Consider the following 244,004-nt stretch of genomic DNA (forward strand, 5'->3'; position numbering starts at 1 on the left):
CTTGCTGTGAATAGTAATTATTCAAAATGGAGCTTGTTTGCTCGACATATATTTAAGGTTTCCATCAACACCTTTCATAACTGTATTGTGTATAGAGATAAAATTAACCCATAATGTTTTATCTCTGTTTGCTAATGTTAGATAAATATCAACCCAATGGTTCACTACCTGCATAACGCTTGAATGAATGTGACTAATCAAGTCTGACGTCTTCAGTGAATTTGGAAGAAGGATTAGAGTGGAGTCGAGGAGAAATTTTTTCAACCAGAGGGTGGTGGGGCACTGGAACTCACTGAAAGGGTTGCAGAGGCACTCATCACATTTTAAAAAGTACTTGGATGTGCACTTGAAGTGCCGTAACCTACAGGACTACGGACCAAGAACTGGGAAGTGGGATTAGGCTGGATAACTTTTTGACCAGCGCAGACTCGATGAGCCCAATGGCCTCCTTCCGTCCTGTAAATGTCTGTGATTCTATGATTGTACTCTGTCCCTTTTTTTCTGGGACCTTGGTTAAAATCCTGCCTTATGTTATGAGTAATTTATGCTGTCAACTTAAGTGATGTTGCTTCTGTGAATTTTTTTTGTATGTAACCCAAGTGACAATTGACAGTCATTTCTGGAATTATTTGTTTTCATGGAAATTCATTCACAGCAAATGTTGAAACCCTAAACTGGCTCAATCCACATCAAGCAGCAATGGTTTAATCAGTATTTGCAATGATACCAACTGAAACAAAAGCACAATGCTTTACTGTGCCCATTTAACCTATATATTTTTTTCTATTTGCTTGCCTAATTAATATCTCATTGATTTGAAGTTATGGAACAGATCAACCCACAAAGCCCGAACAGGTGGTTTATACCACCTTTGTGGTGCTGGGAATAACTCGATTATGATTTTGTCATTCATAATCTTGCAAGCTAGCCACACGTGGGATATAAATTATAGCCCAGAATTCTTCATAACATGCCATTTTTTCTTTCTGATGTCTGGCTGTAAAGGTCCAAGGTGAAAGGTCAGTCAACCGAATTGTCCAGTGGGTTTGTGTCCACCACACAACAGTTCATTACTCAACACACTTCTCTTCTGTTTCTCAGTCGTGATGCCTCTGGTTGATATCCCATTAACTCCAAGTTGATCTTCTGCATACATCAGCTGCAATATTTATAATGTTTCTACTGTGATTTATTTCAACATAAGCAAAAGAGGACTAGCTGTCAGAGCTGGTCACCTATCCATATGGAAAATGTTTCCCTAACATTACTCCACGTCTTACATGTACCTCATAAGCAAAGTCATGGTGAGTATGCGTCCCTACATTGTGTCAGCCGTAGCTCAGTGCGTAGCACACTCACCTGAGTCAGAGGTTGTGGGTTTAAGTCCCACTCCAGAGATTCGAGCACACAAAGCTAGGCTGCCACTCCAGTGCAGTGCTGAGGGAGTGCTGCACTGTCGGAGGTACTGTCTTTCGGATGAGACATTAAACCAAGGCCCCGCCTGTTCTCTCGGGTGGACGTAAAAGATCCCATGGCACTATTTCAAAGAAGAGCAGGGGTTATCCCCAATGTTCTCGACAATATTTATCTCTCAATCAACAGAAGAACAGATTATCTGGTCATTATCACATTGCTGTTTGTGGGAGCTTGCTTGTGTGCAAATTGGCTGCCACGTTTCCTACATTACAACAGTGACTACACTTCAAAAGTACTGCATTGGCTGTAAAGCACTTGAGATGTCCAGTGGTCGTGAAAGCAGCTATATAAATCCAGTCTTTCTTCTATGATTAATGTAAACATGGATGCATTTCTAGCTATTAAATGCATTATTTTTATCTTGCATTTTCCTTCAGTATCCAATTATTAAAATGTAGCACTAACAAAACATAGGTATCATACAGTTGGACCTTATTCTTGCTGATAATGTTGCTTGCCTGTAATTTGTACAGTTTAGCAAAGGTGGTTAGTACAAGCCCAATATGATACTTTGTCAGGTAAGTAATGAAATTGGCAGTCATGTGACTTCAATGACGACTCACATAACTAATGGAAATGGCACACTGGTGAGTGTGGATTGTTCTGAGGTCTCATTGTTGGGGTTGTGTTAAATGAGCTTACCTCTGCAATAACTACTATTCCTAGCTAGGAGCGTTGATGCTACAACTTCATAGTTCCATTTTGAATTGACCCAATTTGACTAAAATTCACCAAAATATTAAAGTTTTTGTTACGTTTAGAATAACTCCACAAGAGACTATATCTTAAGCTCAAATTGTTGTAACTTTGGTCTCTATTGTAACTCCAGAGTGAGGAAGCAGCATGGTCGACTGCCTTTTATACCTGCTTGCCCAAGGTGTGCAGGTGACCCTTGGGTCTCCTACAGGTGCGCCCCCTGGTGGCAAGTCTTACACATTAATAATGTTTACATACATAACAGTTCTCTTAGTTTAAGGTAATCTGCATTAAATTGTGAGTTGGAAAGGGAACGCTATATTTTTTACAAGGACTTCAGTTTAAATGAATCTTTTCCCCATTATAATATAATCTAGATGTACCACCATCTATAAGGCACAAGTCCAGAGTGTAATGGAATACTGTCCACTTGCCTGCATGAGTGCAGCCCGACACCATCCAGAACTGCGCAGTCTATTTCATTGGCATTCCATCCACTACCTTAAACATTCGCTCCCTCCTCCACCATGGCTGCAGTGTATACCATCTACAAGATGCACTGCAGTAACTTCCTTGGCAGCACCTCCAAAACTCGCGACTTCTACCACCTAGAAGGACAAGGGCAGCAGGCGCATGGGAACACCATCACCTGCAAGTTACACCTCATCCTGTCTTGGAAGTATATCGCCATTCCTTCAAGGTCGCTGGGTCAAAATCGGGAACTCCCTAACAGCACTGTGGGAGTATCTTCACCCCACATTCTGCAGTGGTTCAAGAAGGCAGCTCACCACCACATTCTCGAGCAATTAGGGATGGGTAATAAATATTGGCTTAGCCAGCGATGCCCACATCCCATGAATGAATTGAATAAATAATACTTGCATTTATATAGCACATTTTCAGGTTAAAACATCTTTAAGTGCAGTGCCTCTAATTAAGTTCTGACAGAGGACATGCATTAGTTAATGGCAGGTAATGGAAAGTAAACATTTTAGTGGTTATGTTGCTGTTTATTCAGCCACATCAACTATATAGGTACAGAGTGCCAGTTTCAGACTGAATAAATGGGAGTATATCAACGTTCTTAAATTAATATTCCTAAATAAGAGAAGCGGGTGACAGAAATGATTAATGTTTAAAATGCTTGGCAGCGTGACCAACTTGTGCTAATCACTTCGACTAATTAACCAATAACCAGAATTTGAACCTTATTTTTGCATGATTACTGCAAGTATATTCTGATGTATCCTGCATCTCGATGCCTTTCATTTAAGGACTGTGCTCTGGTCTGTCTTGCTCCTGTTACTAGGATAAAGCTCCTAAGTATAAATAGGTCACTTATTAATTGGAGGGTGCGAGTCCAGGTGGGGTAGAGGAACAAAGGGATCTGAGTACAAATACTTAAATCACTAAAAGTTGCGACACAGGTTAGCAAGGCTGTAAAAAAAAAAAAGCAAACCAAGCATTATGGTTTATTTCTAGAGGCATAGAATTGAAAAGTAGGGAAGTTATGCTAAACTTGTATCGAATCTTGGTTAGACCACATTTAGAGTCCTGCATACAGTTCTGGTCACCGTATTATAAAAAGGATATAGAGGCACTGGAGAGGGCGCAGAGAAGATTTACAAGAAATGCAAGGGTTTACATATCAGGAAGGATGAACAGGCTGGGTCTCTTTTCTCTTGAAAAAAGAAGGCTGAGGGGTAACCTAATACAGGTCTTTATCAAAACCTTTCACAATTGTAAGAGTGGATGGAGAGAGAATGTTTCCACTGGTGTGGAAGAGCATAACTAGAAGCCATCAATATAAGATAGTCACTAAGAAATCCAATAGGGAATTCAGAAGAAAATTCTTTACCCAGAGAGTGGTGAGAATATGGAACTTGCTACCACAGGGAGTGGTTGAAGCGAATAGTATAGATGCATTTAAGGGGAGGCTAGACAAGCATATGAGGGAGAAAGGAATAGAGGGTTATGCTGATAGATTTAGATGGGGAAAGACAGGAGGAGGCTCGAGTGGAACATGAATGCCGGCATGGACTGGTTGGGCAGAATGGCCTGTTTCTGTGCCGTATATTCTATGTAATCCTATGTATTAGGCAGATCTGTAGGGAAACAATGATATTGTAGATAGACACATACGTAGGTCTATAAATTTTCCAGCATACTTAACATGGAGAGACAGTTCTGGACCTTTGCACTCGATCTACAATCGGATCCCTGTATCTCGCAGCACTTTCCAGCCGATATACAGACAGAAATATTAAATGGAGATGGAGCATGAAGGTTACACGTTCCTGAACCAGAAACAATTTTTTAAAGTAAATTAACTATGCCTGCATATATAGTAAACTGAGAACAAGTTACAGGGGAGCTTGAGCATAGAAACTTGCAGATACCAAATGTATTAAAGAATCTTTCAGAACCATTATGATATTTAATCTAGCTCCATGTTCAGCCAGTGATGGAGAAAACATTAATTCCCTTAAAGGCTTAGTCTGATAGCTGACGAGACAGTGGTGAAAATATAACTGACAATTTAGTGATGAAATTGCATCATTTCACATTGTACTTCCCTGACAGATGATAATGAAATACAAGGGTAATAGATAAAGAAGCAGACCATTTGTTGCAGTAAAACTGAGAACACTACAGGCCTAAAACAGTCCTGCAGTGAGCTATGTTTCAAATATGTCCCTTCTTTCATCCCTCCTCTCCACTGGGATATGATTGCATATGCTGCATCAAGGTTGTCATTCTGCCTGTGTGAGCCTACATCATCATCATCATCATCATAGGCAGTCTCTCGGAATCGAGGAAGACTTGCTTCCACTCCTGAAGTGAGTTCTTTGGTGGCTGAACAGTCCAATACGAGAGCCACAGACTCTGTCACAGGTGGGACAGATAGTCGTTGAGAGAAGGGGTGGGTGGAACTGGTTTGCCACACGCTCGTTCCACTGTCTGTGCTTGATTTCTGCATGCTTTCGGCGTTGAGACTCGAGGTGCTCAGCGCCTTCTCGGATGCACTTCCTCCACTTAGGGTGGTCTTGGGCCAGGGACTCCCAGGTGTCAGTGGGGATGTTGCACTTTATACATCTTGTGAGTGTTAGCAGCCTATTCATCTATGAGGCTATCACCTCCAGTCTCAATGATTCCAATACTCTCCTATCCGGCCTCCCATTCTCCCACCTCTAAACTTTAGCTCCTCCAAAACACTGCTGCCCGTATCCTATCCTGCATTAAATCCCATTCACCCACCATCCCTGTCCTTGGTTACCTTCATTGACTCCCAGTAACCCAACCCCTCCAATCTAAAATTCCCTCAGTGTTTAAATCCTTTCATTGCACAGCGTCTTATGGGAGGGTGTTCTAGATTTCCACTACCCTTTATGTTAACAGCTTTGTGATTTCACTCCTGAATGGCCTATTTCTAACTTTAAGATCGATCAGACCAGAGAAACTAATTTCTCTGTACTTGCCCTATCAAATTCCTTTATCATTTCAAACACCCTGATTAGATCACCCAACAGCCTTCTAAACTCAAGTGAAATAAACACAAGAGGTTATTACACAAAATTAGGACTCATGGGATTGGGGGTAATATATTAGCATGGATTGAGGATGGTTAATGGACTGAAAACAGAGAGTAGGAATAAACCGGACTTTTTCAGGTTGGCAGGTTGTAACTCGTGGAGTGCCGCAAGGATCAGTGCTTGGGTCTCAGCTATTCACAATCTATATCAATGACTTCGCTGAAGGGACTGAGTGTAAAGTATCCAAGTTTGCCGATGATACAAAGTTAGGTAGGCAAGTAAGCTGTGAGGAGGACGAAAGAGGCTGCAGAGAGATATAGACAGGTTGACTGAGTGGGGAAGAATTTGGCAGCTAGAGTACAATATGGGAAAGTGTGAAGTTATCCACATTGACAGGAAAAACCAAAAAGCTGAATATTTTTTTGAACGGTGAGAGACTGGGAAATGTTTGCATTCAGAGGGACCTGGGTGTCCATGTACATGATTCACAAAGTTAACGTGCAAGTACAGCAAGCAATTAGGAAAGCAAATGGTATGTTAGCTTTTGTTACAAAGGGATTAGAGTATGAGTAAATAAGTCTTACTACAATTATACAGAGCATTGGTGAGGCCACACCTGGAGTACTGTGTACAGTTTTGGTCTCTTTACCTAAGGAAAGTCATACTTGCCTTAGCGGGAGTGCAACAAAGGTTCACTAGACTGGTTCCTGGGATGAAGTGATTGGCCTATGAGGAGAGATTGAGTAGACTAGGCCTATATTCCCTAGAGTAAAAAAAAATGAGAGGTGATCTAATTTAAATATATCAAATTCTTAAGGGGCTTGACAGGGTTAATGGTGAGAAAATGTTTCCCCTAGAATATGGGGTCACAGTTTTAGAATAAGGGTTCGGCCATTTAAGACTGAGGTGAGAAGAAATGTCTTCACTCAAACGGTTGTGAATCTTTGGAATTCTCTACCCCAGAGAGCTGTTGATGCTCAGTATACTCAAGAGTATATCCAAGACCGAGGTCAATAATTTATTGGGAATTAAGGGATGTGGGGATAGTGCGAGAAATGGAGTTGAGGTAGATGATCAACCATGATCTTGTTGAATGGTGGAGCAGGCTCGAAGGGCCAAATGGGCTCCTCCAGCTCATATTTCTTATGTTTTTAATACAAACTGAGATATGCAACCTGGCATCATAATTTAACCTGTTAAGCCCCAGTATCATTCTACTGAATTTGCGCAGTGCCCCCTTCAAGGCCAATGTATCCTTCCTGAAGTGCAGTACTCCAGTTGGGGTCTGACCAAGGCTCTGTACAACTGAAGCAGCACTTCTTCACTTTTGCATTCCAAGTCCTTTGACATAAAGACCAACGTTCCATTTGTTCTTTTAGTTTACATTTTTTTTTAACCTTTGTACTAACTTTTAGCGATTTGGGTACCTGGACACTCAAACCATTTTGCTCTTCCATAGTTCCTAGTCTACTCTCATTAAGAAAATATTCCAATTAGTCTTTCTTGGATACAAAATGGATGACCTCACACTTGCTATATCAGATCAGGACCTAACACTTTGTGCATTGATAAATATTAGTTTGGCTCAGCTGATTGCACACTCTGCTCTAAATCAGAAGTTTTTGGGACCAGGGCCAATTCCAGGACTTTAGCATATAATCTAGGCTGGCACAACTAAAATATTATCAGAAACATAAAATGGCTGCGACCATTTGGATGTATCGGCGTGGTGCCAAGAATTTGTTTATATTGGGCCTGTGAACTATATGGATTTGACTGTCCATGTGGAAGAAGTTAGCTTAGCTTTAGCTATTATTTCTTTTCTTTATATATTCTTCTCCCTTCTGCATTTCAGGTCACTGACTCAAGTTGAATTATTGTTCTACTTTGATATTTTACCCAAGTGGCCAATCTTGATATGCGAGCCTAGCCAGTGTGTATCAGGAGGCCATTTAACTAAACAGATGAGGTCACACTGCTCAAGCCAGATTCTGTTTTCACCCAATGTTCACACATTTACACATTCCAGCAGAGGGGACACTTTATAGCAGCCAAGATTAGAAAGTCTGGCTGATTATTGTTATCCTAGCAGAGTGCACTGGGCCAGTTCTAGCCTGCTGACCAACGTTCTAATGTATTGCAGATGGGCAACTAAACCTGGGACCTTCCTCATTTGTGTGGCTCAGTTCAACACTAGGCAGTGAAATTATCAACAGAACAAACATAGGGATTGCTTTAACCTGCTTTTACTATAATCGATGATATACCCCTGTACAATCCAGAAATAAGCTAAAATATTTCCAGAACAAAATAAATATTCAAAGTCTATGGAGAAATAGTAAAATCATTTGGTAAATGTAATCTTTCATCTCATCTGTCAGTCCCAATGCGCAGTAAAATCAAATAAAACAGAGTGTCAACAATCTCATTTCCAAGTTAATCTTGAGAACATGCAAGTTTAACGGCACTTTCAAATGGCTTTTTCTCCCTCTATCCACTTTCGATTTTCGAGTCTGGTTATTTGCACCTTGTGGGTGACAATGATAGGTGGACATTAGTTATAGATCTGTTGTCTGCACTGGGGTGACAGCAGGAGGAGGCTTCAAATCAGGAGGAGGCTTCAAATCAGCAAAGGTGCTTCAGGACAGATTAGTGTTGTCAGGTGCTTGGCATGAAGTTGCAGTTTGACAGATGGAAGGCAGATTTAGAAGGCTGAGTGATGAAGGGAAATGTTTTGCAAAGTGCCCTTTTGTTGAATTTCAAATAAAAAAAGGTGCCTCCAGTATTGTTACTTATTCCATTTTACAGCAGAGGAGCCCCTGGTCAGCTGGTGACTGCTTGTTTGGAATGCAAAGTCCACGATTTTCCAGTCTGCCACGCTTTTTCTCCCCTGTAATCGAAAGTCATTAAATGCCATTTTATTAAATGTCATAGGAAACATTTGACACTTCTAACATACAGGTGCTCCTTTGTTCAGAAATAAATGTGCTCAGGTACAAGGTGTCCAGGAGATTTGATGAAAGGTGACAGTTGGAAAAATTGTGTTTGAAAGGGAAGACTGGCGGAACTGGATCTGCTGTACGCAGGAAAATATTAGGTGATCCATTGTTGTATCAATTAGTTACCACAAACTGGATGTCTCAACAATGTGGACACGACATCATCAATATATCATAACATGCACATGTCATTTATGCCTAAAAAAGGGACTTATTAATTACAAATCTTTTTATTTTTAAAAAGATTGACTTAATATCAGAAGTTTAGTGTTGGTGAAAAGCTATTTCAGCTTTGTGCCAATGCTAAGCTGGCAGTGTAAACCACAGAGACGGAAGTCTCTCATCATTTTGATACAACACCACGTGCGGTTACATTTTACCTTCACGGTTTGGGACGTAAATTAGGGGAGCGAATCGCCTGTCAGTTATAGAATGTGCCTGATTTTCATTTCTACAATGGAAACAGGGGTTCTATAATGCGTGGGCGATCAGCTCCACCAGTTTACCCCCCCACCTCAGTAATTAAGGTGAAAATGACCCCCTCGCAGTTTAAATCCAATGCACTGTCAAACCTGATGGCAACATACTCAAAGGAGTCCATTGAACCCCCGGACAATGTGTAAGATTCTGAGGGGGCTCGACAAGGTAGATGCAGAGAGGATGTTTCTGCTCAAGGGGGAATCTAGAACTAGAGAGCATAGTTTCAGAATAAGGGGTCGCCCATTTAGAACTGGGATGAGGAAGAATTTCTTCTCTGCCGATCGTAAATCTGTGGAATTCTCTGCCCCAGCGAGCTGTGGAGGCTAGGTCATTGAATATATTTAAGGTGGAAATAGACAGATTTTTGAACGATAAGGGAGTGAAGGGTTATGGGGAGCGGGCAGGGAAGTGGAGCTGAGCCCAAGATCAGATCAGCCATGATATTAAATGGCGGAGCCGGCTCGAGGGGCCAATTGGTCTACTCCTGCTTTTATTTCTTATGTTCTTATGTAAACCTACCTGACCCTAACTTAAATAGTTAGAGCAGAGATTCTAACCGTTTAACTTTCTAACAGTTTGACGAGAGCCCTATGCACCCGTGTACGCAGGCATGAACAGAGCTCTCTCGTGAACAGGATAGATAAAGATCCAGTGAGTCAGGAGCCAAGCAATGGGTGCAATGATCTGCCTGGCTAAAACCCAAACATCTTTTGGTTTATACATTGCAATCACTCTGCTCCCTTTCTTCTGGATTTGAAGATTATTTTTTTAATTAAGTAAATTTATATATTTAAAACGGTTTTAAAATAATAACCAGTACTGCATCAGCCTATAGAACAATCCCAGTAGTCTCTGAAGTTCAGGCTTTGCATATCCTAAAACATGGGGTTTTCTATTTTACTAAATGTGACAAATTAAAATAAATATTTAAAGAGTGAATCAACTTGGAAATTGAAATTGATATTCAAGATGGAGGAGGCCTGGTGCTTATTAATATTCCAAATCATAGAATCACATATATTGAAACTGTTTTTGGAAAAATTCAAGGCAGATTTTATGATTGTCATAATGTCAAGTATTTTTTAGATTGGTTCAGTGGGCATTCTGTTTTGCAAGCTATTTATTTTAAGATAATCCAGTTTTTAAAAAAATGGTCTTTAGCTGTGGATTGACGAGAAGGTAAAGGAGATTGAATTTGAAGTTTGCATCATAATACCGACTCCAGTTATCTCTCCAGCTGCCACATCAAATTAAGCCGCGAGATGTCGATGTGCGTGCACTATTTAAGCTTGAGTTCAGTTTCCCCCCACCATTCTGATCCAGCACTAAAACTGTTTTTGTTCAGTTCTGTAACACTGCCCACCTCTCCCCTCCGCTATTGAACCGTAGTCCCTGCTTATAACGCCTCGTGGATAGATTTTGCAAAAGCTCTGCCGGCTGGCCTTCCTGCTTCCATCATCCATCAACTAGAAGACCTCTAGAATGCTGCTGTCTTTGTTCTCACCCACATACCCTTCACTGTTGTTTTCACCAAGCCTTCCTCCTTTGAGACCACCACAAATCCTTTAAACTCCACAGCCATAAAAAAGAAATGCATACACTGCATCTGGTGAATGGTCTGTTACAATACAGGAAGCTGGCAGCATATCAGAATGATGTCAAGAAGACTGCCAAGGATATGATCATTCAATCACTCTGCTTTCAAAGCTGCATTAGAACATCGTGATTCAGAATTCCATTCTTTAAATCTATACACGTAGTTTAGTTGTATTCCAAACAATGGATGAATCCTTGAATGAAAAAAGCAAGACTTGCATTTATATAGTGCTTTTCACGATCAGCGGAAAGTCTCAAAGCGCTTTACAACAAGTTTTTTTTTAATTTTTTAAAAAATTTTTTCGTAGCCAATCTTTCCAATTGTTTGTCAGATCACAAACACCAGAGGTCATCTTGCACACATCAAGGATCACTCTGCGCCAATGCTCTTAGCCAAAAAGCCTAGAGCCACTGCACCGTTCCTGGAAGTACTGCAATACCAGGTTCGTGCCATGGAGGTGGATTGGGTCAGCACCCCCACACACCTCTGTGGAGGTGGATGGGTCAAACCACCCCACCCACCTCCTATTTCCAAAGAGCATAGGAGAACCACCTTCCTGATCCAGGGAGAACCACTTTGGGGTCATGGTTACTCCCCTGTCAGGTCAGTTACGCATGATCTTAGCCAAAAGGCCGAGAAGCGAATGAAGTACTTTTGCAATGTTGTCACTGTTGTAATATGAGAAACAGGGCAGCCAATTTGCCCTCAGCAAGCTCCCTCCAATAAACAGCAATGTGATAATGACCAGATAATCTCTCTTTATTATGTTGATTGAGGGATAAATATTGGTTAGGAATCATAAGTTTTTGAAAAAGAGATGGTAATGAAATTTGACAGCTTTGCAGATTCAACGTCTGAGCAAGTATGTTGAGCATTTCACCTCCATCCCTTGGTTTTCCACAGAGATACCTCAAAGGATGTTATCTAAAGAGTCACCCAAAACACATGAAGTAGCAAATAGCTACACAAGTCAGGAGTTCCCGTAACTACTTGTACCTTGAGTCGCTAAGAAATAAGAAGTGCCTAATATAAATGTAGGTTCTTTGTTTGAAGACCCAGGGCACTGGAAATGTTAGTTATTGTGTAATCTGCCTGACAACAGCTGTACGATGACATTACAGTATGCAAATATTTGGGCACACTTATATGAGCAGACCAGCACCAGCAGCAAATTTGTCAGCTGCATTGTTACAAGGCTCCAGAAGTTATCACTCTGGCCGCTTTGCAGTCCCTTGACAACCAGCATGACAGGATTGGGGAGACAGCCTCCTGTGCCATTGTGACTGAGATCACTTCACTTTGAGGCTGGTTCTGTGATAGTTCCTGATGTAGTCGAAGTCTTGCAGCCTTCCTGCTTGGCCGGCTGTTCGCTGTCATGTTGAGCCGGAGAGCTGCATGCAGACGGGGAAAGCAAAAGCAGTTTATTGAGACAATCAGTTCAGATAGGCCGCATGAAATACTGGGAGCATTCTTGACGAGGCGGGTAATTAGTCCTGTTTCAGCAGGACGCAAAATGCATCCAGTAAACACTGCTGCTTCATGAACTGTAACATGTGATAGAAATTATACATTAACCACAACATTGAAGAAGCTTCTCTGAAAGAGAAATGGCGATGGACTGACAGTTTTCTGTGGGGGAAAAAAACTTTTCAAAACCCACATGCGATCAATACAGGAATTATAATAACAGTTCAATGAGGCTTCAATAATATTCTAAACAGTGAGAGCAAAGCCCAACTGGATTAAATTTAAGGCATAACTCGTGTGTGCTATTCATCAGCTGAACACAATATGGGGTAGTTGGATTACTGCTTCCAATCCTTTCTCATATAAGCAATTCATTCTTTTTTAAATGGTGGATGTTTTCTCCTTTTGCAGATTAGTGTCAAGTAAGGCAAGATATCACAGGACATTGTGCAATGACGCAAGATATTGCGCTATATCAGGTTATCTTAGATATTGAGTCACGCAAAAATTCATTATCCTACTTATTTATGCAACACCCCAAATAACAACAATTTATATGGCGCCTTTAACGTAGTGAAACGTCCCAAGGTGCTTCACAGGAGTATTAGGCGATAAAAATTTGACACTGAGCCACATAAGTAGAAATGAGTGCAGGTGATTGGTTAAAGAGGTAGGTTTTAAGGAGCGTCTTGAAGGAGGAAAGAGAGGCGGAGAGGTTTAGGCAGGGAGTTCCAGAGCTTGGGGCCTCGGCAACAGAAGGCATGGCCACCAATGGTTGAGCGATTATAATCAGGGATGCTCAAGAGGGCAGAATTAGAGGAGCGCAGACATCTCTGGGCGGGGGTACTGGAGGCGATTACAGAGATAGGGAGGGGCGAGACCATGGAGGGATTTGTAAACAAGGAGAAGAATATTGAAATTGAGGCGTTGCTTAACCAGGAGCCAATGTAGATCAGCAAGCACAGGGGTAATGGATGAACGGGACTTGGTGCGAGTTACGACACGGGCTGCCGAGATTTGGATGACCTCAAGTTTATGTAGGGTAGAATGTGGGAGACCAGACAGGAATGTGTTGGAATAGTCAAGTCTAGAGGTAACAAAGGCACGGAAGAGGGTTTCAGCAGCAGATGAGCTGAGGCAAGGGCAGAGATGTTTATAACACGTTTATAAAGCACTCAAACTACACACATGTGGCTGTTTGATCACGGTCTATGGTGTCTTCTGTATCCAAAGATTGTTGCTCAATTGCAACAGGTTCCTGTGCCTGTATTGTTCTGCATTTAAAGAGGAATCATCACCTTCCATAGTTGGGAATCCTGATATAATATGATTAGCATGGCTGAAGCATTGTGATTTATAAAGGAATGCTGCATAAGACTTTGCTGCTCGTACCAAATTTATGGAAAGGAACAATCTGATTTTACTGCAAATATACTGCTGGCACTTTCAGCACTTACCATCAGTTTGACCAATGGAGAATAGGATGCAGGTATTTATGGATAACAATCCATAACTTTTCTGTGCGATTGTACGTGTGCCAGTGAGGCCAATAAATTGCCTACATTTTGATAAGTACATTTGTTACTGTTCTCTTAGGAATCCCACTATTCATCGTACAATACACGCCAGCTGTTCTGAATAGTAATTGCACAGTGAATATTAATGCTGTCTATGTCTTGCAGACTGTGCTTTAATGCCTGGTGTTCAATTGCTGAATGAAAGGTAAAGGGATTGAAGAGCTAATACTGCTGCTTGTGAAATAAATGGCTGAGGAAGGGAATGATATTCCAAATCTAATGATTGCAAATGGTGCACAGTCAGTGATGAAGTTCATGAAGTTTTATAATCGTGCAACTATTTTTGTTTTAAGATTTATTAAAGTATTTAACAAAACTTTGATTTGTCAGATACTGTTTAAAATGAGAGTTACCCCTTTAAATTATGGGACTGAGTCATTCAACATGATCCCCAGTTCCTTCCCTTCATATTATTTTCCCCCCTTCTATATTATTTGGCAGTTTTCTCCCCTCCCCCCTCTCCTGGAGGTGTTTAGACCCCAGTATAGACACTGGTACCTTGATTCTCTGCTGACCCGAAGGCTGTAAAGATAGTTCGCCACTTTCAATGCGAAGTAGGTGTCACCTTGGCGGGTGTGGCTAGTCACGCTGTGCGGTTGTTGGTCACTGTGATTGGGAGGCTTCTGAAGAACCATCTAGCATTATGTTTAGTTAGGCATTCACACATTGTATTCACACCATCACTGGCTGTTTTGAGAATCGGAGCCTCTATGTGCACTAATCATCTGACAAAATGAGGTGCGTGTACCTCTGAAGATGCGTCTAGGAAGGTTCTGCCAGCAGTGAAGGTCAGAACATTCCGATCTGCTGGACATCCCTCTGTTGGTCTTTCTCTTCCTCCTGCAAAAATCTCCAGATATAAGAGAAATCCCTTTGGGAAATTCAGTGGTGGCACTAATGTAACTTTAGAAACGAAAGAACAATTTTTTTTATTTGTTCCTGGGATGTTGGCATCGCTGGCAAGGCCAGTATTTATTGCCCATCCCCAATTGCCCTTGACAAATGCAGGGAACAGCACCAACCCTTGTGCATGGCCTTCTTTGACCTTACAAAGGCCTTTAATACTGTTACCCGCGAGGGTCTATGCAGCATCCTCCTCCGTTTTGGCTGCCCTCAAAAGTTAGTCACCATCCTCCGCCTGCTCCACGACGACATGCAGGTCGTGATCCTTACCAACGGATCCATTACACGTCCGGACCGGGGTCAAGCAGGGCTGCGTCATTGCGCCAACCCGCCTCAATCTTCCTCGCTGCAATGCTCCACCTCACACTCAACAACCTCCCCGCTGGAATGGAACTAAACTACAGAACCAGTGGGAACCTGTTCAACCTTCGTCGTCTCCAGGCCAGATCCAAGAGGAGCTACAGTACGCGGACGACGTCTGTGTCTGCGCACATACAGATGCTGAACTCCAGGACATAGTCGACGTATTTACTGAGGCGTACGAAAGCATGGGCCTTACACTAAACACCCGTAAGACAAAGGTCCTCCACCAGCCTGCCCCCACCGCACAGCATTGCCCCCCAGTCATCAAGATCCATGGCGTGGCACTGGACAATGTGGGTCAGTTTCCATACCTCTGGAGCCTGAGGAAAAGAGTGTTCAAAGAACAGGCCCTCAAATCTGGCACCAAGCTCGTGGTCTATAGGGCTGTAGTAATACCCGCCCTCCTATATGGCTCAGAGACATGGACCATGTACAGCAGACACCTCAAGTCACTGGAGAAATACCATCAACAATGTCTCCGCAAGATCCTGCATATTCCCTGGGAGGACAGATGCACCAACATTAGCGTCCTCAACCAGGCCAACATTCCCAGCATTGAAGCACTGACCACACTCGATCAGCTCCACTGGGCAGGCCACATTGTTCGCATGCCTGATACAAGACTCCCAAAGCAAGCGCTCTACTCGGAACTCCTTCACGCAAATGAGCCAAAGGTGGACACTCTCAAAGCCTCCCTGATAAAGTGCAACATCCCCACCAACACCTGGGAGTCCCTGGCCAAAGACCACCCTAAGTGGAGTAAGTGCATCTAGGAGGGCGCTGAGCACCTCGAGTTTCATCGCCGAGAGCATGCAGAAATCAAGCGCAGGCAGCGGAAAGATCGTGCGGCAAACCAATCCCATCCACCCTTTCCCTCAATGACTATCTGTCCCACCTGTGACAGGGACTGTGGTTCTCGTATTGGACTGTTCAGTCACCTGAGGATTCATTTTTAGAGTGGAAGGAAGTCTTCCTCGATTCCGAGGGACTGCCTATGATGTTGGGTGAGCTGCCTTCTTGAACCACTGCAGTCCGTGTGGCGAAGGTACTCCCTTAGTGCTGTTCAGGAGGGAATCTCAGGATTTTGACCCAGTGACGATGAAGGAAATATATCGCCATTCCAAGACTTGGAAGGGAACTTGCAGGTGATGGTGTTCCCATGCGCTGCTACCTTATCCTTCTCAGTGGTAGAGGTCGCAGATTTGGGAGGTGCTGCCGAAGAACAATTACCACAAAGACTCATGAAAACCTAAATGGTAGAAGAAAGAAAAATGAGACAGAAATGGCTTTTAAATACATTTGTGGAATATGCTGTTTAAATGAACCTCTGTATGCAGCTAGAAGCCCTGGTTGCCCATTGTACAAAGGCATGAGTCGCACTGAGCATCCTGCATGCACAAGCATCGGAAAACAGCACGCAGGATCTAATGACGTCACCTCTCCCACTATTTTTAATATTATGAAGCAGGTGGAAGCTTCTTGCATATGATGCACACATTAGGAGATTTGGTACTATGAATCCCTGTAGTGTTGATTGTCACTGTACCTTTGCTTGAATTTTTTTTAAATGATTAAATCTGACTGAACTTACAAGTCTTGAATGGGGAGTGACCTGAGATGTAGACAGGTGTTCTTCATGGGCCCCATCTGTTGCCAGAGTTCGGGTTAATATGAATAGTGGAGGTGGAAGGGTGGGCTGTGCTGGTGATGTGGAGCCAGAGGGAGGGAGGGCTGTACATATTGTGCAACTGCCTGATGTGGTTCAGTTGCAGAGAAAGCACAGAACAGGAACCTCCATAAATTGGGCGATTGTTCCACTTGACAGAGAGCCAGAAGCATTGACAAGTAAATAGATATAAAGATAGCAGAACCTAGTGGGAAGGGATAAGATGAAGGACAAGTGTACCAGCGGGCTACAGGTTGACCTTATGCCTGTAATAAAGCTACAATTTAGATACTGTGTGATTTGCAAAACCCCGAATATAATTTTTATATTATTTAAGTGTGTGTTCCAAGTGAAAGTACATGTTGTATCGAATGTCCATCTGCCCTGTGTATTTGTACAATATGTGAGTATTAAATAAAGCTTAGTAAGATGCAAATTCAGCACCGATTGCTTTTGTGAAGGCAGTTTCTCTCTGTTGAGAGCCCTTGTGTTAATACTGATTTAACGCAGGAGAGGGGGCTAGAATACACAATGTGGCCCATTTAGCTGCATCAGTGCCAAATATTTCTCCTTGGAAATTAGCTAGTTCATATTGAATTATCTGAACTCAGTACCATTGCCTCTGCTGTAGTAAAACTGTCAAGAATTATGAACATCAAATGTCATACATAAATCAATTTGCGCAAGTACAGTATTCCCTTGTAGCTTCATTTTTGAAAATGAACTCCAGTCATATCACTTCTCTTCATCCAAATTTAACACAATCAGATACAAATCAGCAATAAGGAATGCCCCGAATTCAAAGGAATTGAATAGAGGATTTAGACAGAAGGGTAAAATCATCTGATCAAACCTGTTATCTCCATTCATTCATCTAATGTATGGCACCTGTACTGGAAATCGGCGTGGAAATCGGCCTGCAAGACCATCAGCAGGCCGGGGCCATTAGAAAGAGCAGCGTGCGGCGGCATGCCACTGCAGGGAGCAGGACGTGCTGCTGCAGGAGGGCGACGGCAGACTGCAGCACGGGCAGGTACAGCAGGAGCGGCGAGGTCGGGGCGAAGGAGCGGCAGGAGTTCGTAGAGGGATGTGATCGGGGCCCAGGAGAGGGGAGGGCCCAGGGCCAGCACGGCCCAACCTACACCGCGATATGTGCGCGCACTCAGATCCGTGCAGCAGAGCTTGGTCTCCAGTCGTCTTGGTTAATCCTTGCCGCTGGACCAAGACCGAGCTCTGTCAAGCCCGTGTGGTGGCTGGGTGGGCAACGGCCACCCCACGTTAAAAAAAATCCACGCACAGGCATCTTCCACCCTTCAAGATGTAGTTCGGGATCCGGAATATTAGGCCCTTCATTGAAACACCTGTGAACTCAATCTTTTTGGCGTGGAAGCAAGTCATCCTCGATACCAGGGACTGCCTATGATGATGGTATTGGGAAGTTCTATTGGCCAAAAATTCGGTAACAGCTGAGCAGTGGGAGTTCCTGCACCAGGCGCAGAAATCCCGCCCCCAAGAGGAAGTGGAGCGCAAAATCTCGCGCTCTTGCGGGGGGGGGGTGGGGGGGGGGGTGGTGGTAGTGGTGAAGGGCAGGACCGGGGCATAAACAGACGAGAATTTTCCAGCGCCAGGCCGAGGGAAGCGTAGCGCTGACGGGAAGACGAGGCCCCTCCCCTTCTACCCATTGCTGGCCCAGCAGGGAGCGGGTTGCCATGGCAGCAGCCTGGCACACGAGCGGAGCTCCGGGACTGCAAGATTGCGCCACGGACCCTGCCATCTGCAGTGAAGAAGGCCTCGTGAGTCGGCCATTTTAAAATTTTCCGCTATCGCAACTGCCCTTTTCATTTCTGCCCCGTGGCACTACCTAATGTTTGCTCCGGGGTGAAAACAGGTCGCTGAGCACGGTGATGACGTTGTAGCTACCAGTAAGAGCGGGGCGCTACCGGTTAGCGCTGTCGCTAAACTTCCGCGGAATGTCACGGGAGTCGCCACGCCCAGGCAAAAAGGCGTTTGCAGCCGCAAATGACCCGAATTTTTCACCCTTTATTTTTCTACTGCCATAATTTAAGCCAGAATACTCGGAAAATGAACAGCTTAGATCAAAGGCAAAATACTGCGCAGGCTGGGAATCTGAAACATAGACAGAAAATGCTGGAAACGCTCAGCAGGTCAGGAGAGTGGAGAGAGAAACCGAGTTAGCGTTTCAGGGCTGTGGCCTTTCATCAGAACGGTCAGTGACCTGAAAGGCTAAGCTGGTTCCCTCTCCTGACCGGCTGAGTATTGCCAGCATGTTCTGTTTCTATTTTAGCTTGCACCTTATGCTGAGCATGAACAATTACAAAATAAAAATGATTGCCACGCTAAACATCATCTCCAAATTCACCCAAGTCTTCTAATCGACTTTCTGTATTCTAGCTGCACTAAAAGCACATACACGGGGCAATTTCCCAAGACTGTGACACTGAGAAACTATCTGAGGAATAGTGTTCTGCCCTATTAGCGTCTCCACACTTTAACACACTCGCATGAAATTACTTTTCTGCTATTTTAGAAGAGGCAATAGATGGAACAAGTGCTCTTTCTGGCATTAGAAACTTAAAGGCACTTCAGTAGGCCATCTGGGCTTCTAAAAATATTTTAACGTTGGTTTCATAGAAACATAGAAAATAGGTGCAGGAGCAGGCCATTCGGCCCTTCGAGCCTGCACCACCATTCAATAAGATCATGGCTGATCATGACACTCATTGATTCACAATGCTCATAGTTGTATTACGGTGAGTGTAAAGCTGAAACTACTTTGTCTGCTATTTTAATGTGTTAACCTCTCTGTTAAGATCTAAGAGTCAAGCACACATACAGAGAACACTGTTTTTCTCTGACCAGAGGACAGTGCAACCGGCGCAGTATAACTCCGTGCAGTTGGTTTGCACTGCTCTGAAAACAGATATTGATGGCCAAATGCTACCTGCAATATATTAAAGCCAAATACTGTGGATACTGGAAATCAGAAATAAAATGCTGGAAATACGCAGCAGGCCAGGCAGCACCTGTGGAGAGAGAAACTTTGCTCCTCTCCATAGATGTGGCCTGACCATTTTCTGTTTCTATAGCCACGATATATTGCAGCATTAATTAGCTATCGATTCTGTTGAACCTCTAACTGAGGTGAGCTGTTTAAAATCATGTCATATTTACTTCCTCCTTCAGAAGTAACTTAAGGAGCAGCTGCTCATAGTCCTACTCAACCATGGCATGTTCCTTCACAGCCTTTCATTATCTCATTGACCGCATGTTATTTGCCTCTTCCATTCCACATCCCACTGACTGTCAACATTCCCGAAGCATTATGTACTCTTGCTAACTGAATGCTACCTTTTCTCACGTAAGTTAAAACGAGTCCTCTGTTTTCGATGATATTCGCTTTTTGGTTCACACACAGAGAAATAATAAAACTTCGTATCTTTGTACATCTCCTTTAATGATTTACTACCAAGTCCTGGCCATGACATTTAACTTCTCAGGAACTATGTTCCATCTATGTTAATATTAAACCAAATAAATGCCAATAGAATATTGGCATCAATTCTATGTATGGGGATGTGGTCCGTTTATTTAATAGTTCCCACTCCAGGATTGATCATATACCCAATATGACACTTCAGTGCAGTACCGAGGGAACACTGCATATCAGACGTGCTTTTGAATGAGATGACAAACTGAGGCCCTGTTGGCCTGTTCCTGTGGACATTAAAAATCCCATGACACTATTCCAAGAGAGCAGGGAGTTCTCCCGCTATCCTAGATAACAATCCTCCCTCAACCAACCCTACCAAAAGTACATTCATTGATCATTCATCTCAGTACTGTTCATGGGATCTTGCTGTACACAATTTGGCTGTCACATTTGCCTTCTATAACAAAAGTGACTGCACTTTAAATGTAATTCAACGAAGCTCTTTGGGATGTTTAGATGTGATAAGGTCCCATAAATAGTCAACTTCCTCTTTCTGAACTTTTTGAACTGGCTACCACAGGGAGTAGTTGAGGTGAATAGTATAGTTGCATTTAAGGGAAAGCAAGCTAAGCATAGGATGGAGAAGGGAATAGAGGGTTATGCTGATAGTTAGATGAGGAAGGATGGGAAGAGGCTCGAGTGGGGCATAAACGCCGGCATGGACTGGTTGGGCCGAATGGCCTGTTTCTGTGCCGTATATTCTGTGTAATTCTATGTAAGTTCTACTGTAGTATTGACATCCCACACCGCAGTCCTCAGGCTCTATAGAAGTGTTTATCATGTTAAGTCTCAGTTGGCCAAATGCAGAATATTTTTGGGCTAGAACCCCCACTTTTGTGGTTATCGCCCAAAAATGGGTGTTATTTCCGGTGTGGGCAGTAAAAAAGGGTTTTCAGATCGCCGGCTTCTCACCCATTCTCAAAACAACTAGTTTACATTTTTGAAAATGGGTGTTACCGCGAGCGATATCAAATGGGCGGTAGCGTTAAATCTTTCTGACCTTCTGCCGTAAAGTGTGGCCATCCTTAGCAACGGCATGGCAATTCTCGATTCCGCAGGTCAAGGGTCACCCTGACATGCCCAGAAGAGGAGACTGAGAGGGAGCTCAGAGGGACTGAAGGCGTGTCTGGGTGGGGTGTGGCTGCTTTGGGAGGAAGGAGGGAGACTTTAGAGCTTCACAGCAAGTAGGCAAACAAAAATTAGCTGTTACCAGCCACATATTTGACCAAATTTGCCCTATAATGGAGGGAGAGGAGGAGGCATCACAGCACGCTGTGGAGACTGACGCTGGAGAGAGCAGTGAGGTGGGAGAGGAGCACATTGGAGGCCGCAAAAGAGCCAGGAGGTTCTCGGACAAGGCAAATGCCTCCCTCCTGCAGGAGGTCGAGTTACGCTGGGGTGATTTGGCACAGGGAGGGTGTGGGAAGCCCATCCCAAAGGCCTACCAAAGGATCTGGACCGAGATAGCAGAGGTGGTCTCGTCGGTGACCAACGAAGTGCGTGAGGGCAACCAATGCCACAAATGCTGGAACGACCTTGTGGGATCCGCAAGAGTAAGTATTACATTAATTTACAAGTACTTATGTATTTATATAATTTGATTTATAACAGTCATGAGTGACTATCAGCAGATGTGAGGTCTTGCACTTTTACCAGGAATGTTTTACTCCAAGCCTGCGGTCACGGTGTACGTCTTTAGATAAAGAATGATAATAATCATGATTACATCCGTCGGTTATGTGTTGTATCAGTGTCTGTGATAGTACCTAGCAATGATATCACGCAATGATCTCATGCCATGTCGTCCTGGTACCTTTTACAGAAGAAGCTATCGACGATGAGGTCCATGCAGAGACGAACGGGTGGGGGGCCACCAGTCCCCAGCGACATCACTGACATGGAGGGACGAGTGATAGCACTCGTGGGGAAGCACCCCCGGGACAGCCACAGACACATCTGCAGACCCTGAAGTGCTGCCACGTGAGTAAAGCTTACACCATTGCGTGATCTAAAATCAATAGATGCCACACCAACTCTCATCCGATTAATCATATATGATCGATGATTTCTAAAAGTCTCATAGAAATAATGCTAGCCTAATGAAAATCACTGCAATGCACAATGTGCTGATGGTCATGAAATGTGATGTCTGCGATGATTTTGAGAGTGGCGCTGCGTTTGCCGTGCATATGCTGTGTGTAGCGCTGGACTCACCTTGTCACCCTAGCACCCCCTTCTCCTCTAATAACCTCATTTGTGTCTTGCAGCTCAGCCAGCGGCAAGGCCACAGAGGCCAGAAGGTGGGGGCGCAGGGCGCGGGTCGGCGGACGATCTTACTACATCTGGTGTTGAGGGGCTCCGGTTGTCGCCCGTCAATCCGCTGGGTCTGTTCTCGACGGATGAGAGCGCGGACTTCGAAGAACCTGCATTGCCACGCTCCAGAAGTCATTCTACCCCAAGGCCATCTAGTGGTCCTCCGGTCATTCCTGCCTCCACTCTGGAGGTACCGGCCCCAAGCACCTCCCCACAGGGCACCCCATTTGTCCCCAGGCCAGCGCCGACCCCACGGAGGCCTCGTGGATGCGGCAGGTCCATTCCACGAGCGCAACATGACAGCGGAGAGTTGGTGCAGTCGTCCAGGAGGACTGTAGACATTGGTGACCAGCTCATCGAAGCATTGGGGGGGGGGGGGGCATATCCTGACAGCTGGCCCCATGACCGAGTACATTCCGCACATGGCAGAGTCCCTGGATGCGATAGCCAGGAACACTGCTGCCACAGGCCTCCCAGTGGTCCCCGAGCGCGGCATTCCACCCCTAGGTTCCGCCCCACCACTGCGAACGACAGATGAGAGAAAGACCAAGATCCTGCTTCTGCATCAGAGAATGTGGCCCCCTCGGCACCCCCCCCGCTCCTGTACCTGTGCAACCACCACCTCTGCCTTCATCCCCCCCAATGAGGTGCCGCCCGAGGAGCTCCTCGGCCAGGCGTCGTGGAGCAAGGAGGGGAAGGGGTAGAGGTGGGGAGAAGAAGGAGAGGAGGGAAGGAAAGTGAGGTGCATGTGCACAGGTGATGGCTGTGTTATATCTCCATCTGGGTGCATGCAATTTGTTGCAATGTATGGAGGCTGGGGACCACACTCCTGCTTTGCCTTTGTATTCTGTGTTGCTGGACATGTTGAACATGTGATTTATGTCAATGGTGGAAAAAGTTGGGTGTGGGTGGGGGTTGGGTGTTATTGGCTGTGATACTTATGATTTCAGACCAATGTTGCTATTAAACTTTTGTTATTGAACATAACCTTGTTGCGCATTGTCTCAGATAGCTGGACCGTTATACACTGGTGATTCCTTACCATGAAATGGTTAAATACAACTTAACCTCAATCAACACAAACTTTACCTGGCACCAAGATGATGGGGATCATTGCTGTCTGAGCTGCACACACACAGCAGTGTGTCAGCATTGTCAACTCACATCAGCGCTCTTTCAGGCAAATCTTTCCGATATGAGCTCCTCACGTAAGAGTGGGATTTAACAAATGCCAGTCACACCCGCTGGCATTCGTCCCGGTTAGTTCCACTTTTTGTGGGCATTTTTTTCAGCGAGCGATATTGTGGGCGATATGTGTGAGAGGTGGTGAAATTGAGGGTGTGGGGCGATCTCCATGGCCGCTAGTTTGGGTAAATATGCTCTTTACGACAAAAAACAGTCACCACGGGTTAATATTGAATCTCGGCGTTATTTCCTCACGGAATTAACGCTGGGTGATATTATGGGCGTTCAATTCGCCCATTCTGCTGATTTCACCCCAAAAAGTGACGGGCAGTAATATTTTTTCTCGGCGATAAATCCATTGGGAATATAACGCTCGCCGATAAGTCTCCTAAAAAAAAGCTCGGCAGTTTCCATTTTGTGCCAAAATGGACGATATATGGGCGTTATACGTCATTTCAACGGTAAAATGGGCGTTAAGTGGGTATTGAGCAGGCAAAAAAAGTGGAGGTTTTAGCCCATAGTGACATGTAGACGTAATGCAGAAAATAACTTTGTGTAACAGTGCGAAGATGAAATGGAGATTTGCTTAATCCTGGAAGGATTTTGTTTGAACTCAGTAAACAGATTAAATGTTTTCTTAGTCGGTTTTTACACTTGCCATAATCAAACTATCTAATTCGCTTCCTTCCTATCTAAACAATGGCTATTCGGAAGCTTTCAACCTTTTGGAGTAATTCAATTTTGCTTTGTAAAGGTCAACATGTTGTGCTTTTATTAGATCAGCCTTCAAATTAAATTCACCTTTCCAGTGATCACAGGAACTCATCTGTTGGTCTTTCTGCGCTGGTGGCAAAAATGGAAAATATTACGCATTATGGTTTACAATAAGATAAACTACAATATTATAAAATATCAAATGGCAGTCAGGCTTTCTTTGTCAAGGGAACATAAAAGACTACCTGTCATCCACATTGTCCGTGCTGAATGTCAACTGACAGATATGCACTTTACTACTGCAGGTAGCTGGGTGTCATCTTTGTATTATTATTCACTCTTCAGGTGGCATGTTATTGTATTTTTAAAAGTTTCCTATCCTGCTAAGATTTACTGGGGCTGAAATTCACCGTCTCCGAAGGGATAGCTATCGCGGGGTTTGGGCGACCGATTGAAAAAAAATCAATCGGCCGCCGCGGTGGGGTGACTTTCCCTCGCCGAGCCATATTCAGCTCGGGGCGGGGTTTGAGCGGCGCTCACATCTGCCGGAAATGGCGGGGTGAAGCCGAAGTAAAGGAAGGTTTCGAGCGGTAAGGTGAGCGACGGGCGGGCCGCTGGAAAACGGGCCCCCACAGGGATTTTCAGTTGCGAAAAGGTAAGACTTCTTCAGGCAGTGACCCCCCGCGAGGTCCTCGAGTCGCTGCTCAAACGCAACACCACTGGAGTGTTGCTGCAACTGGGGCCCTTTTCATAGGGAAATAGTTTTATTAATTATTAGTGTTTTATGTCAGATTCTATCATCCGCAGTATTTAGCTTTTCATATAGTTTTATTAATTGGTTTGGCTCTATTAAACCTGCTGAGTACTGCTTAGAGGTTTGCACATACTTTTGTACAACTTTCAGGTCTGAGTCTTTAGTGGAGGCCTGTGGTCTGCAGAGACCGGCTTGGCAGGGTTCACCCGGAGGATGGGAGGAGTGTTGGGAGGGCGACGCCTGGTACACCTGGTCAGAAGCAGGGCGGCACGCAGGAGAAGGCGTCGCCATCAGCACTGTGCAGAGAGGCAACGGGCAAGGGAGGCAGCAGCCATGATTCGTTCATTCTGCGCCAGACCAGTGTGTCCGCCGTCTTCACCGGCCCGAATCAGGATTGCGGTTGGCTGCTTGGGGACAAGGGATATCCCCTCCACTTGCCTGCTCACTCGTCTGCGGAACCCCAGGACAGTGTCAGAGCATGCATACAATGATGCTCATTGTGCCACCAGGTGCATCATCGAGCAGTGCATAGGCATCCTTAAGCAGAGGTTCTGGTGCCTGGACCGCTCTGGTGGCACCTTGCAGTACTTTCCTCAATGGGTCGCCATAATCGTCGTGGTCTGCTGCATGCTGCACAACCTGGCCATCATGAGAGGACAGCTGCTGGAGGACAAGCCAGCAGTACCACCTGAGGAGGAGGAGACGGATCCCTGTCGCCCCAGAGCTGGGAGGCGTCAATCCATTGCCGCCCTGGAAAGGCTGGGTGCAGACTGGCCAACACCTTCCTGGGAGGGTGCGTCCTCACACATATGGAGGTGCCTGACACCTCCCCTGCAATCTCCCTCCATGCATTACGTACTGGTGGTCTGCCAGATCTCCGCACGTCAGGCAACAGTATTCTTCTTCTGTCCTCCACACCGTCCATCAGTGTCTCCAGCTCCATATCAGTGAATCTGTTGGCTCGCGTTAATATTGTAAACAGTTGTGGTCCCAGCACCGATCCCTATGGCACACCATTAACCACCGATTTCCAACCCGAAAAGAACCCATTTATCCCGACTCTCTGCTTTCTGTTAGCCAGCCAATTCTCTATCCATGCTAATACATTTCCTCTGACTCCTCGTACCTTTATCTTCTGCAGTAACCTTTTGTGTGGCACCTTATCGAATGCCTTTTGGAAATCTAAATACACCACATCCATCGGTACACCTCTATCCACCATGCTCGTTATATCCTCAAAGAATTTCAATAAATTAGTTACACATGATTTCCCCTTCATGAATCCATGCTGTGTCTGCTTGATTACACTATTCCTATCTAGATGTCCCGCTATTTCTTCCTTAATGATAGCTTCAAGCATTTTCCCCACTACAGATGTTAAACTAACCGGCCTATAGTTACCTGCCTTTTGTCTGCCCCCTTTTTTAAACAGAGCGTTACATTAGCTGCTTTCCTATCCGATGGCAACTTCCACAGAGTCCACAGAATTTTGGTAGATTATAACGAATGCATCTGCTATAACTTCCGCCATCTCTTTTAATACCCTGGGATGCATTTCATCAGGACCAGTGGACTTGTCTACCTTGAGTCCCATTAGCCTGTCCAGCACTACCCCCCTAGTGATAGTGATTGTCTCAAGATCCTCCCTTCCCACATTCCCGTGACCAGCAATTTTTGGCATGGTTTTTGTGTCTTCCACTGTGAAAACCGAAGCAAAATAATTGTTTAAGATCTCAGCTATTTCCACATTTCCCATTATTAAATCCCCTTTCTCATCTTCTAAGGGACCAACATTTACTTTAGTCACTCTTTTCCGTTTTATACATCGGTAAAAGCTTTTACTATCTGTTTTTATGTTTTGCACAAGTTTACAGTCGTAATCTATCTTCCCCTTCTTTATTGCTTTCTTAGTCATTCTTTGCTGTCATTTAAAATTTTCCCAATCTTCTAGTTTCCCACTAACCTTGGCCACCTTATACGCATTGGTTTTTAATTTGATACTCTCCTTTATTTCCTTGGTTATCCACGGCTGGTTATCCCTTCTCTTACCACTCTTCTTTTTCACTGGAATATATTTTTGTTGAGCACTATGAAAGAGCTCCTTAAAAGTCCTCCACTGTTCCTCAATTGTGCCACCGTTTAGTCTGTGTTCCCAGTCTACTTTAGCCAACTCTGTAGTCCCCTTTGTTTAAGCATAGTATGCTCGTTTGAGACACTACTTCCTCACCCTCAATCTGTATTACAAATTCAACCATACTGTGATCACTCATTCCGAGAGGATCTTTTACTTGGAGATCGTTTATTATTCCTGTCTCATTACACAGGACCAGATCTAAGATAGCTTGCTCCCTTGTAGGTTCTGTAACATACTGTTCTAAGAAACAATCCCGTATGCATTCTATAAATTCCTCCTCAAGGCTACCCTATGCGATTTGATTTGACCAATCGATATGTAGGTTAAAATCCCCCATGATTACTGCCGTTCCTTTTTCACATGCCTCCATTATTCCCTTGATTATTGTCCGCCCCACCGTGAAGTTATTATTTGGGGGCCTATAAACTATGCCCACCAGTGACTTTTTCCCCTTACTATCTCTAATCTCCACCCACAATGATTCAACATTTTGATCATTAGAGCCAATATCGTCTCTCACAACTGCCCTGATATCATCCTTTATTAACAGAGCTACCCCATCTCCTTTCCCTTCTTGTCTATCTTTCCGAATTATCAGATATCCCTGTATGTTTAATTCCCAGTCTTGGCCACCCTGCAACCACGTTTCTGTAATGGCCACCAAATCATACCCATTTGTGCCGTCAACTCATTTACTTTATTTCAAATGCTGCGTGCGTTTAGGTAGAGTGTTTTAATACTAGTTTTTAAACCATGATTTTTAGTTTTGACCCCTCCTGCAGTCCCTTTATATTCATACATATTGTCCCTTCCTATCACCTTGTGGTTTACACTTACTCCAGTGCTACTCTGCTCTGTTGTCTCCTGCCTTTTGCATTCTTTCTTGGGGTTCTGTTCATCTGAGCTCTCACCCACTCTAACCCTCTCCTGGGTTCCCATACCCTGCCAAGCTAGTTTAAAGCCCTCCCAACCGTACTATCAAAACCACCCGCGAGAACATTGGTCCCGACTCTGTTGAGGTGTAACCTGTCCGACTTGTACAGGTCCCACCTTCCCTAGAAGAGGTCCCAATTGTTCAGGAAACTAAAGCCCTCCCTCCTACACCAACGGGAGATGGAGAGCACCAGCTCCAACTGTCGCAGGAGAGAGAGTGGAGAGCACCAGCTCCAACTGTCGCAGGACGGGAGATGGAGAGCACCAGCTCCTACTGTCACAGGAGAGAGTGTGGAGAGCACCAGTTCCAACTGTCGCAGGACAGAGAGTGGAAAGCACCAGTTCCAACTATCGCAGGACGAGAGAGTGGAGAGCACCAGCTCCAACTGTCGCAGGACGAGAGAGTGGAGAGCACCAGCTCCAACTGTCGCAGGACGAGAGAGTGGAGAGCACCAGCTCCAACTGTCACAGGACGAGAGAGTGGAGAGCACCAGCTCCAACTGTCACAGGAGAGAGAGATTTTTGATTTTGATCAATCGTCTGTCACAATTCCTCATTAGCATTTTATTGTGTTTTCTTAGGAATATAGGAACAGGAGTAAGCCATTCAGCCCCTCGAGTCTGTTCCGCCATTCAATGAGATCATGGTTGATCTGTGACCTAACTCCATATACCTGCCTTTGGTCCAGATTCTTTAATAAATTTGGTTATTTGTAAACTTGTATGTTATACTGTAAATCTTTGCCAATTGTGTCCCGGAATTAACATTGACACATTTTGTCTGTTCACTCCATCTTGTTATTGAGTGTATGAATGTTGCTGTAGTCACTGCTTATCTGGAAGTTCATCTTCAAAAGAAGAGATGTGTGGTGTGTAAGATGGAAGATTTTACTGCTGGAAAGGGGTCAGCCGAAAACATCACTTCAGAGGAAATGCTAAGCAGTTCATTGGACTAGTTATAATTAAAACGGACAAGAAGTCCGTTCTCCAAGTTTGGCAGACACACCTGTGGTGTGGATACAGTAATCCCTGTGGCCTCCATAAACAACAGTTATGAATCACACTTTGAAGTATTTGCCTCATTCTGATCCTTATTTGGTTTGAATTTTAAATAAACACTAATTGGTTTTCAGCCCCTTGGTGTTGAGTTTTATAGCAGCCTCCATTATAATTAAGAATCGAACGTCAAGCTGTTTGAGTTATTAGAAATCCAGGTATCAAAATCTCCTGTCCTGCGATCCACCATCGGAAGTGTGATGGGATGAAACCTCCGCTTGTTTTATGGCCCCAGTGCCTGAATCTGGGGGTCAACTCAGTTCAATATTGCTGGCCAGGGCAAATATGACAGTCCTGTCAGCAATTGATTAATTACGTCTAGGACGCCTGTAGAATTTAGCGGGAAGTGAGGCGGCAGCCGACTTTGCTAAGGCCCAGCATTTAAAGTTTCATACTAACCAAAGGTATTAGGGGATATGGGGCAAAGACGAGTATATGGAGTTGGGTCGCACACCAGCCACTGAATGGTGGATCAGGCTCGAGGGGCTAAATGACCTTCTCCTGTTCCTATGTTCCTTTTATCCATCGTGATTCTGGTCCCAGGAGCAGTCATAATTAAACGATGTGGGAGGGATCCGTCACGTTGTTACGCTTTTGAGGGGTGAGTTTTGGCGAGGAATTGTCCAGTGTGCAGGTCAGTAAATTGTTGGGAAATGGCGAGTGTTGGCATTCTGGGAATCTCATGGATCCCCCAGAAAGATCCCAACAGCATCCGTGAATTGAGATGGCTGAGTTAAGATTGCAGTTTTGCAGCATAAACCAGATATTAGACATTCTAACAAAACTACGCTGACAGTGCAAAACCCATTCAGCCTGGTTCTTAGATTGCAGCATTGCAAAAATCACTCTTATTTTTAGGTTTGCCAATTAGGTAAGAACCTAGAAATTACACCAGCGTAATGTCACTTCCCTTTATCTGACCATCTGCCATTGTAGTTTAATAGGTTTTGATGTCTAATCTTGTCTTTGTTTTTCATGTAACTACAGTAACATTCACACCTGGCTGCATCGCGTGTCATTTTTCTGCAGAGGCGCTTGCATTTTTTTGATAGTGAATTTGATCTCTTTAAAACCTGGCATTTTACAATATGACTATAGCAAAGTGATGATTGCATTGCACATTTTGAATGATATTTTCATTTACCTGCAGTCACTAGTGCCCTAGTACAGATCAGCTGTCAGCGTTGATACATTACCATCCCCACTCCTGATCGACCAACTGAAATCATATTCAGGATTTTGAAACGGGTTCAAGCTGCCTCCTCTTCTTCTGATAAGTTTGCCCCAGAGCATTAGTTGCCATGGAAACCTAATTATGCTATTAAGTCTGAGACAGGAAGGTTCTTTCTGTTCTACTTTGCAGACTACACATAGAAGGCTGATGATTAGTGTCAAAAAGGTTCTTCATTCATCAAACAAAACAAAAGGCATTTAAAGGCCCAAGGCAGTAGCTGCCATTTTAACCCTGCCCACCCAATTGAAATGGGCCAGGCGTCTGGTTAAAATAGCGGTAGAGTACATACCATTACGTTCCCGACACATTCCTGCCCGGCACCATTTTAGGTGCCCAATATGGTGCCGGGCAGGAGTGCGTCAAGAACGTGGCGGTATGTACTCTACTGCTATTTTAACCAGACGCCTGGCCCATTTCAATTGGGTGGGCAGGGTTAAAATGGCAGCTACTGCCAGTCGCCTGCCACATTCTTATCATGCAATTGAGACTCTGGCAGCATTTTTACTGAGATTCACAGCAAATCCCGCCTTAAACCTGTACAATAACATTTATTTTTAGCCCCTTTTAAAATATGTAAATTTATTTTTCAAAAATTACATTTTAGTTTTAAATATTTAATTACATACCTTTTTAATTCATTTTAAATGTGTCATTTTTTTAAATTAATTTGAAGTGTTGTGATATTTTTGGGGGTATTCCCATTTATACTATGGAGGTTCCATATATACGTAATCCCCATAAACATAATTGGAGATCCCCTTCTTTCATTTGTTGAGCTGGCCCACGTGATCTCAGGGTCGCTTGTGAACCGCGTACGCCCCTGAGATACGCGGGCTTCTTCTCACAGGTACCCGCAGAGGCCCAGGACCGCAAACCTCTGTACCTCCTCGGACCACCAGGTATGCGGGCATTTTATTTGCGAATTGGAGGCATTTCCTTGCGGGAAGCCTCCGACCGCAAATTCAGGGCCATTGAAGCTGCAGACTGCATTCTTGTCCCCTGGAGAGTCAATTAAATCCATCAATACCACTATCCCATTTCCTGAGCCATCAGGATAACTATGGTTTGCACCTCTGTCCAATAGATAATGGCCAACAGATAATGGCCATTCGATTGCTCAACTTAAACTGTAATTTTGTGCCTGGCACTTCAAAGGAACATGAGATCACATTGAAATCTCTCAGATGGTTAATGTAATTTTGCAACAAGTCTACATGTTGGTTTTAGTGTCTCCATTATCTTGCAGTTGACAAGCTCCCTGCTGGAGTGGAACTAAACTACAGAACCAGTGGGAAGCTGTTCAACCTTTGCCGTCGGAACTCGTCCGCAGCAAACGGGCCAAAGGTGGGCAAAGGAAACACACAAGGACACCCTCAAAGCCTCCCGGATAAAGTGCGATGTCCCCACTGACACCTAGGAGTCCCTGGCCAAAGACCGCCTGAAGTGGAGGAAGTGCATCCGGGAGGGCTCTGAGCTCCCCGAGTATCGTCGCCGAGAACATGCAGCAATCAAGCGTGCGGCAAACCAGGCTCCCTGCCCACCCTTTCCTTCAACCACTGTCTGTCCAACCTGTGACAGAGACTGTGGTTCTCGTATTGGACTGTACAGCCACCTCAGAACTCATGCTAAGAGTGGAAGCAAGTCTTCCTCGATTCCGAGGGACTGCCTATGATGATGATGATATTCTGGTCAATATAATATTAACACCTCACATGGGATGTGCGTTCCCCCCCCCCCCCCCCACTGTCTGCTTCCCCATTGTCCCTACTAATCTCCAATATTAGCATATCTTAATCGGCACAATGACCCCATGATGGGACCAGCTTCTGACCTGCGTAAGCAGTCTGTGGTTTTAAACAATATCACTTTAGATGATTTGTAATGCAGGAAGGAGAATTATTGCCAAGAAAATGATGTTCATTTTGCTTCTATGTCCAATATTCTTAAACTTGCACTGGGCTCCCCCACACCACACCCTCTGCTCATGTCCAGAGCCCCTCACTGCTTACCTGTGCCCCTGGCCGTGACCTCCCGCTCCTGCCCGCTGGTCAGGTAGTGGATCCGGGCGTGTTCGGGCAGGTCAGCGAGTATATTAATGGTAATAGAAACATAGAAAATAGGTGCAGGAGTAGGCCATTCGGCCCTTCGAGCCTGCACCGCCATTCAATGAGTTCATGGCTGAACATGCAACTTCAGTACCCCATTCCTGCTCTCTCGCCATACCCCTTGATCCCCCTAGTAATAAGGACTACATCTAACTGTTTTTTGAATATATTTAGTGAATTGGCCTCAACAACTTTCTGTGGTAGAGAATTCCACAGGTTCACCACTCTCTGGGTGAAGAAGTTTCTCCTCATCTCGGTCCTAAATGGCTTACCCCTTATCCTTAGACTGTGACCCCTGGTTCTGGACTTCCCCAACATTGGGAACATTCTTCCTGCATCTAACCTGTCTAAACCCGTCAGAATTTTAAACGTTTCTATGAGGTCCCCTCTCATTCTTCTGAACTCCAGTGAATACAAGCCCAGTTGATCCAGTCTTTCTTGATAGGTCAGTCCCGCCATCCCGGGAATCAGTCTGGTGAACCTTCGCTGCACTCCCTCAATAGCAAGAATGTCCTTCCTCAGATTAGGAGACCAAAATTGTACACACTATTCAAGGTGTGGCCTCACCAAGGCCCTGTACAACTGTAGCAACACCTCCCTGCCCCTGTACTCAAATCCCCTCGCTATGACATTTGCTTTCTTAACCTGCATGCCAACCTTCAATGACTGATGTACCATGACACCCAGGTCTCGTTGCACTTCCCCTTTTCCTAATCTGTCACCATTCAGATAATAGTCTGTCTCTCTGTTTTTACCACCAAAGTGGATAACCTCACATTTATCCACATTATACTTCATCTGCCATGCATTTGCCCACTCACCTAACCTATCCAAGTCACTCTGCAGCCTCATAGCATCCTCCTCACAGCTCACACTGCCACCCAACTTAGTGTCATCTGCAAATTTGGAGATACTACATGTAATCCCCTCGTCTAAATCATTAATGTACAATGTAAACAGCTGGGGCCCCAGCACAGAACCTTGCGGTACCCCACTAGTCATCGCCTGCCATTCTGAAAAGTACCCATTTACTCCTACTCTTTGCTTCCTGTCTGACAATCAGTTCTCAATCCACGTCAGCACACTACCCCCAATCCAATGTGCTTTAACTTTGCACATTAATCTCTTGTGTGGGACCTTGTCGAAAGCCTTCTGAAAGTCCAAATACACCACATCAACTGGTTCTCTCTTGTCCACTCTACTGGAAACACCCTCAAAAAATTCCAGAAGATTTGTCAAGCATGATTTCCCTTTCATAAATCCATGCTGACTTGGACCTATCATGTCACCTCTTTCCAAATGCGCTGCTATGACATCCTTAATAATTGATTTCATCATTTTACCCACTACTGAGGTCAGGCTGACCGGTCTATAATTCCCTGTTTTCTCTCTCCCTCCTTTTTTAAGATTGTCCAAGCCTGCACATCCCCGCCCCCCCCCCCCCCCCCCCTCCACAAGCTTCAGGGTTCGCTCGCACCGTACTCACTCACCACATTAAAATCATGGCCAGTGAGTTTATACAGTGAATAATAAATAAAAACAGAAAATGCTGGAAATACTCAGGTATGGCAGCATCTGTGGAGATGCACACTGGAGGCGGTGTTGGACCTCGTCATCGATGTCTGCCCTTGCCGATAGTAGGCTCCCGAGGTATGGAAAATGGTCCACGTTGTCCAAGGCCGCGCCGTGGATTTTGATGACCGGGGTGGGGAGGGCATTGGCCACGAAACCATACTTCGCAAACTTTTGACTGTAGAGACCCCAACCTTGAGTAAGGCCATAGCGATAGCCCAGGCGTTCATTGCCACCAGTGAAAATACGAAGCAAATCTCTCAGCACACAAGTGCTGCTACAAGTACCGTGAACAAAGTGGTGATATTTTCGAATCGTAACGTACAGGGCAAGTCACACATACCTGCAGCTACACATCCGCAGATGTCTGAGTCCACCATCAAGGGTGATGAATGCAAGGCCATTAACACCTTGTTGGCGCTGCGGGGGTGATCATCGTTTCCATTCAAAGGATACGTTTGCCGATTCAAAGGATACGTTTGCAAGGGCTGTGGAACAATGGGACACCTCCAACGAGTGTGCAGGCGAGCTGCAAAGCCTGTTAAACCTGCAAACCACCATGTTGCAGAGAAGGACAGATCCACAGAGGACCATGACTAGCCAGAGCCTTCTCGAGGAAGCAGAGATACATGGGGTGCACACATTCACCACGAATTGTCCCCTGATAATGCTGAATGTTGAACTAAATGGACGTCCAGTGTCAATGGAGCTGGACACAGGCGCGAGCCAGTCCGTCATGGGCAAAAAGACTTTTGAAAGGTTGTGGTGCAACAAGGCATCAAGGCCAGTCTTATCTCCAGTTCGCATGAAACTAAGAACTTACACGAAAGAACTGATTCCTGTAATTGGCAGTACTACTGTAAAGGAGTCCTACGATGGAGTGGTGCACAAGCTACCACACTGGGCGATGGTCCCATGCTGCTCGGTAGAAGCTGGCTGGGAAAGATACATTGGAACTGGGACGACGTCCGAACGCTATCGCCCGCTGACGACACTTCGTGTGCCCAAGTCTTAAACAAATTTCCTTCACTGTTCGAACCAGGCATCGGGAAATTCCAAGGAGCAAAAGTGCAGATCCACCTAATTCCGGGGGCGCGGCCCATCGATCACAAGGCGAGAGCAGTATCGTACCTGATGGGAGAAAGGATAGAGATCAAGCTCGACCAGCTGCAAAGAGAGGGCATCATTTCCCCGATCGAGTTCAACAAGTGGGCCAGTCCTATCATCCCAGTCCTCAAGGGAAATGATAGCATCAGAATCTGTGGCAATTACAAAGTAACTATCAATCGTTTCTCCTTGCAGGACCAATAACCACTACAAAAGGCCGACGACCTCTTTGCAACGCTGGTGGGAAGAAAGACATTCACGATGCTGGATCAAGACTTCAGCCTACATGACGCAGAAACTGGAGGAATCATCGAAGGCCCATACCTACATCAACACGCACAAAGGTCTTTTTGATAATAACAGATGCCCGTTTGGAATCCGATCGGCGGTGGCGATATTCCAGAGAAATATGGAAAGCTTATTGGTTGGTCCCGCACACCGTGGTCTTCCAGGATGATATCTTGGTCGCAGGTCGGAACACAGTTGAGCATCTGCAGAAACTGGACGAGGTTCTTAGTCGATTCAACCGCGTGGGGCACAGGTTAAAACTCTCGAAGTGCATTTTCCTGGCACCTGAAGTGGAGTTCCTGGGAAGGAGGATTGTGGCGGATGGCATCAGGTCCACCAACGCGAAGACGGAGGCAATCGAGAACGCACCGAGACCGCAGAACGTGACAGAGCTGCGGTCGTTTCTGGGACTCATGAACTACTTTGGTAACTTCTTACCGGGTCTCAGCACACTGTTCGAACCACTGCATGTCTTACTATGAAAAGGGGATGAATAGGTTTGGGGCAAAAGCCAAGAAAATGCCTTCGTAAAAGCAAGAAAATTGTTACGCTCAAACAAATTGCTTGTGTTGTATGATCCATGTAAGCATTTGATACTAGCATGTGTTGCATCGTCATATGGCATCGGGTGTGTATTGCAACAAGCTAATGATTTTGGGAAACTGCAGCCAGTTGCTTATGCATCCAGGAGTCTCTCTAAGGCTGAGAGAGTCCACAGCATGATTGAGAAAGAAGCGTTAGCGTGTGTCTATGGAGTAAAGAAAATGCATCAATACCTGTTTGGGCTAAAATTCGAATTGGAAACTGACTATAAGCCTGACTATATATCCCTGTTCTCCGAGAGTAAAGGGATAAATACCAACGCATCAGCCCGTATCCAGAGATGGGCGCTCACGTTGTCTGCATATAACTACGCCATCTGCCACAGGCCAGGCATAGAAAACTGTGCCAATGCTCTCAGGAGGCTGCCATTGCCCACCACGGGGGTGGAAGTGGCGTAGCCCGCAGATCTAGCCAGGGTTATGGAAGCATTTGAGAGTGAGCAATCACCTGTCACTGCCCGGCAGATCAAAACCTGGACAAGCCAGGACCCCTTATTATCTCTAGTCAAAAGCTGTTTGCTTCACGAGAGCTGGTCCAGTGTCCCAGTGGAAATGCAGGAAGAGATAAAGCTGTTCCAGCGGCGCAAAGGTGAAATGTCTATACAGGCAGACTGCCTTCTGTAGGGCAATCGAATAGTGGTCCCCAAGAAGGGCAGAGACACCTTCATCAATGACCTCCACAGTACCCACCCAGGCATCGTAATGATGAAAGCGATAGCCAGATCCCCACGTGTGGTGGCCCGGTATCGATGCGGACTTAGTCCTGCGTTCACAGATGTAATACATGCTCGCAGTTAAGCAATGCACCCAGGGAGGCGCCGCTAAGTTTATGGTCTTGGCCCTCCAAACCATGGTCTTGGGTAAACGGCGACTATGCAGGCCCATTCTTGGGTAAAATGTTCCTTGTGGTTGTAGACGCGTAATCCAAGTGGATTGAATGTGAGATAATGTCGGGCTAGCACGTCCGCTGCCACTACTGAAAGCCTGCGGGCCATGTTTGCCACACACGGCCTAGCTGATGTCCTGGTGAGCGACAACGGGCCATGTTTTACCAGTGCTGAGTTCAAATAATTCATGACCCATAACGGGATCAAACATGTCACATCTGCCCTATTTAAACCAGCGTCAAATGGTCAGGCAGAGAGAGCAGCGCAAACCATCAAGCAAGGCTTAGAGGGTAACTGAAGGTTCACTGCAGATTCGCCTATCCCGAGTCCTGCTTAGCTGCTGCACGAGATCCCACTCACTCACTGGGATCTCACCTGCTGAACTGCTCATGAAAAGAACACTTAAGACAAGGCTCTCGTTAATTCACCCTGATCTGCATGAACAGGTAGAGAGCAGGCGGCTTCAACAAAGTACATACCATGATAGCGCAAATGTGTCACGCGAGATTGAAATCAATGATCCTGTATTTGTATTAAATTATGGACAAGGTTCCAAGTGGCTTCCCGGCACTGTCATGGCCAAAGAGGGGAGCAGGGTGTTTTGGGTCAAACTTTCAAATGGATGTTCACCGGAAACACTTGGACCAAGTTAAACTCAGATTCACGGACTATCTTGAGCAATCCACCTTAGACCCTAACTTTTTTGATCCCCCAACATACACACCAGTGGCAACCAGCACCACGGTTGACCATGAAGCAGAACCCATCATCCACAGCAACCCAGCAGGCCCCAACACACCAGGCAGTTTTGCAAGGCCAGCTGCACAGCAGCCCAGCGATGGCCCAACAAATGATTCAACAACACCAGCTTTCACACCGAGATGATCAACCAGGACAAGAAGGGCCTCAGATCGACTCACATTGTAAATAGTTACACTATTGACTTTGGAGGGGAGTGTTGTTATATATGTAAACTTGTATTTACTCTGTACAGCCACCAGAGGGCTCATCCCCTGGAGTCCCAAGGGATCCCATAACCCTTTGGGAGCACAGGTATTTAAGGAGGCTTCACAGGTTGGAGAGGCACTCTGGAGACCTGTAATAAAAGACTACGGTCACACTTTACTTTGAGCTCACAGTGTTCAGTCTGACTCTATCTCCATACACAACACATTGTGTGCTTTGAACAATTGTGAATAGGAGTAATGATTTACACTGGAACCCCCTCCCCACCCTCCAAATTATGCAATTTATTTTTTTAAAGCTTTCACTCCTCAGCCTGCTTCTTGGTGATGTCACTGAAACTCTGGTCTCAAGACTGCCGTTTGAGCGTGAATCAGATCAAACATTTAAGATGGAGGGGACTAAGGAAGAGTGTCTCTCCCCTCCCCCCTGCCAAGCCTTTTGTCATGTATGTACATTCTGTTTGTACCCACCAGATGGCGTCATTGTTGGAGGCCACTGAGCAGCATGCACATGGTGCTGCTCTGGTATAAAAGGCCAGCCCTTTTGAGAGTCAGGCACTTTGGGCCATAATAAAGCAGAGCCAAGGTCGTATCTTGTTCAGTTAAACAGTACTCAGTTTGTACCTTTATTGCATACATAACATTTGGCGACGAGAATACGAGCCTTTGTTTTCAAAATGAGCACGATTGGATTTTTAGAGCGATTCGTGGAGGGAGAAGATTGGGCAGACTTTGTGAGCCGTTTGAACCAGTACTTCGTGGCCAACAAAATGAAGGGGGTCGACGATGCAGATCAGCACCGGGCCGTGTTCCTCACTGTGTGCGGTTCAAAGATCTATGGTCCGATAAAGAATCTACTCCTGCCTAGTGATCCAAGAGAAAACGTACGAGGAGTTGTGTACATTGGTACGGGAGCACCACAAGCCAGATGACGGCATCATCATCTCGAGATACAGGTTTTATACACACGTTCGATCAGAGGGCCAGACCGCGGCGGAATTCGTTGCCGACCTGAGTCGTCCAGCGAGACCGTGCAAGTTCGGGACAGTGTTGGCAGACATGCTGCGGGACTTCTTTGTTATCGGTATCAACCACGAGGTGATCCTGTGCAAACTTCTGGTGGTGGAGGAGTTGGATTTAAAAAGCGCCATCCAGATCGCTCAATCATGTTTGACGACGGACAGGAGTCTAAAGCAAATAGCGGTGAAGAACCGAACCTCGGCAAGTACTGTAAATGCGATTGATTCGGCGTTCGGCAGAGCAGCACATGGCAGCACCTATCCGGCTGCGTTCGCGAAACCTGTGGCTGCCCAAAGTCCACCAGCAGGAATGTATCCGACTTCTCCGTGTTGGCGTTGTGGAGGAAATCATCGGCACCAGCAGTGCCGATTTAAGCAATACAGTTGCAAAGGCTGTCTGAGAGTGGGGCATCTCCAGTGCAAGTGTCCGCAGATGAGCAAGCGAGCTGCAACACACCACACGGAGGATGAGAGTCAGACTAGTACGGATCCGGATATGCAATCCGAGATGTCAGAGGAGGAAGTGTATGGACTGTATTCTTTCATAACCAAAAGTAAACCAATTTTGATTAATATGAAGTTTAACGGGATACCGGTATCGATGGAACTGGACACAGGGGCGAGTCAATCGATCATGAACGAGAGGGCATTTAATAAGCTGTGGTATACTAAGACTGTGAGGCCCAGGCTGAGCCCTGTTAACGCCAAGCTGCGCACGTACACCAAAGAACTGATAAAGGTGATTGGCAGGGCACAAATGAATGTGTCATATAACGGTGCGGTTCACGAGTTACCGCTGTGGATTGTTCCAGGCAATGGCCCAACGCTGCTCGGCAGGAGCTGGTTGGAGAAAATCAGATGCGACTGGAACGACATAAAGGCGTTGTCATCGTCGGAAGATACATCTGCCCAAGTATTGAGCAAGTTCCCCTCGTTGTTCGAACCGGCTATCGGCAACTTCACGGGAGCCAAGGTGCAGATCCACATGGACTCAGATGCAAGACCCGTCCATCATAAAGCTCGGGCAGTGTATGATGAGGGAGAAGGTCGAAATTGAACTGGACAGACTCCAGCGTGAAAGGATCATCTCACTGGTCAAATTTAATGAATGGGCCAGCCCCATTGTTCCTGTGTTGAAAAGTGATGGCAGTCAGAATCTGTGGAGACTACAAGGCTACGATCAACAGCGTTTCAAAACAAGATCAGTACCCATTACCAAAGGTTGATGATTTGTTTGCGACACTAGCTGGAGGGAAGTCGTTCACAAAATTGGACTTGACGTCGGCCTATATGACGCAGGAGTTGGTCGAGACATCGAAGAGACTTGCGTGCATTAACACGCACAAATGACTGTTTATTTACCACAGCTGCCTGTTTGGAATTCGCTCGGCTGCAGCAATATTCCAGAGGAATATGGAAAGTTTACTGAAGTCCATTCCCAGAACCGTCGTGTTCCAAGATGACATCCTGATCCCCGGTCGTGACTCCAAGAAACATCTGAACAACCTGGAAGAGGTTCTACTGCGTTTGGACAGAGTGGGACTCAGACTTAAACGCTCGAAGTGCGTTTTCATGGCACCGGAGGTCGAATTCCTCAGGAGGAAATTCGCCGCTGATGGCATCAGACCTACTGACGTGAAAACCAAGGCCATCAAGAATGCACCCAAGCCGCAGAATGTAACGGGGCTGCATTCATTCCTGAGTCTACTCAACTACTTTGGTAACTTTCTACCTAAATTGAGCACCTTACTTGAACCACTGCACATGCTATTGAGAAAAGGCAACAACTGGGTGTGGGGCGCCTTGCAAGACAGAGCTTTCGAGAAAGCCACCAATCTGCTTTGCTCGAACAAGCTGCAGGTATATTATAACCCATGTAAACATTTAGTTTTGGCCTGTGACGCATTGTCATATGGAATTGGCTGCATGTTACAACAAGCCAATGAGTTGGGGAAACTTCAACCTGTTGCGTATGCGTCCAAAAGTTTGTCTAAAGCAGAGTCTACAGTATGGTAGAAAAATAAGGTTTAGCGTGTGTGTACGGTGTTAAAAAGATGCTTCAATACCTGTTCGATCTGAGGTTTGAATTAGAGACCGATCACAAGCCGCTCATTTCATTGTTTTCCAAGAGCAAAGGTATCAATACCAACGCTTCATCCCGCATCCAAAGGTGGGCGCTGACATTATCCGCTTATAATTATGTCATTCGCCACAGACCTGGCACAGAGAATTGTGCCGATGCTTTAAGCCGGTTGCCGTTGTCCACACCGGAGGTGGAAATGCCACATTTAATGTTAATCATGGATGCTTTTAAGAGTGAAGGTACCCCTGTCACGGCTCAACAAGTTAAGATCCGGACCAGCCAGGACCTGATATTATCGGTGGTAAAGAGTTGCATCCTCAAAGGGGATTGGTCTGCCATACCTAAGCAAATGTGCGAGGAGGCCAAACCGTACATTCGTCTCAAGGACAAACTGTCTATTCAAGCAGGTTGCATATTGTGGGGCAATCATGTTGCAATGCCTAAAAAAGGGAGAGAGAAGTTTGTGCGTGAGTTACACAGTGCACATCCTGGTATAGTGATGATGAAGGCCATCGCCAGGTCCCACGTATGGTGGCCAGGAATTGATTATGAGCTGGAAGCATGCGTGCATCAGTGCAACACCTGCATGCAGCTCAGCAAAGCTCCAGCGGAATTGCTGCTGAGTCTGTGGTCATGGCCATCCAAACCTTGGTCCAGGATCCATGTAGATTTTGCAGGTCCCTTCCTTGGCAAGATGTTTTTAGTGGTGGTGGATGCTTATTCGAAGTGGATAGAATGCATAATCATGTCATCCAGTATGTCCACGGCAACCATAGAGAATCTCAATGTCATGTTCGCGACACATGGTCTGCCTAACATAGTGGTGAGCAACAATGGGTCGTGCTTCACCAGTCAGGAGTCTCAGGAGTTTGTAAAGCTTAATGGCATAAAACAGGTAAGGTCAGCACCATTCAAGCCTGCATCCAATGGGCAAGCAGAACATGCAGTACAAATTATCAAGCAAAGCATGAGGAGAGTAACCCAAGGGTCACTGCAGACCCGCTTGTCTTGCATACTGCTGAGTTACAGGACAAGACCCCACACACTCACAGGGGTCTCGCCTGCTGAACTCATGATGAAAAGAGGTCTTGAGACCAAGTTATCTCTTGTACACCCGGATTTAAGTAGTCATGTTGAATACAGAAGACCGAGTCAACAAGGTTACCACGATCGCGCAACTGTATCATGCGAGATTTCTGTTAATGATCCTGTATATGTGTTGAATTATGGTCAGGGTCCCAAATGGGTCGCTGGTACAGTCACGGAGGGCAACAGAGTATTTGTTATTAAGCTCAAGAATGGGCAAACTTGCAGGAAACGCATGGATCAAACAAAGCTGAGGCACAAAGACGACCCAGAGCAGTCGGACAAAGAAACCGTCGATTACCAGCAGCCTTCAGTGGACTTAAGGGTCATCAGTGAACCCGGAATTTCCATCATGGACTTGTTCAATAAAAACGGACTTGCAATTCCTGACATGGCCACTGCCACTCCCAACAAGTCAGCCATCCAGCCACCAGCCACAATAGACTCCGCACATTCACCCAAGGCTGGAATCGAACTAAGACGATCAACCCGGGAGCGTAAAGCACCGGACCGTCTCAGCCTGTGAAAGACATTGATAAGATCTCAGAGGAGGGTATTGTCATGTATGTACATTCTGTTTGTAGCCACCAGATGGTGTAGTTGTTGGAGGCCACTGAACAGCACGCACATGGTGCTGCTCTGGGTATAAAAGGCCAGCCATTTTGAGAGTCAGGCACTTTGGGTCTATATAAAGCAGAGCCAAGGTCATACCTTGTTCAGTTAAACAGTACTCAGTTTGTACCTTTATTGCATACATAACATGAGATATTACTCTTTGGTGTGTTTGTGCTCTGCAAGGTCTCTGATCACAAAGTAGAGCAGGAAAAAAAGTACTCCATCTCTTGGAACAATTCTGGCAGATTAAAAATTGATTTACCAAGATAAATTAAACATTTCATTAAGGGGGTGAGTATTACCTTAACTCTTGTGTTTTGCCTTTTACTGATGAGAAGAATTCATTAGCATGTAGAAAACAGAGGCAAAGAACAGTTAAATGAAAGTACTAATGAAATGTTAGGCAACGATTTATAATCCATTTAATTTAGATGTTGTCTGACAATTTCAGGCCTGGTAATAGAACAACACAATTGCTTTGAGATGACTTCAAACACTCTGTGCAATTTAACTGCTGGATGTATTGGGCCTGTCACATACTGTAGTTTCTGTGAAAATCATTCAATTGACTTAATATTTGTCTTTAACATTCAAGAATACATCTAGCTTTGCATACATTTAAGGGGAAGCTAGATAAACACATGAGGGAGAAAAGAATAGAGGGTTATGCTGTTAGAGTTAGATGAAAAAAGAAAGACTTGCATTTGTATAGCGCCTTTCATGACCATCCGACGTCTCAAACGCTTTACAGCCAATTAAGTACTTTTGAAGTGTAGCCACTGTTGTAATGTGGGAAACACAGAAGCCAACTTGCGCACAGCAAGCTCCCACAAACAGCAATGTGATAATGATCAGATAATCTGTTTTTGTTATATTGATCAGGACACCAGGGATAACTCCCCTGCTCCTCTTCGAAATAGTGCCATGCGATCTTTTACATCCACCTGAGAGGTTTTACCGTCTCATCTGAAAAACAGCACCGCACTCCCTCAGCACTGCACTGGGACTGAGCCATAATTTTTGAGCTCATGTTTCTGGAGTGGGCATTGAACACACAACCTTCTGACTCAGAGGCGAGTGTGCTACCCACTGAGCCACTAAGTATGGGAGGAGGCTCAAGTGGAGCATAACACCGGCATGGACTGGTTGGGCCGAATGGTCTGTTTCTGTGCTGTATATTCCATGTAATTCTATGCAGCCTCCCCACTGTGCATACCAGATGCTGCCACATTAGAAACGTATATACCCTGTCCTGTTGTGTACATATATTTGTATACAGGGCTCCCAATAAAAAGGAAAAAATTGAGTTCAACTCTGGGGCTGAAACAAGTGGAATATCTCAATTGCGTTCTCTCCTGCTAAAAGAGAATTGAGCACATACAAAATGTCCTTTCCATTGAGCCTTCACCTGAAAGAAAAAAGGGGGAAAATTGTAAGGGAAAAAAGGGAATGTGGAGTCAAGGTTGTACCAAGTTATGAAAACCAGGGTGAAAAAAGATCATCTGGTCTATCCCATCCAGACATGGGACAATCGCAAATATTATAGACCCACCCCATAACCATCTGATCTCCTGGGAGAGGCAAAAAAAAACAGAGAAAAGAAAACAAAAGCAAAACACTGTGGATGCTGGAAATCTGAAATAAAAACAGAAAATGCTGGAAATACTCAGCAGGTCAGGCAGCATCTGTGGAGAGAGAAACAGAGTTAATGTTTCAGGTCGATGAGTCTTCGTCAGAGAAAAGAAAAACCGGAAGCCAACTCAGGGAAGGCTTTGGGAATATGCTTTCTGACTTCCAAGGTTCCGGGAGGTACTGGAGCCAAAGTTCTAGCTGGCCATCTCTTCACTGGCATTTTCACACTGCAAAAGTGAGATGTTTCTGTTATTCCAGCTAAGGGTCTTCCCCAGTGTCTCAGTGCCACCAGTGTTCACACTGACTAGATCATTGGCCTTCCTTTTGGTATCAGCAGCGAATGACATTAACATTACCATTCAGAGACAGATCCAAGCCTCAATATTTAATGTCACATTAATCATGCATAGCAAATAATAATACCTGTGGTTGCATTTCTGTCGCATCTTACCATAGTCGCACAATGAATGACTTTTGAAATGCCGCGACTGTTAGGTTGGTAACACATTTCTTACCGTTTTCAGACTGCGATGAAGGAAACGTGTATCTGTGCTTATGGCAGTCCAACATCTCCATTCATATCAATATTTTAGATTATTTGACAAACAATATTAACTGACAATGAAAAGACAATGGTCAACGTTCAACAGCTGCATTGACATGTTTGCTAATGTCGGTTGTCTCAATAATGAGATTCAGTATTTGAGGATTTTCAATAGTTTTTCTCTCATCATTTTATGTCAAAGCACTGCTTTTGCAAAATAATTTGAAATCATCAGATTCCCTGCAAATAATGCGAGATGATGGATGGCAAACATGTCAATTAGCTAGAAATATTTATTTTTTAAATGATTTCCTCCATGGATTATTGTGAAATTACAGCATGTCAAGTCAATACTTTTGCAGATTCTAAAATATTGTATTGCAGTGTTAAAAATGTATCAACACCTTTTTCATCAAATGCTTTATTAATCAAAAGTGGAATGTAATTTATTTTCAACCTGCTCAAATAATTTCACATTAAGCCAAGAACTTAGCAGACAAATGTCCTCTGTCTTCGAGGCAGCAATGGTACATGAGCAGCAGCAAATCTTCTGTAAGTTGACACTTGTTCTTTATGGAGTGCTGACAATACACAGACCTTAATGAAATCAAGTATTCCCCAACTGTTCAAGGGTGAAAACTGAATGCAAGGTTGGCATTTTGGAGAATGGGTGACCCACTCCAAAGGGGGTCATTTTAATTTTGGGCGACCGTGTAAAAATGAGCGATATCGAATTAGCCGCACGTTATACCCCATGACCAAATTTCCTTTGCATTCAAGTCAATGGAAATTTACATTACTGTCAAAAGTTCAAATTAGCCCTCAAGTGCCACCTGCGAAGAAGGCCTATACTTCTTGAGTAAAGACTACAATGATACACATCAGTAAGGCAAAAATGTTGGCCCTAAATTTGCGGTCGGTATGACGGTGTTCCCTTAGAGTACACCATCAGACTGCCTTTGAAATTTGAAGATTTCAGCATGCGCTAAACTCGAATTTGCGATCTGTCAAGTTCCAACTCTGCATCGGCCTCACTGCACGTTTTACCCTATCCATTGAAGTCAATGTGCTGGTGAAATGTTGGCCTAATTGCCCACCGACTGAGCATTAATTACGCTGAAAATGTTTATGGCTGGTGCAAACAGGCGCAGGAGTCTGTCTGCACAGCGTAAGAGGAGGGGGGATGAGAAAATTGTATAGGTATTAATTATATTGAAATTAAATTAACAATGCTTTCTCACTTTACCTTGCCTCTTTTGTCAAAACCTATTAGAATAAGTATGAAGACGCAATGCTGACTCTTACCCATGGCAAGCTCGCTCATCGTTCCTTTCATCGATTTTTTAAAAACAGTTGTGTTTTCCATTATACTTACAATGTACATTATTTGAAATATTCATCACGATATAAAGGTATGAATCCAACATGGTATAAATCTGTCGCTATTCACAGAGCTTTATTTTAACAATCCTTTCATGGTTTCCAGCTTTGTTTTGCTTTTTTTGTGTGCAAGTTAAATATGTAAATACCAGTAAATATGTAATACCAGTTAAATATGTAAAACTGCGAGCATCCACAACCACAAACAATAGCAATCCCCTCTGTTTTCTGATTGACTAAGAGTCAGGAAGTGTAAAGCCCCACGTGATCCCAGGAATGCTTGCGTGCAACGATGCAACCCTGGGATCTGTGGGCCCTTGCGCTGCGCTCAACTCCGCAGTGAAACAATACAAAGAAAGACAGACTTGCATTTAAATAGCACCTTTCGTGACCACCGAACGTCTCAAAGCTCTTTACAACCAATCAAGTACTTTTGGAGTGTAGTCACTGTTGTAACACCTTCACGGCAAACGAGCTCAAGGTGGGCAGAGGAAACGTTTCAAGGACACCCTCAATGCCTCCTTGATAAAATGCAACATCCCCACCTACACCTGGAAGTCCCTGGCCAAAGACCACCCTAAGTGGAGGAAGTGCATTCGGGAGGGTGCTGAGCACGGGTCTCATCACCGAGAGCATGCAGAAAACAAGCGCAGGCAGCGGAAGGAGCGTGCGACAAACCAATCCCACCCACCCTTTCCTTCAATGACTGTCTGTCCACCTGTGACATTGACTGTGGCTCTCGTATTGGACTGTCACCTAAAGACTCATTTTTAGAGTGGAAGCAAGTCTTCCTCGATTCCGAGGGACTGCCTATGATGATGATGATGATGATGATGAATGTGGGAAATGTGGCAGCCAATTTGCACACAAGCAATCTCACACAAACAACAATGTGATAATGACCAGATAATCTATTTTAAGTTCTCGAAGAGGGCTTTGCAGCAGGTAAATTTGGATTTCCTACTTAGCTATGCCACCGACCGCAGATCCAGGGCCAACAGAGCTGATCATCTGAGCTCTTAAAGCAATGATTCCAATGTTTGAACTGCACCGAGTCAACACAATAGTTGTAGTATGTTACATGCTGCACAGTATTGCAATTAGTAGAGGCATATGGATACTTGTAAAAAAAAAGGAGCAGCAAAAGGCAGCTCCCAGGTTTCAAGTCTTTAAATTGAATTGACTGAAAATATCTCAATATGAAATAATCATCATAGGCAGTCCCTCGAAGCGAGGATGACTTGCTTCCACGCCAAAAAAGGAGAAGTTCACAGGTGTTCCAATGAAGGACCTAATATTCCAGATCCTGAACTGCATCCTGAAGGGTGGAAGATGCCTGTGCGTGGATTTTTTTAACGTGGGGTGGCCGTTGCACACCAGCCACCACACGGGGCTTGACAGGGCTCGGTCTTGGTCCAATGGCAAGGGTTAACCAAGACGACTGGAGACTAGCTCTGCTGCACGGACCTAGTGCGCACACATATCGCAGTGTGGGTTGCCCCTGGGTCCCTGGGCCCGAACTCACGCCTCCCCTGGAGTAGTATGCCCTCACACTGCTCCCAGTCCGCTGCTCGCCACTCCTTTTATGGCCCCGACCTGCCGCTGGTGTTCTCACACAGGTTGCGGCCTCCACGATGCTCCCAGGCCGCTACATGTCACTAATGTGCCTAATTTTCAAATCTCGAGCATTCTGTACTTTCCTCAGAATGTTAGGGTATCTCACAGAAGTTGATGTAATCTGAAAATGTAGATATTCTATTTACATACTCTCACCAAGGTCAAAGAAATATTATAAGCAACAGAGATCTAGGATGCATGAAGTATTTCAATTGTCATAATTGAGTTACTATCAGTTTAATATCTACTTTGTTATAACCTAATAATTTAAATATATTGCTTATATCTTTTATCTCATGTTTTTTTACTTTAGCCATGAGCCTATTTCAGAAATTTAAGCTGCATATTATCAATCAGACTATCATCAGTCAGCACTTCTAGCGTGTGCTTAAGGAATTCTAATACGTTTGTTCGTTGCGTTTTGTCATTTATAAATCCATGCAACCCCACATGAAAGGCTGGAAAGTAAAATGCTGTTCTGGAAATGCACGAGATTAGCTCGGGGCCAATTTGATTTTTCAGTCATTTTGAACAGAGAAGCCTGTGACTGTTGTACCGCACTTCTCTTTGATGTAGTGACGTCTGTCCTCCCCCTTCCCTCACTGAAAGTCTGTCATGTGGAGGATCGCGGTCACAACGCATATCCTACGATGGCATGGCTCAGCAGACTGGAGCACCGAATCAACTGTCTCAGCGTGATAACATTCTCGACTACAGTTTCATGCAGACTTCCTGTGCCACCACCATAGCCATTAGAAACATTAGAAAACATGAACCTTTCCAGGAAGATATAATCCTCCATGTGTCAAAAACAGAGTACACCCTGACCGGGACTCTGTACAGTGTGTCGCCCTGTTTGTGGCGGAGGAGCGGCAAATGGGGGTACGGGGCTTTGTTTTTGACACATGGAGGATTATATTTTCCTGGAAAGGCACATGTTTTCAAATGTTTCTAATGGCTATGTTGGTGGCACAGGAAATCTGCATTAAACTGTTGTAGAGAATTTTATCACACTGCGATAGGTGTTCGCACTAGATCTGTGCAGCAGAGCAGGTCTCCAGTTGTCCTGGCTTACCCTTGCCACTGGATAAAGGCCTAGCTCTGTCAAGCCCGTGCGGTGGCTGATGTGCAACAGTCATCCCACGTTTAAAAAAAAATCCACGCACAGACGTCTTCCACCCCTGGAGTTCGGGACTGGAATATCGGGTCCTTCATTGAAACATCTGCAAACTCATCCCTTTTGGTGTGGAAGCAAGTCATCCTCGTTCGAGGGACCGCCTATGATGATGACACCCTGACCGAAAGCCTGTTGGATAAATGAAATCAGTGAATAATTCACAAGGTTCCTTCAGGATTGCTTCCTGCTGCTGCATTACTGGATTAGGTTTCTAAAATTACCAAAATCATACTATTTGTTAGAGGGGCATTTTTATCTTCATATTATCATAGGCGGTCTCTTGTATCGAGGATGACTTGCAGAGTTCACGTGTTTCAATGAAGAACCTAACATTTTCATATGGTGAAGTCTGCTGCATCAAATTGTCAAAGCAACTTGAAAAGATTGATACATCATACAACACCTCTACTGGAAATGTCAGCATCCAGGGCAGATTATAAGTTCTGTCATGGAGTAAACCAGTCCATGGATGGGACAGTGGCATTGAATGGAATTTTCAGAGCAGGCTGTTCCTGGAACTAAGCTGGCCAGGAAACCTTAAAGTCAGCCAACAACACTTCAACACATGCTTAATAGAATAAAGCAACAGAGATAAACAATGGCATTAGGTTGGCCTCTACCAGTTTCTGTTTAAAGCCATAGAATTAGTTCAAATGATCTGCCATTTTGTGTTTAAATCTTTGTCCCTTGTAACAGGAAAGCTCCATATCATACTAAAAAACTTTGAATTACACTCAGCAGTTACGTTTACCGCAGAATGTAAGCTATTTTTGCCCCATACGATATAACTTGACCTGTATCTGTAAACCACTGTGTCAGTCAGTGGGTAGTACACTCGCCTCTGAGCCAGAAGGTTGTGGGTTCAAGTCCCACTCCAGAGACTTGAGGACATAAATCTAGGCTGACACTCCCAGTGCAGTGCTGAGGAAGTGCTGCACTGTTGGAGGTGCCGTCTTTTGGATGAGACGTCAAACTGAGGCCCCGTCTGCCCTCTCAGGTGGACGTAAAAGATTCCATGGCACTATTTTGAAGACGAGCAGGGGAGTTATCCCTGGTGTCCTGGCCAATATTTATCCCTCAATCAACATAACAAAAACAGATGATCTGCTCATTATCACATTGCTGTTTGTGGGAGCTTGCTGTGCACAAATTGGCTGCCACATTACAACAGCGAATACACTCCAAAAGTACTTTATTGGCTGTAAAGTGCTTTGAGATGTCGTGAAAGGTGCTATATAAATGCAAGTCTATGGGCCCAATTTTCCCCAAAGCTTTTTTTTGGCGTAGTTGAAGAATTACGCCCGTTTTTTGGGGGCCCAAGTCTGCCAAAAATAAACGTCCTAAGTTTCATCGTTGGATTTCTTCATTTTGGCCTGGCTTAAATTGTCCTTTAGTTTTGGGGGTGGAGCCTTGATCTGCGCCAAAAAGATCGTGCTGCCATGGTAACCAGGGACACAATGTGAGCTGAGGCTGCAAAGTGAAGCATACAGCCAGCTCCCAACACATTAAAACACATTGCATCAATTTAAAAACACATCAAAATATATTGCCGCAACTTACCTCCAACTATTAAAGCTGGTCCCGCTCCCCGCCCCGAGCCCTGGCTGAGTGATCTCACGGACTACTCCCCCGCCCCTATCCCAGGCCGAATGGCCTCCTCCCTCCCGATCCCCGCACCTAACTACACCCGAAAGGCTTGCCCCCACCCCCTCTCCCTTGCCCCCACTTCCTCTCCCTGTCCCCACCTCTCTCTCCCCCTCTCTTACCTTTACTGCTGCTGCTGTCCGGGCATCTGCTGCACTTACCTGCGCCAATTTCCTTACCTGCGCCGATTTCTTTAACTCTCCGAAAGGTTTTTCTGGAGAGGCCACATACGCTGGCCTAAGCAGAACTGGAGTAACTCTCAGCTGGCCAAACTTCCCTAAATGGGCAGAATTGGCGTAGGTGGCGGGTTACGCCCCCTTTGGCTGAAAATAAAACTGACCTAAAAAAATCGTAACTAACTGAGTTATGCTGGTGCAAATTGTTTGGGCAAAACTGTTTTTTCAACTTGGGCCAAAAAAAGCAGCCTGCTCAAAAAAAACGGCGCAAATCACTGGGGAAAATTGAGCCCTTTATTTCTTCCTTTCTTTATAGTAAGCCTTAATTTGATATTGTTGGTAATTACATTTTTAATATTGTAATTATTGTTAGCCTGGCAATTGGAAGTAAAGTTGTAATTGAATACAGGATAAGGACTAAATGAAATGTAGCTGAGATCCTGCTTAACTGCAGTCTAACCTCTTCCCCCAGGCAGCATGCTGTACAAGGCAGGTATGACAGGCTCATTATTGCTGTATCATCATATGAGATCCAGAGACACGATCGGGGAGGCAAGATGGACTGGGTTGAGATTGCAGCCAGTGAAGCAATTTACAAAAACTGTTTTTTAAAATACTCTCAGGAAGGATGGAAGAACATACTCTTTTTTAACAGAACATAAAAATTTCCAGGAACAGGAAAAAACCATTTGCGTCAACAGCCCTATTGGTGTTTTGTAGATTAATTTCACCTATGTACTTCCTCACATATCCCTTCATTCTCTAGAAATGCATGTCTCTAGAATACTGTCTGCTTGAATGGCCTTAAATTGGTCATTTATTCTACATGTCTCTTACCTTTAGGCATAAAATGCCACTTGACTCCCCTCCTTACTCATAATTTATTGGTCCCGATTTTAACTCCCACTGCTACCCCTACCCCAGCTGACGGAAAGCGTGTTGGAGGACAATTAAAGTAAGGGTAGTGACTTACCCGCTGTGATCCTGCTGCCTTTGCGTCGGGTCACGATAATAACTTGATCCTTTGAGCAGGCGACCAGGACACCTACAGGAAGGCAGTGGGGTCCTGATGTCACCAGGACCTGACGGTAATTTTAGTCCAAGGCCTGAGCAATGATGGTTTCCAAAACTGGACGAGGTGCATCGTCGGCCAGAAGAGGCCAAACAAGGTAAGTTAAAACATGTTAGGTTAAGTGTCAGCCGTGGCTCAGTGGGTAGCATATTTGCCTCTGAGTTAGAAGGTTGTGAGTTCAATTCTCACCCCAGGGTCTTGAGCACAAAAATCTAGACTGACACTTCAGTGCAGTGCTGAGGGAGTGCTGCACTGTCGGAGGTGCTATCTTTTGGATGAGATGTTAAACTGAGGCCCCGTCTGCTCTCTCGGGTGGATGTAAAAGGTCCCATGACACTTTTTCGAAGAAATGCAGGGGAGTTATCCCCGGTGCCCTGGCCAATATTTATCCCTCAATCAACATAACAAAAACAGATTTATCTGGTCGTTATCACATTGGTGTTTGTGGGAGCTTGCTGTGCGCAAATTGGCTGCCACGTTTCCCACGTTACAACAGTGACTACACTCCAAAAGTACTTCATAGGCTGTAAAGCGCTTTGAGACCTCCGGTGGTCGTGAAAGGCGCTATATAAATGCCAGTCTTTCTTTCCTTTCGAGGGCCAGGAGGAGCAGAAGAGTTGCTGCATTCCCACAAGGATATCTAGGAACTCCCCTTGACCCGGGCTGCCCCCTCCCTCTCCCAAATTAACTGTCCCCTGTGCCCTCTCCGACCACTTACATGACTGCTGGGGGCCATTGCTGGGGGTCCTCAGCGATGGCCTCTTGCCGCCTGAATTCCCGCTCCTGCCCACCCAGGTAGTGGATCTGACAGGGTTCAGGGGGAAGTCTGCCGAAATTTATGGAAATGAGGCCCGGCCGATAAAATCGACAGTGCAGCACTCCCTCAGTACTGCACTGGAGTGTTTGACTAGATTTTTGGCTGAAGTCCCTGGAGTGAGACTTTAATCTACAACAATCAGACTCAGAGGTGAGCGAGGATGCTTCCAACTGAGCCACAACTGAAGTATTGAAGGCATTGGGCTGGAAAGTCACTGTGATACCATCCCTCGCGAGGGGCGGAACAGGGGCGGTAAAGGGTTGGGAGCCGCAAGTGCCGGCATTCGCGCCGCTCGGCAATTTCAGTGTGCCGGTATCGGTGGTGCAGAGGAGTACCGCCCGAGAGTGCAGTTCCGGTGTACAACGCCCACTATATCGACCCGTTCTCAAAATGTGTTTTGCGCTGATCCCGTAGCGCCCCGTACAACCCCCCGAGAAAGCTAGAAAGCTGGAGGTCAGGGCTGTACTGGCGGTGAGAAGAGGAATGATTGCATGAGGTAAGTGTGACTGTTTTTTATTCTTTTTACAATTTATCTTTATTTGAGGTGAATAATATATTGCGAATGTATTTTGTGGCGATTTTTTTTTTTCCAGGGAGGCTTCTCTAGGGCGCTACGAATCCGCCTCTTTAGCAATGGTATGGGTTACCTCGGGAACCTCTTACCAACAAAGGCAGACATTGACGATGAGATTCATCACCGCCTCCAGTGCGCCAGCGCAGCCGTCAGCCGCTTGAGGAAAAGAGTGTTCGAAGACCAGGCGTTCAAATCCACCACCAAGCTCATGGTCTACAGGGCTGCAGTGATACCCGCCCTCCTGTATGGCTCAGAGACAGGGACCATGTACAGTAGACACCTCAAGTCGCTGGAGAAATACCACCAACGATGTCTCCACAAGATCCGACAAATCCCCTGGGAGGACAGATGCACCAACGTTCGCGTCCCCGACCAGGCCAACATCCCCAGCATTGAATTACTGACCACACTTGATCAGCTCCGCTGGGCAGGCCACATCGTTCGCATGCCAGACACAAGGCTCCCAAAGCAAGCGTTCTACTCTGAACTCCTTCACAGCCAGGAGCCAAAGGTGGGCAGAGGAATCGTTACAAGGACACCCTCAAAGCCTCCCTGATAAAGTGCAACATCCCCACCGACACCTGGGAGTCCCTGGCCAAAGACCGCCCTAAGTGGAGGAAGTGCATCCGGGAGGGCGCTGAGCACCTCGAGTCTCATCGCCGAGAGCATGCAGAAATCAAGCGCAGGCAGCGGAAAGAGCGCGCGGCAAACCCGTCCCACCCACCCCTTCCCTCAACGACTATTTGTTCCACCTGTGACAGGGACTGTGGTTCTCGTATTGGACTGTTCAGCCACCGAAGGACTTATTTTTAGAGTGGAAGCAAGTCTTCCTCGATTCCGAGGGACTGCCTATGATGATGATGATTAGCAATGGATTTTCAGTTGCTCACCTGGCCTAGTGCCCTAAGATAAGTGTGGTGCACTTCCCTTCGTGCTTCAGTCCACTCTCAGGGCGCAGCTGCTGAATTTTTTTGGCTACCGACGCAAGCCCTTTCCCGGTGCTAAATTTATCCACCGCCCAACATTACCGCCTCTTAAAAACCCCCAACCTCATTTTGGCTCCTGCCACAAACCGTTTCCACAAACACAAACCACAGTCCCTTGTCAATGACTCCAACTCGTCGCCAGCCATTATCTTAGGCTGAACTAGACTGCATCAAAGTGGTCCAAAGCAACCAATATCATCAAGCCATGTGCATGCAAACATGTGAGAAAATATCAAACATTTCCTGCAAGGACAGAGCCCCTTTAAGTGATATGTTCAAAATGAACATTAATGCCTTTGGAATAAAAATAAAATTATGCAAAGAACTTATGATTGTATTCATTCATGCATGATGTGATAGTTTCACAAGGAGTCTGTAATCATATATATGTGGCTCCTTAAAAATTGTCCAATTAGCATTTCAATTACAAAACAATTTGAATTAAGATTTGAATGTCTTTTTGAGGTGGAGAGGAATAGAAGACCCAGCAAAACATTATTAGTTTAAATTCAGTTCTTAAATAATAATGTGTTTGGATGCGATATAACAGAGGTGACTTTGCAATATTAATTGGATGGCAACACAGGAGTAATTTGTTTCCATTGTGAAAAATTTACCTTTTTGGCTAAAATAGTTTTAAAGGGAAAGTTAATTTCTCTCTGACATATCTGGTGGCAGAAAGGGACAGGCCAGCTAAGTAGCTGAATATTAAAAGCATTTTCCAGATCTTTGACGACCTCAGTAAAAGTGGAGCGGCCCTGCTTGCATTTGTAAAATTCATGCATGACGTGAGTAACAGAAGTGGGCGACTACCGTGCATTAAACAGGAATATGTCTGCAGCTTTTCCGTAAATACTAAAGACATTTACTGTATCCGTCACTTCCTACAGCATACAGTTACTGTATAATCCACCTCCTACAGGGATACCGAGGCAGTCAGGGCCCACTGGAAGGAGCACTTCGAAGATCTCCTCAACCAAGACTCTGCCTTTGACTCGAGTGTTCTCGACTCCATCCCGCAACATGCTACCCACCACTAAAACCACAACACTGCACGAGGTAGAAAAAGCCATAAGACAGCTTAAGAACAACAAGGCTTTGGGAGCAGATGGAAACACTCCTGAGGCACTGAAGTATGGTGGAAAGGCCCTACTGGCGCAAATACATGACCTCATCTCTCTCATCTGGAGGGAGGAGAGCATGCCGGGAGATCTCAGAGAGGCAGTGATCATGACCATCTTTAAAAAAGGGGACAAGTCCGACTGCAGCAACTACAGAGGCATCTCCCTATTATCAGCCACTGGGAAAGTCGTCACTAGAGTCCTCCTCAACCGTCTTCTCCCCGTGGCCGAGGAGCTCCTCCCGGAGTCACAGGGCGGATTTCATCCTCTACGAGGCACAACGGACATGGTTTTTGCAGCGCGACAGCTGCAGGGAAAATGCAGAGAACAGCACCAGCCCTTATACATGGTCTTCTTCGACCTTACAAAGGCCTTTGACACTGTCAACCGCAAGAGTCTATGGAACGCCCTCCTCCATTTCGGATGCCCCCAAAAGTTCATCACCATCCTCCGCCTGCTCCACGACGACATGCAGGCCGTGATCCTTACCAACAGATCCATTACAGACCCAATCCACTTCCGGACTGGGGTCAAACAGGGCTGCGTCATTGCCCCAACCCTCTTCTCAAGTTTCCTCGCTGACATGCTCCACCTCACAGTCGACGAGCTCCCCGCTGGAGTGGAACTAAACCACAGAACCAGTTGGAACCTGTTCAACCTTCGCCGTCTTCGGGCCAGGTCCAAGACCACCCCAACCTCTGTCGTCGAGCTACAGTACACGGATGACGCCTGCGTCTGCGCACATACAGAGGCTGAACTGCAGGACATAGTCGACGTATTTACTGAGGCGTACAAAAGCATGGGCCTTACGGTAAACATCAGCAAAACAAAGGTCCTCCACCAGCCTGGCCTCACCGCATAGCACTGTCCCCCAGTCATCAAGATCCCTGACATATGAAGAAAGACTGGATCGACTAGGCTTATATTCAATGGAATTTAGAAGAATGAGAGGGGATCTCATAGAAGCATATAAAATTCTGACGGGATTGGACAGGTTAGATGCAGGAAGAATGTTCCCAATGTTGGGGAAGTCTAGAACCAGGGGTCACAGTCTAAAGATAAGGGGTAAGCCATATAGGACCGAGATGAGGAGAAACTTTTTCACTCAGAGTTGTGAGCATGTGGAATTCTCTACCACAGAAAGTTGTTGAGTTCAATTCATTGGATATATTCAAAAGGGAGTTGGATGTGGCCCTTACGGTTAAAGAGATCAGGGGATATGGAGAGAAGGCAGGAGTGGGGTACTGAAGTTGCATGATCAGCCTTGATCATATTGAATGGCGGTGCAGGCTCGAAGGGCAGAATGGCCTGCTCCTGCACCTATTTTCTATTTCTATGTTTCTATCCACTGCACGGCCCTGGACAATGTGGACTACTTCCAATATCTCGGGAGCCTCCTATCAACAAGAGCAGGCATTGACGATGAGATTCAACACCGCCTCCAGTGCTGCTTGAGGAAAAGAGTGTTTGAAGACTAGGCCCTCAAAACTGCCACTAAGCTCATGGTCTACAGGGATGTAATGATACTCGCCCTCCTATATGGCTCAGAAACATGGACCATGTACAGTAGACACTTCAAGTCACTGGAGAATTACCACCAAGGATGTCTCTGCAGATCCTACAAATCCCCTGGGAGGACAGACTCACCAACATTAGCATCCTCGACCAGGCCAACATCCCCAGCATCGAAGCACTGACCACACTTGATCAGCTCCGCTGGGCAGGCCACATAGTTCGCATGCCAGACACGAGACTCCCAAAGCAAGCACTCTACTCGGAACTTCTTCACGGCAAACGAGCCAAAGGTGGGCAGCGGAAACGTTACAAGGACACCCTCAAAGCCTCCCTGATAAAGTGCAACATCCCCACTGACACCTGAGACCTGGGAGTCCCTGGCCAAAGACCGCCTTAAGTGGGGGAAGTGCATCCGGGAGGGTGCTGAGCACCTCAAGTCTCATCGGCGAGAGCATGCAGAAATCAAGCGCAGGCAGCGGAAAGAGCGTGCGGCAAACCAGTCCCACCCACCCTCTCCCTCAACGACTATCTGTGACAGAGACTGTGGTTCTCGTATTGGACTGTACAGCCACCAAAGAACTCATGATAAGAGTGGAATCAAGTTTTCCTCGATTCCGAGGGATTGCCTATGATAATGATGACAGTTACGGTATAATCCACCTCCTACAGTATACATTTATTGTATAATCCTCCCACATATTTATTCATTTACTGTATAATCCTCCTCCTATAGCATACAGTTATGTATCAGCCACCTCCTACCAAGCAGCGTGCACATTTCTTACAGAAGAGGGCACCCTAGGAGGCAAAAGAAGGCAAACTGTTGCTCAATTTCCTCCAAAAGAACCTGCAAATTTCCATCAGTTGACGGAGCTGACTTGCTCCTTTCTGCAACCATCTCTTTGCTGTGGCTAGCAAAAGTTAACCTCTCCTTTTAAAAAGCAGCTGCAGCCTTGAAGAGCTGTGTCTGCGTGCCATTTCCCAGCAAGCTCTCAGCACCAGGCCCAATTCAGGCCAGCAGCTGGCCTGGGCCAGATGTTGGGAAATACTTTCCATTGTTACAATCCTTCTTCTTTTCTGCCCCAAAGTACTTTAAATTCATTTCTTCTTCCATAATAGGTTTCCTCATTAAACATAGATACTTCCCCCATTCATCAATATTAATAAAACAAATTGCCGTGAGTATAAAGCAGTCTTAGAATGACTTTGTTTTGCTGAAATAGTAAATGGAGGAAAATATATTTCAATATTCCTTGGCCTGTTCCTAATCTTCTGCCAAAGCTGCTATTTTTGAATTTGTAGCTAGGAGATTCAGAAGTATAGTATTGATTGGCCCGAGTTGATTTTTTTCACCTTTCTCCCCAGCGGGAAAGTTATTACCACCACTCAGCAAATCTGATAAATCACACGAAAGGCCCATGCCCCATCACACCACAGGCAAGTGCATTAGTGCTTCGATGCATGATGTCACCCGTCCACCTACAAGTTACCATTCTTTGTCAACTTCACTATCATTTGCATGTTCAAGGTCTTTTTCACTTCATTATTTTCCTTCGTCTTTGAAGTGGTGCCCTCTTTTTGTCATGATTCAGATAGATTTGCATTGATTGTTGCTGCAATAAAGTTCAAGAAATGACACTTGTTCAGTTTGGGCTTTTTACCAACTCCCATTTTTTCAGTCATATGGAAAAACCGGAAGCCCAGTTTCCAAATCAAACTGCTGACAAATCTACACCCGCCTGTAAGGTTTTTGTTTGCCTGATGTGGAGCGCACACTCTCAGTAGGGATACATCTCACTTATCCAAATTCAGAAAGCTAAGGCAAAGGTGGCAGAGCCAAGGCTTTGGTCCATCCCCGCCCCCGCCCCCTTACTGTGTCCAGGGATACCACTGGTGTTTAACTAACAGAAACCATGGGGCTTATCAGAGCAACAACCCGCTGCTTGTTCAGCTAGAACCACCACCCTGCTTGTTAGGGCCTTGGCTTGCGGGGTCGCTTTGAGTCAGGAAGAATGAATCCCAGCCTGCACTGACAGATCTAACCCTCCAGGTTCCTGATGGCTGGTCAGTGATTAACAATGAAGTACTGTGGACTAGCTTGGTTCAGGTATCAGATTACAGAGTCTGCCACGGAGGGTGGACTTGGCTGCAAATTTCCATCACCAGATGTCATCATCATAGGCCGTCCCTCGGAATCGAGGAAAACTTGCTTCCAGTCTTAAAATGAGTCCTTGGGTGGCTGAACAGCCCAATACGAGAACCACTGTCCCTATCACAGGTGGGGCAGATAGTCGTTGAGGGAAGGGGTGGGTGGGACAGGTTAGCCACATGCTCTTTCCGCTGTCTGCACTTGATTTCTGCATGCTCTCGGCAATGAGATTCGAGATGCTCAGCACCCTCCCGGATGCACTTCCTCCACTTAGGGTGGTCTTTGGCCAGGGACTCCCAGGTGTCAGTGGGGATGTTGCACTTTATCAGGGTGGCTTTGAGGGTATCCTTGAAACGTTTCCTCTGTCCACCTTTGGCTCGTTTGCCGTGAAGGAGTTCTGAGTAGAGCGCTTGCTTTGGGAGCCTTGTGTCTGGCATGCGAACGATGTGGTCTGCCCAGTGGAGCTGATCAAGTGTGGTCAGTGCTTCAATGCTGGGGATGTTGACCTGGTCGAGGACGCTAATGTTGGTACATCTGTCCTCCGATAAGCCACCTCTAACCCAGAGATCCTGCTTCCCTCCCCTTAAAAAGGAAGGTCACTTGGTAGTCATCAGACAACTGGCAAGAATTACTTTGAGTCCTTGCTAAATTGGGGCTACATACTTTTATATATACAAGCCCAACAAGATAAACATTCTATTTCAGTCACAACATCTGTTACAACTTCCTCTTGTTAGATCTCATTGATGTTCAGCAGATTAACACATAATTCAGTCTAGAGCTGCTCTATAGGTATGCTGTTAAAATGCGTGACCTATGCTCTGTTCCTGTATTCCTCCATCACCAGTAGGTTTAATAAATCCAGTTTTTCTGTTTCCTGTTCCTCTTACAAGCCGTACTCTTTTCACATGCACTGCAGCAACTCGCCAAGGCTTTGACAGCACCACCCAAACCTGCGATCTCTACCACCTAGAGGGACAAGGGCAGCAGGCACATGGGAACACCATCACTTGCAAGTTCCCCTCCAAGTTACACACCAGCCTGACTTGGAAATATTGTGCCTTTCCTTTATCGTCGCCGGGTCAAAATCCTGGAACTCCCTCCCTAACAGCACTGTGGGACTACCTTCACCATATGGACTGCAGCAGTTCAAGAAGGAGGCTTACCAACAACTTCTCAAGGGTAATTAGGGATGGGCAATAAATGTTGGCCTTGCCAGCGATGCCCACATCCCAGAAACAAATATTAAAAATCACCATTCCTTACTGCTTGGCCCATACGGTTAACTTTTCAATCCATTTTTGTTGCCTGCTGTTTCTCACCCTTCTTCAAGTTATTTTCTTTTTCTTATTCATCCATGAATCTTACCAACTGTTGCTTCAATTGACTTTTGTCTTTATTTCTACAGCACTCTTTACTTATGTAGCGTATATGTTTGTATTTGTTTTGGCATGACCAACTTTCTCCATGGAATAGGAACACTAAACAAGGGTAACCTTATCATTGATGACCTGTCATTGCTTTGGCAAGTTCCTGCTATACACATGCACCAATGCACCAGTGTCAGTGTCCTCAACCAGGCCAGCATTGAAGCACTGACCACACTCGACCAGCTTCGCTGGGCGGGCCACATTGTCTGCATGCCAGACACGAGACTCCCAAAGCAAGCGCTCTACTTGGAACTCCTTCACGGCAAACGAGCCCAAGGTGGGCAGAGGAAACGTTACAAGGACACCCTCAAAGCCTCTTTGATAAAATGCAGCATCCCCACTGACACCTGGGAGTCCCTGGCCAAAGACCGCCCTAAGTGGAGGAAGTGCATCCGGGAGGGTGCTGAGCACCTCGAGTCTCGTCGCCGAGAGCATGCAAAGACCAAGCGCGGGCAGCAGAAGGAGCGAGCGGCAAACCAGTCCCACCCACCCTTTCCTTCAATGGCTGTCTGTCCCACCTATGACAGAGACTGTGGCTCTCGTATTGGACTGTTCAGTCACCTAAGAACTCATTTTTAGAGTGGAAGCAAGTCTTCCTCGATTCCGAGGGACCGCCTATGATGATGATTTATCTTAGTACTGAATAATAAATATCCTTTTTCTCATTTCGTCTAATATCCTTGTTAAACTGTGACCTTAAATTTGTACCTAAGATCTGAGCAATATATTCAGTTGGAGTTATAACTAAGATCACATAGAGTTGGTATGCGAGAAACACTAAGAGAACAATTGTTGAATATTTGTCAGCATGCCAATGACTTTGTTACTTGTGCTCTTCCTGTGTATCTTTGACCAAGAAGGAAATTCCTCATGGAGTAGAAAAATGTTTACTTTGTCCAAATTGTATATTCTAACAGCAGCGGAAGGGTGTTAACCAATAGCATTGGATTGTCCTAACTTATCATGAAAGCACTAAATAAAGATGGGCTTCTCATTGTTACTGTTTTCTGTGGCAACCAAATCAGTGGCAGCTTTCAGTAATGTATTTTTAATAATGTAATTTGATGTACAAACCTGAGCTGTATCCAGAGTGAGACATGCTGATGGATCGGAAACATCTGACTTTCGAAAGATCAAAGCAGTAATTGTACCAATACCTATTTACCTGGAATTTCAAACTGCTGCATAGAACATATTTGTGGGTGGTGGGGATTTCAAACTCTCCATTTCTCTATATAAATATGATGCCATGTTCTATCTTCTTTATTCATAATACTTGTAGCAGGTAACACAGCCAAATGTACAAATATATACCAAGAAACAAGACGATTCTGTAACCCCTCCCACCCCCAATCGCCTTCCCCCCATTTTAACTCCTCACTAAGGAATCGTCTGCAGTTCTCTGAACTGAGCAGGTGTGGTGTAGAAGTGAATGATGTCAAAGTCGGCTTGCCGAACTGCCTTATGTCGCCCAGTTTGGATTAATTTTGAGTTACTACCCTGCATTAGCTACTGAGTGAATAACTTATTTGAATAACACGTAGTTAATAGACTGAATTATTTAACAAGATAAATAACAAATTGTAAAGGCAGCTCAGTGTATCATTCTACTTCAACATTTCCGAATCACTGACTATTTAATTACAGTTGAGATCAGTGCTTGAGACTTCTGCAAATGGGTGAGATTTCTTTAGGAGTAAACTCCTTAAATAGTTGACAAGTTAACATCAATGTCTAGCCAGTCTATTGAATAGAATAGAGTCGATGGGCTCAATTTTCCGCACAGCATTCTTTTTGGCGTACTTGAAGAGTTACGCCCAATTTTTTGTGGCCTAAGTACGGCAAAAAAAAAGTGTTGTAAGTTTCCCCTTAGGGTCTCTTCATTTTGCCGTGGCCTAACCCGAGGAGGGTGGAGCCTTGATCTGCGCCATAAAGATCGGGCTGCCATGGTAACCTGTAAGTTCTCCTGCCTCTGCCGGTGCGATCTCGGAGTTCTCCTGCCTGCCGATGAGTTCTCCCGCCCCTATCCCAGGCCGAGTGGCCTCCTGCCCCGGCCCGCTGGTTTCCTGGGCCGAGTGCAAAAAGGTGAATTGCAGTTTGATGCTGAAGGTAGGACGTTAATTTTTTATTTCTTATTATTTTAATTGTGCGAAGGAAGGATAGTTTTGCAAGTCTGTTCCCTAAGACTTGGTTGGTTCAGGTCCAGGTGCTCACCGCTTCCCGCCCCTATCCCAGGCCGAATGGCCTCCGGTGTACCTACCTGCTCTGATTTCTTTAACTCTCTGCAAGGGTTTTCTCAAGTGGCCACATAGACTGGCCTAAGTAGAAATGGAGTAACAATTAGCTGTCCAAAGTTGCCTAAATGGCCAGAACGGGTGGAGGTAGCTGGTAACACCTCCTTCTGAGAAAAAAAAAAACTAACCTGAAAAAAACATAACTAAGTGAATTACGCTGGTGCAAACTGATTGGGGATACTGGGGATTTTTAAGTTAGGCCAGAAAAAGCAGCCTACTCCAAAAAAAAAGCGGAGCAACTCCCGGGGAAAATTGAGTATGTGCTTGTTGTTAGCAATGTTTACAGAGCCTCTACAATCTTGCCCTCATGAGCAGCATAGTCAAGTTAATCTTCTTCTTTCCCTGGGACAGCGGCATTAGCTTCTGGAACATCGAGTTGATGAGCTCCTTTGGTAGCGGGGTTATCTGTTCCACTTGGATCTTTTTTCTGGTTGAATCCACCTTACACACGAGTGAGGGAATCTGCCAACTGGCCAAACTCTCATATTCCTTCATTTCAGCCAACTTGTAGGAACATAGGAACAGGAATAGGCCGTTTAGCCCCTCGAGACTGTTCCGTATTTAATGAGATCATGGCTCACTTATGCCTTCTGCCTGTATGCTAGTGTAACCGTACAATTTGACTTGATGCATTCTTACTCTCTGTCCTGAATAGACGATGTACTTGTAAAGTTACTCCTCTGCCTCTGCGAGGTAAAGATTACTACTACAGAAGAAGAGAAGACAAAGAGAATATTCTTTAATAACGAAGAGATACTACATCTAATCAAGAGCAGGAGAATTTAAGATAATCTAACAACGAGAATCTGACAAGAGGTGTGCCAAGCACCCCTGGATATATTATAAGTTCAAAGAAAATCCCCTTTCCATACAATTGATCAATTTGAGTGACACATGTACCTGAAGGGTTCACCTCTTTTGGTGTCAATCACTTCTAACAGTTATGTATAAGTTCTGGAAAATGTCAAAATTAATGAGGCACGGATAGTTAGGCATGCCAAGTTCTACTTGATACTCCCCAATATTTCTTTAGCATCGAGTTCTATACAGGATCAGATAGGGCTTGACATGTTTATGCCCCACGAACGGGCTATTCGTGAGCTCAGTCCTCCGCGTGAGTTAATTTATTGCCGGTGTGGAATGCCCCATTTAAATAAACATTCTCAGGGTTTTAATTAGTTTCGATTTCCCAGCTATTTCCCAGCATTCAGTTTAATTAGTGCCTTCATATTGTGTGGTGAGTTTGAACGAAACTCCATTTTGAGAACACAATTCAAACAATTTACAGGGTATTTTTCTACAACCACACACCTACATATGCTGTTGTTATTCTGTGTATTCACATCTATGTATTTTTAAACAAAGAAAAAAAATAAACATGATATATTAAAGGCAATGTTACAAGTACAAATATCATCTCCTATATTAAATGTATATACTTTCTAAAATCTTGATTGGGTAAAGACTTCTCCACAAACCTTACTTTTTTTGTCAACATATATCATTGTACATGACTATTTACAACTTTTCCCAATCATTCTTGCTAGGTCAAACTGAGGTCGATAAATTTTTGGGCACAAAAGGAATCAAGAGAAATGGGGATCGGGCGGGAAAGTGGAGTTGAGGTAAAAGTTCAGCCATGATCTTACTGAATGGGGCCGAATGGCCTACTCCTGCTCCTATTTCTTATGTTATGTTTTATTTTCTAACTGTCACTAGGTAGGCTCTGGTCACTAGGTGGTTTTGAGGGCAAGTTTCTGAAGTCTCTCAACTCCATCTTGTACATTAAATAAAACCCTTATCTTTAACAGACTCTGGGCAATGCCTGGGGCAGTTTACTCGTATATGATTTTTCTTTTTTACGACCCACTCCTTATTAATCAGACACAAGAGCTGAGGTTTTCTACTTCTGCACTTGTCAGCCCTTTGATTTTCCACATGTTGGAGTGAATGGACAAGAAAATTGGGGGTCTGTGGAACGCAGAAGAAGCAAACCTTGGCCCAAATTTCTTAAAGACATAGATAGGGGTAATTGTAACCTAACCAGCCCAGCAGGAAATGGGTGGGTTCGGGCAGGGCACCATTTTCACAGGTCGCCCTATTTTACTCTCCATTGACTTCTATGGTGGGTAAAGTTGGGCGAGGGTGTAAAGTGGGTGACTGACCCGTACCCGCCTTTTCCCCACTGGTCAGGTTAGGTTAAAATCGCTCTTAAAACGTTTTAACGCACACCCTGCTCTCCTGCTCTCCTGTGATGCCCTTGCCTGATTTTAACTCCAGGTGGATTCCCTGCTCAGGCCTGAGTTAAAATTACAGGTCGGGTCTCAACAATGTTATTGGGCCACAGCGTGCATTTGTAAAGAAGGGCCCCGTTGGCTCCAGGAGCGTGTGGTCTTGCCGCCTACTCAGGTGAGCAGGTTAAAATTGTAGATCATGGCAGCTTTCGGACAGGTTAAGAGCCAGGACGATTTTAGCAGCAGCAGCAACAACAACAACTTGTATTTATATAGCGCCTTTAATGTAGTAAAATGTCCCAAGGCGTTTCACAGGAGTGTTATGACAAAAATGAATTGACACTGAGCCACATAAGGAGAAATTAGGGCAGATGACCAAAGGTTTTAAAAGAAAAACTTGCATTTATATAGCGCCTTTCACAACCACCGGATGCCTCAAAGCACTTTACAGCCAATGAAGTACTTTTGGAGTGTAGTCACTGTTGTAATGTAGGAAACGCGGCAGTCAATTTGTGCACAGCAAGCTCCCACAAACCGCAATGTGATAATGACCAGATAATCTGTTTTTGTTATGTTGATTGAGGGATAAATATTGGCCCAGACACAGGGGATAACTCCCCTGCTCTTCTTTGAAAGAGTGCCATGGGATCGTTTACGTCCACTTGAGAGGTTTAACGTCTCATCCGAAAGGCAGCGCCCCCGACAGTGCAGTCGCTCAGTACTTCACTGGAATATCCGCCTCGATTTTTGTGCTCAAGTTCCTGGAGTGGCACCTGAACCCACAACCTTCTGACTTCGAGGCGAGAGTGCTGCCCACTGAGCTGACACCACGGAGCATCTTAATGAAGGAAAGAAAGGTAGAGCGGCGGGGAGGTGTAGGGAGGGAATTCCAGAGCTTCGGGCTTCAGCAGCTGAAGGCACGGCCGTCAATGGTGGAGCGATTAAAATCGGAGATGCTCAAAAGGGCAGAAGTAGAGGGGCGCAGAGATCTCGGTGAGGGGGGGGGGGTGGGGTGGGTTGTGGGGCTGGAGGAGGCTACAGAGATAGGGAAGGATGTGAAAACAAGGATGAGAACTAAAAAAAAAATCGAGGCGATACTCGACCGGGAGCGTAGGTCAGCGAGCACGGGGCAGGGGGGTGATTAACTGCCCACCGCCAGGTTTTCGCGGCGGCCCCGTGGACGTAAAAGATCCCACGGCACTATTTCGAAGAAGAGCAGGTGGGGGGGGGGGGGGGAGTTATCCCCAGTGTCCTGGGGCCAATATTTATCGCTCAATCAACATCATTAAAAACAGTTTATCTGGGTCATTGTCACATTGCTGTTTGTGGGATCTTGCTGTGCACATTTTGGCTGCTGTGTTGACCACATTACAACAGTGACCACACTCCAAAAGTAACTTCACTGGCCGCAAAGCGCTTTGGGACGTCCGGTGGTGGTGGTGAAGGGCGCTACAGAAATGCAAGTCTTGCTGTGTTTGCGAGGGGGTGGATTGGCTGCAGCCGCCGGGAGGCTCCTCCTGTCATTGGGCGGCTGGTGCTGAGGGAGCCGCAGCCCCGCTCCCGCTCCTGCTCCCCGGCCTGGGCCCCGGCCTCTCTCACCCCCGCCCCCCGCGGGACCATGGCCGAGCCGCTGCCGGCCGCCGCGGCCGGGGACGAGTCCGAGTCGGAGGCCGAGCTGTCGCAGAGCCTGGCCCGCACCAAGACCCGCTCGTACGGCAGCACCGCCAGCGTGTCGGCCCCGCTGGCCGAGAAGTACATCCAGCACCGGGTCAGCGCCAGCGACAGCCTGCGGGGCCTCGCCCTGCGCTACGGAGTATCGGTAAGTGCGGCGGGCCGGCCGGCGGGCAGCGTGTGGGAGGTGGCGGGGGGCATCGCCCTGACCCCGGGGCTTCACCCTCCCCCTGGGGCATCGCCCTCCCCCTGGGGCTTTACCCCCGGGGCTTCACCCTCCCCCTGGGGCATCGCCCTCCCCCTGGGGCATCGCCCTCCCCCTGGGGCTTTACCCCTGGGGCTTCACCCTCCCCCTGGGGCTTTACCCCTGGGGCATCGCCCTGACCCCGGGGCTTCACCCTCCCCCTGGGGCTTTACCCTCCCCCTGGGGCATCGCCCTGATCCTGGGGCTTTACCCCTGGGGCATCACCCTCCCCCTGGGGCTTTACCCCCGAGGCTTCACCCTCCCCCTGGGGCATCGCCCTGACCCTGGGGCATCACCCTCCCCCTGGGGCTTTACCCCTGGGGCATCGCCCTGACCCTGGGGCTTTACCCCTGGGGCATCGCCCTGACCCCGGGGCTTCACCCTCCCCCTGGGGCTTTACCCCCGGGGCTTCACCCTCCCCCTGGGGCATCGCCCTGACCCTGGGGCATCACCCTCCCCCTGGGGCTTTACCCCTGGGGCTTCACCCTCCCCCTGGGGCTTTACCCCCGGGGCTTCACTGACCATCCTCACCCTGACCCCGGGGCATCACCCTCCCTCTGGGACTTTACCCCTGGGGCATCGCCCTGACCCTGGGGCATCGCCCTCCCCTTGGGGCTTTACCCCTGGGGCTTCACCATCCCCCTGGGGCTTTACCCCCGGGGCTTCACTGACCATCCCCACCCTGACCCCGGGGCATCACCCTCCCTCTGGGACTTTACCCCCGGGGTATCGCCCTGACCCCGGGGCATCACCCTCCCCCTGGGACTTTACCCCCGGGGCATCGCCCTGACCCCGGGCCATCACCCTCCCCCTGGGGCATCGCCCTGACCCCGGGGCATCACCCTCCCCCTGGGGCTTTACCCCTGGGACATCACCCTTATCCCGAGGCTTCACCCTCCCCCTGGGGCTTTACCCCTGGGGCATCGCCCTGACCCTGGGGCTTTATCCTCCCCCTGGGGCACCCCCTACCCCCTACCCCCTGGGGCTTCACCCCTGGGGCATCACCCACCCCCACCCTGACCCTGGGGCTTCACCCTCCCCTTGGGGCTTCACTGACCGTCCCCACCCTGACGCCGGGGCATCGCCAGCGTCCTGACCCTGACCAAACACACCCTGACCCCTGGGGCATCACTCAACCATGAACCCTGGGTATCACTCAACCTGACCCCTGGGACATTGCCATCGCCCTGACCCCGGGGCATCACCCTGACCCCGGGGCTTCACCCTCCCCCTGGGGCTTCACTGACCATCCTCACCCTGACCCCGGGGCATCGCCAGCGCCCTGACCAAACTCACCCTGACCCCCTAGGCATCACCCTGACCCCGGGGTATCACCCTGACCCTGGGGCTTTACCCTCCCCCTGGGGCTTCACTGACCATCCCCACCCTGACCCCGGGGCATCGCCAGCGCCCTGACCAAACCCACCCTGACCCCTGGGGCATCACCCAACCATGAACCCTGGGTATCACTCACCCTGACCCCTGGGACATCACCCAACCATGTACCCTGGGTATCACTCACCCTGACCCCTGGGACATTGCCATCGCCCTGACCCCCGGGGCTTCACCCTGACCAAACCCATCCTCTCCCCCCGGGGCTTCTCTGACCACCCCCACCCTGACCCCTGGGCATCGCCATCACCCTTCTCCCTCTCCACCTCCCCGGGACATCACCCTGACCTAACCCACCCTCCCCCCTGGGCATCCCCTCCCCCTGAGGCTTCACCGCTGAGGCATCAGCCACCCTCACCCTGACCCCTGGGGCATTGCCATCGCCCTGACCCCTGGGTATCACCCACCCTGACCCTGAGCAAACCCACCCTGACCTCTGGGCATCACTCAACCATGACCATGACCCCTGGGTATCACTCACCCTGACCATCCCCACCCGGATCCAGGGGCAACCCCATCTCACGCTGACTCCCCGGGGGCACCCTCCCACCCCCCCCCCCACCCAGTACATCCCCTGGAGGCCTTCCACCCCGACACTGACCGCTGAACATCCTCATCCTGACCCCTAGGGCATCACCCACCCTGACCCTGCCCCCACCCCCTGGGGCATCCCACCCTGACCCTGCCCGGGACATCCCCGGCCTAACCTCCCCCCAGGTCACCACCCACCCTGCCCATCCCTACCTGGACCTCTGGGCATCACGCAACCCTGACCCTGGCCCGAGACATCCCCAGCCCCCCGCCCAATACATGCCGTGCAGCTTCTGACTGCTCCTTGTTAATGCTGTTCCACCAGTGCACTATTGGAGGAGTTAATGAGTAAGGCATGATGGGATAACCTTCTCAATCATGTTTTCAAATGTGTTGGGGAATCAAACTTGTGTCTTGCTATTGGTTTTGGTTCCATTGAAGTATTTTTTTCTTTCATGCCCCGTTTCTGAAGATGTTGTTGATGGTGCATGACCTAACATTGGCTTCCGGTTAAGCAACACCTCGATTTCAAAATTCTCATTCTTCTTTTCAAATCCCTCCATGGCCTCACCCCTCCCTATCTCTGTAATCTCCTCCAGAGCATCCCTGATTATAATCACTCAACCATCGGTGGCCGTGCCTTCTGTTGCCTGGGCCCTAAGCTCTGGAAACTCCCTCCCTAAACCTCTCCGCCTCTCTACCTTTCTTTCCTCCTTCAAGATGTTCCTTAAAACCTACCTCTTTCACCAAACTATTGGTCACCTGCGCTAATTTCTACTTATGCGGCTCGGTGTCAAATTTTTAAATCTCATAATACTCCTGTGAAGCACCTAGGGACATTTCACTGCGTTAAAGGTGTTATATAAATGTAAGTTGTTGTTGCTGGCGGGCTGTTCTAAAGCCACTGATAGCCTCACCAAGGTACTATATTAACTCGATCATGGCTATTGGCAGGCCATTTGATATTTGAGATGAGGGGGATGGCATCGCAGTTGAGACTAGCCTTGTTCTCACTGGACGTCCACATATGCACACTTTCTGGCTGAGATGACTGATTCGCAGGGAGGTCCTGACTAACTTCTCATCTTCCTATATATTAAATCCAAGTCTTTCTTTCCTCCCCTCACCCGAGCAAAAGTTTACTGAGGTCCGTTGTAGCACCCGTATCTGCACCCCAACCCGAGATAAACTAACACAGGATAGATTAGAAATTGGACCTGAACCAGGGAACAGTGACCTGTAGTACATTTGAATTATCATCATAGCAGTCCCTCGGAATCGAGGAAGACTTACTTCCACTTTTAACATGAGTTCTTTGGTGGCTGTACAGTCCAATATGAGAACCACAGTCTCTGTCACAGGTAGGACAGATAGCCGTTGAGGGAAGGGGTGGGTGGGACTGGTTTGCCGCACGCTCTTTCCGCTGCCCGCGCTTGATTTCTGCATGCTCTCGGCGTTGAGACTCGAGGTGCTCAGCGCCCTCCCGGATGCACTTCCTCCACTTGGGGTGGTCTTTGGCTCCCAGATGTCAGTGGGGATGTTGCACTTTATCAGGGAGGCTTTGAGGGTGTCCTTGTAACGTTTCCTCTGCCCACCTTTGGCCACATTTGTCGTGAAGGAGTTCTGAGTAGAGCGCTTGTTTTGGGAGTCTCGTGACTGGCATGCGAACTATGCTGGGGATGTTGGCCTGGACGAGGACGCTGATGTTGGCATGACTGTCCTCCCAGGGGATTTGTGGGATCTTGTGGAGACATCGTTGGTGGTATTTCTACTGTACATGGCCCACGTTTCTGAGCCATACAGGAGGGCGGGTATTACTACAGCCCTGTAGACCATGAGCTTGGTGGCAGTTTTGAGGGCCTGGTCTTCAAACACACTTTTCCTCAGGCGGTGGAAAGCTGCACTGGCGCACTGGAGGCGGTGTTGGATCTCGTCGTTGATGCCTGCTCTTGTTGATAGGAGACTCCCGAGATATGGGAAGTTGTCCCACGTTGTCCAGGGCCGCGCCGTGGATCTTGATGACTGGGGGGGGCAGTGCTGTGCGGTGAGGACAGGCTGGTGGAGGACCTTTGTCTTGCTGATGTTTAGCGTAAGGCCCATGCTTTCGTACGCCTTAGTAAATACGTCGACTATGTCCTGGAGTTCAGTCTCTGTATGTGCGCAGGCGCAGACATCAACCTCTTGAATTATTATATGGTTACAGTGAATCCAGGCCAAGATTACATCCATGGGCCAGTCGCATTAAGGATCAGAATGTTTTTCTGGTCTTCACTGATCAGTACTGTCGCTTTCTGAATATGAGCGCCAATGGGACCTAAAACAAACAAAAATGGTATCACAATTAATTACTGCTGCTGTTTCTCCTGACAAGTTGGTCTTTATTGCCCCTTGGGTTCAAGGTTAATTGTTGAACTTTGGAGCCCAGTCTATTAGCTGAAACAAAATGGTTTCTTCACAGGAAGAACTATAAATTGTTGAGGCAATCAAGTTAACTTTTGCTTTCATGGAATGAAACTGTTTGTTCTGCGTTGCCCATTCCAGAGTGTGTGTTGTTTTGAGGGGCGGGTGGAGGGGGAATGGGATACAAAAAGTCAAATTGCTTTCACCGATTAATAATGCACTCGAGTGAATTCTGGTTCAATGGTTGCCCAGCAGAGTTGATTTAAACTCCCAAGTTAGAATTTGGTCTTGGTGCTACTGCTGTTCAAAACCATATCCGAAACATTATCTGTCACTGGCTAACGGAAGTTCTGAGTGGTCAAAGAACAACTTGTACACATTGTTCATTATTGTGAGACTCGAGATTCGAAACATTAACAGCAGTGTTTGGTAAACTGCTTGTATTGTTCAATTCCTATCGCCTAAGTAAACACATAGTAAGGCACAGCAGAAGTCTGCCCTCCGAGAATTGGCTCACTTGCCACAGATTGATTAATAATCAATGTATTCTTCATGCATGCATTTATGACTTTGTGACCAGAAGAAACTGAGGAAATCCTCTTCCAACATGTTAAAACCTTCGATAGGACACATTAAAATGCACCCACCATTGCCCTGCCCAGCCCACTCCAGGGACTTGAGCACAAAAATCTAGACTGAGGGAGTGCTGCACTGTCGGAGGTGCCGTCTTTCGGATAAGATGTTCAACTGAGGCGTCTCAGATGGATGTAAAAGATCCCACGGCACTATTTCGAAGAAGAGCAGGGGAGTTAGCCCCGGTGTCCTGGGGCCAATATTTATCCCTCAATCAACATTACTAAAACAGATTATCTGGCCATTATCACATTGGTGTTTGTGGGAGCTTGCTGTGCGCAAGTCGGCTGCCGTGTTTCCTACATTACAACAGTGACTACGCTCCAAGACGTATTTCATTGGCTCTAAAGCGCACTGAGGCGCCCTGAGGTAGTGAAAGGCTCTATATAAATGCAAGTCTTTCTTTTCTTGACAGCATTGGCTAAGGTGGGAGCACAGTTGCATGGGCCTCTAGTACCCTGTGCAAGTAACATGTCTTCTTAGGCGGTCCCTTGTATCGAGGATGACTTGCTTCCACGCCGAAAAGGGATGAGTTCACAGGTGATTCACTGAAGGACCTAAATATTCCAGATCCCGAACTACATGTTGAAGGGTGGAAGATGCCTGTGTGTGGATTTTTTTAACGTGGGGTGGCCGTTGCACACCAGCCACCATACGGGCTTGACAGAGCTCGGTCTTGGTCCAGTGGCAAGGATTGACCAAGACGACCGGAGACCAGCTCTGCTGCACGGAGCTAGTGCGCACAAATATCGCACAGTGTGGGCTGGGCCCGTGCTGCCCCTGGGCCCTCGCCTCTTCTGGAGCCCCTAACTCACGCCTCTCCTGGGCCCTGATCACATCGCTCTGCAATCTCTCGCTGCTCCTGCTGTACCTGCCCATGCACCAATCACCGACCTGGATTATGGTGACGTCCAAACCAGTTGCCCTCTTCACTGCCCTCGCCCTCCTGCACCAGCTTGCACTGCTCCCTGGAGTGGTATGCTCCGGTTAAGGCGCCGACCTGCCGCTGATGTTCCCCCGCAGGTCGGGGCTGTGCTGGATGTATGAGCCTAGGCAGTGAGTGTCACTCAGTTTTTCATCTGTGGTAGTCTGTCCAGTTGGGCCTAATCCAGTTCTTGCCTGAGGTCCACAAATGTGATGGCATTTATGCTCCACACTAGCAAATGTCCATGGCTGCATTCAGTAACTTAACATGGATCATGTTAGTACCTATTTTATGTTGCTAATGATTAACTCTGTGCCCATAAACCCTGATTTAAGAGTTCAAGTGGTTTATAACCACCATCATTGACTAAATGACTACCCTAAATCAACCCTTGTCATAAATAATTTGAAAGGATTAAACTTTAAGCGGAGTTTTATTTTATGTTTGAACTTTTATTTGTGCTAGCTTTTGTGTGTGGGTTCCCTGCACTTGATTCATGATAGCATTTCATACAAGAGGATAAACAACTAGTGCTGGTTGCTGCAGGTCTATTTAGAGATAGTCGACAACGGATTATCAGGGGCCAGAATGTATGATGGGTAATGAACAACTGATCTCTGGGTTCGGGTAACTATTATAACTGTCACCTGGACCTGGAGCTGTAATTACTGTTGAGTGTAAATATTTATATATAAAATGGTCTAGTTTGAGCGAATGGGGTTTGTTAATGTTTGGCATTTTGCCTTTTCATGGCTAACATTGACCAATGAGCTTTGTGCATTTGCTGCATGACGACATGAGGTAATGTAATTGCAGCAAATTTAAATGATAATACATGGATTACCTGAAAGCAACTTAGTCCATATAATCATTAAGTAACTACAGTCTACTCTTAATTCAAAGTCGCTAAGCACTAAATTCCTTCTTTTCAATTTTACTGGATAATTCTATATTTTTTAGCACAAGAAATGACTGAATTATCAGGAGCGGACTGTATAACAATAATACCATTGGCAGGACAGGCAGCATCGGGGGAGAGAGATTAAATTAGCAAACGTGTTTCTCTCTCTACAGATGCTCCACAGATGCTGCCTGACCTGCTGAGTATTTCCAGCATTTTCTGTTTTTATTTCGGATTTCCAGCATCTGCAGTGTTTTGCTTTTGTAATAATCGGATGAGACGTTAAACCGAGGCCACGTCTGCCCTCTCGGGTGGACGTAAAAGGTCCCAAGGCACTATTTCAAATAGCAGGGTTATTATCCCTGGTGTCCTGGCCAATATTTATTCCTCAATCAACATCACTAAAACAGATTCTCTGGTCATTATCACGTTGCTGTTTGTGGGAGCTTGCTGTGTGCAAATTGCCTGCCGCGTTTCCCACATTACAACAGTGACTACACTCCAAAAAGTACTTCATTGGCTGTAAAGTGCTTTGGGATGTCAGGTGGTCGTGAAAGGCTCTATATAAATGCAAATATTTTAATACCATTGGGACCTGTTAGTAAGCCAACTTGTCGTGGGCATATTACAAAAAGGATGATGTTGTTTTAAATGCGTTCCGAATTTTTTTAAAAAGCCCAATTAATAATATAGTAAGGAATGCTCATGTTGGGGTTTATAATTACGCACTGTGCGGATGAAAACATTGCTAACTTGCAATGCTGGCTCAATTAAATGTGTCGTTTAAATCATATTTTGGTAGGCATGCTACCCTTCCTGCGATTCCTTGCTTCTCGATAACATTAAAAAATGTTTTACCCAATAAACGCCACTCTGCGACTGGTGTGATACTAGGACTCGCACGTCCCCAGCAATGTGCTAAAGTATTGCAGCGCAACAGGCCCATCATTACTAGCGTGATGGTGGCTGTTTCATACTTACAGAAGGTCCGGTCAGTAAGATGTAGATTTTCTAAGGAATGAGGTTGCTGATCTTAATCCTCGTGTTCTGTAACATTAACTTGACTCCAGTCTGCGTCCGATACCAAATGGGGCTGACGAGCGAAATCAGTAAATTAATTGATTAGCCAATAAAAGCTGAGTCTTTGAGTTAATAGCTACACGTGTTCACATGTCTGGCCTGTGTGAAAAGACCAGTGTGTGGTCTGCTGGTGAAGGCTGAGCCAACCATCCCGATCTTATTGAATGGCAGAGCAGGCTCGAGGGGCCAAATGGCCTACTCCTGCTCCTATTTCTTATGTCCTTATGCGTGTTATAGCCACTGTAATTTTGCAGTTGAAGCAACTTAATCAGGAGTTTGTCACTCCTGTAATAAAAACAGAGAAAATGCTGCAAACATTCAGCAGGTCAGGCAGCATCTATGGAGAGGGAAACCAAATTCTTCAGCACTTTGTCACTCGTGTGTTATGCTGTTCGGTTTGCGTGTTATATAAAATTCTCGTTCCTCCAAATAATTGGGAATAGCTGCATTTGTTGTTTTTACATAACTTTATTGTGGCACGGGAGCCATAAATATAAGATTGTTACTTATAAATCCAATAGGGAACATAGGGGCAACTTCTTTACTCGGTGAGTGGTTAGAATGTGGAACTCGCTACTGCAAGGTGTAGTTGAGGCAACTCACATAGATGCATTTAAGGGGAAGCGAGATAAATACATGAAGGAGAAAGGATTAGAAGGTTATGTTGAGGGGGTTCGATGAAGAAGTGTGGGAGGAGGCTCGTGTGGAGCATAAACCTGTTGGGCTGAATGGCCTGTTTCTGTGCTGTAAATATTATGTAATATAATAGAAATAACTATATTTGAAGCTTTATATGAACATGAAAAACCAGCGGGTCCATTGTGCCCGTCGTATACTGTCTAAATGTAACTTCTGCAAACCATTCATCTTTCCTCTACCCACCAACCACACAATCTCCTGGGCGAGGTAGGGAAAAAAATCCTTGACCAAGTGAGAAATTCCTCTCCGACCCCTGAAGGGAATCAATCAAAAGAATCGGAGGGGCGAGGAGGAGAAATGTTTTGACCGCAGTGAGTTGTGATCTGGAATGCGCTGCACGAAAGGGCGGAGGAAGCAGATTCAGTAATAACTTTCAAAGCAGAATTGGAGATGTACTTGGAAAAGGAAACATTTGCAGGGCCATGGGGAAGAGCGGGAGAATGGGACTAATTGGGTAGGTCCATCAAAGAGCCGACACGGGGCAGAATGGGCTGATGATTGTTTGATCTACTTCCAGAAGAGTGCAATGGCTGAGTGACTCAGTCCACAGTCACCCAGCGATATTCTATATCCGGTTATGTTGGCCAATCTCAGGAACTCGTCCAGCTCCCATTTGAATGCTCCGATTATGAGAACACTGAGCTGACATTTTTGATTTGGGTGAATAAAATATCTTGCTTCATTATCAAATACTTCAGCATCATCGTGCAGTAAACTGCAGTTATAATTGACCAATCTTACAAACCTTACAAATCATCAGCCCATCCTGCCCATGTTGGCTCTTTGATAGACCTACCCAATTAGTCCCATAATTACTTTACTCTTCTATCTTGCAGTGTTGCTGCCATTCCTCTCCTCGCTAATCCGTCCCTCTATAGTTATTTAAAATGGTGCTCTTATTCTGCAGCTTGGTACCAGTTTCGGGTGATTTTGAGTTGGCAGTGTTGAGTTATACTGCTGGTTGCGCTGTAAAATGATTTTTACAGCGCGATAGCTGCAGGAAAAATGCAGGGAACAGCACCAGCCCTTACACCTGGTCTTTTTCGATCTTACAAAGGCTTTTGACACTGTCAACCGCGAGGGTCGATGGAGCGTCCTCCTCCGTTTCGGATGCCCCCAAAAGTTCGTCACCATCCTCTGCCTGCTCCACGACGACATGCAGGCCGTGATCCTTACCAACGGATCCATTACAGACTCAATCCACGTCCGGACCGGGGTCAGACAGGGCTGCGACATCGCCCCAACCCTCTTCTCAATCTTCCTCGTTGCCACGCTCCAACTCACAGTCAACAAGCTCCCCGCATTATCTAAAATGCCTGCCATCCACAGTGAAGCCTGCTGCATATTCTCTTGCAGCAGAGCGATAGAATCTAGCTGTGCAAAGGAACAGGACAGATGGCAGTGCAATGACATCATGGCATCTTGTTTTACTTGGAAACGTGTATCTCCAGTCCGGTGGTTTTCACTGCTGTGGTGCTGAAATTGTATCGATAGACTGCCAGTGATGCATAGCCATGTATGATTTGCATGGTAAATGTTCTGATTAATTTCCAAATGGAGATGTAATCTTACCAACAACTGCAAAGTAGTTAAGGATTTTATAAACTGACGTATTAAGTTATGCTTTTTTTGCAGTTGGAATATATTGACGCTTTTTCTTTAATCATTGGGTATTCATACTTTGATTTTCCTTTTAACTTGCAAAGATTTTTTGACTTAAAATAAATGATATAGTAAATTGGGAACGTAAAATGAAATATTTAATACTCATTTTAATTGGAATCTCTTTTTAGCAATGAGGAAGAGTATTGTTTTTGAAACTGACTTGACACATTATTTGAAAGTTATTTCAAAACTGTTGATTTTATAAACTTTGGAAACTAATTGGAAAAAAATTCTCAAATTTATCGATGTAGTCGCTCATCTCCCTCACATTGGGGCCACATCACTGATCTCTGCGTGCAGTTTTGGTTTCCATATTTACGAAAGGATATACTTGCTTTGTAGACAGTTCAGAGAAGGTTCACTCGTTTGATTCCAGAGATGAGGGGTTTGACTGATGAGGAAAGGTTGAGGAGGTTGGGTCTCTACTCATTGAAATTCAGAAGAATGAGAGGTGATCTGATTGAAACGTATAAGATTATGAGGGGGCTTGACAAGGTGGATGCTGAGAGGATGTTTCCACCGATGGGGGAGACTAGAACTAGGGGGCATAATCTTAGAATAAGGGGCCGCCATTTAAAACAGAGATGAGGAGAAATTTCTTCTCTCCGAACGTTGTAAATCTGTGGAATTCGCTGCATCAGAGAGCTGTGGAAGCCAGGTCATTGAATAAATTTAAGACAGAAATAGACAGTTTCTTAACCGATAAGGGATTATGGGGAGTGGGCAAGGAAGTGGACCTGAGTCCATGATCGGATTAGCCATGATCGTATTACATGGCGGAGCAGGTTCGAGGGGCCATATGGCCTACTCCTGCTCCTATTTCTTCTTATATTCTTAGAGTTCTTGGGAATGAGGCAATCCAGAGACTTTGTTTTCCGATTGATGCAGTCTGACTGCTGTAGAGAATGCTGACACCATTATCTTTTCTATGGAGCTTCTCCTCATCAATGAAGGCTAACTGTAGTACAGTGGTGCACTTTGAAACAAAATGAAGTTCCCCTGTAGCCCATTGAGAATAATCGACAAATAGCTAACTTCTAAAAGTGAGTCGGGGGAACTCTGTTCTTCATCAGTGCTGTCATTTGTACTTGTGCATCATTGCCGAGGTATTACCATCTTTCTTTGATGCCACGGGTGAAGCTGCCATTAATCATGGTTGTAGCATTCGGTTTTCTTTCTATTTCACAAGTGGATGTGCCCTGGCGTTGTTGATATAATGAACTCATGGTGGTGATTCAAAGTTTACACAAAAGGTAATCAGACATAGCAGGAGCTATCGGGATGGGCGAACAAAGGCTTGGTCAAAGAGATGGGTCTTAAAGGAGGAGAGGGGAACCGATTTAGAAAGAGAATTCCAGAGCGTAGAACCCAAGATGGCTTCGGGCACAAACCACCAGTGGTGGAATGAGAGGGGCGGGGGGTTGCACCAAAGTTCTGTGGGGGTGGCTGTAGGGCCGATGAAGGTTACAGTGATGGGAAGGGTGAGGCCATGAAGAGCTTTAACGTGTGGATGAGAATTTTTAATTTGACCTGTTGAGTACTGGGAATATCATTCTCGACATCTTAGAATCAAAGCTCATTGAACTCACTCCACTCCAACTCTTCTCACTCCAACACTCCAGACCCTGTACCTCAAAACTGGAACCCCTTACCTCTCTGTCTACCACCTATAATCTATAAGCTTTAAAAAAGCAAACTTGCCAATATCATGGGAACCATCATTTGCAGGGAACATTAAGACGGACTGCAAAAGTTTCTATAGATATGTAAAGAGAAAAAGGTTAGTAAAGACAAACGTAGGTCCCCTGCAGTCAGAATCAGGGGAAGTCATAATGGGGAACAAAGAAATGGCGGACCAATTGAACAAGTACTTTGGTTCGGTATTCACGAAGGAGGACACAAACAATCTTCCGGATATAAAAGGGGTCAGAGGGTCTAGTAAGAGGAGGAACTGAGGGAAATCCTTATTAGTCGTGAAATTGTGTTGGGGAAATTGATGGGATTGAAGGCCGATAAATCCCCAGGGCCTGATGGACTGCATCCCAGAGTACTTAAGGAGGTGGCCTTGGAAATAGCGGATGCATTGACAGTCATTTTCCAACATTCCATAGACTCTGGATCAGTTCCAATGGAGTGGAAGGTAGCCAATGTAACCCCACTTTTTAAAAAAGGAGGGAGAGAGAAAACAGGGAATTATAGACCGGTCAGCCTGACATCAGTAGTGGGTAAAATGATGGAATCAATTATTAAGGATGTCATAGCAGCACATTTGGAAAGAGGTGACATGATAGGTCCAAGTCAGCATGGATTTGTGAAAGGGAAATCATGCTTGACAAATCTTCTGGAATTTTTTGAGGATGTTTCCAGTAGAGTGGACAAGGGAGAACCAGTTGATGTTGTATATTTGGACTTTCAGAAGGCTTTCGACAAGGTCCCACACAAGAGATTAATGTGCAAAGTTAAAGCACATGGGATTGGGGGTAGTGTGCTGACATGGATTGAGAACTGGTTGTCAGACAGGAAGCAAAGAGTAGGAGTAAATGGGTACTTTTCAGAATGGCAGGCGATGACTAGTGGGGTACCGCAAGATTCTGTGCTGGGGCCCCAGCTGTTTACACTGTACATTAATGATTTAGACGAGGGGATTAAATGTAGTATCTCCAAATTTGCGGATGACATTAAGTTGGGTGGCAGTGTGAGCTGCGAGGAGGATGCTCTGAGGCTGCAGAGTGACTTGGATAGGTTAGGTGAATGGGCAAATGCATGGCAGATGAAGTATAATGTTTTTACCACTTTGGTGGTAAAAACAGAGAGACAGACTATTATCTGAATGGTGACAGATTAGGAAAAGGGGAGGTGCAACGAGACCTGGGTGTCATGGTACATCAGTCATTGAAGGTTGGCATGCAGGTACAGCAGGCGGTTAAGAAAGCAAATGGCATGTTGGCCTTCATAGCGAGGGGATTTGAGTACAGGGGCAGGGAAGTGTTGCTACAGTTGTACAGGGCCTTGGTGAGGCCACACCTGGAGTATTGTGTACAGTTTTGGTCTCCGAACTTGAGGAAGGACATTCTTGCTATTGAGGGAGTGCAGCGAAGGTTCACCAGACTGATTCCCGGGATGGCGGGACTGACATATGAAGAAAGACTGGATCAACTGGGCTTGTATTCACTGGAGTTCAGAAGAATGAGAGGTGATCTCATAGAAACGTTTAAAATTCTGACGGGTTTAGACAGGTTAGATGCAGGAAGAATGTTCCCAATGTTGGGGAAGTCCAGAACCCCAGGGGTCACAGTCTAAGGATAAGGGGTAAGCCATTTAGGACTGAGATGAGGAGAAACTTCTTCACCCAGAGAGTGGTGAACCTGTGGAATTCTCTACCACAGAAAGTTGTTGAGGCCAATTCACTAAATATATTCAAAAAGGAGTTAGATATAGTCCTTACTACTAGGGGGATCAAGGGGTATGGCGAGAAAGCAGGAATGGGGTACTGAGGTTCCATGTTCAGCCATGAACTCATTGAATGGCGGTGCAGGCTCAAAGGGCTGAATGGCCTACTCCTGCACCTATTTTCTATGTTTCTAAGTTCCCCTCCAAGTCACACATCATCCTGATTTGGGCATGTATTGCCGTTCATCCGTTGTTGCTATCCTAGAATTCTCTACATAACCTCATTGTGGGAGCACCATCACCACAGGGACTGCAGCAATACAAAGAGTAGCCCACCAAACTTTCCCTGGGCAGCTAGGGATGGCCAATAAGTGCCTTGCCAGTGTGTCGACATTTTGAAAATAAATGTAAAAAAAACCCCTAAATGCTATTTCTTGATTTCGTGATTGACTTTGTCTTTTATTTGACTGTCTAGCCTTTGTAATTATCATCATGAGTTAACTTCACCTAGATTTCTTAATTTGGAAAAGAAATAAAGGCTAGTTATTCAGACCTCTGGTCTGGAATAAGAAGAGACCACCATTTCGCCTTCACTTGAACCTTTTACAATGCTTGAGATCTCAACTGGGCCCTGGCTCCTGAAACACAGATTTTTCCTGGCTGACTACCAGCCGAATGTAACATTTCTGGGACTCGTTCAAAACCGGTTCCCAGGAAGACCCATATGTAGTGTACAACTGAGTACGTGACTGACCTGCCCAGGAAATGCAAGACCTGGTAGCTTGTTGTATTGCACAGCCTATTGTGTGCTCAAAGGTCATACAGTTGAAGCAATTGTGAAAATCGAACATTCCAGCATTTGCTTGGACATGTTGAATGGCATTAGACCAACTGTTCTATAGGATTTCAAATGTGATTTCAGCAAAAGAAATATCTAAGATCTCATTACTGATCCTGTTACAGAAATAGTTATTTCAGTATCCCTTAAAGAATCCAGAAATATAAAATTTCTGAACTAGAAGTTATGAGTTAGACATCTGCTTTACTGGCTTGGCCCTTTTCCTTACTGGTTCAATGGGTCGATGTATTAAGTGATGAAGCACTGAGCCATATAGACTAGGAAGAACTCCAGCTTTAATCCCTACTTGTGCACTGATTTGGGCAATCTCAGGCTGGACAGCTTTGGGAGGTCTTCAGTTGGGTTCGGGAGTTGCAGGGAAAAGAATCAAGTGTCGCATGTTCATATTCCTGGTCATTTGTCCAGGTATCCCTTGCTAGCAAAACCTGCGTGTGTCAAATAGAGAGAGGGCTCAATTTAGCCTGGTGGTCTTCCACGATTGAATAGGTTGATCACGTTCTTGCATAAATAATGACCGTAGTTTGTAGCTGTGGTAACTGGTTACAATTAAACCTAATTTCACTCCTCTCTATCTCTGTAATCGCCTCCAAAACCCCCCCCCCCCCACCCTGAGATGTCTGCGCTCCTCTAATTCTGCCCTCTTAAGCATCCCTGATTATAATCGCTCAACCATTGGTGGCCGTGCCTTCTGTTGCCTAGTCCCCAAGCTCTGGAACTCCCTGCCTAAACCTCTCTCTACCCCCCCCACCTCTCTTTCCCCCTTCAAGACGCTCCTTAAAACCTACCTCTTTGACCAAGGTTTTGGCCACCTGCCCTAATTTCCACACGCCGCTCGGTGTCGAATTGTTTTATCTCGTAATACTCCTGTGAAGCACCTTGGGACATTTCACTATTAAAGGTGCTATATGAATACAAGTTGTTGTTGTTGTTTCATAAGAACCTTTAGGAACTAAGGCCAAGAAGCCTTCCCTTTTTGATTGATTTCAACCCCACTTACACCCTCTCTGCAGGAAGGTATCCAGTTGCCTCTTGAGCCTATTTATACTCTTCAATGGCCTTTCTTGGTAATTTATTCAAGTCCATTATCCTGTTTTTTTTGTAAAGCTCTGCTTGATTTCCCTTTTTAGTTGTAATGTCCTTGGTATTGAGCAATTCGTCTGGATCATCTTTGCGAATTCTCTTCATAATCTTGAAAACCTCAGTTGAGTCACCCTGAAGTCTCTCATTTTCCAAACTGAGGACAAGGTTGTCTTGTGTGACCTTACCTCCTCTGACCCTGAGAGTTGCAAGCGTTTTTGTGGCGTGCCTCTGTGCCATCTCCAGGGCAATAATGTCTCCTCGGTTGTCTAGCTCAGTGAGAGTCCTAGCCAGAGCACTTCCAGCAATGGCTTCTCCCTGCCTGATCTGCCTATATATTTTCTGCACCCAGGCAATCCAACAGCCCCACGCCCAGGAACAGGAAAATCTGCCCCATTGTCTTTTTCGTTTAGTTTTTGTTGGTGATTATTGTGGAAGTTGGCTTTGTGTAAAAATAGACCCAAGCTATAATTTAGTTTTGCATCACTTGTGTGTTTGTTGAGCTTGTAGCAGTTGAGTGCTATGCTCTAAACATTGAGCTCTGTCATGTAGTTAAGATATAGACCATGAATGGTGATCTAATTTCTTGTTCAAATCTCTTGCAAATATTATAGCATTACTGTCACATCATTTATTAGATTATGATTCTGGTTGAATGCATACAACTGATATGTTCTGTTGTTTGACTGTCATTCCAAATTCACAGGGTTATTTTTGCTAGCAGTGCATTGCTTTCTTACTAATAGGATGTAAAAGAGCTCCTAGTGTGCGATAATTGTCACTACTTCTTGATGTATTGTGGCTTTTCTTCTACTCTGCCCTATCTATCCTGCCCCTTTCCAAGTCCCGCTCACCCATCACTCCATTGCATGTTGACCCGCTTTGGCTCCCGATCCCGCAATGCCTCCGATTTAAAATTCTCATCCTCGTATTTAAATCCATTCACGGCCTCGTCTGTCCCTATCTTTAACCTTTGACAGCCCTACAACCCTCTGAAATCTCTGCTTCCTCCAACTCTGGGCTGTTGTGCACCTCACTCCCTTTGCTCCACCACTGGTGACTGTGCCTACAGCCATCTCGGCCCCACACTCTGGAATTCCCTCCCTAAACCTCCATTGCCTCGCCACCTCTCCTCCTTTTAACGTCCTATTTACAACCCTCCTTCTTTGGCTTGGCATCCATTTTTCTCTGATTACACCTCTGTAAAACGTTTTATGCATTCAAGTTGCTATATAAATGCCAGTTGTTTTTCTGAACTGTACCTGGTGTGAATCAGTGTCTTTAGAAAAATAGGGTAACAAGGAATGGGGGAAGGAAGAAAAATAAATGTGAGGGGAGAGGATAGTTTAGTGTTAATTTATAATTGGGAGTATGTTGTTCAATCTGCTGACTTCTAAATGGCTAAATTTGGAACAGGCCAGTAATTTCACGGCCTCCCTACCCTCGTGGTTGCCCCTACCCCCGCCACCACTGCCATTCTCTAGCCTAAAGCTTCTTTGCTTTAACAAAATGTATCATTAACTTAATTGCAGTGGCTCAGAGTTTGTTCGAGACAGGAGAAAAACTGAGCTGGAAGTTTACTCATGGCGTATTTTTGTCATTGATTGTCCTTTGTGAACACACAATGCTAGGATTTTTGTTAACCATACATTAACTGCAAAGGGAGGTCCTGCTGCAACTGTACAGGGTATTGGTGAGGCCGCACCTGGAGTACCGCGTGCGGTTTTGGTCACCTTACTTAAGGAAGGATATACTAGCTTTGGAGGGGGTACAGAGACAATTCACTAGGCTGATTCCGGAGATGAGGGGGTTACCTTATGATGATAGATTGAGTAGACTGGGTCTTTACTCATTGGAGTTCAGAAGGATTAGGGGTGATCTTATAGAAACATTTAAAATAATGAAAGGGATAGACAAGATAGAGGCGGAGAGGTTGTTTCCACTGGTCGGGGAGACTAGAACTAGGGGGCACAGCCTCAAAATACGGGGGAGCCAATTTAAAACCGAGTTGAGAAGGAATTTCTTCTCCCAGAAGGTTGTGAATCTGTGGAATTCTCTGCCCAAGGAAGCAGTTGAGGCTAGCTCATTGAATGTATTCAAATCACAGATAGATAGATTTTTAACCAATAAGGGAATTAAGGGTTACGGGGAGCGGGCGGGTAAGTGGAGCTGAGTCCATGGCCAGATCAGCCATGATCTTGTTGAATGGCGGAGCAGGCTCGAGGGGCTAGATGGCCTACTCCTGTTCCTAATTCTTATGTTCTTATGTTCTCATAAATGTAACGTCCCTATTTAAAAAAGGAGGCAGACAAAAAGCAGGAAACTATAGACCAGTTAGCCTAACATCTGTGGTTAGGGAAAATGTTGGAGTCCATTATTAAAGAAGCAGTAGCAGGACATTTGGAAAAGCAAAATTTAGTCAAGCAGAGTCAGGATTTATGAAAGGGAAGTCGTGTTTGACAAATTTGCTGGAGTTCTTCGAGGACGTAACGAACAGGGTGGATAAAGGGGAACCAGTGGATGTGGTGTATTTGGACTTCCAGAAAGCATTTGACAAGGTGCCACATAAAAGGTTACTGCACAAGATAAAAGCTCACGGGGTTCGGGGTAATAATATATATTAGCATGGATAGAGGATTGGTTAACTAACAGAGAGTCGAGATAAATGGTTCATTCTCTGGTTGGCAACCGGTAACTAGTGGGGTGTCACAGGGATCAGTGCTGGGACCACAACTATTTACAATCTATATTAACGACTTGGAAGAAGGGACTGAGTGTAACGTAGCCAAGTTTGCTGACGATACAAAGATGGGAGGAAAAGCAATGTGTGAGGAGGACATGCAAAATCTGCAAAAGGACATAGACAGGCTAAGTGAGTGGGCAAAAATTTGGCAGATGGAGTATAATGTTGGAAAGTGTGAGGTCATGCACTTTGGCAGAAAAAAATCAAGGAGCAAGTTATTATTTAAATGGAGAAAGATTGCAAAGTGCCACAGTACAGCGGGACCTGGGGGTACTTGTGCATGAAACACAAAAGCATAGTATGCAGGTACAGCAAGTGATCAGCAAGGCCAGTGGTATCTTGGCCTTTATTGCAAAGAGGATGGAGTATAAAAGCAGGGAAGTCTTGCTACAGCTTTATAAGGAATTGGTGAGGCCACACCTGGAATACTGCGTGCAGTTTTGGTTTCCATATTTACGAAAGGATATAATTGCTTTGGAGGCAGTTCAGAGAAGGTCCACTAGGTTGATTCTGGGAATGAGGGGGTTGACTTATCAGGAAAGGTTGAGTAGGTTGGGCCTCTATTCATTGAAATTCAGACGAATGAGAGGTGATCTTATCGAAACGTATAAGATTATGAGGAGGCTTGACAAGGTGGATGCAGAGAGGATGTTTCCACTGATGGGGGAGACTAGAACTAGAGGGCATGATCTTCGAGTAAGGGGCCGCCCATTTGAAACTGAGATGAGGAGAAATTTCTTCTGAGGGTTGTAAATCTGTGGAATTTGCTGCCTCAGAGAGCTGTGGAAGTTGGGACATTGTCTATTTCTGTCTTAAATTTATTCAGTTTCTTAAACGATAAGGGGCTATGGAGAACGGGTGGGGAAGTGGAGCCGAGTCCACGATCAGATCAGCCATGATCTTATTGAATGGCGAAGCAGGCTCGAGGGTCCGTATGGCCTACTCCTGTTCCTATTTCTTATGTTCTTATTATTAATGACTTTTTTTTTCCTCAGGCATTTCCTCTCTCCCATTCCAAACCATTGCTCTCACTTCTTTCCAAACACAGCGCTGACTCGTAAGTCCTTTCCAATTACCATCTCCTCTCTGTCTCTCCCACATCTAACCAATCACTTGCCTCCCTTTCCTCGCCGGGTATCTTGAACATGTTGCGGTGCCTCAGCTTCAAGCCTCTCGCTCCCAGCACTGTCTGTTTGAATCCCCTTTGAGCAAGCTTCCATCCTGCGGCACGTTATCTCTTGTTCGCCTAAACTCCTGTGCCATCCAAGTGCATATAGGAGATGATAAATGCAACGAATCAAATTTTGCTACGACAATATGATTGGCACTAAGGGCCCAGAGTCATCAGTAAAAGAGGGATAGGGTTGGATAATTAGTGGAGGAGTTCGTTAATGTGGGAGGGAGGACCAAACACAAGCGCAGTTGGGAGATAAAAAATCTGAACACGCACCATCAACATTGAGAAAATCGCAGAGGGAAGTGGAATGCTATGGTGGGAGTCCGTATGACAGCACAGTGTTTAGATGTGCAAAGTGCCAGCTACTTGGCTACTTGCACTAAAATATCCAAAGCCGCTTCACATAGGATCGAGTGGCCACTGAGGAGGTGTAGAAGTGTTGGGAGAGCTGACGGAACACCCGGTTGCGCAGGAGTCTTTTGAACATGGGAAGAGAGGGAGCTATGCAGTTGGATTTAGGCGGGCAATCAGTCGCGAAGGACTGAGACTGCTGAAGGCTCTGCTGGGGTTGTGGATGCACAGCAGGCTAGTCAGAACATCCGAGGCCAGGGGCTAGGATGTAGGTCAGGATGAGGTTGCAGAAATAGGGACTAGGAGGAATTTATAAATGAGAACAAGGGTCAGATCAGGAATGGGTGGCAGGACTTGGTGCGGGACAAGTTAATGGGCTAAGGGGTGTGTAGGGTACGTTGGAGTTTGTGTTGGGTAGAGGCCAGCATTGAAGCAGTCAAGTTTTGAGGTAACAAAAGCATGGCTAATCGTCCTGTGGTGAGGATGACGTAAGGGAGATTGTGGTCTTATGGAAGTTAAATCTGGTGGCATGAGGCTAGTATGGAATGTGAGACCTGGGACCCAATTGCTGGCTAAGAAAAGTGTTGCAGTGTAAGGTGTGATTGGAGGTGAGAAGGTGGTCTAGGAGACTAGCTGAATGATCAAGCTGATCATGGAAATGGATAGGATGATTGAGTTCACTCGGGACAGCAAAGGAATTGGCATGGGTACAGACCTGGGGGCCGAAATTCAGGGTTCGAATAAGGCCCATTGCTGCCGTGTTGCGGCGGAATCGAGTGGCTGCCGTGTTGCAGTCGATGGGCTGCCCCGTCCCAAATTCAGCTCGGGGATTTTTTTCGGCCTATCCCCACTTTCACCCCCGCTGCTGCCAACTGCCACAACTGAGTCATCAGAGCGTGCACTGCCGATCTCCCGCACCTCCAGAAGATTCCGACCCAAATTCAGTTTGAAACATCGCCGATCCGCCGTGCGGTGCCCCCATGACAGCTTTTTCTGTCGGTGCACCTTATCCTGCGGTGTGTGCGGCCCAGCAGCGCGGCAGCCCTTCAAGGGGAGGGCGCACTGCCGCTGCTGCCATGTTTTTATTTTTGCCGGCCGACTTCCTGATCGGCTGGACAATTATTGCCCCCGGGGTTCGGCCGGGCCGCCAAAGGCAGCCTGACGTCCCCCTCTTGGGTGGCAGGCCTTTGGCCCGGCCGAAACCCTCCCAGGTGGCCCGGTGGCCGAAACTAAAAAAAAATGCCGGATTCTCTCCCCTTTAACGGAGGGGAGAGAGCGTGGTGATGCACACGCGCAGTGACATCACCAGCGGCGGAGACTCGGTTTCGCCACACTTCCGCCCCCATTGTGACCGACTTCTGGTCCGACGTTAAAAAAAAAAATGTCAAAATCCAGAAAATCGATCGGGAGGCCACCTCATCACTCCCAGCGGTAAAACCAGGCAATAAATCATTGGTACACCAGCTTTCTGGCGTGCCTGAATTTCGGCCCCCTGATCTGTAGAAGCGGAAAGCAGAACCATTGCTGATTGGTGAATTATTAATTCCTCAAGAATGGTGATTCCACCACAAGGGAAGTTAGTCAATCCATTTGATTTTGCGTGGAGAACCGTTGCGACTATTTAAGGTTACAGTGATGAATTTAACGAGGTGAAAGGAGAGCTGGTTTAGTCCCAGAAGATGTGGGTTTGAGCAATCGGAGGTATTCATTTCTGTGGGCAAAATTGTTCCATTTATAATGGACTGTACTTCCAAAAACTGGAAGAGTAAAATGGCAGCTACCAGCCGCCTGCCTAATACTTAGAATGACTTTCTTGCCTGGATCAACCTCATTTGCACACTGGCATTTGATGCCAGAATAATCTTGATTTAGGCATGACACATCTCATGGGAGCATTGCTATTGACTGCTCCCACTCGAGGTGCTATTGGTGCAGTGGTCCTCGGCACAGCTCACAGCTTTGGATGATGCAGCCTCCAGCGTGCAGTCTGCTGTACTATAGGCCTTCCAGCAATTTAAATTGATTCCTCCCAAATTCTGAATCGGACTCTGTCCTAGAAATGCCCACCACACGATCGATTACGGTACCGATTAAGATTTTAAAGCCTTCCACAATTGTGACTGTCCAGTTCAGGTCGGCAGTTTTAAATTTTCAATTCTGCGAAACACAAAATGAATGACCCAAACTGTCACACACAAGTGATTTGGCGATGTTCCATTTTGATTCTTGCACCTTTTGCTGAATACTGCAAATCAATATAATTATGCCTGGAAATTGTTTCTGAATTTAGCATTTTAATAGTATAACCCGTTTTCGATTTCAATGTGATGATTTTGAAAGCTCTTGTACAATGCTTCTGAAAATGATTGCACTCTGAACAGTTCTTTCATTTTATATCATTGTAATGTGGTGAATATGAAAATGATTGAGTCCTGCCCCTATCCTGTCATTTACAATACCTGAAGTCATTCCACCACTATTTCTATAAGCAGTTAGTTGTCAGTTTTATTAACTTTCCATTTTTTTGCCCAGTTTTATGGTTTTCTGCCAAACTAATGAAAACAGCTAGAGGTGATTGCCTTATTGAATACAGTTTCTCTTTAAGTAGAGAGGATGGTGCAAATTAAATGACAGAACTAATACTCCAGAGCCAAGACCACTTTATCAGAACACCCTGATGGCAAGTACAATATTAATATTATCTTCTGCAGCTGAATATAATTGGTGTGATGAAAAATTAATCAACTATAGTTCCAAAAGGTTATGGACCTTCCTTAATTATTTTAAAGAGGCGCTCTGTGCCTGGGATGTGGGAGAAGAGATGAGCGGTGTGTGTCATTTTTGGCATGATATCCCGACACATCAGTGTGCATTTTGTCAGTTTTATTAACTTTCCAATTTTTTGGGATGATTCAAAAAACATTAAAATTGAATTGTTGCATCAAAGTATTTGCAAACTATTTAGTAAAACAGTGCCCCTTGCAAAAGAGTTCAGCTTAAATTTACATATGCTAATCCTAAGTGGAGGAAGTGCATCCGGGAGGGCGCTGAGCACCTCGAGTCTCATCGTCGAGAGCATGCAGAAATCAAGCGCAGGCAGCAGAAAGAGCGTGCGGCAAACCAGTCCCACCCACCCCTTCCCTCAGCGATTATCTGTCCCACCTGTGACAGGGACTGTGGTTCTCGTATTGGACTGTTCAGCCACCTAAGGACTCATATTTTTAGAGTGGAAGCAAGTCTCTCTTGATTCCGTGGGACCGCCGATGATGCTGATGAATAAATCACTGCAGGGCATGTAAAGGAATCCCAATGTCCTCTGTTTTGTGGGCTGTAAGTTATATTTGTTTAACCTCAGTTCTAAGTACTATATGCTTCCTCAACTATTGTACACTCATGAAAGTGTCTGTGTCTGTTTATAATAGTTTTGTGACATTAAATAGCACTTGAGATTGATGCTATATCAGCAGAAAACCATACAAGGCACGTGAAGAAAATCTGCCTTTGTAAATCGATGTGGCTGCGGCCAGGGAGATTGCACTCCTACTGGCTCGATCAAATCTCACTTTGAATGCTCAAGAAGCCACTTTATATCCTTTTTAAAATCCGGGTTACAGTCTCGCCAGAATTGGCAGCCCTTCCAGTCGCTGTCATTCTACATGAGAGGGTCTGGGCAGTGAGATCTAGATTTTCTGATTGTTACGTCGTCAGTAACCCATTTAATTTCATTGGGTTACTGTTCTAATGAGAAAATCTAGACCCGAATGTCTGTCGGATGTTCAACTGGGGTGGGAGAGCTGAGGGGGTGACCTGAGAGAGGTCTTTAAGATTATGAAAGGGTTTTGATAGCGTAGATATAGAGAAAATGTTGTCACTTGTGGAGGAGTCTAAAACTAGAGGTCATAAATCTAAGATAGTCACTGATAAATCCAATAGGGAATTCAGGAGAAACTTCTTCACCCAGAGAGTGACTAGAATGTGGACGTGCTAATACGCTGAGTGTTTGAGGCGAATAACAGAGAAATATTTAAGGGGAAGCTAGATAAGCACATGAGGGAGAAAGGAATAGAAGGATATACTGATACGGTTAGATGAATAGGAGTGGAAGGAGGCACATGTGGAACATAAATGGCAGCGTAGATCAGTTGAGCTGTCAGACCAGTTTCTGTGTTGTAGACTCTCTGTAACAAAGCAATCAGGAACAGAATTGCTGATTAATTTTTTTTAATACCCCTTCTCTTTCCCTGTGCAGCCTGTGGACATGAACCAGTTGCATTTATGCTCCACCTCTGGTTTGGCAAGAAGAACTGAAACTGGGACCTTCCTACTCTGTGATTTAGTAATGATCTAACCATTGAGCCACTGGTGAAATAAACTGTCAGTACATTAACTCTTCATTCACTTGTTCCTACAACTGTTGCATTTCTAATGCGTCGTCAGTTTTTCCCCATTCCAAAAAAGTAATTAACTGCCTGACTTTTCCCCACATGAATTTCTTCTCCAGTTGTGAACACACTGACTCATGCTTGGGGCATGGTGCCCCCAGACACAGTCACCATCGGGTAGCTTGTCCAAGTTACCATGACCATCATGTATGAGCCTAGAAAGTGAATGGTCAGCAGATTGCTCAATCTTGGGAGCATTGTAGCTGAGCCGGACCCTGCGCTTGCATGCAGATTTTCCAGCAGGAGGCGCTGGATAGCTATCGCAGAGAGGGGGGATCTAGACCGCTGTGTGACACTGCAGCTAGGATCAGCACACTAAGCAGAGACGGGGGAATTGAACCTGTACCAGTAGATCTAGATGGATTCTTGTCAACTGTGCCATTGTTTTAGTTTGTTTTTTTAAAAATTCATGCACGGGATGTAGGCGTCTCTGGCAAAACTGGCATTTATTGCCCATCCCTCATTGCCCCTTGAGAAGGTGGTGGGTAAGCCTTTCAGATCTACTGGGTCCAGGTTCAATTCCCCCGTCTCTGCTTAGTGCGCCGATCCTAACTGCCGCACAACCGTCTAGATGCCCCCTCTCTGCGACAGCTATCCAGCGCCTCCTGCTGGAAAATCTGCATGCAAGCGCAGGGTCCAGCTCGGCGACAGTGCTCCCACGATTGAGCAATCTGCTGGCATTCACTTTCTCGGCTCACGCATGGTCATGGTAACTTGGACAAGCGACTGGATGGTGGCTTCTGCCTGGGGCACAATCCCACAAGCATGAGTCAGTGACTGGAGAAGAAATTCACGTGGGGAAAAGGGAGACAGTTAATGACTTTTTTGGAATGGGGAAAAACTGACGACGCATTAGAAATGCAACATTGTAGGAACATTTGAATATACTGACAGACTAGAATGACTCTTGCTCCTCAGAAACCGAATATTTCCTTGCACTGTGTCATTAAAAACCCATCTGATTCACCAGTAACCTTTTTAGGGAAGTAAATCAGCTGTCCTTACCAGTCTGGCCTATATGTGACTCCAGACCCACAGCTAGGTGGTTGACTCTTAACTCTCCTTTGAAATGGCCGAGCAAGAAAGTTGTCGAAAAGGTGGTGGTGAGCCACATATAGGCCAGACTGGGTAAGGACGGCAGATTTCCTTCCCTAAAGGTTATTTGTGAACCAGATGGGTTTTTAATGACAATTCAGCAGTTTCATGCTTACCCTATCTTTTAATTCCAGATTTATTTAATGAATTGAATTTAAATTTCCCAGCTGCCATGGTGGGAGTTGAACTTGCGTCTCTTGATCATTAGTCCAGGTCACTGGATTACAAATCCAGTAACCTAACCACTGTGCTACTGTTTGTCTTGAAGGAAACTAAATGTTAAAAATGTGTGAACTGTGATACAAAGTAAAATATCTTGGATATAAAGCTTGGAGAAGCTCAAGCTCTATTAAAGAAAATAACTTGCATTTATATAGCGCCTTTTATGACCTCAGGACGTCCCAAAGTGTTTTACAGCCAATAAAGTACAATTTTGGCGTGGAGTCAGTGTTGTAATGTGGGAAACACGGCAGCCAATTTGTGCACAGCAAGCTCCCACAATCAGCAATATGATAATGACCAGATAATCTGTCTGGAACACAGTCTATAAAGAAGGTGGTTAAGGGTGAACCTCATTTTAAGTTGCATAAATTATTACATTTTATATAGGTACGGTTAATTCAAAATATGTAAAGTAGATGTTGAGCAGAACTTCTTCACTCAGTGATAAATAACTTATTAGGTAGGGCAGTGGAGGTAAAAAAACATTAATGTTGTTTAAAATGCACTTGAATGTTTGGGCGAGAGTGTTAGGGATGAGTTTTAATGGACTGAGTGGCTTTTTCATGTCCAGGACTTTTCTTGCTTTCTAATGAATGGTTAATTTATGAGGAGATGAGGAGAAACTTCTTCACCCAGAGAGTGGTGAACCTGTGGAATTCTCTACCACAGAAAGTTGTTGAGGCCAATTCACTAAATATATTCAAAAAGGAGTTAGATGAAGTCCTTACGACTAGCGGGATCAAGGGGTATGGCGAGAAAGCAGGAATGGGGTACTGAAGTTGCATGTTCAGCCATGAACTCATTGAATGGCGGTGCAGGCTCGAAGGGCCAAATGGCCTACTCCACCTATTTTCTATGTTTCTATGTTAATCTGCTTTGATGCCTTTTTAAAAATAGCTGCTGTAAAGGTTGGCAGGTTCCTCATCGCATCTGTGAATGAGGACAGTCATCTCAGTCAGAATTCTGTGCCTGGACATTCCCACAATCCATGCACATTCGCTGAATATCCACTTCAGATTTCTGTCTCAGTTTGAGGATTGCATATGCGTTCATTCTTGTGCCATTCCAAAGATATATAATCGTGTGTGAGACTAACTTGGCACTACAGAATACATGTAACATTGTAATGTATCATGTCCATTGATTACTCCATATATCTTCACTGCAGTGAAATGATGTCTTTTTAAGTGCTGTGATACCGATGAAGGCTTTACATTCTGAAGGCTTTTTTGAAGTAGGTTCTCTTTCGGAAAGGAGGAAAGCAGCTGGGAATCAAAATTGAAATCTGAAGTGGATATTCAGCGAATGTGCATGGATTGTGAGAATGTCCAGGCACAGAGTTCTGACTGAGATGACTGTCCTCATTCACAGATGCGATGAGGAACCTGCCAACCTTTACAGCAGCTATTTTTAAAAAGGCATCAAAGCAGATTAACATAGAAACATAGAACATCGGTGCAGAAGTAGGCCATTCGGCCCTTCGAGCCTGCATCGCCATTCAATGAGTTCATGGCTGAACATGCAACTTCAGTACCCCATTCCTGCTTTCTCGCCATACCCCTTGATCCCCCTAGTAGTAAGGACTACATCTAACTGATTTTTGAATATATTTAGTGAATTGGCCTCAACAACTTTCTGTGGTAGAGAATTCCACATGTTCACCACTCTCTGGGTGAAGAAGTTTCTCCTCATCTCGGTCCTAAATGGCTTACCCCTTATCCTTAGACTGTGTCCCCTGGTTCTGGACTTCCCCAACATTGGGAACATTCTTCCTGCATCTAACCTGTCTAAACCCGTCAGAATTTTAAACGTTTCTATGAGATCCCCTCTCATTCTTCTGAACTCCAGTGAATACAAGCCCAGTTGATCCAGTCTTTCTTGATAGGTCAGTGTCGCCATCCCGGGAATCAGTCTGGTGAATCTTCGCTGCACTCCTTCAATAGCAAGAATGTCCTTCCTCAGGTTAGGAGACCAAAACTGTACACAATACTCCAGGTGTGGCCTCACCAAGGCCCTGTCTAACTGTAGCAACACCTCCCTGCCCCTGTACTCAAATCCCCTCGCTATGAAGGCCAACATGCCATTTGCTTTCTTAACCGCCTGCTGTACCTGCATGCCAACCTTCAATGACTGATGTACCATGACACCCAGGTCTTGTTGCACCTCCCCTTTTCCTAATCTGTCACCATTCAGATAATAGTCTGTCTCTCTGTTTTTACCACCAAAGTGGATAACCTCACATTTATCCACATTATACTTCATCTGCCATGCATTTGCCCACTCACCTAACCTATCCAAGTCACTCTGCAGCCTCATAGCATCCTCCTCGCAGCTCACACTGCCACCCAAATAAGTGTCATCCGCGAATTTGGAGATACTACATTTAATCCCCTCGTCTAAATCATTAATGTACAATGTAAACAGCTGGGGCCCCAGCACAGAACCTTGCGGTACCCCACTAGTCACTGCCTGCCATTCTGAAAAGTACCCATTTACTCCTACTCTTTGCTTCCTGTCTGCCAACCAGTTCTCAATCCACGTCAGCACACTACCCCCAATCCCATGTGCTTTAACTTTGCACATTAATCTCTTGTGTGGGACCTTGTCGAAAGCCTTCTGAAAGTCCAAATATACCACATCAACTGGTCCTCCCTTGTCCTACTCCACTGGAAACATCCTCAAAAAATTCCAGAAGATTTGTCAAGCATGATTTCCCTTTCACAAATCCATGCTGACTTGGACCTATCATGTCACCTCTTTCCAAATGCGCTGCTATGACATCCTTAATAATTGATTCCGTCATTTTACCCACTACCGATGTCAGGCTGACCGGTCTATAATTCCCTGTTTTCTCTCTCCCTCCTTTTTTAAAAAGTGGGGTTACATTGGCTACCCTCCACTCGATAGGAACTGATCCAGAGTCTATGGAATGTTGGAAAATGACTGTCAATGCATCCGCTATTTCCAAGGCCACCTCCTTAAGTACTCTGGGATGCAGTCCATCAGGCCCTGGGGATTTATCGGCCTTCAATCCCATCAATTTCCCCAACACAATTTCCCGACTAATAAGGATTTCCCTCAGTTCCTCCTTACTAGACCCTCTGATCCCTTTTATATCCTGAAGGTTGTTTGTGTCCTCCTTAGTGAATACCGAACCAAAGTACTTGTTCAATTGGTCTGCCATTTCTTTGTTCCCCGTTATGACTTCCCCTGATTCTGACTGCAGAGGACTTACATTTGTCTTCACTAACCTTTTTCTCTTTACATATCTATAGAAACTTTTGCAGTCCATCTCAATGTTCCCTGCAAGCTTCCTCTCGTACTCTATTTTCCCTGCCCTAATTAAACGCTTTGTCCTCCTCTGCTGAGTTCTAAATTTCTCCCAGTCCCCAGGTTCACTACTATTTCTGGCCAATTTGTATGCCACTTCCTTGGCTTTAATACTATCCCTGATTTCCCTTGATAGCCACGGTTGAGCCACCTTCCCTTTTTTATTTTTACGCCAGACAGGAATGTACAATTGTTGTATTTCATCCATGCGGTCTCTAAATGTCTGCCATTGCCCATCCACAGTCAACCCCTTAAGTATCATTCGCCAATCTATCCTAGCCAATTCACGCCTCATACCTTCAAAGTTACCCTTCTTTAAGTTCTGGACCATGGTCTCTGAATTAACTGTTTCATTCTCCATCCTAATGTAGAATTCCACCATATTATGGTCACTCTTCCCCAAGGGGCCTCGCACAACGAGATTGCTAATTAATCCTCTCTCATTACACAACACCCAGTCTAAGATGGCCTCCCCCCTAGTTGGTTCCTCGACATATTGGTCTAGAAAACCATCCCTTATGCACTCCAGGAAATCCTCCTCCACCATTTGCTTCCAGTTTGGTTAGCCCAATCTATATGCATATTAAAATCACCTATGATAACTGCTGCACCTTTATTGCATGCACCTCTAATTTTCTGTTTGATGCCATCCCCAACATCACTACTACTGTTTGGAGATCTGTACACAACTTCCACTAACGTTTTTTGCCCTTTGGTGTTCTGCAGCTCTACCCATATAGATTCCACATCATCCAAGCTAATGTCTTTCCTAACTATTGCATTAATCTCCTCTTTAACTAACAATGCTACACCACCTCCTTTTCCTTTTATTCAATCCTTCCTGAATGTTGAATACCCATGGATGTTGAGTTCCCAGCCCTGATCATTCTGGAGCCACGTCTCTGTAATCCCAATCACATCATATCTGTTAACATCTTTTTGCACAGTTAATTCATCCACCTTATTACGGATACTCCTTGCATTAAGACACAAAGCCTTCAGGCTTGTTTTTTTTTAACACCCTTTGTCCTTTTAGAATTATGATGTAGTGTGGCCCTTTTTGTTTCTTGCTTTTGTTTACTCGGCCTTCCACTCTTGCTTTTTACCTTTCTACCATCTGTTTCTGACTCCATATTACTGCGCCCTATCTCACTGCATAGGTTCCCATCCCCCTGCCATATTAGTTTAAACACTCCCGAACTGCATTCGCAAATGTTGCCCAAGTGCAGACCGTCCCTTTTGTACAGGTCCCACTACCCCCAGAACTGGTTTCAATGTCCCAGCAATTTGAATCCCTCCCTCTTGCACCACTGCTCAAGCCACATATTTATTCTAACTATCCTGCTCCCTCTACTCTGATTAGCACGTGGCACTGGTAGCAATCCAGAGATTACTACCTTTGAGATCCTACTTTTTAATTTAACTTCTAGCTCCCTAAATTCAGCTTGAAGGACCTCTTCCTGCTTCTTACCTATATCATTGGTACCTATATGTACCACGACAACTGGCTGTTCATCCTCCCTCTCCAGAATGCTCTGCAACCGTTTCGAGATATCCTTGACCCTTGCATCAGGGAGGCAACATACCATCCTGGAGTCTCGGTTACGGCCGCAGAAACTCCTATCTATTCCCCTTACAATAGAGTCCCCTATCACTATCGCTCTCCCACTCTTTTTCCCGCCCTTCTGTGCAGCAGAGCCACCCACGGTGCCATGAACCTGGCTGCTGGTGCCTTCCCCTGGTAAGTCATCTCCCCCAACAGTGTCCAAAACGGTATATCTGTTTTGGAGGGAGATGACCGCATGGGACTCCTGCACTACCTTCCTGCACTTGCCTTGTCTCTTGGTCACCCATTCACTATCTGTCCTAACCCTTACCTGCGGTGTGACCAACTCACTAAATGTGCTATCCACAACATTCTCAGCATCGTGCATGCTCCAGACTGAGTCCATCCGCAGCTCCAGTGCCGTCATGCGGTCTGTCAGGAGCTGCAGCTGGACACACTTCCCGCACACATAGCAGTCAGGGACACTGGAAGCGTCCCTGACTTCCCACATAGCACAGGAGGAGCATGACATGGGTCCGAGCTCTCCTGCCATGACTTAACCCTTAAATTAATTTACTTACTAAAATTTACTTAAACACCAAACAGCTACTTAGTAGTTCGCTGCCAATTAAACCAATCTAAAAGTCAGTCTAAAAGAGAGTTATACTTACCAGTCGAACAGCCCATTACATAGAATTACTTCGGAATAGAAGAGGCTGAAGGAAGATCTAATTGAGGTGTATAAAATTCTGAGATGCCTGGATAGAGTGGATAAGAAGCACTATTTCGCTTGGCAAGGTCGATAACCAGAGGGCATAGAGTTAAAGTAACTGGTAGAAGGGTTAGTGGGGAGTTGAGAGTTTTTTTCACACACAGGGCATTGGGGGCCTGGAACTCACTGCCTGACAGGGTGGTGGAGGCAGAAACGTTCATCGCATTTAAAAAGTACTTGGATATGCACTTGAAGTGGCGTAACCTGCAAGGCTATGGAAAGTGGGATTGGTGTGGATGGCTCTTTTTTGGCTGGCACAGACACGATGGGCCGAATGGTCACCTGTGCTGTAAGTTTCTATGATTCTATGAATGATGTCGAATTTACAGCATTCATGTTCCACACTAGCCTCCTCCCACTATACTTACTTCATCTGACCCTAATAACCTATCCTTTTATTCCTTACTCACTCGTCTACTTATCGAGCTTCCCCTTAAATCCATGCATGCTATTTCCCTCAACTATTCCCTGAAAACAAGATCAAACTCTTGCTTTTCTCCTCTCTCCTGAATTGTCTCAACAGAAACACACGATATGTTTTCAACAGTTTTAGAGACTTGTGTTTACTTTCATTGTTGTCATACAGGACATCCAATTCAATAGAAGCTACAGGTTGTGATTAATGAACATAATTGCAAATAACGGATGCCCTGGAGTGACTACATTGAGGATATTGCATGTGTGAGGATGAATTGCCAGGCAACAGTTTTGTTAAATGTTTAATTGTTAGACTGCTGCTGTCTTATTTGATATCCCTCATCTATTTAAAAAAACAAATGTGTTCTTCTCTCGGTTCGCACATATCAGCAGGATTTCGTTGTTGGGTAGATCATGGATTTTTGAGGAAAAAAAACACAATTTTGAGGAAATTAGATTAGTCCTGAGTGACTTGGGGCTTTTCAGAATATCAGTGAGACAGGCCGACACAGCATACAGAGATGGTTCGAAAGGTGAATTACTAAAGATAAAAAGAAAGAGCCGCATTATAGCGCTTTTCACGACCACCGGATGTCCCAAAGCGCTTCACAGCCAAAGCAGTACTTTTTGAAGTGTAGTCACTTTTGTAATGCAAGAGCAAGGGCAAAAACTCTTAAGGGCCTATCAAGCCAGCTCCTTCAAGAGCCTGTGTGTGATTGTCCTATCATGGACTTGTTCCTCTTCCCTCTCATCTACCATCTGTTGATCCCCTAATAAAGCGACTCCCCACGGGAAATTTAAAAAATCAAGCAGTGCTCGATAATCCTCAATCCCTTTCTCAACAGTCGATCCGGTTCCTTTTGGAGTGGAAAGTGGAGTTGAGGTAGAAGATCAGTCATGATCTTATTGAATGGCGGAGCAGGTTGGAGGGGCTGAATGGCCTAATCCTGCTCTTTCTTAGGTTCTTTGTGTTCTTTTAATGCTATCATCTGACCTCAGATTGACAACCTTCTCTTGGAATACCATCCGCAGAAGAATATAAGGCAGTAATCTCATTGTGGGGTTTGGATGATCTCGTCCCTGAGAGTAACAATTGAGTACAGTATTTCAAAACGATCTCCTGCACGCAGAGATGCAATTGCAAACCAATTGTTCTCTCATTAGCGACTTTTTTAAAACAACATCAGAACAAGAGTAGGCCATTCAGTTAGATCAAGGCTGATCTGTACCTCAACTCTACAGATTTGTGACTTGCCTAGTCATTGGTCATTTTTTTAATTGCTCTTGCTGTAGGATCATGATGAACACCAACCAGTGTACTTGGTGTCGCTGATGTGTAATGACCCTCGTATCCAAGAATTAACAATTGCTAATTTGCTGAAGCTAAATTGGAAAAAAAAAAGCAATGCACTTATTCAGCACCTTTCACAACCACCTGATGTCCCAAAGCACTTCACAGCCAATTAAATACTTTTGGAGTGTAGTCACTGTTGTAATGTGGGAAACGCGGCAGCCAATTTGCGCACAGCAAGCTCCCACAGCAGTAATGTGATAATGAGCAGATAATCTGTTTCAGTGATGTTGACTGAGGGATAAATATTGGCCAGAACATCCGGGATATCTCTTCTGCTCTTCTTCAAAATAGTGCCATGGGATCTTTTACATCCACCTGAGAGAGCAGATCGGGCCTCGGTTTAATGCCTCATCCAAAAGACGACACCTCTGACAGTGCAGAACTCCCTTAGCACTGCACTAGAGTGTCAGCTGAGATTTTTGTGCTCAGGTGGAGTGGGATTTGAACCCACAACCTTCTGACTCAGACGCGGGTGTTACCAACTGAGCCACGGCTGACACACACAATCTGCATTTGAAATGATAGCAAAGGCTTCTTCTCGCTTCTTCTGTTCTTACTGTTATTTTCATAGCAGTTTTTGCTTTAATAATTAAAATTTTAAAAACTATCTGGGTATCGATGTGGGCTATGGAGGCATGCAGGAGAATTGGTTATTAAATTTGCCACTGTTTGCTGCTGCTGAGGGAGAGCAAGTGCTCTAGCTGGCAAGCAGTCAGAATCCATTTACCTTACTGCAATATCTTCAGCACACTGATGTGAATGCTGCAACAGTTTATCGGCAGCATATTCATAGTACCAAATTCATTTTAGAGTGCCTGTGACATGGAATTGACTCTGGAGCAAACCGAGTGATGTCGAACCCTTCCCCCGCCCATCCTCTCCACTCGTGTACTCGAAACCGCATCCTCTATGAGCAGTCACTCCACTGACTGTGAGTGAATGCATGAGGTCCTGTTGGAAGGAGATTTGGTGGAGTTTGCATTTGATGCTGCAAAGGGATTGCCATTGCAGCAATAAACATCTCTGGACGAATGAGGTATCCGGAACTCTCAAATGGCTGCAGTTCTGAAATGCCTGTGAATATCTCTGTAAAGTAGCATGCTATTTAAGTGCAGGACTGTCTGAACTTAATGGAAAAAATAGGCTTCCACCCACGTTCACAACTGGTGCAGAGCTGCAGGTTACTATACATTACGGCAGAGATAATGAGCTGAAAAACATGGTTGTGGTGACACATTATAGTACACACAGTTGCAGACCTTCAAAATTATGGGCCAGCATCATTCTAAAGGGCTGTAACTGTGAGGATGTACTATCACGTCCACACTTCCTGTCTGTGTTTAGAAAGTCTGAGATCTGTGGCACCACAAACATGTAGCCTGTTTCACCGAGTGATTCAACTGCACTCCCTCTATGTACCAGTGTAAACGTGGAGCGAGGGCTTCTTTTTTTTTGTTTGGTCAGCAAGGTAAAAGATGATGTTGCTGGAGGATTGAAGACTTTGCATTTTCGGTGTGCAGTATTCCTGGGAAGGCAGTTATAGCCCAGCCAGACACTCAGCCCAGTTCCCTCCACTCTGCTCCAACAATATGCCTCAGCCCCAGCGATGTGACCCAAGATCACCCTCACAAAGAGCACCCTCTACTCAGCAAGCAGTGCGGCATTTTTCCCATTTCCCACACCCACGATCCTTGGGATTGCAGGCCATTCCCGGCTAGAAACTGAATTGGCATTCCTCAAAACTCAACTCCCCAAGAAATATAGCCAAATGACCAAGGAGGTTGCATCTAGGACCCAGAGATGAAAAGCCAGTGTCTTAACACACTGCATAGAAAATAGGAGCAGTAGTAGGCCATTCGGCCCTTCGAGACTACACCGCCATTCAGTATGATCATGGCTGATCCTTTATCTCAACACCATATTCCCACTTTTTTCCCATACCCCTTGATGTCTTTTGTTTCTAGAAATCTATCGATCTCCCTCTTAAATATATTCAATGACCTAGTTTCCCTTGGAGGGCTGGTGTTTGCACCAATTCAATGCACATGGAATACCTGCTACATTCACTCCAGTATATAATTTAGGCCAAAATTTACACTCTCCACTCCGCAGGACAATACTGTAAACCATATCTGTTGATAAGATGTTAACTTTTGTCATGATTCTATTCTAGATGGAGCAAATAAAAAGGACAAATAAACTCTTCACAAGTGATTGCATATTCCTGAGGAAAACCCTTATTATTCCAGTCATATCTGAGAAAGGGTTACTGTTTAATGGACTCAACGCATTGGACTCGCCTGAGAATGAATCCAGGGAGGCATACACGCTCAGTGTTGAAAGGCCGCTGAATATCGAAGAAGAAAGTTCTTCATCATCTTCGAGTCCCGAAGACCCTGACAACAGGCCCGCTCAGCCTGAGGAACTGTCCGCCAAAGACTTCTTACAGAGACTGGACTTGCAGATTAAATTGTCAACACAAGCAGCTGCTAAGACCATACAGGAGGACGATAAGGGGTAATTATATTCTAAATAACCACACCGTGTATGTGTGTAACTACACCTGCAGATGATATATTTAGTGTTGTTCTAAAGAAATAAGCAGCAAAATATTTGGCAAATGCAAATTTTGTAGGTTCTGAAAGAGGGAAAATTCTTCAAACTCTTTGGCGGGTGTGTATTGTGCTACCAGTATAATCCTGTGACTGGTTGTTGTAGGTAATGGGTTTAGTACTGGACCAAGATTTTATAGAGTGGTCGTTGCTGAAATTAGTATTTTTTTTTAGTTTCTTTTAAACATTTTAAAAAAAATCTAGCAAAGCCTTTTAATGCTGCGTTGCAAATTAACCTGTCATAGATCATCAATATAAGGAAAGTTTGGCACTTTCAAATCTTTGATTAAATCAGGCGCCTGCTTAGATTGCTGTCCAGTACAAAATAAGTCAATAGTTGACAATTTGAAGATACAATGAGCTTTTCACCTGTCGGGTACACCAGAGTTAATGAAGCAATTTAATCTGCCCTCACTATGCGGGAGAGTTTTCTACACCTTCGATCTGATCCGCCAACAATCGCACTTGCACGCTTACAGTTTATTGGTGATAAAAGCTGACTTCCCTAATATCTATTGTTGTGCAGCTTATGTACGACTCATGCGTTGGTTATACAGCTCTTGTTATTCCTTTATTACTCATTATTGAATTATTAGCAGCCCAGCACAGTGTTTAATTTGTTATATGGCACTAACTTTCTCATGAAAAGATGCAGTTTAATAGACCTCATGTGAACTCTGATTATTTTTTTTAAGCTTTTTATTTGTAATTCTGTCTCACTTGCCCTTCATGTTGGGATGTTAATATTTCAATAATAACCTATTGCATACCTGTATAATAATTGCATTGAAGTAACTTGTTTAGAAGTGTAATTAATCTTTGGCGAGATTTTATGTTGTTGTGGAGGTGAGGATATTGGTGATGGGGAAGTGAGTATTTTGGACTCGCGTCAGCTACAGATGGATAGTAAAGCTCCTTTTGCTGTGCCCCTACAATGTGATCCACCTTTATCTCCGAGGTGTAATTGCCCACCACAGCATTGTGCGTTTTTCCATCTCTCACGTCAACCATCCATGTGGCCTGAGTGAGAATTCCAATGCATTAAATTATAGTTAATTTTGTAGGGCAATGCACTCAAAGAATTGGGGTGACTGTAGATTTGTATATATGGATCAACTAAAACAGGCTGAATGGCCCTCCCCATCTGTATTTAGCTCTTGACCTGGGTTTAAACGAGTTAATTGTAAGTAAGACTCTTGTAGCTAACAGCATGAAGAGACTTTGATCCATCAGTCTAACAGCTCCCTGAGTTGAAAGGGCAGTGCATTAACTTGATGTACCAGCCAGATCTGGAACAGCAATTCACATTTATACCTTTTCCCCATTTTGCACATATTGTACTCAGAATTGACAAAAACCAAAAGTGCCAAGGGCTCCCTTTGATTGCATGTTAATTCTGCATCACCTCCCATTTCTTCACCTTTCTGTAGGCAACACTACTTTGTAGGTTTTGCACAATTCTAATTTTTCCTGGTACAGAAAGTACTTGCGGAAGGTAATCATTCAAGCTGAAGGTACGACTTCCCATTGCCTGGGAGGAGCTGTTCCTCGCTTCAGTTTTCTTTGTGCCGTGGAGGGTTGAGGCCATCACTATTCTATTTGAGAGAAGATTATGAGCATGCATGTGTGATAGGTGGCGGATTGGGGCCTGAGCTTCTCAAAACCCTCTCCAAGTAAGCTCGTTAACCCTTGAGCCCACATAACAAGTGCAAATAAAATGTTATGCTTGGTGTTCCAGTTTAAAACAAGCCTTGAAATTACCGGTGCCTAACGTTGACTCGATACGATGTCCGCTGTGGCTCAGCGGGTAGCAGCATCGCCTCCGAGTCAGCGGGTTGTGGGTTCAAGTCCCACTCCAGAGACTTGAGCACAAAAATCCATTGAGGGAGTGCTGCACTGTTGGGAGGTGCCGTCTTTCGGATGAGACGTTAACCCGAGACCCCTCTCGGGTGGACGTAAAAGATCCCATGGTACTAGTTCGAAGACGAGCAGGGGAGTTATCCCCAGTATCCGGGCCAATATTTATCCCTCAATCAATATCACAAAAAAAACAGAGTATCTAGTCATTATCACATTGCTATTTGTGGGAGCTTGCTGTGAGCAAATTGTCTGCTGCATTACCTACATTACAACAGTGACTGCACTTGGAAAAAGTACTTCATTGGCTGTAAAGCAGTTTGGGACATCCAGTGGTCGTGCAAGGTGCTATATACTAGTCTTTTTTTTGAAAGCCCTTTTGGTGAAGTCCATGTGGATGAAATTCTTCTCCTAATAAATTTTGCAATGTTTGCAAATAATAAACAAATCAAATCACATGCAAAATGCAAATGCGCACGGTCCCACTATTTAATTTGGTCATTAATTACAGAGGCGATGGGCATTCTCTTTTTTTCCATTTAATGGAGGCGTTTCAGGCCTCGAGTTCCTAGTATCTGGGCGAAATGTATATTATACCTTCATGATAAAAATACAATGATTGCTCTGAATTCATTTTAGTTATGGCATGTCTCTCCCGGTGGGTGAAGACAGCATGGACCAGAGGGTTCAGTGACAGCCAGCCATAGCTTTCCGCTGCGTGATTCGCCTACATTTTCAGTGTCAGCACTCAGTTCTTTGTAGATTCAGCTTGACCAACCCACTAGCTGTAATCAAAGAGTGTTGTGCTTGAAAGCAAGGGATCTGGTTCTGAATTTCAGCCTCGACTCTATTTGAAATTGGCTGCTCCCAATAATTCCTGAGCGGAATGAACAATCGGAACTGTCCTGGCCTTTGGCACCTACTTAAGAACATAAGAAATAGGAGCAGGAGTAGGCCATTTGGCCCTCTCGAGCCTGCTCTGCCATTGAAAAAGATCATGGCTGATCTGATCATAGACAGCTCCATTTCTCTGCCCGCTCCCCATAATCCTTTATTCCCTTTATCGCTCAAAAATCTGTATCTCTGCCTTAAATATATTCAATGACCCAGCCTCCACAGCTCTCTGGGGCATAGCCCTAGATCTGATGGCTTGCATCCTAGCATCTTGAGAGAAGTAGCGACAGGGGGATAGTGGTTGCATTGGTTGTAATTTACCCAAATTCCCTGGATTCTGGGGAGGTCCCAGCAGATTGAAAAACTGCAAATGTAACGCCCCCATTTAAAAAAAAAAAAGGAGGCAGACAAAAAGCAGGAAACTATAGACCAGTTAGCCTAACATCTGTGGTTGGGAAAATGTTGGAGTCCACTACTGAAGCAGTAGCAGAACATTTGGATAAACAAAATTCGGTCAGGCAGAGTCACCATGGATTTATGAAGGGGAAGTCATGTTTGACAAATTTGCTGGAATTCTTTGAAGATGTAACAAACAGGGTGGATAAAGGGGAAACAGTGGATGTGGTGTATTTGGACTTCCAGAAGGCATTTGACAAGGTGCCAGATAAAAGGTTACTGCACAAGATAAAAAGTTCACGGGGTTGGGGGTAATATATTAGCATGGATAGAAGATTGGCTAACTAACAGAAAACAGTGAGTCGGGATAAATGGTTCATTCTCTGGTTGGCAACCAGTAACTAGTGGGGTGCTGCAGGGATCGGTGCTGGGACACCAACTATTTACAATCTATATTATTGACTTGAAAGAAGGGCCTGAGTGTAACGAAGCCAAGTTTGCTGACAATACAAAGATGGGAGGAAAAGCAATGTGTGAGGAGGACACAAAAAATCTGCAAAAGGACAGACATGGTAAGTGAGTGGGCAAAAGTTTGGCAGATAGAGTATAATGTTGGAAAGTGTGAGGTCATGCACTTTGGCAGAAAAAATTAAAGAGCAAGTTATTATTTAAATGGAAAAAGATTGCAAAGTGCCGCAGTACAGCGGGACCTGGGGGTACTTGTGCATGAAACACAAAAGGATAGTATGCAGGTACAGCAAGTGATCAGGAAGGCCAATGGAATCTTGGCCTTTATTGCAAAGGGGATGGAGTATAAAAGCAGGGAAGTCTTACTACAGCTATATAAGGTATTGGTGAGGCCACACCTGGAATACTGCAATTTTGGTTTCCATATTTACGAAAGGATATACTTGCTTTGGAGACAGTTCAGAGAAGGTTCACTAGGTTGATTCCGGGGATGAGGGGGTTGACTAATGAGGAAAGGTTGAGTAGGTTGGGCCTCTACTCATAGGAATTCAGAAGAATGAGAGGTGATCTTATCGAAACATATAAGATTATAGGGGGCTTGACAAGGTGGATGCAGAGAGGATGTTTCCACTGATGGGGAAGACTAGAACGAGAGGGCACCATCTTAGAATAAGGGGCCACCCATTTAAAACAGAGATGAGGAAAAATTTCTTCTCTCAAAGGGTTGTAAATCTGTGTGCAATTCACTGCCTCAGAGAGCTGTGGAAACATAGAAACATAGAAAATAGATGCAGGCTTAGGCCATTCGGCACTTCCAGCCTGCACCGCCATTCAATATGATCATGGCTGATCATGCAACTTCAGTACCCCATTCCTACTTTCTCTCTTTAGCCGTAAGGGCCACATCTAACTCCCTTTTGAATATAGCGAACGAACTGGCCTCAACAACTTTCTGTGGTAGAAAATTCCACAGGTTCACAATTCTCTGAGTGAAGAAGTTTCTCTTCATCTCGGTCCTAAATGGCTTACTCCTTATCCTTAGACTGTGACCCCTGGTTCTGGACTTCCCCAACATTGGGAACATTCTTCCTGCATCTAACCTGTTCAATCTCGTCAGAATTTTATGTTTCGATGAGATCCCCTCTCATTCTTCTAAATTGCAGTGAATATAAGCCTAGTCGATCCAGTCTTTCTTCATATGTCAGTCCTGCCATCCTGGGAATCAGTCTGGTGAACCTTTGCTGTACTCCCTCTAGCAAGAATGTCCTTTCTCAGATTAGGTGACCAAAACTGAACACAATACTCAAGGTGTGGCCTCACTAAGGCCCTGTACAACTGCAGTAAGACCTCCCTGCTCCTATACTCACATCCTCTTGCTATGAAGGACAACATACCATTTGCCTTCTTCACTGCCTGCTGTATCTGCATACCAACTTTCAATGACTGATGAACCATGACACCCAGGTCTCGTTGCACCTCCCCTTTTCCTAATCTGTCACCATTCAGATAATATTCTGCCTTCCTGTTTTTGCCACCAAAGTGGATAACCTCACATTTATCTACATTATACTGCATCTGCCATGCATTTGCCCACTCACCTAACCTGTCCAAGTCACCCTGTACCTTCTTAGTATCATCCTCACAGCTCACACTGCCACCCAGCTTAGTGTCTTCTCAAACTTGGAAATATTACATTCAATTCCTTCGTCTAAATCATTAATGTATATTGTAAATAGCTGGGGTCCCAGCACTGAACCTTGCGGTACCCCTCTAGTCACTGCCTGCCATTCTGAAAAGGACCCGTTTATTCCTACTCTTTGCTTCCTATCTGCCAACCAGTTCTCTATCCACGTCAATACATTACCCCCAATACCATGTGCTTTAATTTTTCACATTAATTTCGTGTGTGGGAAGCTGGGACATTGAATAAATTTAAGACAGAAATAGACAGTTTCTTAAACAATAAGGGGCTATGGGGAGCGGGCGAGGAAGTGGAGCTGAGTCCATGATCAGATCAGCCATGATCATATTGAATGGCGGAGCAGGCTCGAGGGGCCAAATGGCCGACTCCTGTTCCTATTTCATATGTTCTTATGTAGAATTCCATAGATTTACAACCCTCTGAGAGAAGAAATTCCTCCTCATCTCCATTTTAAATGGGCGGTCATTATTCTGAGACTATGTCCCCTAGTTTTAATTTCCCCTATGTGTGGAAATATCCTCTCTGCATCCACCTTGTCGAGCCCCCTCATTATCTTATATGTTTCAATAAGATCACCTGAACTCCACCGTTTATAGGCTCAACCTATCTTCATAAGTCATCCCCCTCATCACTTGCCTTGTGCTTGCTGTTATGAAGTGGAATCAATAGCATATGGCAATAGAGAAGTGGCACTGTGCTGTGGTTCACACCGGCTGTTGACTATAGAGATAGGAAAGCAACAAAAATAGAAACATTGAGGGGAGCATTATTAAAGGCGCTGGAGACAAACTTTTTTTTTATTACATGCTCGATATTGCATCACAATAATATAACTAGTGAGTGTTTTGTTTCAGGGCTCCCTTATTTCCTTTGTACTGCTTGGTTCATTTGATATTCTCTTGTCTTGGCATATATTCATTTCATGGCCTACCTTGTTTTCTAGCTTTCATCAATTCTCACCTTGCATATTACATACTGGGCTTCATTACCACTTCTCTCATCCTTGCTGTGCAATGCGCTTGGTATTGACTTTGAAGTCCTACTTATTTGCAAAATAATGCTGTTGTATCATTAATGTCTGTGTGCGGCATCTGTAAGGAGAGCATGTGTTGCTTTGAAATGGAGCCAATAAACCGATGCGCTTTTCATTAGTTTCAAACCCCGTGGAGCTGAAATGTTGAACTTGCCACCCAATGAGTCGTGCTTTATTTTTCCTGAATTATCTGCAGCTTTGGTTACATGAGGCTATGCAGCACTCCCTTTTTTAGATCCCTGTCTAAATAAAGCGCAGATTTTAACCTCGAGTATTTTACCTTTATGGCATATTTAGTTTGTGAAACCCCAATTGGGCTTGTTGATGGACCCATCTGGTATTGCGAGCCAGCAAAGTGATGTTGTGTTCTGTTGCTGGGATTGTAAATTTTGCGGCAAGAATTCCTCTTGCTGCTGTCTTGGTTGTGAATGTGAGAATTGCCAACGTCGAGAGGAGCTTTGATTTTTGAGTCAGCGCAAATGCATTTTGGTAACATGTACATAAAGGGGGAAAGCGAGACACGAGAGGCGGGCCCTTGGGGGCGGTACCCAATTTTTGCGCCAGGCGCAGAAGTCTTGCCTCGCGCAAAAAAATTGGGGTTACCGCCCCCAAAAGGAAGAGGAGCACAAAATAAAGCGCTCCACTTCCTTTCTGGGGCGCTCGCTACGCAGCGGGTCGTGTAGGAAGGGCCCCAGCTGCATGCTCTGCAGCAACAAAAGGGTCCTGCCTGGACCACTGGGGAGCCGGGGTGCCGTGCCAACAGCCCGGCACGCAAACAAAGTGCCGGGCTGACTGATCGCGCCACGGATCCCGCGTTCAAAACACCAATGGGGCGCACGGCAAAATCGTAGGCATTTTTTTTTGTAAAAAGCACCACACCTACCCTTTATCTTATGCCCCGTGTGTGGCTAGCTGCCCCGGTACAAGTCCCCTGAAGCTGTCGCTGTCCTCACCCGCGCAGCCTCAGGGGTCGATACCCAGTTTAGGGTCCGGTTTGCTAATGGGACTCTGCACGTTTTCTAGGCCAAAGCATTAAATATCCTGTTGCTCCATCACTTGCTGCAGTTCTGTTGCAAGGAAAGGGAGCAGAAACATTATTAATGAGGGTTGTAGTGCCAGCATTGGCCTTTTGATGAGCTATATACTCTCATTTACTTTACCACTTCGCTGTAAATGGCACTCCCATGGTAATACCAAGTCTCCACTTTCTACAGCACTGTGAGCTGAATCAGACATTCCAGAATTGCTTCCTTCAGCAATATAAATGCAGTGTTGGATGGTACAGCGGCGTTAGTCATTGCAACACTCAGTTCTCTGCCTCCCAGTGGAGTACAAATGGCACAAACCAATCAGACTTTACAAAGAAAAACTTATTGATGCTTGACTCCAGTGGATTGGGTGTTCCCAATAGTTGCAATACCTTTTTTTTTGTTTAAAAACGACTTGCAATTTATATAGCGCCTTTAGTGTAGAATAACATCCAAAAGCACTTGAGGCTTAATCAAGAAAAAGGATGCCAACCCAAAGAAGGAAATATTTGGAGGGGTGACTAAAGAGGTGGGTTTTAAGGAGGGTCTTAAATGAGGAAGGCCGGTGGAGTGGTTTGTGGAGGGAATTCCAGGGGATGGAGTTTAGATGACTGATGGCATGGCTGCCAGTTTCAGGGCGAAGGGAGAGGGTGACGCACCAAAGGCCGGAATCACTGGAGCAGATCATTTTTTTTTAGGCGTGGGATAGGGCTGGAGGAGATTCGAGCTATGCAGGTGTGAGGCCGTGAAGGGGTTCTAAGCACAAGAATGAGAATTTTTAATTTGATGTGTTGGTAGACCAAGAGTCAATGTCGGTCAGTGAGAACAGGGTGAACCAAAGTGGGTGGGAGACCTGGGATGGGATACTGGTGAAGAGGTGAAGTTTGCAGATGGAGGCCAGCCAGTAGAGCATTGGAATCGTCCAGTCTGGAAATGACTGGCATGGATGAGGGTTTCAGCAGCGAATGGGGTGAGGTAGTGTCGGAGGCGGGAGGTTGAAGCAGGTGGTCTATGGATGGAAAGGATATGGGATCAGAGGCTCTGCCTGGGGTCATCTAGGGGTTTGGAAGAGTTTGTTCCGAACTGTGACAGTGACCAGGGAGGGATATGGAATCTATAGCAAGGGTACAGTGTATTTTGGGTGGGGGAAAGCTGAACCCGATTGTTTTGGCCTTCCCGTTGTTTAACTGGAAGAAACTGTGGCTCACCCATGACCGGATATCAGGCAATTACAGGCCCATGGGTAAAGAGCAGGGGAGTGGGACGAAATGGATCGCTCTTTCAAAGAGTCGGCGCTGACAGGATGGGCCGAACGGCCTCCTTTTGTTCTTCAATGAATACAGAGGCAGTGGAAGATTTGAGGGAGCTGGTAGAGAAGTCGAGCTGGGTAGCGTCCGCGTACACGTAGAAGCTGACCCCATGCCTACAGGCGATGCTACCTCGGGTCAGCACTTTGCTGGGATGGGGATCGGTAGGAGACAACTTTAGGTCCTTGAGAAACTCCTTGAGAGGAACAAGTGGGAAGAGAAGCCATTGCTGGAAAAGTCTGGCTACAGTCGGGTCGGCAAGTGTGAGGGCAGTCTCGCTCTGCTAGCCAACCGGAGAAGATTCTTTTGGTCATTGGTGTCAAAGGCTGTCGAGAGATTGAGGAGATCATGGCCACAGTCACCAAGTACGTCATTTGTAATTTTGGTTGCTGAGCCGGGGGGGAAAGCTGATTGGAGGGATTCGAACATGAAGATGCAGAAAAGATGGGAGTATTTTCAAGCTCTGGCCAGATGGATAGCAGTGGCCTTCTCCATTCCTTTACATTCCTAATGTGGTCTGGTCAGTGACATGTTTTAAAAAAAAAAAAATCTGAATTGTGTGATTACAGTAAAAAAGGACATTTTTGGTTTTCTTTTAAACGGGTATTGGACTCTGAAATGTTTGGTTTTGTCTAAGGGTTTCAGTTTTTTAAAAATAAATTACCGAACCGATTTTCTTCTGACAAACCAGACAGATGGTTTGAGTTCTTCCCGCTGCACTCATCAGTCAGCCAGCCAACTGAAACCGTACTGGACACTTGTTTAGATTAGTTTTCTCCATTTTTGGTCACATTGAATTTTTTTTTAAATGCCCGAAACATGGAAGAAATTTGTTTTCAGAAACGTGCCCGTTCTCCAAATACAAAGACTTCATTTGGACTTTAATCAAATCAGTTCAATGTCGTTTAATGGCTACAGAGATTGTGGATATTTGCTTTTGTAAGCACACAAAGGTAAATTTTACATGGCACTGTTCTCACGGAGGTCAGTAAACCTAATTAATTTAATAATGGGCCAGTTGGGAGTCTCTCAAATCTGGCAAGCTGATTATCTGATCTGTTCGCTTTGAGTGAGACCCTCTACTGGGAGGAGAGTCTGTCAAAATTTACTTTGCGGTCTCTGGAACATGAGAATTACTTGACAAAAAAAGATCTCGGTCCATCTAGTTCACCTTCGATCACCCAGGTAGTTGCATGGACTGCTTGGGCTGGGTGCTGTCCTATCTTTCTGCCATTGTTCATTGTTCATAAGTTTATATGTAACCTTCAGGGCTGCTGACTGAGGACCGTGCGGCTCTTTGTCGTCCGGCACGGACACGATGGGCCGAAATGGCGGCCTCCGCCGCTGTAAATTTCTATTATTCTATAAGCTCCTTTGTCACACCCTCAAAAGAAAACCAGTAAAATAAATTGGCGAGATTCCCCCTTCGAGAACCCAGATTAGTTATCCTTTACAATTTTATTTCTGTTCAGATGCTCCATGATTTTGTTTTTAATAACTTTACCCACGATGAACGGTCTCTGATCTGTAGTTTCCTGGGTCGCTCATGCTCCCTTTTTTTTTAAATAAGAGGAGAAATGTCTGCCTTTCTCCAGTGCCCAGTATTCGGTGATTTCCGGAAGATTTGTGCCAGAGTTTTTACAATTTCGGATGCATCTTATCCAGGCCTTGAGATTTAATTACCTCAAGTATGCATAGCTGATCAGCAACAGTGCTGGTAGGAATGTGAATAGTGTCACAGCTTGTCTCTGCAACATCCTGTGGCTCCCTACATCAACCAAGTTAGCTGTCTCCTCCTTGGTCTTTTGGATGAGACGTTAAAACCGAGGCCCTGTCTGCTCTCTCAAGCGGACTTAAAAGATCCCATGGCACTATTTTGAAGAAAAGCAGGGGAGTTATCCCCGGTGTCCTGGCCAATATTTATCTCTCAATCAACAATAACAAAAAACAGATTATCTGATCATTATCACATTGCTGCTTGTGGGAGCTTGCTTGTGTGCAAATTGGCTGCCACGTTTCCTACATTACAACAGTGACTACACTTCAAAAATACTTCATTGGCTGTAAAGCGCTTTGAGACGTCCGATGGTCGTGAAAGGCGCTATATAAATCCAAGTCTGTCTTTCTTTAAAACACAGGCAAAAAACATATTTGCAGCCTATATAGCATCATTTTTTGCAAGGGTTGACATTCTTCACAGAAGCAGGTGTTTTGCTGTTGGAGCTGTGGATGAGTTAGCTACTAAAATGGAATTGGTCAGGATTCAATAATATGGGTTCCATGGCCAGAATTTCAGTAAATTTGGGAACTGGGGAGAAATTCCACTTGGTGATTTTATATTTGATTCAAGAGGTTGAATATATTGATGTGGAAAAGAGCTTGATGAACTGAGTGACCTTTTCTCGTTTCATACTTTATTACAACATTATTTTTCGAACTTCCCCAAGATGGCAGTGTGGAACTATAAGCATCAACATCATTTACAATTAATATTTATATGCAATTTGTTTTTAATTCACTTACCTAATGTGTAGTATAAACTCGTGTATCAAAGAGCATGGGATGCGAGTCACTGTTTATCCCACTTGTTGCAGTGTTTCATAACTCAATTGATTTTAAGATATATCTAGTGAGCTAACTTGACATAAATCATCTCAAATATAGGCTTTGCTGCTCTCCTATAGGTTTCTATGGGTCTGGTCCATGTTGTCCCTCAGTAATTAATGATGTGTGTATGGAGCCATAAGTGAAATGGCCTCCCACTAGCCAATTTGATGAATGGAAAAACTGAATCAAAAATTAATTTCAATGTAGGCTTTGTGAATAACAGAAATTAAATCCCTAAATGCCTGGATTACACAGTCGGCTCATTAGCATCTGAAAAGAGAAAATATTGGACTCTTTGTCAGAACAGTTTTCAGTTTCTCCTGTGTTCTTCATTCCTGGCAAAGAATGAACATGCTGTCAAATTAAAGCAGAGCTGTGGATATGAAAGGCTTGGAAACTAAACTAGTTATTAAAGCTCCATAAAAGAATTGCATGTTATCTCCTGTGACTTCAATTATTTTTTCCCGGAAATTGAAACGCTCAAGGGAGACAGCGACTTATCGCTGTTTCCAAAGTGACACTTCTTTATGGGAAACATAGACACACAGGCCCCAAGTTTCCACATGATTTGCTCCTGATTTTTAGGAGCAACTGGTGGAGAACGGAGTATCTTAGAAATCTCCACATTTAGTTTTCTGCAGTTCTAGTCAGTTAGAACAGTTTCACTTTTGAACAGAATTTTTTTTTCAAAAGGGGGCGTGTCCGGCCACTGACGCCTGATTTGAAAGTTTCCACAGTGAAAACGTGCTCCAAACTAACTTAGAATGGAGCAAGTGAAGATTTTTGTACGCTTGAAAAAACCTTGTCTACACTTTAAAAAATCAGGCGCAGGTTACAAATTAGGCGTCGGGAATGAGGTGGGGGGGGGAGGGGGAAGGGAAATCATTAAATTCTACAATCAATCCTTAGTTATACTTATACAAATATTATACAAATAAATCCAACCTGAATAAAAATTTATAAGCAAAGAAAAGATGTTCCTACCTGTGTGAAAGTGCTTCAGGCAGGCCTTTCAGGCAGCGGTGTGGCGTCAGTGTGTCGACGGCAGGGGCAGGCAGCAAGCAGCCTTCGAGCTGAGCTGCGGTGCTTGAGGCAGGCCTTCATTCCCCGCGAAGATGCAGCACCCGGACGGACTTGAGGCCATTCGGCCATGGGATTGCAGCGGCGTCACTGGCTGGCCGGGAGCCGAAGAAAGAACAGCAGCAGCCTTCGAGCTGTGAGGGGGACTGACTGAGGCCATTTGGACAGAGAGAGGCAGCCACATCGACATCTTTATATTTAAATTTGCAGAATGGGTGCACCACATATTATGCAATGGTTTGCTTCCTCATGCAAGAAATTCTTTGTTCTTGGTGGAAGTTGATCCATTGCAAAGTTGAATTGGCACTTTTATTTCTCCAAACACACAGTCCTTAATTTGCAGGCACCGGTTCTGCAAGTTTAGCAGTGAAATGCTGAACTCACTGATTTCAGCAGGTGATTTATTCAGCAGTGCTGCTAAAAGCACTCCCTCACACACAGAAATATCAAGAAAATTAAAATACAAGCCTTTGCAGGAGTCCAAGAAACAAATCTTGACTTTTTCTGCAGTACTTTTAAAAATGGCCGAGTGCCAATGTTTACTTCAGACTGCGCGAATGCTCCAACGCGCACGCGCAGGGTTGCCGGCACCAAGAAGCCTCATTTCAATTGTACCCGCCCCCTCCTACTTACAAAATCGGCGCGAGTGGTAGGCTCCGCCCGCGGTGCGCCGCGCCAAGCAGACATCGAGCTCCAAGGAGCTCGAGAATACCACACTTTTTTTCTGGCGCCGTTTTCAGCACGATAAACAGGCGCCCAGCTCTGAGGTGCACCTTTTTCGCCGCGTGTGGAAACTTGGGGCCACAGAAACTAGGTGCAGGAGTAGACTATTCGGCCCTTCGAGCCTGCACCGCCATTCAATGAGTTCATGGCTGAACATGCAACTTCAGTACCCCATTCCTGCTTTCTCACCATACCCCTTGATCCCCCTAGTAGTAAGGACTTCATCGAACTCCTTTTTGAATATATTTAGTGAATTGGCCTCAACAACTTTCTGTGGTAGAGAATTCCACAGGCTCACCACTCTCTGGGTGAAGAAGTTTCTCCTCATCTCGGTCCTAAATGACTTACCCCTTATCCTTAGGCTGTGACCCCTGGTTCTGGACTTCCCCAACATTGGGAACATTCTTCCTGCATCTAACCTGTCTAAACCCGTCAGAATTTTAAACGTTTCTATGAGATCCCCTCTCACTCTTCTGAACTCCAGTGAATACAAGCCCAGTTGATCCAATCTTTCTTGATATGTCAGTCCCGCCATCCCGGGAATCAGTCTGGTGAATCTTCGCTGCACTCCCTCAACAGCAAGAATGTCCTTCCTCAAGTTAGGAGACCAAAACTGTACACAATACTCCAGGTGTGGCCTCACCAAGGCCCTGTACAACTGTAGTAACACCTCCCTGCACCTGTACTCAAATCCCCTCGCTATGAAGGCCAACATGCCATTTGCTTTCTTAACCGCCTGCTGTACCCGCATGCCATCCTTCAATGACTGATGTACCATGACACCCAGGTCTCGGTGCACCTCCCCTTTTCCTAACCTGTCACCATTCAGATAATAATCTGTCTCTCTGTTTTTACCACCAAAGTGGATAACCTCACATTTATCCACATTATACTTCATCTACCATGCATTTGCCCACTCACCTAACCTATCCAAGTCACTTTGCAGCCTCATAGCATCCTCCTCGCAGCTCACACTGTCACCCAACTTAGTGTCATTTGCAAATTTGGAGATACTACATGTAATCCCTTCGTCTAAATCATTAATGTACAATGTAAACAGCTGGGGCCTCAGCACAGAACCTTGCGGTACCCCACTAGTCACTGCCTGCCATTCTGAAAAGTACCCATTTACTCCTACTCTTTGTGGAAACTACTTTTCATCATTAATGTGATTGATAAACTTAATGAATCTCCGCGATTGATGGCTTAAAGTTTGTTCTTGAGTTTATTCAGCTTATTTGTGCTCAAATCCTTCCATCTTTTCGCTTTTCCCTTTCCGTGTAACGTCCTCCCGCCTCGCAACCCTGCACGAGCTTTGTGTTCCTCCAGCTCTGGCCTCTTGTGCATTCCGCACTCTCTTTCACCCCACCATTGGTGCAGTGCCTTCAGCCGTCTGGGCCCGAAGCTCTGGAATTCCTTCTCTTGCCCATCCCTCCTTCCTGCTTTGACACTTCCTGAAACCTATCTCTTTGACCCGTCCTAATGTCTCCTCTTTTGGCTTGGTATAATTTTTTGGTCTGATTACGCTCCTGTGAAGCGTCTTAGAACGTTTCATCACGTTAAGGGCGCCTTGTACAGAGGACAGACTGGGCCTCAGTTCAGCATCTCATCTGAAAGATGGTACCTCCAACGGTGCAGCGCTTCTTCAGTACTGCACTGGAGTCTTCGCCTAGATCATGTGCTTCTCTAAATGCTGGTGTTTTTTAATACTAGCCCAGCTATTTGCTGTCTGTTTTCTTTAACTGGTTTTCATCTTCCCATTTCTCTGGCAGTCTTGCACACGTTCTGGTTTTGTGCAACAAGAGGTACTTTTTGTTGCTCAATTTTCAAACCTGAAAAGCCGCAGGGCTTTTTCTTTTTGCTTCCTTTTAAATTGAGTTTGATGGTATCAAGATTGTATCCTATTGGCTCTTCACCATTCTTTCAAAGTCCATTAAGGAGATGCTGATAACGTTGGCAGTGCTTGGACTGCACTGATCTCAGCCTGAGGTGAAAGCAGTGTCCTTTTAAAGACACACATTAGCCCAACTTCATCACAGGACGGTATTTCTGAGGTATTTCAAGATAAGATGAAGAATGATATGTCCGACCTGTGGCTTTCGCCTCTTATCCTAATCTGGCCTCTACTACTGATAGAGTAGTAATATATGATCGGGGCCCAGGAGCAGCACGGGCCCAGCCCACACTGCGATATGTGCGCGCACTAGGTCCGTGCAGCAGAGCAGGTCTCCAGTCGTCCTGGTTAATCCTTGCCACTGGACCAAGACCGAGCTCGGTCAAGTCAGTGTAGTGGCTGTTGTGCAACGGCCACCACACGTTAAAAAAATCCACGCATAGGCATCTTCCACCCTTCAACATGTAGTTCGGGTCCTTCATTGAAACACCTGTGAACTCATCCCTTTTTGGTGTGGAAGCAAGTCATCCTCGATACGAGGGACCACCTAAGAAGAAGAATATGTGTTGATGCATGTTAAGGTGGAAGTTTGTACATTGCATTACCATTACTTTTTCTTTTACTTAATACACACTTTGGCTGAATCCTAGTTCTAGTGATGATGCTGACTTCTGCGGATCAAACCCAAATTGATGTTGGAGTTCCCTGTGTACAGTCGAGCACATGGAAACATAGAAAATAGGTGCAGGAGTAGGCCCTTCGAGCCTGCACCATAAGATCTTGGCTGATCATTCCCTCAGTGCCCCTTTCCTGCTTTCTCTCCATACCCCTTGATCCCTTTAGCCGTAAGGGCCACATCTAACTCCCTCTTGAATATATCCAACGAACTGGCCTCAACAGCTCTCTGCGGTAGGGAATTCCACAGGTTAACAACTCTCTGAGTGAATTTTACAGATGGCTATAAAAGTTTATTTTATTTACAGAACCATTGCTGGTTAACTGGGGCCAGCTCACTATTACTCCAGCCTTGCCTCTCTCAAAATCTGGTGATGTGGATATCACAAATTTGATCACAAAAGCAAAATACTGCGGATGCTGGAATCTGAAATAAAAACAGAACATGCTGGAAATCTCAGCAGGTCAGGCAGCATCTGTGGAGAGAGACTGGGTTAACGTGGCTGGTCTGTGACCCTGAACCGTTAACTCTGTTTCTCTCCACAGATACTGCTTGACCTGAGATTTCCAGCATTTTCTGTTTTTAATCACAAAATAGATGCTGTCTTCACAAAGAAGAGCGACAAAACTGTAGGATCCAGTCACCGATATTGTGCTGGAGTCCTATCTCTGTATAGGATCGGTTGGTATTTGATCATATCTGGATGTACATGTTGCATCCACAAGGTGAAGAATGACTTGGACCCAAAATGTTAACGTAACTTTCCAATTTTCAGATGCCAATTGATCTGCTGTTTACCAGAGCCGTCTGTTTTTATTTTCATTTCAGCATTTGTATTTTTTCTTTTCTAATAATTTATTTTTCCCCATTTTCCCTACTTTATGTAGCCATGACAACCAGGTTCCAAATCACTCCTTTTCCTTTATTGCAACCATAAGGTGAAATGGTTGAAATATTACAGTCTGTCTGACGGCCTTACTAAAATGGATGGAAATATATCACAAGTCAAGGCAGTATTAGGGGAGAAGTGCTGGGCATTAATGAACTAAATAAACAAATCACTAATATCTCCTTATGTGGCTCAGTGTCACATTTTATTTCGCTAACACTCCTGTGAAGCATCTTGGGACATTTTGCTACATGCGCTATATAAATGCAAGCTGTTGTTGGTATGTTGGCCTTTATTATAAGAGGATTTGAGTATAAGAGTAAAGATGTTTTACTGAAATTATATAGAGGCCTGGTGAGACCACACTTGGAGTATTGTGTACAGTTTTGGTCTCCTTGCCTAAGGAAGGATATACTTGCCATAGAGGGAATGCAACAAAAGTTCACCAGACTGATTCCTGGGACTGGGGAGGGGAGGGGGGAATTTTGTCCTATGAGTAGATTAGGCCTATATTCTCTAGAGTTTAGAAGAGTGAGAGATGATCTCATTGAAACAAACAAAATTCTTACAGAGCTTGACAGGGTAGATGCAAGGAGGATCTTTCCCCTGGCCAGGGAGTCTAGAACCGGGGGTCACAGTCTCAGAATAAAGGGTCAGCCTTTTAAGACTGTGATGAGGAGAAATTTCTTCTCTCAAAGGGTGGGGAATCTTTGGAATTCTCTACCCCAGAGGATGCTTAGTCGTTGAGTATAATGTATTCAAGAATTTTTGGATATTAACAGAATCAAGGGATATGGGGATAGTGCAGGAAAGTGGAGTTGAGGTAGAAGATCAGCCATGATCTCATTGAATAGCGGAGCAGGCTTGAGGGGCCAAATGGCCAATTCCTCTTATTTCTTATGTTCTTATGTTGTTTGAAAGGAGACCCAATGTGGAGGCACAAAACTGATTCTGTGAACAATTGGTACACACCAATTCCTTGTTTGTGGGTTGGTCAAATGGACCTGCTGTTACATAAGGTGGGAGTAGGGAGGGTTGTTCAGTTTGTCACTTCAGGCCATTGTTGGGTGGAACAATGGCAGGTATTATTTAGCATAGAAGTGTGAGCTGGTGTACTTTGGATGGAAGATTGACAAGAGATTTCAATATAAATGGGGAAGCACTTGGGAGTGTAGATGAACGGACTGATTTAGGAATCCATAAATCATTAAGTAAGTCATTAAAAGCTACCTCGCAGGTGTAAAAAGCAATCAAAAAATCTAATTGGATGCTGGGCTTCGCATGAGACTGAATATAAATGCAAAGAAGTACTACTACAGTTAGAGAGGGATGCTGACCTCTCATTTGGAGTATTGTATGCCGTTTTGGGTATTGCACCATAGGAAGGACGTACTGGCCTTGAGGAGATTCTAGCAAATATTATATCAGGTTGATGAGCAGAGGAAATTGGCTATGATGAAAGACTAGGTAAACTTGGATTGTATACCCCAGAGATGAGCAGGCTTAAGGGATGATCTCACTGAAGCGTTTAAAGTAATGAGCGCAATTTGCAAGGTAGGAGAATCCAGAACAAGAGGATGTAATCTTAAAATTAGACTCCAGGAAAGATTTCTTCACAGGATGAATTGTAAGGATGTGGATTGCTTTGTCCGAGAGGGCGATAGATACAGATCAACTGAAGTGCTTAAAAGGGAGATAGATATTTACTTGCAAAATAAGGATATAGCAGGGCAGAAAATTGGGAGTAAAGAAAAACAGAAAGACTTGCATTTATATAGCGCCTTTCACGACCACCGGACAGCCAGTGAAGTACTTTTAGAGTGTAGTCACTGTTTAATGTGGGAAACAACAGTAAAGAAATGGAGCTGTCACGGCAAAGCAAGCTCCATTGGGGAACGGCTGCTATTGTTCCTATATTCCTGTGTACAGGGTCAACTGATCGCACAGCATTAAAGTGTATTCACTCAAGTTTCCTGGTATATTGGTGGTAATCAGCTAAGTAAGTTGAGTGACGTCATTGGGAATTTGAAACTTTGCTATTTTGACAAGGATATCTCCTGCATTGTTTAATTGAGAAACTTTCCATGGTAACTGTTGTCACGGCATCAGTGTGAAATAGGCGCAGCATTCTGACGCAGGGTCATCGACCTGTAACGTTAACTCTGTTTCTCTCTCCACAGACGCTGCCTGACCCGCTGAGCCTTTTCAGCACTTTTTGTTGTTATTTCAGATTCCCAGCTTCTGCAGTATTTTGCTTTTGTGTTGTTGTAGCAGTATTCTAATGGGATCATGCAGGGCAGCTTCATGATTAGAATGCCAAGGGTGAAAGCACTTAGCATTCCACTGATGCAATATGTGAAAACCAATCCCAAAATCTGCAGATGTTGGAAATCTGAGACTAAGGCAGAAAATGCTGAAAACGCTCATCAGGTCAGCCAGCATCTGTGGATAGAACAAACCAGTTAGCCTTTCAGATGTAGGGCCCTTGTCAGAAACACGAATTCCTCATTTCTCCACACACAGTGATTGCATTGTTTTCTGTTTGGGTATGTGACAATTTGTTTTGTTTAAAAGGAGTTCTTATGCTTTTTTTTTTTGTGTTCATTACACTCCCATTCATCATCGGAGAGTGAGGACGGAAGCAATGATCTGGATCAAATGAGCAGAGCCAGTCCAGAAGTCTTTCATATAGTGGTCTTGTCAGGAATGTGAAAAGGCGTTTGGTGGGATTAGGTGATGCTTGCTTCACTGAGAAGAGATTCTGCTGGTTAATGGAAGACTGACGAGACACGTTAGGGTCCAATGCGGAGAGCAGATTTAGCTGAGGTGTGATTTATGGATAATTTTGGCTGGTGTATGGAAATAGACATTTAAAACCTCATGTCCTGCCCTGGGAGCCCGCCTGAACCCGCTCTGATGATCTTCAATGGCTCCTTTATTGCCCTCCAACTGAAAAAGATTTTACTATTTATAACGCAATGATCCATAGCCTTTTTCTATTGACCTTTTGTTGCTCTGATAGCAGCTTTGTTGCCTTTAGTTATTTTCTATTAATCTGTAAAATATTTCGTTTTACTCCTGATTAGTCCGTGTAAGTGACCAGTTTGCCCCCTTGGCTTTGTTCTACCACGTATCCTACTTTTGACTCCAGTGACCTCCATGTTGCTGATTTGGCTCCTTGAGAAGACATGACATTTCTTTTGAGTCAGCTCTTTCTTATATTGTCTGTTCTTTCCTTTTGCATTGCCATTGTTCAGTTGTTTGGCCATTGTCCTGCTTCCTGTGCTGCCTTTAGTATTGCTTGAACATGTTGTCACCTCCCAAATCCGTGCCCATCTTTCCCGGAACTCCATATTTGAATCCCTTCAATCCGGTTTCCACCCCTGCCACAGTACCAAAACGGCTCTCATCAAAGTCATTAAAAAAAATGACATCCTTTGTGACTGTGACAAAGGTAAACTATTTCTCCTCGTCCTTCTCGACCTGCCTGCAGCCTTTGACACAGCTGACCACTCCATTCTTCTCCAACGCCTCTCCACCGTCGTCCAGCTGGGCGGGACTGCTTTCGCCTGGTTCCATTCTTATCTATCTAATTGTAGCCACAAAATAACCTGCAATGGCTTCTCTTCCCACCCCCGCATTGTTGCCTCTGGTGTCCCCCAAGGATCTATCCTTGGCTCCCTCCTATTTCTCATCTACATGCTGCCTCTTGGCGACATTATCCAAAAACACAGCGTCAGTTTCCACATGTATGCTGATGACACCCAGCTTTACCCCACTACCACTTCTCTCGACCCCTCGACGGTCTCTAAATTGTCAGACTACTTGTCTGACATCCAGTGCTGGATGAGCAAAAATTTTCTCCAAATAAATATTGGGAAGCCTTTGGTCCCCGCCACAAACTGCATTCCCTAGCCAGCCACTGACTCCATCCTACTCCATAGCATCTGTCTGAGGCTGAACCAGACTGTGCGCAACTTAAGTGTCATATTTGACCCTGAAATGAACATCCGGCTACATCAGCGGCATAACTAAAACCGCCTATTTTTACCTCCGTAACATTGCCCATCTCCATCCCCGCCTCAACTTATCTGTTGCTGAAACCATGCCTTTGTTACCTCTAGATTTGACTACTCCAACGCACTCCTGTCTGGCCTCCCACATTCTACCCTACGTAAACTAAAGATGGTCCAAAACTCTGCTGCCTGTGTCCTAACTCGCACCAAGTCCCGTTCACCCATCACCCCGGTGCTCGCTGACCTACATTGGCTCCCGGTTAAACAATGCCTCGATTTCAAAATTCTCATCCTTGTTTACAAATCCCTCCTTGGCTTCACCCCTCCCCATCTGTGTAATTTAGTTCAGCCTCACAACCTGCCCCCCCCCACCCCCCTCCCATCCCGAGATGTCTGCGCTCCTCAAAATCTGCCTTCTTGAGCATCCCTGATTGTAATTGCTCAACCATCGGTAGCCGTGCCTTCAGCTGCCTAACACTGCCCCAAACACTGGAACTCCCTCCCTAAACATCTCTCTACCTCTCTTTCCTCCTTTAAGATGCTACTTAAAACCTACCTCCTTTGACCAAGCTTTTGGTCATCTGCTGTAATTTCTTCTGTGGCTCGGTGTCGAATTTAATTTTTTGGTCTTATGACACTCCTGTGAAGCGCCTTGGAACGTTTTACTCCGTTCTTCATCATAGACAGTCCCTCGAATCGAGGACGCCTTGCTCCCACGTCAAAAAGTTCACAGGTGTTTCAATGATGGACCTAAAATTCCAGATCCGAACTAAATCTTGAAGGGTGGAAGATGCCTGTGCGTGGATTTTTTTAACGTTGCACACCAGCCACCACACGGGCTTGACCGAGCTCGGTCTTGGTCCAGTGGCAAGGATTAACCAAGACGACTGGAGACCAGCTCTGCTGCACGGACCTAGTGCGCGCACACATATCGCAGTGTGGGCTGGTCCGTGCTGCCCCTGGGCCCTCGCCTCTTCTGGGCCCTGAACTCTCGGCTCTCCTGGGCCCCGGTCACATCCCTCTGCAATCTCTCGCCGCTCCTGCTGTACCTGCCCACGCTCCAATCACCGACCTGGACCTTGATGACGTCGCTCTTCACTGCTGCTGCTCTCGCTCTCCTGCTCCAGCACGTGCTGCTCCCTGGAGTGGTACACCGCCACGCTGCTCCTTCCGCTCCCCGGCCTGCTCCGATGGTGCTCGCAGGCCGGGGGCCGCTCAGTTAAAGACGCCGTGTAAATAAAAGTTGTATTTGTTGCTTTGCATTCCCCACCCGCACTTGCCATCCTCCGCTCTTCAATCCTTTACATAGGAACAAGAGTCGGCCGTTCAGCCTCTCGAGCCTGTTGCGCCATTCAGTTCGATCATGGCTGATCTCTATTTTTATTCTTGACCTATTTCCTTGCCCCTACTTTTTCTGTTCTTTCCCTGAATGTTTTCTCCATGTCCACAGTTAACTGTGCTCTCCGTCTCGACCCATTGTCCCACCATCTGTGTTAATGCACCACTTCTGTTGCTTTTCATGTATCCCCAGCCTTGAGTCTTCAATTTGCTTCCCTCAATTTGTTCTAATTATCTGCCTGAAAATAAATATTTCAGGCTGACTCTTGGAATTCATTAGGAGAACCCATGGACTCGAAGCAGGGTGTTATCCGTTCCCTGTGCAGCTGAATGCACCTCACCCGAAGGATTGAAAGCAGCTACAGGAAGACTTGGTATGTTTGTTGTCAAAGTGCTGAGGCTCACACATCTGAGTAACCAATGCCAGGTGGCACCAGGCTGACGGGTAGCAGCATGTGAAATGAAGCCTCCCTTTAATCTGTGCCCCTGGAGATCTGATGAAAGATCCCATTTGGCCTGTTAACCTTCTCTTCCCTTTCAGTGGCTGACTGACCTGCTCTGTATTCCATGCTTTTTCTGTTGTGATTTCCAACATTTGCGGTTTTTTCTTTTTTTTTTAATCTAAGGCAGAAGCCCTTCTTACATTATTTTTAGAAACAATATCAAAAACTCTGTAACCGAGTGCTTAAATCCCCTCTCCCGAGATCTGTAAAGCAGCTTACATTACAGTACAAATGCATCAATTGCTGAAGATTTCTGTTTGCCGAGATGGTGTGACGTGAATGTGAGGGGAAATCCGAGTAAAATATTACCTCAAGCCAGAGCTAATGGAGCTGTTCGTCATATTGTGTCTTACTGGCTTTCACTAAGGCAGTTTGATTGCATTGATCCAATTTCCTCATTACAATCCACTCAGTCCTGAATATTTGCATTTTATTTGACGTTTGCATAACGGTGGTTTAACTCCATCTAATGATCATCAAGTTGTCTGTGAAGGAAGAAATTGCTTCTAAATTGCTCACTTATTGTAGAGAGCTATTGCCTCATATTTTTTTCTACACCGATCCCTAGCCGTGCTGCTGTTAAAACCATTCTGTTTATGTTACAGTGGAGCTACACAACAGCTGGAGCAGCGAGACAACATGGCTGCCATTAGAGTGCCTCTGTCTCTGTAACAGTGCAGAGGTGGGTGGGGTGGCTTGACCCATCCACCTCCACGGAGGTGTGTGGGGGACCTGACCCATCCACCTCCATGGCACGAACCTGGTATTGCAGTACTTCCAGGAACGGTGCAGTGGCTCTAGGCCTTTTGGCTAAGAGCATTGGCGCAGAGTGATCCTTGGCGTGTGCAAGGTGACCTCTGGCGTTTGTGATTTGACAAAGAATTGGAACGATTGGCTACGAATTTCCAAAAAAAAAACAGTGCAGTAAACTCTTTTAAAGAACTTAAAGCTGGGCGATGGAGATATGGGGGAGGGATGGGAGTGGGGTGTGAGAGGAATGGGGGTCGATGGTTGTTGGAGGGGGGTGGGTTGGAGGGGGCGTATGCGGGTGGGTGCGAGGGGGGGGGGGATGAGGGTCACTGGATGGGAGGGGTTTGGGGATCAGAGATCACTGATTCACGTTGTCAATGTGTGTGTCAATGGAACCTTTTGTAGATGAAAAATTGGTCATTTGTTCACAAGGTCAAGAAGCAGCAGCAACAACAATGTCTGTATGACCGTGTTGTAACATGTTATAATGTAAGTGAATTTTTCACATACATAGTCCATGCAAATTAAAATTTATCTATAGGGAATCAACGAGTATTAAATTCAGTGTAATAATGTACAAGGAGCCTGAAATTCACTTACAAATGTTTGTGATGGACTAACACTTCACCAAAGATAAGTTGTGTTGGTTGATCGACATGAACTATTTCCAGCCTAAGGTGTTTAAATACCATGACTGGTGAGTTCCGACAGACTTTATAGTGAAGTGATGCAGAAACTCTCACTTCAGTGAGGTTTACTAAATTTGATCTGATTGTAAGTGGTTTGTAGTTTGGTGGTTACTCATTCCTCATTCTCTTCGCTCTGTCATTAGTGATTAGCTGTGCGTTGTTCTGTGTGGCCTGTTTCTTTAATGTGCCGCTTCTTTAAATCTCTGCGCATGCGCAGTCTTTACAGTGTAAAAGCTTGTGAGCGGCCAGCTCCGGAACCTTTCAGATTACTGCGCGACTGCGTGAGCACCTTAGCGGGAGCATTGGTCACTACTCTTCCACCCATCTTGTCCCTCCCCTCTGCGAATCCCTCGCAAAATTCCTATTCCTCTCAGCCTCGCTACCTTCGGAAGTCTGCTAAAAACATTTCCTTTCAACTGCAATTTTCTCTCTGCTGCTTAAATCAGTTTAAATCACTCCTCCTTCCCACGCTGTGTTCATTCTCTCTGCAGTGTTAAAACCATTAGATAACTGTACATCATTTACAGTATGCAAATCTGCAACAGATTAAAATTCTAAAGAGTAGTGCCTTTTCAGTTTTGAATAGTTCATGATTACTGTAGTATTTTCAAGGCATTACAAACTGTAGGATTTTACATTCTGTACTCGTGTCAATTTATCAGTAAAAGCATTGCCTGTGGAAATTTCATACCCCTTTCCCCAACCTCTGCTCAGTGCCTCTCGTGACTCAACTGCGATTGGGAATTCAAGGGACTGGGCAGAGGTAACCAGTTTTTCTCTGCATATTCTACTCACTATGCTACCCTAAACATAGAAACCAGCATAATATAAATCCCTGATCTGCAGCTATTTGTCATCTCGTATGACGTTTTAATTTTGAAGCTTCCAAAGAGTTTCTACCAAGTGTCGCCTTGGCTCAAGTTTCAGACTAGCTCAGTTGGAAGCGCTCTCGCCTTTGAGTCAGAAGTTTGTAGCTCCAAGGTCATATGGGAGACTTAAGCGCATAAGCTCAGCTGAGGGAGTGCTGCATTGTCAGAGGGAGTGTCTGGCACAGGTGATGATAAAGATTACATGTCAGTATTCGAAGAGCAGGGAGTTCTCCCATTCCTCAACCAAGAACAACTGATCTGTTCGAGGTGTGTACCAAAGGGCTGCTGCATTGCCGTGACTATTTGAAAATTAATCCATTGGTTAGCAATGTGATGTCCTGGGGGCGTAATCAGGTACTATTGAGCTGGATTTTTGGTCTGCTTACTGCCTCTGTTTTTGCCCCGGAGTATTTCCGGGCGGGCGGCCAGCCTTCAGTGCCCAGGCGGGACATTCGGTGCAGAGTTTGCGGGAGGCACGGAGCAGTACCGTCCGGGAGCGGTGCGCCGGTGTGAAATACCCCTGATTACAACATCGGCTCGAAATTTGAATCTCGCCCAATCCGTAGCGCCTCTCAGCGCACCCTAGTGGGCAAGTGTGATTATTTAAAAAAAAATGTTGCAATTCATGTGGCTGTGGCGTCCGTAAAGTATGAGGAATGTTTTTGTTGGGGTTTATTCAGATTTTTTTTCACTCCTTTAGGGCGCTCTGAGGCCGGCTGTTTAGCTCGGGATTTTCATTTGCTCAGCCGGCCTAGCGCCTTAAAAAAAGGTATGGAACGCCTCCCTTAGCGCTCCGCTCCACGCTCCAGCTGGTGAATTTTGTGGCTGGAGACGCAAACCATTTCCGGCGCAAAATTAACCCGGGCAGAGCAATAAACGCCACAGCAATGGCGCAACTGAATTTCCACCCCTTTATATGCAAGTTCTTGCTTTGCTCTGTTTTTAGAGCTTTGCTTCTAAATGTTATGATATAATCGGATGTTTAAATAGAAATATAAAAGTTAAAAGACTTTTATATAAAAAAAAATAAAAATCAATTTGCAAATCTCTGCAGATTAACAATCAAGTTCTTTACTTTCCACAGAGCTGGTGATGCAAGCCGCAAAGACAATCCCGATGCAGCATCCTCCTACCAGAGTCTCCATTAAATACTGAAAGGAATCCAGACCTACAGGACGGCTTAAGATAACCGTGTTTATCCAAATAAGTTATAGGAGGTGGAGAATATGGATTCTGAGGCACAGACTGTGTGACATTTGTAGGGGTCTGAGTTTTGTCTTGCTTAAATCTATGCGAATGCATTGTATACTCCGGCGTGCCAGGACGCTGGAGTACGATAAAAGGAAAAAGCAGCATTTTACCTTAAACATCTTCGGTGTGAAGAGTGAGCTGCTGTTACTTTTGTGTTTCCTTGTGCTTTCTCTACCCACCCCCCTGTTTTATATTACAACAGCAAAGGTACTCTTGGTTTGCAGTGTGTGCTTATTTGCTGCAGTCCTAGTCCACACGAAATACTCCTGATGCTGGATTGAAGTTGGGTGTGAAACAATGTAAAACCACCTGATTTCAAACTCTTACTGCATCTTGCATGTTCCTACTGTTTGGCACACGAGTGGGTCTGGGGCAGAGGAGTGTAATTGCAGAAACTGAGCTCCGTTGGAATTAATTAAATTCTAACTAAATATGACCTTCGCTTATGATTTTGTGCAAAATGAGACTGAATGGGGAGAGGTCTCACCTTTAGCTAATTGCCTGGAAGTCCTATTGCATACTGATGAGACTGGGTAGTTTTACACACAATGACTGGGTCGAAGAGACCTTTTGTTAAAACCAAAGGTAATAGAGTACCTTCAGTTCTACAGTGTTAATTTAGGATGAAGATAGTGGGATGATCGCAGGAGTTTATTCCTTTCAGAAGTGGAATGACTTGCATGAAGCAGAACCCAATGTGCAGGTATGGAAGCCACACTAAGCCAAATTTAAGCATTTGCTTTCCGGGTGATCAGTTGCAAAGTGTCTAAACATGGCAAATACTGTTTCAGCAACGCAGCCAGCTTATTACTCTGCTCGGGTAAAAACATACAACCATGGAACCAAATGGCCTTCAGTTAAAGGGGGCCATCTTGAATGTGGAGTTGGATGGTGGAATAAATGCAGTTTGAGCTAAACCTAGATTGTTGAGCTTCTAGTAGCAGATAGATAGTCTGAACACTGCAAGTCCCAGAGTGATATGTTTTCACATTGGTTTGTGCCACCATTTCAGTATTTTGGTGTGTAACTCAGCTGCAATTCTGCACAGCGGTTGCCATTTTCAGTCACTCCATTAAGTCTGAGTGTGGACTGACTTCTACTCGGTGTCCCCCCAGAAGATGAGGCTCCATACATGAGCACAGCGTGCTATGTCTGAGGCTTCCTTTGGTCTCCACACTCGTGCATTTATTTTTTTGCTGTTAATTGCTTTGCTGATCTGATTATTGAACTGGGGGAAGGGAGAGGAGAGGGCACTTTCTTTTCCTTCCTGCATTAGTGGCTTAGCTCCATGTCTAAATCACCAAAACTGTTGCCAGAGCTTGGCACTAGGGGAATGTAGTTTGTCACTGCAGAAGAATATTGTATGGGGCATTGGCTAAAAAGTTCCATCAAACACCTGAGCACTAAATCCGAGTGTAGTTACATTTACTTTTTTTTTAAAAAGCCGATAGGACTGTGCAGCCACTAAACTGGGACTGATGAGGCTGGCTAGTTTTATACATTCTGACTGAATAGTGCAAGGCCATGCAGACCCCATAACATCTGTTCAGAATCGGATTGTACCAAACAGGTTGAGGAGGTCGTGACAATACGCTGAACATTCTAAGTTTTTTAATGAAAATTAGCCGGATAATTGTGATGGATTACTCGGCGATATGATTGCATAATGTATCTAGTTGCACCTTACAAGTGGTTTTGAGACCAGAATGACCCTTTTAAGAGCTCATCCACATAAGCTTTTATGACCACCTTGTTTTATGATTGATCCCATTTCCAGTTGCCTTATTTACCTCCTACGTGCAACTGGTTAGTGCTTGGTGTACGAGGTTATCATCATCACGGGCAGTCCCTCGAAACGAGGATGACTTGCTTCCACGCCAAAAAAAAAGGATGAGTTCACAGGTGTTTCGAATGAAAAACCCGAACTACATCCTCAAGGGTGGAAGATGCCTGTGCGTGGATTTTTTTAACGCGTGGTGGCCGTTGCACACCAGCCACCACACGGGCTTGACAGAGCTCGGCCTTGGTCCAGTGTAATCTGCACATGACCATCAAGTCGACGTGTGCCAAGAAAATCGGGAAGAGTAAAGGCCATGGCATATTTCAAACTTGGCACTAGCTGCACATAGGAGCCATGATGGGAAATCGTTTGAGACTGGCCAATCTGCAGGGAGCTGTCGTCAAACTGTGAGCAATTACCTCGATTCGCTAAGGTACCTTCACACCCAGTTTGTTTGCTCAGACTGATTGATTGGTCTCTGAGTGGTGGAGCTGTTTGCTGTGTTCCTCTCTGCAGGAGATTTTTAGTTACTACTGAATGAGTGCAGATTGGGGAGACATTACTCAGGATCTGTCTTTGAACGCATTCAGTCAGCTGAGCCTTGCCATGGTAATTTCAGTTCTGAATATTTGTTTTGTATAACTTCATGCATAAATATAACAACGTTTTGATGACTGCTCAGACGTTAAAATGGAGAGATTGCATGAATTGTACAAGGGGTATACATATTAGCTCAATTTATTTTGCCTTTTCATCTATCAAACACTTCGCTGAACCATATCTATCTCATTTCTGTCTTCTACAAAAGGGAGGCAATTTACTTTTTCAGGCAATTTTAAGTATATATTCTAGATACGGGGATTGTGTCAAATGCCAGCTATCAACAAAACATAGTAATAAGAAGGGAACCCACAAATGCTGGAAATCCAAAATCTAAACAGAGCATATTGGAAATGCACAAGTGGATTGATCATTAGGGAGCGAGGTTAATGTTCCAGGTGGGGGCCATTTAGCAGCAGCAGTAGAAAGTATGTTGCGACCTATTGAATACAAAAACATTTTATTGATAAGATTTTGAATTGAGTTATTATGTGGTATTGCATCGCACAACAATTCTATTATTGGCCATAAGTATGTTTCCTTGGTTTTCAGATACTTAAACATTGGCGTATTGCTTTTTTTTTCTGCCAGGTGCTTTCAAAGTTATTTGGTGCAAAATTGGTATGAATCCGATTTTCCTTTTGCAAATAAAATCTTTTTTAAAGATGCTGTTCATAAAACAATATATATATTTCAGGAGGATGATTAAGGGGCTGTACTTGAAATTATTATAGTTCCCCAACCGCTGGGCAATATCAGTCTTGCTGTTAAAGAATTTTTCAACTCCGCATTAAAAATGTCACATTTTAATCAATAATTTTATCCAAGAATAATTTATGGTCACAGCTCTTGCCTTTCCGTGATTTTTAACGGTATAATGCCACAATACTGTAAAATTACTGATGGCTATTTTAAACTCAGGCGAGAACTCATCATTAATGTAATACAAAGCGGATTTCATTAAATTAAAGAATGCAAGCTAGTTTTGAAAACAATATCTGACATAAGGTTTCTTAAGCTTATTAATGAGAAATTTCTCGTACAGATGAAAAACATAGCTCAACTGAGTTGGCATGGATTCTTAAATTTTACTTTCCTCAATTCTCCTCCTCCTCCTCCTTCTCTTCCCCTCCCCTTTCTCCTACCCCTCCCCCCCCCCCCCCCCAAAAAAAAAAAAACCTGTTTAGATCTTCTTCAGCTTACTGCCCAGGTAGGAATTGACATTGCAAATTTACAATCTGTCATTGAAATTGCTTGATTCTCATTCCCGTTCATTGCAATCGATCTGCAACTCCTGTGTTAACGCCCAGGCAGCAAGTTGTAAATCTACCCCAAATGTCTCTATATGGGGCATGAATTTAACGGATGTCATGGGTTAGATCACCTCTGATAGTAGACACAGGTATATGCACATGTTTAACTGTAGACCTCCGCTTATTTCGTTTTGTTTTTGACTTTCATGAAAATCTCACAAGAGGGGACTGAATGTAGGCCGAGTGAATTGTTAAAAATATGTTTGAACATTGAAAATCTGACACTGTTGCAAAACGGGGTTAAGCACTGTAATAGTTATCACGTTTGTTTATGCTCTGTTTTTTGGGGGGAGAATGGATGAGAGAGAATCCATTTATGCCTTTTGACTTGTGTGAAAATGTTGTGCTTTTAAAATTAGATTTATTAGTGTTTATTTTTTTTGTCTTCTCTTACTATTCATAAATTGTGTGAAGATTGTTTTGCTCCAGGAACTATATTGGGCAAATGTGATTCGGAAGGATACAGTTACAGGTGATGATTCTGAACATGTGGAAATCTGTGACTTCTCAAGAGTCGAGTGGAATAACTAATGCAGTGAACTTTTAATGCATGAACTGTTTGCGTTGCTATGTTGTGGCCTTAGATTTTTTTAAAGATGTACTGGCAAAGAGGACTTGTTCTCTGGTTAATATTTCATTTGACAATCTGCAATAAATGGATTTTGTTACAACTTCTATCTGAAGTACTGCTTATATTTTACAGTGTGAAGAATTTACCATTTATTGTAATTTTGCCTTTTGTAACACATCCCATTTTGCCCATCTTCATACATACAACAATTTTTGAGAGTTAGGGAAAGGTCATCATCATCATAGGCAGTCCCTTGGAATCGAGGAAGACTTGCTTCCACTCCTGAAGTGAGTTCTTTGGTGGCTGAACAATCCAATACGAGAGCCACAGACTGTCACAGGTGGGACAGATAGTCGTTGAGGGAAGGGGTGGGTGGGATTGGTTTGCCGCACGCTCTTTCCGCTGCCCACGCTTGAGTTCTGCATGCTCTCGGCGTTGAGACTTGGAAGTGCTCAACACCCTCCCGGATGCACTTTCTCCACTTGGGGCGGTCTTCGGCCAGAGACTCCCAGGTGTCAGTGGTAATGTTGCACTTTTTCAGGGAGGCTTGGAGGGTGTCCTTGTAACGTTTCTGCTGCCCATCTTTGGCTCGTTTGCCGTGAAGGAGATCCGCATAGAGCACTTGCTTTGGGAGTCTCGTGTCTGGCATGCGAACTATGTGGCCTGCCCAGCAAAGCTGATCGAGTGTGGTCAGTGCTTCAATGCTGGGGATGTTAGCCTGGACGAGGACACTGATGTTGATGCGCTTGTCCTCCCAGGGGATTTGTAGGATCTTGCGGAGACATTGTTGGTGATAATATCTCCAGCGACTTGAGGTGCCTTCAGTACATTGTCCATGCCTCTGAGCCATACAGGAGGCCGGGTATTACTACAGCCCTGTAGACCATGAGCTTGGTGGTAGATTTGAGGGCCTAGTCTTCGAACACTTTTTTTTCCTCAGGCGGCCGAAGGCTGCACTGGTGCACTAGAGGCGGTGTTGAATCTCCGCATCAATGTCTACTTTTGTTGATAGGCTCCCGAGGTATGAGAAATGGTCCACGTTGTCGAGGGCCGCGCCGTGGATCTTGATGACTGGCGGGGGGGACCGTGCTGTGCGGTGAGGACAGGCCGGTGGAAGACCTTTGTTTTACGGATGTTTAGCGTAAGGCCCATACTTTTGTATGCCTCAGTAAATACGTCGACTATATCTTAGAGTTCAGCCTCAGAATGTGCGCTGACGCAGGCGTCATCCGCGTACTGTAGCTCAGAGGTTGGGGGTGGTCTTGGACCTGGCCTGGAGACGACGAAGGTTGAACAGCTTCCCACTGGTTCTATAGTTTAGTTCCACTTCAGCGGGGAGCTTGTTGACTGTGCGACGGAGCATGGCAGCGAGGAAGATTGAGAAGAGGGTTGTTGGAGCAATGTACATTATATACAAGTGGTGCAGGAAGTGCTGTTCATCTGCAAAAATAAAAATACCCAGCCCACTATCCATTGGTGAAACAAAGTGTTGAACTTTTGTTATCTTTTGAGGAAATTACACTAAAATCACATGTGAATAATTCTGTGTGCCCCTTGATGTGAAAGAAATATGAATGCATATTAAAAAATTAATTTGTTCGAATATTAAATGGCTGGAGCTGAATTCTAAACTCCCTTTTTTGAAAATACAATTCAACTAGCATGATAATTCTGGATTAGAAGTAATTGTTTATAAGATAAACCACTTGGATAAGGGTCACAGAATCGCTGTCTGAAGGTGATCTTACCATCTTTGTATTTAGCTGAGGTGTCCCATTCAATACCGCTTTCAAAAATCAAACTTTATTTCGGTTGGGTGCGGGGAACTGTGTTGTTTTCACTTGAGGATCTGATTTTGGAAAATGAAACGAGCAACGTGATGACGTGTTTCAGCTGTGTGCGATGATTATGAACCCGAGCTCTGTTCTAACTTTCACCGTGCTCATTCCACATATAATGTTGGGATCAGTAAGAAACCCCACCACCACCACCTTCAAACAGCTCTGCCAATGTCATTAGCATTTGTGCTTTGAAAAAAAAAAAGTAAACACAAGGCTTTCCAAGGGTAAGGATAATCTTTTTTAAAATAAAATAAAAGGAGTATTGATGGTGGCATTTGTGGTGCTTTGGATGACTCCGGAGGTGGTAATGTGGAAGCAGGAAGCCATTGCAGGCGATTCTCTGGCTACGACTCAATAGTTAAGAATGGAACTGGACGAGAGCAGTCCTACCCATCTGGACGACAGAGGAGAGGCATCTGAGGATGGTGGTGTTAAACGCTGCAGACCATTCGAGAACTAAAAGGTAATGTCCAACACTGTTTCGCTTCCTAAATCCTTGTCCATCTTTCCCGCAAGTCCATGTTTGAATCTCTCCAATCAGGTTTACGTCACTGTACTGAAACGGCCTTTATCCAAGTCACGAATGACATCCTATGTAACTTTAACCATGGTAAACTATCCCTCCTCGTCCTTTTCATCCTGTCTGCAGTCTTTGACACGGTTGACCACTCCATCCTGCTCCAATGCCTCTCCATTGCCCAGCTGGGTGGACTGCCTTCACCTGGTTCCATTCTTATCTATCCAATCATAGCCTGAGAATCACCTGCAATGGCTTCTCTTCCCACTTATGCACTGTTGCCTCTGGAGCCTCCCAAGGATCTAACCTCTATTCCCTATTTCTCATCTACATGCTGCCCAAAAACACGAGAGATATTATGTATGCTGATAATACCCAGCTCTACCTCATTACCACTTCTCTCGACCCCTTGTCTGACATCCAGAACTGGATGAGCAGAAATTTCCTCCAACTAAATATTGGGAAGACAGAAACCATTGTCTTCAGTACCTGCCACAAACTCATTTTACTAGCCACTGACTCCGTCCCTCTCCCTGGCAACTATCTATGGCTGAACCACAACGTTCGCAACCTTGGTGTCGTATTTGACCCTGAAATGAGCTTCATATTTGATCCCAAGAGCTTCCAACCACATATTGGCTCCATCACCAAGATCGCCTACTTCCACCTCTGACATCGCCGAATTGCCCATACCTCAGCTCATCTGCTGCTGAAACTTTCATCCATGCCTTTGTTACCTCGAGACTAGACTATACCAATGCTCTCCTGGCTGGCCTCCCATCTTCCACCCTACATAAATTGAGCTCATCTTAAACTCGGCTGTTCATATCCTAACGTGCACCAAGTCCTGTTCACCCATCACCACTGTGCTTGCTGACCTATATTGGTTCCTGGTCCGGCAACATCTCCTTTTTTAAAAATTCTCATTCATGTTTTCAATTCCCTCCAAGACCTTGGCCCTCCCCTATATCTGTATGCTTCTCCAGCCCTACAAACCTCCAAGGAGATCTCTACGCCCTACAATTCTGGTCACTTGCGCATCACCGATTTTAATCGCTCCACCATTGGTGGCCGTGCCTTCAGCTCTGGAATTCCCTCCTTAAACCTCTCCGCCTTTCAACCTCTGTTTCCTCCTTTAAGACGCTCCTTAAAACCTACCTTTTTGACCAAGCTTTTGATCACCTGTCCTATCTTATGTGGCTTGGTATCAAATGTTGTTTGATAATGCTCCTGTGAAGCGCCTTGAGATGTTTTACTACATTAAAGATGCTATTTAAATGTAAGTTGTTTCTTCCTTCTAATGTTCCTGATTTAAATATAGACTCAACGGCAATTCCTTCTTGGGACACTGAAATATTTCTCAGCAAAGTTCCGTCTCTGCAGGATATATTTTGCTTGCCTCAGTTGTAAAAAAAAAAAAGCTGCTTAATTTTGTGGCTTTCCTTCTAATCAAAATACGATCATTTCTCAATATTTTTCCAACAAAGCTTTGTTCACTCCATCATAAGCAGTTGATTTTATTGAAATAATGCTCCAGGTTCTGGTATGAAACAAACACAAGTTTTTTAAAATTAAAAGTAACTTTTGCAACTTTAAATACTACAGCTTTTGTAATAAAACTGATGGTTTCTTCTTTTAACTTCAGTATCTCAACTACTGCTCCCTGCAAACTCGTATCTGAAGGACATGATAGATTTTTTAAATTACCAGCTTGTCATTTTTTTTAAGATAACAATGCTTAAAAAATGTCTTGATTATGTGAATTCAATTTTTGTCATTTTTCTTTAATAACAAATAAACGCGATTTGAGTGCAGTTGGGAGTACTTTCAGCATACTCTCAGGTTCTATTTAAAATCTCACATCTTGAGTGTTTTTAATGAAGGTTGTGCTCTGAGAGATGATAATGATAGGGAATGGAACACTTTTCATTTTGAGCATCCACTGTATGAGGCACACCCTAGTAACTGGCACCAAGTCCCGTTCACCCTTCGCCCCTGTGCTCGCTGACCTACATTGGCTCCTGGTGAAGCAATGCCTCGATTTTAAAATTTTCATCCTTGTTTTCAAATCTCTCCATGGCCTCGCCCCTCCTTATATCTGAAATCTCCTCCAACCCAACATCCCGAAATATCTGCTCGCCTCTAATTTTGCCCTCATGAGCATCCCTGATTTTATTTGCTCAACCATTGGCGGCCGTACCTTCAGCTGCCTGGGCCCGAAGCTCTCCAATTCTCTCCCTAAACCTCTCTGCCTGTCTACCTCTCTACCTCTCTTTCCTCCTTTAAGGCACTCCTTAAAACGTACCTCTTTGACCACACTTTTGGTCATCTGCCCTAATTTCTCCTTGTGCAGCTCAGTGTCGAATTTTGTTTTATAGCACTCCTGTGAAGGGCCTTGGGACACTTACTATGTTATATAGCGCCTTTAAGTACAAGTTGTCAGGTATAATAGATGCAAAGAAGATCTCCTTCTTTGTAGTCATAATGTGCTTTGGTGTCAATTTCATCTCTAATGCACCTCTTGGGTACATTATCCATTTCCCATCAAGTCATCCCGCAGACTCCTTTGAGTTCAATTGCCAATTAGGACCTTATTGAGAATAACTTAGTGTGCTGTGAACTTGTGACCTCTTAGCACTGTATTAAGATGCGTCAGACCTCATTTCATTTAAAGCCCTTGCCGCCTGGAGCTGGATAAACAGGTCTATCCAGGAAGCTCCCCAAAAAATTGCTACAGTTAAGTTGCGTTATGTAACTGTAATACGTATTTGTTGACTATGAAAAGAAATCTAGACGATTAGTGACTTGGAAGCCCCTCCCCCTTGTATTTTTTAAAACTATTCATTCGTTCATGGGATGTGGGCATCACTGGCAAGGTTGGCATTTATTGTCCATCCCTAATTGCCCTTGTGAAGATGGTGATGAGCCGCCTTCCTGAACTGCTGCAGTCCGTGTGGTGAAGGTACTCCCACAGTGCTGACTTTGTATAACTGAGTGGCTTGCTAGGCCATTTCATAGAAACATACAAAATAGGTGCAGGAGTAGGCCATTCGGTCCTTCAAGCTTGCACTGCCATTCAATGAGTTCATGGCTGAACATGCAACTTCAGTACCCCATTCCTGCTTTCTCGCCATACCTCTTGATCCCCCTGGTAGTAAGGACTATATCTAACTCCTTTTTGAATATATTTAGTGAATTGGCCTCAACAACTTTCTGTGGTAGAGAATTCCACATGTTCACCACTCTCTGGGTGAAGAAGTTTCTCCTTATCTTGGTGCTAAATAGCTTACTCCTTATCCTTGGACTGTGACCCCTGGTTCTGGACTTCCCCAACATTAGGAACATTCTTCCTGCATCTAACCTGTCTAAACCCGTCAGAATTTTAAACGTTTCTATGAGATCCCCTCTCATTCTTCTGAACTCCAGTGAATACAAGCCCAGTTGATCCAGTCTTTCTTGATATGTCAGTCCCGCCATCCCGGGAATCCGTCTGGTGAACCTTTGCTGCACTCCCTCAACAGCAAGAATGTCCTTCCTCAAGTTAGGAGACTAAAACTGTACACAATACTCCAGGTGTGGCCTCACCAAGGCCCTGCACAACTGTAGTAACAACTTCCTGCCCCTGTACTCAAATCTCCTCGCTATGAAGGCCAACATGCCATTTGCTTTCTCAACCGCCTGTTGTACCTGCATGCCAACCTTCAATGACTGATGTACCATGACACCCAGGTCTCGTTGCACTTCCCCTTTTCCTAATCTCACCATTCAGATAATAGTCTGTCTCTCTGTTTTTACCACCAAAGTGGATAACCTCACATTTATCCACATTATACTTCATCTGCCATGCATTTGCCCACTCACCTAACCTATCCAAGTCACTCTGCAGCCTCATAGCATCTTCCTCGCAGCTCACACTGCCACCCAACTTAGTGTCATCTGCAAATTTGGAGCTACTACATTTAATCGCCTCATCTAAATCATTAATGTACAATGTAAGCAGCTGGGGCCCCAGCACAGAACCTTGCGGTATCCCACTAGTCACTGCCTGCCATTCTGAAAAGTACCCATTTACTCCTACTCTTTGCTTCCTGTCTGCCAACCAGTTCTCAATCCACGTCAGCACACTACCCCCAATCCCATGTGCTTCAACTTTGCACATTAATCTCTTGTGTGGGACCTTGTCGAAAGCCTTCTGAAAGTCCAAATGCACCACATCAACTGGTTCTCCCTTGTCCACTCTACTGGAAACATCCTCAAAAAATTCTAGAAGATTTGTCAAGCATGATTTCCCTTTCACAAATCCATGCTGACTTGGACCTATCATGTCACCTCTTTCCAAATGCGCTGCTATGACATCCTTAATAATTAATTCCATCATTTTACCCACTACCGATGTCAGGCTGACCGGTCTATAATTCCCTGTTTTCTCTCTCCCTCCTTTTTTTAAAAAGTGGGGTTACATTGGCTACCCTCCACTCGATAGGAACTGATCCAGAGTCTATGGAATGTTGGAAAATGACTGTCAATGCATCCGCTATTTCCAAGGCCACCTCCTTAAGTACTCTGGGATGCAGATCATCAGGCCCTGGGGATTTATCGACCTTCAATTCCATCAATTTCCCCAACACAATTTCCCGACTAATAAGAATTTCCCTCAGTTCCTCCTTCTTACTAGACCCTCTGACCCCTTTTATATCTGGAAGGTTGTTTGTGTCCTCCTTAGTGAATACCGAACCAAAGTACTTGTTCAGTTGGTCTGCCATTTCTTTGTTCTTCGTTATGATTTCCCCTGATTCTGACTGCAGGGGACCTATGTTTGTCTTTACTAGCCTTTTTTCTCTTTACATATCTATAGAAGCTTTTGCAGTCTGTCTTAATGTTCCCTGCAAGCTTCCTCTCGTACTCTATTTTCTCTGCCCTAATCAAATCCTTTGTCCTCCTCTGCTGAGTTCTAAATTTCTCCCAGTCCCCAGGTTCGCTGCTATTTCTGGCCAATTTGTATGCCACTTCCTTGGCTTTAATACTATCCCTGATAGCCACGGTTGAGCCACCTTCCCTTTTTTATTTTTACGCCAGACAGGGATGTACAATTGTTGTAGTTCATCCATGTGGTCTCTAAATGTCTGCCATTGTCCACCACTCTCAACCCCTTAAGTATCATTTGCCAATCTATCCTAGCCAAGTCACGCCTCATAGCTTCAAAGTTACCCTTCTTTAAGTTCTGGACCATGGTCTCTGAATTAACTGTTTCATTCTCCATCCTAATGTAGAATTCCACCATATTATGATCACTCTTCCCCAAAGGGCCTCGCAAAACGAGATTGCTAATGAATCCTCTCTCATTACACAACACCCAATCTAAGTTGGCCTCCCCCCTAGTTGGTTCCTCGACATATTGGTCTCCAGGAAATCCTCCTCCACCGTATTGCTTCCAGTTTGGTTAGCCCAATCTATATGCATATTAAAGTCACCCACACTTCAGAGGGCAGTTAAGAGTCAAGCACATTGCTATGGGTCTGGACTCATATAGAGGCCAAGTTAGGATGGCAGATTTCCCTCCCGAAAGGACAATCCGGTAGTTTCATGGTGATCATTACTGATACCAGCTTTTTAATTTTTTAATTTCAAATTTTTATTTAGTTAACTGAATTTTTTAATTTCCCCAGCTGTCGTGGTGGGATTATTAGTCCAGTAATATAACCGCTATGCTCCCATACCCCTACCTGTGTGAAATGGGGAATCCAGTGAGGATCACTCTTGTTCCAGGATATTGAAGGACACCCTCAAAGCCTCCCTGATGAAGTGCAACATCCCCACCGACGCCTGGGAGTCCCTGGCCAAAGACCGCCCTAAGTGGAGGAAGTGTATCAGGGAGGCACTGAGCGCCTCGAGTCTCAACGCCGAGAGCATGCAGAAATCAAGCGCAGGCAGCGGAAAGAGCGTGTGGCAAACCACTCCTTTCCCCCCACCCCCCCCCCATCCCTTCCCTCAACGACTTTCTGTCCCACCTGTGACAGGGTCTGTGGCTCTCATATTGGACTGTTCAGCCACCAAAGAACTCACTTCAGGAGTGGAAGCAAGTCTTCCTCGATTCTGAGGGACTGCCTATGATGATGATGTTCCAGCATAACTTAACTAAGTTTGTAAAGAAAACTCAAACAGTTTAATTGTTTTTTTACACGAGTTTGAAAATTTAACAAATATTTACACTTGAACAAAATACGTTTTGCACTTTACTGACGACACATGAATGGGAGCCATTTACACGCACAAAGGACACAAGATTTCGCACACAAGCCATTCAGATAGCAACTCCACTATTGCTCATTCAGATAAGTGATACATTACTGGATTTTGTGCCACCGCCCCCCCATTCTCTACACAGATTATTTTAGAGGAGCAGATATTATGATTTAATGATGTAGATGCAAGAACATAAGAATCAGTTTGCAAAATCACAGTTCCAGCAGTGGGGAGCGATGCTTCCACTCATGTGACTCACGTACTCTGTTACAGTAACCTACCTCTTTTGGCAGAACAAGTCAGCATCTTTTTCGGAACTAACACACACTAACCGAATTATCTGGTGCAAGTCATTTACTGGCATGGAACAGAAATAAGACATCAGGAGTCTATTACAACTAAAGACACTTACAGCAACCCTTCGTGTCTTTTATAAATCTACTGCAATTTGCTAAAAATGCCTAATTAAAGGAGACTTCTTCAAGGTATGATTTAAAATTCACCAGATGAATTGTCATTGCTAGCGATAGGAACACACTGATTCCACAAATAAGTTTAGAACTGGGAAGGAACACCAGAATGCACGAATCTACCTTTCTGTAAATCTACCAACACTCGCCTTTATGTCACAATCACTCACTGACCAAACTGTGCCATGAGTCAGCGGTTGTAGATTTTCCTCTCAAGATTATTAGTAGACTTTACATTTGATTTGTTGCAATAACGTTTTATTGGTGCCTCTAATCGCTGCTACAGTCTCTCATTTTGAAGATGGATGTTAAGATTTGAAAGCTTTACCGCGTGCAGTGGCCATGTCGCCCATCCAGCAGTTTCTATTCCGAAATAGGGAAAGTTAAGTTGGTTTCGGTGGGAACCTGTGTTTCCAGTGGGGAGCCACACTGGCGGAGCGACAGGTGCAGCGCTGTCTCAGGCCTTTTCTGCCTGTCAGCACTGGGAATGTGGAATCATCACTTTTTGCCTCCTATTTCTATCAGCTCTCTGTTTCCCTATTCTAGCTTAGAATCTGCTCGACGCTGCAGACTAGCCAGGAAAAAAAAAATCTATTATACACAGCCTAATATAAACTAGAAGTAAAAGTTGCAGTGCCGGCCATTGTGGAAGGATGTGACTTCCCTCATACAATTGGAGAGCTTCACAGGCTATTGTAAATACGTTTGATGACATCCCCTTCTCCTTTCTCCAGGATTCCTTTCTGCACGTAGGTATCAACTTGTTGATCAATGATGTCACGCAGCTTCTGAAGATCGTACTCTGCAACAAATTATAGAGCACCTATTTCAGCACTGAGCTCACACAATGATTTAGATAATGGATAGAGAGTATTTGGGGAGTGGTGGATTGACACACACCTTCGCTAAGTAATAGTATTTAGACCTAGAGGGAAGAATTGACTGCATTCTCAACAATTAGCTCCAAATGTTACTAATTATAGAAACATAGAAAATAGGTGCAGGAGCAGGCCATTCGGCCCTTCGAGCCTGCAACACCATTCAATAGGATCATGGCTGATCATGCAACTTCAGTACCCCACTCCTGCCTTCTCTCCATACCCTCGATTCCTTTAGCCATAAGGGCCACATCTAACTCCCTTTTGGATATATCCAACGAACTGGTCTCAACAACTTTCTGTGGTAGAGAATTCCACAGGTTCACAATTCTCTGGGTGAAAACATTTCTCATCTCGGTCCTAGATGGCTTACCCCTTATCCTTAGACTGTGACCCCTGGTTCTGGACTTCCCCAATTGGGAATTAAGTGTGGCTTACTTGAAATATAATTCTGAAATGTTATAGCTGATTGTTTCTTTTGCGGAGAAGCCTCTTGTGGTCAAAATAACTGAAGTCACCCACTACAACACTTGTAGAGAACAAAATAATAGACCATGCAGATTATGGTTGACAGTGTCTTAGAGGGAGAATTTTTCTGGTTGCAAGACTTACTTTATCCATGATGCCTGGAGTATAGTATAACTGAAAGAATGAAACCCACTACACCCAAAGATGAGTTTGATGCTCTGATTGTGCAGAATGTGATTATTTTGTTATTAATAAGGATGCTAATGAAATTATTTTTGTATGCACTGTACATCATATCTGGTATAAAAGGAGTTGTGACCCTATTTTTCCATCAATCAGCCCCCAAAACAATCTAATTTACTAAAGCTGGCTTTAAACCACATTACTGTTAATGCGTAGATCAAATAAACATTGAGTGTATTCCAATTTTTTAAATGGGAATCTAGTCATTTTCCTTCACTGCTGAGAATAAATCTGATTTCTAATAGTGTTGAACATACCTTCCCCATTTCCTTGCTTATTGTGTTTCTTCAGCCATTCAATATTCTTTCTGATTGCTGACAGGTAAGATTCCGTTTTGTCAAACTCTGTTGACCGAAGGGGGAAAAAAAGAGCCATTAGCTGTTGAGTAATTGGGACAGTGTGTCATTACCAATGTTTAAAGTGTAAAGTCTTACATAAAAGGTTTCTGTGTTTGTGAAACGTTATGATGCAGTTCATATAAAGAACACTATTGTAAACACTGCACCCTGTGCATGTAATGTAAATGGCACTGTGCTGCTTCAGCTGTACTTTCACCCTACTGATCAATCATTGGTGTTTCTAGGTAAACATTACAGTGCTCAGTGATGAAAATCTATATTACATGTCTCTAACTAATAGCGAAATGCAACTGGGTGCAATAAGTTTCATTTCAAGCCACTGTTTTACTAACATCCACAATTATTACCTTTTTTCAGTGCCACTTTCAGTGCTCCGAAATAAGGCAGCTGATCTCAAATATATTAACACTCAAGAAGCTCGACACCATCCAGGACAAAGCAGCCCGCTTGATGGGCACGTCATCCATCACCTTCAACATTCACTCCCTCCACCACCGGCGCACCGTGGCTGCAGTGTGTACCATCCACAAGATACACTGCAGCAACTGACCAAGGCTTCTTCGGCAGCACCTCCCAAACCCGCAACCTCTACCACCTAGAATGACAAGGGCAGCAGGTGCATGGAAACACCACCAGCTCCACCTTCCCCTCCAAGTCACACACCGCCCTGACTTGGACATATATCACTGTTCCTTCACCGCCGCTGGATCAAAGTCCTGGAACTCCCTCCTTAACAGCACTGTTGGAGTACCTTCACCACACGGACTGCAGCGATTCAAGAAGGCGGCTCACCACCACCTTCTCAAGGGCAATTAGGAATGGACAATAAATGCTGGCCTTGTCAGCATCAGCAACATCCACATCCCAAAATGAATTAAAAAAAAATATGGCACTTCACAGATGCAGAGGAAAAATCACTGTATTGATAAATATTTATATTGAAACTGCAAATACCATAGTTTTAATAGTCTTCTCGCGGATGGATGCGGAATAACCTTTACAATAGTCTGAGCAGCAACAGAAAAAAAGGGAATAAGAGTTTATCTCAGCTGTGGCATCATCCCACAGCGAAGTGGATCATGAATGGAGGTACAGACACACAGAGCCATAGGTGAATGGGATGGACTGGTCTTCCTGTCACTAGGGGCTGAGTTGCGACTGACTCAATTTCATTTCATGTGGGACCCTTCTGGTCAGTAGAGAGGAGGTTCTTATCCCATCAATATGTACTAGGTTCAAACCCAGGTCCACATTGTGCTACAGATATTACCTCTTGTATGTTTGATTTATAATGCATTTTAATGTGCAAATCAAAGGGACTACCTATATCACAGAGCTTTATATGCTCGACCCGTTCTTGTTGAAGGACCCGCAGTCCTCTAATGGAGCTTTGCTTCTACAAATATGCTACCTGTACCCTCTTCTCGTCCACCCCCCAACACCCACAGAGTGCATCGTTTAGTGTCTTCAGATATGAAAAATCTTATGATTGTAAGATTGTAATGTAAAAAATAAGAAAGATTTGCATTTATATAATGCCTTTCACGGTTACCAGAGATCTCAAAGCACTTTACAGCCAATAAAGTACTTTTTGAAATGTAGTCACTGTTGTAATGTGGGACATGCTAATTTGCATATAGGAAGCTCCCACAAACAGCAATGTGATAATGTAGGGCACATTCTTAAATATCATCTAGCGTCATTAACGATTGATAAACCAATGCAAGATGTAACAGTTGGTCCTATTATTAAAAAGTAATCTTTAGGCTTTTACGATAGATCAATTACTTTTACATAGGTTAGTGCTTGAGAATGCCATAGTAGTCTTTTGCGATACAACTTTACTAAGTATTTAAATGACATTAAACTCTAATTATCCTGTGTAGGTAGCAGCCTTCATCTTCAAACAAAATACTTTAGTTTGAATATAATTTTGGTGGGAGCTTTATTCAGATAGTACAAATGTCCCTTTACAGGCTTTATCCATTGAATCAGTTCTCGCCTCTGTGCCAGAAGGTTTTGGGTTCAAGAATCACTTGACTTGAGTGCATAACCTAGACTTGGCACTTCACTGCAGTACTGAGTAAGTGAGGGAGTGCTGTATCGTCGAGGTGATGTTTTTAGATGAGCCATTAAGCTGAGGCCCATCTGTCTCTTCAGGTGGATGTAAAAGACCCCATGGCACTATTTGAAGCAGAATAGGGAAGTTTTCCTGGTATACTGTCCATCATTTATTCTTCAATCTATACCACCAATACAGATTAACTGATTATTTATCTTGTTTGCTGTTTGTGGGACCTTGCTTTGTGCAAACTGGCTGTTGCATTTGCCTACATAATAACAGAGACTATACATTAAAAAATAATGAATTGCTTGTAAGCACTTTGGGATGTTCTTTAGATGCATAAGGTGCTATATAAATGCTCATTTTTAATTTAATTTGCATTGACAATCTGGGTAGACCAGTTAACCTAACATTTGTGGTTGGGAAAATGTTGGAGTCCATTATTAAAGAAACAGTAACAGGACATTTGGAAAAGCAAAATTCGGTCAGGCAGAGTCAGCATGGATTTATGAAAGGGAAATCATGTTTGTCAAATTTGCTGGAATTCTTTAAGGATGTGATGAACAGGGTGGATAAAGGGGAGCCACTGGATGTGGTGCATTTGGACTTCCAGAAGGCATTTGACAAGGTGCCACATAAAAGGTTACTGCACAAGATAAAAGTTCACGGGGTTGAGGGTAACATATTAGCATGGATAGAGGATTGGCTAACTAACAGAAAACAGAGAGTAGGGATAAATGGTTCATTCTCTGGTTGGCAACCAGTAACTAGTGGGGGTGCTGCAGGGATCAGTGCTGGGACCCCAACTATTTACAATCTATATTAATGACTTGGAAGAAGGGACTGAGTGTAACATAGCCAAGTTTGCTGACGATACAAAGATGGGAGGAAAAGCAATGTGTGAGGAGGACACAAAAAATCTGCAAAAGGACTTAGACGGGCTAAGTGAGTGGGAAAACATTTGGCAGATAGAATATAATGTTGGAAAGTGTGAGGTCATGCACTTTGGCAGAAAAAAAATCAAAGAGCAAGTTATTATTTAAATGGAGAAAGATTGCAAAGTGCTGCTGTACAGCGGGACCTGGGGGTACTTGTGCGTGAAACACAAAAGGTTAGTATGCAGGTACAGCAAGTGATCAGGAAGGCCAATGGAATCTTGGTCTTTATTGCAAAGGGGATGGAGTATAAAAGCAGGGAAGTCTTGCCATAGTTATACAGGGTATTGGTGAAGCCCCACCTGGAATACTGCATGCAGTTTTGGTTTCCATATTTACGAAAGGATATACTTGCTTTGGAGGCAGTTCAGAGAAGGTTCACTAGGTTGATTCCGGAGATGAGGGGGTTGACTTATGAGGAAAGCTTGAGTAGGTTGGGCCTCTACTCATTGGAATTCAGAAGAATGAGAGGTGATCTTATCGAAACGTATAAGATTATGAGGGGGCTTGACAGGGTGGATGCAGAGAGGATGCTTCCACTGATGGGGGAGACTAGAACTAGAGGGCATGATCTTAGAATAAGGGGCCGCCCATTTAAAAGTGAGATGAGGAGAAATTTCTTCTCTGAGGGTTGTAAATCTGTGGAATTCGCTGCCTCAGAGAGCTGTGGAAGCTGGGACATTGAATAAATTTAAGACAGAAATAGATAGTTTCTTAAATGATAAGGGAATAAGGGATTATGGGGAGCGGGCAGGGAAGTGGACCTGAATCCATGATCAGATCAGCCATGATCGTATTGAATGGCAGAGCAGGCGCGAGGGACTGTATGGCCTACTCCTGCTCCTATTTTTTATGTTCTTATGTTCTAATAGAATTGTGGGGATAAAAAAATCATTTTGCAGAAGGTATATTATTTTTCAGCTACTGATTGACCTGCTATGTATTTCCTGCATTTTCTGTTTTGATTTTAGAATAGATTACTATTCAGTAAAATTACATATGAAAGGTAAGATAGCAATGTTCTAAAAGGTTTCTGGTACTGTATACAATAGGATAATTAACAATTATGATTCAAGCTTTTTTTTAATCTAGTCTGTTTACATTTAGTGTTGCTAGAGTAGAATTTACAATGTTCTGCTTCACCTTTTTCCATTGACAACGTGCTTCTTTGGGTGATATGTTGGGAATGTCCATTTTGTCCTCAAACGATTTCTTCGATGGCTGCAGTGACCTTCTAGTTACTGTACTAGAACAGATTTTGTTCAACAAGCAGCTGGTAAGCACCTCGGGGGATTATATGAAGTGCAGCTAACAGGACTGTGGCTTAGATCCGCCATAAGCGGAATTCCAAGTCAGACTTGAAACAAACATTTTGCTTTCTAGCTCCTGTACAACCATGATTATAAAACAACAGCCTCAAATAAAATGCAGAGGGAGTTCCTTCACATAAATAGCAGTGACTGTTTAGGCCTTCATTATTATTTGAAATGCAATGTTGTTTCCAGAAGTGATCACTATTATTAGAGAATGTGCTAAATGAACATCTTCACTCACTGTGTCATTCGAAAGATGCTTGGCAAACATAGGCATAAATTACTATCCTTGAATAATTAATTACTACAAATGTAATATTTTGAAATATTCCCTGTTTTCTGTAAAGCCATATTGTCAAACGAGCCGTTGGGATAATGGCTCTGTAATAGTAGCGATAAAATGACACAGAAAATCTGAAATTAAAAAAAATATGGGAAATGCACAACAGGCCCATCAGCATTTGCAAGAAGAAAAGGCTGGTTTGGGGTAGAGAGCGTGTGTCATGATTTGGATGCCGACTGATCGATGTATCTTCAGCATTTTTTGTTTTTATTTCAGCCCTCTGATGTCCAGATTAAAAAAAGCAAATGGAAGATGAAAGGAATCGATTCATCCTTTTTTATGATTCATAATTGAAAACTCACTGTTAGTCTCATGCTCTGCAACTTCCTAACAAATGAACTGCAGTTCAGTTCGCTAATAGTTATGACACTATATTTTAATTACGCCACCCAACCCTTCCAAGTTCCCTCCATACATTTCACTTATATCAGTCCATACCAACTTCAAAAAGGATGGTAATGCATTGCAGAGCTGCTGATAGGTTTCTGTGCAAACCTTTGTCAACTATTATGAAATCTGGATCTTTTGGCTCGTACATGGACACCAGACTAAGGAAACAACTTCATTTGTGGAGATTGCTACAATTAACATTGGTATACAACCAAAGCTCATACTTGACATTCCTTCAAGGTATCAATGAAAAGCTGCTTGAGCAATAACCTTACCATCTGATTCCTTTGACAGACGATTTACAATCTGCTCCATCATGGCCTATCTCATCCATTTAATCTCTAATCCCTAAAGTAATCAACCAAAGCTCCAGATTATTCAACCATTCCCAAATATTTAGCATGCTAGTCTTGACAGTTGAAGAAAAACGTAATTAAATATGGAGATGGAATCAAAATGGATCTAAATATCCCTAGAACCAAATTCCAAATTCCAGCATCACAAATTATAGTGTAGTGAAGGGAGCTATCCCAAACTTTTTCTACTGTCTGATCTGGAACCTGGTTTCACATCTGCCTATGACAATTGACAACCGTTTATGCCCTTGCATTATCATAGAATCATAGAACATAAGAACATAAGAAATAGGAGCAGGAGTAGGCCTTACAGCCCCTCGAGCCTGCTCCGCCATTCTGTAAGATCATGGCTGATCTCCAACCTCAACAATTTCCCGCCTGATCTCCATATCCTTTCATTCCCTTAGAGTCCAAAAATCTATCGATCTCAGCCTTGAATATGCTTAATGACAGAGCATCCATAGTCCTCTGGAGTAGAAAATTCAAAAGATTCACAACCCTCTGAGTGAAGACATTTTTCCTCATCTCAACCCTAAAAGGCTGACCCCTTATCCTGAGATTATGCCCCTAGACTCTGCAGCCAGGGGAAACAGCCTCTCAGTACTTACCCTGTCAAGCCCTCTCAGAATCTTATATTTCAATGAGATCACCTCTCATTCTTCTAAACTCCAGAGAGTATGGGCCTATTCTACTCAATCTCTCCTCAGCGGACAACCCTCTCATCCCAGGAATCAATCTAGTGAAACTTTGTTGCATCCCCTCTAAGGCAATTATATCCTTAGGCACGGAGTCCAAACCTGTACACAGTACTCCAAGTGTGCTCTAATTACAGAAAGACCTCCTAACTCTGTACTCCAACCCCCTTGCGATAAAGGCCAACATACCATTTGTCTTCTTAATTGCTTGCTGTACATGCAAGCTAACTTTCTGTGTTTCGTGTGCAAGGACACCCAATTCCCCCTGGACATCAATATTTAATAGTTCCACACCATTTAAAAAATACCTTGCTTTTCTATAGAATGATACAGCACAGAATGAGTACATTAGACTACAGTTTGCAAGCGAGAGACAATCTGTTGTATTTTACTGACGTTTCAGGTTCTGACATACAGGGCTATCTGAGAATCATTCTTAATAGAGCAAGTAGTGAATGATGCTTTAATTCATCTGTCTCTTCTAGAATCGCCTAGGATAGACAGTGGCAGATTTGACCTATATTTCAAGTATCTGTGCGCAACTTCCTGCAAGCAAGGTTTTGAATTTAATATCCTTAATGTCTTCTGGACAGAAGTAATTCTCAATGAGAGGAAGCAGTTTACCGTTTACAATTCAATTTTGCTTACCTCTCAGATATCATGGACCGAATTTGATCATTTACTTTCATGTGCACTGGATTTTCAATCAGCAAAAGTAATCACTGCCTAGGGTATTGGCCAGGAATAAAAAGAAAACATGCCTTTGCTGTACTCTCCTTTGCAACTGCTAATACTTTCACCCTCAGGTTTATTTTCCAATGAGGCGATACCTACTTAGATTCAGAATTGGCCAAATCCTCTGATTACACAAAAGCATCCCATAAAGCGCCAGTTGCCATGGCTGAGCACCATTTGGTCTGCATCCTCGAAGCTTTTCCATTTGTGTCAGCCATGGCTCAGTGGGTAGCACCCTCCTCTCTTGAGTCAGAAGGTTGTGGGTTCAAGTCCCACTCCAGGGACTTGAACATATAAATCTAGGCTGACACTCCAGTGCAGTGCTTAGGGAGTGCTGCAATGTCGGAGGTGCCGTCTTTCGGATGAGATGTTAAACCAAGGTCCTGTCTGCCCTCTCAGGTGCACGTAAAAGATCCCATGACACTATTTCGAAGAAGAGCAGGGGAGTTCTCCCCGGTGTCCTGGCCAATATTTATCCGTCACTCATCATCACTAAAACAGATTATCTGGTCATTACCACGTTGCTGTTTGTGGGAGCTAGCTGTGCACAAATTGGCTGCCGCTTTTCCCACATTACAACAGTGACTACACTTCAAAAAGTACTTAATTGGCTGTAAAGTGCTTTGAGACGTCCGGTGGTCATGAAAGGCGCTATATAAATGCAAGTCTTTCTTTTTTTTGATGCATTAAGAGGAATATCAAGTATGAGGTTTGGTTATATAATGGTGTCAATTGGCACAATCTCCATAGTCTGGTATCCATATGGGAGTTAAAAGATCCACACTTCATTGGAATTTATAGTTTACAGACCAAATGTAATGGTTCAAAGCACAATGACCAGTCAAGCAGCAAATTAGTGACACTGACTTACAGCTCTGGTTAAATGAAAGATGTGGCACAGCACTACTCAAGATGCTGGCAGATCAGGGAGGAAAGGCAATCCTATCTCCATCTTGTTCTCACTACCATGTTATATGCTGTCCTTCCACCCAGGTGCTGGACAGCATATAACATGTACAATTCTGTCAGCTCTGGGACTTCCACCTACACCCTTTTGGTTAGGAGTCGAGCATTTGGCCCATTTCCCCAGCCAGATTGTCTTCATCATAATGCACTATACTGTCAGACTTGTTATATAGAGAATACTATTTTGGTGTGGCACGACAAGATTCCAAAATGCGTTCCGCTTTCCTGTTACTACGCACTTGCAGTTTCCTGTGACATCGTTCCACGTTCAGGGTTTTAATAGGCATGCGAACAGCCTATCATTTACATTTATTCAGTCGCTGTGAAGAGAATGACAGCTCTTGTTAAAGGCAATAATTGTGAACTGTCTACCTTTAGAATCCTCATTTTTTTCGACTTCCTCTTTTGTGGAGTCCTCAGAACTTGCAGTCTCTTTCTCCAGCTTTCCAAAATTGTTCTTTGTGCTGTCCATATCATCATTGCTAACTGCAGAAAGCAATGAAACCTTATATTAATACAAGACGTGAATATTAGTACAGAAAGTAATCCTTGGAGGGAATATCATTGTTTCAATTATTTTTAACATTTTTTATGTGCAATTAGATCTCAACTTTACCTGTCGCTTCCTTATTCATGGCATACGCCTTGACTTTACCAAGCTTGTTCTTTGTCTGCACGGCTATCATTGTATCCAAATTCTCTGCAGAGAAATAGTTCATTTTTGATACACACTTCCTTTCAAAACAATCTATAAATATACACTCATAAGTAAACTGGTTACATGTGGGGATGTGTGTTTTGACTTGATTTCTGGTCAAAAAACAGGCTTTTTCAAATCTTTTTCCTTTCTCTTCCCCCTCTGCCCCCACAAAAAAAGTCTGTTCTTGTAACCCATGTATAACGTGTAAAAATAAATCTGTGCCACATGTAAAATCCTCAACCAACTTAATAATTATTGTGCAGCTGTCAAGTCTTCATTCACATCTCCTCCTTAAGATTCATCTGATGTTGGCTTCACCTTGATGTCTTACCCAAGCTTTCAGAAATAAATAGCTTGGTCTTACTCTGACAGCACTCAGTTTTTCCAGATTGATGCACCAAGCTGATCCAGACGGACATTCCAGGCTCCTGATTAATACTCAAAGGTCCAAGATTTCCTCTGTTGAAGCTCCAGTCCCAGATGCACTAACTATGTAACAGACAAGATTCTCCGGATAACAGATTACAGATTTCCCAACAGATGCTCAAGTCCCCAGAGAAAGACAGTTCCTACATTGCAGATCTCAAATCGTGGTGTCTATTTCACCATTCTTTCTCGTCCCCCCACCCTCAAAACAGACATCCTGGCTCTAATAAAATATCCCATAAGCTCATGTATATATCTGTATGATGGTCTACAGTTTTCTGGTATCTTAGTCTATGTTAAAGGAATTCTTATCTAATTTACTCTGTGTAACACAGACACACAATGTAGTTCAAATGTAAATGCAGCTAATTATTACAAAGTAGACACAGGTGTAGATTAATACATAGTGATGGATGGCTAGACAGCTACTCAGCTTCATTTTCACACCTCACTTTTCATCTTGGAGTTAACGAGAGGAATAAATTTGTTTCATTTAGAAACTGCCAGTATAAATGACATTGCTACAAATTAAAATTAAAGCCGCTGCTTGAAAGCAGACCATTCAGGTACCTAACAACAGCTGAATCACATTAGTCGTTCAGCATCAACTGAATCCTATGTAGACATACGGTCTGGACATAAATGGACGACCAGTATCTAAGCAACTAAGGCTTTCATCTACCGATTCCTGTAGAGTCATACTATGCTGTCACTTTAGTTCCCTATAGCAACAAGCATCCCATATAGAAAGCATTTACATGAGCAGTTGGTATTTGCAGTCCTATTCGTGAATCTTGCTCAATATATCAAACATCTCTGAGTACATGCTTTTGGAATGCTTTGATTGTCATGACCAATATTATTCGTGTTCTCTAACTACAAGGTAGGTTTCCAAAGATTACTGGACGTTGTCTTCAGTCTTTATTAATTTCCTTTGTTTTGCCAGAATTTGCTTAACCTTATCTTCATGCAGTTGTACAGGGCCTTGGTGAGTGTTCAGTTTTGATCTCCTAATCTGAGGAAGGACGTTGTCGCTATTGAAGGAGTGCAGCGAAGGTTCACCAGACTGATTCCCAGGATGGCTGCTCTGACATATGAGGAGAGACTGGATTGACTGGGCCTTTATTCACTGGAGTTTAGAAGGATGAGAGGGGATCTCATACAAACATATAACATTCTGATGGGACTGGACAGGTTAGATGCAGGAAGAATGTTCCTGATATTGGGGAAGTCCAGAACCAGGGGACACAGTCTAAGGATAAGGGGTAAGCCATTTAGGACTGAGATAAGGAGAAACTTCTTCACTCAGAGAGTTGTTAACCTGTGGAATTCCCTACCGCAGAGAGTTGTTGATGCCAGTTTATTGGATATATTCAAGAGGGAGTTAGATGGCCCTTATGGCTAAAGGGATATAGAGAGAAAGCAGGAAAGGGGTACTGAGGTGAAAGATCAGCCATGATCTTATTGAATGGTGGTGCAGGCTCGAAGGGCCAAATGGCCTACTCCTGCACCTATTTTCTATGTTTCTTGTTTCTATGTTCATTTAGAACGGAGACTGTAGCACTTTTTGATTTGTACAGGAGCCTTCCTTGAATTTTTTTTAAACTCTAAATCGTTTTGGAAAATGTATGGTATTGAGTATAACTCAACATCAGTTGGTATTTACAATATGATTTAGTCAGCCTGTATTACTAGCTTGACATATTAGAATGTAACTCTAATCTACTTATTATTAAGAGTTATGACTTTTAGTAAAATAATATAACTAGAACATAAAATAGAATTGTTATTTGCAACAATTATGTGTCTTGCAACAAGCAAATTCAACTATTTTCCATTTTAATGGCTTATTGCTACAGGGGTATATTAAATATGTGTGACTATGCATAAGGAGGGGTGAGGTTATTTAAAACGCAACTAGATTCCATGACGAGAGCATTAATGTACAAGTGAGTGAGCTTTGATGGGATGAATGACTTCATCCCTGATTTTCTTATCTTCTTCTTACGAAATAAGATTCAGTCAATTCAGTCAAGTTTCTAGTGGGTGTGCAAAACTACCCCAAATATGCACTCATTGGCATTGAATTGGCAATTTCACTCAGAAGGGCAACAGGTTGGTTGGCATGGTGAATGGAAAAATGCTGTGCTTGTGGGTGTCTGAGGTTGGGCCGGAGGCACATTGCTGGGGACATATAAGTTGAATTTATTAATGCGTATAACTGTCCTTTCTTTGTCCTGAAAGTGCTTGATCTGATAATTGGTGCATGAAGTGGAAAGTGTTCCAGTCTCTGACAATAACTTTGGGCAAATTAATTCACCCAAAAAACTTTAAAAATAAACTCAAGCCCCATCACAGAGATCACATGTTATGCATGTACATGATGAGCATTTACATAGAAACATAGAAACATAGAAAATAGGTGCAGGATTAGGCCATTCTGCCCTTCGAGCCTGCACCGCCATTCAATGAGTTCATGGCTGAACATGCAACTTCAGTACCCCATTCCTGCTTTCTCGCCATACCCCTTGATCCCTCTATTGGTAAGGACTACATCTAACTCCTTTTTGAATATATTTAGTGAATTGGCCTCAACAACTTTCTGTGGTAGAGAATTCCACAGGTTCACCACTCTCTGGGTGAAGATGTTTCTCCTCATCTTGGTCCTAAATGGCTTACCCCTTATCCTTAGACTGTGACCCCTGGTTCTGGACTTCCCCAACATTGGGAACATTCTTCCTGCATCTAACCTGTCTAAACCCGTCAGAATTTTAAATGTTTCTATGAGATCCCCTCTCATTCTTCTGAACTCCAGTGAATACAAGACCAGTTGATCCAGTCTTTCTTGATATGTCAGTCCCGCCATCCCGGGAATCAGTCTGGGGAACCTTCGCTGCACTCCCTCAATAGCAAGAATGTCCTTCCTCAAGTTAGGAGACTAAAACTGTACACAATACTCCAGGTGTGGCCTCACCAAGCCCCTGTACAACTGTAGTAACACCTCCCTGCCCCTGTACTCAAATTCCCTCGCTATGAAGGCCAACATGCCATTTGCTTTCTTAACCGCCTGCTGTACCTGCATGCCAACCTTCAATGACTGATGTACCATGACACCCAGGTCTCGTTGCACCTCCCCTTTTCCTAATCTATCACCATTCAGATAATAGTCTGTCTCTCTGTTTTTACCACCAAAGTGGATAACCTCACATTTATCCACATTATACTTCATCTGCCATGCATTTGCCCACTCACCTAACCTATCCGAGTCACTCTGCAGCCTCATAGCATCCTCCTCGCAGCTCACACTGCCACCCAACTTAGTGTCTTCCACAAATTTGGAGATAGAAACATAGAAACATAGAAAATAGGTGCAGGAGTAGGCCATTCGGCCCTTCTAGCCTGCACCGCCATTCAATGAGTTCATGGCTGAACATTCAACTTCAGTACCCCATTCCTGCTTTCTCACCATACCCCTTGATCCCCCTAGCAGTAAGGACTTCATCTAACTCCTTTTTGAATATATTTAGTGAATTGGCCTACATTTAATCCTCTCGTCTAAATCATTAATATACGGTGTAAACAGCTGGGGCCCCAGCACAGAACCTTGCGGTACCCCACTAGTCACTGCCTGCCATTCTGAAAAGTACCCATTTACTCCTACTCTTTGCTTCCTGTCTGACAACCAGTTCTCAATCCATGTCAGCACACTACCCCCAATCCCATGTGCTTTAACTTTGCACATTAATCTCTTGTGTGGGACCTTGTCGAAAGCCTTCTGAAAGTCCAAATATACCACATCAACTGGTTCTCCCTTGTCCACTCTACTGGAAACATCCTCAAAAAATCCCAGAAGATTTGTCAAGCATGATTTCCCTTTCACAAATCCATGCTGACTTGGACCTATCATGTCACCTCTTTCCAAATGCGCTGCTATGACATCCTTAATAATTGATTCCATCATTTTACCCACTACTGATGTCAGGCTGACCGGTCTATAATTCCCTGATTTCTCTCTCCCTCCTTTTTCAAAAAGTGGGGTTACATTGGCTACCCTCCACTCCATAGGAACTGATCCAGAGTCTATGGAATGTTGGAAAATGACTGTCAATGCATCCGCTAGTTCCAAGGCCACCTCCTTAAGTACCCTGGGATGCAGTCCATCAGACCCTGGGATTTATCGGCCTTCAATCCCATCAATTTCCCCAACACAATTTCCTGACTAATAAGATTTCCCTCAGTTCATCCTTCTTACTAGACCCTCTGCCCCCTTTTATATCCAGAAGGTTGTTTGTGTCCTCCTTAGTGAATACCGAACCAAAGTACTTGTTCAATTGGTCTGCCATTTCTTTGTTCCCTGTTATGACTTCCCCTGATTCTGACTGCAGGGGACCTACTTTTGTCTTTACTAACCTTTTTCTCTTTACATATCTATAGAAACTTTTGCAGTCCGTCTTAATGTTCCCTGCAAGCTTCCTCTCGTACTCTATTTTCCCTGCCCTAATCAAACCCTTTGTCCTCCTCTGCTGAGTTCTAAATTTCTCCCAGTCCCCAGGGTCACTACTATTTCTGGCCAATTTGTATACCACTTCCTTGGCTTTAATACTATCCCTGATTTCCCTTGATAGCCACGGTTGAGCCACCTTCCCTTTTTTATTTTTACGCCAGACAGGGATGTACAATTGTTGTAGTTCATCCATGCAGTCTCTAAATGTCTGCCATTGTCCATCCACTCTCAACCCCTTAAGTATCATTCGCCAATCTATCCTAGCCAATTCACGTCTCATATCTTCAAAGTTACCCTTCTTTAAGTTCTGGACCATGGTCTCTGAAATAACTGTTTCATTCTCCATCCTAATGTAGAATTCCACCATATTATGGTCACTCTTCCCCAAGGGGCCTCGCACAACGAGATTGCTAATTAATCCTCTCTCATTACACAACACCCAGTCTAAGATGGCCTCCCCCTAGTTGGTTCCTCGACATATTGGTCTAGAAAACCATCCCTTATGCACTCCAGGAAATCTTCCTCCACCGTATTGCTTCCAGTTTGGTTAGCCCAATTTATATGCATATTAAAGTCACCCATGATAACTGCTGCATCTTTATTGCATGCACCCCTAATTTCCTGTTTGATGCCATCCCCAACATCACTACTACTGTTTGGAGGTCTGTACACAACTCCCACTAACGTTTTTTGCCCTTTGGTGTTCTGCAGCTCTACCCATATAGATTCCACATCATCCAAGCTAATGTCCTTCCTAACTATTGCATTAATCTCCTCTTTAACCAGCAATGTTACTGCACCTCCTTTTCCTTTTATTCTATCCTTCCTGAATATTGAATACACATGGATGTTGAGTTCCCAGCCCTGATCATCCTGGAGCCACGTCTCTGTAATCTCAATCACATCATATCCGTTAACATCTATTTGCACAGTTACATAGAAACATAGAAAATAGGTGCAGGAGCAGGCCATTCAGCCCTTCTAGCCTGCACCGCCATTCAATGAGTTCATGGCTGAACATGAAACTTCAGTACCCCCTTCCTGCTTTTTCGCCATACCCCTTGATCCCCCGAGTAGTAAGGACTTCATCTAACTCTCTTTTGAATATATTTAGTGAATTGGCCTCAACTACTTTCTGTGGTAGAGAATTCCACAGGTTCACCACTCTCTGGGTGAAGAAGTTTCTCCTCATCTCGGTCCTAAATGGCTTACCCCTTATCCTTAGAATTCATCCACCTTAATTCATCCACCTTATTACGGATACTCTTGCATTAAGACACAAAGCCTTCAGGCTTGTTTTTTTAACACCCTTTGTCCTTTTAGAATTATGATGTAGTGTGGCCCTTTTTGTTTCTTGCCTTTGTTTACTCGGCCTTCCACTATTGCTTTTTACCTTTCTACCATCTGTTTCTGACTCCATATTACTTCGCCCTATCTCGCTGCATAGGTTCCCATCCCCCTGCCATATTAGTTTAAACACTCCCGAACTGCATTAGCAAATGTTACCCCTAGGACATCTGTTCCAGTCCTGCCCAAGTGCAGACCGTCCCTTTTGTACAGGTCCCACTTCCCCCAGAACTGGTTCCAATGTCCCAGGAATTTGAATCCCTCCCTCTTGCACCACTGCTCAAGCCACATATTTAAAGAGAGAGTACGAAGTGTGTATGGACCCGGGAAGGCATCGCAAAAGCCGATTTTCAGTGCACAATGCGCATGTGCTGAAAACTGGCTTTTCTGATGTGTCAAGCTTGGAGTTTGACAGATCTTCCGTATCTCGGCAGCCAGGACATTTGCAAGGGCAAGATTGCGGTATTTACCCATATCTTGCCCAGCAAATGTCCTGAAAACTCTTGCGCTTGATAAAAGCAGGAGCAGAGCTTACTTTTACAGGCATAAGAGTTTTAAAATACACAAAAAACATTTTAAAATAAAATTATAAAAACACTTGTTATTGTTAAAAACACTCCCCACTATGAAGTTTATTTTAAACCATAATTAAAAAAACGTTTTTAAAAATTGGAAAAAACATTTTTTTTATAATACATAAATAACTTTAATTTAAATTAATAAAAATATATGGTGTATTTTTTCTATTTTTTTATTAGTGTTTTGTGTGCTTGGGGAAGGGTTTCTCATCCAATTTATCGAGTTCTCATAATTATCAATGAGAACATCCTTTACCTGATTGGCTGCCCAGAGCCATGTGACTGCAGCTCCAGCCCTGTGCATGTCCTGACGTGATCGTGCTGCTACGCGCGGTCAGTGGAGGCCTCAGAACCGGGAACTCGCGTGGGAGCAGCAGCTTCAGGTAAGTGCGCCTCTTTTAAAAGTTTTTACCCGATCGCCCACGGGAAGCAGCCGACCGGGATTTCTGGGTCAATGGCCTTATTATATTACCCAGAACTTTCTCAAAGCACTACACCTATATAGAATTACCATACAGAAAGTGCCCCTTTGGCCCAAACAGCCTGTGTTTGTCCTTCACACAAGCATGTGTCCACTCTGTTCCAATATCACTTTGTTCTCCTATCCTACAAGCACCTAATCTATTCTTAAATGTTGACATGGTATCTGCTTCAATTATTAACTCCAGTAATGCATTCCACAGCCTCACAACCCTAGGTTGAATAAAGGTTTCTTCTGCTCCATAAGAACAGAAGAAATAGGAGCAGGAGAAGGGCATTTGGCCCCTCGTGGCTGCTCCGCCATTCAATGAGATCATGGCTGATCTTTGACCTCAATTCCACTTTCCTGCACTATTCCCATAACCCTTGAATCCCTTAATATCCAAAAATCTAGCGACCTCAGCCTTAAATATGCTCAATGACTGAGCTTCCACAGCCCTCGGGTAGAGAATTCCAAATTTTCACAAGCATCTGAGTAAAAAAATCTCTTTCATTTAACTTTATATCTCTTGTGCCCCCTTTCTAGACCCCTTAATTACCGGAGTAGGCTGCTTCTATCTACTCTGTTCCATCCCAAATTTAGATGCCACTCCCTCTACCTCTATATCCAAATACTTGATGTACAAAGTGAGCAGAAGCAGTCCCAGAACAGAACTTTGTGGGACACCGCCACCTACTTCCAACCACTATGAGAAACTGCCCTTAACTCCTACTCTTGCTTCCTCCCTTCTAACCAGTTTTTAATTCAATTTGTTACACTTCCTCTAATTCCATACTCCTTAATCTCCTCTAATAGTCCTCTTATTGGTACCTTATTAATGGCGTTCTGAAAATCTATTTACATCGCATCCATTGCAGTATTCCCATCCACCTCCTCAAAGAATCAGTCAATAACTTCGAAGTACATTGAATGTTGTTGTGTAGACAAACATGGCAGTCATTTTGTGCATAGCAAGATCCTACAAACATTAATGAGATGAATAAAATGACAGTTAATCTCACTTTTGTTAGCACTGGTTGAAGAAGGAATGTTGGCCAGGACTTGCTGCTCTTCAAGAAGTCCCGTAGGATATTTAATGTCCAACAGAACAGACATATGGGACTTCAGTTGAAAACATTATCTGAAGGAAGGCACCTCCAGCAAAGCAGCCTTGCCTCAGTACTGCATTGGTGTATCAGCTCCTGGCTTTAACCACAAATCCACAAACTTCCAGCTCAGTAATGGTAGTCCTACCAACTGAGCCAAGCTTACAGTTGGGAAGCTCAGGCTGTATGTATGGGGATGTCCATGTTGATTGCAATCTCCTTATTTAAATATAGACTAAAATAACAAATACTAAAATGGAAACAGACACTGGACTAATATTTAAGATTTTTATAATGTTTGCATTTCTGCTTTCATTGTTCTCCTTGGAGCAGAGAAGGCTAAGAGGAGATTTAATTGAAGTGTTTAAAATTGTGAAGGATTTAGATAGAGTAAATTAAGAGAATCTGTTTCTAATGGTTGGCGGGTTGATAATGAGAGGGCACAGATTTAAGGTGATTGGCAAAAGAACCAGAGGCGACATGAGGATTCAATAGTAGCCTTCAAAAGGGAATTGGATAAATGCTTGAAGGAGAAAAGATTGCAGGGATATGGGGAAAGAGCGGGGGGTGGGGCTAACTGGATCGCTCTTCGAAAGAGCCGGTGCAGACTCGATGGGCCGAATGGCCTCCTTCTGTGCTGTACTCTTCTATGATTTTATAAATCAGTCTAAAAATGGTGTACAGTACTGTAAATGAAAAAATGGTACTATATAGATTAAAACACACTATATTGTAATGCTCGAGAAAGGCAGCTCTTTTAAAATGCTTCACTTTAAAGGTTCAACTGCAAAGCTTTTGCATCAATAAAATTAATATTTAATGTGAACTTGATACGTTTTCCAGTAATATGTGCATGCTCTATATTTATCAATGGCATCATAATGTTGCTGTGTGCCCTTTCGGTTGTGAAGGTGATTTTCAAAGTGATATGCTTATTGAAGTTAATGGTGAAGAAATCATAGCTTCTGTATGTTCTCCATGTTTGATATAATAATCCGCTTTATGATGCACTAAGCTCTCACTTATCTCTTTCATGGTCAACTATGACCCTTTCACTTTCCATGAAAAAAATTGCAGCCATGCAAAAAGTGTGAAGAGGATTCCTGGCCATCCCCACCACCTGTATGTGCCATACACTGTAATATTGCAGTTGATTTCTCGCTGTGCAGTGCCTTATCACTGTAATCACACTGACCAGAGGTATGCAATGATATTTCCAAATGACTTTGAATTAGATTGAAAAACATTTTAAGGGCTTGTTTTCTAGTCCTAAGCCTGCATTTTTGAGCTGGTGACTGACAGGAGGCAAAACTGCAGACAGACTAAATGGCAATTGAGGAACTCAACCTGCCAATCTTTCAATGTCTAAGGTGAATTTTTTTCAAACATTATTTTTCTTCCCTCTGAAAAGTGTGATTATATAATATGGTCGTCAAACGGTTAGAAAATAGTTACAACCGAAGGCATATAGATAGTAGAGATAAGGGAAGATGTGGAAATCAATAGCTTTTGCTGTAAGCGATTCACAAAGTGACTTTGGTCATATTATGCACTAGATCCTAAATAGAGTGTTATAGTGATGGAGGTGCTTGTACCTAATAAGATACAAGGTATAAATAGATTTCTGAGGCGTCAAATACCCTTGAGCTATTTTGCATCATCATCATATTGCTTAAGAACATAAATTCAAAAACAAGCAAGTCATTCAGCCCATCAAACTTGCTCCATCCAGAGTCCGTGCACAATTACTCTATCATGGATTACCTCCAAACACCAAAGCCTGATGATTTTTGCTTTTAAAAGCACTAATTTCCTTCCCCTACATCTCGGTGAAAAGTAACAAACCGTGCTATTAACATCCCCGCAACCTTCAATTCCTCTTCTTGACATACAAGAACATAAGAAATAGGAGCAGGAGTAGGCCACCTGGCTCCTTGAGCATGTTCTGCCATTTAATAAGATCATGGCTGATCTGATCATGGACTCAACTCCACTTCCCCGCCCGCTCCCCATAACCCTTTATTCCCTATCACTCAAAAATCTGTCTATCTCCGCCTTAAATATATTCAATGACCCAGCCTCCACAGCTCTCTGGGGCAGAGAATTCCATAGATTTACAACCCTCTGAGAGAAGAAATTCCTCCTCATCTCAGTGTTAAATGGGCAGCCCCTTATTCTGAGACTATATCTCCTAGTTTTAGTTTCCCCGATGAGTGGAAATATCCTCTCTGCATCCACCTTGTCGAGCCCCCTCATTATCTTATCTGTTTCACCTTTCATTCTTTTGAACTCCAATGTGTATAGGTCCAACCTACTCAATCTATCTTCATAACTCAACCCCCTCATCTCTGGAATCAACCTAGTGAACCTTCTCTGAACAGCCTCCAATGCAAGTATATCCTATCTCAAATATGGAGACCAAAGCTGTACGCAGTATTTTGGTGTGATCTCACCAATACCCTGTACAGTTGTAGCAGGATTTCTCTGCTTTGAAACACCATCCCCCTTATGACAATAAAGGCCAACATTCCATTTGCCTTCCTGATTACTTGCAGTAGCTGTATACTAACTTTTTGTGTTTCATGCACAAGGACCCCCAGGTCCCTCTGTACTGCAGCACTTTGCAATTTTTCTCCATTTAAATTATAATTTGCTTTTCTATTATTTCTGCTGAAGTGGATAACCTCACATTTTCCCACATTATACTCCATCTGCCACATTTTTGCCCACTCACTTAGCCTGTCTATATCCCATTGCAGATTTCTTGTGTCCTCCTCACAATTTGCTTTCACACCTATCTTTGTATCATCAGCAAACTTGGTTACATTACACTCGGTCCCTTCATCTTAGTCATTAATACAGATTGTAACTAGTTGAGGACCTAGCATCGATCCCTGCGGCACCCCACTAATCACTGTTTGCCAACCAGAAAATGACCCATTTATCCCGACTCTCTGTTTTCTGTTAGTTAGCCAATCCTCTATCCATGCTAATATATTACCCCCAACCCTGTGAACTTTTATCTTGTGCAATAACCTTTTATGTGGCAGCTTATCGAATGCCTTCTGGAAATCCAAATACACCACATCCACAGGCTCCCCTTTATCCACCATGTTCGTTACCTCCTCAAAGAATTCCAGCAAATTTGTCAAACATGATTTCCCTTTCATAAAACATATGCAGATACAGTTCTCTTTTAATGGTGTCAATTGATCACAAATGTTCATTCTTCTCTGAAATAAAAGCAGAAAATGCTGGAAATACGCGTCAGAAAATTCATCGACCTGAAATATTAACTCTGTTTCTCTTTCCACAGATGCTGCCTGACCCGCTGAGTATTTCCAGCATTTTCTGTTTCTATTTCAGATTTCCAGCATCTGTGGTATTTTGCTTTTGCATTCTTCTCTGAAAGTCTATTTCACATCACTGGGCTTGAAATCAAATCATTCCAAAAACTTACAAAAGCGAATGTAGCCACACTAGAATGTTGAATACTTTATTTTGAAAGTTAAACTTCATTATAATGGAAAACTGAAAATTTACCAAGCGTGGTATAGTTCTTCAAACTAATATTCGGGATCTTGTACGTGTGCCAATACTTTCCCAGGATTATAGAAGCCACTGTTAATTCTGAAATTATCTCACACTGAAACTTTTGGTCTAATCTTGGGCTTTTAATTAAAATCTTCCACTGGTGCTCTTATTTATATTACACTCCTTTGGAACTCTGTTCATGATCACTTTGGTGAAGCATCTATCATTGTCCTGTACATTTCTAAAACCTTTGATAGCACCTGACACGCACTACTAAACCAAACTTATGTTCATTTCTATCTAATTTCCTTTCAAATTGCTCCATCTGTGCTGTATTTAATGGCTCATTCTCTGACCTTCCTTCATACCCGGGGCTCTGTCCTCACTCCTGTTTTGTTCCTTTTTCATATCAATGGCCTCGGCAGCTAATCATCCAACTCTATCCTCTTTTTTCACAAACAATTTCACTCTACATTCATCACAATCCTTCAGAAACACGCCTTCAGTCTGCACACCCTCTAGTCCTGAATCACTACAATTTGATTTTTTCTTTGTTCTTTGATGGGTTATGAAAAAGCATATTTCTTCCAATTTTTAAGAAATGCTTTAATCGTGCCTCTTACAAATCTACCCAACGGCTACTGACTTTTACCTTTGACGTCTCCACCTTCAGTCTTTTGTATGTCAAACATACTTGACTTCACTGTCTCCTCTGACCTCAGCTCCCAGTTCTTCTCCATTGCCAGAGGTACATCCAAGAAGCTTTCATGCCAACCATTTATTTTTTTCTCAACAACTCTTAACTCTCTCTGAAGTCCATGTCTGCTGAAGACTTGAATTCTAGTCTTCCATCTGGGGAAGCTCATCTGACACTTCTCTCGCAGTCGCAGACACGATAGAATTTTTTTTTTATTAACTGATAGTCAATCCCTCTCTCACCTTTAGCCCCCAATCTATTTCCCTTCATCACAACCCTTTTATTTTTCTCTCCATCAGTTTTGCTATGGTTAAATGCTCCTGAGAACTTAGCCTTCATTGCTGCTTCTATAGCTGCAAATATACAGACTCACACATTCTTCCTCCTCACTGCGTTGAAATGAAAACTTACTACCTTGTTTGTTACACTAACTCATTCTTTACCAGGACTTCAGCATAAGAACATAAGAAATCAGAACAAGAGTAGGCCATATGGCCCTGTTGCACCATTCAATAAGATCATGGCTGATCATTGACCTCAACTCCACTTTTCCGCCCAATCTCCATAGCCCTTGATTTCCAAAGACTCCAAAAATCTATCTATCTCAGCCTTGAATATATTCAGAGATTCAGCATCCACAGCCCTCTGGGGAAGATAATGTCAAAGATTCACAACCCTCTGAGTGAAGAAATTCCTCCTCATCTCTGTCTTAAATGGCCTACCCTTATCCTGAGAATGTGCCCTCTAGTTCTAGACACTCGAGCCAGGGGAAACAACCTCTCAGCATCTATCCTGTTAATCCCCTTCAGAATTGTGTATCTTTCAATGAGATCACCTCTCATTCTTCTAAACTCATCATAAGACAGCCCTCTCATCCCAGGAATCAGTCTAGTGAACCTCTGTTGCACCACCTCCAAGGTAAGTATCTCCTTCCTTAGATAAGGAGACCAAAACTGTGCACAGTACTCCAGGTGTGGTCTCACCAAGGCCTTGTACAATTGTAGCAAGACTTCCTTATTTTATATTCCAACCCCCTTGCAATAAAGGACAACATGCCATTTGCCTTCCTTATTGCTTGTTGAACCTGCATGCTAGCTTTCTGTGTTTCTTGCACAAGGACACCCAAATTTCTCTCAACACCAACATTTAAAAGTTTCTCACCATTTAAAAAATATTGTTTTTCTTTTCTTCCTACCAAAGTGAATAACCTCACATTTCCCTGTATTATACTCCATCTTCCACCTTACTGCCCACTCACTTAGTCTAACTATATCCCTTTGCAGGTGCTTTGTGTTCTTCTTGTAGCTTACTGTCCCACCTAGCTTTGTATCATCAGCAAACTTGGATACATTACACTCAGTCCCTTCATCTAGTTCATTAATATTGATTGTAAATAGCTGAGGCCCCAGCACTGATCCTTGCGGCACCCCACTAGTTACAGCCTGCTAACCTGAAAAAGACTTGTTTATCCCTACTCTCTGTTTTCTGTCTGTTAACCAAACTTCTATCCATGCTAATACATGACCTCCATTCCAATGAGCTCTTATCTTGTGTAATAACCTTATCAAATGCCTTTTGGAAATCCAAATATACTACATCCACTGGTTCTCCTTTATCTACCCTGCTAGTTGCATCCTCAAAAAACTCTAATAAATTTGTCAAACACAATTTCTCTTTCATAACTGCGTTTCTTGCACAAGGACACCCAAATCTCTCTGAATACCTCTAAATCTGTCTAAAATCAGAAAATGCTGGAAATAGCAGATATTTCCAGCATTTTCTGTTTTTATTTAAGATTTCCAGCATCCGCAGTATTTTCCTTCACAACTGTCTCCTTGCCTCCCTTAGTATTTCCTTCCTTCTACAATCTCCAGGCACCTAAGTTTGGTGTTGTCTATATCCTACTTTCTGATTTACTTTGTCTTCTCCTTTACAGTTTCAATAAGATCTCCCTTTGTACTGTTTACTTTATAAACTTAAAACATCACGTAAAAGAATAAAATTCTGATTATAACTGGTTATTTACGAGATTTAGGATGATAAACTAAGCACAGATGATGGTGGCCATTCTATCTATCTTATATCATTTATCTAGAATTTTAAAAACTTATATACCTCCTCATCATATTATCTAATTGTATCTTGAGTGAATCTAAGGTTTTGTCCTCCACTATCCTACTTTTGTCAATCATTGCAAGTATTGATCACTCTTTGTATGCAGATTTACTTCCTAACCTCTGCCCTTAATTGTACTTTTAGACTATATAATATAATTTAGAAATATAATTGATCTCTCTGCTTGCATTATTTTAAGATATACTTCTAGAATACTGATATAACAAAGAGTACATCCATGTACGATTGAGATTATTTGGAGAAATTACATGCAGCTTTCTAAATTTAGCATTTTAACACCATTCCACTGCAATGGATTTGTAGCACTGCTTATCAAAACACTAGGTAGCTGTAAACTCCACAGTTCAAATTTAGGAACATAGATATGAAGTGAGAAAGCACCATTCAGCTCATTGAGTCCACTCCTTTGAATGGACTGTACACGATTAATATAGTCGTGAACTTTCTCAAGTCTATTTAGTCTCCTCGAAGAAGTACAAAATCTTTAAGCGGCAACTCTCTGAAAATTCTACCTGACCTTCAAAAGTAGCTGAACAAGAACCCAACAGACCTAATGTTGCATTAAATTCTTTATCCATTGCTGGTTGCATAGTCTGCAGAGATCGTATTCCTGTCGCACTTACAGGTAATGTTCCATTGCATATTTGATCATTAGACCCACGTAGAAGTAATGCAATCTATGTATTATTTAAATGTATTCTCACCCAAGTATGAAACACCTTCTTCGGGTGTTATTGTTCCATATTTCACCATCATCTTCACAAAATCAATTAGTGTCTTCATTATGGTTATTAACGTTTCTTTTTCCTTTGCATCTTGCTCTGTGTTAATGAAAGATAATTAGATGTGCTGTATAAAATGTGTGTGCAACATACAGGTTTAAACTGTTTTCAGCAAATCTAGAGGAATAATGAAGTAGGTTTAAAATATGCATCTCAATATTTTGAGCAGCAAAGAGAAGGTCTGGTTGAAGTGATTGAATTATTCTTGACACTTAGGGCCCAAGTTTCCACATGATAAAAAACGGGCGCCCCTCCGAGCTGGGCGCCTGTTTTTCGCGCCTAAAACGGCGCCGGAAAAAAAACGAGCGATTCTGGAGCGCTTTGCAACTCCTTGTCTGCTTGGCGCGGCACCCAGGGAGCCTACACTCGCGCCGATTTTGTAAGTGGGAGGGGGCGGGTACTATTTAAATTAGTTTTTTCCTGCCGGCAACGCTGCACATGCGCGTTGGAGCGTTCGCGCATGCTCAGTGTGAAAAAAACATTGGCACTCGGCCATTTTTGTAGTTCTTTGTAGCTGTTTAGTTTTTGAACATTTTTTAATAAAAGTACATTGCCATCAGCACAGAGGCTTCTTGTAGCAGTGAGAAGGTTCAGGAAGTCTCAGACATTTGAGGCAGCCGTTTCCCGACGACCTCCCCCTTTTGCCGTCGGGAAATGGCTCCTCAATTTCTGAGGCTTCCTGCAGCCATCTCTCTTTCCCGCCAGCCGTCTGGAACGGCTCCATTCCCTTCCCCCCCCCGCGTTCGGTCGGCTCCCTCCCTCCCCCCCGCCCGCGTTCGGTCGGCTCCCTCCCTCCCCCCCGCCCGCGTTCGGTCGGCTCCCTCCTCCCCCTCCCGCCCGCATTCAGTCGGCTCCCTCCTCCTCCCCCCCCCCCGCCCGCGTTCGGTCGGCTCCCTCCTCCCCCTCCCGCCCGCGTTCGGTCGGCTCCCTCCTCCCCCTCCTGCCCGCGTTCAGTCGCAGTCGGCTCCCTCCTCCCCCTCCCGCCCGCGTTCGGTCGGCTCCCTCCCTCCCCCCCGCCCGCGTTCGGTCCGCTCCGTCCCTTCCCCCCCCTCGCGTTCGGTCGGCTCCCTCCTCCCCCTCCCGCCCGCGTTCGGTCGGCTCCCTCCCCCCCCCCCCGCCCGCGTTCGGTCGGCTCCCTCCTCCCCCTCCCGCCCGCGTTCGGTCGGCTCCCTCCTCCCCCTCCCGCCCGCGTTCGGTCGGCTCCCTCCCCCTCCCGCCCGCGTTCGGTCGGCTCCCTCCCTCCCCCCCGCCCGCATTCGGTCGGCTCCCTCCCTTCCCCCCCCCGCGTTCGGTCGGCTCCCTCCCCCCCCCCCCCGCCCGCGTTCGGTCGGCTCCCTCCTCCCCCCCCCGCCCGCATTCAGTCGGCTCCCTCCTCCCCCCCCCGCCCGCGTTCGGTCGGCTCCCTCCTCCCCCCCCCCGCGTTCGGTCGGCTCCCTCCCTCCTCCCCCCCCCCCGCGTTCGGTCGGCTCCCTCCCTTCCCCCCCCCGCGTTCGGTCGGCTCCCTCCCTCCCCCCCGCCCGCATTCGGTCGGCTCCCTCCCTTCCCCCCCCCGCGTTCGGTCGGCTCCCTCCCCCCCCCCCCCCCCGCCCGCGTTCGGTCGGCTCCCTCCTCCCCCCCCCGCCCGCATTCAGTCGGCTCCCTCCTCCCCCCCCCGCCCGCGTTCGGTCGGCTCCCTCCTCCCCCCCCCGCCCGCATTCGGTCGGCTCCCTCCTCCCCCCCCCGCCCGCATTCAGTCGGCTCCCTCCCTTCCCCCCGCCCGCGTTCGGTCGGCTCCCTCCTCCCCCCCCCGCCCGCATTCAGTCGGCTCCCTCCCTTCCCCCCGCCCGCGTTCGGTCGGCTCCCTCCTCCCCCCCCCCGCGTTCGGTCGGCTCCCTCCCTCCCCCCCCCCGCGTTCGGTCGGCTCCCTCCCTCCTCCCCCCCCCCGCGTTCGGTCGGCTCCCTCCCTTCCCCCCGCCCGCGTTCGGTCGGCTCCCTCCTCCCCCCCCCCGCGTTCGGTCGGCTCCCTCCCTCCCCCCCGCCCGCGTTCGGTCGGCTCCCTCCCTCCTCCCCCCCCCCGCGTTCGGTCGGCTCCCTCCCTCCCCCCCGCCCGCGTTCGGTCGGCTCCCTCCCTCCTCCCCCCCGCGTTCGGTCGGCTCCCTCCCTCCCCCCCGCCCGCGTTCGGTCGGCTCCCTCCCTCCTTCCCCCCCCCGCGTTCGGTCAGCTCCCTCGTTTTGTGAGGCTTGCTGCACCATTCTTCCTGGCTGAAGCACTTTCACACAGGTAGGAAGATGGTTTATTTAATCTTTTCTTTGCTTATAAATGTTTATTCAGGTTGGATTTATTTGTATAATATTTGTATAAGTATAAATAAGGATTGATTGTAGAATTTAATGAGTTCCCTTCCCCCCCCACCTCGTTCTGGACGCCTGATTTGTAACCTGCGCCTGATTTTTTAATGTGTAGAACAGGTTTTTTCAGTTCTACAAAAATCTTCACTTGCTCCATTCTACTTTAGTTTGGAGTACATTTTCACTGTGGAAACTTTCAAATCAGGCTTCAGTGGCCGGACACGCCCCCTTTTGAAGAAAAAATTCTGTTTCAAAGTAGAACTGTTCTACCTGACTAGAACTGCAGAAAAAAAAATGTGGATAATTGCGAATTCTAAGATAGTCCGTTCTCCACCAGTTGCTCCTAAAAATCAGGCGCAAATCATGTGGAAACTTGGGCCCTTAGTCTTCATATTATTTTCCAATGATTAAATAACTAAGGACTAGTGCCTATAAATAACATTATGATGCAGAACATTAAAATATTGGTTCAGAAAACAATATATTACTTGAAAATGTTTTGCTACTAAAATTCATTCATAGTGTGAAGTATTTAAGGGGAGGCTGGATAAGCATATGAGGGAGAAGGGAAGAGAGGGTATGCTGATAGATTTAGATGAGGAAAGACGGAAGGAGGCTTGAGTGGAGCATAAACGCCGGCATGGACTGGTTGGGCCGAATGGCCTGTTTCTGTGCTGTATATCCGATGTAATCCTATGTAGTCTAGCCATTTTCATGTAACCATACAGATGGCTGTTAGGGCTTCATTGCTGCAAAGGGATAGACTCGTAAATTCCTGCATTAAATGCATAACATCTACTACCTGTATTCACTTCATCCTTACTGCGATATGTGTGCGTGCCAGCTCCGTGCAGCAGAGCTGGTCTCCAGTCGTCTTGGTTAATTCTTGCCACTGGACCAAGACCTAACTCTGTCAAGCCTGTGTGGTGACTAGTGTGCAACGGCCACCACACGTTAAAAAAAAATACACATACAGGCATCTTCCACCCTTTAACATGTAGTTCGGAACCTGGAATGTCAGGTCCTTCATTGAAACATCTGTGAACTCATCCCGTTTTGGTGTGGAAGCAAGTCATCCTCGATATGAGGGACCACCTAAGAAGAAGGTATTCACCTCATCCAGGCTGACTATCACTGCCACTTATGTCAACCTAGCTCTCATGAGTGGCTGTGCAACAATCTGACATTAATATCATACTGCATTATTAATCAAAGAAATGATTTCATTCCTGATATTAAACTAATGGGCTGGATTTTGTGGCCAGTAGCGAAAGAATGGCGGCAGCCATTTGTTCCACTTACCCATAGATTTTCTATGGGCTTTTGCATTGGAAGTTCCTGTCAGTGAACAATCAAAAAAGTGTAGCACGCTCCTCAGGGGATCTGGGACCTGTGGGAACAGGGCAAGCAACTGTGCATCTCCATTAACCAATCAGTTTGAGGAATTGTTAATGAGCAGCGCAGAGTCTGAACTGGGAAGTGTAAGTTAGAATATTTAATTCAATGTCAAATCAGTTACAGAAAGCAAAATAAAAAAGACTTAGATTTATATAGCGCCTTTCACGACCACCGGACATCTCAAAGCGCTTTACAGCCAATGAAGTACTTTTGGAGTGTAGTCACTGTTGTAACGTAGGAAACATGGCAATTTGCGCACAGCAACTCCCACAAACATCAATGTGATAATGACCAAATCATCTGTTTTTTTTGTTCTGTTGATTGAGGATAAATATTGGCCCACGGCACTGGGGATAACTCCCCTGCTCTTCTTCGAAATAGTGCCATGGGATCTTTTACATCCACTTGAGAGAGTAGATGGGGCCTCAGTTTAATGTCTCATCTGAAAGACAGCACCTCCGACAGTGCAGTAATCCCTCAGCACTGCACTGGAGTGTCAGCCTAGATTTTTTTTTTGTGACTGGAGTGGAATTTGAACCCATAGCCTTCTGACTCAGAGGCGAGAGTGCTACTCACTGAGGCACAGCTGACACTGTCAGGGGAAAGTGGAAAGAAAGATTGAATTAAGAGAGAGATAAAAGAGACAGAAAGAAAAAGTTTTAAAAAATTTACATAAATTTAAAGTCTCCAACATTAACTAAAATCTGAAGGAATGAGACTCTGCACATGTGAAAGTCAATTTTCAGTGCCAGAGAGGTTGTTTGGCAGTAATTAAGACTAGCACGCCGTTAAAAATGTACTTACACTGGAATGTACAAGCCTTAAATTTTCCTGGTGACTTTAGCGTGTATGTATCTGAAAAGTGCAACAACTTAATGCCGTTCCATGTATTTCAATGGTGAGTCTCTCAGCGAGGTACCATTGTTACGCAGCTTTTCGAGCAGCGGGGCATCTCAAACAGCAACTTCCTGATTTACACATTTAACTGTGCATGTGCAATCACTGGAAGTTGCTGTCCGAGTTATACCTTAATAAACGTGAGCGCTGCTAGCCTCGCCGTTATTTCTACCACGTATCTCAATTACCTGTGTTCAAACTCTTCAGCAGGTTGTAGAAGTTTGGAAAATATTGAAGATCATCCAGATCGTCGGCAGCGGGCGGACTGCTTCTTTGATTCATGTCATTGGTTGCGACCCAGCTGTTGTCCAGAGAACCATCATCCTCCTTCACAAGGTCGTCTTCGTTCTTCTTAGGTTTTTTTATTTTCTGTGAAATGGTGAGGACGTAAAAAAAGGCATACATATTCTTATAAATATCTGTTCATTAAAGCTTGGGCCATTCAGGAGCGAAATCAGGAAGCACTTTTTCCATACAGAGGGTGGTAGAAATTTGGAACTCTCTACCCGAAAAGGCTATGGATACTACAACAATTGGAACTTTAAAGATCATGATAGGTAGAATTTTTATGAATCTCTAATAGTAAATTTACTGCAAAAATAGAGAGGCTGACCACTAACCAACACGTTCTAGCCAAGTGCCTGTCTGAGAGGCAGCCGTTTGAGAATAGGTTTGCATTACATACAAAAAATATTGAGGAAGCAACTGTTCCCCCTAAATTAACACCTATGACAGCATTTCAGGGTGGTATTTATGGAGATCTTAAGGTAATTGATTACACAGAGTATGATGGAGTGGTATTATATGGGTTCATGTCAGCATTTCAAAATTGAGGAGAGTTCTTTATGCAAACCTAACCAGGCCATCATGGAAAAGCAGCGATGCACCTCTCTATTTGGAGGAGATGAATACTGGAAGGATGATTCAAGTCATTCATATTTGGGTAGCTTTTGGCAGTTAAAAAGGTGAATTGGCAAAATCCTGGGAAAAATAACCTGGCTCATTCCCTCTGTCACAAAATGGAGTCTGGCTTAAGAAGCAGGAGAAAAAGTAGAGCATCTCTGAAGTATATTTTCAGTTATTTCTTTTCTTTAAAACATTATACAGGGTAGTATAACTCCTGTACATAATCTCCCTACATAATAGTCACTGCACTCCAAAAAGGAATTCAATGTCTGGAGTGCTTTGAGTGGTGTCAACAACATGATAAGGTGCATATGAATGCAGGTCTTAATATAATTTTTAATATCTTTTTTTTTTAAAAACTAGGGCATCGCATGTGTATTTTGTTTTGTTGGAAGTATTCTGTCCTACATTGAGGACCATTCCCATCTAGGAGGACAGCAAGTGGACCTGTTCTGAAATCCCTCCCACCTGAAATCAGCTGGTTAGAGAAAGAAAAGACTTGGATTTATATAAAACCTTTCATGACTACCGGATGTCTCAAAGCACTTTAAAACCAATTAAGTATTTTTTTTGAGTGTAGTCACTGTTGTAATGTGGGAAACGCGGCAGCCAATTTGCACACAAGCAAGCTCCCACAAACAGCAATGTGATAATGACCAGTTAATCTGTTTTTTTTATTATGTTGATTCAGAGATAAATATTGGCTGGGATAACTCCCCTGCTCTTCTCGAAATAGTGCCATGGGATCTTTTACGTCCACTTGGGAGAGCAGACAGGACCTCGGTTTGACATCGCATCCGAAAGGCAGCACCTCCGACAGTGCAGCACTCCCTCAGTACTGGATTGGAGTGTCAGCCTAGATTTTTTGTGCTCAAGTCCCTGAAGTGGGTCTTGAACCCACCACCATTCTGACTCAGACGCAAGAGTGCTACCCACTGAGCCACAGCTGACAGAGCTGCAGGAAGAGAATAAGTCTAGCATGAATATTCCCTCCATCTCTATGGGGAAGCACTTGGTTTCTAGCTTCTGCAGTGAATTGGCTCAGAGAGGGAAGTCTGTCGATGGTCATAATCTGAATCCTTGCCTCATGATGTAGTAAGTTGGTGCTGCAGCATGTGTCTCTGCCACAACATAGCTTAACTGCACTTAAGACGCACAAATTAAGAAAATAAAAAACTTGCATCACAGTCAATTATTATTAATAATAAGTATTTTTTTCTGAAATGTAGTCACAGTTAAAGGGAAACGAGACAGACAATTTTCACACACCACGGTCCATAATACCCTCTAGAACTTAGAAGAATGAGAGGTGATCTCATTGAAACATATAAGATCCTGAAGGGGATTGACAGGGTAGATGCTGAGAGGTTGTTTCTCCTGGCTGGAGAGTCTAGAACTAGGGGGCATAGTCTCAGCATAAGGGGTCAGCCAGTTAAGAGTGAAATGAGGAGGAATTTCTTCACTCGTAGAAACATAGAAAATAGGAGCAGTAGTAGGCCATTTGGCTCTTTGAGTCTGCACCGCCATTTAATATGATCATGGCTGATCCTCTTTCTCAACACCATATTCCCACTTTTTGCCCATACCCCTTGATGCCTTTTGTTTCTAGAAATCTATCTATCTCCCTCTTAAATATATTCAGTGACTTGACCTCCACAGCCTTCTGTGGTTTAGAATTCCACAGGTTCACCACATTCTGAGTGAAAAAAAATTCTCCTCATCTCGGTCCTAAATTTCCTACCCCATATCCTGAGACTGTGACCCCTTGTTCTAGACTTCCCAGCCAGGGGAAATATCTTCCTGGCATCCAGTCTATCCAACCCAGTCAGAATTGTATACGTTTTAATGAGATCCCCTCTCATTCTTCTAAATTTTATAATGAATACAGGCCTGGTTGACGCAATCTGTCCTCATACGACAGTCCTGCCATCCCATGAATCAGTCTGGTGAACCTTCGCTGCACTCCCTCCATGGCAAGTATATAATTTCTTGGGTAAGGAGACCAAAACTGCACACAGTACTCCAGGTGCGGTTTCCCCAAGGCCCTGTATAACTGTAGTAAGACATCCTTACTCCTGTATTCAAATCCTCTTGCAATGAAGGCCAACATACCATTTGCCTTCCTAACTGCTTGCTGCAACTGCATGTTTACTTTCAATGGCTGGTGTACAAGGACACCCTTGTCCCTCTGTACATCGACACTTCCCAAACCATCACCATTTAAATAATACTCAGAGGGTTGTGAATTTTTAGAATTCTCTATCCCAGAGGGCTTTGGATGCTTAATCGTTGAGTACATTCAAAGCTGAGATAGATAGATTTTTGGACTCTATGAGAATCAAGGGGTATGGGGATCAGGTGGGAAAGTGGAGTTGAGGTCGATGATCAGCTATGAAATTACTGAATGGCGGAGGAAGCTTGATGGCCTACTCCTGCTCCTAATTCTTATGTTCAAATAGCTGTGAGATAAATGACCAGATTATCTGTTTTAGTGATGTGGGTTAAGGGGTCCCAGGAAAACTCCACTGCTCTTCTTCAAATAGTATCATGGGATCCTTTACGTTCATCTGAGAGGGCAGATGGGGCCTTAGTTTAATGTTTCATCTGAAAGCTGGCACCTCCAAAAGTGCAGTGCTGAAGTGCCAGCCTATATTGTGTGCTCAAGTCAATGGAGCGCGACTTGACTGCACAACCCTCTGACTCAGAGGTGAGTCTGCTACCCACTGAGCCAGGGCTGTCACCTTAATATTGTATGTAAAACTAATTGAGCAAGAAAAGCTTCTCCATAAATAGAATTTTGCCGCTGGCCCTTTTCAATTTTAAAATATTGCTTGTGCAAATAATGAAGATAATTATGCAAACTCTAAGGATGATGTCATTAGCACTGTGCAGTTGCCAAGGACCCATGAATGAGAAAATCTTTTGCGGGTTATTGTCCAGTTCTTGAGGAGAGATGTTGTCACTGTTCTGACCAATAATATATTCTACATTTGTGGGTGAGTCTTTGCCTGGAAACAGTAAATTTGATAAGTGCTTATGTCTTTTTTTTTTCTATAAAAAATCAGCAAACAGTGCTTTGTGATTTCATCTTCTCATTGTAATTCCACACCATTGGATATGTGATGTTCATGTCCACTGATATTTCTGCATAAGTGCTACCAAGACAGTATTATTTTACATGATTAACGATTAGATGCTTACATTTATTTATGTATCATCTCTTTCGGCCCCTGCTACTTCTTAATACCTTATTTAATTTTTTTCAGTCTGTTTTCTCCCCCTTTCCTTCTCAAAATGTTAACTCCTTACTCAGCTATGGTTCCATCGATGCTAAGCATCTTCTCTAGTAACTCATTGCATTGCCCATTATTCATGTGTGTGCAATGACAATGAGTGTCAGCATGCTACTCAATTGTGGAGAGCAGTACAGCTGAGCCTGCTGTTGTCCTCACTTAAAAAAATTAATTCCGGGATGTGGGCGTCACTGGCAAGGCCGGCATTTATTGCCCATCCCTAATTGCCCTTGAGAAGGGGGTGGTGAGCCGCCTTCTTGAATCGCTGCAGTCCTTGTGGCGAAGGTGCTCCCACAGTGCGGTTAGGGAGGGAGTTCCAGGATTTTGACCCAGCGACAATGAAGGAACAGCGATATATTTCCAAGTCAGGATGGTGTGTGACTTGGAGGGGAACTTGCAGGTGATGGTGCTCCCATACACCTGCTGCCCTTGTCCTTCTCGGTGGTAAAGGCCACGGGTTTGGGAGGTGCTGCTGACTTGACATGCCCATTTGCACATATCCAGCTGAGGTCATTGTACAGCAAACAGGAGTGGAAATACTGGGCAGTGTTCCCTTCCCTGGCCCATGGGTGTTGAGATCAATTATAGCACCTTTACCTCTGGGTGCTCAGCCTGGGACCCTCATGATCAGTATGGCGCAGCACTTAGTGGTAAAACTCATTGGAGAAGCCTGCTTCATTCTTTTAATGGGTAATTTATGATGACCATGGTCATGAATGCTCAATGCCACTTCAAGCAGCTCTTTAGACCTATCTGACCAAATACTGCTGGAACATGTTCAGTTTGGGCAGATGGTACAAATAGTCATCTTGATGGGAAAGAAGTACACCGCTCTAACATTAAAGCAATCAAGCTTTCCAGATAGCTAACCATTTGTATTGGAGCTGCACAAGGAGTAGGAAAGTAAATTGGTAATTTGCTTTAATGAACTTGCCATTTTCTCCTCTTCTCTCTCATTCACGTCATCATCTGTCTTCATACTAGGGTAATCGATATTTTCAACCTCCACTTCATTCTTACTAGCTTCATTGGCAATAAGTTGTTGCAGAGCGACTGCTACTTCATCCTCCAGATTGTAAGCCTGACTTTCTGTTATCTATAACATGAATATATTGACATTAGAAGATACAAATAGTAAATATATAAATAATGTTTCATTTGATATTTTTTCCCAATTGTCCCTCTTCCAAAAACCACTGCTTCCTGCTGTACAGTTCCACAGCCCCTGGGAGCCCTCTAGTACCACACTCAAATGGGCATCCTTCATGTGTCAGACTAGTGAGATTTGAACAGCTATTTGGCCATGAAGGGCATGACATATGAGCCTGATTCAATTCTCACCCAACAGTCACATTATCTTGGATAGTGGTTGGGCACCCTGACTAGTTTTGCTGCTCCTAATTCAGCAGATTACAGGAACTGAATCTTGGGCCTTCCTAGTTGGTAGAATTCAGTTTGACACAGGGTGGTATGTTTACCTACTGAAACACTGGGGGAGTGAGGAAGTGAGTTAGAGAGTTGTAGTTAAATCAAGGGATTCACATTAAGTTATGTCAACATGGTTTCAGTTCCTAAACCATTCCAGTAAATCTGAATCTAACAATTTTGCAGTTCAAACTGTTATTAAATGTTTTTGGTGACATAAATATTCATGTTTATAAGGTTTCCTGTACTTGAACGAACCCTGTGTAAACTCAGACACAGTCAAGAAAATGACAAACCCTTCTTATCCACAGTGTGAGAGAAAGCAACAAGCAAAGGGAACGGTTAAACAGAAAGAAATTCAGACAAAGAAGCAGAAAAAAAACTGCAGGAAATATAAAAGACACCCCACTCGATGGGAGAGAGAAGCATAGAAAATAGGTGCAGGAGCAGGCCATTCGGCCCTTCGAACCTGCACTGCCATTCAATATGATCATGGCTGAGAGAAGGAAGAACAATAAGAAAGGGCCTGAGCAACAAAGCGAAGAGCAAGAGAGAGAAGCAAAGGCTCGTTGTTCATGTATATATCATTGTGTATCCTTGGGCCCTGTTTATTTCCATACCTTTCACAGAAACTTACAGCACAGAAGGAGGCCATGCGGCCCGTCCTGCCTGCGGTGGCTCTTCAAAAGAGCAGTCGCGCCTAGTCCTATGTTCCGCTTTTTGTCCGTAACCGTGGAAGTTCCTTATCCTCAAGTATAACTCCAACTCCTTTTTAACATTATTTATGGGATCAGCTTCCACCACCTTTTCAGGTAGAGCGTTCCGGATCCCAACAACTCCTTGAATGAAATTTTTTTTTTCCTCATCTCCCCTCTAGAACTTCTCCCAATGATTTTGAGTCCATGATCTCTGGTTATTGACCCTTGGTCTTATATAATTATACAGAACAAAAACGCCAGACAACAACATTAACATGAAAATGATCAAGGACAATTGTTTCTGTGGAAGCTGTGGTGACGAGGCGCATTTGCAGGAGAATGTTCCCTCCATGTTCTTTAGGCTGACCTTAGTGACCGGCCCCCATAAAACTATCTCTGCCTTGCACTGTCGGGAGCACCGAGTTGCTAAAATTGTCGGCTGTCTTCATATGGTAGATGGCTGTGGATGAAGGGTTTCTAATCTGTAATACCTGAAATTCAGCTGTAAATATACAATGACAAAAAGGCGTATTTAAATGTGTGGTCACGATTCTTGGATTCAATGTATGTTTCATGTCTTCTCGATTTTTATATTAAATATGATTCTCTTGTAATTTGTCTTTGATATCCCGGGGCACATATGGCACTGCAGCTAACCATCAGGGAGTCAGCAATGATCGTATGAATGGCTTTGACTCATGCATTCGAGTTGATGCAGTATTATTCTAATGTCCAGTTCCATGTTGACTTCTGCCTGTATGATAGGTAGATATTCAATTGGTTTTTTTGTTTGATCACAGAAAATCTGTTTATACATTTTTTAATTAGACACCTACCAATCCCAGGTTTAGGAGCTTGGAAACGATTCTGTCAAACACCCCTCTATCGTTTTCTTCATAGATCCTGTTGGCGATCTTCTGGACAACGTCTTCCGCTGTTAACGTTGTTCCGTCCAGTTGGTGAAGACCATCAGGGTCACCTGCAAGGACAGACGTCATGAGATCGCAATCATGTTTTAAGGCTTAGAGTTTAGTTTAGAACTTGAGCAAACAACAATGATAAAGCCAAAGCATGCAAGCGCAGTGCACGTATAGACCAACCGAATCCGCAGGAAAACCATCATACATGATAACTCAAAAGGGCAATTAAACAGGGCAAGACCTTCATCTTTGTACGGCATTGCGTTTTTGGTGGAATCGTCGTAGTCCTGGGCCAGTCTTCTGCTTTTGGTTGAATCCCTATTGCCGGAGGGAGACGAGGGACCACCCAGAGAATTTCTCGTGGCTATGCCGTCTCTCTTCCGACTTCTTTCCTTTTCTGCCAAGGATTTCAGCAACATGGAGTCATCTGCAGCCGAGTCATTCTGGAGCAGGACTGTGTTCTCTGGAAGGAATCAAATTGATATGATGGGTAAGGTTGGAAAATAACCGCGGGCAAATCTGAAGTGCAGGCTTATCAGGCACATGGAATCTACCCAACACAAAGGAATGATCATATTTACCTGTAGATGTCGACTGACTGACCCGCCCAGCTTCAGCAATCTAGAGGGAGTAAAGCAACATTTTAAAAGTGAATTTTTTAAATTGCACTGCTTGGTAGTTGCTCCAAATCAACTTTAAGTGATTCAAGAACACAAATTCCGGATTATGTCGGATATGTCTCAATACCAGATGCACTTTACCAATAGGTGTCCCAAAAGGATATGTTTGCAAGATTGTCATTTAAAATCAGATTTTAAAACGGAAAAATCTCACCATTGGTCAGGTTGTGAAAACATTAAATGGAGTAATAAAGACTTATTTAGTGAAAATGTGAAATAATATATCAAGTTTCATTTCTGAAGCCATGCGCCATTATCTTGGAACCATTTACCTGTTCTTCTACCGGTCTTTCCGCTGATAATTCCCGGTTGTACACAGCATTGTCTGGAACAAATGGAATAAGTGTAATTTGAACTGTGAATGGGAAATAAGAAATGTATATTTCTATAGATAGAATACTCAACGCGCCTTCGAGACACGTGGTTACCAAAGGCGTCGCTGTTTGCATCAAATGTTGGCTAAACATTGGGACAACTGAAACTTCGGTACTTGCGAACCTGATTTAAGCTCATTCCCGTCGGTTCTTTGACAAATGGGCATTGTTACCAAGTTCCAGTGTTACTCCTTCCATGGCCAATAATGGCGTTACTAGCAAGGGTCACCGGTGAACTTTATTGCACTGTACTGTACTGTACCAGCGTTATTGATGAAGGGACACCTTGTCAGCGGTAGAAATGTTTAGCTACTTCTAACTATTCTGAGATCACAATTTCAGAGGCACTTACAGTTATGAATAGCCCGGTGGTGTCAACCCGCCGTGACAATGGTGAAGTTACAACACAGTGCTGGCTGTGAGTGATAACCCTTTATGAAGCTCCTCAACTTGTCCGAAGGATGTGACTGAAATATTTCTAACTTAATCGGATTAACCATGTCGACGGATTAACCTCTCAGCAGCACCCGAAAATAGAACTGACTCGACATCTCATCAGAGCACTGGAAAAGCCCCATTGTGATCCCGAGCCTTTGGTTGAAATATTTACAAACTAGTAACAGACTCAAATAAATTCCCGCGATTTCAGTGTAATTGCTCATCGGTGGATGGGCCAGTCTGAGTACATTCATCGAGAAAAAGCTGAGAAATCGGAAACAATAGCAACACCCACGCAGAACAGCCGTACTGCAACAGAGTCGGTCAGCATCGCCTAGTGAGCAGGACTCGGAGACACAAAAGACAAGCCCAGAAATAATGTTCAAGGCAATGCACCAAATGACTTCAACTGTGGTCGTCTTAACAGATGAAATGTTAAATCTTACACATATGGTTCATATCCTCTTGCTGTGCCACCAAGAATGTTTTTTTTTGGTATCTGAAATGATTCCTACCTCTCGGTCCTTCAGGTGTAGGGAATGCCTGGATCTGATGCAACACCAATGCAAACGCCTGGAGAAAGAGTACACTTGCTACGTGCTTGGAAGTCATCGCTGGAGAGATTGGGCGAGCAGAGGGGTTATGGACGTCCTTTGGTCCAGCAGTGAGACGGCGGTGCTGGAGCGGTTTGCTTGCAGAAGCCGGTTTCAGCACCCTGGAGAGCGCAGTGGGACAAGAGCTGGATAATGGGCTGAGAAGGGGCGCTGTTCTGTGAGCGAACGATGCCTGGAGACTGGAGCCCGACTCTTTGACTGCTTTTAGGAGGTGGACTCCATGCAAATCCACCCTTGTGCGTCAGCCCGCTTGCAAACCTGCGTCACTCATCAGAGAGCAAAAAAAAAAGCCCAACTACTCCAAAGAAAGCGCTCAGATGTTTCCATTTCATTGACGGTTGGACAGGAAACAGTCGGAGATTTCATTGTTGTTTTTCCCATGATATAAAAGCACCGAATCCTAAACAATTCCAGACAAAAGGTGCCAGGATTAAATAAATCAACTGAGAAAACATTTTATTGATAGCGCCCCTCCGATCATTGCTCGATCAATATATTTATCAACAGAACGATGATTAGTGTCCATTGTCCCAACATTTCCGAGGAAAGTCTTAACATTCAGGTGCTATTTATAAATGAAAGAGCGAAGCACACATTAATAAAGGGAAGAGGTGGTAGGATTCTCCTGAAACCCGTCTCTTTCTTGAGCCAGAGCTAATTGCAATGTTCCACATCATGGATTCCTTTGATGCATAAGAACACCAACTTCTATTACACACACATTATAGAGCTAAAAACAAATCCAGAATATATATATTTAAAAAAAATTAGTCAGAAGTGCTGTTTATAGCAAAACAATATCAAAATATTGCTGGAAATCTGAAATAAAAACAGAAATGCTGGAAATACTCAGCAGGTCAGGCAGCATCTGTGGAGCGAGAAACAGGGTTAACGTTTCAGGTCGATGGCCCTTCGTCAGAACAGGAAGATGTTGGAGATGAACAACTTTTAAGCAAATACAGAGTTAGGGAAAAGGGTGGGGGAAAGAACAAAAGGGATGGTCTGTGATAGGGTGGAAGGCAGGAATGATTAAAGGGACGATGGGGCAAGGCAAAAGTGGGTGATAATGGGAGATATTATTTTTGTTTATATCAGGCAGTGTTTGGGGGTTAGGGATTTTTAATGGCTAGTCTCGTTTTGACTTAAGTAGATACAGAAGGTGTTTAACAAATTGGCAGAAATGCCATTGTCAAATTTCAGGAAAGGCTGGAATGGAATGCTATTTTACCAAAGAAAAATTTAATTTTTAAATAAGTATTTTTGAACAAAAATACGTTCACGAATGGATTCATCATAAAGCAACTTATTTTATCAGGGAAAAGCTTGTGAGGATTCCACTACAGATACATAATTGGTAAGGTGAATGGCAACTGGTATCTAATATTATGAAACGCAAAATAATTCACATTCTGAAAGCTAAAGTGTGACCACACAACTAAGCATTCGTTATTGGGGAAAAAATAGTGAAACGCGTGTCAGTTGATTATTGATAGTGTAATTGCATAATATGGCTGCAGTTTCCAAGACAATTATAATGTTGCAGGGTTTACACGGATCCATTCAATATGAACCAGAGTAGAACATATTGATAACTCTATACAGCATTGGTGAGATTGTGCATGGAATGCTCTATCCAGTTTGTTTTCCATTGTAGCTATGAACGACAGCGCCATTGGTTACGGTCCAAACAAATGCAACATGATGATGCTAGGTTTGAAATCAATGAGCTATGAAAAGAGGCATACGTCTGCTTTAGTTGGAAAGGGGTCAATTAAAGGAGACGGGAGAGGAAATGATCTGAGTTTTCAAATTCAAATTGTGAAGGGACTATACTGAACTTAGTGAATGTAATTGGGGGATGCAATTATAAGCTGACAAGTCTAAATATTATTTAAGAAGGAAACACGCCACACTTGAAGCTAATAATATAAGAAATATACTACTAGTACTGTGAATGGTACAATTAGCTTTAGCATCTTTCCATTAAGGAAAATCAGTTTGAATTCCCAATTCTGATCACTGTTCAAGGACCTATATGAGAAGTGTATATATGTGGCCAGGATTAAGCTCAACTGTGATGTTTCTCTGAAGACTGCCACTACTTAATGTCCAGGATCATATATGAAGAAGTGTGACTTACACAAAATACAAGAAGGCTCCTCAGCGTGAGTCACAGCCTTCAACAGACTACTTAAGGGCAAGAAGCTAGAATTTATATATGGATGGTATTAATGTAGGCTGTGTTGAAACATTCAACAAAGGAAAATGGGCTGATCCTTGGCTCAATAGGAAGTAGTGTTATATGATTGTAGTGCAGAAACTACACCGACACCACAAGTGTACAGTCTTCAGAGAATACCAGCACTACACCAGCAAAGACATGCCAATCCAGCCCAACTTGAACAACCTACCAACAACCCATCTCAAATCTAGAATGTCATTTTGGACTGTTGCTGAAGCCCTTCAGCAATCTCTCCTCAGCCTTGATGACCGATGCTGAAATGCTTTGAAGAACTATGACATACAGAATGGATTCCTTATAGAGGAGCCCACAGTACAACCTTTAGGATTAAAATAGAGGACGACAATCAACCACCTCAGAACCGGTCATAGTAGATGCTGCCACCTCCTCCATAGATGGAAGATTAAAGCATCCCCATCATGCGACTGTGGAGCTCCAAATCAGACCCTGGAGCACCCCATTAAGAAAATAAGAACATAAGAAATAGGAGCAGGAGTAGGCCATTTGGCCCCTCGAGCCTGCTCTGCCATTCAATGAGATAATGGCTGATCTTCTACCTCAATTCCACTTGCCTGCACTATCCCCATATCTGTGATTCCCTTAATATCCAAAAATCTATTGATCTCTGCCTTGAATATACTCAACGACTGAGCTTCCATCATTGAGCACTCCCCTCAGCGGGAATTTGCAGGCAGCCTACAAGATATCCAGGCTGTTACACCAGATATTGACATTTGATTCGCTTTGCTACTACCATACCAAAGAAAAGCTGCAGGGACTGGAGAATAAACGGTGTGTGAGCTAACCAGCAGGCTGGTGTGTTTCCCTGTGCCTGGTGAACACAGTCCCAGGCCCATGGGGTAGTTTGAGGCAGGGCCAGTGCAGCGCGCCCCCTGGCGGCCAAGCGGTGGCTCTCACGCCTCACTGGCAATGTTCAGGATTGATAAAGTTTGGGGTTCAAACAGGATGTGACGTAGCCGCAGCTAAGATGGCGTGAGCGGGAGGCGAGAAGCCCGCCGCTCCTCCATGAGCCGCTGCCGGGCGGCGAGATGAGCGACGTCATGGAGAAGACGCTGTCGGCGCTGCCGAGCCTCCTGTCCCTCGACCCCGCCGCCAAACTCTCCACCTCCTCCCGGCTCGGAGCGTTCATTCGGGGCGTCACAGACCTGGCGTCAAAGCAGGTGGGTCCGGGGGCCCGGGGCCTGGGGCCCAGGCTCTCAACTACCCCGCCCCGGGGGGGGGGGGCACAGGCTCTCAATTCCCCCCCCCCCCACCACCCCCTGGATACAGGCACAACAACCCCCCGGGGCCTGGAGTACAGGCATAACAATCCCTCTGGGCCTGGGATATAGGTTCACAACCCCCCCCCCCCCCGCACCAGGGTACAGCCCCCCTCCCCCCGGGGCCTGGGTTAGAATCGCCCCCCCCCCCCCCATACTTAGCATACGGAGCTTGGAGAAGAATTTAAGTGTCTCTAAATACTTATTAGCCCAACTGTTGAGCGCCGTCGCCCATCAAAACAGGCTTAACACGCCAGACAATGCAACCATTTGTGCACAGCAAAGTCCCACAATCAGCAATTAGATCATTATCAGAATATCTTTTTTTAAGTGATGTTGCTTGAGGGATAAATGTTGGCCAGGATATCAAGGAGAACTCCAATACAAAAGCAAAATACTGTGGATGCTGGAATCTGGAATAAAAACAGAAAATGCTGGGGATCTCAGCAGGCCAGGCAGCATCTGTGGAGAGGAAGCGGAGTTAATGTTTCGGGTGGATGACCCATTCTGACGAAGGTTAAACGTCTCCTCTGAAAGACGGTATCTCCGACAGTGCAGCACTGTACTGAAGTGTCAGCCTAGATCTTGTGCTCATGTCCCTGGAGTAGGACTTGGAACACACAACCTTCGGATTAAGTTGTTAGTGCTGCTACTGAACCCCGGCTGGCACCATTGACGGATAAGTCCTCTTCAAATATTGTATGGGTTTTTTAACATCCACCTTAAACCTTGATGGGGGTTTCAACTCTCAACCTTTGAACCAAAGGCAGGAATGTTAACAGCTGAGCCAAGTTGACACTTTTGGGAAAGATTAGGCATTACTTAAATTGTAGATCCATCTAAATCTGAGTGAAGTATATCACAATAGGGGATATTTTTAAACCACAAAGCTGTCAACATGGGGAATAGATTGAAAGTGATATTTACGATCAAAAGTGATGCACTGGAAGTTTGTATTACTGATATATTAAGTTGGACAATGACAGTTTTAGTAAAAACCTAAGACAGAGTTTATGGTACGCTCTTTAGGAATTTAAAGCAGTGTGAAATGGCCTGCAGGGTTTGTCAAAGCTCACAGCTTTTGTGCACTTGCTCTTCTGAGTTATACTGCCACTCTTGTATCGAGTTACACCCAAAGCCACTTTGCATTGGTGCAAAAGTGGCAGCCTGAGACACACAATAAATCATGGGTGCTAAGTATACTGATTTTGCTACTGCCCTGTCTGTTTCTCCATTTAAAGTGTCTTGATAGTATCTGTAAAACCTACTGTCTCTTCATAAATGGAATTAGTGGTGCTAATAGACTAGTGAATAGCTTCTATTATCACTTACACTAACCTAGTTATAAATTGTCACTGAATACATTGCAAACGATCACAATATACTCTTTCAAAATTTTAAAAGAGGGATATTACTAGAATTCTTACAAAAGATTGTACATAATACTCAGTTAAATATGAAGTCTAATGGAAAGAAAAACCTGTTAAAACTGGCCCAATCTTCAAATAAATGGTTTAAAATAATAATTAGCAGGAGTGATTGCAAGTTTATAGTTTAATCTAGAAGTTAAGATGTTCTAAACTGTGAGTGAGGGGATCTCCAATGGCTTATTTTATAAATGTGCTCCCCATTGTGGAAGTCAGCCATATAGACCAGAGGGATCCAGGTATCCCTGTTTGCACTATTAATTAATCTTGGCCAGAATGCTGATGGGGTTTCTACAATTCTCATTATCCCTGTGCCGATCAGTTTCCCACTTCCAGATCCAGTAATTCCTGAAGGAAAAAGCCAGCGTTTGGACATTGGGTGAGAACAGAATCGGCTTCGGCTGGCTGAGCGATAAGGGAGTAAAGGGTTATGAGGAGCGGGCAGGGAAGTGGAGCTGAGTCCATAATCAGATCAGCCACGATCTTATTGAATGGCGGAGCAGGCTCGAGGGGCCAAATGGTCGACTTCTGCTCCTATTTCTTATGTTCTTATATCTTCCCACAGTTGAATAGCCCACTGATAACTCACCTATTTAGACTCAAATGTGAGGAGTAGCCACTTGGTGAGGTGGCAGAAGCAGGAGTTAGTACTCCATGACAGAAGGAGAGAAAATGAGGGGAAACAGACTGTGATGGAGGGGAGAGAATTTCAGAGGGAACCTTGAGTAGGTTTGGTTAGTCTTGAAATCTTTCCCCACTGCCTGTCGTTTTGGGTAAAAAAAAATTTTTGCTGACAGTAGACAGTATTGCCCTTCATGCCCATGATGTCTGGTGAGCTAGAAGATTTACAGTCAGTATCATTATCACAGGTTTATCAAGAAATAACTTGTAGTCTATTGCTGGAAAATGTCAGTATCCATTATGCAGTGTCATCATACTCTTGTATGTGTTTCAACTGAGTGTAGTTACACTGTATCTTCTATTGCCCAAATTTTAGGTATACCATGCAATTCCATGCAAAATAACAGATGCCTGCGAATTTGTACTTGAATGTCACATTATTTATGTCCAGATTTCAATATAAGATTTCAATATAAATCAACTGTTCCAAACAGAATGTTTGTTTGAAAAGTATTTAGAAAACATTGGTTTGTCACTAACAAGCCAAGAAAGCAGGTCCACTAAGGTGCGTGTGCGTGTGGCCGCGCAGTAATCTGAAAAGTCCCGCGCAGGCCGCTCACTGTAAATACTGCGCATGCACAGACATTTAAAGGGACCGCACGTTAAAAGAAGCAGAGCAAAGCGCAGCTTACAGGGAACATTGGTTGGGGCATTCTTAAGAATATTTGTATTTTGATTAAAAACAAAAGATGCTTGAAATACGCAGCAGGTCAGTCACTATCTAAATGGGAAGAGGGGGGAATGTTTTGAGTATAATACTTTGCCAGAACTGAAGGTTTTTATTTGCTTGATACAGCATGCTGCACTCTTCTCAGTAAACCTGGAGAAGTTAGGTGCAGAGACCTCCACATAAACATTTCAAATTATTTCACCTTGTTGAACAATTTATTGCATATTTATTTCTCGATGCATAGTTTGTCTCTCCAGTGCGTAACTGAGACTAATTACTCCTGTGTACTGCTGAGGGTGAAGTTTACATTAAACAATGATAATATAAACAATGATAACTGATTGCTTAAGAGCTTTTTGATTCCATCTTTGTAGAATCAGCTTGTATAGAGTTGCACACAAAGTAATTAAGTAGAAAATAAACAAATAATAAAAAAAATCAGATCAGCTTTGATTAGAATTTTGTACTTAAACCAGCAACTACACAATGATCTCTTTCCCTCCCCATCTCCTATAGAATCTTACAAGGCGGTCATTTGGCCTATCGTGCCTGTGCCGGCTCTCTGAAAGAGCTGCCAATTAGTCCTTGCCCCCTGCTCTTTCCCCAGAGCCCTGCAAGTATTTCCTTTTTAAATATATATCGAATTCCCTTTTGAAAGTTAGAATCTGCTTCCATCCCCTTTTCAGGCAGTGCATTCCAGATCATCATAATTCACTCAGTAAAATAATTTCTCAATAAAATTAAAACATGCCGAGGAAGGTGTAATATGCTGCTCAGACTTGGCGATCACAAGATAAATATTGATGAGAAAGGCCTTTTGGCTCATCATAACTCATTTATTTGGGAAAGAGCCGAGGGTTTCTCCCGCACCCCAATCACGACAGCCAATTGTTCTCGGGATTTTCACCTGCACTGTTCTGCCCAGAAGTCCCTTCCAAATGCTGGCCATTCTTTGTGCAAAGACCAGCATCCTGACGTGAGCCCAACATTTGTATTTCAATAGTCGAACCTGCATTTCCTTGTCCTAACATCATGGTATAATTCAGGGTAGATTTCTGGATTTATCTTTTTTCTGTCTTGTACGTCACTGAACATGAAGGTGTTGGAATAATTGGCACAATGTTTTTCCCATTCCTCAATTTTCTGTGTAAAATTTTAAGAAATAAACTGTTAAGATAGCTTTTTAAACCCTTTTTACAAAAAAACGAATTTGTGAAATAATAGTATCACACCTACTTACTGTAGTAATGCTGCATTCTGTGGATATATCTGCCTTAATGGTCAGATTATGAATTGGGCAAAATTACTTGTATCTGTTCGAGTGCTCTCATTTTGTAAGTTAGAGATGATTCAAACCTAAGTTTAAAGTCATCGTACTTCGATGTTTGGTATTTTGTTTCTAGGACGAGGAGAAATTGATACAGAAGGAATTGGCTGCATTAAAAGAACAGGTCTCTGCTCCGACCACATCACTGGTAAGGATTCATATTTTCTTCATAGATTAATTTTTCCTTTATTATGAATGTTTTATGATAGAGGATTGTGTCTGGGCTAGGTACAGCATCTTTTGTGCATGATTTCATTTTATGGCCATAGAAAGGTGGAGAGGAGCAGATTCCGTGCTTACTGGGTTAAGTATATTGAAAGTTCACATTTTATAATGGTATTCTATTTATAGATTTAATTTTAGTTCAGAAATCTTAAGCAAAGAGCCACAGCCAATAAATGTAGGACCCCACCAAGGGTGAAAAGTTGGAAGATTTCAAAAGCTACAATTAAAAATTGAACCAGTGTATTCATATCCAAATAATGGTTATATCTGAAATGTTAACCTGTCTTTTCTCTTTATAGATGCTGACATACCTGCTGTGTATTTTCAACAGTTTCTGTTTTTATATCACATTTGTTTATTGTATATTAATGCAAATGATATAGTATGTTTCTCTTACAAAACCATTTGGATAGGTTCCTATTTTTTATATCTGAAACACTTGTTGTTGTAACTGGCTTTCCTCTTGAAGACCAGGTTATGAGAGTTCCACGTTTAGAAACAAAAAGTTCACCAATGTTCCCTATGAGCTGCGTGTTTTGTTTAATGCACGGTTCCTTTTAAATCTCTGCGCATGCGTGGTATTTACAATGTAAAGGCCAGTGAGTGGCCTGGGTGGGAATTTTGAGATGGCTGCGCACCATTGGGGGAATACTGCAGTCCACCTGCCATGCATTGCATATAGGGAGACGAGATCAATCTTCAGGTGAAGAGGGGTTAGAGGACAGGGGATAATGGTACCATTGTACTCAAATGTAATTCAATCTCCATTTTAGTGTCATGTATTCTGGCATTATTTTTAATTTATTTCTATTATAAATTTCTAGGTCCACATTTACAATGGAAGTTACCTAAGTAAACTTGTCACATTGTAATTCAGCCCTGGTGCAAGTGGCATCACTGAAGTGCACATTGAAGTGAACTTGATTCGAATTATATTAGCGAGAATACAACAGGCATTTGAATGGAACAGACATCTGACAATTAACTGAAAGCAGTATCTGTACTATTATCTAGTGGGTGGACGGATCATTTAGGTTTTCGAGAGTGCTTGATTTATGTTATACTTTGGAAGTTTGCCATATGTTTTCATGTAGGGAGTACAGTAGTTAGTATGTCTATATTTAACCACATTTTTGCAGCTCTACTTCAGGGCTATAAACAGACAATATTTCCACTGTTTGCTATCCAGTGCCCCAACTGGAAATGAATCAGTGTGGACATCAGTTGAAGATCGGATCATGCTTGGTCCGATGCCCCTGCAGTTGAATAGCCTGCAAACACTTACTGTCAAGGCTCACATAATGATTATTTTGGTGAGGGACCAGGTGCCAATTACTGTCAGTGGAACCAACTCTCAGCAAGGAATCATGTTCGGGAGGAGGAAAATAAAACTTAAAACAAAATATTTGCTCTATTCCTGTTGCAGAAGCAGATGCGAGAATGTCTGGTGCGACTAATCTACTGTGAAATGCTGGGGTACAAGGCCTCCTTTGGATACATACATGCTATCAAACTCGCTCAGCAGGGTAGTCTGATGGAAAAAAGAGTTGGTATGTTCTGTGTTTCTTTTTGAAGAACATTGATTAAGCACACGACGTTTTAAATGTAAATAAACGGTTTAGCTCTCCTGATGGGTCGGCGCCCAGGTAGTACTGAACTTTATAGACCAGGAGAATTACTGATCTGTGATCTGCCGCTCTCGGTCGTGGTAAGGCATCATCATAGGCAGTCCCTTGAAATCGAGGAAGACTTGCTTCCACTCTCAAAGTAAGTTCTCAGGTGACTGTACAGTCCAATGCGAGAATTACAGTCTCTGTCACAGATGGTGCAGACAGTAGTTGAAGGAAAGGGTGGGTGGGGAGTCTGGTTTGCCGCACGCTCATTCTGCTGTCTGCGCTTGATTTCTACATGCTCTCGGCGACGAGACTCGAGGTGCTCGGCTTCCCTCCCGGTTGCTCTTCCTCCATTTTGGGTGGTCTTGGGCCAGGGATTCCCAGGTGCCGGTGGGGATGTTGCACTTTATCAAGGAGACTTTGAGGGTGTCCTTGAAGTGGAGAAAACTGCCACCTGGGGCTCGTTTGCCGTGTAGGATTTCCGAGTAGAGTGCTTGCTTAGGGAGTCTCATGTCAGACGAAGTGTCCCACCCAATGGAGCTGGTCGAGCATGGCCCGTGCTTTGATGCTGGGGATGTTGGCCTGAGCGAGAACACTGACATTGGTGGGTCTATCCTCCCAGTGGATTTGCAGGATTTTGTGGAGGCAGCGTTGGTGGTACTTCTCCAGCGCTTTGAGATGTCTGCTGTATATGGTCCATGTCTCTCGGCCATTTAGGAGGGCGGGTATCACTACTGCCCTGTGGACGATAAGCTTGGTGCCAGATTTGAGGTCCTGGTCTTCAAACACTCTCTTCCTCAGGTGACTGAAGGCTGCCCTGGTGCACTGGAGACGGCGTTGGACCTCGACATCGATGTCTGCCCTTGCTGATAGTAGGCTCCTGAGGCATGGAAAATGATCCACGTTGTCCAAGGCTGCGCCATGAATTTTGATGACCGGGCGGCAGTGCTATGTGGCGGGGTCAGGTTGGAGTCGTCTTACGGATGTTTAGCGTAAGGCCCATGCTTTCGTATGCCTCGGTGAAGGTGTTGATGATGGCTTGGAGTTTGTCCTCTGAGTGTGCGCAGACGCAAGCATCGCCCGCTCACTGAAGTTTGATGACAAGAGGATGGGACAACCTTGGATCTAGCCTGGGGGCGGCGAAGGTTGAACAGGTTCCCATTGATTCTATAGTTTTGTTCCACTCCAGCGAGGAGCTTGTTGAGAGTGAGATGGAGCATTGCAGCGAGGAAGGTCGAGAAAAGCGTTGGTGCGATGACGCAGCCCTGTTTGATCCCGATTCTACAGTAAGGATTCTACAGTTATCTGCAGTACATTCTGAATACAGAGAGGGAAATGAAACCAAGTTCTTGCTGCTTGAGATTTAATGACCTCTTGCTCACGTGCAATCAGATTCACACAAAGGGAGAATGTTCAAAATAAACTCGTTGCAACAGCGGTGAACTGCAATATATAAAAAAAAACACTCAATGCAAGTGTTTGGTCCATAGGCACACATCACTGAAATTAAACGGCGCAGAGTAACCCGTGTTGATTACTGAATGTCTTTTTGACTGGCACGTTTGTTAACTGCCGCTAATGGTGTCCGATGAGGACAGGTTGAGTTTTGTTATAATGCCTCTCCATGATGTGATAGTATGACAACACTCGTGTCGAGGTCACACAATAAGAATAGCTACTTGAGCATAGTACTGCAAGTGACATGGCAACGTACCTCAGCATAATTCACTACCTTTGGGATCAGCCTATTGCTTCGATTTTTTTTTAAGGCTTAGAAAATACAAAATTCTAACTTGATCATTAAGAATTTAAATCATGTTGAAAATTAGTTAAAATTACAGAAAATAAATCATTTTCAAATTAATCCTGATCAATTTACGCTGTATGGAATTGCTTTGGGCTCCTGATGGGAATTACAGCATTTATATCGAATGCATTCTTGGCATATAGTTATATCCAGATTTCTGAGGCTTCACTGGGTTTCCTCCATCTATAAGTACTTGAGATGGGATTTTGTCGATCGCAGGTATTAAAAACAAAAATTGCATTGTTAGGAGACTGTAGTTTTACTACACATTATGTTGGCTAGTGGAAATCTTTGTCAAGAGAGAGAGTTTTGCAATTTTCAGCTAGATTGACGGTGTAGAAAATATGGGTCCTGGAATGTCTTGCCTGTGCTAGCTAACTGTGATGCTTGGGTCTGTCAAGGAGCAGGATTGAATTTTTCACTGAAATATCTGCAGTGTCATCCTGAAATTTTACGGTGGGATATGGGAGGGAATTGTACTGTAACTGCTTGAGTATATTTCTGTTTACTTTTATTGTTTCTTTGCTAGGTTACTTAGCCGTGTCTCTCTTTCTAAATGAAAGTCATGAACTTCTGCTTCTGCTTGTGAACACTGTACTGAAGGTAAGAAGTGATAGTATATTGATTTATAACTATTTCATTGAAAGCTGCTGGCTTGTATTAATCCAGTTAATCTGCGAATTGTGCCTTCTCTTCATTTAGCCTTCCAGGATAGTACTCTTATAGACACAGTCAACAAAGATTTAAATACTAATAGAGCTGCTTGTTTTAATGTTTCAGTATTCTTGGTGTGTGTGGTGGTAATGCAGAAACATTTTCTTCCCATTTTGTAAGTTATTTATCTCTTTTTAAAAAAAAATTGTCACTATTTTGCTTAGGCTTGCATTTCCTTTATTTCTGACCAATGCTGATACTGAGGACTCCTGGTTTATGCTGACTGAATAAGTTAGATTGTATTTTTATTGTATGGAATCCTGTGATTTTTACTGGTATTTTGGGGATGGCTTTCTACAACTTTATTCATTTTTCTTTGAAAATCCCAAATCAGTAGCATCAGATATTGGTTATAATTATTCAGTGCTGGTTCTCAGGCAACTTGAATCGTGACTCACTTCATGTTCGAGTGAGTCAGTGCAACTAGTTCTGGCACACAATTCTTTAAAGATTAAAAATCGCAAAACCCAAAACAAGATACATCTATGCTTGGAACGCAACAGAAGTTGAAGACGAGATAATGTTAATTCTACATTTACCATGTATTTAGAATCATAGAATAGTACAGCACAGAAGGAGGCCAGTTGGCCCATTGGGTCTGTGTCGGTTCTTTCCAAGAGCAATCTAGTCAGTCCCACTCCCTGCTCTTTTCCCCATATCCCTTCAGTTTTTTCTCCTTCAAGTATTTATCCAATTCCCTTTTGAAGGCTACTATAACATCTGTATCCATCACCCTATTCCAAATCTTAACAACCTGGAATTCTCTACCGTAGAAAGTTGTTGAGGCCAGTTCGTTTTAGATATTCAAAAGGGAGTTAGATGTGGCCCTTGCAGCTAAAGGGATCAGGGGGTATGGAGAGAAAGCAGGAATGGAGTACTGAAGTTGCATGATCAGCCATTATCATATTGAATGATGGTGCAGGCTCGAAGGGCCGAATGGCCGACTCCTGTACCTATTTTCTATGTTTCTAACTCATTGCATTAAAAAGTTTTTCCTCATGTTGTCTGACTCTTTGCCAGTCACCTTAAAATCTGTCCCCTCCCTTTTGCCACTACTTGATAGTGGCAAAAATAAGTCCAACTAAAGTGCAAAAAATAAACAGGAACAAGCCACTTAGTTCTCTTACATTTGCTGCTAGAAATCCTCTTTAATTTTCTTTTCCAAGAAATGTTTCCCCCAGTTAATTGAATCTTGCTTGTTGCAATGAACTTGAACAGATGGGCTGTACAGTGCTGTAATCATAGCTTTGTTTTCTTGGTCTGGATGTCAGAGGAAATCGTTTAATAGATTATCAGAATGTTTTGAGACGAGGGTGAGTTCCAGCTTTAAACCAAGGTATATCTCAATTCTGTGCTGAGCAGACGAAGATGCCGAAGTACTGTGCATTTCTGTTACAGAACTTGTTTTAAACCTGGAATCCGTGTCCTGTTTTTAAACATTATCAAAATTATTTTTCCAACATTTAACTTGAGAAAATAACATATTAAAAAAATGCGGTGATTACAGTGTTGTATAGCCATCTGCTCATGTTCACTGCAATCTGTTTATTTTTCACCCAAATCCCATTTAGGAAAAATAGGAACTCAACAATTTATTAAAAAATGAAAATGTCCATTAGGTGATGTCACAGCACAGGGCACTTTTGCCTGTACTTTGTTTAAAGGAGTTGGACTGTGTGAAAATCACCTGGCTTGTTTGTCTGTGTCTCAAGCTGCCTGGTGCTTCCAGTCTTTGGTAATGGGACTGTGCAGTAATGAGTTGTAATGGTTATCAGACCTGCAAATCTGACACTAGATTTGGGGAGATCCTAGGGAAGTTTATAAAGAGAAGATTGTTACTGTGAATCTGCAATTAAAATTGTGTCAAGAATATCTGCAGTCTGTCAGCTTTCATTTAGTAATTGTACTTTGAAGAAATGATGCATCTTTGTTTTTGCACTTGCTGTTTAAGTAATAGCATTCGCTTTAAAAATAAATATACATTTTTCATTACACAACATGCTGGTTCTCTATTTGTAATGCTATAGACATCGACATCACACGGGCATTGGGAAAAGATCTCCCCTGTGAGCAGTGTGTTCTAAAATTATAAACATATTTACTGTTTTGCTATATATAGTGCACAGAGGAAATCTATCCTCTTATTAATAGACTTAGAATTACATTTTAAAAACAAATGAATAAGCTTCTAAAAGTATCATCACTACAGTTGTTACTCGTTGTTTCCATTTACAGTTTGATAACTTTAACTAAGAATTTTACTTGACAATTAGGAATTTTAATTATTTTAAACAAAATTGAAATTGTGTACTTGTGATGAACCGAAAACACTTTCCTGATGTAGCAAAAGAAAATCAATCTCGTGGGTGTTCGAGGGAAGTGCAATAGTGCACCAACATGCTGTGCTTTGGAGCAGGAGGCTGTGGTTCCTCATGTTAGGTTATTACTTCCAGCCAGATCATCAGTGGAGGCACTGAATGGAATGTGAAAGACTTCCCAAGACTATCTAAGGAAGGACATTTTTGCAGAAAGTGAGCGTGCATTGCCTCTTGCCCACATGCACTGCCTTCTTGGCCCTTAAAGCAGTCGATTATCTAAGAGTGGGTCTCATCCTCATCCTCATGACTAGGGAGTTTTGCAAACCTGCCAAGGAAAAGAAAGCAGATACATAATCGAACATAAAATTGCTCTTAATTCTCAGTTCTGTTACAAATTTCCATTTCACATTAGACAGTACGTGTAATCTCTTGGTCCAAATGAAATCCAAACTAATTTCAATTGCAAACGTTAATGATTGCAAAATTGGGAGTGATTGTAATTCTGCGATAGTGTAAAAGGGGCATATCGATTCAACCGCTCGGAATACACCTCTCGCGATTTTCATTTCTATTAAAATAATGGAAATTAAAATCGGGAGAGATGTATAATGGCCGACAGAAACGAGATGGCCCATTTTTACAATATCATCCAAAGTTTAAAATTAGTGATGTCACATGGCAATTACAATGAACTGTCCAAGAGGTTGATACCTCATAAAGCTGCTCTGAGGCCACACAAAAGGACTGATTGTAGAGGATAGCAAATAGAGAAGCACAGCATTATGCGACGGTATTAGATCTGCAATGCACTGTTACTTGAAGTGCTCTGGAGACAGTGCATTAGGGGGAAATAAGCAGTTGGCCAGCCAATGGCTGTTAATGAGTTAAATTGATCGGGAAACTTAAATGTGGTGGGTCATAATATATAGTTTGAACAATTGAAATGTTGAATATTTATTAATGCCTGGCACCATTATAAATGGTTAAGTATTACAGGTTTTACAAAAGTGATATTCGGAATAAATTATTTATATATTCAAAATAAATTATTTATCAGAGTTGGAGTATGTGAATTTATCAAGTTGATGTATGTGTACAGGCAAGGTAATTTGAAATTCTTTTAAACCTTTTGTATTCATATGTTAAACACTAGTTCATTATACACCTAGAATATTGATGTAGGAATAATGTGCTTTGTACGTCAATGCAATGATGAACATTTGCTTTACAGCAGTACTTATTGGCACTTGGACTACTGCTTTTGTTCACTCATGTTACCTGAATAATATTCCAGAAGTGGCGAAATACCATTTTGATGCGTATGCTAGTCCATCTTCTGTCAAGATCAAGTTTAAAACCTATCTCTTCATTTAAGTTTTTAGTCACCACTCCTCCCAATTTCTCCTCCTTTGGATTGGTATCAATTACTGTCTGATTTCACTTCTGTGCAGTGCCTTGAGATGTTTATCCTGTGTTAAAGGTGCTATAAAAAGTCACGTAATCTTCAGGTGAAGCGGGTTTGAGGGGTGGGAGATAATTGGACGAGGGCACTCAGCCATAATTCGGTCCCTATTTTAAAGTCACACCTCCTTAGATTTTATAGTATTAAAAAGCACAATTTACAGTAGTTTAGGAAGCCGAGTTGGTTGGAGTGTAGGGAGTTTCTCTGCAGTACAGGCTGAGGACCTAGGACTTGCAAACAGGGGTGCTACTGTCTTACCACTGACAGGAGTGTGTCATTATAGCGTGACAAGACAAGTTTGCATAGGCAGTATGAATCTGGCATAGAAATTTATAATGGAAAAAGTTGACAGTGTGGCACAAATATGACGACAGGAAGTAAGATTTTATACTTGAAATGCAATTAGACGCAAGATTATTATTTGATGTGATTTAAAAAAAAAAATATTTTGTACATTTATCCTCTGTAAATATAAAAAATGAAGCTATACTGACATTACAAGATAAATAATATTATCTATAGTGACTCATCTTTCAGTTGTGTCACATTTAGCTGGGAGTCGATCAATGTTCCTCCTAAGGTGTGAGGGCACACGGCCGCGCATTGATCAGGCAGTCCCACACAGGCCGCTCACCAGCTGTTGCTGCACGGCCGTGCACGGAAAAAAATTAGAGGGAATATTGGAGTCAATGTGTTACTGCATTTCAACTATATTCCTGTTAATTTTTAAAAAGCTTATAATTTGCATTTAGATATAAAATATAATTTGTCTTGCATGAGATCTTGGTAGCTGGCACAGTGGCATAGTAAGTTTCAAAAGTTAACTAAGTCATACTCACCAGAAGTTCCCAATTGTTTTCCAGTAGCTCTTCCTGGAAGTGACTGTTGTGAGGGTAGGGTGTAACTCGGCTATGATCTTTCCATCGTTGAATAGCTTTCTGATACTCATTCACCCATGAAGAATGGCCACTCGCGCGTTGTATAGGGCCTTTTAGTGCCTGTGGAACGGTCTCACATCACATGCCCACTCCTTCAGGAAAAAGTGTAAATTGGGGGAAAATGTATTGATTTGAAATGTTACACAGAAATTGTCTACACCTTACTTTCTTGCAAAACTAAACCAAGTGATCATGAACCAATTCTTTCTGAATTGAGTTGATAGATCTAAAAAGTTTCATTTCCTGTAGTTATATAATTTTGTTTTATTTTGATTTGCTTTACTTAAAGGGAAATGTTGGTTTCGCTCAGTGTAGCTGGCAGGGCTAAAATAAAATTGGTCTCTGTGGTCTGAATTCTACTGAATACACTAACTCTTACCTTATTCCTTAATCAAAATTCATACATTTAACATGTGTGTCATGTAGGGTGGTGAATCTTTGGAATTCTCTACCCCGGAGAGCTGTGGATGCTCAGTCGTTGAGTATATTCAAGACAGAGATCGATAGATTTTTGGATACTAAGGGAACCAGGGGATATGGGGATAATGCGGGAAGGTGGACTTGAGGTCGAAGATCACCATGATCTTATTGAATGGTGGAGCAGGCTCGAAGGATCGAATGGCCTATTCTTGTGTAACAGATGTCACTTTAAGGATAACATTCTGGATAAACCACTTCTGCGTTAGAAGTAACATATTGCTGAATAACTACTTTTCTGTACAGTGTTGTGGGGTTGACTAATAAACAAAACACTTCTGATGTAGATGTGTAAGTTAATAATGCAATTTGTCCATCTGTGTAGATGAGAAGATCCAGCTCTTTCATCTGAAACTCAGACTTATACTATTGACGCTAATTCTGAAAACTCTTGTTCTAATTGCAGGATCTGCAAAGCACTAACCTTCTAGAGGTGTGCATGGCTCTGACTGTTGCCAGCCAGCTTTTTCCACCGGATATGATCCCTGCAGTTCTTCCTTTGGTTGAAGAGAAGCTTCAGCACTCTAAGTAAGGCAATATAAAGGAAGATTATTCTATAATGGCAACATTCAGCATGTAATTTTTAAGGCAAGCCCAGCACTTGTTTCATAACCTGAATCTAGTCAGTGTTGGGTGTTTTACTGGATTCACCAAAAATTTTCACCGGGAAGGGAGAAGATTCCCACTGTATGCTATTTATAATTAAATGATATATACATTCTTTACCACACTTGCCACTTTGCTATAAATAGGTAACAGAAGAAATCTTCCTTGCATCTGCCTCCCAACTGGTTTGGAGATAAGTTAAAATGATCCTAACTTGGCAGTATGGATGCAGCGTCCAAAATCTGGAGTTCTGGAATCCGGACTCCGGGACGATTCGTGGCAGGGTTGTCTGGAATCCGTAAAATGCTCCGGAATCCAGACCGGACGGCCCTGCCCGACCTCGGGGACGCGCCGCTGCCCGACCTCAGGGCCGCGCCTCGGGGCCTCCTCGCCGGTCCGCGCGAACTCCTCCTCGGCGGGGCCGGCCCCGCGCAAACTCCTCAGCCGGGCCAGCGTGACGACGACCAGCTTGGCAGGGACCCGCCCGACGCAAACACTTCCTCGGTGGGCCCCGGATGACCTGAACAGCTCCTCGGCAGGTACCTCCCCCACCCCCTTTCTGACGTTCCGAAATCCGGAAATACCCAAATCTGGGCTCGAGTGTTTCTGGATTCGTGACATCAGAAACACGTTCCAAAGTTCCAAAGTCCGGAAATGTGAAATGCAGAATGGCCTCGGTCCCAAGGGTTCCGGATTTGGGACACTGCACCTGTATGAGGGCAATGGGATCTGCGCGCACACAAACAGGCAAAGAAAAGTCCCAAACACTGGCTGCAAACTGCACTGTTGTTCTCTGACTGAGTAACGTGGAGCAGCCTGTAGCACCCTGACCTGCAAATACTATCCAAGGGATGGCATTGTGACACTACAGCAGGGCGTTCTCTATTGTCTGAGCACAATGATGTCATTTAAACAAAAGAATAATTACCTGCCCTAACGTTACCTGGCTTGAAATTGGAACATGCTGTAAATAAGCTAACTTGGGAAGAAATAGAATACCTGAAAATAGCATGTAAAAATACTTTCATTCCATATTCACCTATACCCGAGTGTGTGTGCCTCACATGGAATGCATTTAGTATTTTTAAACTGCTTCTATGCTGAGTTTCGAGGGGTGTTCGTGCCGTCTCGTGCTACTGGTGGCCCTGCCACCTGGTAAATCCCTATTTTTTGTTTTAACTGTCCTCTTGTTAGCTAGATTTACAAATCTAGCAATCTGGGATTGGCACTAGTACTCTGTAACCAATGGCACTAACATCCCAGCCAGGTTGGTGGTAAAGGCAGCTTTAGAGCTCAGTAAAGTATCGGGTGTGATGCACTTGCAGCTTTCACTTGCCCCACTTCCCTGAAGGTTGAGAAAAATTTACTTTTACAGTACAGGCACATTGAGCAGGGTTAGTGTCTTAATTAACTTGATCTAGATCCAACATATCTGTCTTGTTTAAAGCGATTTGACTTAAAAAAAAATAGGATTAACATCTCATTTACTCGCATAGAGAGCACCATCATTGTTTTGAAGTTAGTCCTGTAGATAAATTCATTTTGTATTTTCTGACCAAATAGCAACAATGTTTTCTCTCCTAACTTTCTGTTGAATTTATTGTGGACGGTTTCTTGATCATGCTTTCAAGTGTGCTACTACATATTTGTCTATATAAAAGTTGAGACGGTCCATTACATCCAATAAGCTGGCACATTTCAAGAGGTGAAAAATGTTAACTCGGGAAGCCATTCCAAGCATTTCCTTCAGACCCAGAGCCAGGAATGTGTATTTACAAACTTCTGTCCCATTTACAAACTTCTGTCACCAAGCAATAGTCACATTCTGGCTTCAATCTGTGTCTATTGATAGCAATTAGACTGTGGCCTAAAAGGAACAAGACACTTAAACACTGCTCCACCTTAACAGCAGAATAATGCATAGTGTTGTACTCCTGTCACTGTAAAGTACCATATTGCACAAGTTACCATGAACGACTGGGAAATTTTCTAATCTATAGGTTTTTTTTCCTTCATGATTCTGACTGCAGAAGACTGGTGAAAAAAATTCTTGACTGCACAAGTGGATTTGTCAGGACATTCTGTTTGAGAGTGAACCATTAAAGGAAAGTGGGGAGAGGTTGAAAGTTTCAATAAGTTAAAACATTTTTTTAGAGCGATCACTTATAATAGAAAATGCAAGATGCTGGTTATATGAATAATGCCCTGACTCCTGTCAATGTAGTTTACTGTGAATGTTAAAATGAGTAATTGTGAATGTAAATCTGTGCATAAATGTGTTCTTAAAAACAAAAATGTTAATCTTTATAGGGAAATAATACGAAGAAAAGCAGTACTTGCCCTGTACAAATTTTATCTTATTGCTCCAAACCAAGTTCAACACATTCATGACAAGTTTAAGAAAGCTCTATGTGACAGGGACCCAGGAGTCATGGCTGCCTCCCTTCACATCTACCTACTGCTGATTAAGGTACCATGCTATGACAAATAGTGAGAAAATAAGCTATTTTTGTTGGCAGTTTTCTTCCTTCCCCATCTAAGCGCGTTGTTGCCAAAACTCTTGATCCATTTGCAAGTTTTTCTAATGCTGACAATTCACATTGGAACTTTAAATATAGAATGATAAATTTAAATTTCTTGAATGAATCAAAATCATAGAAAATAATTCTGACAACATTTTTAGTAATGCTATCAAAGTGTTGACTCTGGGGTATGGTATCGCAATCATGAACAGTGCTGTTGATGTGTGAACCTCGGCAGCAAGTGTTGATGGACCATTTGACTGTAGGTGGTTTCACAACTACACCTGATTCATCACCACCTGATGTGCATAAAGCTCCATTTTACAGTCGGAGTCACTGGATAGCCCTCAGGACAGCACCTCCCAAACCTGTGGTCTCTACCACCCAGAAGGATAAGGGCAGCAGGTGCCTGGGAACACCACTCCCAAGTTCCCCTCCAAGTCAGACACCATCCTGACTTGGAAATATACCGCCATTCCTTCATTGTTGCTGGGTCAAAATCCTGGAACTTACTCCCTAACAGCACTGTGGGAGTACCTTCACCACACGGACAGCGGCGGTTCAAGAAGGCAGCTCACCACCCCTTTCTTGAGGGCAGTTGGAGATGGGTAATAAATGCTGCCCTTGCCAGTGATGCCCACATCCCAGGAATGAATTTTTTAAAAAAGGAATGGAATCCCTTGTTGATTTCCTCTCATACCTCACAGCCCAAGTGTCCTGAGACCAATGAAAACAACTCCGTTATAGTGGCTAATTCAGCACATACTAGAAAGCAGACCTAGGACCTTAGTTTTGTATGGCTTGGAACTACACCAGCCTGTGAACCCTCTATGCCAGCAGGGAAGGAGTGATGGAACAAGCAAACTTTGTGAAACAGTCCTGTTTGTTTTTATGCCTTCGAGGAATTAAACTTAATAGTTTATCTCCTATATTCTAGGAAAATCCAGATGGCTATAAAGATTTAACCGGGAGCTTTGTAACAATTCTCAAGCAAGTGGTTGGAGGAAAACTTGCAGTGGATTTTAACTACCACAGTGTGCCAGCACCTTGGCTACAGATCCAGCTGCTGAGAATTTTAAGATTACTGGGAAAGGACGATCAGATGCAAGTTGTTTTCACTTTAATTTCCTTTTAAATGTTAATATTGCCATACTTCGAAATGAAACTATTACTAGGAAATCTCTCATTAGCATTGCTCAGTGTACACTGGGGGAAGTGGTTTGTGTTTGTTACAGGCTGAAGGAGGTTACAGCACCACCTCTGGAGCAAGTAAGAATAACGAGCAGAACCATTACAGAATTAGCCATTGATTTCAATATGCTGGGGCATTATAGCTACCAGTGCAAGGATTTTAATGAATTGCAGGTTAGTCTCCCATGTTGTTGCATATGGGAAGTCATGAAGTGTGGTCTTCAGGTGAAATCGAGTAGAGGCCAAGGGATGTTTGGGTAATGTGCGCAGATGTAATTTGGTCCCCATTTTTAAAGTCATACATTCTGTCCTTATTTCCATTTATTAACTCCCATGTCCATATTTATAATGGTAACTGCCTTTGTAAACTTGTCACAGTGTAATTATCCCCCCTCTCTCCCTCAGCAGTGGTGCTGCAGTAACTCCACTGAGGGGAGGTGTGACAAGTAAACATTGACCACATACATTATAAATGTGGACACACGACCTCACAATGGAAAAGTTGAAAGAAAGTGCGCCCAGGTGAGATTTTTAAGATGTAGACAGGGATAATTCAAAACATAGAAATTTCTGTTCGCTATTTACGCTACTACTTTCCCGTTTTGTAAGTGCATGATGTGTATTTTCCAAAATTTAATTTTTATTCTGGGTTAACTTTGAGGTGTCAGCCTTGGCTTGTGGAAATTACGGGCTAGAATTTCCCTAACCTGTTTTTCTGGTGCCCTCACCCAAGGTTTGGATTGGGGGGGCGGAACCAGGTCCCGGCGCTGAAAACAGTGCCGGAACCTCTGCACATGCGCGCTCGAGTCTGCGCGCATGTGCAGTAGCTCCTGGCAGCCCGAATCTGTGAGTACGCGCTGCAGGCTGTGTGGAGGGGCCCGAAGCATGCCGTCCCTAGCCCTGGTTGAATTGGCTCCCTCATCGGCGGCCCACTATGTTCCCTAAGGTAGACTTCTATTTTTTTATTATTTACTGATTGATTTTGGTGCTTTAGGGGGAGGGTTCCTTCTATTTTATTTGTTAATTAATTGCTTATTACTTTTTGTGCTTTGGTGTTTGGTCGTGCTTTAAATGTAGTTACTTGCGCCGATTCCTCAACTGTAAGTAAGTTCTTTCTGTGCGGACAAAAGTGGACACATACGCTGGCCTAAGTTAGTTTAGTATAACTTTTTCTGGCCAAACTGGTGTAAGTGGTTGGGAACGCCCCCTTTTGGAAAAAAAAACTGACCTAACAAAAAACTTAACTAACTCACTTACACTGGCGCAAATTAAATGGCCATATTTGCAACTAAAAAGATACACCAGAAAAATCAAGTTACACCAAAGAAAACGGTGCAACTCATGAGGAAATTTGGGCCCTATGTACCATGCATTTTAAGAAGGGAAAGCAGTACACTACATTACAACACTGACTGCACTTCAAAATGTACATAATTGGCTGTGAAATGATTTGAGATCGCCTGAGGTTGTGAAAGGTGCTATTTAAATGACCATTCTTTCTTGGCTCAGTGGTAGTGCCACTCCCCTTTGAGTCATGATCATGGATTCAAGCCCCACTCCAGTGACTTGAGCACACAATCCAGTGTGGCACTTCAGTACAGTACTGAAGGAGTGCTGCACTGTCAGAGGTGCCATCTTTTGGATGAGACGTAAAAGATCCCATGGCACTATTTGAAGAAGAGCTGGGGAGTTTTCCTGGTGTATTGACCAACATTTATCCCTCAAATAACATCACTAAAACAGTTTATGTGGCCATTTGCCTCATTGCTGTTTGTGGGACCTTGCTGTGCGCAAATTGGATACCAAGTTTGCCTACATTAAAACAGTGACTACATTTCAAAAGTACTGCTGTGAAGTACTGCTTGTGAAAGGCCCTACATAAATGCAAGTTTTTTTCTTTGTTTCTATTTTTCTTTTTTCTTTCTCTTCCATGTATTTAACATTTCTAAATAATAGTTAAGTTCACCAGTACTTCTTAATCTAAATCTGTAATGTCTCTGCAATGTGATGCTCTTTTTTTGGTACAGAACAAGTGAGCTAATGTATGATGTTTTGGATGAGTCTTTGCGAAGAGCGGAGATCAACCACAATATAACTTACGGTAAGTAACTCTTTACAGCTGGCTTTATTTGTGTAAATCTATACCAAGGAGCACAGATTCCACTGGGAAATAGTGAATAGTTGACTAACCGCCTCTTGATGCAGTTTAATTTTGGTTTCCAGGGAACGTATTTCCTCCACACAGAATTCTTCGAGTGGAACAACATCTTGTAAATACAAATTGCAGCCTATCCCAAATCCACTAACCTTAAATCTTCTGAACTGCTCTATTGATTGTGATAATTGTCGCCCCTTCCCCAGAAGGTGAAGAGATCAGGTGCTGCAGGATATGTCTTCTCATGGCCCGATTTGTTTGAATGTGAAACGTGGGGATGATTTTAAATTAATACAGGTTGAACCTCTCTTACCTGGGATTCCCTTATCCGGCACTACCCCTTGTCTGGCACCATTCCTGGCCACCGGGTGGCGCATGCGCTAAACGCAGCCATTCAAAATCCTTCCCTCCCTGCCGACTGCCACGATTGTCATTATCTATTTTTCTAAATGATTATCTATTTTTCTGTTTATCATTTTGTTGCAGATCCATGTATCTGTTGTAGATCCCCCCCACCCCCTCCGGCCTTCTTCGCTGCTGCACTTCCAGACCCCAGCCAGCCAGCCCCGAAATACCGCCGGACTCCTGCGACCGGTCTCAAAACATACATTAAAACAAATTTCGCACAGGGTACTCACCAATATAATCTTTCTCCTCGGCTGCCTCCTCCTCGTCGCCCTGCTGGAACTCTTGCAGCCACAGTCCTTGGGCTGGTCGCTCCTCTGCTCAGCGCTCCCTCCGGGGGGGGGGGGGGGGGGGTGGGCCGGCAGGTCACGTGCTCTCGCTGCGCCGACCTTACGCTGTCCGCCCAGCCTGCTGACACTTTGGGCCCCCTCAGACAGCCGACCTCCTTCCCCTCCAAGACCTCGGGGGCCCCCCTCCCCCCAGACCTCGGGCCGCCTTCCCTCCCTCCCCCCAGACCTTGGGCCGCCTTCCCCTGACCTCTTTTCACCCTTCCCCGGGCTGCTGACCTCCCCTCATCTGGCAAAATCCCTTATTCAGTCCAGGCACAGGCCCTGAGGGTGCTGGATAAGGGTGGTTCAACCTGCATCCTTTTTGTTGGCAGTTCAGTGTTTTCTTTCTGGGAGTTCGTTTTGATCATCAATGATGTAATTGTCAGAATTTTTCTGTATATTATAAGTGAGATGTCACCGCTAGAAACTGGGTTGCAGAAGCAGCACCACTCTCTGCTGAAATATTGGCAAATAAACCCATTGCTGTTTTGCAGTTTCTTATGTGCAAAGTAGCTCAGTCAGTAATCTTAACCTGAATTGTGATCAATAATGGATGCAGGTTATTTCAGTATTCAAAGCAAGATTGGGTTACTGTGTTAAATTGCTTACAGGTACTGGGGTTATCATTTGCAAACTATACCAGCATTGGCAGTTGTAGTTTAGGAGTCTATGGTAATGGTTGGGGCAGAGTAACTTGCATTATTCATTACCTGCGAGAGCTGAACACTGTTGCTGTGTAACAAATGTGAAAATTGTTCTGTTTGAGGACAAAAAGACTTCATTTCCCCCCCCCAATTGCTGTATCACGAATTTTATGGCTTGGAATGTGAAGCCATATTGAATGGTGACAGAAAATGAAGCGTATCTGGTTTTTATTGCACAGTACGTCTTTGGAAAATTGTCAGTCTGCCAGATATACCACACTTTGTTATTTTAAATGCTTAATTCGAAATGTGTCTTTCAATATTTCTTGACTGAGCACTTTAAATGTCCACATGATGCACTGTAAATTATTCCATGTAATTATTCAATAAAACAAATGCTTTATATGAACTCCAGTGCTCCACCATTAGTCCCAATAGTTTGTACGAGCCTCATGATCTTCCTTCTCCTATAGTGTGATTGTAAGAATTTTCTGTGTGTGGTAAATGAATGACCCAACTTGCTAACATTTTAGCCTTGTTTAAATCATTCAGTCTTAATTCATTTATAAATTATTTTTTCTGAACTTGAGATTTCCCACATTTGTGTCTCTTTTGATTCTTTGTAACCAGCTTGCAGAATATGATTGCTAATATATCTGTGCTACACTCAAACAATAGATGATTCTCAAACACCGACGCTCAGTTTCTTTACATTTTTCCTTTATTTAAAAAATGTATTACCAATATATTTCCTATTTGCTTATCACTGCAACACAGAACAGCAGTTCTGTAGACTTGCATCAGCAGTAAATGTTTGTAATTTCCTTTATGGTATCAAATTCTATTTTAATATTGTGTTTTTCAGCAATTTTGTTTGAGTGTATTCAAACAGTATATACTATTCATCCAAAGTCAGATTTGTTGGAGAAGGCAGCAAAATGTAATGGAAAGTTTATCTTATCGCCCAAAAACAACCTAAAATATTTGGGTAAGGATATTATATGAAATGGCTCGACAAATTTTTATTTTACATTATGCTGTACATGTTGAAAAGTGAGCCACTGCATTTTAATGTTCCAGGATTAAAAGCCCTCGCGTATGTAATTCAGCAAGATTTGAATCTAGTTCTTCAGCACCAAATGACAATAATTGAGTGCCTGGATCACCCTGACCCGATTATAAAGCGAGAGGTAAGAATATCTTTGACCTAGGTGGTTTGCATATTAAGGCTAATGAAATGATGGAGTTGTTAATTTTCAAAGCACTGATTTGAAGACTCATTGAGCACATTATTCACCAGTACGTAATTTAAAATGATCTTTTGAGTTTTTTCCAATTTCAATTATGTAAAAGTCTCAATAGGCTGCAAGCAAAGGTTAAAGATTGATTCCAGGGAGTAAAAAGTACGTGGAAACCTTGGACAGTTAATCCTTCGCTATCTGATTGTACAGCTTGCTTAAATGATTCCTGATTTCAGTCATACTGTCTTGTTGGTTTAATGTCATCCGAGTTGTGCTCTTTTCGCAGACACTAGAACTGCTCTACCGAATCACTAATGCGCAGAATGTAGCTGTTATCGTCCAAAAAATGCTCGACTATCTGAGGCAAAGCAAAGATGAATACATCACCATCAGTTTAGTTGGCAAAGTAGCAGAACTTGCTGAAAAATATCCTTTCAACACAGCATATCAGTTAAGACTTGGTGTTGTGTAACTTAATGGGCAATGCTTATTTTGCTTCATAATCAGAACAAAAAAGTTGCTGAGATTGAAAATATGTATATTGAGTAATAAAACATGCTGGCACTGATTGACAATGGTGCTTGTAATTCGGATTTTGATAGAGATTGTAATATGAACTGTGAATTATTCTTCAGTAGTAAATTGAAGTAGAAAACAGTGTACTAGTGGAGTTTATTTCACAAATAGCTAAATCCTATGATTCGGGTCCTGAGCACTGGACAGTAACTTGGGTACTTTGAGTGAGTTAAAGATAAGAACATAAGAAATAGGAGCAGGAGTAGGCCATACAGTCCCTCGAGCCTGCTCCGCATTCAATAAGATCATGGCTGATCTGATCATGGACTCAGCTCCACTTCCCTGCCAGCTCCCCATAATCCCTTATCCTCTTATTGTTTAAGAAACTGTCTATTTCTGTCTTAAATGTATTCCATTTCCCAGCTTCCACAGCTCTGAGGCAGCAAATTCCACAGATTTGCAACCCTCTGAGAGAAGAAATTTCTCCTCATCTCTGTTTTAAATGGGCAGCCACTTCTTCTAAGATCATGCCCTGTAGTTCTAGTCTCCCCCATCAGTGGGAACATCCTCTCTGCATCCAACTTGTCAAGCCCCCGCATAATCTTATACGTTTCGATAAGATCACCTCTAATTCTTCTAAATTCCAATGAATCGAGGCCCAACCTACTCAACCTTTCCTCATAAGTCAACCCCCTCATCCCCGGAATCAATCTAGTGAACCTTCTTTGAACTGCCTCCAAAGCAAGCATATCCTTTCATAAATATGGAAATCAAAACTGCACTCAGTATTCCAGGTGTGGCCCTGTACAGCTGGAATAAGACTTCCCTGCAATCCCCTTTGCAATAAAGGCCAAGATTCCATTGATTCCAAAAAATCACTTGCTGTACCTGCATACTATCCTTTTGTGTTTCATGCATAAGTACCCCCAGGTCCCACTGTACTGCAGCACTTTGCAATCTTTATCCATTTAAATAATAACTTGCTCTTTGATTTTTTTCTGCCAATGTGCATGACCTCACACTTTCCAACATTATACTCTATCTGCCAAATTTTTGCCCACTCACTTAGCCTGTCTATGTCCTTTTGCAGCTTTTTTATGTCCTCCTCACACATTGCTTTTCCTCCCATCTTTGTATTGTCAGCAAACTTGGCTACGTTACACTCAGTCCCTTCTTTCAAGTCGTTAATATAGATTGGAAATAGTTGGGGTCCCAGCACTAATCCCTGTGGCACCCCACTTGTTACTGATTGCCAACCAGAGAATGAACCATTTATCCCGACTCTCTGTTTTCTGCTTGTTAGCTAATCTTCTATCCATGCTAATATATTACCCCCAACCCCGTGAACTTTTATCTTGTGCAGTAACCTTTTGTGTGGCACCTTGTCAGATGCCTTCTGGAAGTCCAAATACACCACATCCACTGGTTCCCCTTTATCCACCCTGTTCGTTACATCCTTAAAGAATTCCAGCAAATTTATCAAACATGACTTCCCTTTTATAAATCCATGCTGACTCTGCTTGACCAAATTTTGCTTTTCCAAATGTCCTGTTACTGCTTGTTTAATAATGGACTCCAACATTTTCCCAACCACAGATGTTAGGCTAACTGGTCTATAGTTTCCTGCTTTTTGTCTGCCTCCTTTTTTGCATAGGGGCATTACATTTGCAGTTTTCCAATCTGCTGGGACCTCCAGGGAATTTTGATAAATTACAACCAATGCATCCACTATCCCTGCCGCTACTTCTCTTAAGACCCTCGGATGCAAGCCATCAGGTCCAGGGGATTTATCTGCCTTTAGTCCCTTTATCTTACTGATTAGCACCTCCTTAGTGACTGTGATTATGTTATGTTCCTTCCCCCCCCCCCCCCCCCCCCATAGCCCCTTGACTATCCACTGTTGGAATATTGTTAGTGTCCTCTACCGTAAAAACTGATACAAAATATTTGTTCAGTTTCTGCCATCTCCATGTTCCCCATTACTAATTCCCCGGTCTCGTTCTCTAAGGGACCAACATTTACTTTAGCCACTCTTTTTATATACCTATAGAAACTCTTGCTATCTGTTTTTATATTTTGTGCTAGTTTACTTTCATAGTCTATCTTCCCTTTCTTAATCATTTTTAAAAATCATTCTTTGCTGGCTTTTAAAAGCTTTCCCAATCTTCTGTCCTTTCATTAGTTTTGGCCACTTTGTATGCCCTTGGTTTTTAATCGGATACTGTCCTTTATTTCTTTAGTTAGCCACGAATGGCTTTCTTTACTCTTGCACTTTTTCCTCCTTACTGGAATATATTTTTCTTGAGAGTTGTGAAATATCTCTTTAAATGTACACCACTGTTCATCAACCGTCCTACACTTTAATCTGTTTTCCCAGTCCACTTTAGCCAACTCTGCCCTCATACCTTCATAGTCTCCTTTATTTCAGCTTCGTACACTGCTTCGAGATCCAACTTTCTCACCCTCCATCTGAATTTGAAACTCAATCATGCTATGATCACTCATTCCGAGTTGATCATTTACTGGGAGATTGTTTATTAATCCTGTCTCATTACACAGGACCAGATCTAAGATAGCCTGCCCCCTGGTTGGTTCTGTTACATACTGCTCAGTGAACCCATCTCTTATGCACTCTGTGAACTCTTCCTCCAGGTTACCCTGATCAATTTGATTTGTCCATCAATATGGAGGTTAAAATCATCCATGATTATTGCTGTTCCCTTTTTACAAGCCCCCACAATTTTTTTTTCTTCTATTATTTTTCAGGGTGGGGTGCAGGAAGGTGTTTTTTTTTATTCCCCGTCCCATAAATTTGCAAAGTGACATTTCACCTTGTGATACAGTTCCATGTGATTTAGTTACATATATAATATCAGCTTACATTTCTGTATTAGTCATTACAACAATGTGATGTCCTGGGGTGCTTTATGGTAGCTAGTGATTGGGCACTGAATGGAGGAAAAAATAAAGACACTAGAGAAAATATTTATAAAGATTGGTTTCTATTTTAGTCCCATTTTTGTTTTTCTAGAGTGATTTGACTGAATTGGAGCATCTTTAAGAATATTTTTACAATCCTTGATGGTTCTAATATACAATACAGTAAAGAAAGTGAAAATTCACAGATCCCTTAACAGTTTTCATTTCCTTCAGAAGTCTGGAACATTATAAATCTCACCGTTTAAAATAAATAAAGAATGATCTATAGAATAAACTAGGTGTCAGCCAGTGCCTCAGTTAGTAGCACTCTCGCCTCGAGTCAGAAGGTTGTGGGTTCAAGTCCCACTCCAGATACTTGAGCACATAAAAATCTAGGCTGACACTCCAATACAGTGCTGAGGGAGTGCCGCACTGTCGGAGGTGCTGTCTTTCAGATGAGACGTTAAATCGAGGCCCCGTCTGCTCTCTCAGGTGGATGTAAAAGATCTCATGGCGCTATATCGAAGAAGAGCAGGGAGTTATCCCCAGTGTCCTGGCCAATATTTATCCCTCAATCGACGTAACAAAAACAGATTATCTGGGCATTATCACATTGCTGTTTGTGGGAGCTTGCTGTGTGCGAGTTGGCTGCTGCGTTTCCTACTTTGCAACAGTGACTGCACTTCAAAAGTACTTCATTGGCTATAAAGCGCCTTGGGACATCCTGAGGTCGTGAAAGGCACTATAGAAATGAAAGTTTTTTTAAAATGGAAGTATTAGAATTAAATACATTTTACTTCAGTCGTCTCCTCTTTCAGGCTTCAATGAAGGTAAAGTGCATTATAGCAGATACATTGATTAAAGCATCCAAGCATCCAGGTTAATCACATCCATGTATGGCCTGGCACAAGAATACAGAGCTACACTTATATCATTAGCTAATTTTAGCAATTGTGAGAATAAAGTGGGGAACACTAATTTGTTCTCTGGTCTTTTATTGCTAAAATTGGTAAAAGGAAGTAAGTATGGAGATGCTAATTTCAGATTCACATATGTAAAAGTCTGTAAACCAGAAAATTACATTTTCATAAATGTAATTTTCAATACAATTTTATATTGAAATACACCTTCCACATTTGCCACCCCACCCAAAAAAAACAAACATAAGTTGTAGTATAGTTTCTATTTTTGTTTGGTTTCTGTCCTTGACAACCCACAAACATATGCTCCCAATAATGAGTGGTTTATCCAAACCATGAATGCAGTGTTCTCAGTTGGTGGAGATATGGTACCACCAGATATCCCGAACAACTTCCTGAGGCTGCTGGCTGAAGGTAAGTGAACAGAAAGATGTCATGTAAATCCACTAGTTATAGATACGTATTGGAAAGCCTTAACCAGTCGTGTAGTGATTTCAGTTTATTAATTTCTCCTTTTACATGGCAGTGGGAAAAGCATTTGACTTCTTGTCAGTTGCCATTCTTCACTTCTAATGCACATTCCAAGGCAGGCCTTTTATTGCACTAATAAAGCCACATTAAAAAAAAACATTTTTAATGAGTGCATTCAGCTATCTTGATTTATAAATGTGGGTGTAACAGGATTGCTCCAGTTGCTTGGTGGCGACGTTTGTAACATACATCGTTCAACCATGTAATTTAGACTTGGACTGGATATTTTTCAAAAGTGACTCTTGCAGCTATATTTTGTAGATAACATTTACAGCTCAGTTCTAATATTTAAAATGTGATTTCCTATTTTTAAACCCCTTTGTAGGATTTGATGAAGAAGTGGAAGACAAACAGCTGAGGCTTTATGCAGTGAACTCCTACCTTGCCCTTTTGGAAAAGGATAATCTGCAATATCCTCAGAGATTCCTGCAGGTTATGAGCTGGGTAAGATTGCAAATATAAAGGATGAAGTAGGCTTAGCAGCTTAGGATGTCTCGGGCACGTATTGTGCTACTAATCTCATTCTGAAATATTTATCAGCGAGGTTGTATTGATTAGAAGTGGGTACCAATGAGTGCAAATGGGAGTGATATGTTTACAAGTTTTGCATGGATTGATGGCAGTCCAGCCATTTATGACAGCATAGCAACGACCCAAGGTTCCAATCTTTCTACAAAAGGCAAAATACCACGGATGCTGGAAATCTGAAATATAAACACAAAATGCTGGAAATATTCAGAGTTCAGGCTGCATCTGTGGAGAGAGAAACAGTTAATGTTTCAGGCTTGTGACCTTTTGTCTGAACTGGAAAATGTTTATTTTTTTATGCCTTTATGGGATGTGGGTATCGCTGGCAAGGCATTTATTGCCCATCCCTAATTGCCCTCGAGAAGCTGCCTTCTTGAATAAGTGGCTTGCTAGGCCATTTCAGAGGGCAGTTAAGATCTGGAGTCACATATAGGCCAGACCAGGTAAGGACGGCAGATTTCCTTCCCTAAAGGACATTAATGAACCAGATGAGTTTTTATGACAATCTGGTAGTTTCAAGGTCGCTATTACTGATTCTAGCTACAGATGTAACCGGTTTTAAGCAAGCAATTATTCAATCTTTCTATTTGCTCAACGTTTACTGCAGTGTGATGGTGAATTTGATTTTTGTCTGAATTTTTTTATTTTTCCTGCCTATCTCCATGAAGGTGACATGCTACATGGACTTTTTCAGTCATGAGGCGGTAACAGAATAAACTTCTGACTAAGTGCTGCCAGAATTGCTTTGTGGCTGGTTGCATTTGTAGTGGAATGAACTAGCTCTCTTTTCCCACACAACTAGTGATAGAGCTTCCCAACATAATGACATGTTGCACCTTGTGATCTGACTGAGAACTGACAGTTCTATCCCAATAGTGACTGGGAAATGTAATTGAACAGATGGCCCACACCCATTGTTCAGGAGGCAGGCATTCTGTTGTCTCTGCTTGCTGGCAGTAGCATTAATGAACTGGACGTGTAAGTTTGTACGATTTCTTCACTGGCTAGTGGTGCACAGGGATTTGGTTAATCCTCTGTTTGCTTAAATCTTTTGTAAAATCATGTAAACATTACTGCAACCAACCCAAAACACAACATTGTTCAGTCTAGAATTTCTATGTCCATTTGTTTGTACATTTTTCACCAGATCCTGAAGCAGGTGACTATTGGCTGGGGTGCAGTTCCAAGGGTGTTGGATGTCTAGCCATTGTTCACATGTGGGCCATAACATTATTTGACCACATCAGGGATCACACCAAATTTGATGTTGCCCATTGTCCACATGCTCACACTTTCAGCGGGGTTTGCTGGATAACACTCAGGAGCAGGAAAGCTGGCTGTTTTATTTTGCCCCTGCCCAACCCAGGGATGTTGATGCCAATTGTAGCTCCCGTACCACTGTTCTGTCTGAGATTGACCAACTCAACACAGATGAGAGGTCAGCCTTGGGATCTTTCTGGATTTTTACAGTTCAGCTACCAACTGGATAAGCTTCCTGAGTCATTGTGGGAGCTTCTCCTTTATTTCACTGCTTTTTTTTTTGAAGAGCAGTCACAAAAAAGTGCATGTCCTGTCTATCTTGCCACATGAAAGGTAATTGCATAAAGACATATAAAACTGGCCTAGGTTTTGTGATCATAACCCTGATGTAACCTGTTCATTTAAAATAGGTTAGTGTATTACGAGCAAAAAATCTGTGACAGAGCATTTGCAAGTCTAAAAATAAAAACACCTTGAATTAAAACCATTTGCTTTTTAGCAAGAGAAGAAAGACTTGGATTTATATAGCGCCTTTCACGACCACCGGATATCTCAAAATGCTTTATAGCCAATGAAGTACTTTTGGAGTGAAGTCACTGTTGTAATGTGGGAAACACGGCAGCCAATTTGCGCACAAGCAAGCACCCAGCAATGTGATAATGACCAGATAATCTGTGTTTCTGTTACGTTGATTGTTGATATGTTAGTGGAAATTCAATTTACAATGATGGCATTAAATGATTGAAACTTTTTCTTATGACACATGTATCAGGTGCTGGGAGAGTATTCCTACCTCAAAACAGAAGCCAGACCAGAAGACATCATACAGAAACTGCATTGCTTACTTGGGAAATGCTCTGCTAACTTGGAAACAAAAGCCTGGATCTTGAGTGCAATCACCAAACTCTTTCGCCTGACACTGAATGTCCAAATACTGCCTGAAATCATGCAAAACGGCAATTCAATGGACTCTTGTGTGAGACAATGCTCTTTTGAGTTGAAGCAGCTTCTTGAGAACCGAGAGATAATGAACACAGTTTTACCTCTGGATGCAAGCTGTGATGACATAGTGGTAAGTCCCTCGTGGTTGTTATTTTTATACAAGACGGTTAGTTAGGTCCAGAAACTGCTGAGCATGGACTAATCCTTGAAAGCACAGCATATATAAATTGCTTTATTAAAAAGCTACATCCTGCTTCCTGGTTGGCTCAATTCCTAAGTGCAGTTCTTGATGTGGAACTGAACTAAATAGAGCAGCAAGGTACCAGGCACCCACATTAGCTGAACTCAACAGAGCTTTAAGAATAAAAAAAAAAATTGTATTTATATAGCATCTTTCCCGTATTTATATAGCACCTTTCCCGTCCCAGGGATGTCCCACAGCCAATGAAGTACTTTTAGGCCCCAAGTTCTGGAATTCCCTGTCTCAACCTCTCCGTCTCTCTTTCCTCCAAGACACTCCTTAAAACCTACCTCTTTGACCAAGCTTTTAGTCACCTGAGCTAATTTCTACTTGTGCGGCTCGGTGTCAAATTTTCAAACACTCCTGTGAAGCACCTTGGGATGTTTCACTATGTTAAAAGCACTATATCAATACAAGTTGTTTTGAAGTGCAGTCACCGTAATGTAGGCCAATGTGGAGCCTGTTTTCATATAGTGTCAGTTTGGCTCAGTGGTAGCACTCGTCTCTCAAATGAAAAGATTGTGGGTTCAAGTCTCGTTGAGAACAGGAGGACATAATCCAGGAACGCTGCATTGCAAGAGGTGATATCTTTCAGATGGGACATTAAACCCGAGACAGATTTGTCTTATCAGGTGGGGTTTTTCCAAAGAGAAAAAGAAAAGACTTGCATTCATATAGCGCCTTTCACAACCACCGGACACCGGATGCGATGAATCATGTGGTAATCTGTTTTTTGTGGTATTGATTGAGGGATGAGGACATCAGGAGAACTATTCGAACCTCTCGTCAGCTGTGACTCAGGTGGGTAGCACTCTCGCCTCTGAGTCAGAAGGTTGTGGGTTCAAATCCCCTCCAGGAACTTTTGAGCACATAAATCTAGGCTGACACTCCAGTGCAGTGCTGAAGGAGAGCTGCACCGTCTTTCGAGATGTTAAACCGAAGCCCCGTCTGCTCTCAGGTGGACATAAAAGATCCCAGGGCACTATTTTGAAGAAGAGCCGGGAAGTTATCCCTGGTGTCCTGGCCAGTATTTCTCCCTCAATCAACATAACTAAAAAAAAACAGATTATCTCGTCATTATCACATTGCTGTTTGTGGGAGCTTGCTGTGCGCAAATTGGTTGCCACATTGCCTACATTACAACAATGAGTATAGTCCAAAAGTACTTCATTGGCTGTAAAACGGTTTTAGATGTCCGGTGGTTGTGAAAGGCGCTATATAAATGCAAGTCTTTTCTTTTTCTCTTTGGAAAAACCCCACCTGATGAGACAAATCTGGCTCGGGTTTAATGTCCCATCTGAAAGATAGCACCTCTTGCAATGCAGTGTTCCTGGATTATATGCACCTGTCCTGCAGCGAGGCTTGAACCCACAATCTTTTAATTTGAGAGACGAGTGTTACCACTGAGCCAAACTGACACTGGTTACCTCCAGCCTCTGGGCTAGGGAATCAGTTGGGAGTTCTTGCTCTTAATGATTACCTGGCCATTTCTGTTGGAAATTGAAATGATGGGTACCGATGTTCCCTTTAAGCAGAGCGGCTGGCTCACCAGCTTTGAACTAGGAAAAAATGCACACGCGTGGTATTTTGAATGAGCTGTGCTATTCCCCCCCCCCCCAAAAACAAATGTAAGTGAACAATGCCTGTGACAGCATGATTGAATAACCTGCAGACAGAGGGTTTGTGAGAAGAAGATTGAATGTGATATTTAGTTGAGCTTAGGTTGTAAAGTTTCAACTTACTTTCAATTTTATGTGCACCTGACTTTCAGCCAGAAAAATATGTCTATTTTCATCAGCAAGCTTGTTTGCTTATTTAGGTTGATGCTTCATTGTCGTTTCTTGATGGTTTTGTCGCTGATGCTTTGGGTTGTGGAGCTGCACCTTACAAGCCCCATCATCAAAGACAGGAAGAGAAGTTATCCCAAGAAAAAGGTAAAAAAAAATTTCCCAAATAGTTAGCATCACTTTTATGATGGTAGCGCAGTGGAATTGATGCACTCATTCACTGCTCATCAGCGATACAGGGCTTGTGTTCAGATTTCAGGCAAGGTGAATTTCCAATCTCTGGGAGCTGCCTGATGAGGCTCTGAGTCATCATCGGGCATTTCCCAGAGTAAGAAGGGAGGCATTAACAAAATGCTGGAATTCCAAGGATCGGTGGGGATAGATTAATTATGTGGGATAGGATTCGTCATCAGCGCCCTGGGAGATAAATTTAATATTTGCTTAAAGCCCAGCATGAATTGAGAAGTTTGGAGAATATAATGCCTCTCTCAAAGGAGGCGTTGTATTGGATGTAATGTGGGTGTGAACCAGGTCCAAATAGGATAGAGTGCCTTTGCGAACTGGGTGCTCAGTCTGGATGTGGAAGAGTCACTATGACAATTTTTGGATATGTGATTGTTGAAAATCCAATGGTCACTTGGTTTCTCCATATTTTTAGATCAAAAATCTATTAATGTGTAGTATAAACATTCTTGAAATGAACTAGAATGCATAATTCTTAAAAATAAAAATTCAAAATTTCCCACACAAACATGACCCGAGATCCACCCAGAAATGTGCCCCCAATTTTCTACCTTCAACATTTGGATTTCCCCTTCAGACTTCCATGTACTTGTGTTTTTTCCCTCCAGTACAAGTGAAGGAATGTGTGTACCTACTGCTCTTGATATAAAGCCGTGTAACTATTTGTTGTCGCATATCAGAGCTGTTTTTGAGATGTTGGCTATCTGGGGTTTCTGTCAGCTTTTTTGATGCTGTGATGGTCTGCTTTTGCTACTTCTCTACATTGGCTTATATACATTCATAATAAATGGTTATGTAGCAAAACCTTTTACGTTCAATGGATTAACAACACTATGTTGTAACAGTTTATTAATCACAGCTATGGGCCATGAATAGATTCTTTTGCTGTGTAAGTTGTGCTGCAGTAATCACACACAGTCTGAGCAGTCCTTCCTCATTAGCTGCATGTTTCTGGATGAAAGTGGAGGGCAAAGTTTTGATTGTTTTATTTTTCTGCATCAGTTATAATTCACTGCAATAAGATTTGCTGACGCAGAGATGTTGGTGATGGTTAAACTGCATTGCAGCTGTTGAACTGGAGAGGCGAGGGAGCATAAAATAATATCCAAATGTATGTGGACAAAATGAATGATCTTAAACCCAAATCACGCCCTTTTTTAATGAAATGATTGCATAGTCTTTAGGTAGTGAGCAGAACCAAATATTGCATCTGAATTATTTACGGTTAGAATCCTTACAATACCGGATCTTCACCAATCCCAGAGGCTTTCCTTGTATTATTACCTTGTGTATCTTTATAACTTTCAGATTCTAAACTATATTTAAACCTGCTTAGCAAAAAGTGAAGTTGGTCAATAAAACGACATTTTTTAAATTCAAGTCTGCGTTGTTCTCTGAACATTGACCTGTCTTGCAAGTGTCCAGTGTAATCCTGGGAAAGGGGATGGGGTTGAAATTTCTTGTAGGTAAAATGATGTTTAAAAGGGATGTTATAAAGAGGAGTACATAAGATAGTTACCGTTGCTTAATTTTGATAGAGAAGAAATTGGGACAGTTAATGATAGACCTCTAAATGTTATCAAAGAATAGTGACCCAGATTTCAACTCCCCGGCCCTACCCACACCCGCATATTCCACCCCCCCGGCCCCGTGGCCTGGCAAAAATTCTTGCTCCCGCCCACAGTCCAGGTAGTGGATCTGGCCGCGATCAGGTGGGACTTCGGGCAAATTCATGTAAATCAGGTCTGGCAATTAAAATTGTCCGGGTCTTCACATCCCTGGGTACGTCGCCCATTTTGAGGCCCACATGAATTGTTCACGCACTGGACCCACCCCACATTTAAAATCGGGGTCAAAACCTCTGCAAACTTAACCATTCTTGTTGAACTGCATGTTCGCATTCACTTCAATTGTAATTTTCCTTTGCAAAAGAATCAATTGTACAAATCCTACTCAGCGTTTTTTTCCGCAGTATAGGTGCAGCCTGAAACAGGAAGATTTTAGATTATCAGTTTAGTGGGACCCAATAAGTAACCCAATTCTGACACTCCCATTCTCTGACACATTTCATTTTCAAACAGGCAGTCGATTCACCATTGCTTCAATGCACCCTGAGTGGTAAGAAGCACTCACTCCCTCTATCTGTTGCTTTTGCAAAATCCCTTAAGGATCAAAGACCACTGTATTCCTACCACACTAGATATCTGAGACAGTGTATTTGGAAATTCTGTTGTCGGCAGCTTTCATCCTGTGATGAGGAATTATTGAAGGTGGACCATGGCTTTTACTAGTTCTGTAGTCTGATTGATCAACAGTGATACGGGTACATGGGCATAAGGGAGGGTGAACAGCCAGTTGTCGTGGTGCATATAGGTATCAACGATATAGGTAAAAAATGGGATGAGGTCCTACGAGACGAATTTAGGGAGCTGGGAGTTAAATTTAAAAAGTAGGACCTCAAAAGTAGTAATCTCAGGATTGCTACCAGTGCCACGTGCTAGTCAGAGTGGGAATTGCAGGACAGCTCAGATGAATACATGGCTTGAGCAGTGGTGCAGAAGGAAGGGATTCAAATTCCTGGGACATTGGAACCGATTCTGGGGGAGGTGGGACCAGTACAAACCGGACGGTCTGCACCTGGGCAGGACCGGAACCAATGTCCTAGGTAGAGTGTTTGCTGGTGCTGTTTGGGAGGAGTTAAACTAATACAGCAGGGGGATGGGAACCTATGCAGGGAGACAGGTGAATAAAATGGAGACCGAAGCAAAAGATAGAAAGGAGAATAGTAAAAGTGGAGGGCAGAGAAACCCAAGGCAAAAAACAAAAAGGGCCACTTTACAGCAGAATTCTAAAGGGTCAAAGTGTGTTAAAACGACAAGCCTGAAGGCTCTGTGCCTCAATGCGAGGAGTATTCGGAATAAGGTGGACGAATTAACTGCGCAGATAGCAGTTAACGGATACGATGTGATTGGCATCACGGAGACATGGCTCCAGGGTGACCAAGGCTGGGAACTCAACATCCAAGGGTATTCAGCATTTAGGAAGGATAGACAGAAAGGAAAAGGAGGCGGGGTGGCGTTGCTGGTTAAAGAGGAAATTAATGCAATTGTAAGGAAAGACATTAGCTTGGATGATGTGGAATCGGTATGGGTGGAGCTACGAAATACCAAAGGGCAGAAAACGCTAGTGGGAGTTGTGTACAGGCCACCAAATAGTAGTAGTGAGGTTGGGGACAGCATCAAACAAGAAATAAAGGTACAGCAGTAATCATGGGCGACTTTAATCTACACATTGATTGGGCTAACCTAAATGGTAGCAATGCGGTGGAGGAGGATTTCCTGGAGTGTATCAGGGATGGTTTTCTAGACCAATATGTCGAGGAACCAACCAGAGAGCTGGCTATCCTAGACTGGGTGATGTGTAATGAGAAGGGACTAATTAGCAATCTTGTTGTGCGAGGCCCCTTGGGGAAGAATGACCATAATATGGTAGAATTCTTTATTAACATAGAAACATAGAAAATAGGTGCAGGGGTAGGCCATTCGGCCCTTCTAGCCAGCACTGCCATTCAATGAGTTCATGGCTGAACATGCAACTTCAGTACCCCATTCCTGCTTTCTCACCATACCCCTTGATCCCCCTAGTAGTAAGGACTTCATCTAACTCCTTTTTGAATATATTTAGTGAATTGGCCTCAACAACTTTCTGTGGTAGAAAATTCCACAGGTTCACCACTCTCTGGGTGAAGAAATTCTTCCTCATCTCGGTCCTAAATGGCTTACCCCTTATCCTTAGACTGTGTCCCCTGGTTCTGGACTTCCCCAACATTGGGAGCATTCTTCCTGCATCTAACCTGTCTAACCCCGTCAGAATTTTAAACGTTTCTATGAGGTCCCCTCATTCTCCTGAACTCCAGTGAATACAAGCCCAGTTGATCCAGCCTTTCTTGATAGGTCAGTCCCGCCATCCCGGGAATCAGTCTGGTGAACCTTCGCTGCACTCCCTCAATAGCAAGAATGTCCTTCCTCAGGTTAGGAGACCAAAACTGTACACAATACTCCAGGTGTGGCCTCACCAAGCCCCTGTACAACTGTAGCAACACCTCCCTGCCCCTGTACTCAAATCCCCTCGCTATGAAGGCCAACATGCCATTTGCTTTCTTAACCGCCTGCTGTACCTGCATGCCAACCTTCAATGACTGATGTACCATGACACCCAGGTCTCTTTGCACCTCCCCTTTTCCTAATCTATCACCATTCAGATAATAGTTTGTCTCTCTGTTTTTACCACCAAAGTGGATAACCTCACATTTATCCACATTATACTTCATCTGCCATGCATTTGCCCACTCACCTAACCTATCCAAGTCGCTCTGCAGCCTCATAGCATCCTCCTCGCAGCTCACACTGCCACCCAACTTAGTGTCATCCGCAAATTTGGAGATACTACATTTAATCCCCTCATCTAAATCATTAATGTACAGTGTAAACAGCTGGGGCCCCAGCACAGAACCTTGCGGTACCCCACTAGTCAATGCCTGCCATTCTGAAAAGTCCCCATTTACTCCTACTCTTTGCTTCCTGTCTGACAATCAGTTCTCAATCCATGTCAGCACACTACCCCCAATCCCATGTGCTTTAACTTTGCACATTAATCTCTTGTGTGGGACCTTGTCGAAAGCCTTCTGAAAGTCCAAATATACCACATCAACTGGTTCTCCCTTGTCCACTCTACTGGAAACATCCTCAAAAAATTCCAGAAGATTTGTCAAGCATGATTTCCCTTTCACAAATCCATGCTGACTTGGACCTATCATGTCACCTCTTTCCAAATGCACTGCTATGACATCCTTAATAATTGATTCCATCATTTTACCCACTACCGATGTCAGGCTGACCGGTCTATAATTCCCTGTTATCTCTCTCCCTCCTTTTTTAGAAAGTGGGGTTACATTGGCTACCCTCCACTCCATAGGAACTGATCCAGAGTCAATGGAATGTTGGAAAATGACTGTCAATGCATCCACTATTTCTAAGGCCACCTCCTTAAGTACTCTGGGATGCAGTCCATCAGGCCCTGGGGATTTATCGGCCTTCAATCCCATCAATTTCCCCAACACAATTTCCTGACTAATAAGGATTTCCCTCAGTTCCTCCTCCTTACTAGACCCTCCGACCCCTTTTATATCCGGAAGGTTGTTTGTGTCCTCCTCAGTGAATACTGAACCAAAGTACTTGTTCAATTGGTCCGCCATTTCTTTGTTCTCCGTCATGACTTCCCCTGATTCTGACTGCAGGGGACCTACTTTTGTCTTTACTAACCTTTTTCTCTTTACATATCTATAGAAACTTTTGCAATCCGTCTTAATGTTCCCTGCAAGCTTCTTCTCGTACTCCATTTTTCCTGCCCTAATCAAACCCTTTGTCCTCCTCTGCTGAGTTCTAAATTTCTCCCAGTCCCCGGGTTCGCTGCTATTTCTGGCCAATTTGTATGCCACTTCCTTGGCTTTAATACTATCCCTGATTTCCCTTGATAGCCACGGTTGAGCCACCTTCCCTTTTTTATTTTTACGCCAGGCAGGAATGTACACTTGTTGTAGTTCATCCATGCGTTCTCTAAATGTCTGCCATTGCCCATCCACAGTCAACCCCTTCAGTATCATTCGCCAATCTATCCTAGCCAATTCACGCCTCATACCTTCAAAGTTACCCTTCTTTAAGTTCTGGACCATGGTCTCTGAATTAACTGTTTCATTCTCCATCCTAATGCAGAATTCCACCATATTATGGTCACTCTTCCCCAAGGGGCCTCGCACAACGGGATTGCTAATTAATCCTCTCTCATTACACAACACCCAGTCTAAGATGGCCTCCCCCCTAGTTGGTTCCTCGACATATTGGTCTAAAAAACCATCCCTTATGCACTCCAGGAAATCCTCCTCCACCGTATTGCTTCCAGTTTGGTTAACCCAATCTATGTGCATATTAAAGTCACCCATTATAACTGCTGCACCTTTATTGCACGCACCCCTAATTTCATGTTTGATGCCCTCCCCAACATCACTACTACTGTTTGGAGGTCTGTACACAACTCCCACTAACGTTTTTTGCCCTTTGGTATTCTGCAGCTCTACCCATATAGATTCCACATCATCCAAGCTAATGTCCTTCCGAACTATTGCCTTAATTTCCTCAACCAGCAATGCTACCCCACCTCCTTTTCCTTTTATTCTATCTTTCCTGAATGTTGAATACCCCTGGATGTTGAGTTCCCAGCCCTGATCATCCTGGAGCCGCGTCTCCGTAATCCCAATCACATCATATTTGTTAACATCTATTTGCATAGTTAATTCATCCACCTTATTGCGGATACTCCTTGCATTAAGACACAAAGCCTTCAGGCTTGTTTTTTTAACACCCTTTTTGTCCTTTTAGAATTTTGCTGTACAATGGCCCTTTTTGTTCTTTGCCTTGGGTTTCCCTGCCCTCCACTTTTCCTCATCTCCTTTCTGTCTTTTGCTTTTGCCTCTTTTTTGTTTCCCTCTGTCTCCCTGCATTGGTTCCCATCCCCCTGCCATACTAGTTTAAATCCTCCCCAACAGCACTAGCAAACACTCCCCCTAGGACATTGGTTCCGGTCCTGCCCAGGTGCAGACCGTCCGGTTTGTACTGGTCCCACCTCCCCCAGAACCGGTTGGAGAGTGACAAAGTTAATTCAGAAACTAGGGCCCTGAACTTAAGTAAAGGTAACTTTGATGGTATGAGGCGCAAATTGGCTAGATTAGACTGGCAAATAATACTTAAAGGGTTGACGGTGGATAGGCAATGGCAAACCTTTAAAGATCATATGGACGAACTTCAACAATTGTACATCCCCTGTCTGGAGTAAAAATAAAACTAGGAAGGTGGCTCAACCGTGGCTAATAAGGGAAATTAAGGATAGTGTTAAATCCAAGGAAGAGACATACAAATTAGCCAGAAAAAGTAGCAAGCCGGAGGACTGGGAGAAATTTAGAATACAGCAGAGGAGGACAAAGGGTTTAATTAAGAGGGGGAAAATAGAGTATGAGAGGAAGCTTGCCAGAAACATTAAAAAATGACTGCAAAAGCTTCTATAGATATGTGAAGAGAAAAAGATTAGTAAAGACAAACGTAAGTCCCTTGCAGTCGGATTCGGGTGAATTTATAATGGGGAAGAAAGAAATGGCAGACCAATTGAACAAGTACTTTGGTTCTGTCTTCACAAAGTAAGACACAAATAACCTTCCGGATGTACGAGGGGTCCGAAGGTCTAGTGAGAAGGAGGAACTGAAGGATATCCTTATTAGGCGGGAAAATGTGTTCGGGAAATTGATGGGATTGAAGGCCGATAAATCCCCGGGGCCTGATAGTCTGCATCCCAGATTACTTAAGGAAGTGACCCTAGAAATAGTGGGTGCATTGGTGATAATTTTCCAACAGTCTATCGACTCTGGATCAGTTCCTATGGACTGGAGGGTTGCTGATGTAACACCACTTTTTAAAAAAGGAGGGAGAGAGAAAACGGGTAATTATAGACCAGTTAGCCTGACATCAGTAGTGGGGAAAATGTTGGAATCAATCATTAAGGATGAAATAGCAGCACATTTGGAAAGCAGTGATAGGATTGGTCCAAGTCAGCAAGGATTTATGAAGGGGAAATCATGCTTGACAAATCTTCTGGAATTTTTTGAGGATGTAACTAGTAGAGTGGACAGGGAGAACCAGTGGATGTGGCGTATTTGGACTTTCAAAAAGCTTTTGACAAAGTCCCACACAAGAGATTGGTGTGCAAAATCAAAGCACATGGTATTGGGGGTAATGTACTGATGTGGATAGAGAACTGGTTGGCAGACAGGAAGCAGAGAGTCGGGATTAACGGGTCCTTTTCAGAATGGCAGGCAGTGACTAGTGGAGTGCTGCAGGGCTGAGTGCTGGGACCCCAGCTCTTTACAATATATATTAATGATTTAGATGATGGAATTGAGTGTAATATCTCCAAGTCTGCAGATGACACTAAACTGAGTGGCGGTGTGAGCTGTGAGGAGTACGCTAAGAGGCTGCAGGGTGATTTGGACAGGTTCGGCGAGTGGGCAAATACATGGCAGATGCAGTATAATGTGAATAAATGTGAGGTTATCCACTTTGAGGGCAAAAACACGAAGGCAGAATATTATCTAAATGGCGGCAGATTAGGAAAAGGGGAGGTGCAGCGAGACCTGGGTGTCATGGTTCATCAGTCATTGAAGGTTGGCATGCAGGTACAGCAGGTGGTGAAGAAGGCAAATGGCATGTTAGCCTTCATAGCAAGGGGATTTGAGTATAGGAGCAGGGAAGTCTTACCGCAGTTGTGAGGCCTCACCTGGAATATTGTGTTCAGTTTTGATCTCCTAATGTGAGGAAGGACGTTCTTGCTATTGAGGGAGTGCAGCGAAGGTTCACCAGACTGATTCCTGGGATGGCAGGACTGACATTTGAGGAGAGACTGGATCAACTGGGCCCGTATTCACTGGCGTTTAGAAGGATGAGAGGGGATCTCATAGAAACATATAAGATTCTGACGGGACTGGACAGGTTTAGATGCAGGAAGAATGTTCCCGATGTTGGGGAAGTCCAGAACTAGGGGGCACAGTCTAAGGATAAGGGGTAGGCCATTTAGGACTGAGATGAGGAGGAACTTCTTCACTCAGAGAGCTGTTAACCTGTGGAGTTCTCTACCGCCAGTTCATTGGATATATTCAAGAGGGAGTTAGATATGGGCCTTACGGCTAAGGGGATAAAGGGGTATGGAGAGAAAGCAGGAAAGGGGTACTGAGGTGAAAGATCAGCCATGATCTTATTGAATGGTGGTGCAGGCTGGAAGGGCCGGATGGCCTACTCCTGCCCCTATTTTCTATGTTTCTATGTTTACTGTTGACATCTAGTGAAAGTTTTTATGTAATGGTAATTGATTTAAAAAAAAATGAAATTACAGATTGCTTTGAGAAGGAGGACTGTTGGGGGCGGTGGGGGGGTTAGTTCTGACTCAAATTTGAAAAGGTGACGCATAGTCAGGCTTACAGATGGTATTTACATTTCATCCACTTTAATAAGTTTCAGATATAAAATCTTTGGTCTGTTACATAAATGTCGTGACTCAGCAGAAGAGCAATTTTTTTCAGGCTCTCTATAATTTATGTTTATTAAAGAAATTACTTATTAGCTTAACACCAAAACCTACCTCCAGCTAATAAATGCTTAAGCTAGACAATTATGACAGACATTTTCTTGGCATTTGAGCGAATTACTTTCTTCTCAAACTGTTTAGTCCATATCATCATAGGCAGTCCCTCGGAATCGAGCAAGACTTGCTTCCACTCCTGAAGTGAGTTCTTTGGTGGCTGAACAGTCCAATACGAGAGCCACAGACCCTGTCACAGGTGGGCCAGACATTCGCCGAGGGAAGGGATGGGTGGGGGGGGCTGGTTTGCCGCACTCCCCTTCCGCTGCCTGCGTTTGACCTCTTCACGTTTTCGGCGAAGAGCTCAACGCCCTCCCGGATGCACTTTCTTCACCTAGTGCGTTCTTCGGCCAGGGACTCCCTGGTGTCAGTAGTGATGTCGCACTTTACCAGGGAGGCTTTGAGGGTGTCCTTGTAACGTTTCCGCTGCCCACCTTGGCTCGTTTGCCGTGAAGGAGCTCCGCATAGAGCATTTGTTTAGAGAGTCTTGTGTCTGGCATGCGAACCCTGTGGCCTGCTCAGCGAAGCTGATAGTGTGGTCAGTGCTTCAATGCTGGGGACCTGGACGAGGACACTAATGTTGGTGCGCCTGTCCTCCCAGGGGATTTGCAGGATCTTGCGGAGACATTGTTGGTGATATACCTCCAGCGACCTGAGGTGTCTTCTGTACATCGTCCATGCCTCTGATCCATACAGGAGGGCGGGTATTACTACAGCCCTGTAGACCATGAGCTTGGTGGTAGATTTAAGGGCCTGGTCTTCAAACACTCTTTTCCTCAGGCAGCCGAAGGCTGCACTGGCGCACTGGAGGCGATGTTGAATCTCCGCATCAATGTCTGCTTTTGTTGACGAGGCTCCCGAGGTATGGGAAATGGTCCACGTTGTCGAGGGCCGCGCCGTGAATCTTGATGACTGGGGGGCAGTGCTGTGCGGCGAGGACAGGCTGGTGGAGGACCTTTGTCTTATGGATGTTAAGCGTAAGGCCTGTGCTTTCATATGCCTCGGTGAATACATCGACTGTATGCTGGAGTTCAGCCTCCGAATGTACGCAGACGCAGGCGGCGTCCGCGTACTGTCGCTCAACGACCGAGGTTGGGGTGATCTTGGACCTGGCCTGGAGGCGACGTAGGTCAAACCGCTTCTCTCTGGTTCTGTAGTTTAGTTCCGCTCCAGCCGGGAGCTTGTTGCCTGTGAGGTGGAGCATGGTAGCGAGGAAGTTTGAGAAGAGGGTTGGAGTGATGACGCAGCCCTGTTTGACCCCGGTCCGGACGTTGATTGGGTCTGTAATGGATCCGTTGGTAAGGATCACGGCTTACATGTTCTCGTGGAGCAGGCGAAGGATGTTGACAATCTTTTGAGGGCATCCGAAACGGAGGAGGACGCTCCATAGACCCTCACGGTTGCCAGTGTCAAAGGTCTTTGTTAAGATCGATAAAGGCCAGGTATAACGGGAGGAGCTCCTCGGCCAGAGGGAGAAGACGATTGAGGAGAACACTAGCGACAACTTTCCCAGTGGCTGATAGCAGGGAGATTCCCCTGTAGTTGCCGCAGTCGGACTTGTCCCCTTTTTGAAAGATGGTCACGATCACTGCCAGATCTCCCGGCATGCTCTCCTTCCTCCAGATGAAAGAGATGAGGTGTTGTATACATGCCAACAGCGCCTCTCCGCCATACTTTAGCGCCTCAGCAGGGATTCCATCCGCACTCGTAGCCTTGTTATTCTTGAGCTGTTTTATGGCTTTGTCTACCTCGTGCAACGTTGGGGTTTCACTGAGGTGGTGGCGGGTCGCATGCTGCGGGATGGAGTCGAGAACACTCGAGTCAAAGGCAGAGTCTCGATTGAGATCTTCGAAGTGCTCCTTCCAGCGGGCCCTGACCGCCTCGGTGTCCTTGATGAATGTTTCCCCGTTCTTGGCCAGGAGTGGGATGAGGCCTTGGGAGGTTTGGACCATAGGTGGCCTTGACTGCAATGATGAATCCTCGCATAGCGTGGTTGTCGGCCAGTTGTTGTATCTCGCGCTTTCTCCTTCCACCACCTGTTCTTTAGGTCCCGGGTTTTTTGTTGGACCTCAGCCTTGAGCCGACTGTAATGTTGCTTTGCTGCTCCCGAGTTGGGTTGTTGCTTGAGGCTCAGAAATGCTCTGCGCTTGAGATCTATTAGTTCTTGGATCGCCTGATAATTTTCATCAAACCAGTCCAAGTGTTTTCTGGTTGAGTGACCAAGTGTCTCTTCACAGGCACTGGTTATAGCGGCCTGGAGGGCAGACCAAGCGCTGTGGGCATTCAGCATCTCAGGGTCATCAAGGCACGCCAGATTAACTGTGAAGCGCTGGCTGTATGGGGCTCTCTTAGCTGGGTCTTTAAGTGCCCGGCATTGACTTTTTTGCAGCACTGCTTCCGCTGTCCCCTCTGCTTTGGGACTATGTTAATGTCGATGATGGATCGGATTAGGCGGTGGTCCGTCCAGCAATCGTCAGCTCCTGTCATGGCGCGGGTGATGCGCACATCCTTGCAATCCCTGGCTCGGACGATGACATAGTCGAGCAGGTGCCAGTGTTTGGAGCAAGGGTGTTGTCACGATGCCTTGTATTTGTCCCTCACGCGGAACAGGGTGTTGGTGATGACATTTTGTCAGGAGTAGGGTACCGCTGGAGTTGGCTTTCCCTACCCCCTCTGCCAATCACATCTCTTCAGATGGCTGTGTATTTGCCGACCCTGGCATTAAATTCACCTAGGAGGATCAATTTGTCGCCTGTGGGGACGCGGGACAGGGAAGTATCGGGGTTGGAATAAAAACCCTCTTTAGCCTCATCCGTTGCATCGAGTGTTGGGGCGTACGCACTGATGACAGTGGCGCATTGATTCTGGGATAGGGTAAGACAAGGAGTCATGAGGCGTTCATTAACCCCGCAGGGGGAGTCTTTGAGGTGGTCGACCAGTTCATTTTTGACGGCGAAGCCAACTCCATGAAGGCAGCATTCTTCCTCTGGTTTTCCTTTCCAGAAAAAGGTGTTACCTCCACCTTGTTCCTTGAGCTGGCCTTCCCTTGCTCGCTGGGTCTCGCTTAGGGCGGCGATGTCGATGTCAAAACGTCTAAGTTCCTGGGCAACTATGGCGATGCGGCGTTCTGGCCTGTTGCTGTTGGAGTTGCCCATGAAGGTCCTGACGTTCTAGGTCCCGAACTTCATATTAATGAAGCGGACGATGCCTGTGCGTGAGTTCTTTTAACGTGGGGTGGCTGTTGCACACCGGCAACCACACGGGCTTAGCTGAGCAAGGTCTTGGTCCAGTGGCAAGGGGGTCCAAGATGACTGGAGACCAGGCTCTAAGTGCCTACGGCGAGGTGTTGGCCGCAGGCTCGGCGCCGAGTAATGCCATTGATGGTAGGTGGCCCGAGGCTTGGTTGGGGGGGCAGGCATTAGGAAGGTCAGCTGTCCGCTGGAGTTCCGAGGGATGTTTTAAAAAGTTTTTCCAAAGTTATTAAAAGTTTTTCCAAGGTTGCCAAGTTGTTTTAAAAGTTTAAAAGTTTTTCCAAATTGTTTAAAAAGTTACTCGGGTTGATTAAAAGTTTAAAAAAAAAATAGATTAAAAGTTGATTAAAAATAGATTAAAAGTCTAAAATGTAAGTCAGGTTACTCCCCTGGCACTGCTCCATAGGAGCAGGCTGCTTCAGGCCTCTGCCAGTGCTGCTCGAAAACTGTCTGGAGGCCTGGTTCTGGCCACTGTCGCTTTGGTCTTTTGTCTCTTTCCCTGCCCTTGTTTTCAGCAACTTACTCGGTTCCATGGTCTAAAATCAGGACCTCACCATTTGGAGAATCAAGGATGCGGAGCCGTGCTCTTGTGGAGCTCCACCATGACATCCAGTTAAAGTTAAGTGCAAGGTGTGAGTGAGTCAGTGACTGGGAAAACAGAATTTTTTTATTAGTCACTTTAAAAAACAATTGATATGTAATGCATTGAGTCGTACATTGTTGCCTGTCTGCATTTTAAAAAAAAGAGTATTATCTTTGGAACATGATGTTTCTTAGAAATGTTCCAAAGTGTTTCATGTGAATTTGCTGTCACTATTGCTATGTAAGCAAACGTGGCAACCATTTTGCATATTGTAAGATCACAGAAACAGCAGTGAGGTGAATGACCATTTGATCAGTTTTTTTGGTGGTGTCTAAGGGAAAAATGTTGACCAAGACCAAGGAGAGTGCCCTGCTTTTTTTCGAATAATGCTACGAGATCTTTAACGTCTGCTTGAATAGGCAGGCAGGGCCTCAGTTTAATATCCAAAGGAAACAACATTTGTTGTGATATCATTGTCTAGAACTAGTTGTGGGTATGTTCTCACTTGACTCTCGGTTTTATTTTATCTTTCTGGGAAGAAGAGAAATTACATTAGCTTTGCTAATAGTCTAGTATCTTTTTACACTTGTGCTCATTGAAATGGAGAGATGGTCATGCTGGAGGATAGAACATACTTCCCTTTGAACCTATTGACAGTATCAAAGCATTCCAGTTATAGCAGGAGTCTGTTGTAGTCTGCTGCTGTTCCCTTGAATTGTTCTGACAAACAGACTGTATTGTATCAAAGCAGTGGCCCATAAATTGCTGAATAAATAACGTGCCCGCCATTATTAGTGTGTCAAAGAAACAGCAATTTGTGGCGGAGAAGAGTTACGACACGGGTTCCGTTAGCCTTGCGAAAACCAAAAAACTTCCTACCTCGTCGTGAGTCTTCTCATTGTGTGTCATGAAATTGCTGAATTTACGCCGTTAATAGGAATTAAACTCGCCGCAGCCATGTAACGCTGGTGCTTCAAGTTGCAATGACCCAGTTAATGACCTGCTTTCTGGTCCTGACATGCCACTCAACCTTGGAGGCCCAGAAAGTGAACCATGAAACTGTGGAGTCTCACTCGCACAGGTAGTAAATTGGTCCTAGAGGTTTTTAAAATGCAAAATATATATATATTTTTACTTTCCCTTTCTTTTTTTTCTCTGTCCCTTAATACACTCTCTTTATTTCTCTTTCTGTATCTAATTTGACTGATTCACTCTATTTAGTTGCTGGTTGTTCGCTCTTTCTCTCTCTCTATCCTTAAATGTTGCTGTCATTGGTTGAAGAGATAGACCATTGATGCCCCAGATGCCTTGTTGATATTGCAGCAATACGTTTTATGTACATAGAATTCATTAATTATTGAGCAAATGCAGTTGAGAGAGCCCCACCAAGTGGCAAAGTGGAACTTAAACACCTCATCGGGAATTTCACAATGGAGTGAAAAGAATATTGGCCAAATAAAAGCTAGTAACATTTGGGTCTTTGTGACCAGGTTTGAACCCTGGATTGGTGAGTGTTCAAACATTTTCTGTAGCAAATGCAGAAAAAAATAGTATTTTTTTTGTTCTAAACAAATATAACTTTATCTAGGTTTGCACACATGACTACAATCCTCGGTTAGAAACTTACTGCACAAATTGAAAGATTTAATTTTATTTTGCTAACAGTGTTGAACTTTGAACCATATGGACTATCTTTTGCTACAAGCCCACCCATCTCCAGTGTTACAGGAAGGCAGTCTCCAACAGGCTTATCCTTCAGTTCAGAGATTTCTTGCAACAGTACAGAAACTGGATTAAAAGAGTAAGTTTAGACTATTTTGTATTATATTGGTAAATGTCAGCAGATGTAAGCTGGGATGATTGTTTCATTTCATGTACTATTAGAAACCCATTATATAGATGTAGCTTTTTGTCTAATTGAGCAGTGTGAAATAGATTTACCTCTAAATTTCTAGAATTATAACACAGCCAACAGTAGTGTTTGAGCATGAGCATACTGGAATCTGTACATGATTATGTTCATAAATAATGGATTGGTCATCTCTACAGCAACATTCCCGTAGACTAGTCAATCTTGATGGGACCACCATAAGGCACTAGAATCATTCCTTTGGTGGAATACTCATTCCTGCTTTCCGATCCTACCTTTAGTCAGCTTGAAAGTGCACTGATTGTCACTTGTTGAATGTAATTTAAATCACCCACTGTTAAGTTAATTCACTTTGGTTACAAACGGTGTTCCCTATAATTGTTTTTGGCACTGGCCATTCAAAATACCGCACCTGCGCAGTTTTTGCATTGAAAAGCTGGCTGCACCGGTTCCCTAGAGCTCCAATAAAAGGAAAGAAAAACAAAGTACTTGTCTTTATATAGCACCTTTCATGTCTTTGGAATGTCTCAAAGCACTTTGCAGCCAATTAATTACTTTTGAAGTGTCGTCACTGCAGTAGTATAGCCAAATGTAACATTCAACTTTGGCACATTTACAAAATAAATAGTGTGCAATTTTTGAAACTTTTAAAAACAATACCCAGAAACGATGCATTTAACGCACGTCACATGGGCCTTAAAATTTTTTTTCACTAAGTGAGGTCCCACAAACAGCAGGGAGATAAATAACCAGTTTATCTGTTTTAGTGATGCTGGTTGAGGGATAAATGTTGGCCAAGACACCAGGAAAATTCCTCTGCCCTTTGAATAGTGCCATGGGATCTTTTACATTCACTTGAACAAGCAGATGGAGCTTTGGATTAATGTCTAATCCAAAAGACACATTCAGAACTGCACTGAAATATTAGCTTAGAATTAAGTGCTTGTTTCTGGAGTGGTTCTTGAACCTGTGAGCTCCTGCTACCACTGAGCCAAGGCATACAAATAAATATCTTTCAACTAGTGCTACAAACATTGGTCATATTCCATTATGCAATTCTATAATATTTTTACTTGTGCATTGAGAACCTGAGAACTGCTAACATCCTGGTTTTATATCTTAGTGATAGAATATCTACAATAGTGATTTCTTACATGGTTGAATAAGGTACTTTTAGCCAGCATTTGGGCAAACAGTACTGAATTGTAAACTTCCTTTATTCAGTTCAGATAGTCTGAAACTTGACGGAGTGAAGAAAGTGTGGGGTAAGGAGGGCTACCTTCGAAAGAAGGAATCCAAAGAAGAAGCCTTAGTCAAAGCAAGTACCATTTCTGAAGGTAAAACGACTGCAGAATGCTCCCCCACAGCCGAAAAAACTGCTGGTATTTCTGCAGAAGAACAGGAAAAGCAGCTTTTAGCATCATCACTGTTTGTTGGATTGGGATCCAATAATTCAGTCAGTCTGGTAAGTGAATTTTAACATGTTTCTGTACAGATTCACTTCAAGTGGAAATGCTGCTTTTTTGTGAGACATGGTATAAATAATCAGTACTTAAAACTTCAAGGAGGTGAATTAACAATCTGAATTTGCACAATCTCTGAAGGATATTGGATTCATGCCACTTCTTCTGGCACTCCTCGACTATTGTTGAGCATTTTCAGGTTAGATACAGTTGGCCAAAATCCATGGTCATTTTGTGTATTCCCGCTGCAACATTGGGAGCTGAGGATGCAGTGATGGCATTTTAAGGACTGAACCTTTGGCAACCCCAAATATGGCAAATGAGGAGGAACTCCTGCGTCTTGGGGCTCTTAGTTTGGCATGTAGTTGCCAAATGTATATCTGGTCAGAACCGGTACCTTGCCAGCCAGTGGTGAAAGTGGGACCTATTTAGTGGTCTAGGCCCGAAGAAAAATTGCTTTTAAAACATAATTTTGTACAGCAGCCGACTCGAAGTTGGGAATAGAGGTATTTCTTCTTTCAGGAGAGAGGGGTCGGGCACCTAATAGAGAAACTTTTGAGTGATAAGGGAATAAAGGGTTATAGGGAGTGGGCAGGGAAGTGGAGCTGAGTCCATGATCAGATCAGCCATGATATTAAATGGCGGAGCAGGCTCGAGGGGCCAAATGGCCTACTCCTCCTATTATATTCTAGGACAGGTGTATGAATCTGGCCACCTAAGTAATTATATTTTCTTTTGAGGCCACTCAACATAACTTGCTGGTTGAACCTAAAAAATCTATTTGCAAAAATCCACAAGGCGTAAATGGTTTTTTTTCTGTTAAAAGCTCCCTGTTCCAGATGAGCTCTATGCCACGCAGCAACCCAAACAGCATTCCCAAATGAAACCTTTAAAGGCTATTTTTGAGGGTATTGGCAAAGAGTTTGACACGTGTAATCATTCCAATGACTGGCCAAAAATCCTCCTGTCACCGTTCTGGTAATTGTTAGGACTAATTGGTTAATAGTATCCACTCAAAGATGCTGACTGCCAAGATTTCTTTTTTTTTTTAAACTGAAGTTCATTTTAATGCACTAATAGGGGAATATATAAAGATTTATAGATTTATACAGGGCTTTATAATCCATTTTTGGATGACTGTGATGAGTTCAGTTCACAGAACCCATTTGAAATGTTATTGTGTCACATTGCTTTGACTAACCAACATAAAATTTCTGGACTATGATTAGTAACTGCAGCTAGAAATAACACATGTTTTTTTTCTGGAAACTGAGCTGCTTACAGCTCTTGCAATGTTTTAAAGTGGAAAAAAATCTGAAATCGTACTTTCAAGAGGACATGTGTTTATGCATTCACACGCATACATACATCCATAAATAAAAATGTTGTATGGAAGAAAGAGGAGGAAATGCAAGAGCTATGGGATCTCTATTTTGAGGGTCAAGACCTAGAGGAAAAATCTGCCTAGTTTGTGGGAGCTGCTGAGGAATTGAATGCAGCATCTAATACTGCCACTAGAGGGGGCATTTCTATTTCAGCAGCGTAAACCCAGTATTATGAGGCTAGATGGGACTCCTGAGCAGTTACACATTTTGTTATGGGATTAGCCCCATTGAAAGTCCATGCAAGACTTCAAGAAGCATTTTGCATAGTCTAAATATTACAGCTAATATTACAATGGTTCAAAATAAGTGATTAACTGTGAATGTTTCCGTTAATTGAATAGATCGCCAAGCTAATTTATATCTCTATTCCATTTGCTCATGATACTCATTTTAGCTGTAAATTACTATTGCAGTTTTGCTAGGCTTATAGATACATATTGCATAATCATGTATCATTTGCCATCTGTTTCAAAAATCTACCAAACACAAACTAAAGGACAATTTGAACAATCTGCAAGTACTGTGCAAGAAACTACAACAGAAGACTGTTACTAATATTCTAGTTTGAAATTCTGATAAATTGTGTGAAACAGGCTGTTTGCTGCACTTGACTTTACTAACCCTCATCTTTTTAAAAAAAAAAAATAAGCATCATTATGTTGCAGCATAAGGCATCAATCAGACTTGACTATATGCAGTTTAAAAAAAATAGTAAATTTTAGTGTACGCAAATTCACCTGAATTCACCAGGAATGGTAGCGTAGTGATTGTTACTGAACGAGTAATCCAGAGGCCTGTACTAATTATCCGGAGACACGAGTTCAAATCCCACCACGGCAGCTGGGGAATTTAAATCCAGTTTCTTCCAGATTTATTTAATTAAAAGCTAGTGACCATGAGACTACCGGATTGTCGTAGAAACCAATCTAGTTCACTAATGTCCTTTAGGGAAGAAAATCTGTTGCCCTTACCCGGTCTGGCCTATATGTGACTCCAGACCCACAACAATGTGGTTGACTCTTAACTGCCCCTCTGAAATGGCCCAGCAAGCCACTCAGTTGTACCAAATCGCGACAATACAGACTGCAGCGGTTCAAGAAGGCGGCTCTCCACCACCTTCTCGTGGGCAAGTAGGGGATGGACAATAAATGATGGCCTTGCCATCACGTGAACAAATTTTTTTTTAAAAAGAATGTGAGACTATTGCCAGTGGGCAATTTCAAGTCTTTGAAAAAGATAATTTGTACATTTTCTGCAATCTTTCCAGATGGGAAAACCTCTGAACACTACCCAGAAATTTCGGAGAAAATCAAAGATTGTTGAGGGACAAAATAGCCATGAAAAGATGATGAGTGCCCAGAAGGCAACTGTTTCACCCCATGCTCAAATTCCAAACCTCATGGATAATGTCCTAGAAAGCTGTAATCCCTTCCAAGAAAGTCAAGCGATACTTTTAAGGAAAGCAGCATCCGCTTCTTCAGAGGTCCCCGCAGAGGAGCCTGCCCACGGGGCTAGCAAAACATGGACTCCGAATAACAACTTGACGACAATCCAAGCCGTGCCTTCAGCAGCAAAGGAATCCCTTTCAGGTCTATTTGCGGACGGAAATTTTGACATCATACAGCCTGCAAACTGCAGCTCTGGCTCTGTGGCCCATGAGCCGATCTCCAGTCTGACTCCCAGCTTGCCAGTAGAACTCTCTGAGCATTCTCATTCAAACCTCGAGCGCGTCTGTGCCAATGAAAATATAACTTTGTTTTCCTGCAAAGTTTGGAAAGAGGACAGTCTGCTGCTAATCCTGTTTTTTACTAATTGCAGCAGTGTAGCAGCTACTAACGTAGCAGTCAATTTTGCATTAACTGAGGAATTGCAGGTAAATATGATTGATATAATCTGGCAGCGGGTACAGTTTTTGGGGCTAGAGTTTCCACTCCATTTCCGACCGTTTTCTCGGCGGTACTCGCTCATTTTTGGCGGAAAGCCACCCGGCGATAATTTCCAATACATTTCTCAGAGTTCCGCCAGCGTTTTTGAAATAGCGCTGGGGAGCGGACCGCCGGCGCGCACCGCTGAAAAAAACGCTACCGCCCAAGTTTGGGCTTAGCAGTGACCCGTAGGTAAGATCGAAAAAAGCAGCCAGAGCTGGTCGGTCGGTAAGTACCCTGCAAAAAAAAAGGTAAGTTAAAGGTTTTTTTTTATAATTCTTTTAAAATTATTTTACAGTGATTAAGTTTAAAAAGTCTCGAGCATGTTTTCTGATATTTTTATTTTTGTTTTTTTGAAAAAATATTTTTTGTGTTTTTCCCCCCCTCCCTAGGCCCAACCGCAGCCTCGGTCCAAATTTGAGTAATTACCCCCCATTTTGATTAAGAACCGCCCAATTTGCCCAGGATCGCATTTAACCACCAAAAATCTGCGCATAAGATCTATCTTCTCCCTGGGCAGTATTTTTTCCTTTTTTTTAATGCAATTTAAGAATCTTAGCGATCTGGTGATCGTGGGATTTATGGAAATTCTAGCCCATGGTAATTAAAAACAGGTAATTTGCTGAAATAAAATGTGACTTTTTAATGTAGACAGCCCTCACATTGTTATCATTGAAAGATAAGTGTCATTAAATTAGTGTCAAGTATCAAAATATTTTTCCTGAACATGAATGGGGTTTGTATTAAACCTTACTTTAAAAAAACAAATCCCTAATACAACTACATTTACCAGTCATGTGAAGTTCTGAACTAAGAGCCGCAATTATACCAAATAAGTTGTAATTTTAGAATCGGGTCAACCATATATCTGAAGTGCTGTGAGCTTCTGTACTTGTTCATATTTAGCTTCTTTTAATGGAATTTTCCCATCTCAAATTTAGTTTTTCTTTCTTTTGTATTGGTTTCTCTCAACTCCCTCTTACCCCCCCCCCCCCCCCCACATACACATCAGTCGTCAGCTGAGTGATCGGGCACTAGAAGTCCTTTGGGTTTGGGAACGGTGTTTATCCTCCTCTCGGTCTCTCCCTGTGGATGGATGAACCAAAGTAAGGAGTTTACTGTGTGAGAACTAGTACTTGAAAACCCAACCTACCACTGCAACACGTTACTTGATGTTGCAAGTTACTACGCCACTTTACTTGATGATATTTTTCCTGTTTAAATGTGATAATACTGTGCATATATAATTTTGTTAACATTCCTAGCTCAGTTTTTAATGTCTTTATTACTGCACAGGCTTGTGAGCGCACAAACTTCCCCTTTCCAGCAGTGGAATCCCAAAGCACAGTCAAGTGTCAGCTCTGTCTGCAGATGGTGAAACCTTGTACCCAGGTGTCACTCACAGGGCACATTACTTATCATCTGGGGTCCAGTCAGTGTACCCAAGAGGAATTTGCACTTGCTCTATTCTTATCCGATTTCATCAGGTACGAGACTAACATGATTATTTCTAAAAATTGGTTTTCATAGGTTGTCCAATGTTGCAGTAAGTAGAAGCTTGTGAACATTGTGAATGCCTTTTGCAGCTTTAAAATCTTGATGTATTCTATTGGGCTATTTACTGAAAGATTATTCTTTTTGCACATTTCTAATGTTGAATATCTGTGAAATGGAATTGAAGAAATTTGCGGGGACTTATTCTTGTTACAGTATGTCAGTGTGGAACTGCAGTTGTAGTTCTTGGCACCTGGACATCTGCTTATCCTGATGCAAATATCTGTAGCTGATGGTTGAAAACCGAATAAGGGTCTTGAATAAATTGGGTCTTGGTATGCTAACCCCGGGTGTATAAGAGCATTAGCTCATAGCCCTGTAGTGATGATATGCAGCACTTGGCCCATTAATATCTTGAGTTTCACATTGATTTAAAACTTCTGTTACCATCCTCTGGAACAACCATCTTATGCGCATGCTTTTCGTTTGATAGGTGATGAAATATTTGATCTTGTTTGAATGCGATAGTTATAAAAGACATCTATCCAGAAACACCAAGGCATAATGCCTCTCTGCTGATTGAGCTAACATACTGGCTGAATTGATATTCTCAGGTAATCAAGAACAGACCGTAGTCTATAAGGAGTGGAAAGGCAAAAAGCAACTCCCAGAATTAATTGACAGGAAGGCTGCATCTGGAAACCATCAGTAATATTGTCTTTCTAATCCTGTGAAATAAAATGCAGGCTCACCTGCCATCTGTGAGGCAGTAACTCACCAGCCAAATTCTCTAACAATGGTGATGGAGAAAATGAAATTGAAAACTGTAGGGGAGACATAGGGAGTAATCAACTGTAGATATTTCCCAGTGTACCGATATTCACATTCAAGAGGAATTGGATTGAAATTGGCCGCACTCATTTCAGTCCTGTTTTCAAGCTGATGAAACCCAAACCAGAAGGCGGCCAAGTTCAAAAATGAGTTGAGGCAGGGACTTCAAATTGGCTGACGTAGATTGGGAAAATAGATGAAAAGGTTTGACAGTAGATAAGCAATGGCAAATATTGAAAGAAATAATTTAGAATTCTCAATAAATGTACATTCCCATGAGGAATAACTCCACTGGAAAAATGGTACAGCCATGGCTAACTAGGGAAGTTAAGGATAGTATTCGATTAATAGAAGAAGCTTACAATGTTGCCGAAAAGAGTAGTAGGCCTCGGGATTAGAAGGGTTTTTAAAAATCAGCAAAGGATGACCAAGAAATTGATAGAGGGAGAAAATAGAATGAGAGTAAACTAGCAAGAAATATAAAAACAGATTGTAAGAGTATGTAAAAAGGAAGAGATTACTGAAGGGATACATGGGTCCCTTAGAGGCAAGGCGGGAAACGTTATTATGCGGAATAAGGAAATGACAGATGTTAAACAAATATTTTGTGTCTTGTCTTCACAGTAGAGGACACAAAGAACATGCTGGAAATTGTGGGGAGCTAAGGGACTAATGAGAGTGAGGAACATAAAGTAATTAATATTAAAGAAAAAGTACTAGAAAAATTAATGGTACTAAAAACTGGCTAAACTCCTGGACCTGATGATCTACACCCTAGGATTTTAAGAGGTGAATGCACTGGCTTTGATCTTCCTGAATCCCCTCGACTCTAGAATGGTCCCCGTGGATTGGAAGGTAGCAAATGTAACCCCGCTGTTCAAGAAGGGAGAGAGAAAACAGGGAACTCTACAGGCCAGTTAGCCTGACATCAGTAGTAAGGAAATTGCGAGAATCTATTATTAAGGATGTGGTAACAGGGTACTTGGAAAATCACAATGATTAGGCAGAGTCAACATGGTTTTATGGCAGGGAAATCATGTTTGACAAATTTAGAGTTTTATGAGGGTGTAACTGGCAGGGTGGATGTTGTGCCACACAAGAGATTGTTACACAAGATTAGGGCTCATGGGATTGGAGGTAACATATTAGCATTGATTGAGGTTTGGTTAACGGACAGAAGACAGAGAGTAGGAATAAATTAGTAATTTTCGGGATGGCAGGGTGTAAATAGTAGAGTGTCGCAAGGATCCGTGCTCGGGCCTCAGCTATTTACAATCTAGATCAATGACTGACGAGGGGCTCGATGTAGCTGACAATACAAGGCTAGGTGAGAAGGTAAACTGTGAAGAGGCTGCAAAGGCATATAGACTAGTTGAGTGATTGGGCAAAAAGGTGGCAGATGGAGTGTAATGTTGGAAAGTGTGCAATTATCCACTTTAGTCAGAACAGTGGAAAAGCAGAATATTTTTTAAATGGTGAGACACGAGTAAATGTTGGTATTCAGCGGGATTTGGGTGACCTTGTACACGAATCACAAAGTTAACATGCAGGTACAGCAAGCAATTAGGAAGGCAAATGGTATGTTAGCCTTTACTGCAAGGGGGTTGGAATATAAGAGTAAGGAAGTCTTACTGCAATTATATAGGGCTTTGGGGAGACCACACCTAGAGTACTGTGCACATACCTAAGGAAGGATATGCTTCGAGGTGGTGCAACAAAGGTTCGCTTGATTAATTCCTGGGATGAGAAGGCTTTCCTATGAGGAGAGATTGAGTACAATGGGCCTATGTTCTCTCGATCACATCTGTGAATCGGCAGAATTTTTCATTTTTACCTGTAGGATCAAGATTAATATGCACAAAAGTAAACTTTTTTTTTTAGTGAGGGCAGCACTCTTATTTTCTCTTCAATCCCTGGGTTTCCTCAGACTGTACACAGCAGTGGTGGTGAATTGGGCAGGTGTGTGACTTGCATCCAGACCGTGACTGGTGTCATTGAGACCGAGGACTGCTGAGACCTTTGCAGCAACAGCGTGATGATGATGTCTGCCCGACCACTTTTATCTTTTCTTCCCCAGCTTGGTTTTTAGTGGGGTTGATCGGACCACTGGTGCTTCCCAGTCGTGCAGTGGCAGAAGCACAAACCTGCCCTGTGGTTCGGGATCGCAGGCACTAAACCACATCTCACCGCTCCATGTCGTTTCATGGTGAAGAGTCGAGAACCAGAGGTCACAGTCTTAGAATAAGAGGTCGGCCATTGAGGACTGAGAGGAAGGGAATTTTTTTCACTCAAGACGGTGGTGAATCTTTGGAATTCTCTACCCAACCAAGACTGTGGTTGCTCAGTGGTTGAGTATATTTCAGACGGGGATCGATAGTGCTGGAAGGTGGAGTTGAGGTTGAAAATCTTCCATGAATGGTGGAGCAGTCTCGAGGGGCCGAATGGCCTACTCCAGCTCTTATTTCTCATGTTCTATACACCCTACCTGATTTTCCTTTCCATTGACCTTTACAAGTGTATCAATGGGTGTGCAAAACCCATACCACCCATTTTGCACCCCTGCTGCAGTTGAATGGTGCCCCCTGGAGGTGATGAATACAAAGATGGGTTAATGTCATTTTCTTTGGAGCAGTTTGTTTTTCAGCACAACCTTATACTGAGGTCAGAAAAAGGGAATACTCTTAACTTCTCTGGTGGATGCTGGGATAGCTGTACAAGTTGGGTGGGCCTCGCTGATTTTTTTTATATCAATAGTTGGATTAAAATTAAGCTGTTGCCCAATATAGTTATGCTGATACAGTTCTGATGAACCTGTGAAGTAATGGAGTATAATTAAAATTTTATTTTAAAGCACATTGTAAAAAAATGTATATTCTCATTCAAAAAGCTTGGCTCACGTATGTCTGCTTCCAGGCCATTAAGACTGTCCACTGAAGAATTTGGGCACCTCTGGCTTTCACTCTCCAACGATGTGAAACAGAATCTTAGCTTTTCATCAGATTCATCTGAAGCTCTAACTTCAGCACTTCACACACTGCAGCAAGAACTCAAGCTCCATATTGTGGATATTATAGGTAATGTCTGTTTATTGTACAGCGTCTTGAACTTAAATTATACATAAACCGAGTCAACACTGTACGTAACTCTGATCTGAAAACATTTCCTGTTGCAATATGGTCAGAATATTGTTTTTCTCATTTTTGGCCAATTTCCTCTCCTGAAAGCATTGAGTCCTTGCTTGGAGAAAAGCTCTGCAGGCGATGGTTGAACTCTTAATGCCATGTGTAAGTGGCCATGATTCATGTCTGAGCCTTGACGGCTGGCTACGTGACTTCAGGGGCATCGCAGGCGAGCCCGATCCTTCCGTCATTCAACATCCCCCCCCCCCCCCCACCGTCTCTTCTCTCTTTCCCCCCCCCCTCTCTCTTTCCCTCCCCTCTCTCTTTCCCTCCCTCTCTCTTTCCCTCCCCTCTCTCTTTCCCTCCCCCTCTCTCTTTCCCTCCCCTCTACTGTCTCTTTCCCCCCCCTTACTGTCTCTTTCCCCCCCCCCTTACTGTCTCTTTCCCCCCCCTTACTGTCTCTTTCCCCCCCTTACTGTCTCTTTTCCCCCCTCCCCTCTCTCTTTCCCCCCTCCCCTCTCTCTTTCCCCCCTCCCCTCTCTCTTTCCCCCCTCCCCTCTCTCTTTCCCCCCTCCCCTCTCTCTT

The 244,004-nt window shown here is 43.9% G+C and overlaps 3 protein-coding genes and 1 non-coding gene across 7 annotated transcripts; 2 read left to right on the plus strand and 2 right to left on the minus strand.

Annotated features, from left to right (window-relative positions):
• Positions 1-11,227: 11,227 nt before the first annotated feature.
• Positions 11,228-11,425, minus strand: LOC139228391 (U2 spliceosomal RNA). Its single transcript, XR_011587549.1, has one exon. It is a non-coding gene; the product is annotated as a U2 spliceosomal RNA (small nuclear RNA).
• Positions 11,426-66,692: 55,267 nt separating this feature from the next.
• On the plus strand, positions 66,693-133,147 carry lysmd2 (LysM, putative peptidoglycan-binding, domain containing 2). The gene is made up of 3 exons (XM_070858422.1): positions 66,693-67,100; positions 102,371-102,714; positions 128,613-133,147. The coding sequence occupies exons 1-3, from the start codon at positions 66,900-66,902 to the stop codon at positions 128,674-128,676; spliced, it is 609 nt and encodes a 202-aa protein (XP_070714523.1). The 5' UTR covers positions 66,693-66,899; the 3' UTR covers positions 128,677-133,147.
• An 8,445-nt stretch (positions 133,148-141,592) lies between these two features.
• Positions 141,593-180,606, minus strand: scg3 (secretogranin III). Its single transcript, XM_070859320.1, has 10 exons — positions 180,576-180,606; positions 180,236-180,457; positions 179,911-180,053; positions 177,886-178,047; positions 172,941-173,121; positions 168,053-168,169; positions 152,477-152,560; positions 152,233-152,346; positions 143,961-144,047; positions 141,593-142,916 (listed from the first exon to the last, which is right to left on the minus strand). Exons 2-10 carry the CDS (start codon positions 180,411-180,413, stop codon positions 142,798-142,800), a joined length of 1,185 nt encoding a protein of 394 aa, XP_070715421.1. The 5' UTR covers positions 180,414-180,457; positions 180,576-180,606; the 3' UTR covers positions 141,593-142,797.
• Positions 180,607-185,318: 4,712 nt separating this feature from the next.
• ap4e1 (adaptor related protein complex 4 subunit epsilon 1) lies at positions 185,319-243,283 on the plus strand. Of its 4 annotated transcripts, none has more exons than XM_070858426.1 (21): positions 185,319-185,523; positions 189,804-189,875; positions 191,379-191,502; positions 193,902-193,975; positions 199,688-199,809; positions 202,198-202,357; positions 203,347-203,513; positions 205,628-205,701; positions 207,999-208,121; positions 208,214-208,323; positions 208,661-208,800; positions 213,031-213,143; positions 213,586-213,704; positions 215,821-216,120; positions 218,051-218,165; positions 232,998-233,133; positions 234,427-234,667; positions 237,318-237,923; positions 239,272-239,462; positions 239,963-240,083; positions 243,214-243,283. In XM_070858426.1, exons 1-20 carry the CDS (start codon positions 185,392-185,394, stop codon positions 239,964-239,966), a joined length of 3,123 nt encoding a protein of 1,040 aa, XP_070714527.1. In that variant the 5' UTR covers positions 185,319-185,391; the 3' UTR covers positions 239,967-240,083; positions 243,214-243,283. The 4 variants fall into 4 exon arrangements, with proteins under 4 accessions (XP_070714527.1, XP_070714524.1, XP_070714525.1 ...); XM_070858423.1 differs by lacking the exon at positions 239,963-240,083 and adding an exon at positions 240,925-241,089 and having other exon boundaries at positions 243,214-243,230; XM_070858424.1 differs by lacking the exon at positions 239,963-240,083 and having other exon boundaries at positions 243,188-243,264.
• Positions 243,284-244,004: the final 721 nt, after the last annotated feature.

This window comes from Pristiophorus japonicus, chromosome 17 (assembly GCF_044704955.1).
Source record: "Pristiophorus japonicus isolate sPriJap1 chromosome 17, sPriJap1.hap1, whole genome shotgun sequence".
Lineage (NCBI taxonomy): Eukaryota > Metazoa > Chordata > Chondrichthyes > Pristiophoridae > Pristiophorus > Pristiophorus japonicus.

What these genes read in the sequence shown, in the direction of transcription:
- ap4e1 (XM_070858423.1), top strand. Translation starts at nt 185,392, where the DNA reads ATGAGCGACGTCATGGAGAAGACGCTGTCGGCGCTGCCGAGCCTCCTG. An exon ending in CAAGCTGTGATGACATAGTG is followed by an intron (nt 216,121 to 218,050) that starts GTAAGTCCCTCG and finishes TTGCTTATTTAG; the next exon opens with GTTGATGCTTCATTGTCGTT. An exon ending in GAAGTTATCCCAAGAAAAAG is followed by an intron (nt 218,166 to 232,997) that starts GTAAAAAAAAAT and finishes TTTTGCTAACAG; the next exon opens with TGTTGAACTTTGAACCATAT.
- scg3 (XM_070859320.1), bottom strand. Translation starts at nt 180,413, where the DNA reads ATGTTGCTGAAATCCTTGGCAGAAAAGGAAAGAAGTCGGAAGAGAGAC. An exon ending in AATGCCGTACAAAGATGAAG is followed by an intron (nt 180,054 to 180,235) that starts GTCTTGCCCTGT and finishes CTGTCCTTGCAG; the next exon opens with GTGACCCTGATGGTCTTCAC. An exon ending in AAAAAATGAGGATTCTAAAG is followed by an intron (nt 144,048 to 152,232) that starts GTAGACAGTTCA and finishes TTCGGTCAACAG; the next exon opens with AGTTTGACAAAACGGAATCT.
- lysmd2 (XM_070858422.1), top strand. Translation starts at nt 66,900, where the DNA reads ATGGCCGAGCCGCTGCCGGCCGCCGCGGCCGGGGACGAGTCCGAGTCG. An exon ending in CCCTGCGCTACGGAGTATCG is followed by an intron (nt 67,101 to 102,370) that starts GTAAGTGCGGCG and finishes ATTCTATTCTAG; the next exon opens with ATGGAGCAAATAAAAAGGAC. An exon ending in ATACAGGAGGACGATAAGGG is followed by an intron (nt 102,715 to 128,612) that starts GTAATTATATTC and finishes TACTTTCCACAG; the next exon opens with AGCTGGTGATGCAAGCCGCA.